This window comes from Homo sapiens, chromosome 19 (assembly GCF_000001405.40).
Source record: "Homo sapiens chromosome 19, GRCh38.p14 Primary Assembly".
Classification (NCBI taxonomy): domain Eukaryota; kingdom Metazoa; phylum Chordata; class Mammalia; order Primates; family Hominidae; genus Homo; species Homo sapiens.
The window spans coordinates 33385911-33602485 of record NC_000019.10 but is presented as its reverse complement, the minus strand read 5'-3'; the positions used below and the strand labels follow the sequence as shown (position 1 = coordinate 33602485).

At 51.8% G+C, this 216575-nt stretch overlaps 1 protein-coding gene, 3 long non-coding RNA genes and 1 pseudogene across 8 annotated transcripts, besides 20 other annotated features; 2 read left to right on the top strand and 3 right to left on the bottom strand.

Moving 5' to 3' along the window:
• RPL21P131 (ribosomal protein L21 pseudogene 131) lies at nucleotides 12758-13319 on the top strand (annotated as a pseudogene).
• Nucleotides 18920-19421: an enhancer, noted in NCBI's record as "H3K4me1 hESC enhancer chr19:34073971-34074472 (GRCh37/hg19 assembly coordinates)". NCBI's record gives its function as "activates a minimal SCP1, AML or CMV promoter by ChIP-STARR-seq in primed H9 embryonic stem cells {active_cell/tissue: H9 hESC(primed)}" and the evidence as "EXISTENCE:reporter gene assay evidence [ECO:0000049][PMID:30033119]".
• Nucleotides 34509-35340: an enhancer, noted in NCBI's record as "OCT4-NANOG-H3K27ac hESC enhancer chr19:34058052-34058883 (GRCh37/hg19 assembly coordinates)". NCBI's record gives its function as "activates a minimal SCP1, AML or CMV promoter by ChIP-STARR-seq in naive H9 embryonic stem cells {active_cell/tissue: H9 hESC(naive)}" and the evidence as "EXISTENCE:reporter gene assay evidence [ECO:0000049][PMID:30033119]".
• Nucleotides 35341-36173: an enhancer, noted in NCBI's record as "OCT4-NANOG-H3K27ac-H3K4me1 hESC enhancer chr19:34057219-34058051 (GRCh37/hg19 assembly coordinates)". NCBI's record gives its function as "activates a minimal SCP1, AML or CMV promoter by ChIP-STARR-seq in primed H9 embryonic stem cells {active_cell/tissue: H9 hESC(primed)}" and the evidence as "EXISTENCE:reporter gene assay evidence [ECO:0000049][PMID:30033119]".
• LOC100996681 (uncharacterized) lies at nucleotides 45011-49398 on the bottom strand. Of its 2 annotated transcripts, none has more exons than XR_158931.5 (3): nucleotides 48936-49398; nucleotides 46315-47418; nucleotides 45011-45800 (listed from the first exon to the last, which is right to left on the bottom strand). It is a non-coding gene; the product is annotated as an uncharacterized LOC100996681 (long non-coding RNA). The 2 variants fall into 2 exon arrangements; XR_935920.3 differs by having other exon boundaries at nucleotides 47302-47418; nucleotides 48936-49376.
• Nucleotides 67963-68479: an enhancer, noted in NCBI's record as "H3K27ac-H3K4me1 hESC enhancer chr19:34024913-34025429 (GRCh37/hg19 assembly coordinates)". NCBI's record gives its function as "activates a minimal SCP1, AML or CMV promoter by ChIP-STARR-seq in primed H9 embryonic stem cells {active_cell/tissue: H9 hESC(primed)}" and the evidence as "EXISTENCE:reporter gene assay evidence [ECO:0000049][PMID:30033119]".
• Nucleotides 68480-68997: an enhancer, noted in NCBI's record as "H3K27ac-H3K4me1 hESC enhancer chr19:34024395-34024912 (GRCh37/hg19 assembly coordinates)". NCBI's record gives its function as "activates a minimal SCP1, AML or CMV promoter by ChIP-STARR-seq in primed H9 embryonic stem cells {active_cell/tissue: H9 hESC(primed)}" and the evidence as "EXISTENCE:reporter gene assay evidence [ECO:0000049][PMID:30033119]".
• On the bottom strand, nucleotides 76709-80552 carry LOC105372370 (uncharacterized). 2 transcript variants are annotated; one of them, XR_935918.3, is made up of 3 exons: nucleotides 80472-80552; nucleotides 78990-79065; nucleotides 76709-77087 (listed from the first exon to the last, which is right to left on the bottom strand). It is a non-coding gene; the product is annotated as an uncharacterized LOC105372370 (long non-coding RNA). The 2 variants fall into 2 exon arrangements; XR_935919.2 differs by having other exon boundaries at nucleotides 80468-80539.
• Nucleotides 79468-80430: an enhancer, noted in NCBI's record as "H3K27ac-H3K4me1 hESC enhancer chr19:34012962-34013924 (GRCh37/hg19 assembly coordinates)". NCBI's record gives its function as "activates a minimal SCP1, AML or CMV promoter by ChIP-STARR-seq in primed H9 embryonic stem cells {active_cell/tissue: H9 hESC(primed)}" and the evidence as "EXISTENCE:reporter gene assay evidence [ECO:0000049][PMID:30033119]".
• Nucleotides 80431-81394: an enhancer, noted in NCBI's record as "H3K27ac-H3K4me1 hESC enhancer chr19:34011998-34012961 (GRCh37/hg19 assembly coordinates)". NCBI's record gives its function as "activates a minimal SCP1, AML or CMV promoter by ChIP-STARR-seq in primed H9 embryonic stem cells {active_cell/tissue: H9 hESC(primed)}" and the evidence as "EXISTENCE:reporter gene assay evidence [ECO:0000049][PMID:30033119]".
• Nucleotides 80486-80685: a silencer, noted in NCBI's record as "silent region_10498". NCBI's record gives its function as "represses an Ori minimal core promoter by ATAC-STARR-seq in GM12878 lymphoblastoid cells {active_cell/tissue: GM12878}" and the evidence as "EXISTENCE:reporter gene assay evidence [ECO:0000049][PMID:35858748]".
• PEPD (peptidase D) lies at nucleotides 80695-215536 on the top strand. Of its 3 annotated transcripts, NM_000285.4 has the most exons (15): nucleotides 80695-80742; nucleotides 89710-89893; nucleotides 91331-91458; nucleotides 101485-101548; nucleotides 109149-109196; nucleotides 112429-112490; nucleotides 124396-124440; nucleotides 138424-138499; nucleotides 139445-139491; nucleotides 188843-188911; nucleotides 190737-190814; nucleotides 200617-200765; nucleotides 211007-211191; nucleotides 214405-214596; nucleotides 215005-215536. In NM_000285.4, exons 1-15 carry the CDS (start codon nucleotides 80726-80728, stop codon nucleotides 215140-215142), a joined length of 1482 nt encoding a protein of 493 aa, NP_000276.2. In that variant the 5' UTR covers nucleotides 80695-80725; the 3' UTR covers nucleotides 215143-215536. The 3 variants fall into 3 exon arrangements, with proteins under 3 accessions (NP_000276.2, NP_001159529.1, NP_001159528.1); NM_001166057.2 differs by lacking the exons at nucleotides 91331-91458; nucleotides 101485-101548; NM_001166056.2 differs by lacking the exons at nucleotides 138424-138499; nucleotides 139445-139491.
• Nucleotides 91410-92208: an enhancer, noted in NCBI's record as "OCT4-H3K4me1 hESC enhancer chr19:34001184-34001982 (GRCh37/hg19 assembly coordinates)". NCBI's record gives its function as "activates a minimal SCP1, AML or CMV promoter by ChIP-STARR-seq in naive H9 embryonic stem cells {active_cell/tissue: H9 hESC(naive)}" and the evidence as "EXISTENCE:reporter gene assay evidence [ECO:0000049][PMID:30033119]".
• Nucleotides 98654-99370: an enhancer, noted in NCBI's record as "NANOG-H3K4me1 hESC enhancer chr19:33994022-33994738 (GRCh37/hg19 assembly coordinates)". NCBI's record gives its function as "activates a minimal SCP1, AML or CMV promoter by ChIP-STARR-seq in naive H9 embryonic stem cells {active_cell/tissue: H9 hESC(naive)}" and the evidence as "EXISTENCE:reporter gene assay evidence [ECO:0000049][PMID:30033119]".
• Nucleotides 113814-114673: an enhancer, noted in NCBI's record as "H3K4me1 hESC enhancer chr19:33978719-33979578 (GRCh37/hg19 assembly coordinates)". NCBI's record gives its function as "activates a minimal SCP1, AML or CMV promoter by ChIP-STARR-seq in naive H9 embryonic stem cells {active_cell/tissue: H9 hESC(naive)}" and the evidence as "EXISTENCE:reporter gene assay evidence [ECO:0000049][PMID:30033119]".
• Nucleotides 114674-115533: an enhancer, noted in NCBI's record as "H3K4me1 hESC enhancer chr19:33977859-33978718 (GRCh37/hg19 assembly coordinates)". NCBI's record gives its function as "activates a minimal SCP1, AML or CMV promoter by ChIP-STARR-seq in naive H9 embryonic stem cells {active_cell/tissue: H9 hESC(naive)}" and the evidence as "EXISTENCE:reporter gene assay evidence [ECO:0000049][PMID:30033119]".
• Nucleotides 115534-116394: an enhancer, noted in NCBI's record as "H3K4me1 hESC enhancer chr19:33976998-33977858 (GRCh37/hg19 assembly coordinates)". NCBI's record gives its function as "activates a minimal SCP1, AML or CMV promoter by ChIP-STARR-seq in primed H9 embryonic stem cells {active_cell/tissue: H9 hESC(primed)}" and the evidence as "EXISTENCE:reporter gene assay evidence [ECO:0000049][PMID:30033119]".
• Nucleotides 183210-184095: an enhancer, noted in NCBI's record as "H3K4me1 hESC enhancer chr19:33909297-33910182 (GRCh37/hg19 assembly coordinates)". NCBI's record gives its function as "activates a minimal SCP1, AML or CMV promoter by ChIP-STARR-seq in naive H9 embryonic stem cells {active_cell/tissue: H9 hESC(naive)}" and the evidence as "EXISTENCE:reporter gene assay evidence [ECO:0000049][PMID:30033119]".
• Nucleotides 186002-186151: an enhancer, noted in NCBI's record as "active region_14446". NCBI's record gives its function as "activates an Ori minimal core promoter by ATAC-STARR-seq in GM12878 lymphoblastoid cells {active_cell/tissue: GM12878}" and the evidence as "EXISTENCE:reporter gene assay evidence [ECO:0000049][PMID:35858748]".
• On the bottom strand, nucleotides 193521-200617 carry LOC124904692 (uncharacterized). The gene is made up of 2 exons (XR_007067229.1): nucleotides 199063-200617; nucleotides 193521-198197 (listed from the first exon to the last, which is right to left on the bottom strand). It is a non-coding gene; the product is annotated as an uncharacterized LOC124904692 (long non-coding RNA).
• Nucleotides 195229-195786: an enhancer, noted in NCBI's record as "H3K27ac-H3K4me1 hESC enhancer chr19:33897606-33898163 (GRCh37/hg19 assembly coordinates)". NCBI's record gives its function as "activates a minimal SCP1, AML or CMV promoter by ChIP-STARR-seq in primed H9 embryonic stem cells {active_cell/tissue: H9 hESC(primed)}" and the evidence as "EXISTENCE:reporter gene assay evidence [ECO:0000049][PMID:30033119]".
• Nucleotides 205564-206393: an enhancer, noted in NCBI's record as "H3K27ac-H3K4me1 hESC enhancer chr19:33886999-33887828 (GRCh37/hg19 assembly coordinates)". NCBI's record gives its function as "activates a minimal SCP1, AML or CMV promoter by ChIP-STARR-seq in primed H9 embryonic stem cells {active_cell/tissue: H9 hESC(primed)}" and the evidence as "EXISTENCE:reporter gene assay evidence [ECO:0000049][PMID:30033119]".
• Nucleotides 206394-207223: an enhancer, noted in NCBI's record as "H3K27ac-H3K4me1 hESC enhancer chr19:33886169-33886998 (GRCh37/hg19 assembly coordinates)". NCBI's record gives its function as "activates a minimal SCP1, AML or CMV promoter by ChIP-STARR-seq in naive H9 embryonic stem cells {active_cell/tissue: H9 hESC(naive)}" and the evidence as "EXISTENCE:reporter gene assay evidence [ECO:0000049][PMID:30033119]".
• Nucleotides 209211-209975: an enhancer, noted in NCBI's record as "H3K4me1 hESC enhancer chr19:33883417-33884181 (GRCh37/hg19 assembly coordinates)". NCBI's record gives its function as "activates a minimal SCP1, AML or CMV promoter by ChIP-STARR-seq in naive H9 embryonic stem cells {active_cell/tissue: H9 hESC(naive)}" and the evidence as "EXISTENCE:reporter gene assay evidence [ECO:0000049][PMID:30033119]".
• Nucleotides 212147-213049: an enhancer, noted in NCBI's record as "H3K4me1 hESC enhancer chr19:33880343-33881245 (GRCh37/hg19 assembly coordinates)". NCBI's record gives its function as "activates a minimal SCP1, AML or CMV promoter by ChIP-STARR-seq in primed H9 embryonic stem cells {active_cell/tissue: H9 hESC(primed)}" and the evidence as "EXISTENCE:reporter gene assay evidence [ECO:0000049][PMID:30033119]".

Below are 216575 nucleotides of genomic sequence, written 5' to 3'. Positions count from 1 at the left end.
TGGCTCACGCCTATAATCCCAACACTTTTGGGAGGCCGAGGTGGGAGGATTGCTTGAGGTCAGGAGTTCGAAACCAGCCTGATCAACACAGCAAGACCCCGTCTCTAAAAAAAAAATTTAAAAATTAGCTAAATATGGTGGTGCATACCTGTAGTCCCAGCTACTCCAGAGGCTGAGGCAGGAGGACACCTTGAGCCTGGGAGGTCGAGGTTGCAGTGAGCTGTGATGGTGCTACTGCACTCCAGCCTGGGTGACAGAGTAAGACCCTGTCTCAAAAATAAATAAAGCCAAAACCAGACTTAGATTGGTTCTTCATGCAGACCATGAAACACAAGCCAAGCAGAGATGGGGCAGGGGTGTGGTCCATGAGCCAAGGTCTGTCATGGAAAGGGAAAGCTGCAACTTCAGAGTTCTCCCTTGAAGCAGGCCTCATAACCCCATAATCAGAGTAAGCAGTTGCCAGGATGAGTAGTCTCCTACCTCGTTCAGGGTCTGGGGTCTGTCTTGGATGCTTAGGAAAACTCTGCTCCTTCTATTGCCAGAGATAGCTCTGGGTTTTTTCCCTTTTCAGGTGAAGTGATGAGTTTTGCCAGCTGAGGCTGAGGCACTGTCAGGTGTGGGAAGAGCAGCCTTGTCATTCAGCAGCCTGTAACTGCCCAATGGGTTCTTCTTGCCTGCTGGTTAGATAGAGCCAATCTACTGAGACAGCATTATTACAATAGAGAAAGACTTTAATAAATGCATAGCCAGATAAACAGGACACTGGAGCTTTATTACTCAAATTAGTCTCCCTGAACATTCAGAGACTAGGGTTTTAAAAGGATAATTTGGTGGGCAGGGGGCTAGGGAGTGGAGAACGCTGATTGGTTGTGTTGGCGATGAAATCATAGGGGGATTGAAGTGGGTTCTTGTTGCTGTCTTCTCTTACTAGATAGGATCATAGAACTAGCTGAGCCAGTTTATCAGTCTGGGTGGCACCAGCTGGTCCATTGGAATGCAGTGTCTGAAAACTGTCTCAAACACCAATCTTAGGTTTGATGAATGTGATGTTATCCATAGGAGCAACTGGGGAAGTTAGGAATCCTGTGGCCTCTGGCTGCATGACTCCTAAACCATAATTTCTAATCTTGTGGCTAATTCCTTAGTTTTACCTAGGTGGTGTGGTCCCCAGGCAAGAAGGGAGTTCATTTCAGGAAGGGGCTGTTACTATCTTTGTTTCGAAGTTAAACTATAAGGTAAATTCCTTCCATAAGTTAGCTTGGTCTATGCCCACAAATGAACAAGGGCAGCTTAGAGGTTAAAAGCAAGATAGAGTCAGTGGGTCTTCTCATTGTCATAATTTTTGCAAAGGCTATTTCAAACCATCACCTGCATCCCCATGAGACACCCTGGTGCCAGCTGCCAAGTCAAAGCCCCCAGCCAGGAATCCCAGGCTGGGCTTGGGCAGAAAATTGGGGTCTATCCACTGTCTACCATCATTCTCGGACCTTGATGTCCCAGAAGCCAGGGACACGGCATTGCTTTCATCCTTATGAAAATAAAGACAACCAGGGGCAGCTAGGGCCAGTTGGAAGCCCAGCAGAGCCAGGGTATGGCTTGAGAGTGGGGTCTAGGTAGGCCCCCCACCACAAGAGCTTGGGTTCCTTGGTGGGACCTGGGGTCAGAGGGACAAAGGTCTTTCTGCTGGGCCTTGTCCTCCCCCTGGGTGTATCCCTCTAGGACTTTGAGGTGTCTCCATTTCTCAGGTCAAACCTCTTTTTTGTTTTTGTTCTTTGTGAGACAGAGTCTCACTCTGTCACCCAGGCTGGAGTGCAGTGGGATGACTTTGACTCACTGTAACCTCCACCTCCCAGCAAACCTCTATTTTTAAACATGCACCCAGCTGTACACAGTGGCTCAAGCCTGTAATCCCAGCACTTTGGGAGGCTGAGGCAGGCGGATCACTTGAGGTCAGGAGTTCGAGATCAGCCTGGCCAACATGGTGAAATCCCATCTCTACCAAAAATACAAAAATTAGCCAGGCATCATGTTGCACACCTGTAATCCCAGCTACTCACAAGGCTGAGGCAGGAGAATCACTTGAACCCAGGAAACGGAGGTTGCAGTGAGCTGAGATCACACCACTGCACCCTACTTGGGTGACAGAGCAAGACTCCATCTCAAAAAAAATGCACCCCACTGCCCAAACTCATCACAGAAGCCCTGCCAGCTCCCATCAGCCCATTCCCCTCTCTGCCCCATGAAGGCTGCCCCTTCTCTCCCTACCTGCTTGCTCCTGCCCCTCCTTGTTGCCTCTGCTGGGAAGAGTAGCTGCTCCCTCCTGCAGGGCCTGGGCTGGCTTCTCCTCTCACAGTTTCCAGATGGAGTTTCATCCTCTGGCTCCTCTTGCTCTTCTGCTGCTGAGGTCCAGCCATCTCCATCGACCTGTTGATGACCACTGTGCTCCCAGACCCATATGTGGCTGAGCCAAGGAAGGTCAGATAACAGAGACAGTTGGGGGAAACTTGACCACAGAAGGACGAAGTTGAGTTACCACCACTGATTTGTGAGATGAGTTACACTGAAAGCTGGGGCCACAGCCCTTTGAGGCCTGAACACTTGGATGTTTCTTTGTTTTTATTAAGAGACACGGTCTCTGTCACCCAGGCTGGAGTGCAGTGATGCGATCATAGCTCACTGCAGCTTGGACCTCCTGAGCTCAAGCAATCCTTTCACCTCAGCCTCCCAAATAGCTGGGATTACAGGCATGAGCTACCATGCGCAGCTGAAAAATTTGAGTTTTTATGCATTGCTATTTATTTTACATCCAACAACCAATAACAAAAATGAAACCCAAAAAACCAAGGCATAACTTGGAAGTATGAAGTGAGAATATAGACATTTTTTTCCAGGGTGAGACAGGAAGGATCACAGAGGTCGCCCTTGGGGCCAGCCATCAGGGAGGGCCTGACATCAGATGGAAAATTGCTCCGTCCTTGCTTCACTTCTTTAGGAAGAAGCATGAACTTGCTCTCCCCATGTGCAGGGCCAGAGGGGTTTAAGATAACACTAATCTCCATAGAATCTCCTGGCGTCTTCCATCATAGCCGCACTCAGCTCCCATCCTTAGCACCTCTCCTTTAATGATTCGTAAGGACTTAATGGGTCACACTTGTCTGGGTCCCACCTCCCTGTGGTCACCTCTACCTGAGCAGTCCTTCTAAAATATGACCTGACTCTGCCAGTCTGATGCTCAGAAAGCACTAATAACTGTTCACCACTTACCTAATCAAAGGCGCAACCCTCACTCTGTACTGAAACCATCCTCTCCTTTCTTTGGAGCATTCCCTAGACACGTGACCACCTTCCCTCCGGGAAATACCCATTCAGGCTGCTCTGCAGGCACACTCCCTGCCGCCCACTGCCATTCCTCAAACCCTGTCTTAGAGCCACCATTGCCTGTTTATTCAATATTGCTCCGAGAGTCTTAGCCTGTGCAATTAGTCAAGAAAAAAAATAGATACAATGATGGAAAAAGAGAAAAGATGGCAATTATCTGATTTCAAAAAATTAAATGAATGAAAAACCATTAGAATATCACCAAAAAAAAAAAGGACTGAGATCTGTAGTTTTCCCATATAGAAAATAGTAGCTGGTTAAATGTAACAAGGACTGGTCACTGTGGCTCACACCTTTAATCCCAGCACTTTGAGAGGCCAAGGTGGAAGAATGGCTTGAGGCCAGGAGTTCAAGAACAGCCTGGGCAATAAGCAAGACCCTGTCTCTATATAATAAAAAATATTTTTAAAAATAACAAATAAATAAAAATAAATATAATGGGGTAAAAAGATTCAGCATAACAACAAAAATATAAAATATCCCAGAAAAGAATATCCAGGAAAAGAAATTTGCAACACCTTTATAAAATTTAAAAATCTATAAAACTCTATCATGGGAGATAAAATAAGAGCTTAATAAATGAAGAGATGTGTTATGGCATAAGAATACTTGGTAGTAACAATATTTCAATTCCTCCTAAATTAATCTGTAAATGTAACTCCAATAAAGTTCTCAGCAGGATTTAGGGAGAACTTGATAAAATTCAATGGGAAGAATTCCAAAGGACCAAGATGAACTAAAAAATGATTTGAAAAAGAACAATAAAAGTAGACTTGGGATGCTGATTAAAAGTTGAAATAGATAAGTAAGACAACAGAACAGAAAGTAGATCCTTTCATATGTAGAAATTTGGAATTAAATAATAGGTATTTACTTGGCACCTGCTATGGACTATACCCTGTTCTAAACACTTTACACGTATTAATTCATTTAATCCTGACATCAACCCTATGTAGGTTACCATTACTATCCCAAGTTTATAGATGAGGAAATTAAAGCACAAAAAAGGTAAATAATTTGCCCAAGTCAGGGGTGATACCTTGCGCCTGTAATCCAAGCTACTCAGGAGGCTGAGGCAGGAGGATCACTTGAGCCTGGGAGGTCAAGTTTGCAGTAAGCTATGATTGTGCCACTGCACTGCAGCCTGGGTGACAAAGCAAGATTCCATCTCTAAAAAAATCCTTTTAAAAACCTGCTCAAGACTGGGCACGGTGGTTCATGCCTGTAATCCCAGTACTTTGGGAGGCCGAGGCGGGTGGATCACCTGAGGTCAGGAGTTCGAGACCAGCCTGGCCAACATAGCAAAACCCCATCTCTACTAAAAATACAAATATTAGGTGTGGTGGTGCATGCCTGTAATCCTAGCTACTTGGAGGCTGAGGCAGGAGAATCACTTGAACCTGGGAGGCAGAGGTTGCAGTGAGCTGAGATCGTGTCACTGCCCTCTAGCCTGGGTGACAAAGTGAGACTGTCTCAAAAAATAAACAATAAAAAATTAAAACCTGCTCAAGGGCACACACTGTTATTTAACAAAAGAGGAAGATAAAGTCAGTATAAGAAGAATAGTGTATAAAATACATAGGAATAAGTGGAAGAAATGAAGTGAAATTTCCTACCTCAAACCACATACAAAATTGAATCTCAGATGTGGAAATGATTTCAACTTAAGAAGAATCAAGAGAGTACTGGATACTCAGAGTGGTGATATTCATGATAGCCAAAAGGTAGAAGCAACTCAGATATCCAACAGATGAATAGCCAAGCAAACTGTCTTATATCCATATGGTGGAATATTATTCAGCCATAAAAAGGAATGAAGCACCGATACCTTCTTCAACATGGATAAATCTTGGAAGCATGATGGCAAGTGAAAGAAGCCAGACCCAAAAGGCCACATGTTGTATGATTTCCATAGAGAAACAAAACAGACTGGTGGTTGCCAGGGGCTGAGGCAGCAAGGAGGGGAGAATGGGGAGTGACTGCCTAATGGGTATGGATTTTCCCTCTGGGGTGATAAAATTGTCCTGGAACTAGATAGAGATGATGTGGATCATCTCTTTAAATTATACCCTTTAAAGTGGTTAATGGTTAATTTTACATTATGTAAATTTTACCTTAAAAAAAGGTAGTAGGGCAGGGCTCGGTGGCTCACGCCTGTAATCCCTGCACTTTGGGAGGCCAAGGCGGGTGGATCGCCTGAGGTCAGGAGTTCAAAAACAGCCTGGCCAACATGGTGAAAACCTGTCTCTACTAAAAATACAAAAAATTAGCCAGGTGTGGTGGCACATGCCTGTAATCCCAGCTACTTGGGAGGCTAAGGCAGGAGAATCACCTGAACCCGGGAGGAGGAGGTTGCAGTGAGCCATTGCACTCCAGCCTGGGCGACAAGAGCAAACCTCTGTCAAAAAAAAAAAAAAAAAAAAGGTACTAGAAGACTTCATAGAAGAGTGAATTTAACATCTTGGTGTGTTAGATTGTTACAAGAGTGGCATCCAATGAGTCACGCCTCCCCATGCCCACTCCCCTTTGCAATGTGGCTTTGTTGTTCTTTCCATCAAGAAGTGAAGTCAACAAAGATATCATCCCTTGGATCTAGGCTGGCCTCATGACCTGCTTTGACCAATATAGTGCAGGAGAAGCAATATCATGTTAGCTCCGGAGCCTCTACCTTAAGAGATGTTGCAACTTCCACCTGGCGCTCTTGGAGCCCTGAGACCACCACGACACAAAGAGGCCAATCTAGCCTCTTAGAGGATGAGAAGCCATGTGGTGCAGAACCGAGGTGCCTATAGGGGAGAGAAAAACATGCCTCTACTTCCTGAGGATTCAGTAATTGTGTCTGTGAAATAAACTGACAGTGGTCAAATTAATAGGAAAAAAAGGTATATCAATTTATTACATGCATGGGAGCATTGCAGGAAGGAAAAATGAATATTCTCCAACCCAGTGAGATCTAGAAACATATATACCCTCACCATAGGAAAGAGGGGATGTAGGCAGCTTAGGGGAGAGTAAGTGATTTTTGGGGAATGATGGATGACCCTTCAGAAGAACAAGTGATAGCCTGGGACAAAGTGTTGACATATTGTTGACCTCCAGCTTCCTCTCCTGTGATCTGAGTTAAACAGCCTTGACTGATGAGATTCCTGGGGAGGAAATTCATGACAACTGAGTTCCTTTAGAAGGCTCTGTCTTCAGGCAGATAAGGGAAGCTCAGAGGAATCTCCTTCCTGCATTTGCTCTTCCCCAAGTGCCCTCAGTTTGAAGTTCAAAATGGCTTATTTTGGGGTGGAATTTCCGGAACTCCTTCATGCCCCAACCCAAAGCCAGAACCAGCTGTCAGCTTTAGTTGTGTAAGTGATCCCAGGTGAGACCAGCAGGAAAACCACCCAGCTGAGCTCCACCTAAATGCCATCCAGATAATTGAAACAAGTAGTATACTGCTATTGTTTTAAGCCACTATGTTTTGAGAGCAGATTGTTGTGCAGCAATAGATAACTGATGCATTTGGGCTGAGGAAGACTCTTTTCTTATTGCAGTACTAAAGAATAAAATGACAGAAATAGGACAAATCTGACTACATTAAAAATTTAAAACTTCTGTTAGGCAAAATACAAACAAAACACTACTAATCAGTGGTACTCATCCTGGGGGCATGTCAAAACCGCCTGGAGAGTTTTTTTTGTTTTTGTTTTTTTGTTTGTTTGTTTTTGAGACGAGTCTCTCTCTGTTGCCAGACTGGAGTGCAGTGGCGCGATCTCGGCTCACTGCAACCTCCACCTCCCGGGTTCAAGTGATTCTCCTGCCTCAGCCTCCCAAGTAGCTGGGACTAGAGGGGCGTGCCCCCACGCCCAGCTAATTCTTGTATTTTTAGTAGAGACGAGGTTTCACTACGTTGGTCAGGATGGTCTCGATCTCTTGACCTCATGATCCACCTGCCTTGGCCTCCCAAAGTGCTAGGATTACAAGCGTGAGCCACCGCGTCCAGCCTGCCTGAAGAGTTTTTTAACATGCACATACCAGCTTCATCCCAAGGAAACTTTGCAGACTCTCCAGTGTTTCAACTCAATACATGTGGCATTAGGACAGAGTTAGAACAAGGATTCTGTGGCCAGTCAATAAGTTTGGATCCCATTTACTGATTGTGTGCCTTTGGGCAGTTATTTAACCTCTCAGTGCCCAGGTCAGAGCTATTGCTGTGAGGATTAAAGAATTTGATAAATTAATGTATGTGAGACAATTAGAGGAGTGTCTGGAATATACTAAATATTTAGTAAATTTAGCCAGCTTGTGTATGTTGAAAATTTTCCAGGTGATTCCTATATATCATCCATAAAACCAGAAAACAAAATTTTACCAAGACAGTGTATGTAGAGAGTCATTTGCAATACTCACATTTTTGTATTTGCTCATATTATGCTTATATATATTTGCTCATATTACGATGAGAAGAAGATCATTGTCCTTGTAATTGCCCAATGGGTTATTCTTGCCTGTGGCAGACAAAGCCAATTCACTGAGACAGCGGTATTGCAGTACAGAAAGAGTTTAATAATTGCAGGGCCAGCCAAGTGGAAGGATGGGAGTTTATTACTCAAATAAGCCTCCCTGGAAATTCAGAAGCTAGGGTTTTTCAAGGATAGTTTGGTGGCAAGGAGCCAGAGGAATGGGGAATGCTGATTGGTAGGGTCAGGGATGAAATCATATGGGGTTGAATGATTGTTGACTTCAGTTGACTCAGTTTCTTGGTATGGTTACCAGTCTGGGTGGTGGAAGCTGGTCTATCAGAATGCAGGGTCTGGGAAATACCTCAAACACCAACCTTAGGTTTTACAATAGATGCAATCTCTAGGGGCAATTGGGAAGGTTAGGAATCTTGTGGCCCCTGGCTACATGTCTCTTAGCCATATGTTAACCTTGTGGCTAATCTGTTAGTTTTACAAAGGCAATCTTGGTCCCAAAGCAAGGAGATGCTGGTTTTAGGAAGGGGCTGTAATCGTCTTTGTTTCAAAGTTAAACTGTAAACTAACTGCCTTCTATAGTTAGCTTGGCATGTGTCCAGGAATGAATAGGTACAACTTCGAGGCTAGAAGCAAGATGGAGTAAGCTATGCCAGATTTTTCTCACTGTCATAATTTTTGCAAAGGTGGTTTCATTCTTAACATATAAAGAGCTCTTAATAATCAATAAAAGAAGATGAAAAGACAAAGGCAATCAATTCCAAAAGAGGGGATATGCAATAAACATTAAAAGACATTCAACTTCAGTGACCAACAGAAACGTATATTAAAACAATGTTTTGGTCTATCATATTTGCAAAGAGTTAAAAAGGAGGATTGCCAATGCCTATGAGCATGTGGAAAAACAAGAACTTTCAAACACTGTTAGCTAAATTCTGAATTATTACCATCTTCCTGATACCAATGTGGCAATATATGTACACAGTTGCAATGTGAGCCGCTTCTTGGAATTTATCATAAGGAAATCATCAAATAGATTAAAAACAATGTATGAATAAAGATGTTCATTACAGCACTCTCTATAAAAAGTCCGAAGTTATAACAACTAAGATCCCAGTTAATGGAGATCCATAAAGTAAAAGGTATTGATAAGGAACAGAGCAGGTTTCAGAGCAAAGTGAATATGGTACGACCCATTTTTGCAGATGTGTATGCAGGGGGCTGTCACTAACCATTGTCCCAGCTGGTGAGGAAGGAGTTGGTGGTGGGGTATAATATTAGGAAGTCCAGGCCAGGTACAGTGGCTCAGGCCTGTAATCCCAACACTTTGGGAGGTGGGGAGATCACTTGAGACCAAGAGTTTGAGACTAGCCTGAGCAACATAGTGAGATCTTGTGTCTACAAAATATTTGTTTCTAATTAGCTGAGTGTGGTGCTGCATGCCTGTAGCACCAGCTACTCAAGAGCCTGAGATGGGAAGAAGGCTTGAGCCCAGGAGGTCAAGGCTGCAGTGAGCTATGATCACACCATGCACTTAACCTTGGACACAGAGTGAGACTCTGCCTGTATAATAAAATAGATATTTTTATTACATATAATAATAAACTTCATAGGTATACATGACAAACATATATTATAAACTTCATATATAATATATACACATAATAATAAACTTCATATATAAGTTTATATATGATATAAAGTATATGTTTATCATTTATTACATATATGTTGCTATATATTATTATACATAATTAAAATATATACTTATATATAATATATAAATATTTATTATATATAATAAATATATTTATATGTATATTTCCTTATGTGTGTATTAGGAAGCCCAACAGGCAACAGGGCTGCAGATCCTGTTAGCCTCATCAGTGCTGACAATTTCATCTCCATCTGTCTGATTACTGTATTTTATTTTTCAATCAGTTCAAAACGTGGTGGGGAGGGAACAGTATTATTTATTGCACACCTCAAATGCCAACAAACTGCTCATCTTCTCTTGTTCTTTCACAATATGCCTGATTGGATGAGCCATTCAGTCTATCATTTAAGAACCAAAAACCTGATTACCCTTTTCTCTCCAGGGCAGGAAGGGCTTAATTTTGCAAAGCTTCCCAGGAGGAGAGAGGAGATATTTGTATTCTGTCTCTCTAAAGCAACAAAAAAGAGAAGAAAGATCAAATAGTTTCCAGTCTCTAATAAAGCAAGGTGAGCATTTATATTTGGCCGCCACATATATGTAAAATTTATTACAAAAACAGGGGGACACAGCCGGGTGCGGTGGCTTACGCCTGTAATCCCAGCACTTTGGGAGGCCAAGGCAGGTGGATCACCTGAGGTCGGGAGTTCAAGACCAGCCTGACCAACATGGAGAAACTCTGTCTCTACTAAAAATACAAAATTAGCTGGGGTGGTGGCGCATGAGCATGCCTGTAATCCCAGCTACTCGGGAGGCTGAGGCAGGAGACTTGCTTGAACCCGGGAGGCGGAGGTTTCAGTGAGCTGAGATTGCGCCATTGCACTCCAGCCTGGGCAAAAAGAGTGAAACTCTGTCTCAAAAAAAAAAAAAATGGGGAAAAAAGACTGTTAGGACGTGTACCCAAGGATGACGTGGAGGAGGGAACGGGAGGGTTGAACAACAAGTTCAAGTCCAGCCTACGCAACATAGCGATACCCCATCTCTAAAAACTAAAACAAAAAACCACCCCAAAACCAAGGTATTAATAGTAATTGTCTGAGCAGGTGGTATCAAGGGTATTTCCTGTTTTCTTGAATCTGATTTTTCTGTCATCTACAGACATTTCTCTTGAAATAGAAAATACATCTTGGTCAGGCGCAGTGGCTCATGCTTGTCATCCCAGCACTTTGGGAGGCTGAGGCGGGCGGATCACGAGGTCAGGAGATCGAGGCCATCCTGGCAAACACGGTGAAACCCAGTCTCTACTAAAAACACAAAAAAGTTAGCCAGGCGTGGTGGCAGGCGCCTGTAGTCTCAGCTACTCGGGAGGCTGAGGCAGGAGAATGGCATGAATCCAGGAGGCGGAGCTTGCAGTGAGCCGAGATCGCACCACTGCACTCCAGCCTAGGCAACACAGCGACACTCCGTCTCAAAAAAAAAGAAAATACATCTTATACAACCATACCTCAGAAATATTGCAGGTTCACTTCCAGACCAACTTAATAAAGCACATATTGCAATGAAGCAAGTCACATGAATTTTTTTGCTTCCCAGCACATATAAAAGCTATATTTACATGATACTGCAGTCTATTGTGTGCAATAGCATTATGTCTAAAAAAATACATATACTTTAACTTAAAAATACTTTACTGCTTAAAAATGCTAATGATCATCTGAGCCTTCAGCTAGCTGTAATCTTTTTGCTGGTAGAGGGTCTTGGCTCAATGTTGATGATAGCTGCTGACTGATCAGGGTCAAGGTTGCTGAAGACTGGGGTGGCTGTGGCACTTTCTTAAAATAAGACAAAATGAAATATGATGCATCGATTGACTCTTTCTTTCATGAAAGATTCCTCTGCAGCCTGCAATACTGTGTGATAGCATTTTACCCACAGTAGAACTTCTTTCAAAATTATAGTCAATCCTCTCAAACCCTGCCACTGCTTTTATCAACTATGTTTATGCAATATTCTAAATCCTTTATGTCGTTTCAACAATGTTTACAGCATCTTCGCCAGGAGTAGATTTAAGTGACCACTTTTTCTTCTGTCATGCATAAGAAGCAACTCCTCATCTGTAAAAGTTTGATCACAAGGTTGAAGCAATTCAGTCACATCTTCAGGCTTCATTTCTCATTCTAGTTCTCTTACTATTTCCACCCCACCAACAGTTATTGTCTCTACTGAGGTCTTGAACCCCTCAAATTCATCCATGAGGATTGGAATCAACTTTTTCCAAACTTCCGTTGATGTTGCTATTTTGACCTCCGTCTCATAAATCACAAATATTCTTACTGGCATCTAGACTGGTGAATTCTTTCCAAAAGGTTTACAGTTCACTTTGCCCAGATCTATTAGAGGAACCACTCCCTGTGACAGCTGTATCTTTACAACACATGGCTCTTAAATAATGAGACTTAAAAACCAAAATTACTCCTTGATCCATGGGCTGCAGAATGGATGTTGTGTTAGTAGATGAAGGAGCAAAGGACGTGCCATCTCAAAATATTGATTATTGATTGGTATAATGATTATTATACCAATCATATCTTGGTATATTGATTATTTTGGGAACATCAAAGAAATTATGATTGCAGAAAGGGCTAGCTGACCTCTTTCTGCATTCAGCAAGCCATAAAGATTCCTCTTGGAGACTGGTACCCTCACCTATACCAGGGCAAGAAAACAGCTCTGATCAACAGAGACTGGGATTTGGTGGCTACAATGGACCTGAATAAATAGATTTAACAAAGTAACTGTTATCTTCCACTAGTTTCCCTCTCCATATCTTCTAGTGACCCCTAGAAAATTTACTGCCCCTGCCAAATTTTCTTTGTCCTGTTATTTCTTCTCAAATTCATTGTTCTTTATCTAAAAAGTATGAAAAGATCTTGCTTTGGCCACTTCTTCAGACTTCACTCTCTTGTGAAGATCCCCATGTACATGTAAAACTCATAACATTCATATGCTTTTCTCTTGTTCATTTACCTGGGTGTGCATTGGTTTCTAGATCCAGCCGAACAGCCCACATAAGTGCTCAAGGGAGTGTTGAAGGTGATCTCTGACTCCCCTACACAGGCATGAAAACAATATTAATCCATTGTACATCTGCATCAGAGTTCTTGGGTGACCAGGTTCATTGTCAATGAGCAGTAATATTTTGAAAGGAATCTTCTTTTCTGAGCAGTAGGTCTCAACAGTGGGTTTAAAATATTCAGTAAACCACCCTTTCAGCCGGAACTGCCATCTTCCAGTAATTTGCCAAAATGACGAAGACAAAGGGAAAGAGGAGAGGCACCCGATATACGTTCTCTAGGCCTTTTAGAAAACATGGAGTTGTTCCTTTGGCCACGTATATGCGAATCTATAAGAAAGGTGTTATTGTAGACATCAAGGGAATGGGCACTGTTCAAAAAGGAATGCCTCACAAGTGTCACCATGGTAAAACTGGAAGAGTCTACAATGTTACCCAGCATGCTGTTGGCATTGTTGTAAACAAACAAGTTAAGAGCAAGATTCTTGCCAAGAGAATTAATGTGCGTATTGAGCACATTAAGCACTCTGAGAGCTGGGATAGCTTCCTGAAATACATGAAGGAAAATGATCAGAAAAAGAAAGAAGCCAAAGAGAAAGGTACCTGGGTTCAACTGAAGTGCCAGCCTGCTCCACCCAGAGAAGCACACTTTGTGAGAACCAATGAGAAGGAGCCTGAGCTGCTGGAACCTATTCCGTATGAACTCATGGCATAATACTTGTTAAAAAAAAAAAAAAAAAAGACCTCCAGACTATAAAAAAATATATATATGTGTATATATATATATTCAGTAAACCATGCTATAAACACATGTCATCCAGGCTTTGTTGTTCCATTTACAGAGCATAGGCAGGGTAGATTTAGCTTAGTTCTTACGGGCCCTAGGATTTTCAGAACGGTAAATGAGTATTAGCTTCAACTTAAGGTCACTAGCTGCCTTAGCCCCTAACAAGAGAGTTAGTCTGTCCTTTGAAGCTTTGAAGTCAGGCATTGACTTCTCCTCTCAAGCTCTGAAAGTCCTAGATGGCATCTTCTTCCAATAGGTGGCTATTTTGTCTACACTGAAAATCTGTTGTTGAGTGTAGCCACCTTCATCAATGATCTTAGATAGATCTTCTGGATAGCTTGACGCAGCTTCTCCATCAGCATGTGCTGCTTCACCTTGCACTTTTATATTATGGAGACAGCTTCTTTCCTTAAGCCCCATGAACCAACCTCTGCTAGCTTCCAACTTTTCTTCTGCAGCTTCTTCACCTCTCTCAGCCTTCACAGGATTAAAGAGAGTTATGGCCTTGCTCTGGATTAGGCTTTGGCTTAAAAGAATGTTGTGACTGGTTTGATCTTCTATCCAGACCACTCGAACGTTCTCCATACCACCAATAGGCTGTTTAGATTTCTTATCATTCAGACATTCACTGGAGTAGCACTTTTAATGACCTTCAAGCGCCTTTCCTTTGCATTCACAGCTTGGCCAGCTGTTTGGCACAAGAGGCCTAGATTTTGGCCCATCTTGGCTTCTGACATGCCTTCTTCACTAAGGTTAATCATTTCTAGCTTTTAATTTGAAGTGAGAGATATTCAACTCTTTTTTCTACTTGAACACTTAGGGGCCATTGTAGGGTTGTTAACTGGCCTAACTTCAATATTGTTGTGTCTCAGGACATAGGGAGGCCTGAGGAGAGGAAGAGAGAGGGGAGAATGGTCAGTTGGTGGAACAGTCAGAATACACACAACATTTATCAATTAAGTTTACTGTCTTATAGGGTCATGTATGTACACATAGTAATATGTACATAGTTACCATGTACATACTATGTACATGTACATAGTAACATCAAAAATCACTGATCACAGATCACCATAACAGATACAATAATAATGAAAAAGTTAGAAATATTGCAAGAATTACCAAAATGTGACACAGAGACAAAAAGTCAGCACATGTGACTGGAAAAAATGACACCAATATACTTGCTCAACACAGGGTTGCCACAAATCTTCAATTTGTAAAAAATGCAATGTATGTGAAGCATAATAAAGTGAAATGCAATAAAATGAGGTGTGCCTGTATATCTTTAGGTTTTTGTTTACCTTTTGGAGATGTCTTCTCTGTTCAAACAAGTCTCTAATCCCAGCCCCTTATTTTGACAATTGTGCTGGTGTCCATTCCGTACAATATCATCCTACCTGCTCCCCAACCCTAACCCTACCTCCATCCTGGCCTATGAAGTTTGAACCAAGAGTAGTCATTATCCCAAACTTGGCCAACAGAGATTCCCCTGACCAGAATTTTGGAATAGAGCTGGGAAAGTCAGCCCTTCCTGTGGCTAAACCAGTGATTTAAATAGTCAAGAAAGGGGCCAGCCATGTTCTCAGTCATGTGGTAATGGGAGTCCAGGCTGAGTCACAGATTTTCCTGAAACCTGGCTGGATTCCTGTCCACAGATTCTGCATACTTTAAAATACAACAACAACATGTTTGTGTCTAAGCCTATTCTAGTCGAATGAAATAATCAGAAGAATATTAACAAAGATCAACTTTGGTACCAGAAGTGGGGTTATGAGTAAACTGTTCCTCCCTCAAAGACTTACTGAGACAGGATGGGAGTAAGGAAATAAGTCAATAGTGAAGGTGTCCCATTGAACACTGAGAAATATCTCCCCTGGTTATGTGAACCCCAAATATCTGAGTCAGGTCTCAGTTAATTTGGAAAGTTTATTTTGCCAAGGTTGAGGACGTGCATCTGTGACACAGCCTCAGGAGGTCCTGACAACACGTGCCCAAGGTGGTCAGAGCACAGTTTGGTTTTATACATTTTAGGGAGACATGAGACCCCAGTTGACATATGTAAGATGAACACTGGTTTGGTCCAGAAAGGTGGGACAACTCGAAGCAAAGGCAGAACAACTCAAAGTGGGGAGGGGGCTTCCAGATCATAGGTAGATAAGAGACAAATGGTTGCATTCTTTCGAGTTTCTGATTAGCCTCTCTGAAGAAGGCAATCAGATATGCATCATCTCAGTGCACAGAGGGGTGCTCACATTAATAACAGCATTAATCCGTTGACTCTGCCATCATGGCCTTATCAATTCTCCTTTTGGGCCCCACCTCTGAACACTTGCACTGGGGATCAAGTTTCCAACATCTTGCTTTTTGGGAGACACATTTAGATCATTGAATAGAAAGGGAGGCAGGTTTGCCATGAGAAGTTCCCAGCTTGACTTTTTCCTTTAGCTTAGTGATTTTGGGGTTCCAAGATTTATTTTCCTTTCACATTTATATATTAGAAATGTAATTGATGGGCTTATTGGCTCTTGGCTGTAAGAGTAGGGACCAATAGAGAGTAAGGCTATAGGAAATCCCTATAGTTAGACAGCTCAGGATTTTATAAGAGATGTAGTACCAGAAAAAAGAAAATCTGGCCAACAGGGGGCTTGTGATTCTCAGTCCCTCAAGAAAGCCACAGTTTTGTGTTCAGGCTCTAAGTGGGAGTAAATCATCACGGCCGTCAGCCCTTTCAGGGGATCCCCCACGGTGCTCCTTTCTGGGTGTCCCCACAGGACACTGGATAGGGAATTCCCCCCATTACAAGCAAACCCTGGGGTGACTGCTGGTCATGGAAACAAGCCACCAAAGAATTATGGAAGGTAAGAATTCACTGGAACCATCACTGCCTTATTCTCTCCAGGAAGGAAGAAATGGTATCTGCTTTGGACTGGCAACCAAGTAGGGTGAAGTTCTATTCTAGAAGGCTCTTAACATGTTCTCTCTTCTAAATGAAATTGGCTACCATCCATGGGGTGTGTTGGGGAAGATTTCATTATCATTCAGCCTATGGGTGGCACAACGAGGAAGGCAGGCAGATAGAGTGGAGTGGCCTGCTTTCTCTAAAAAAGAAGTATGCTCTAAGAAGACGAACCTTATCCCTGCCTGGCGAGAGTGGGCAGGGTCAGGTGGGTTTCAGGCACTTTCTGCTGGGAGAGAAGTCCTCTGATGTAGGGTGGGAACAGCTGGACAGGCAGGAGGGGGTATCCTATTAGCATCCTTCATTCCACGCATCTCCACACTGGCTGCCCTCCTGGCTTAGGGCTCCAGGGTGATCACTGCATCCTTCAAAACATGTGTCCCTTTATGTTCAAGTTAGCTTCAGTTACATTTTGTTACTTGCAACCCACAGAGTCTTAAATTTTTAAAATTCGCTTAAATTTTACTAAAAAGCTAATGACCGAATATGACAAAAAATTCAAATGGATCACAGAATACTCAGTGAGAAGTAGTTCTCCTTTCCACTTCAGAGCCCTGGCCCTCTATCGGGAGGCAACCACTATCAACAGTTTCTACAAAACCTTATAGAAACTGTCCATGCCTATAGATGGCCTTATATGTATGTTTTATTTTGTTTTGTTTTGAGACAGGGTCTCACTCTGTCACCCAGGCTGGAGTGAGTGCAGTGGCATGATCATGGCTCACTGCAGCCTCGAGTTCCCAGGCTTAATCAACCCTCCTGTCTCAGTCTCCCTAGTAGCTGGGACTACAGACATGTACAACTTTAATTTTTTTTTTTTTTTTTTTTTGAGACAGAGTCTCACTATGTCGCCCAGGCTGGAGTGCAGTGGCGTGATCTCGGCTCACTGCAAGCTTCACCTGCCAGGTTCACGCCATTCTCCTGCCTCAGCCTCCCGAGTAGCTGGGACTACATGTGCCTGCCACCACGCCTGGCTAAGTTTTTTTGTATTTTTAGTAGAGACAGGGTTTCACCATGTTCTCCAGGATAGTCTCAATCTCCTGATCTTGAGATCCGCCCACCTCGGCCTCCCAAAGTGCTGGGATTACAGGCGTGAGCCACCGTGCCCGGTCAACCTTAATTTTTTTAATTTTTAATTTTTTAGAGATGGGAGTCTCACTAGGTTGCCCAGGCTGGTCTTGAACTCCTGGGTTCAAGCAATATTCCCCCTTGGTAAAGTGCTGGGGTTACAGGCATGAGTCACCGCGCTCAGCCTCCTTTTATGTATTTAATAAATAAATAAATAAGAGCTTATTATACACACTATCCTGCACTTTGTTTTTCCTTTTACTTAATAATATCTTGGAGATCATTTCATGTTCTAATTCATTTTTAATTTAAAAACTACATAAATAAATAAATGGTGCTGTGATCATTAGTTAACTGTTTTATGAAAAATATTAAATTGGTTTCCTTCTCAACACCATGCACCAAAATAAATTCCAATAGTGGATTAAAGCTTTAATCATAACAAATGAAGCTCTCAAAAATAATGGAAGGAAATGCGGATGAGTGATTCTCACATGGCGGATCCTTGGGTGGGAGAAAGTCCTTCCCGGCCTGAAATAAACATGCAAACTACAAGATGCAAGCCCCCCAGGCTTGAATGTGTGTATATATGTTGGCGCTGTCTGGACTCCATTTTTTTCTCTTGTTGAGAGAAGTGTCTTGGGTGGGGTTCCCTAGAGAAGCCTGAGATCGACATTCATGGGCAAATGAGTTATAAAGCAGGGGTTCTTAAGCCCCAGGCCATGGACTAGTACTGGTTCATGGCCTCAGCAGGAGGTGAGTGGCAGGTGAGTGAACATTATTGCCTGAGCTCTGCCTCCTGTCAAATCAGCGGTGGCATTAGATTCTCATAGGAGTGTGAACTCTTTTGTGAACTGTGCATGTGAGGGATCTAGGCTGCATGCTTCTTATAAGAATCTAACTAATGCCTGAGGATCTAAGGTGAAACAGACTTATCCCCAATCCATCCCTGATCTCCCCTCCCCCACCATCCACGGAAAAATTGTCTTCCATGAAACTAGTCCCTGATGCTAGAAAGGTAGGGGGGATCAGGCCAGGGAAGAGTAAGAAGTCAATCAAGATTGGGATCTCAGGCAAAGTCCGGCTGTCCTCACCTTGAGGCAATGGAGCTGGGCTTTCCTACTCCTGCACCTGTCAGTCATTGACTAAGCACTGCCCAGGCTCTCATCAGCTTCCAGGAACTTAAGACTCTCTGCACCTGTGGGCAGGGCAGCTCCCTAACCCTGGGTGATCTTCTGAGGAGTGGCAGGTACAGATGGTGGAATCCAGGGCAGAGGTGCCCAGTATGGAACAGGGCATCGAAGAGGAGCCACAGTGTCTATTACAAAGGGAGTCTGCTGCCCAAGGGCTGAGCTAGGGAAGGCCTATGGGGCCAGACCCATGAGACGGCCAGACCTGTGAAAGTCAGGACTCTGAGTTTGCAGTGAAAATTCCAAGAGGATGCAAGCCCGTGCCCCCTGTGCTCACAGCCACCTGGCCCCAGAGCCCAAAGGCATCTTAGGCTGAGTTCTCTGGAAGCAGCTGAGGTGGAGAGTTTGGGGCAGGAGGTTTACACTGATGGCTCTCAGGAGAGACCCCCTATAGGGAAGCGGGGAGGGCGAGGGTGGGCAGAGAGGGAAGGCGACCCCCCAGTGCAGTTACAGCTAGGCCTCAGCCAGGCCTGGGGGAGCCCTGGAGCTGGACACGCCTTCAGAGTTGCCCCAAACTGAGGTGAGGGGCAGGGCTTTGTACTCCCACATCAGCCAGTCGCTGGATACAGGATCACCCCACAGGAGGCATAAACTTAGGAAAGGTGCTTCCCGGGTGCCAAGGGAATTCCCAGGGAAGAAGGCAGGGATATTCCCAGCTCCCATGGGGATAATGGCCATGATGGTTAATTTTAGGCATCAACTTGTCTGGATTAAGGGACACCTAGACGGCTGGGAGAGCATTATTTCTGGTTGTGTCTGAGAGGGTGTTTCCAGAGGAGACTGGTATGTGAGTCAATGGACTGAGTTGGGAAGATCCGCCCTCAATGTGGGTGGGTACCACCAATTGGCTGGGGGCCTGGATAGCACGAAAAGGCAGAGGAAAGGTGAATTCACTCTCTTTCCTGGAGCAGACACATCCCTACTGTCCTGCCCTGAGACATCAGAACTCCAGGTTCTCCAGGCTTTGAACTGTAGGACTTGCACCAGTGGCCCCCAGCCCAGGTTCTCAGACCTTCAGCCTCGGACTGAGAGTTATACCACCAGCTTTCCTGGTTCTGAGGCTTTCAGACTTGGAGTGAGTCACACTCCCAACATACCCGGGTCTCCAGCTGGCAGGTGGCTGAGGATGGGAAACCTCAGCCTCCATAACCACGAGACAATTCCCCTAAAAAATCTCATGTAGATAATAGATACATACGTACATACATACAGATCTTTTGTAGAGATGGGGGTCTCACTGTGTTGCCCAGGCTGGTCTTGAACCTGGGCTCAAACGATTCTCCCACTTTGGCCTTCCAAAGTGCTGGGATTATAAGTGTGAGCCACTGTGCCTGACTTCTGTTATCTCTCTCTCTCTCTCATGTGTGTTTATCTATCTATCTATCTATCTATCTATCTATCTATCTATCTATCTATCATCTATCTATCATCATCTATCTATCTGTTGGCTCTGTCTCCTTGGAGAACCCCGACCAGCATAGTGGCATCAGCCCCTGGAGAGGAGATCTGGGTGGAGCAACACAGTGTCCACTATTGGGGAATTGAGAAGTCCCTTCTTGGGGCTCCTGGCTGCAGTGACTCTCCAAATAGAGGGGCTGATGGGAGGCCCAGGGAGCCACAGGTCCAAGGCCATCAGGATGGGTCCACCTCCAAAGAGGACATAACCTCTTCTGGAGCCCTGGGGTGAGGGGATTGGTGGGCTTTGGGGGATCTGGCAGAACTGCCTATGGGAGAGACAGCAGAGAAGACTGTCTTAGTCCATTTTGTGTTGCTGTAACAGAATACCACAGACTGGGTAATTTATAATGAACAGGAATTTATTGGTTCGTGGTTCTGAAGGCTGGGAAGTTCAAGATCAACAAGGTCAGCATCTCATAAGAGCCTTCTTGCTGCTTCACAATATGGCTAAAGGGCAAAGAGAGGGTGAGAGGGGGAGACAGTGAGAGTAAGAGAGGGCCAGATTCCCCCTGTGTGACAAACCCACTTCTTCGATAACAGTGTTAGTCCTTTGACTCTGCCATCATGGCCTTATCACCTCTCTTTGGGCCTCACCTCTCAACACTTAGATTGAGGATCAAGTTTCCAACATTTTGCTTTTTGGGAGACACATTCAGGTCATTGCAGATATGTTCAGAAACCTGGCAAGGGGAGCATTAAAGGTTGAAGGTGAGGCCCTGGCTGGGGGGCACTCCAGCCTGGGGCCTGTCTCCCCACAGTTCTGCTGTAGGAGGAGATGTGGTTTGACAAGGTAGTCAGCAGGCCTGAATGAGGCGGACTTTGGTGGATCATCTGTACCTCTGTGGATTGAGCAGGCTATGGGTGGCGGGGAGTATGCCACGAGTCTTTTTCTAGCTCCTGGATAAGGGGAAACAGAGCGAGGAGCCCAGGATGACTAGACCTGGCTGGGCTTGGAGATAAGGAGGTGCCTCAAGGGCAGGGAGTTTGTGTCTAGAGGGCTGCACGGCACAGACCCCAGCCCAGTCACCTCAACTGCCATTGCTTTGAAATCAATTATCCAGGAAGGAGGAGTGGCAGAGGTGCATGGGCAGCTGGGGAGCGCTGGGTCTGTGAAAGACAGTATCATCCACACCCATTTAAGTTTTGTTTGTTTGTTTGTTTGTTTGTTTGTTTAAGACAGGGTCTGGCTATGTTGCCCAGGCTGGTCTTGAACTCCTAGCCTGAAGCCATCCAACCACCTCCGCTTCTCAAAGCACTGGGATTATCGTAGGGAGTGGTGGCTCCCAGCCCACCTCACTTTGCAGATGAGAAAACTGAGGTTATGGCCAAGGAGTTTCCCAGGAGCCCAGGGAGACCATGGTGGAAAATAGCACCTCTGAATGCCCTGCAGGCCATCTTGGGACAGGGTGTGGCACTCAGGGAGAGCTGTGACTCCTGCACAGCTCAGGGTATGCATAGAGCCAGCTAAGGGTGGAGTGGACAATGGGGGTAGCCCCACGCAGTGGCCACTTCCCCACCCTGCCCAGTCCTCTCAAGAGGATGTGGCTTTGGGTCTGGTTGCCAGGATACGGCACGGCCATGCCGAAGCATCCCTGGAAAGCCTGTTTCCCTGAAACACCCCCAACCAGAGCCGGGGCGGAAGGGCCAAGCCTCTTTATGAGCTGAGCAGACGGTTCTTAACACATTGTCCTCAGCAAGCTGGACAGACAGAGACATGTGGGCAGCTCAGCTGCACAGGAGATCTGGGGAGAGTCCAGTCCCCTGTGCTGCGGGAGAGGGTGTGTTTGTCCCCCAGCCCCTTGTTGGAGATGTCCTCACTGTTCTCCCGGAACTGCCCTCCAGGGCACTGTGCTCTCACCCTGACCACACACCCCTCTCCCCAGCACCCCTGCCAGCCCCTGGCGAGCCAGGTGCCAGGAGCCAACAGTATGAATTACGCCCCAGACCAGGAAAGACAACTAACAACTCACAGCGAAGCTCTGTTTACACTGGTATTGATCCAGGGCTGCGGTGACTCGGAGGCCATGGAGAGCCAGACTGCCTTGCAGAAGGTGAGAGTTTCCTGACTGGCAGACACTAACAGTTTCAATGGCTGCAGAGCATGTCCTCAGGACAGTGTGTGTGCCCCCAGCAGCCCTGCTCCTCGGGAGGACCTGCTTAAGCAGTCATAGCTGCTGCATTTGGAGTTCAAGCTCAGGTCCCAAGCACAAGGGGGTGGAGAGGGGCATGGACTTGGGAGTCAAGGGAGGGGGTTTTCTGGGAAGAGGATGAGAATAGCCCATTGCATGCAGCTCAGGAGAGCAATCAGTAAACCAGCTCAGGCATGTCCAGAGCCCGGTCCCGCCTCCGGTGGGAGAACAGGAAAGACTGGACACCAGCCACATGCCCCTGGTTTCTTTTGTATTTTAAAATTTTATTATTATTACTTTTTTTTTTTTGAGACAGAGTCTCGCTCTGTTGTCCAGGCTGGAGTACAGTGGCACAATCTCAGCTCACTGCAGCCTCCATCTCCTGGGTTCAAGTGATTCTCCTGCCTCAGCCTCCCGAATAGCTGGATTATAGGCGCCCACCACCATGCCCTGCTAATTTTTGTATTTTTAATAGAGACAGGGCTTCACCATGTTGGCCAGGCTGGTCTTGAGCTCCTGGCCTCAAGTGATCCACCTGCCTCGGCCTCCCAAAGTTCTGGGATTACAGGTATGAGCCACCATACCCTACCTATTATTACTTTTTTAGAGATAGTGTCTTGCTCTGTCACCAAGGCTGGGGTGCAGTAGTGCCGTTGTAGCTCACTGCAGCCTCGACCTTCTGTGCTTAAGCGATCCTCCCTCCTTAGCCTGTCAAGTAGCTGGGCTACAGATGCACACCATTACACATAGCTGATTTTAATTTAATTTTATTTTATTTTATTTTATTGTAGAGATGGGGGTTTCACTATGTTGCCCAGGATGGTCTTAAATTCCTGACCTCAAGCAATCCTCCCGCCTCAGCCTCCCCAAGAGCTGGGATTACAGGCATGAGCCACTGCACCTGGCTGGGCTGGGTTCCTGATGACGTCTGCAAGTTGACTTGCTGCAGGAGGACTATCTGAATTTCGGATGTAGTGACACTTGGCGTTCCACCCTCAATCACTCCTGGCTCCCCTTTTCAGGGCCTGTAGCAGCCGGGTTTTCTAGAAGGGGTCTTGGTGAGGTGGAGCATGGTGGGGAAGTCTTACTGGAAGTGAAGAATATTTCCAGTGACTGCCAGGGCCTCATTCAGCAACTGGGGCAGGTGGAGAAGGTTGCACATGCCTGGGGGTGTCAGGCAGGTTTTGAAGAAGGCAGAGCCTTGAGAGGGGACCTCCTGAGGATGGGATCCCGAGGAGCTGCAGCCCATGCCCACCAGGCCCAGAGAAGGAGTCTTAGGTGTCTGGGATGCTCTGGCTTTTGTCCCCTTCCATTATCCTGGATATTGTCCTGTGGGGCACTAAAGGAAGGGCCATTATGTCCACACTGGGCCTGGGGTGCTGAGGCCATGGGGCCGGGCCAGCAGTTACAGGGAGTAGCCCCCTGGGGCATGCTCGACCCAGAATGCGCCCTTCATTGCCATTGCTGGAGGTCTGGACCTTTCCCTTGCACTTTCCACAACCTCCTCTTTGCAGCCCCACTCCCAGGGCAGAGTCAAAAGGATTACTTAAATACAAGCCATTTATGCAGCTTCAATATACATCTTCAACATGCAGCCCATAGGCAAGGGGGTGGCCAGGTGCACTGAGCCCCTTTCCCTGCAAGCTGCCCCATCGTGGGGAGCCCAGCCAGCTCTCCCCAGAGGAGAAGCGAGACCTGCAGCTTCATCCTCACACCAGCCAGCTTGAGGGTCAGAGGGTCGCCATCAGGTAGCCTCCCCCTGGAATATCTGTGCAGACAGGTGTCACCCCACAAAGAGGGAGTAGGCTCAGGATACCCCCCTCCCTCAGGCGGTGGTAAATGCTGCAGGGAAGATGGGGAAGAATGCAGAACCTGCTGTCTGAGGGTTTAGAATAAAGTTGCAGGGCAGGCAAGCTTCTTCAAACTGGGGTCCTTGGCCTGCCTGGGAAAGGGACCCTCCTCGGGGGCTGTAAAGGGACCCAAAGTCCTCTCTCAGTTATTCTGGATGAGTGAGGCACAACTCCTGACACCTGAGAACAGTTGCTCACAGGCTTGCTACTAAGAGACTAACACGTGCGTTCTTTGGGCTCACAGGGATCAATGCCTTATTCACTCGTCTTACCATTCTGCTGAGACACATGGCGGCCTGGCCACATTGCATGTGCACACACACACACACACACACACACACATGCAGAGCATGGGAAACGCCAGTCCCCAAGAAGGAGCTCTGTGGTCATCACATCCTCAGACTGCTGTGTGGCGGTCACGGTGCACAGTCACTGTGATTCCTGTGCTTGTCAATATGGGGTGGGGGGTAATACTATGTAATGGAGGGGGAAATTGCTACTTAAATCCACCACTCTTTTCTGGAAAGATGAAGCCTGGTGAAGGAAAGATGAGGGTCTCTGCTGTTCTTCTAAGAGAGTGTGCCATTTGCTCTGCTCCTGCTGCTGTCCCTCCTGCCGTGTGTGTGTGTGTGTGTGTGTGTGTGTGTGTGTGGTGGTGGGGGCGGGGGCAGGTGTCAGGCCTGGAGCCAACTGTGAGAGTAAATGCAGGTCACTCCTAGGGTCTCTCTGGGACAGGGACAGGAATCAGAGGCCTCAGACAGAGGTGGGAGTCTAAGCCTGATGTGAAGAAAAAGGGGTGCCTAATAAGGAACCCCTCTGCAGAGGCCCCCAACCTCTTGGGCCTCAGCTGTCTCTTTTTAGCTGATTTGGAGAGGCCAGGGCAGGTGAAGTGTGATGAGTAAATCACAGAGGCCCCATACTTTGCAGAGGACAAGAATCCCACAGAGGCATCAGCCGGGCTGGCAGCACTGTGAGAATATAATTCATCCCTCCACTCTCAGGCTCAGGTTTGCAGAAACCTCGGGAGAGCTCTGAGACTTTCGGTTGCATGTGAAATATTACGTAGATTAGAAGGGGCAGCCGGGTTATATTTGTTAGGTTTTAACATTGTTTGGCTTAATTTTTAAATGTGGTTATCAAAGCAATGCATGCACATTGTTTGAGAAGTCAAATATTACCAAAAGACTTAGAATAAGGGCAATAGTTTTACTTCCCTATACCCCAATCTTTCTCCTGGTGACACTTTTACCTCTTATAGCTGCTTCCTTGGTATCTGCCTCTGTGTTTCCAAATCCCACGTTTACACGGCCCTATCTTCATTCTTTGGTTTTGTCGTTTTCTATGTTGCTGTTCCACAGTGTGAACAAGTTTCTAGCTTGTTTTTACTTTTGTCTACCAACCCCAGCACACTCTTGGTTAAAACTGTGGTCAGTGTTCATGTTATTATGATCATGCAAATATTGTTTATTGTTAAGTCAAGAAGTATATCATCTCGTCTCATTTTTTGTCCAACCTTGTTTCTAGAGTCAATAATTGCTTCACTTTTTTATAGCCTGGTTTTCATTTTTTGTGTGTGTGTTTCAGAGACAAGGTCTCGCTCTGCTGCTGAGGCTGAAATGCAGTGACGATCAGGTCACTGCAGCCTAGACCTCCCAGGGTCAAGCAATCCTCCCACCTCAGCCTCCCAAGTAGCTGGGGCTATAGGCGGGCACCACCACACCCAGGCAATTTTAAAATTTTTTGTAGAGATGGAATCTCACTATATTGCCCAGGTTGGTCTTGAACTCCTGGGCTCAAGTGATCCTCCTGCCTTGGCCTCCCAAAGCACTGGGATTAAAGGCATGAGCCACTGCGCCCAGCCTATTTGTCTGGTTTTCCATATACCTATCATTAGTTTTTTCCATATGTTTCAAAATGTCAGCCAAAAGTCTATTAACTATATTTTGACATACTCTAATATCACAATTCCCAAAATGTACCAAGTCAGTTCCAGGATATCATAGTTCATTCACTGCATAGCACAGATGTACCATAGGATCTTTTGAATTTTCCAAATGATAGTCAATATTTGTTAGGTATCACAAACTATTAGTTAACTGTTCTAATGTTAGAGTGAACTACAGCTCTTTTTTTTTTTCTCCTTTTTCATACAAGGTCTCCCTCTGTCACCCAGGCTGGAGTGCAGTGGTACCATCATGGCTCACTGCAGCCTTGACTTCCCTAGGCTCAAGAGATCCCATCTTAGCCTCTCGAGCAGCTGGGGCTAAAGGCACACAACCATGCCCGGCTTTGTGTTTTTTTGTTTGTTTGTTTGTTTTGTTTTTTGTATTTTGTAGAGATGGGGTTTCACCATATTGCCCAGGCTGGTCTCAAACTCCTGGGCTCAAGCGATCCATCTGCCTTTGCCTCCCAAAGTGCTGGAATTATAGGTGTGAGCCACTGCGCCTGGCCCCTGAACTACATTTCTTACAATAATGCTATATCTTTGCAAAGTTGGGTTTCAGCAGTTACTATGATAACAAGTGAGTATTGGGCAAATGTCATAGTGAAGCAGAAAATGAAGCTACAGGTGCACAATTTGATGCAAAGGTTTGAGAAACTGCAGTGTCCAAAAGGCAGACACATCCCATCAGGAAGTAATTGTGGTTATGTAAGAATAAAATAAAAATAAAAATATTATTTTTCTTTCCATTTATGCATAATATTTTTTTAATGGCTACTAAGCTGTTAGGGCATAAATATTTATTAAATTGTTTGGATCTAACTATTTAATAAACAGAACTGTTAGATATTTCTTTTAGCCTGAAGACAGCAATACAAAAATTACTAAACCATCAGGCCAGGTGTGGTGGCTCATGCCTGTAATCCCAGCGCTTTGGGAAGCTGAGGTGGGAAGATCACTTGAGGCCAGGAGTTTGAGGCCAGCCTGGGCAACATAACGAGATCCCGTCACTACAAAAAATAAAAACAAGTAGCCAGGCACAATGGCTCATGCCTGTAATCCCAGCACTTTGGGAGGCCAAGGTGGGAGGATTGCTTGAGGCCAGGAGTTCAAGACCAGCCTGGGCAACATTTTGTAGTGAGACCCCATCTCTACAAAAAATTACTAAGACATCAAGGAAGTCATGGACCAAGAAAAATTGGGGGCTTCTGCTCTAACCCATTAGCTCTGTTTCACTCCTGAGGATTTCCCTCCTGGAACCTTCTACCTCTTGCTGCAATCTGCTGTGAAGCTTCCACCTTATGAGCAGGCTTCGCTTTTCTCCTGTGTGGGATCTTCTTTTTCCTGGTCTCATGACACCATTTTTTGTTCTTTCTCATTTTCCTGGAGCTTGTTCTTCAGATCCCTGTTCTTCAGCTCCCTAAGAAATGGATTTGGAAAGTAAATATTTTTAGTACTTGAAGGTCTGAAAATGCCTTTATTCTGCGCTGATTCTTGATTGATAGTTTAGCTGGGTATAGAATTTTAGCTTGAAAATATTTTTCCCTCAGAATTTTAAAAGCATTGCTCCATTGTGTTCTAGTTTTTAGTGTTGTTGTTGAGGAGTCAGATGCCATTCTAATTCCCAGTTCTGTGTATGACATCTGTTGCAGGCTGGGCTCCCTTGGAAGCAGACTTAGCATGCAGGATGTTTACTAAAGATTCTCCTGTGGTTAACATTTATAAAAGAGAGAGAAAGGAGGCAGGTTTAGGCAGAAGGAGAAGTTGTACTGCACTTCAGGCTTGAGATAGCCTTCCTTGACCCCAGGGGAGCTCTGGAGCAGGAATAACTTTTCAGAGGGTCCTGAACTGAACAAAGATATCCTCACTTTTATGCTCCAACATCTAACAGCCATCGGATATGGATCACCTAGGCATGACCTGGGGCGAGGTGCCTCTCTGTAACACGTAGAGACCCCTGAAGGGCTGAGATCTGGAAGCCACCTGCTGACATCTGGGACAACACATGTTTTCCTGAAGGGGTATCAGAGGGGCACATCACAGGCTCTATACTTTTTTTCTCATTGAAAACATTTAGTTCTTCCTATCTCTGTCACTTAAAAATTGACCTTGATGAACCCTGAAGTAAACTTACTTCATTTCTTGTGCTGGACAATTGGTGGGCTTTTTAACTGAAGAGAATTATGTCCCTCAACCATGGGAAACTGCCTTATAGTATTTTTACAATTTCCTCCCATTTGTTTTTTCTGTTGTCTTTTGTGGACTGCTGTTGACCAGGCAGACTGAGCCTTCTACATTTCTTCTCTTTCGGGACTCCTGGGAGGCTGAGCAAGCAACAGGCTGGTCTTTTTACTGGACAGACTACATATGCAATGTGTGGGGTTCTTCTCTCAGTGACAGCCCAGTTATTCCAGAAAGAACCTGCTGATATTCTAGCCAGGAACATGGAGTGTGTTTGCATGGTGTGTGGAATGTGCTGTGGTGTGTGTGGGGGTTGGTGGTGGTGGGTGGGTGGTATGTGACTGGGGAAATGCCATATCTGGTGAGTGAAGGAGGCCTAGCAATCCACACTGTTCCCCAGACATCTCTTATGCCTGATGCCCTAAAATTCAACTCCTTGGTTCAATTTCCTAATAAAATGAAACTCCAGCCTCTCATCTCCTGGATATTGAGCAAGGAGAGAGACTCTGGCATTTCAGAAGCTCAATTTACAGCTTTTTCACCAATTCCTCTGGTTTTGAAATTTTTTGGTAAAATATATGTAACATAAAATTTGCCAATTTTAACCCTTTTTAGGTGTACAATTCAGTGGCAGTATGTACATTCACAATGTTTTGTAACCATTACCACTATCTACTTCCAGAAATTTTTCATCATCCAAAACAGAAACTCTGTACCTATTAAGAAATAACACCCCATACCTTCCTGCCCCAGCCCCTGGGAACCTCTATTCTACTTTCTGTCTGTATTTATTTGGCCATTCTAGATACTTCATACAAGTGGAATTATACAATGTTTTCCCTTTTATGTCTGGCTTCTTTTCCTTAGCATAGTGTTTTCAAGGTTTTTCCATGTTGTAGCATGGGTCAGAATTTCAGTACATCTTGGGGCTGAATAACACTCCATTGCAGGTATATATATATCTCACATTTTTTAAAATGTATTCATCCATTAATGGACACTTGGGTTGTTTACACCTTTTTGGCTATTTTGAAAAATGCAGCTATTGAGGCAGGAGAATAGAGTCTGGAGGCAGAGAACCTTAGGCTGATCCATGCTGACTTCCTAGAACTGAATCAAGAGGAAAACCCTACCTTTAAGTAACAAAAGGATCAGTGGCTACTCCCTTTGCAACTCCCAACCCCTTTTCTGCATTGCAGATGAAAGACGAAAGTACCTCTGATTGGTCCCCTCTTGCAACCAATCAGACTGGTCACAGACCAAGTCTTCATCTGTAACTTTGTAACTTCACTTCGGCTTCTGGTTGGCCACCTTCTGCAACCAATTAGACTGGTTGCAAACCACTACTTTATTTACATAGGGTGTAAACCAAGTAACCAATAAAAAAAATCTCTAGAGGGTATTTAAACCCCAGAAAATTCTGCAAGGGGGCTCTTGAACTGCTTGCTCAAGCCTGCTCCCACTCTATGGAGTGTACTTTTATTTCAATAAATCTCTGCTTTCATTGCTTCATTCTTTCCTTGCTTTGTTTCTGCATTTTGTCCAATTCTTTGTTCAAAATGCCAAGAACCTGAACACCCTTCACCAGTGACACTCTGCTTATGGGTGTACAAGTATCTATTTTCATCCCTGTTTTTCAATATCTTGGATATATACCTAGGAACAGAATTGCTGGATCACATAATAATTCTATGTTCAACTTTTTGAAGAGCCACCAAACTGTTTTCCACTGGGGCATCACCATTTTACATTCCCACTAGCCATGCACAAGTTTTTCAATTTCTCTACATCCTCATCAACACTTGTTATTTTCTGGTGTGCTTTTAAACTTTTTTTTCTTTTTTGTAAATTATAGCTATTCTAATTGGTGTTAGGTGATATCTCATTGTGGTCTTGATTTGCGTTTCTCCAATGACTAATGATATTGAGCATATTGGACTCTTGGACGCTGAACCATATAACTAATGATATTAGCCAATCATCTTGTATTGGCTATTTGTATATCTTTTTTGGAGAGACTTCTATTCAAATTCTTTGCCCATTTTTAAAATTGAGTTGTTTGGGGATTTTCGTTGTTGTATTGTCCATTTGCAGGAGTTTTTATATATTCTAGATAAAGAAGGATTTACTTCTGCCATTTAGCTATTTGTTTTCTGTATGTCTTACATGATTTTTGTTGTATAATTCCCCCATTGCTGCCTTTTTAAAAATTTAGTTGATTTGTTTTGTAGTGTATCATTTTGATTCCATTTTTCTTTCCTTTTCTATATGTGTTTAGGTTATTCTCTTAGTGGTTACCTTGGAGATTACAAATAACATCTTAAACTTATAACAATTAAATTTGGATAATAGTTTCAATAGAATATAAATACTCTGTTCCTATACATCTTCATCCCTCCTCTTTACATTATTATTGTCACAGATTACATTTTATACCTTATGTGCCCATTAACATAGACTTACAATTATTGTTGTATACATTAGTTTCTTAAATCAGGTAGGAAAAAGGGAGAAGTTACAAACCAAACCAAAAGTATAAACCAAAACCAATCCAAACCAAAGGAAGTTACAAACCAAGGAAAAATAATATTGGCTTTTATATTTATCTATGTAGTTACCTTTACCAGTGTTAGTGTTATTTCATCTTACAGCTTCAAGTTACTGTCTTGTGTGTGTGTGTGTGTGTGTGTGTGTGTGTGTGTGTGTATCCAGCCTGTTAGCATTTCTAGGGCAGGTCTATTTGTAATGATCTCCCTCAGCTTTTGTTTTTCTTGAAATGTCTTAATTTCTCCCTCATTCTTAAAAAATAGTTTTGCCAGATGTTGAATTTTTGATTGAGTTTTTTTTCCAGGACTTTCATATGTGACCCCACTGCCTTTTAGCCTTCAGGGTTTCTAAAGAGAAATCAGCTATTAAGTTTTTGATGATACCTTGTACGTGATGAATTGCTTCTCCCTTGTTGCTTTCAAAATTCTCTCTTTGCTTTGGTTTCGGCAATTTGAGTATAATATGTCTCAGTATGGATCTCTTGAGTTTATCCTGTTTGGAGTTTGTTGAGCTTCTTGAGTATCTATATCATATCTTTCATCAGATTTGGGAAGCCTTTAGCCACAATTTCTTTAAATATGTTTTTCTGCCCCTTTCTCTTCCTTCTTCTGTAATTCCTATAATGCATAGTTATAGTTGATGACATCCCATAAATCCTTCAGGCTCTATTTATTTTCCTTCATTCATTTTTATTTATGTTCCTCAGACTGGATACTTTCAATTGTCTTATCTTCATGTTTGCCGATCCTTTCTTCTGCCTACTCAAATCTGCTGTAGAATGCTTCCAGTAAGTTTTTCATTTTAAGTTATTGTATTTTTCAGTTCCAAGACCAGTTTGGTTCCTTTCTTATAATTTCTCATTATTGATATTCTCATTTTTTAGACATTATTTTCTCAATTTCCTTTGGTTTTTTAATCCATGGTTTCTTTTAGCTCATTAAATGTGTCTAAGATAATTGATTTAATGTCTTTGACTAGTAATTCCTATGTCTGGTCTTCTTCGGGGATGGTTTCTGTCAAATGTTCTTTTCCTGTGAACAGGTCATACTTTCCTATTTCCTTGTATGTTTTGTACTTTTTTTGTTGAGTACTGGGCATTCTGATTATTATTGTGGTAATCCTGGAACTCTAACTCTCACACTCCTCAAGGATTGTGGATTTTTGCTTGTTAAGGATGGAGCCATCCATCTGTGATTTTTTTCCAGATTATTTTTACAAATTGTGATTGCTTATTGCATGTGGTCCTTGAAGTTCCTGTTCCGTTGTCTCTGTCAGTCAATGACCTGACAAAGATTTCCTTAAATGTTTGGCTCCCAAAATTGTTGAGGTGAGGGGAGGGAACAGGGAAGTCATGTCTCTTTAAATCCCCTCACAGCAGAAAAGCTGCTCTAGCTCTTGTGATCTGAAACAATGGCTGGACTCTGTGCCAGTCCCCCAGAGGTCAAAAGGATCAGCAATCAAAACACACAACTCTAATTTTTGGAGGATAAGGTTCTTATTCCCCACCCTGGCACCAGCAAGTCACACCAGGAATGCAGGCCACTGTCCCCACAGCTGTTTGCCACGGGGCTGGCAGGTGGGGGATGGTAGCCAGTACGCAAACATGGAAATGTATTAAAATTCACCAGCTTCTCCATTAAGTTTTCTCTTGGATGCCGAACGTGTTCAACTAGACTGCAGAGTTCCAAAATAGTTGCTTTAGACAGCCCTTGCCAGATCAAAACTTGTTAGGGTGGAGGGAAAGATTCCTGCAGCTTCTAACTGCACTCTTCTGTGACGTCATCCAACTCCCTTGTTTTTAATCCTCCTAAACTCTCATTCCCAGTCCCAGCTTCCGGAATCCATCCCCACCACTTGCCTGAGGTTCTGTGTTAATGGGCATGTTACAGGAAAGGGGTTTGGATTCAGACTCCAAGAGAGGGGGGATTCTTGGATCTTGTGCAAGAAAGAACTCAGGATGAGTCTGTAAAGTGAAAGCAAGTTTATTAAGAAAGTAAAGGAATAAAAGAATGGCTACTCCATAGATAGAGCAGCCCCAAGGGCTGCTGGTTGCCCATTTTTATGGTTATTTCCTGATGATATGCTGAACGAGGGGTGGATTATTCATGCCTCCCCTTTCTGGACCATAGAGGGTAACTTCCAGACGTTGCCATGGCATTTGTAAACTGTCATGCTGCTTGTGGGATTGTAGCAGTGGGGACAACCAGAGGTCACTCTCGTCTCCATCTTGGTTTTGGTGGGTTTCTTCACTGCAACCTGTTTTGTCAGCAAGGTCTTTATAACCTGTATCTTGTGCTGACCTCCTATTTCATCCTGTGACTTAGAATGCCTTAACAATCTGGGAATGCAGCCCAGTAGGTCTCAGCCTCATTTTATCCAGCCTCTATTCAAGATGGAGTTGCTGTGGTTCAAACATCTCTGACAGGCTCATGCTCACCAGTCTCCTCTAAAGCACCTCAGGTGCTTTCTCTGCTCTGCCTAGTAAGATTGCCTTCCTCCAAGTTCTGCCTTCTGAAATTCATTGAAATCTCTCGTTGCTACTCTCTCCTCATTTGCCTTTGTCCTTATTGTTTTATACCTTTTTAAATTGCTTCACTTTCATGGTGGCAGTGTACCCACCTGAGAGATTCTTCATGCCCACTGCACAAATAAAGACCACAGCATTGCAGTAAAGAAAGAGTTTAACTGACAAGAGGCCAGCCACGCCACACAGGAGACAGAGTTGTTACTCAAATCAATCTCCTCAGAAATTGGGGGACAAGGGTTTTTAAGGGTAACTTGGTGGGTAGAAGGTTGGAAAGTGGTAAGTGCTGATTGGTTGGGTTGAAGATGAAATCATCGGGAGGTGAGGCTGTCCTCTTGCACTGAGTCAGCTCCTGGGTGGGGGGCCCCAAGACCAGATGAGCCAGTTTATCGATTTGGGTGGCATCAGCTGGTGCACTGGAGCAGAAGATCTGCAAAAGCACCAATCTCAGATTTTGCAACAGTGACTCCTACACCATAATTTCTAATCTTATGTGGCTAATTTTTTAGTCCTGCAAAGGCAGTCTAGTCCCCAAGCAAGAAGGGGGTTTGTTTTGGGAAAAGGCTGTTATCATCTTTGTTTCAAAATTAAACTGTAAACCAAGTTCCTCCCAAAGTTAGTTCGGCCTATGCCCAGGAATGAACAAGGACAACTTGGAGGTTAGGAGCAAGACGGAGTTGGTTCAGTCAGATCTCTTTTACTGTAATAATTTTCTCAGTCATAATTTTGGCAAAGGTGGTTTCAGCAGGGTTGGGACAGGGAGGACAAAATGCCTGGGGTCAGGCACAGGTGTTTAGAGGGAACTCAAGGTTTTGTTACTGTCCAACACCTGATTTCAGTGCAAGGCAGCAGCTGCCATTGACTGTCATCTGTTCCTCTGGGTATTGGCTACCATGGTCAGTAGAAATGGTGGGGCAGGAAGTTGGCAAGCTTTTTGCCAACTAGTATGGCCAAGTCATGGCAGGAGGGTCAGCTCTGGGCTGTGTTTAGGGGAAGACGAGCCAGAGTGTGATGTCTGGGGCTCCTGGTCACATGACAGGAGGGGATGCTGAATCCAAGCAGACCGGAACCTAGTCCTGCTGAATTCCAGGGCAGTCTGCTACTGCAGCTTTGCTCTGAGTCCCGTGCTACATGCCTTAAACTAAACGCGTAAATAATAGGTGGCTTTGATGCTGAGTGGGTTCCTCAGCCATCTGGATCCAGAGAGGAGTGAGTGAGCCTCTGTGAGCTGGGCTCAGGCTGCCATGCCCATACCAGTGTCTAATTGCAAGCGGGTGTCAGTAACTCTCCCAGGCCTTGGGAAGGCATCTCTTTTTCCTGGTCTTTGGTGTTTAATATTAAGTTTCAGCCAAGCTCATGATCACAGCTGTTGTCAAAGTATCTGCAGGAAAATCCGTTTTTATTGAAGCTGAAAAGGTCAGTTTTCTTGGACGTCTCCATGGTGAAAATAATAAATGCAGCTCATTCATACCCTTATGATATTTAGGCTCTTCAGCTGGAATGACCCTTGGGAAAAGATGCCTGAGATTTTAATTACGTTTCTCATCCTTCCCACCACAGTTGCTGCAGGAGTGATGGGCTGGCAAGCCATTCCCCTCCCTGGGTCGTTAGGTAGAGGTCAGGGAGTTGGCAACCTTGCCAGGGGGCATCTAGCTTAGCCTGGGTGAGCCCCAGTGGACCTGCTGGCTGAGAAAAGCAGTTCACCCACTGGGTCTACAGTGTGGCCCAAAAGTTATGTGGCTTCTGCTCTTCAGGGCTTGACCCATCTTTGGCCTGAATTTGCAGAAGGAGGGGTCTCTCCCCTCTGCCTATCCAAACCCCATCTGCACATAGGGATTCCCTTGGGGGAAGGTGTGAGCAGCCAAGGCTCATATTGTGAGCCTTGCCAGCTTCTGGTCTCTGAAGATTAGCCCAGTATCCAAGGCAGCTCAGCAGCTCTGCAGTGAGACGACTAGTGTCAGAGGCGTGTGAACAAGAGCAACTCCATCTTGAATAGGAGCTGGGTAAAATGAGGCTGAGAACTACTGGGCTGCATTGCCAAACAGTTAAGGCATTTTAAGTCACAGGATGAGATAGGAGGTCAGCACAAAATACAGGTCATAAAGACCTTGCTGATAAAACAGTTTCCAGTAAAGAAGTGGGCCAAAACCCACCAAAATCAAGATGGAGGCGAGAGTGACCTCTGGTCGTCCTCACTGCTACACTCCCACCAGCGCCATGACAGTTTACAAATGCCATGGCAACATCAGGAAGTTACCCTTTATGGTCTAAAAAGGGGAGGCATGAATCCACCTTTGTTTAGCGTAACATCAGGAAATAACCATGACAATGGGCAACCAGCTGCCCTCGGGGCTGCTCTGTCTATGGAGTAGCCATTCCTTATTCCTTTACTTTCTTAATAAACTTGCTTTCACTTTACTCTACAGACTTGTCCTGAATTATTTCTTGAGCGAGATCCAAGAACCCTCTCCTGGGGTCTGGATTGGGATCCCTTTCCTGTAACGCTAGGAGTACAAGTGCATCTCACCTGGGATTCCCCCATGATGGACTGAGGCGCAGGGAGGGGTGATCAAGAAGGCAGAGAAATAGATGCTGAGAGGCCAGGCGCAGTGGCTCACGCCTGTAATCCCAGCACTTTGGGAGGCCAAGCGGGCAGATCACCTGAGGTCAGGAGTTCAGACCAGCCTGGCCAACATGGCAAAACCCCATCTCTACTAAAAATACAAAAATTAGCCAGGTGTGGTGGCAGGCACCCGTAATCCCAGATACTCGGGAGGCTGAGGCAGGAGCATCACTTGAACCTGGGAGGCAGAGGTTGCACAGTGAGCCGAGACTGCACCACTGCTCTCCAGCCTGGGCGATAGAGCAAGACTCTGTCAGAAAAGAAGGGAGAGAGAGAGAAAGAGAGAGAGAGAAAGGGGGGAGAGGAAGGAAGGAAGAAAGGAAGGAAGGGAGGGAGGGAGGGAGGAAGGAAGGAAGGAAGGGAGGGAGGGAGGGAGGGAGGAAGGAAGGAAGGAAGGAAGGAAGGAAGGAAGGAAGGAAAAAAGAAAAGGAAAGGAAAGAAAAGAGATGCTGAGAAGGCAGGGTGAGGCCCTACTCCAAGGAGGGCAGGCGGTAAGGAGTGCAGGGAGAGAACCAAGGCAGCCTGCTGTTTATGTCTTTGTAGGTATTCATTCCTCATGAATCCAAGCGATTAGTGTGTCACCACTATCTTTTGATGTTTACTAGTTTTGCCTGGTCTCTAGCAAACCCTTTCAACCTGCAGATTTAGATCTGTCTTCAGTTCAGCCAGGTTTTCCTCTTTTATTTTTGAATATTTTTTCTTCCTTGTTAGTCATGTTCTTTCTTCATTAACACCCATCCTCCTGATTGGATTTCCAATCTCTTTTCTTCAAAGCCGCTGCTCTGCCGATTATTGCTTCTAACTTCTCTGGTCCTTTTTTTGTTCGTTTGTTTTGTTTTGTTTTGTTTTGTTTTTGGTGCACTCTGAAAAAGCCTCTCAAACCTATGCTCCATGTCACCGAGTCCACTGTCTGCAGGGTTCTCACAGATTCTCCCTGTCGCTGACCCTTCTGCGATTTTGCTGTGATGTTTGTGTCCTTGGATGCTTTACCTGACTACCAGCTCCATTTCCACCACAGCTTGTCCTCATCCTCTCTTCCCCATTTGGTTTGCAGATTCAATGTTTTCATTTTGGAAAGAAAACCTTACATCTGTTTCCTGGAGTAAATATTTTTAGAATTCTGTTTTTTCTCTTTCCTTGATATCATGACAATACGGTTTTCTGCTCCATCTGTCTTTTCTTCAGGGGGCTGGATAGCTGAGCTCACTCTCATGCCCAGGCTTTTGCCTGTCAAGTTGAGGGCATCCCCATCCCACTGTGTGAGTGAGCTGCATCTCTCTTGTTCAGGAAGGGGGCCCCAAGGGCAGATGGAGCTCACTACAGTGGTGAAGGGGCCATTGGAGAAGAGGCCAGGCCACAGAATTCTGCCTGCTGGAAACACTGGGTCTTCACGGTCAACAAAGCATCCTCATGACTGCTGGTTCCCGGACACAAAAGGTGCTCATGAGCAGCCTACTCATGTCTAGCCCACCTCTGCAAGTTTGAGGGGGTTCAAGAAGGAGTTCCTCCATCCCAGGAAATGCTCACGTCAGCATCCCAGGGCTTCTAGGTGCAGCCAAGACTGTGCCCATGTATCTGAAGCTGGGGTGTCTGCAGGCCCTTAAGACAAGGCAGGCACTGGCCCCATCTCCCCAACGGCTGCCGCCCCTGCATGCTCACCCTGGAGAGGAGGACATGACTTTCCACTAGCGTGTCCTTGACTTTCTTTCCCACACCATGCTGCCTCCCCTGGAGAGAGGGCTGTATGTCTGCTTTAAGCCAAAAATTCACTCTGGTCTCAGCAGCCTAGCACCTGACAGAAACTCCTTGAAGTTTGCAAAATGTAGCTGACGCTTTCACTGAGTTTCAGTAGGACTTCTCCGATTTTTGTTTTCTTTTTTTTATCCCATTCTTCTCACTTCAGACAATGGCCATCTTCATTTATACATCTCACACCTGGTAAGTTACAGGCTATGTCAGTTACCACTGGCCCCGCAAATGCATTTTACATACACATCTATGACTAAGGAACGTAGTGAGTAATTTTTCCTAGTGAAATTTTCATAAGGGACAAAAGTATTTCGTATGCATGTAAGGGTGATGGCATGTCTCTAGGGAATTTGGAGAGAAAGCTCAGCTGCTTCTTCTAAACATGGAGAAGATCACAGGGCCAACCTCAAGTTCTGTGGCTTAAATTAATTAAGACAACCAAGACTTGTGAGGGCCTTGGGGTGCCTGACCCATGGAGGAGATCAATAAGTGAGGTTTAGGCATTATTTACTCTACCAAAAGTTATTATTCTTTTTTTTTTTCCTTTCTTTCTTTTTGAGACAGTCTTGCTCTTGTCACCCAGGCTAGAGTGCAATGGTACAATCTCGGCTCACCGCAACCTCCGCCTCCAGGGTTCAAGCGATTCTCTTGCCTCAGCCTCCTGAGTAGCTGGGATTATAGACACCCACCACCATACCCGGCGAATTTTTGTATGTTTAGTAGAGATGGGGTTTTGCCATGTTGGCCAGGCTGTTCTCGAACTCCTGACCTCGTGATCTGCCCGCCTTGGCCTCCCAAAGTGCTGGGATTACAGGCGTGAACCACCGTGCTTGGCCCAAAAGTTATTACTCTTATTCCTGCTACAACTCAACCTCCTTGGTTAAATTGCTATGCTATGGTTAAATCATATTGCGTATTCACAGCAATATATATGGCAAGCTCTAAAATACAAGAGACTTAAGGTTGGGCTTATCCTCTTACCTCCAGTTCAAGGCCCTAAGAACTTTGACTAAAGAATATTGGTGGATCAGCCTACCAGTTCTGGGGTGCCAAAAAAACAGCATTGTAGTACTTGTGTTTATCCTATCAAATTAATCTTGCCCCAGACTTTTTCAGGAATAATAAGTGCAATGTTATTGTTCCTAAATATAATATAAAAATATTTACATATTATAAATATATAAATATACAATATATAAATACATAATATATAAATTGTATAAATATGTAAATATATAATATACATATTATAAATATGTAAATATATAATATACATATTATACATACGTAATATATAATATAAATATTATATGTAATGTAACTAACATAAATATTACAAATATGTGAATATATAATATATAAATATTATAAATGTATAAATATTTAGGAATAATAAATACAATAAACTTTATCTTAGGAATAATAAATACAGAGTTTCCTAAAAACTCTTTAGAAATAATAAATACAATAAATAATAATAAATATAATGCAATAATAAATACTAAATACAATAATAAACAATAAATACAATATATAAATAATAAGTACAAACTTTCAGGAATAATAAATATAATAGATACAATAATAAATACAATAGATAATAAACACAATAGATAAATAATAAAATGCAATACAATAAAACGCAAGGAATAATAAATACAACACAATAAACAACAGTAAATACAATTATTTTTTAGGAATAATAAATAAATACAAATATTCGTATATACACACACAGAAAGAAAAGTGACTTTAGAGAGATGCATTTATACTTAATTTTGTAACCCTTTATATCACATGCAGTAGGAGTTAGGATTTGCCTTCAGCCCCCAAGGCAGGCCCTTCTTCCCAGCGCAGCCTCTCAATCCTGAAACGCAGCCTCACAGCCCAGAGCTCCAGCCGCCTCCTCACTGGTGCCTTTCTATCGTTGCTGTTTTCTCAGAACACAGTTGGCAAATGAGGCGCTGTGGCCTGGGCTGTGATGAAAGGAAACCTTGAGCATTTTCCAGCATCGCGGCTGCCCAGTGCCTGCCCCAGGGATGGTCCCCATCTCTGGACTCTGGAGTTCCCTGCTGAGTGGCAGGAGAGGAGAGCTGCATGGGGCAGGCGGCACCTTGGGCTTAGGTGGCCTTGGTGCAAGCAACAGCTCTGGCTTTGCCTGCTGAGTGGCCACAGGCAGCTGCACAACCTCTCTGAGTTTCAGTTTCCTGGCCTGTGAAATGGACTCACAACGCCCTCCTGGGTAGGGGGCATCTATGGGGAGAAGAGCTCTGCAGGTGGACAAGCCAGCTCTGAGTCCGACCACTGAGCCCCCGCCACTCTCCCTCTGGCCCAGCTATTGCTGCGGTCCAAAATGAGGGCCCCAGAAACAGCCTCCAAAACAAAAGTTTTTCTCTGACCTTCTCCTGCCCTCCTGTCTCTCAGTCCCATTCTTGCCTGAGGCTAACCATAAAAACTAGAATCCCTCTTCCCCAAGGCTGGTCATAGAATCTGAAGCTCTTCCCCCAAAGCCAGCCATAAAACCTAAAAATATAACTCTAACTTTCCCTCTGCCTTTCTGTGTAAAAACTGGCCATAAAGAAATTCTCTAATGATCAGTGATCATGAGCTTTTTTTCATATGTTTGTTAGCCGATCATTACAGAGATGCAAATCAAAACCGCCAGTCAGAATGGTGATTATTAAAAAGTCAGGAAACAATAGATTCTGGTGAGACTGTGGAGAAACAGGAATGCTTTTACATTGTCGGTGGGAGTGTAAATTAGTTCAACCATAGTGGAAGACAGTGTGACAATTTCTCAAGGATCTAGAACCAGAAATACCATTTGATCCAGCAATTCCATTAATGGGTATATATCCAAAGGATTATAAATCATTCTATTATAAAGACATATGCACAACATATGTTTTTTGCAGCACTATTTACAATAGCAAAGACGTGGAACCAACCCAAATGCCCATCAATGATAGGCTGGATAAAGAAAATGTGGCACATATACACCATGGAATACGATGCAGCCATAAAAAAGAATGAGTTTATGTCCTTTGCAGGGACATGGATGAAGCTGGAAACCATCATCCTCAGCAAACTAACACAGGAACAGAAAACCAAACACCGCATGTTCTCACTCGTAAGTGGGAGCTGCACAACGAGAACACATAGACACAGGGAGGGGAACAACACACACCAGGTCCTGTCTAGGGGTTGGGGGGCAAGGGGAGGGAGAGAGCATTAGGACAAATACCTAATGCAAGCAGGGCTTAAAACCTAGATGACAGGTTGATAAGTGCAGCAAACCACCATGGCACATGTATACCTGTGTAACAAACCTGCACAATCTCTGACCTACCTTGTTTGACTGTAAGTCACGAGACCCCCCCCCCCACCCCCGCCATTCCAGAAGGGGCCTTGCCGCCTACCCAGAAGAAAGGAACGCTGCTTAGAGAGGCCAAGAAGAATCTAGATAGACAGGCCTGGCTGGGTTTTGCCATTCAGTCTATCAGCCCTTATTGTCCAATCTGTTTCGACATGGCTGTCCATATGTCGTTGAACCTAAGCAGAAAAATGGACAACATTTCCTGCATCTCTGGGTCTTTGTTCTGAAGGTTCTTTTGTACACCTTAATAAATCATCAGAACTGGACTTCCTCCCTCCCGAACACCCCTTGGTCCCTTCGGCCGGGCTTCTGTGCCTCCACCAACCGCAGCTCTGCTATTTTTACCACAATGGGCATATTCCATTCACTTAATCACCAAATCCTCCTGGCCTCCCCAAAGGAGGCCCCAGGCCCCTCCAGCTCCTTCAGCCTGGAAGAGGGAAGAGGAAGCAGAGCTCAACGGATTCTTTCAGCTGCTTAAGGAAGGTTCCTGAAACCCAGTAATGACCCTGTCATCATTGAAACCCCAAGTAAGCCATTAAGAAGGGAACAGGGCTGGACTTGGCAGCTCACACTTGTAATCTCTGCACTTTGGGAGGCTGAGACAGTTGGATTGCTTGAGCCCAGAAGCCGAAGACTAGCTTGGGCAACATGGCAAAACCCCATCTCTTAAAAAAATATAAAAATTAGCTGGGCATGGTGGCACGTGCACCTGTAGTCCCAGGTACCAGGGAGGCTAAGGTGGGAGGATTTCTTCAGCCTGGGAGGTCAAGACTGCAGTGAGCCATGATCGTGCCACAGCACCCCAGCTTGGGCAACATAGCGAGACCCTGTTTCAAAAAAAAAAAAGAAAAGAAAAAATAAAACAGGCCTCCAGTGCCAACAATGAACTCCCGTCCCACAGAGTGCCCTGGAGTATACGCGATGCCCACTGGCCACTGTCTCGAGCCATTAGGATGGCTTGTTTCCTAATGGCTCTGACGCTGGCAGGTCAGAGGGCTACTGTGGGGAAGGACAGGAGTGGGATGTCTGCCTTGTCCTCCCTGCCCCATCCCCACCTCTTCTATGAGACTTTGGTTAACTTTGGTCAAGAGATAGTTGTTCCTGGGTCAGGAAACACAGTCACATGTGCACATATACAGACACCAACATACCTATCTGCACACAAATACACACACAGATGTGTTTATTCACACTGACACAGATATACACACCTGCACACTCACATATATGTACACACACACTCATGTGCACTCCCAGATACCACGGGCATCTGGGCACCCTTCCCATCTTCGGGGCCCCTGAGGCTGCCCCGGGCCTGGCTGGCACTACCTCACTTCTGGCTCCGGGTGAGCAGAGGACCAGCCTGGCTGTCCTTAGACATCCTCTTACCCCCACACCCCCTGAGCCTGGCCTGGGCTGCTCCATAAGGCAGCTGCTGTTATTTAGGCTTCCGTTTTCTTCCCCTCACCAAGGAGACCTCAGGGACCCGAGCCACCCAAGGGCAGGGGCTGTGTGCGTGGCTTGTACGGGATTCACTTTAGAATCTCCAGTGGTGGTGTCAGGCTGTGTGGGTTCCAGAGTGTCAGACTAATTTTAAAAATCTCAGTGTCTGGGCTGGGTGCAGTGGCTCACTCCTGTATGTAATTCCAGCACTTTGGGAGGCCGAGGTGGGAGGATTGCTTGAGGCCAGGAGTTTGAGACCAGCCTGGGCAACATAATGAGACCCCTTTCTCTATGAAAAGTTTAAAAATTAGCCAGATATGGTAGTTCACGTCTGTAGTCTCAGCTACTCAGGAGGCTGAGGTGGGAGGATCGCTTGAGCCCAGGAGTTAGAGACTGCAGTGAGCCATGATTGCACCATTGAACTCCAGCCTGGGTGACAATAGTGAGACTGTATCTCAAAAACAAAACAATAAAACAAAAAAAACCCAGGTATCTGGTCTAGGCACAGATCCCCTAATAAGCATGCACCCTCACACACACACAAACATCCATAAACACAAACACACACAAATCCTTAAACACATACATCAGTGCACATTCACACAAGCACACACCCTTGTGCTTGACATACATACATGGACATGTACACACGCTCACACAGATATGAGCACATCACACATATCTGCACATACACAAACATAAACAGACACATGTACACTCAGCACAGACACAAGCATGCACAGGCACACACACACTGAAGTACACAAACATATACAGAGATATACACACATGTAAATCCATGCACAGAAGCCAGCATGCACGCACAGGCATGAACACACATGAAAGCGCACACTAAGTACACACACACAAACATATACAGAGACATACATACATGTAAACCCATGCACAGAAGCCAGCATGCATGCACAGAAGCCAGCATGCACGCACAGACATGCCGAAGTGGGGAAGGACACCGAGAGGGAGCCTTGCAGCTGGTTTGGAATCCTGCCCTGTCTCCTTTTGCACGCTTGTTCCGGGATGAGGTATTTTGCTGAATGAACAGGAGACACCCAGGCTTGGCTGACCTCCAAGAGAAGGGAAGCAGGAGTCACTGATTTCTCCTTCTAACTGTCTCATGTGCCTACTGGCTGGCCCAATCCCTATCCCAAACGCCCTCCCTGCCCCCACCATCTATAAGCATTCCGTGCGGCCTCCAGAGCCCCTGAACCCCAGCTCCAAGCAGCAGAGATGCCCCAGGAAGAAGGTCAGGCTCCTCCGCCTGACACTCCACCACATCCCAATTGCACCCCAACATAGACGCCACCCCGTGCTCCAGACACTCAAAGTCCCCCTCCCTCCCACAGACCTCAAGCTGGAGGGTGCCTTTGATGGTCACTCTGCTGCCCTGCCAAGCATGTGCCCACTCCAAACTCCTCTACATCCTTCAAGGCTGGCTTGCATGGCCCCTTCTCTGACCTCTCCACCCCCAGACACAGCCAGGCCCTCTTCTCTGCTGTCCCTGTCCCTGGGCATTTATACCTCCATTACTGTCCTTGTCACACTGATGTTTAGTGAGGCTCAGTTGTCTCTGCGTATAGGTCTTGCCTGTTCAGTTGCTTTTGGAGGCCACAGACTACATCCTCCTCATCCGAACGTGCCAGGAGCCTGGCTTGTAGTAAGCTTTCAACAAACACATGTCGGCAAAATGAATGAACGAATGAATGTGTTGACGGTGCTAAGTTGAAGCAGGTTCTGTTCTGTTTAGAGATGGGGACCAGGGCCAGCTGGAGAAGCTTCTCTCAGCTATACTGTTCTTGAGCTCAGCTGCGTCCCCAGAGGGAAGGATCTGCAGGGAAGGCTTAGCAAAGGAAATGCCACCTCCAGTCCCATTCAGCAGGAAATGCCCACCTTCCCTGGGAAGCTCCGTTTTCTTAGTACAAGGGGAAATCAAATCAGATGTTCTGTATTCCTATCGGTATGGATTTAGATGATGGAATCGAAAGTTTGCATTATCACCTATCCAGCTGTGCTCAGATGAGATTTCCAGTCACACAAAGCATGGATACACCACACAGAACGAAATCCCACAGCGACCATGGGAGGAGAAAGCCCTGCGGTTGCGGCTCCGACAGGAGGATGTCATGTCTCCAAGTTCATTCTCCATAAGCTGAACCTGTGCCCAGTGGGCACCCGCAGATGGCAAACCTCTGCCAGTGCTGAACGTCTGCCATGTGTTCTTACCCCATGAGCCTTGGCGAGAGCGAGCTCCCTTTTCTCCCTCCCCACCCATAAGGTCAACTCGCCCCCATCTTAGCTGAGGCTTCTCCTTGTTTAGGCACTTCCGATATTTGGTTCTAAGTTTCTCATTTACCATTAAAGCAATTATCAGCTAAAAATGCTCTGCACCCTACAACAATGCAACCAGAGGATAGAAGCCTATTTGAAGTTATAAATAACTCCCTTTCTCCTGCCACTTGTTTGCAGTGCTGTATAAATCTTGAGGTGTGTGAATTTCATCATTATGAATGTTCTTTAAAATGTAATAAAACTTTTTTCATTAAAAAAGTCAGCCAATGAAGATCAGCCCCGCACGCACCCTCAGACGGAGGCCCGCAATATTTGCATTGCAGAACAACTGTAATTTTATTCATGGGTTGGCATAGCCTCAGCCCATCGGTAATTAAACACGGAACAGCTGTCACTCTGCCCCATCCTAGGGAGACAGGACGGAATAATGAGCCCCTATCGATGGGCTTGGTGGTAGGGGGCCTGCATAGATGGAGGGGCGGTGGCTGGCACAGGGAGGGGGCTGGCGTGGGTAGGGGCTGGCATGAGTGTGGGATCTCTGGGCCTGGGCCCAGAGCTGTACCTGGCTCACTGATTCCAGACTTCCCTTCTGGCTTCTATGGGAAGAGGGAACAATGCATATGTTTCCCAAAGGCCATGTGGGACCTAGCAGAGGTGGGCTGGGGGTTGTGGGGGAGACTGGGGAGTACCTTCAGCTTCCACCTTGAACCCTTCTGTGCTGTTTGAAACATGTTAACAAGAAAGCAGGGATTACTTCTGTAACTCACAGAGCTAATTTTAAAAAGGGTTGGGTGCTGAGCAGTGGCAGCAGAGGGAAGGAGGGGACCCTGGACCTGCCAGAGCTCCTGCTGGACTCATGAGGACCTGGAGAGAGAGGTCCCAAAACTCTGATATCCCAGCCAGAAGGGGCATTGAAGACCTTCAGACCTGATGCCCCGTTTTTCAGATGAGAACTCTGGAGGGCTGGGGAGGTGCAGTGGTTTGGAGGAGTCATTGGCTAGAGCCTGGCGCAGTCCACATGTCTGGGTTCCGGACCCCTACAGCCCACAGTGTGACCTGGAGCAGACACATCTCCAGGCTCCTGGGCCTCAGTTTCCTCCTGCAAACAAGGAGTGGAGATTCAGCGTGTGTGGGGGTCGGGTGGGTGCCTTTAGGGCTGGCAGCACAGAGGTGCTGGGAGCAGTCTTCCCAGAGCCCCTTTTGGGCTGGACCTATTCGTTTCCTGGGGGGCCCAGAAGGGGAGCCTGGGGGTGACCCAGTCTGCTGTCTGTCTGTCCCTCCCACAGCCCCCATCTGGACTCCCCTTGTACCTCCCTGGCCCCCAGTCTGCATAACAGCTTCTCTGACCACCTCTCAGCAACCTTCCCTCCATCCCTGCTTCTTTTAGGGTTTCCAGGTTATCTGTACCACACCACCAGCACCAGCAGGGGACAGGGGCTTTCTCCCAGAGCCCCTGAGGATCCCAGATCAGGGGTCCAAGGACAAGACCTCAGGGCTCTGTGTCCCTGCAGGCCCAGCTCCCCGCCCACTGCTCAAGGCTGCCTACCCTCAAGGTGTGCCATGGAACATGTGACATCCATGCCAGCCCTCTTAAGGGACACTTCCATCCTTACCTAGGCATCCCACTGGGTCTGGAGGCCAAGGGTGGGGGTGGCCTCCTCCACGAAGGTTTCTTGGCTTATCTGGGACCACAGAGCACTTGATATGGTTAGGATTTGTGTCCCCACCCAAGTCTCATCTTGAATTATAATCCTTATATCCCCATGTGTCACAGGAGAGACCAGGTGGAGGTAATTGAATCATGAGGGCAGCTTCCCCATGCTGTTCTCGTGATAGTGAGTGAGTTCTCACGAGACCTGATGGTTTTATAAGGCGCTCTTCCTCTTGGGCTCTGCACTTCTTCCTGCTGCCTTGTGAAGGAGGTGTCTTGCTTCCCCTTTGCCTTCTGCCATGATTGTAAGTTTCCTGAGGCCTCCCTAACCATGCTGAACTGTGAGTCATTAAACCTCTTTCCTTTATAAATTACCCAGTCTCAGGCAGTTTTTAATAGCAGCATGAAAACGGACTAATGAAGCTCTCTTGTTTTTCTTGAGTCAGGGAAGAGCTGAGCAGATCTGGCCAGCCAGGTGATGGGCAAGACACAAAAGGGCCTCCCTCCGTGGGGCTGTGCTGGAGGAAGTGGCTCAGTGACACTGGGGTGGGGAGGGGAGGTCTTCTGGGAATGGATTGGCATGTACGGACTGTAGTGTCTAAGATCTAATAGACCCATGTCCTGTACCTACTGTGACAATGGGGAGCGGGGCATGCAGTGCTTTGGGTGGGGCACTGCCCATCCTAGTTGTGCAGAGCATGGTGGGAAAGGTCGAGAGGGCCTGTCTGTGTGGTGGCCCTATGGAAGGATGGGATGAGGGGTTCCTGGAGGGAGGGGTGATGGCTGGGAATCCCTAAGGCCATCACTGGGGGAAGGGGGTCTGCCAGGTCATTTCAGGGAGAGGAAGGGGTGTGCCCACTATCAGGCTGTTCCCTCTAGGACTCAAAGAAGGGGGCATGTAACCCAGACCCAGAGGCAGGGGGCACCTCTATCACACCCATTGTCATACACATGTTGAGAGCAGGGCTTGGCTGTGTCAGGTGCCCGGGATCTGACTTTCTCCCTGTGACCGTGAGGGTTTTATGTCCTGCTGGTCCTGATGTCCTCTGCACCGTCATGTCTGGGCCTGTGAAGGTGGCAAGATTTTCAAAGTCATCTGTGGAACATAAGCTCTAATGACAGAAAAGAATGTTTGAAATCAGGGGACCTCTGCTGAGGCTCCTGGGGCCGGGCAGAGAATGTCCTACAAGATGGGTGGCACCAATGTTTATAAGGACCTTCAGGACTGGTGAGAGCGCAGCCACACAGGAGCAGGCAATCTCCCGGCTAACAACACTCAGTACATGGGATGCGTGGATCCTGAGAAACACCATGGGGCATCGACGGACGCACCTCTGCTCTGCTATAGGCAGAAGAGGCAAGTATTTTGGTTCATGTGAGAGCATGCATGAGAGTGTGGACATGTGTAGGAGTGTGTGTGTGTGTGTGTGTAAGTGTACACAATGTGAGTATGCATGTGTATGACCATGCCGATGTGAGCAATTATGCATATGTGAGAGTGTGCGTGGGTGTGAACATGCCCCTGTGAGAGTGTGCATGTGTGCAATTGTGCACATGTGAGAGTGTGTGTGGATGTGAGCACGCACATGTGTGTATGTGTGACAAGCCCATGTGAGAGTGTGCGTGGGTATGAGCACGCACATATGTGTGTATGTGTGGCATGCCCATGTGAAAGTGTGCGTGTGTGTGTGCGTGTGCATATGTGTACATGTGAGTGTGTGCAACTGGGCGAGTTTGCACGTCTCCACTAAACTGTGCAGTCAGGAGGGCCTGGGGACCCAACAGCCAGCTGAATGTTTCAGCCCCAGCGCTCTTTTCAGCCCTTTCCCTATTAGTGGACTCATGGGACAAGCCTCCAGGAGTGGAAGGTGTCATTCCCACAAGGTAGACCTGGGGGCTATCCCTGAGGCCCGTGCTGCTATCTAAGACTAAGATGGTTTGAAGCCAGTGAAGAGAAGGCTTTCTTGGGTGCAGAACCACAAGGCCCTCACCACCCGCTAGCAGCTTTAACAGCTGTGGCTTCCGGGTGAAGGCTGCCGTAGGAGAGAAAACCTGCTCAGAGCGGGTGGGAGTTTGGATCCGCTTTTGGTCTTCAGTGCCCGGTGTTGGTGTGGTGCTGGTGGATGTGCAGGCCAGACACAGCTCAGCTCCAAAGGTAGGGCCCCAGGGGGATTTGCCTGGGAACACTGAGGCATCCAACAGCTCAGCAAAGAGCTGGGGCGATCGCTAAGAGGAAGGAGCCAAGTTGGGCACCAGAGCACCCCGCGATCGAGGCTCTCCCGCCCATAGTCAGATCCTACTGTGCTGGAGCTATGGCCGCTGCTCTTCCCCCTCCCTAGCCCCTCCTCACTTCCCTAGCTCCTTCCTTCCAGCCTGAGCTATTTGGGGAGGAACAATGCAGAACTGGTTTGGGCACAGTACGGGACCCTGGCTGAGCAGGAGGGGCCCTGATGGAAGAAGGCAAGGAGGCATTGCTGAGCCAGCAGGAACCGTGCTTCTGCCACCTATAAGCATGTGGGGGCAGGGCCTCCTTCTGGGCTGGGACATTGCCTGGTAACCTCTCCCTGTCTCCTCTGCCCACACCTTATACCAGCGACAGCATCCAGTGCTCCACAATGCTCCTGACGACGGCCATGGCTGCTGTTTATTGAGTGGTTAACTCTGTCCAAGTCCTGTGCTTGGTGCTATACACCAAGATATCTCTACTATACACAGATAATGACGAGGCATAACAGACCACGGGAGTGATTACTCTCTCCCTTTAGAGGTGGGGAAACAAGCCTGCGGGACTCATAGAAATAGAACTCTTGGTCACAGTCCTACAGCTACAGCAGGTTTAAGCCAAAATGGGATGTATTGGCTCATATATCCAAAAACTCTGGGAGCAGCCCCAGCTCCAGGTTCAGAATCTCAAATGATGCCACAAGGACCCTGTCCCATCCACATCTCTCTTCTAGGGTCTTCTCTACACTAGCCCCATTCTCCAGTGCCCACATGGGGCAAGATGGCAGCCTGCGGCTCGGGATCCCCAACCGTTCGGGAGTCCATCTGGGGCATGTGCAATGTCATTGGCTCTGATTGGGTCATGTGCTTAGCCCTGAACCAATCACCATGGCTGGAGAATGTGATGCTCTGATTGGTCAACCCCAGAGTTTTTGGGACAGTCAGCTGTTCAGAAGCAGGAGGACAAAGGCAGGAGGTCCCCAGAGAAGAACAGAAGAAGGTCAGTGACTGCATGCTGGATGGCAGGGCACAGACACCCACCACAAAGGCCAGAGCTGAGCCAGACTCCAGAGCCCCCCTCCATCTCTTCCCAACCTCCCTACGGCGCTTTGGGGTCGCTGGGCTGGCATGGCTGTCCCAAAATTTTTAAGACATGCCCACTGAAAAGTCCCTGACCGAGCCTCAGGCCTTGGGGACTGCATCTGTCAACATCACCTCTGCCCGAGATTTGGGGGAGGTGGAGGGTGCTGAAGGCAGGGATGGGGCCACTCCCACACAGGCTCTTCAAGTTGGGGCCCTGGGGAACCCAATCAAATTGTCACTGCAGTTATATAACATAAATATATGGGCTGTAATTATTTTTAAAAATATACCAATAAAATTGTCTCTGATTATTTTAGTCACAATACAAATCGCTTCAATTAGAGCAGAAATAGGGCGCGGGTTTATGGCTTCCCATGAATCTGAGAGTAACCTCGGCTCGGAGGTGGAAAAGCCGGCAGCTCCCTCTCGGCCCTCCGATGAATCCTGCGGCAAAATGGCCCCGAATCTAGTATGGAAGCAGCAGGCTGGAAGGAGGGAGAGGGGAAGCTGTCTGGGTCATGCGTGCAAGGCCTTGATGCCAACAGCTGGTTCCAGGCCTGTTGGGACAGGAGAGATCTCCAGGTTCACGGGAAGGCGTGATGTGGGATTGGGAACCCTGAACCCCTCATTGGTCCACACCCTCCCTATGTAGCCCCTGTCTCTCCCTCTGTAGTGGCATGAGTGGCCTGAGACTCTAGGGCCTAGAAGAGCCCCACTCAGGATGGAGCCTCTCTCCACCTCTCCTGGGCCTTCGGCTGTGGCCTGGTCCACCCAGTGCTCCCAGCCAGCAGCATCCAGGTTCCCCTTTATAAGATGGCAATTTCCACCTGCCGAGAAAGGGAGCCCAGTTGAGCCCTGAAATCCAGTCAACGCCCCAGTTACCAATGGGGAAACTGAGACACCAAGCAGAAGCATAGTTCAGGTCACACAACAAAGGAGCTGCAGACCAGAGAAGACTCCAGGCTCTGCCTCCCAGCCCTAGGAAGCCCCGGGAGAGGGTGGGGACAGAGGTCACTCTGTGGCCAACAGCCAGGCCCTCACCATCCTCCTGTCTTGCCCTACCCTTCTGCCCCAAGCTCTTCACAATGCTGAGACCCTCAAGAGCCCTACTGAGCCCCCTCTGCCCGGTCAGGGCCAAGGAGACCTCGGCAGACAGCCATCTCGCAAGTCTAGTTTGTGAGTTGGGCTCAGCCAATTAGATCGTGCTGTGGTCTGGATGTTCAGTCACTCCCCTCCAAATTCATATGTTGAAACCTAATCACCAATGTAATGGTGTTAGAAATGAGGCCTGTGGGAGGTGAATGGGATGAGTGCCCATATAAAAGAGGCTCCAAAGAGCTCCCTGGCCCCTTCCACCATATAAGGCACCACCTTCTACCAGAAAACGGGCTCTCACCAGACACCGAATCTGCCTGGGCCTTGATCTTGGACTTCCCAGCCTCCAGAACTGTGAAAAATAAATTTCTGTTGTTTATAAGCCACCTAGCTTAAGGCATTTTGTTATAGCAGCCCACACAGACTAAGACAGGTCCCCTTCCCCAGGGCCCACAGCCATGCTCTGTTCTCTGATGCTTTCCAGCCTGGAGTGTCATGACCTGCAGGAGACGCTCATCCCTCCCACCGTGGTGGTTTTGGAACACACTGCTGGCAACATCATTTGTCCAGGGACCCCCACTAGGGGAAAACAGCACTAAGGCCCAAGCCTCTCAGAGCCAGTACTACATAGGAGGTGCCCCCACACTTCCCAAGCTCACGGTGACCATGTGGCTTTGCTAAGAGAGCTGGCTGCAATATTCCTCTAGGCAGCTGGAGAGGAAGTCCCCTCCCTGTCCCTTCAGGCATGCACACAGGGGTATGGCAATGCGCCTCAGCCCTACCACACCTCCTCTACTGCCCGGGCTGGAGGGCAGTGGCATGATCTCGGCTCACTGAAACCTCTGCCTCCCAGGTTCAAGCAATTCTCCTGCCTTAGTCTCCTGAATAGCTGGAACTGCAGGCACACACCAACACACCCAGCTAATTTTTATAGTTTTAGTAGAGACAGGGTTTCGCCAGGCTAGCCAGCCTGGCCTCAAGTGATCCACCTGCCTCAGCCTCCTGTAGTGCTGGGATTACAGACGTGAGCCACCGCGCCCAGCCTGCACCTCCTCTTTTTGAGGAACATAAGCATTTTTCTGGCAAACACCAGTGAAAATGTTTTTGGAATTATTTTCCCATTGGAATTGCAATAAAAACACGGGTAAAGTTGGAGAGAACTTGAATCTTCACGCTAGCGGGTTTTCCCATCCGGGGAAGAACCATTTCTCTCTAACGAGGCACGTCTTTTTGCCCTTTTTATGGTTTTCTCTTTTTCTTTGTATGGGTCTGGCCTATTTCATGTTAAGCTGGTGTCATTTATCACTTTATTGATGCTGTGAATGAGGCCTTTTCCACTTTATTTTCCAGTCAGCTCGTCCCTGGCATGCAGGAAGCTATGGGTCTTTATCAGGCCACTTTTCCAGGCTTTCTTAGCAGTTCTGTTTTGCAATGAATTCTCTTGGACTTTCTGGGTAAATATAAACATTCTCTGCCAAGAATGATAATATTGTCTCTTGCTTTCTAATCTTTGGACTGTTTTTCGTTGTCTTTATTTCCAGTTGTACTGTCTTGGCCAAGTACCCTTGTTTAAGACATGTGGGGAGAGGGGTCACCTCCAGCTGCTCATGAGGCCCCCAAGAGCCCTCTGCACACCTGCAAGTCTCCTGCTGCAGCGTTCCCAAAAGCTCTTGTCTTTAGAACATTCTCAATCCAGGGCTGGGCATGGTGGCTTACGCCTGTAATCCCAGCACTTTAGGAGGCCAAGGCGGGCAGATCACCTGAGGCCAGGAGTATGAGACCAGCCTGGCCAACATGGCAAAACCCCATCTCTACTGAAAATACAAAAATTAGCTGGGAGTGGTGTTGGGCGCCTGTAGTCCCAGCTACTCGGGAGGCTGAGGCAGGAGAATCGCTTGGAGCCGGGTGGCGGAGGTTGCAGTGAGCTGAGATTGTACCATTGCACTCCAGCATGGGTGACAAAGCGAGACTCCGTCTCAAAAAAAAAAAAAAAAAGATCCTACCGAGGGCTGGTGGAAACACAGTCCCCGCCCCCCACAGTGGTGCTGTCTCCCCTTCCATCCAGCAAGCGTTTACTGAGCACCCACCACCGGACACACCCAGGACGACACCTGGGGATCCAAGGAAGACTGGGTGAGCATGGAGGAGAAGACTCATTGGTGCAGCAAGATGAACTTGTGCATGTGAGTGAGCAACTGGGGGATGGGGGTGGGGCACCGAGCTGAAAGGTGAACATGGCCCTTCCCGCTTGGCTCTACAGAGAGGGAAACAATGTAAGGGACAGATAGGAATCCCTGGTGGATGAGACAGGAGGAGCGTGCCGGTGAACCGCAGCCTGGAGGTGTGGAGGAACATGCCGCCCAAGTTCCTAAATCCAGCCAGCGCAGGATTTGAGGCTGGGGAGGAGAGGACACGAGGCTGGTGGCAGATGTGGGCTTGGCAGGGAGGCCTGAGACAAAGCGCTTAAATGTATCTGGAGGATGAGGGACTAAGGCATATGTACAAAAGGTCACTGCTATTCCTGGGATGGTGGGGGAGAGGGGCTGGAGCTGAGAACATCCTGGAGGATCAGAGAGAAATGGGCCTTTCCCAGATGAGAAGACTCGCTATTGTAAAGATTCAAGTTCTCTCCAAATTTATCTGTGGGTTTTTTTTTTTTTTTTTTTTTTTTTGAGATGGAGTCTCACTCTGTTGCCCAGGCTGGAGGGCAGTGGCGCTGTTTCAACTTCTGCCTCCCGGGTTCAAACGATTCTCCTGCCTCAGCCTCCCAAGTAACTGGGATTACAGGCACCTGCCACCACACCTGGCTAATTTTTGTATTTTTAGTAGAGATGGGGTTTTCATCACAACAAAATTAATGGCATTTTTTTTCCTCCTGACCCCAGGGAAGGGAGAAAATGGGCAACTCGCCAACTCCCACTCCCTACCTGCCCCCATCCCTGCTGTGGCTTCAGCTATACCCAGGCCTCCAGAGCAGAGGAGGGTAGAATAGATACCAAGGGCAATTTTCTACTCAGATAAACCATCATCATGAAATTGCATCACATACTGGTGACATTGAAAATAAAATTGTTTAATTTCTAATTTGGGGTAAACAAAAAGTTAAGGTGGCTTGCGTTGCAACGGTAGCAACATCCGGCAGGGTGCAGTGGCTCATGCCTGTAATCCCAGCACTTTGGGAGGCCGAGGCGGGTGGATCACAAGGTCAGGAATTCAAGACCAGCCTGGCCAAGATGGTGAAACCCCGTCTCTTCTAAAAATACAAAAATTAGCTGGGCGCAGTGGCAGGCGCCTGTAATCCCAGCTATTCGGGAGGCTGGGGTAGCTCGAACCTGGGAGACGGAGGTTGCAGTGAGCCAAGATCTCGCCACTGCACTCTAGCCTGGGTGATAGAGCAAGATTCCGTCTAAAAAAAAAAACAAAAACAGTAGCGACATCCACATTTTAGCAGCTGCTGGGAGGATGTCTCCTGGCTCTCAAAGCCCTTTCTGCCTTCTCTGGAAATGTACCCAAGACTCGGCCAGGCCCTGGCCGCAGCACCTGTGATTCAGAACTGGCCAAGTGGATTTTCTCTTCCAGGAACCAGAGGTGGTGAAGTTGAGTGCCTTATTCATGGCCAGTCCCAGGGAGAGGAAAACCCCAAAACTCCAGCCTCCAGGCCAGTCTGATTTTGTTCAGCAGTCTCTCTGGTCCAGAGAGCCAACTTCTCGGTGTTTGTTGGTCTGGAGCTGCCCACCATCCATTCCTTCTTGTTGGTGCCCTGATTGACCTGTGGGAATCACTACTCCCATGTTCTCAGTCTATGAGCTGCAGGTGGAGCTGCCCCGTCCACCTGGGCAGCAGCCTGTGACCCAGGGCCTCTGCCCATGAGAACACTGCTCTCCCGTGGCCACCAGGATTGGCCCTGAGGTGGGCATGTGCCTCTGGTCACATAGTCAGGCCTCATGAAGACTAATCCCAGGGCTTTTTTTTTTTTTTTTGAAATGGAGTCTCACTCTGTCACCCAGGCTGGAGTGCAATGGTGTGATCTCAGCTCACTGCAGCCTCCACCTCCTGAGTTCAAGCGATTCTTCTGCCTCAGCTTCCCGAGTAGCTGGGGCTACAGCGCCCGCCACCACGCCTGGCTAATTTTTGTTTTTTGTTTTTTTTTTAGTAAAAACGGGTTTTACCATGTTGGCCAGGCTGATCCCAAACTCCTGACCTCAGATGATCCACCCACCTCGGCCTCCCAAAGTGCTGGGATTAAAGGCTAAGCCACTGCACCTGGCCCTAGCCCAGGGCTTTTGTCTGAGCAACTTGGAGTAATCGTCTGCCATGTCCAAGTGGACCTGCACTTGGACAGGTGTAAGCAACCACTCTGCCACCATGAAGAGCCTAGGAAAGTCGTCCACAGAGTCAGCCAGAGCCCAGAGATTGTGCCTGAATCCAGCCCCACCTGAGGCCAGCCTGCCCTGGACAGGGGTCTACTCAGCCCGGGTGAATCGGGTGTTCTGCTCCTTGGCACTCCAAGAAACCTCCCCACAAACAGCATCTTTCCAGTAAACCCACCTCCACTCTTCTGGCTTAAGTGAATCCAAAGCAGTTTCTGTTGCCCAGCAGAAGAGCTGGCTCCAGAAGCCAAAAGGATAAGAACAGGGAGACCCAGCTCTAGGAGAGCCACAGATCTGGGGTTGTGACCAGTTCAGGGATGGATAAACCCAGCATTGGCCTTTTGCAGTGGGGACAGGAAGTGGAATCGCTTAAGCTGGATCCAGGGATGGGCCTGGGCATAGAAGGTTTGGGGGCCAGGTGGCTTGAGCTGGGCCTTGGTGGCATTTGGATGGGGGAAGAAGTACAGGTGTGGGAAGCCAAGCAGGCAGGACTAATTGGGTCCAGAGGCCTGGGCTGAGCAGAAGTGGACACGGTCTGGCGAGCAGGCTGGGGAGGTTGGTTTTGACACCAAGAAAATAGGACATCCCTGCAGTATGATTTACGCCGGATGGTGGATCATTGATTTAGGGTTTCTGACAGGTGTGCTATTCTGAAACTTGACAGAGAGAAACATTAAGTCCAGGAGTTCCCATTTTGCATCAAGCAATCGTATTTCTCTCCGCCTGGTCAATTCTACAGCCAAAGCACTTTTGTCCCCTGGAGGGAGTTAGGATGGATTTGAATTAACCAGGAAGTTCCTTGACTGCTATTTTAGAACTCCTCTCTGCTACCTGGCCTGACATAATAATTACCTGCCTGTGATTTATCTCAGGCAGATTATGAGTGATGATAGGGTTTGGGGTGATAATTGAGTGTATCCAGCACCCTACCTCCTCCCTTGTGATTCAAGCTGAAGCAGCCGTCATTGTCCCTCTGGGACACTTGTATGCACTGCTGCTGCACCAAGAGAGGGTTATGGAACGAGATGGGCATTTGGCAGCAACTTTCCACTGCAGCCAGCCCTATGGGAATCTCTCCAGTTGGGCCACTTGTAAGTCATCCTTTCGACTGTCTGGGGTCACCCAGGGCCATCTGTCTGTCACCACAGAGGTGATCCTCAGCATTCCACACCGCTGTGGTGACAGACAGATGGTCCTGGGTGACCCCAGACAGACAGGGGACCTGGAAGGTGCGGGAAACACTGTGGACTTTTGATGAATCCCTGCCAGAATTGAAGCTGCCACATTGAAGTGGCTTCTCTACCCAAGAGTTTCCTGAGATTTGGAAAGACTGAAGCATGACATGGGCTGTCCCTACTCATGTTTCCCAGGGACAGGAGCTTTGGCCGGGGCTCAGCAGGGACCTGGGCACTCTGTCAGGCCACCTTGTCACTGTCCCTGGAGGATGGAAGGGAAACATGTCCCAGAGTCCTGCCCAGCAGTAGCAAAGGGCATCTTAGCAGCCAAGAGTCACTCTGGGGCTGACAGGAGCATGGCATTGGGATCAGATGCTCCCATGCCAGCCTGGCTCTGCCATGTGCCAGCCATGTGCCTTTGGGAGGGTCATTGACATTTCTGGACTCTGGCATCTGCATCTGTGAAATGGATCATGAGGCTGCCATGAAGGTGCTCAGGCCTCCCTTCTAGAATTGCTGTTGAGGTGCAAGGAGCGTTCCAGCTGAATGAAGCCAGGCTCCTCCCAGGCATTCGTCAACCAGCGACTGTGCATGGCAGGGGGCCCAGGACCTGGCCATTTGTGCCTAACCTGGACTCCTCTTGTGGGCACTTTCTACTGCGGAGCTCCCCAATAGGTTGGCTGAAACTTTGTGAGCTTTCATTAGTGTCTGGGGCTCTCCCTGCCCAATCACTTCCTCCCCTGTTATCTTCCATAGACTTTACCCCTAGTAAACCTGTTGCATCTCCAACCCCATCTCAGTACCTGCTTCCTGGGGGCCCCTACTGACACAGATGACCATATGCCTTCCTCTGGGAGCTGTAGCAAGGAAGAAACAAGATACCATAAATGAAGATGCCGGGGCGGGATGGACAACTCCAGGGGGCGCTGCCTGGAGCTGCACCTTGCACTTGTCCAGATGCCTTTCGGGGGTCCCACGCTGTGCGAGCTGAGTTGGAATCTGAGCCACAGCACTTCCTTTCTTCTGTATCAGAGACTATGATGTCCCAGTGCCAGGAATTCCATGAGCAAGGGTACACACATGTGTCCCCAGCAGCAACCGGTCTCGGCTCCAGGTCCTCCAAGCCTTGGTCATGCGGGGTCTTGCTTTGTAGAGAGACTAGTGCATGCTCAGACACACCTGCCAGCTGCGTGGGCATCCAGAAGCCAGGAACTCCCAAGGAGAGATATCCTCAATGCTGTCACAGTTTCCTTCTACACACAGGAGGCTTGCCCCCTGCACATGCATCTGCTGAGGGAGCCCAGTGCCCCCAAGCCTTGAACCCTGGGGTCTGGCTGCGCTGGAGGTGGGTGGTTGGATGGGGGAGCTTGGCTTGTTGGTGCTGATGGTCTGTTGGTGCACCAGGGCCATAGGATACAGAGTGGGGCATGAGTGGGTGTATTTCTGAACCAAGTAGTTGGAGACCTAGACTCTGCCCAGATTCTACCACCAGCTTCCTGTGTGAACTTAGGAAAGACATCATTAGTTCAGCTTGGCCTTGGCACATTTACCCATAAAATGGGTATAATGCCGTCTCAGTTCCAGGGTTCTCGGAGCTGGATGTGGGCTGGGGGGTAGCAGCTCCCAGGCTGGGGCTGGACTGCAGGATGGCTGAACATAGTAGCCACATGCCTCAAGTTTCTACCAGCCTGCAAGGGAGTGAAAGGAAAGAACAAAGAATTGGCCAGGTGTGGTGGCTGACGCCTGTAATCCCAGCACTTTGGGAGGCTGAGGCAGGTGAATCACGAGGTCAGGAGTTTGAGATCAGCCTGGCCAACATAGTGAAACGCTGTCTCTCCTAAAAATACAAAAAATTAGCTGGGCATAGTGGCAGGCGCCTGTAATCCCAGCTACTCGGGAGGATGAGGCAGGAGAATAGCTTGAACCTGGGAGGTGGAGGTTGCAGCGAGCTGAGATCTCGCCACTGCATTCCAGCCCAGGTGACAGAGTGAGACTCCGTCTCAAAATAAATAAATAAATTAATTAATTAATTAATAGAAGGCTGGGCGCGGTGGCTCAGCCTGTAATCCTAGCACTTTGGGAGGCCGAGGCGGGTGGATCACGAGGTCAGGAAATCGAGACCATCCTAACATGGTGAAACCCCGTCTCTACTAAAAATACAAAAAATTAGCCGGGCATGGTGGGACGCACCTGTAGTCCCAGCTACTTGGGAGGCTGAAGCAGAAGAATAGATTGAACCCGGGAGGCAGAGGTTGCAGTGAGCCGAGATCACGCCACTGCACTCCAGCCTGGGCAACAGAGCAAGACTCTGTCTCACAAAAAAAAGAAAGAAAGAAAGAAAGAAAGAAAGAAAGAAAGAAAGAAGGAAGGAAGGAAGGAAGGAAGGAAGGAAGGAAGGAAGGAAGGAAGGAAGGAAAGAAAGAAAGAAAGAAAGAAAGAAAGAAAGAAAGAAAGAAAGAAAGAAAGAAGGAAGGAAGGAAGAAAAGAAAAGAAAAAAAGAAAGAACAAAGAATAATCAATAATTTTCTGGCTGTAGGAACGGGAGAGTTGGTGGCTGCACCGTTTATCAATATGGCGGCAAAATCAGGAATCCAGGTTGGGATGTTGCAGAAACTGCAGTGCTCTAGCTTCCTGCCCAGCCTGCCTTTCTCTACCTCCTCTTCTGATAATAGAGCCCATCCTTGCTGTGTCCTTGAGTGGGATGCAGCTGACTCCGCCCCCTGGCTTCAAGAGTGGGACTTGACCCAGACCTGGCCAATGAAATTACGTCATTCCCCCCAGACACCCTGATTGGTTCAGCGATGGGCACACAGACCCAAGCCAGCTGATGGGCATCTTCCCTGGAACTTTGGGGAACTGAGTGCTTGCCCTCTTTTCTCCAGGCTTGCAAACCGGTGTGTGGAAGGAACTTTGGGAAATGTGAGTGGCTGTTTTGGCTGCTACAGGCAGTCAGCCTGCCCAAGAATGAAGCCAGTAACACAAGAAAACGGAACCAAAAGAGGGAGGGTAGGGTCCTGAAGATACAATTTGGACCCCTGGATCCAGCCGTAACTGAAGCAAGCAAGACATTCCTTTGGACTTCTCAGCTGTATGAGTCAATCAACGCCTTTTTTTTCCACTCAAAAAGCAATATTTGAGCACAGAGTAAATGCCTAGTACTTTATTGGGCGCTGTGAAAATAGCAGGGGTGAAAACAGACATCTTTGAGCTCTTCGGGAGCTTACAGATTGATCAAGAGAGCATTTCTCCCGGCTATGAAGCTAACGGGAGTTTGTCAATTGGATCTTTGCAAGAAATGTGAAGGACACAATAGGCGGTGTTTGAGAGAACAGTTTTGTGGGAAATAAAGAGACAATCTACACGTGCACATTTAATCTACTGATCCCCAGCCGAAACCAAGGACAGAGTGTTAAGACATGGTTTGGTAAAAACAGCTCTGTGTGAAAGCAGAGAAATACACTTTTTGGTGATCTGGGTAGAAACAAGGGAAACAGGGCTTGGATAATTCATTATTGTTGTTATTATTATTATTATTATTGAGACAGAGTCTCGCTCTGTCGCCAGGCTGGAGTGCATTGGCACGATTTCTGCTCACTGCAACCTCTGCCTCCCGGGTTCAAGCAATTCTCCTGCCTCAGCCTCCCGAGTAGCTGGGATTACAGGCGCCTACCACCACGCCTGGCTGATTTTTGTATTTTTAGTAGAGACGGGGTTTCACCATGTTGGCCAGGCTGGTTTCAAGTTCCTGACCTCGTGATCTGCCCGCTTTGGTCTCCCAAAGTGCTGGGATTACAGGTGTAAGCCACTGCACCCAGCAGAAAACCTTTAAATTGTTGGTTTGTCCCTGGAATAGCCTCCTCCGAATGACAACTACCCTAGCTGCACTCTTGACAGAAGCCACTTAGTAGATGATTTTTTCAATGTTTACCTTTTTAATGATAAAGATCATATAAGCACATTAGCAAACATTTGAAAAACAGAAAAAGAGCTCTGAAAATCTTACAACCCTAATGCAACCATGGTTAAAAATATTTTTTGAGAATAGAATGACAGGGTCCCTGATGTGGTTGATAAGCCTGTGTGATGTGTTTATTGTTCTACTCTGGGCACTGAGAGCCCTGGCCTGGCCTCAGGGGTGAAGATGATGTGTTAGGGAGCAACTCTGAAGCCTAATTGACCAAGTTGGAATCCTGCCCTATTCAAGAACTATGTGACCTCGGGCAAGTTGCTCGGCCTCTCCGAGCTTCTGTGTCTTCATCTATAGACTGGGCATATAATGGGACCTATTTTGTTGGCACATTATGAGACTGAAAGGAGATGGAGCTGAGTAAATATTGGTCCTCTCCTCACCTTCCTGCCTAAGCACAGCTGCAGACTCCTGACCCCGGCTGGTCCTCATGTCCTGATCCTCCAGTGATAGAATATGCATGGCCCAACCCTGAGCCACCAGTGGTATATCAGCAGGGAACATCACCTCTGCAGTGGGGATATGACCATCTGGGGAATTCAGGGGCTTCCCAGATCCCACCACATGCCCAGTTCAGCACATCCCAAGGCACACCCAGCCACTGCTCAATCACTCCTTTCTTCAGTGTCATTCTGTGCTCTGATACGTAAAGGGTGCCAGGCTCTGAGATGCAGACACACAGCTCTTGCTGTCAGCTCCCACTCAGAGTCCCAGAGCCAGGGCTGTGAGGAGCTGGGGAATCATCTCTGCCCAGAGAGGGCACGTGCTTGCCAGAGATCACATGAGTCAAGGAGTGAAGCCAGGCCTTGAACCCAGGTCTCTTTACACCGAGTGTTTGTCTTTGGGGAGGAGGCCAGGAGGGTGTGTCTGCCAGAAGCTGGGTTGCAGGGGGGTCTCAGGTTCTCCATCCCAGGCCCCTCCACACTCCTGAGACCATCCCTGGCCAGCTCTCCCCACCTCATGGATCTGCCTTCCCACGCTAGTGATGCCAGCATCTGTGCCAGAAAGAAGGGAGGGTACCCACCGCTGAGCCCTGGTGTAGTGGATTGGATGGTGGTCCATAAAAGATACGTCCACCTGGAACCTCACAATGTGATCTTATCTGGAATAAGAACCTTTCCAGGTGTAATTAAGTAAAGGATCTCAAGATGACGATCATCCTGGATTAGGGCAGGTGCTAAATCCAATGATGAGTGTCCTTTTAAGGGACAGACACAAGGAAGACACAGAGGAGAACGTCATGCAAAGACAGAGGCAGGGAATGGAGTGATGCTGCCAGGGAATGCCAAAGATTGCCAGCAGCTGGAGAGACAGGAAATGCATTCTCCCTGGGAGACTCCAGGAGGAACCCACCTTGCTGTTACCTTGATTTGGACTTCTGGCCTCCCAAACTGTGAAAGAACACACTTCTGTTGTTTAAGCCACCCAGCGCATGATCATTCATCACAGTGGCCCCAGGAAATCAGGACACCTGGAAAGCTCACTTAGGAGCAGGGGGCTTGGCTCAGCGGGTACCACTCCCTCCTGCGTGGGCTTGTCCAAGTGCAACAGCCACAGGACTTCAGATCTTCCTCTGGGAGGTGGGAATGAGGTTGTTCACATTCCACCTGTCTGTCATACAAGCGTTCAGCCACTGCTAAAGGATGTTGGAGGGACACAAAGCCAGATGCTAGTTAAAGCTGGTAAAGACACCGGGCATGGTGGCTCATGTCTGTCATCCCAGTGTTTTGGGAGGCTGAGGCCAGGAGTTCGAGACCAGCCTGGGCAACAAAGCGAGACCTCACCTACAAAAGATTAAAACAATTAGCCAGATACGGTGACACATACCTGTAGTCCCAGGTACTTGGGAGGCTGAGTTGGGAGGATTGCCTGAGCCCGGGAGGTTGAGGCTGCAGTGAGCTGATATCGTGCCACTGCACTTCAGCCTCCAGAGTGAGACCCTGACTCAAAAAAAAAAAAAAAAAAAAAAAGAGGTGGTAAAGATGGATGCTATTCAGTCAGTAACTACTGCAGTAGGAGAGACTTTACTGTAGAACTCAGCTCAACTCTAACCCAGGTAGCGGTGACTGGGCATTTTAAAGGGAAAAGGGGGTGGAGGTGGAACCAGTGGGGGTTTGTGCAGAGTCAGGGAGGTGAAATAAGAAGTGGGTAGGGGCTGGGTGTGGTGGCTCACGCCTGTAATTCCAGCACTTTGGGAGGCTGAGGCAGGCCAATCACTTGAGTTCAGGAGTTCGAGACCAGCCTGACCAATATGGCGAAACCCTGTCTCTACTAAAAATACAAAAATTAGCCGGGCGTGGCTGTTTGTGCCCATAATCCCAGCTACTTAGGAGGCTGAGGCACAAGAATCACTCGAACCTGGTAGATGGAGGTTGCAGTGAGCCAACATCACGCTATTGCACTCCAGCCTGAGTGACTGAGCAAGCCTCCATCTCAAAAAAGAAAAAAAGAAAAAGAAAAAGAAAATTGGGGAGGGGAGGTTGATCACTGGGGTTAAGCCATCTGAGTTTGCTAACTGGTGCTTATTGAAATTAGGGCCCTATCTTCAGATGCTGGCAGGAACAGACAGTAAATATTTTTGGCAGGCTTGAGTTCTCTAAGCAGGGTCTGGGTCTTCCCAAGAATGCAGTCTTCAGCTGATAGACCCCAGGCTAGAGTTTGCTCCAAGTCTCTTGGTGTGCATTGGTGGGTGCAGGGGTGCTGGTGGATGGAAATGGGCTAAGAGTCTGCAGTTCTTTTTTTGTTTTTGTTTTTGAGAGAGTCTCACTCTGTCGCCCAGGCTGGTGTGCAGTGGCAGGCATGATCTCAGCCCACTGCAACCTCTGCTTCCTGGGTTCAAGCAATTCTCCCACCTCAGCCTCCTGAGTAGCCGGAACTACAGGTGCACAGCTCCACGCCCGGGGAATTTTTGTATTTTTAGTAGAGACGGGGTTTTGCCATGTTGGCCAGCCTGGTCTCAATCTCCTGACCTCAAGTGATCTGCCCGCCTCTGCCTCCCAAAGTGCTGGGATTACAGGCGTGGGCCACCGTGCCCCGCCGAATCAGCAATTCTTACAGGCCAAGGTTGAGCCCTCATCAAGAAGAAGGCTTGGAGGAGCCTGAGTGTGGCCGAGGAGAGAGTCTTTGTCCAGGAGTGTGTACTCCATGCCAGGCAGGTGGAAGCTGGGGTGAGCCCTGCTCTCCTGGGAGCTATCTCCCCACAGGAACACAGACAAGTCAAAGGGCTTCCCAGGAGAGTGTGGGTTGATGGGGATGACGCAGGTGCGGGTGAGTGCATACAGCAAGGGCAGTGGGCAGGCAGGAGGCAGGGGTGGCCAGGGAAGGAGAGAAAGGGGCCAAGTTGATATCTGAAGGAGGTGGAGCCAGGATGTGGCAGGGAGGACCAGCGCCTGAGGCAGGGGCACAGCGTCTTGGATGTGCAGAAGCCTAGGAGCCCAGTACCTGGTAAGGAGAACACAGGAAGATGGGGCTGGAGCTGACCACAGGAGACGGTCAAGTTGTACCAATGTTTGAGGCCCCACACCCAGGAGTTAGGCTCAGGTGGGGCTGGGGATGGGATCCAGGCATAGCTAAAATGCAGCCGGGCTTGAGGCCTCACTCCGATGGCCTAAGAGTAATGTAGCATCCTTGTAAGCAGCCAGGAGGGAGAAGATCACACTGCTTTTATTATTTAAAAAAAAAAACAAAAACTTTTTTTGAGATGGAGTCTCACTCTGTTGCCCAGGCTGTAGTGCAGTGGTGCAATCTCGGCTCACTGCAACCTCCATCTCCTGGATTCAAACAATTCTCCTGCCTCAGCGTCCCGAGTAGCTGGGACCACAGGCATGTGCCACCACGGCCGGCTAATTTTTGTATTTTCAATAGAGACAGGGTTTCGCCAAGTTGGCTGGGCTGGTCTCAAACTCCTGACCTCAGGTAATCCACCCACCTTGGCCTCCCAAAGAGCTAGGATTACAGGTGTGAGCCACCAAGCCCAGCCAGATCATTTTCATTTAAAGAACTGCTGAGCAGAAGCCGGGAGGGTCTTGTTGAAGGTTCTAGTGATAACCGGGGTGGGAGAAGAGGGGGCCTGGCCAGGGCAGGGAGACTAGGGCTGGGCGAGGGGAGGGATTCCAGAAATATTTAGAAGGATGGGCAGCATTTGGTGATGGCTTGGATGTATCTTTGAAAGTGGGCAACACCCAGTCTCTGATGTGGACAGCTGGCCTCGTGGATTCTGAGATGGGGAATACCAAGGCAGTGAGCAGGGCGGTGGGTAAGCTGTGCCTGTTTAAGGCTTTGTCTTGCCTGGTGATATGGTTTGGCTATGTCCCCACCCAAATTTCTTCTTGAATTGTAACTCCCACAATTCCCATTGTATTGTGGGAGGAACCCTGTGGGAGGTGGTTGAATTATGGGGACGGGTCTTCCTGCGCTGTTCTCTTGATGGCAAATGAGTCCCATGAGATCTGATGGTTTTGAAAAGGGGAGTTTCCCTGCATAAGCTCTCTTCTCTTCCCTGCCACCATGTGAGACGTGCCTTTCCTCTTCCACCATGATTATTAGACCTCTCCAGCCATGTGGAACTGTGAGTCCAATAAACCTCTTTCTTTGGTAAGTTGCCCAGTCTCGGTTATGTCTTTATCAGCGGCATGAGAACGGATGAATACACCTGGAAATAACTGAGAGGGGCCATGGGCAATACAGAAATGGAGCCAGGGAAGACTCTGAGCTGGAACTAGGGCTGCTGGAGTTGCCTGCACCTCATGGGCAGTTGGAAAAGACAGGGTCTTCCCAAGGGTTGGGCTGAGTCTCAGCAGCTGGAGAAGGACTGACCAGAGGGGCAGTCAGGAGAAGGAGGGCACCTGGGAGGCAAGCAAGAGACAGTTTCAAAAATAGGGAGTGAGGCCAGGCACGGGGGCTTATGCCTCTAATCCCAGCAATTTAGGAGGCCGAGGTGGAAGGATCACTTGAGGCCAAGGCCAATGTTGGCAGGAGGAGGAGACAGGCCCTTTCAACCCTCAGCTTCAGTGTCATCTCTACCCTCTCTAGAGTCCCTTGGTCATCCTGGTCTGTTTTCTTCTTGGCTCCTTTTACCATCTGAAATGACGTGTGAACAGGGTGCAGTGGCACATGACTATAATCCCAGCACTTGGGGAGGCCAAGGTGGGAGGGTTGTTTGAGGCCAGAAGTTTAAGACCAGCCCAGGTAACATAGCAAGGCCTCCATCTCTACAAAACAAACAAAATTGATCGCGCCACTGCACTTCAGCTCTAGCCTGGATGACAGAGTGAGATTCTGTGCCCCACCCCCCACAAAAAAAATAGAATAAGAAGTGATCCCCAGAGCCCTAAAATCCTGACCGTCCCAGCGGGACAAGGCTGAAAGGTGTTCAGTGGATTCTGAGGGACAAAGAGGTGGGCTGGGCTGGGCTGCTGCTCCTCCTGTCCCCGTCTCCCAGCCCCCAAGTGGAGGTTTTCTCCTTCCTTGGAGTCTAGTGCAATCCAGGTGTGAGAGTAAAAGGAAGCTTTTGGGGAGCAGTAGGGGGAACTCCCTGGCAGGATATAAATGTCCAACTGCCTTTAAAAATGGAAACCTCCAACCTGGCCAGCATGGTGAAACACCGTCTCTACTAAAAATACAAAAATTAGCCGGGGATGGTGGCGCATGCCTGTAATCCCAGTTACTCAGGAGGCTGAAGTAGGAGAATCGCTTCAGCCTGGGAGACAGAGGTTGTAGTGAGCCAAGATCACATCACTGCACTCCAGCCTGGGCGACAGAGCAAGACTCCATCTCAAAAAAAAAAAGAAAGAAAAAGAAAGAAAGGAAAGGAAAGAAAGAAAGAAAAAAAAAGAAAGAAAGAAAGAGAAAGAAAGGGAGAGACAGAGAGAAATAAAGAAAGGAAAAAAAAAGGAAACCTAACAGGTTACATTTTCTTCTTTCCTGCCTTGAAAAGAGTGAATACAAACGTTTCTCTCCCCTGTCCTCCTTGAGGGCAGCTAGATTAATTGTGACAGCTTTTCTTAAGAATAATACACACTGAAAAGTGCATAGCTGTAAGCACACAGCTTCTTACATTTTCACAAACCAAATATGCCCCTGTAACCACCCAGACGAGTTAAACCTGCCATCCCTGACCCCAGAAGTCCCTCCTGTGTCCCTTTCCGTTCACTGCTTGCCGGGAGCCATGACTCTGACTTCCCATAGTTTAGATTAGTTTTTCCTGTGTTCCTCTTTTTTTTTTTTTTTTTTTTGAAATGGAGCCTCACTCTGTGGCCCAGGCTGCAGTGCAGTGGTGAAATCTCCATTCACCGAAACCTCTGCCTCCTGGGTTCAAGTGTTTCTCCTGCCTCAGCCTCCCAAGTAGCTGGGATTACAGGTGCGTGCCACCACGCCTGGCTAATTTTTTGTATTTTTAGTAAAGACAGCGTTTCACCATGTTGGCCAGGCTGGTCTCGAACTCCTGACCTCTTGATCCGCCCGTCTTGGCCTCCCAAAATGCTGAGATTACAGGCATGAGCCACCGCGCCTGGCTTCTGTGTTCTTCTTAACTTTAAATAAATGGGGTCATACAACACAGATTCTTTTGTGTCTAGCTGATCTCACTCAGTGTCGTGCTTCTGACATCCATCCTCTTTGTGATGTGAATTTCACTGGATGAAAACACCACTTTATTCATCCAGTTTACTGTGGATGGGCATTTGGGGAGTTTCCAGTTTGGGGGTATGTTGAATAGTGCAGCTATGAGCCACCTCTCGCCTGTGTCTGCCAGCAGACGTCGGCTCACATTTCTGCTGAGCGTATACCCAGGAGCGGAGTTTCTGGGTCAAAGAAGAGGACTGTTTTAAGGTTGCAAATGAATGGCTTCCTTTCCAGGTTTCATGAGTCATCTGGGCTGACTGTGAAGACTGAGGCAAGATCTGGACTGTGCGATGAAGGGACAAAGAGGAAAAGGGAGCAGGACCCGTGGGCAGCCTTTGGGAGGCAGGCGCAAGGCAGAGGGATGGGGACCAAGGGGGAGCTGTCACGCACAGGGTGGGAAGAGAGGAGGCCATGCCCAGGGGCTCCCCCTGCCTTCCCTCCCCTGCCCCCAGCACCTACTGTCCCTGTTGGGGAGGACTCTGTCTTGAAGCTTTCTTGGTCCTGGCTTCCAGCAGAATCAACCAGGGAGCTGTCAAAAATCCCAGTATTCCCCATGAAAACTCTGAGGGAGTTTCCACAAATTCCCATGCCTAGAAATTCTGTTTTACTTGGTCTGGGGTGAAGTTCAGGCACTAACAGCTTTTATTTTATTGTTTTATTTAAAAGTTTTTTAGAGATGGAGCTCTCACCATATTGCCCAGGCTGGTCTCAAACTCCTGTCCTCAAGTCATCCTCCTCCCATGGCCTCCCAAAGTACTGGGATTGCAGGTGCAAACCACTGTGCCTCACCTGCTAGAAGCTTTTAAAGATTCTCCAAGAGGTCAAGTGCAGTGGCTCAAGTCTATAATCCCAGCACTTTGGGAGGCTGAGGCAGGAGGATAGCTTGAGCCTGGTAGTTTGAGACCCGCCTGGGCAGCATAGTGAGACCCCCATCTCTACAAAAAATAAAATAATTGGTTGGACATGGTGGCATATGCCTGTAGTCCTAGCTACTTGGGAGGCTGAGGCAGGAGGATGGCTTCAGCCCAGGAGTTCAAGGCTGCAGTGAGCCATGATTGCGCCATTGCACTCCAGCCTGGACAACAGAGCAAGACCCTATCTCAATAAATAAATAAATAAATAAATAAATAAATAAATAAATAAATAAACTCCAGCAGGTTCTACTGGAAGCCAGGGCAGAGGACCACTGGGTCCTCATATGGTAGTAGTCCCTCTGGATCTCAGTTGGTCTCCAAGAGCCTAACCAAGAGTGTAGACCACCTACCCACCCACTGGCAAATGTCATGCCAGGATGAGCTCTCAACCGCAACCAATAAAAATGAACGCAGACAAATGTATGCAGAAAAGGACCCCATCGGAAGGATATTGGGCAGCTCTTAGAACCTGTGAGGTCCTGGGCTGGGGAAGGAACCCCACCTGGGCCGAGCTTTTCTGTGGGCAACTGGCTCTGCCCTTGCAGCCACCACAGCTGCCCCAGCCTCCGGCTCTGATTCTTGCTCTGCTGCAGCCACGACGAATCTTTTCTGGCTGAGCTAAGCCTGGGCAGGGGCATGGGCCTGGCCGTGCTTGGGCCTGCACCCTAGCTGCCCTCCAAGAGAAAGGGTGTCGGGGTTCTGGGCAGCCACCACGACAGTGCCCACAGCTTCTCCACCTGCCACTCTGGCAGAGTGGGGACTCTGGCAGAGGGGGAGGAGGTCGTAAACACCGTGTGCCTGTTCTGGAAGGGGCCATGCTGGGCAGGATGGAGAACCCCAAGTGCCTGATGCTCACTAACTCCCCACCATAAACCCTTCTCGCCTTCTCTCTGGGATCCCAGATATGCAGGCAGCACTGGAGCCCCAGAAACACAGGACTCGAGTGAGTTCTCAGCAGGATGGAGGCTGATGCAGGGATGTCCTTGGTCCCTTCCCTGAACTGTCCTCCTCACAGTCCACTGAATGTCAGAACCCAGGGCTTGGATTCTGGGACCAGGTCTTGGGATTTGGGATGTAGTAGGGGTCAAGGTCAGGGACAGGGTCAGGATTTGAGACAGCTCTTCTCACCCAACATGACCCAATGGGATGACCTCCCCTGGGCCATCCAGAAGGAGGGTGGGATTTGTCAGGCCCCCAGCGAGTCCCCAGCAAGTCCTCTGGTGCCCAGCCTCAGGGTCTCTGGGAGCAGGGGACGGGGCCAGCGGACCTGTGGGGTCCGTCCTGGAGCAGCTTCTCCACCACCCTCCCCTAGATGGCTGGGCCCTTCCCCTCCCTCCCCTCCCCCTCACTTCGGGGCTCAGGTGCTGGAAGGAAATCTCTGAATCCATGGAAACCACACAGGAGGCTGGAAACCAGGAAGGAGGAGGGGGCTGGGCGCTGCCTTGCAAGTCCTGGGAGGGGGAGGGGGATATTCCCTTCCTTGATGAGTAAAAGCCTCAAATACCATTTTCTTTCTCACCAGCAGCCACCTCACCAAAGGATGGGTTCCCAATTCTCTCCAGAGCTGAGCAGATGAGGTGGGAGGAGCTAGCAGACCCTGGGGTGGGAAGCAAGGGGCAGGGCAGGGGGAGAGGCAGGGGGATGAGAGTCAGAGGTAGTGGTTGGTGTGGTGGAGGTGGGGCTCCGGGGTCAAGCTGGGGTTGAGCATAGGGGCTCTGGGGCCAGGAGGTGGAGGTTGGAAGATGGGGTCAGTAGCAGGAAGAGATGGAGTTTGGATGGTGGGGTTGGAGTGAGGCAGGCAGGGGTGGTGGGGCCAGGGTGGGGAATTGGGGCGCGGCACGCGGGGTCTGAACTCCCATCAGCCATGGCAGCCCCTGGTCCTCACAGACCCCAAGTGTCCCCTTGGTCCCACCCCTGGAGAGCTCTGTCTGTGATTCTTATAAATCACAACCAGGCCTTTTCCTGCAAAACACAAAGCAACCAACCTCCCCTCCCCAGACAGTTTACCGTGTCACTCTGCAACCAGAAGCTGGGACAGGACAGCAGTGGTGATGGGCTGGGTGGGGGTGAGGTAGGGGTGTCTGGGAACAGGTTCCACAGACTCCAGGACCCATGGTGGTTACCAGAAAGCGGTCTGGATCCAGACCCCAAGAAAGGGTTCTTGGATCTCCCACAAGAAAGAATTCAGGGTGAGTCCACAGAGCACTGTGAAAGCAAGTTTATTAAGAAAGTAGAGGAATAAAAAAATTTTTTTTTAATCTAAATGCACCTTCCTTTAATAAAAAATAGTTTCGATTTAAAAAAAAGAAAGAAAGAAAGTAGAGGAATAAAAGAATGGCTATTCCTGGGCCAGGCACAGTGGCTCACGCCTGTAATCCCAGCACTTTGGGAGGCTGAGGCGGGCGGATCACGAGGTCAGGAGATCAAGACCATCATGGCTAACACGGTGAAACTCCGTCTCTACTAAAAATACAAAAAAAGTAGCCGGGCATGGTGGTGGGCACCTGTAGTCCCAGCTGCTCAGGAGGCTGAGGCAGGAAAATGGTGTGAACCGGGAGGCACAGACTGCAGTGAGCCAAGATTTTGCCACTGCAACTCCAGCCTGGGGGACAGAGCAGGACTCCGTCTAAAAAAAAAAAAAAAAAAAAGAATGGCTGCTGGTTGCCCATTTTTATGGTTATTTCTTGTTTGTTTCAAATAGGTTATCCAATTTGTTGCTATATGTTATTTATAATATTCCTTTATAATCATTTTTATTTCTGTAAAGTCAGTAGTAATTAACCCCTTTTTCTATTTCTTTTCTTTTCTTTTTTTTTTTTTTTTTTTTTGAGATGGAGTCTCGCTCTGTCACCCAGGCTGGAGTGCAGTGGCGCAACCTTGGCTCACTACAACCTCGGCCTCCTGGGTTCAAGCAATTCTCCTTCCTCAGCCTCCCAAGTAGCTTGGATTACAGGCATGTGCCATCAGGCCCGGCTAATTTTTGTATTTTTAGTAGAGATGGGGTTTCACCATGTTGGCAAGGCTGGTCTCGAACTCCTGACCTCAGGTGATCCCCCTGCCTTGGCCTCCCGAAGTGCTGGAATTACAGGCGTGAGCTACCGTGCCCGGCCCCTTCCTTCTTTTCCTTTTCTTTTCTTTCTTACACATATTGCCAAAGCACCTTCCAAAGTAGCTGTTTCCATTTCTCTCCACACAACGCTACAACATTTGATCTCAGCAAGCTTGTACTTGGTGCCAGGCTTGGGTGGGAGTAGGGAGCCCCTGTAGATCCCATGAGTCCCCTGGCCAGGCCAGTGAGCTTTCCTGCCCGAGCTGTGGGGAGGGCAGAAGGAGTCGGTATCAGAGGGCTTGATGGGCCCTCACTGGGGGAAGAGAGGGAATAAACCAGGCTGGGAAATGGATGCCCAGTGGCCAAGCTTCATCTCAGGAGAGGCAGCCAGTAGGGCCAGCCTGACCTCCAGGCACAAGAGAGGCTGCTTCCTTACGTGGCTGCCCAGACAACGAACTCCAAACCTGGCTACAAACCACAGGCAGCTGGAGTGTTGGTTAAAAATCCAGGTGCCTGGGCTGGGCAAGGTGGCTCACACCAGTAATCCCAGTGCTTTGAGAGGCCAAGGCAGGAGGATGGCTTGAGCCTAGGAATTCGAGATCAGCCTGCACCCTGGGCAATATAGCAAGACCCCATTTCTACAAAAAATAAAAATTAAAAATTTGGCTGGGCATGGTGGCACGTGCCAGTGTTCTCAGCTACTTGGGAGGCTGAGGTGGGAGGAGTGCTTGAGCCCAGGAGTTGGAGGCTGCAGAGAGCTAGGATCATGCCACTGCACTCTAGCCTGTGTGACAGAGCGAGACCCCATCTCTAAACAATAACAGCAAAATCCAGGAGCCTGAGCTGCACTCAAGCCCAGCAAATCAGCATCTCTGGGGGCGGGCTGCATTCCCACCCACCTATCCCCCTAACCCGCAAAGGAGCCTGGCACTTATCGTTCTGCTTTGTGGACTGTCCCCAGAGGATTTGGAGACCCTCAGAAAGTGCCGTTAGTCTTCACATAACAAGCATCCACTGATGACAGAAGGGACAAAGTCTGTCCTTGGTGCCACATCCAAAGCTAAAAACAGTTTTCTGTGCAGCCAATTCTCCAGCCTGGAGTTCAGGGAACATTCGTAACAATTTCATGAGCTTTTCTCAGCCCAGTTTTGGCCTCCTCTTCCTTTCAAGCAGAGATGGCACCTGCTGGAGATTTTAGGTCTCTTCTGCTCCCAGATCCCTGTGAAGAAAGGCCTGGCTGCTGCCCCAACAGGGCTGGTACTGAGACTCTGAGCAATGAGGGCAGCTGCCTGGCCACACCTGGAAAGGAAAGCTCAGGAAGACCTCGTGCTGGGCAATAGTGGGTCCTGCAGGTGGGCTCGTCTGGGAACTGAGATGGCATCACTTTGGAGGACCTGCAGGTGCAGAGCCCCTGCCCCGGCCTCACCACTGCAGGATGATTTCGGTTCATTTCCCCACAAGCCCTAAAATGCATAGTATGATATCAATCTCTGAGATCTGGAAATAAAATTGTGATTTTTCCCAAAAGCTGTTTGAACTGAATATCCAGAAAGAATGGGGAAAGGAGTGAGACTCCTGTCATTTCATCACGGCATCAGGGAACTTGGCATCTCATTCAGAGACCGTGCGACTCTCTGAACGAGGCACAACAGTCGTACCTATTAATCTTTTCTTTTTCTTTTTCTTTTTCTTTTTCTTTTGAGATGGAGTTTTGCTCTTGTTGCCCAGGCTGGAGTGCAATGGCGCAGTCTCGGCTTACTGCAACCTCCGCCTCCTGGGTTCAAGCAATTCTCCAGCCTCAGCCTCCCATGTAGCTGGGATTACGGGTCCCTGCAGCCTTCTCTGCTCAGAAGCCATGCTGTGCCCCAGGCGGGGGTGGGGAGGTGAAGGTCACACTCTCTCTCCAGGGCCACACAGCAGTGCTGCTTGGACCCTGCATTTTGCAGAGCTCCTTGTGCACACAGGCCCTGCAGGGTCTCCCCCAGCCTTCTCTCTGGGGCAGTAGTCCCAGGATCTCCTCCTTCCACCCTGTGTTGGTTATAATCATGGTCTAAAACGCTGCTGGATGCAATGGGTAAGACGATCCCTGAGAGAGCTCAGGATGCGGGGGCTGGCTTGGCTGGTCTCTGCTGGACTCACTCATGGGCCAGCAGTTGGCCTCAGGCTGGATAATCAAGGCTGCCCACGCCTGTGTGTCTGCTGGTTAGCTGTTGACCAGGTATCTCACCCTCCGGCGAGGGCATCTTCCCATGGTGATGGTAGCAGGGCTTCCAAGAATGGCAAGAAGGTGAGCCTGGTGGAGGAGCACCTTCCAAGCTTTCCTTCTCATTTTCTAAAGTAAGTCACGTGGCCGCCACATTCAAGGGCTGGTGAAATAGATTCTACCTCTAGATGGGAGGGGTTGAACATCACAAAAGCGGGTTGTGGACGCAGCACGTAGAAGAATTTGAGGTCAATTCTGCAATCTATTACATGTCTCTAATTCCTCTTACAAACCTCCTTGCAGGCTATCTCTTCCTTACATGCAAATCCATGCGCACAAGCAGAGCCCTGTGGCTGAAGCCCCGGACTGGACCAGAGGCCCTGGGTGTAGCGAGGAAGCATCTCCCCTACCCTGGAAGACTTCCTGCTCACCCTTGTTCCTCTCTTTCCCTTTAGCACTGCTGTGTTTGGCTGGACTGCCAGCCTGCTTGCTTGAGGTGGTGTGGCAACCCCAGGTCCCAGCCAGTCCTCTCAAAGGGGCTAAGCACTGGCCCCCTGGGCTTGGGGTTATGGACTCACTCCTTCGGTCAAGGTCGCTCTGTAGCTGAGCAGGGCTACAGTGACCTCACAGGTCATCTCCCCCACCTTCACACCTGGGAGATAAGGATGCTTGTCTCTCCTCACTGCCCCTACCCCTCACATGACCACTGAAATAAGGATAGCACCCCCATGAGCCAGGGGCTGAGCTGAGTGTCTCCTGTGACATTCATCTAATCCTCTCAACAATCCTCCCAGCTGGGACCCATCGTCCCCATTTTACCAATGAGGATGCTGAGGCTCAGAGAGGTTGGGTTATTTTCCCTATGCCACACAGCAAGTAAATAGCAGTGCCAGGAATCGGACCTAGCTTCCTACATCCAATTCCTAACCACTGTGTCCAGGTTCTCTAATAATAAGTACTGCTAGGAATGATGGCTCATGCCTGTAATCCCAGCACTTTGGAGGCTGAGGTAGAAAGATTGCTTGAGCCCAGGAGTTTGAGACCAGCCTGGGCAACACCGTGAGACCCCATGTCTACAGAAAACATGTTTTACATTAGCTGGGGGTGGTGATGCACACCTGTAGTCCCAGCTACTTGGGAGGCTGAGGTGGGAGGATTGCTTGAGCCCAGGAGGTCGAGGCTGCAGTGAGCAATGATTGTGCCACTGCACTACAGCCTGGGGGACAGTGCAAGACCCTGTCTCAAAAACAAAAAAAGAGCAGTAAGTATCAATAAGGAAAGTAACTACCACCACATTTGCATCATGTTAAACTGCCCCCAAGGGCCTTAGTGTTCAAGGGGTCATCTGACCCCTTGGAACTGCCCTGTCAGGGAGGTAAAGCCCATCCCATCTTCATCTCCAAACGGGGAAAGCGAGGACCAGAGACGTCAAGCTGCCAGGAGTCAAGCCCAGGCTTCTGGCTTTGAAGTCCATGCACTTCTTTCTCCATCACACAGTTTCTATTCGAGCATTTTGTGCTCAGGGATATTTATTTGGCAATGACATGGAGGCAGAGCTAGGTAAGAGCTCCAGAGCCAAGACACTGGAAATAAGCTGGGATGGCGGCACACGCCTGTGGTCCCAGCTACTCAGGAGGCTGAGGCTGAAGGATCGCTTGAGCCCAGCAGTTTAAGGTTGAGCTATAATGGTGGCATTGCACTACAGCCTGGGCGACAGAAGGAGACCCTGTCCCCCCATCACTCAAAAAAAGAAAGACAATTGTGTATCCTGTCCCCCGGCATGTAAATCAAAAATTTAAATTATACCAAACCATCAAACAAGAAATTCACACTTATGCTAAAACGAAAATAGCTGCATTCTAGACATTCTGATTGAAATATTCAGGCTTTTATCCAAGCTAAACTTTTCAAGGTTTTACTTGTGGGGGTAGGTTTTGTGTATCTACCCCCACCTCATCTCACCCCATATACACACATCCCCACCCCCAGCAGAAGCCAAAAGGGACATGATAGCCAAGGTGTGGGCATGAGACTTGGGCACTGCAACTGGCTGTACTGCCCATCAAGCGCTTTGAGCATGCAGGGGGTGAAGCCAGGACACTGTATCAGTCCCAGTTACGCCCAAGGGCAGAGTGATGGCAAGGGTCTGAGCAGCTGTGCCAGCTGCCATGTCCTGGGGGTAGCCTGGTGGTGCACTCAGCTGCCAGCCTCCCTGCCTCTGCCTGTTTTCTGAGTCTGTCTCTCCTGCAACTGTGCAACTGGACAGCATTTGAATGTATCCCTCTTCTACTTGAGGTGAGACTCAGGAGCTGCTTGCTACAGAAAAATCTTGACGAGTCGGGGCTCAGAATGAGAAGGGACTGCAGCCAAGTAGTTATGCAGGTGAGCAGCAAAAGAGCCACGGGAAGGAAGAGGCTGGAGGAGAGACAAGACATTGAGGAGGAAGTGCAGACAGGGGTGGGGTCAGGAGCAATCCCAGTGGATGGAGCGGGAGGAGACACAGGTGATCTCATCTTGATGGTGGCATGGACAGAAGGACCGGCAGGTGCTTTCATGAAATGCTTCTTAAAATGACACCATCCTGGCCAGGTGCAGTGGCTCACGCCTGTAATCCCAGTACTTTGGGAGGCCGAGGCAGGTGGATCACCTGAGGTCAGGAGTTTGAGACCAGCCTGGCCAACATGGCAAAACCCCGTCTCTACTAAAAATACAAAAAATTAGCCAGGTGTGGGGGCGGGCACTTGTAATCCCAGCCACTCCGGAGGCTGAGGCAGGAGAATTGCTTAAACCCAGGAGGCAGAAGTTGTGGTGAGCCGAGATTGTACCATCGCACTCCAGCCTGGGTAATAAGAGCAAAACTCCATCTCAAAAAAAAAAAAAATAAAAAGAAAAGAAAAGAAAAGAAATGACACCATCCTAAAATGACAAGCATCCTTCTTAAAATGACACCCTGAGCAGAGTCCCTAAAAGGAACAGTTGAGGCCAGGCTCAGTGGCTCATGCCTTGCAATCCTGAGCTTTGGGAGACTGAGGCAGGAGGATGCCTTGAGGCCAGAAGTTTGAGACAAGCCTGGGTAACATAGTAAGACCCCATCTCTACAAAACATACAAAATTAAAAATAATTAACTAGGCGTTGGGGGGGCACACCTGTAGTCCTAGCTACTCAGGAGGCTGAGGCGGGAGGATTGCTTGAGCCCAGGAGTTTGAGGCTGCAGTGAGCTATGATCACACTACTGCACTCCAGCCTGGGTGACAAAGCAAGGCCCCATCTCTATTTAAAAAAAAAAAGGAACAATTGTGAATGCCAGCAGACACCCACTGTCTAGTCAGTGACATTCAGTCACTTGGAGCTGGGCACAAGGACAGTCCATCCCCCTGGAGGGTTACTCTTCAGGTCACAAGGTATAGGACCAAATCCTCCTACTCTGGGACTTTGCACTCATATCTTTTGAAATTAGAAATTTCATCCTTTTTTTTAATCAAGATCTTGATATGGGATAATAAAATTACCAATGAATAGCCCTGCACAACGTGGGAAATGTAATAAAAGGTGAAGGCAATAAAAGGTGAAGCTTCTAGCCACTCCGCGGTGATACCCACTCGTAAGAAATAAAAGTAATTATCACCTGCCCAACCTGGTCGGCTCACTCTGCATGTGCTGAAGAAAACCATTTCAGAACTTTATTTCTTATATTGAATGTCGATAATTGGATGTATTTATAAGTCTCTCTGGAAGAAAACAGCTTGTGATTTCAAGATGGGAAAACAGTCTTCGAAACAGTGAGAAACAATATATTCCCCATTTCCACACACACAAAAAGAGCTTGTTTCCTTCGATGTTTTCAGGTGCTGTTGGAATGATTTGCTTTTCCGAAGCCACCGTTCCATTTCTCATCTTGAATTGCCTCGTAGACCCCAGCAAAGCATTCAGCAGGGACCACTTCATCTGAGGCGGTGATGGGGGCTTCCTTGGGAAGGCCCCTCAGCTCTGCCTGCCTCTTTTCTACAGGAAGATAGATGCCCAGGTGGGCTGGGCTGGGGGAGAAAGGAGAGGAGGAGTAGAACGTGATGTGGGGGCTCCTGTGAGGAGGGGGGTTGATGGATGGTGGTGACAGCTGGGGTGTAGGCCTGGAGGAAGGAGCAGGCCACACAGGCCTTTGGAGTGGGAGAGCTGTGGCTACCTCTGCAGGCCCTGCAAAGGCCCAAGGCTGGGATCTGCCAGAACCAGGATAGAGAGACGGTCTCCTGGGCATTCCACACCCATCACGCTCCTTGCTTTCCCACTTGGGAAGACACTGGGTTGCCATATGCCACCCTGCCCCTATCTCACACCCACAGTCCCCTCTATTCTTCCTCTTCTGTTTATTTGGTGCTGGCTTTCTGCATCCAGTCTTCTATTCTCAGCAAAAGCAAACAATCGCAAAACACCCAAATGCCATCTTGTGTAGGGCTTTGACCATCTGAGGCTGGCGGCCCCGTGCAGTGGCTTTATTGGCTCTTATTGGCTCTTTTCAGTTCTCTCTGCTAATCCTCCTGAGCTCCTGCTGGAGAGAGGGGTTTGGATCGGCAGCTTGCAGCTCAGAATCCCCCAGGATCTCCCCATTAGCCAAAAGCAGAACCCTCGAAGCCCCGTTCTGAGGCCCTCCCAGATGGTGGACTCCCCAGGGACAGTGTGGAGGGCTCCTCTACCTCTGTCCCCAGACCAAAGATCCTCTAGGCAAGGGCAGGGTCTGGATCCCTGGCCCTCACAGCATGGCCAGTCCTGGAGTGGCACTGTGGGCAACAACTGGGTGGTGCAGGGCAGAACCAGCATCCAGGCTACCTCCAGTGCAGTCCCACAGAGCCTCTGGTAGACCAGTGCCCTCAATCCACAGCAGAAGATGGACAGGGCTCTTCCCGGGGACCTCCCCTTCATGGCCCAAGGGTGGCTCATGAGTCAGAGCCTAGCAGGCCGCCACATCTGGGCCTGCCGTCTCCAGGCAGCCAGCTGTCAGCAGCGTCCACGGAGTTGCAAGAGTGGGGGCTAGATTGTGGGGAATGGGTGGAGGAGGGAAACCTGGCTGGACACAGTGTCCCGGGACACAAGAGGTGTCTTCCCAGGGTGAAGCTTCTTTTGCAAGGCCTGACGGGAGTTGGGGGGGCCCTTCTGGAGAATAATGCTATGCTGGCTACCGGGCTACCAGGCTGACCGAGTGCAGACATCTACCAGCCACCTGCAGGGCTTGACGAGAGGAGACTGTTTCGGCCACAAGGGCCTGTGACCTCGGAGGCAATGCCGCATGAGAGTGCTGCCTGGCGCGCTGCCTTGGCTGATTTACACACTCCCACTTCGACTCTCTAAAATCAATCTTCCCCCAATTGCCTCCTGGCTCCAGCAACGTCCTGGGTCTGCCCTGCATAAGTAACTAAATGGTCTTCTCCCATATTCTGGGCGGCTTCTGGAGCCCCTGCCACAGCCTCTGATGGGGAGGGGTGAGGGGTGAGGGGCAGCCCTGCCGGAGCCCCTGATGGGGAGGGGAGAGGGCAGGGGACCTGGGTGGGCAGGGGTCATGGGCAGTGCCTCCATATTACTGTCCACAAACAAGGGAGCTCCACTCAGTTGGTGGGTGCCTTCCTTCCATTATTTTGTGTTTGGGATATTGACTTCTTTTTCATATTAGTAAGCACTCAGAGCTGGCAGCTGGCTTAATTTTGACATATTTTATGTCAAAAGAAATGGTGGGAGGCAGGTGCAATGAATGAGCTGGGGGGTATGTTTTCCTTCCTTGAAGGCGCATGGAAAGCTCATTCTGCTCACCCTTTGTTATTATGTATTTTTTAAAGCGCCACTTACTAGGGAGTTGAGTTTCTTAAGCTGAAGGCGGACCTACTGCTTAACTAGGGGTGTTAGAAGTTCTCAGGGGCCCCTAGGCCAGGCAGTGGGGTGTGAATCCTTACCTCTGTTCTTCTTCCTGGAAACTGGCAAGAGGGTGGAGAGAGCTCCTCTTGGACCTTGCCTGGAGGTCAGGGACCCCTGCAAATTGTCCATGTGTTGTGGGAAGGGGTAGAAGGGATGAGGCCCCCCCTCTTCCATTAGCTCTCGTTTTCCTTATCTGGGACCGGGAGGTGGGAGGGGCTGTCTGGAGGGGCCACATTCCTCCTGGCAGCTTTGGTCTCTGGCTGTGCCTGCAGGTTTGAGTGTAAAACCCTCTAGCAGCCCTGTGAGGTGGCCCCATTAGCTCTCTCCTGACAGATGAGGACAGCAGGGATGGTACTGGGCTTCCAGGTAACTGTGCCACGTGCCCTTCACTACCCTGCTTATGGCTGGCTCCCTTGCTCCTATTTAAGGGGCCTATTCTCCTCCCTGCTTCATGGGGACAAACAGAAGCTGCTTCTCCAGTCATAGCCCCTGGCTCCCACCAGCCTGGCCATGGTGACCCACATCCTTGTTTCGATAAAGAAACAAGAAGCATCCCCCAACCCACAACCTTTGATCAGAAGCCACTTCCAGCTGTGGGACAGCTGCAGGGTGGGGTCAGGAGCCCCACACGCCTATCCTGGGCCACCCATCCACCTGTCCACACACATCTGTACACCACACACATCTGTACACCCTTGGCGCCAGGGACGCCCTCCCCCAACAGTGTGGGGCCCCCTTCCTTCACAGGGGCAGTGAGGTCACTCCTCAGGGTATGGCTTCATGAGCTCAGCCTCTGTGTGAGCACTCTCTGGCCTCAGTTTCCTCATCTGTATAATAGACTTAAAGATAGTCTCGACCTCATAGGGCTGTGGTGAGGTTTCTATGAGCTCACATGTGCAACGCATTTGGGCCGTGCTTGTAATGCCCTGACTCTGTTGGCAGTAGGGAGGGCAGCGTCTGCTGCAGGGTCCCTACACCTTCTCTGCAGGACTCTGCACCCAGTACCAGTGCCCAGTGGGGCAGAGGAGTAAGCCTTCTGGCAGACTCTCCCTCCTAAACCCTTCTCGGCTGTGCCCACTTCTCGCCTGCCCTCCTCCCTGGCTTCCCTTCCTCCAGCTTCTCCATTCTGCAGCCCAGGAAACCTAGAAAAGATCCTACCAGACTTAACTCATAGGCCCCACAGTGGAGGCCCCGCAGGGTCTGGCCCTTGCTTCCCTTAGGCTGCCCCTCTCTCGCGCACATTCTCCTGGACGCTGCACATTTAGAGTCCTCCAGTTGCCCCACGGCCTTTGCTCAAGCCCTTTCCCTTCTTAAACAAAAATCGCCACCTCTGCCCCGACCCTAGCCTGGGTCAGTCTCCCTCCTCTCCTCCCACGTGGTTTCTTTATTCCTATGTGTTCTTCTCCCGGGTGGGCTGGTACGCCAGATCGGGGACTGAACCAGAATCAAGATGTCCTCTGCTTCAGGACCTCCCTCCCACCACGAAAAGGCTGCAGATGCTGCCCGCTAACCCGACCTACTGTCTGCAGCCGGCAGCCCGCTCATTTATCCTGGCCGAGCTCTTGGGCCCCCAATCTCCGGGAGCCCCGCCCCATCGGGGCTCCGCCCTTCCCCAGGTACCGCCCCTTCCCGTCCCGTGGAATTTGGCTCTGGAGGAGGTGGGTCAAGGACTCCATGCCCCGCCCCCTGCCCCGCCCTTACCCCGCCCCATGCATTGGCACCCGGAGGGGCTCAGCTGACGCCGCACTTCACGTGACGCCGGTGCCGGGCGAACATGGCGGCGGCCACCGGGTGAGTGCTGCGCCTCCCTCGCTCTTTCCCGCTGGCGTGGAGAGGGGCATGGGTGTCCCGGCCGGACCGCGGGTGAGAGCGTCAGCCGGGGTCGCTGAATGCCGCGGGTAGGCGCCTCTTCCCGTTGGCCCGGAGTCCCAGCGCCGGTCGGCGAGCTGCACGCTCCGAGTCAGGGTCAGCGCGGGGGCCGCAGCTCCTCTCCACCCTCCTGGCTGGCTCCGGCCCCACCTGCCCGCGTCTGGCGGCCCCACCGTGTGCGGCTGCGGTGGGGGCTGGGGTCGACACGCATGTTCGCTGCCAAGACCCCCGGGTAGGAGGGCGGCGTTGCGAGGACCCCAGGGACCCGGGCGCTTCCCGGAGGAGGCGGTATTCGAGACGGACTTGGAATTCCCTTTTCCCAGCAGGGCACTTCCCCATTTCTTTCAGGGGCCAAATGTCACCCCCTCAGGGAATCCTTCTCTAACCATCTATCCCACTTTTTGTGCCCTCATCATCACCTGATAAACTATATAGAGCATTGTTTGTACTTGTTCTTTATCTTCTCTGCATTTAGAGTGCAAGGGCAGGTATGTTACCTGCTTCTCAGTAGCCCGGTGCCTTGCACACAGTAGGTGCTCCATACTGGGCTAAATGAAAGAAAGCTGAGTGGTCGTAGTGGGAGGAAGGGTGGACAGATGGGTTCACCAGAGCGTTGGGCGGAATCTCCCAGATAGGGAGCATCTGAGCCCAGGGTAAGGGACAAAGGTTGAGAGTTCAGAGTGTTCTGGGGACAGGGGTGCATGCCTGGGGCTGGTTGGAAGGTGTGGTGTTCCAGGTGGCGGCTTCAGACTTTGCCCTGATGGGCTGGAAGGGTTTTGTTACAAGCTGCTTGATCTGTTTTTTAAAGATTAGGCTCCCCTGAGCTATGTGTGAGTTCAATGGGAGAAGGTGTGGGTCTGGTGGTACAGTGGGGTAGAGGGGGCATGGTGTAGGAGGGAGCAGTATTCCAGATGCCAGGTTGGAAACTGAGGTCAGAATGGGGGATCTAGTGGACTGAATGCATCTCTCTTTTTAAGATACAGGGAAAATGGCAACAGAAAGTGGGTTCTAAGTTGGCCCCCAAGGTTGAGGGAGCTTAGAGCATACAAATCAAATATTTTGTGGGCACCTGCTATATTCCAGGAATAGCAGTGGGTCTTCCCTTAAGGTACTCACAGGCCACTGGAACAGATGGACACATGGGACTCTGTCATCCATCTGCTTGCCGTGTGGTCTTGCCATTTGCAAAGGAGGGGCATGGACTCTGAGCTCAGATAAAGTGTGGGAAGGCTTCACTTCCTGGGTGACTTTTGTGCTAGTCCTTCAGCAATGAGACTCCCTTCAGGTAGAGAACAGTGCAGACAAAGTCTCAGATGGGTGTCAAGGAACTCAGGGTCAGATCCTTGAATCCAGCCTGTGACCCTTTTAAAGGGTAGACTGAGCAGGCTGGTGCCCAGCTGTGGGTGTGCTGTCTCTCTGGTTAGGCTGGCTCGGTGCTCACAGGGAGTGCCAGGGGTTGCATTTGGGTTCAGGATTCCAAGCTGGCCTGAGACCTGCTGCTCTCCTGAAGGAACCAAGCTGATGTCTGGACGGGAGCAAGTCTGGAACTGACTGGATCCTGGAATGAGAGCTTTTCTTTTTCTCTTTCTTTTTTTTTTTTTGAGACGTAGTTTTGCTCTTGTTGCCCAGTCTGGAGTGCAATGGCATGATGGCTCACTGCAACCTCCACCTCCCAGGTTCAAGCGAGTCTTCTGCCTCAGCCTCCTGAGTAGCTGGAATTACAGGCGTGTGCCACCACACTCAGCTAATTTTTTGTATTTTTAGTGGAGATGGGGTTTCACCATGTTGGCCAGACTGGTCTCGAACTCCTGACCTCAGGTGATCCACCCGCCTCCGCCTCCCAAAGTGCTAGGATTACAGGTGTGAGCCACCACGCCTGGCCCCAGAATGAGAGCTTTTCTAGCAGAACCGATTCTCTGGGCCACCACACAGGGTGGGTGAGGGAGGCAAAACAGAGTGGCAGGTCTTAGAGAGGTCTGCTATTGAGAGGGTGTGGGAGCTTCCAGAGCCTGGCAGTCTCCTTGGGAAGAGCCATCCCAGTCTGGTATGGGGCTTTCCCATGTACTTTGAGCCTGAGGTTGACCCCAGTGGCTTCCTTTAGAGCAGAATGATTAAGTGTGTTTCCCGCAAAGCTCAGCTCCTAGCCACACTCACAGAACAGATCATAGAGTCAGGCATAACGAGGCATGATGCCAGCAAGTCACGGCCATTGCCGTGGGCTCACTGGGAGTTGGGTTTGGTTGTCTGTAGAATCCTACCAGAGCCTGGGACAGAGGGGGTCCATGAGAGTTCCAGGTGACTGGGGTGTGCCCCATATGATTTGGGGAGTAGGGGAAGCCCTAAACTAGCATCTCAGATTTAATTTGAAACTCAAGAATCTACTCTGAATGCATCTCTCTTTTTAAGATGTGGGGTGTTTCAGGGTTGATCCTACTTTCTCTTGCTAGCCTGGGTGTAGGCTTCAGGTTGAGACAGAGTGCGCTGAGGTCACCTCCCATCCCCTCATGGAGAGGGGTCCCTATCCCATGGCACTTGGTGGCACTGCTGCTGTCTCCTTAAGCAATGCTTTGAGCTTTCCACAGACAGGATTGATAATTTGAAATCTGTCAGCTCCAGCCAGACCTGTCTGCATCTGCTCTCCCACATGGCTTTTTCCATTCCCTTCTTCCCTTGCACACTCACCCAACTAGCCCTGGAATGTTCTTGTCCTCTATATGATTCTTCACGTATTTGCAGGCCCAGCTCAGATGGTTCCCTTTCCCAGAAGCCTTTCCCAGCCCTCGGGTAAAGGTTTAGTGCTCAGAACTCCAGAACACTCAGTTTTCTCCCCAGCAGTACACTTTTACACGTCTGCCCATTGTGGGTTAGGAGTTGCTTCCCTTCATGCCTCTCCTAGCATCCTTAGAACCCCTGGGGTTCTTTTGTATCCGCAGGGCCAGTCTGTGGCTGCCCTGTGATTGGTGCTTGGTGAAATGAATGAAAAGGGGATTTACTCTAAATTAGTCCAGCATCCCATCCTGCTTTCCTGGGAGACTCCCAGTGATTGAGGGAAGGAGTCATGGTGGGGAATGGGGACAGAATTCCGAGGGGTAGGATGAAGAAATAGCCTTAATTCTTTAACTGAGTGGCTCCCAGGAGCTGTTGCAGAGCCAAAAAGAGGCAAAGGTGAACTGCCCTGGACGTGTACCCCTGTTGAGCCGTAGGTTACACTGGAGTCAGCATTCTTCTGGAGAGTCTTCTGCAGAATTCACATTCTGGGTCAAGAGCCCAACCCCACAATGTGAACCTTGTGCTCCAGGAGCAGAAGACTCAGGCCGACTGGGGGCTAGGGACGGGTGGGCCTATGGGAGGCAGGCTGGCCACTGAGTATCCCTGTGCCTTCCCTGGCTCTTCCCCAGGTCCTGACTCCACACAGCTGTCTCTTGGTTTCTGTGTATGCTTGGCACCCCTATCCGCCCCAGGAGACAGAGGTGCAAGGTGGAGGTTGCTGGCCAGTTGCCTCGAGGTCCTGTTCCGCCGTGGCAACCCTCTCCAGCCTGGCGCTTACGGTCTGGTGCCCAGTGGGCTGCCTGAGCATCTGTCTGGTGCCTGGCCCCACGCTGGAGGCTGAGGGGAGGAGGTGGCTGGTCCTTGGCTGGCCTCTCCTACTGGGAACTTAGCGGTGTGACCCTGTCTAGAAGTGGCTCCACATTTCATTTTTTTTTTTTTTTTGAGAGGGAGTCTCACACTGGAGTGCAATGGCGCGATCTCGGCTCACTGCAACCTCCGCCTCCCGGGTTCAAGTGGTTCTCCTGCCTCAGCCTCCCGAGTAGCTGGGATTACAGGTGCCCACTACCATGCCTGGCTAATTTTTTTGTATTTTTAATAGGGATGGGGTTTCATTATGTTGGCCAGGCTGGTCTCAAACTCCTGACCTCGTGACCCACCCACTTCAGCCTCCCCAAGTGCTGGTATTACAGGCGTGAGCCACCGCACCTGGCCAGTGGCTCCACATTCTAGTGCAGAGATCTTTCCTTGTCTGTGCGGTAGACCCCACGGGCATCAGTGAAACCTACGTACCATTCTCGGCATCAGGTTTTTTTTTGTTTTTTGTTTTTTGTTTTTTTTGAAACGGAGTCTTGCTCTTTCACCCAGGCTGGAGTGCGGTGGCTTGATCTTGGCTCACTGCAACCTCCGCCTCCCAGATTCAAGTGATTTTCCTGCCTCAGCCTCCCGAGTGGCTGGGATTATAGGTGTGTGCCACTATGCCCAGCTAATTTTTGTATTTTTAGTAGACACAGGGGCTCACCATGTTGGCCAGGTGGTATCGAACTCCTGACCTCAGGTGATCTGCCCATGTCGGCCTCCTAAAATGTTGGGATTATAGGCATGAGCCACCACACCTGGCTGGCATAATGTTTTTAAATGTATGAAATAAGTACATAATATTACAAAAGTAAAACCCAATTATATGGAAATACAGGTATCAAAATGTTACATAAATTTGAGACAGGGTCTCGCCCTGTCCCCCAGGCTGGAGTGTAGTGTTGCGATCTCAGCTCACTGTAGTCTCCGCCTCCAGTGCTCAAGCGTTCCTCCTGCCTTAGCCTCCCGGGTAGCTGGGACCACATGCACAAGCCACCATTCCTGACTAATTTTTGTGTTTTCGGTAGAGATGGGGGTTTTGCCATGTTGCCCATTCTGGTCTCGAATTCCTGCCTCCCGCAGTGCTGGGATGATAGGCATGAGCCACTGCGCCTGGCCCAACTACTTTAACTTTGAAGTTGTGGGGAGCAAAAGTGATATTTTGAGATACTGGAAGAGCAATAACATGGTATTAAAATACCTTTGATTTTTGTTGGTGACAGATTAACATGCATTGCTGACACTGAGTAGTTTGTTGCTTATGTTAATAACTGAAGAAAATGTAAATTCGAATTGGAGGTTAGAGAAAATAAAGGTACAGCTTTTTCCCATCTAGTAGATGGAGCCCCTGAATTTGAGGATGAATCCTTGGGGGTCCCTAGGCCTTAGGTAAGAGCCCTGCACGTGGCTGTTGAGGAGAGGGTGTCCCAGTACTGATACGGGGGTGTGGGTTGTGTGGAGACAGAGACGGCTTGTGGGGGCAGTGGCATCATACCCTCCTTGAGGACTGGCCTCAGTCTTGGTCACTCCGTTCTTGGTCCTGGGCTGCTTACTGGGTCTTGGTTGTTTCCAGGGCAGCGGGGGTCCTGGCCTCTGGGGCTCAGAGACTTGTTCTGTGGGTCTCTGAGGCCCTGGAGCTCTTGTGCCTTGTCTGTCTGCAGCAAAGCATGGCTTATTTACCCTGGGACCTGGGGATGATAATGGCTTTTGCCTTTTAAATTCTGGGTGCCAGTTAACAAAAGCTGCAGCAGAAACCTGTTAGAGATGTTTTGTTGGTGCTACATTTGCCGAATTTGCAGGAAGAATTCGTCTGTGTTGACTCTGAGCCTGACAGTCTCTCTGGGGGCTTGGTTTATGCCATGGGAAATCAAAGGGCATGTCTCTATAAAACTTTATTACTTGGTGTCCTGTAATTAATGACTGTAGCATATTGCCTTGCCTCGTGGCTCAGGCTAGCCCTTCTTATGCTCAGAGCCCTGCACAGGGTGGGTTCTGTTCTGGCGGAGCCCCATGGAGAAATAAGCATGGTTGTAGATTTTCTTTGCAGTGGCAGCTGAGTGTTCAAGGAGAAGGTGGCTTATCAAGTTTTCTGCTCAGCCCTTGGGATCCCAGTCTGGGTGCCCTGAGAAATTTGTCTCTCAGAAGGTTCTGAACAAGGGGAAGGCCAGCCCTTCTGTGAGCATTACAGGTGGGGGCATGGTGTCAGGCCATGGGGAGCCAGCACCTGTTATGATTAAGGAGTGTGGCCAGGCAGGGAGAGGGGAGTGTGGGAGAGGTGGGCTGGGCTGGGCTATGCAGGCTGGTGGCTGAGGATGGGCATTTTCGGCCGGTCATGCTATTCGACGACTGTGGCTGAGGCTGTCCATAGCAGGGTCTCGGTGTCATTGCCCCTAAGCTGTTGGGGATTCTGCAGAGACGAGTTTTGCCTCTGTGCCCATCCCACCATGGGCTTTCCTGAGTGAAGGGAAAGGGCGTGGGAGGCCATGGGGGATATCCGAGCACAAGGTGCTGGTGACTGCACTTTTAGCTCCTGACAGCATGGCCATCTGGGATGTGGTCATGTTTACGAACTCTCACCGACTTCCCTCTGCCCTTTCATCCCAATGGCTGAGCGTGGCAGAAAAGCAGCCCCAGCCCAGAGGAAGCTCTGGCCGCTGGTGTCCACCCAGCCACCTGCTCACCCTCCTGGGAGGGTAGGAAGGGCACGTGGGGGAGCGGGCGGGGCTCTAGTCATGTCAGCATGTGCGGCTGCTTCTGACCCTCCACCCTTCCTGGGCAGGCTGGGACTCCAGGGCTGCTTCCTGCCCTGCTGCGGCTGATGTGGCATCTTCTCATCCCACAGCTGTGTGTGTGGCCCCGTGTGTCATTCAGCAGATATGTGTTGAGCGTTTGCTGTGTGTCAGGCAAGGCACCAGGCGAGGGCACGGCAGTGACCGAGGCAACCTGGAGCTCCATCTCCCAGTGTTTCCACCCGAGGCGGCGGGCCGGAGAACACCAGGAAGCACCAGGCAGCACCCGCTGCGTTTAGGTTGGAAGGTGCTGTGTGCTAAGTGTTGTGTTAGCCAGGGACCTGGCCCCACGTTAGGAGTTTACTCCAGGGGGCCACTAAGGAGAGTTGAGAGAGGGGACGATACACAGAGCTGTGCGAACGTTAAGGGAAGGCAGGCACATGAGGCTAGGGGCAGGAGGAGAGGGAGGAAGACAGTGGAAAGAAGAGTGGGGAACCTGGTCAGAAACCCAGCAGGGGCTGTGCTGTGGGGCAGGGCGCTGTCATCAGAGCAGCGGCCCTGGATGGAGGGGTGCCCCCAGCCATTTAGTTCCAGGGTCCCCAGGGAGGGAGCCAGGGGAGTGGATCCACTGTCTTCCTCCCTCTCCTCCTGACCCCAGCCTCATGTGCCTGTCGTTGGCTCAGTGCGCCTGGAGACAGGAGGCAGCGTGCATGCTGAGGAGGTCGGGTAGGTTGGCCTCTGGGCACAGTGCAGGGGGGTGTATCTGGAGGGCAAGTGGGGAAACCTCAGGCCAGGGACTAGTAGGGGATTGGGCAAGGAGAAGAGCTGCAGGTTCAAAGAGGGAGGCCGGGGAAGACCATCCGGAAAAGGTCGTATTGGAGCCAAGATGTGCAGGAGGTGTGACCTGCTCATGTGACCCTGGCAGGAGGGTCAGGGCCTCTGAGGGTCCCATGTGAGGTGAGTGTGAGGTGCCCCAGACCACTTCACCGTGCTGTGCTGTGAGGGCAGGTTTCATCCACAGCTTCACTGCAGTCCCCAGGCAGAGCTCTCTGCTCGCACCAGCTCTGGGATGTCCCTGCCTCCTTGACCTCCGTGCCCACCCACTGCCCCCTGGCTGGAGAGCCGCAGGGGCTCCCTCCTGCACACCCTGCCCCTGCTTACTCCTCCTCCACCTCATCCCCATTATCTCTCCACACCCGGCCTCCAGCCTGCTTGCTGGGACCACCATCCGTTTTTTCATTCATTCCATAGATACCGACACCTGCTCTGTCCCTGCCCTCAGGGAGCTTACATGTTACCTGGAGGGCCAGCAAACAAATAAATGAAGAGTGATGGGGGCTCTAGAGAGACACGAAGAGAGCTGGGGGATGGGGTGGGTAGGAAAGGGGCATTTCTGCAGAGGCTGGGGTGGGTAGGAAAGGGGCATTTCTGCAGAGGCTGGGTAAAAGGGCATGGGATGCCCTTGGGAAGAGCATTCCCCACAGGGCGCCGCAGCGGCAAAGGCTGGAGTGTTCTGGGGGTTTAGGGAAGAGCGAGGATGCCCGTGCCACAGTAGAGGAAGCCAAGGGTGAACTGGGGGTCTGGATCCCTTGTGGCTGGGGAGTGAAGTCTGCACTCAGAGAAGCCAGCTGGCACGGGGTTGGGCAGGGAGTGTGTGCTGGGATTGGCATTTTGAAAGGGCCCTTCTGGCAGAAGGTGCAGACCAGGCCACGGGGAAGTTGCGGCCAAGAGCACCGTTGAGAGTTGCCTGCAGTTGTCCAGACGGGACATGGGGAGGTGGCCCTGGGGATGGGGATGTGCAATGAGGGTAGACCTTGCTGGTGGCCAGGAGGTGGGATGAGATAGGAGGCCAGGATGGCCTTTGGGACTGTCCAGGTGCAGGTGCTTTGTGTCGGGGGAGGCTGGGGAGGAGCGACTTTGGTTCAGGTGCATCTTCTGCCTGCTGAGGGTGGCTGATGGGTCTGTGAGTCTGGAGCTGGACATCATCAGTCTGCAGATGCAGATGGTCCTTTGAGCTGAAGGACTGGGTAAGCTCAGCTGAGCTGAGGGAGGGAGCCAGTTAGGGAAGAGGCCCCAGGGTTGGGCCAAGCTGGCCTCTAGCAGGGAGGTTGAGCCGGGAGCCAGGGGCCTGCCTGGTAGGGAGCCTGGACCGGCTGCTGTTGGAGAAGGTTTCCGCAGAGAGAGTGGCCCCCAGGGTCATGGGCACCAAGTGGCCAGTGAGGACTGGGGACCTGCTGCAGATTCGGGAGCGTGGGGTCACTGTGGCCTGCTGTGCAGTTGGTTGGGGGGCAGAGGAGCAGGGGGGTGGAGTCAGGACAGCATGGGTGGTGGAGGGGAGACAAGCCCCTGTGGTCCTCAGGGGGATCAGTGAGGGGCTGTTTCTGGGTCATAAGTAGGTGGAGCTTGGGCAGCTTGCCCCGTGCTGATGGGGGTCCCACGGCAGGCTCGGGCCTCCGGTCACCCCGACCTCAGGTGTGGGCATGCTTGGAGATGCTAACAGAGGCCTGTGTGGCGGTGTGTGCTCTTGCCTCTGCAGACCCTCGTTTTGGCTGGGGAATGAAACCCTGAAGGTGCCGCTGGCGCTCTTTGCCTTGAACCGGCAGCGCCTGTGTGAGCGGCTGCGGAAGAACCCTGCTGTGCAGGCCGGCTCCATCGTGGTCCTGCAGGGCGGGGAGGAGACTCAGCGCTACTGCACCGACACCGGGGTCCTCTTCCGCCAGGTGAGCCTCCCCGCTTGGCCACAAGTGAGCAGGTGTGTGATGGTGCTGCTGTCCTGAGCAGGAGTTGGAGGCCCCAGCTTGGCCAGTGCTGCCCCTTGTGGCCCTCCCTGAGCCTCTGTTTCCTCGCCTGGGAAGTGGTCCAGGGGCTCCTTGAAGATGTAGAACTTGAAGATGTGGGGCAGCGGGTGGCCCAGCTGCAGGAAACCAGCCTGGCCATGGTGGCCATGGCTGAGAGTCACTGGCAGCACTCAGTCCCCAGGCACAGGAACATGAGGACACCCACCCAGGAAGACTGTGAGGCTCTGAGCTGGGCCCACTTTCACACATCTTAGCATTATACCCATTTTGCAGATGAGAAAACTGAGGCTCAGAGGGGAAATGACTTGCCAAGAGGTGGAGCTGGGATTAGAACTTTGTCTTCCAACTCTAAATCTAGTGCTGTTTTCTCCCCGCTGCCATGCCCAGAGCTGGAGCCTGACCACAGCAGGAACTTCAGAACCTCTCTGGGGCAGGCAGAGCCTAGGGAATGTGTCCATGCAGCATCCTGGCAAGAGGAGAGATGGGAATGCGAAGGGGAGCTGAGTGTGGAGAGGATATGGGAAGGCGTGGCTTCCCTAGCTGGACCCTGTCGCCCCAGCAGGCCACAGATGGGCTGAGACCCATTGCTGAGCGACCGCAGACTGTGTTTTTTCTTTACTAAAAGCACCTCCTGCCTGAAGGGTCCCGTCTCTCCACTCCATTGTTCGCGCAGCTGCAAGCCTGCAATCCCATGGCTGTGAGAAACATGGAGGTCTAAATAAGTTTTCTCTGGCTAGTCTTGATGCTTCTCCAGGTTTAAATACTCTGCGGCTTAAAAACCGATTTCCTAAATTCAGCTGTTGGCTCCCTTTCTGATGGTATGCAAGGCTAATTTTGGAAGAGATCCTCCTCCACCATACCTTTATGACGTCCTTTTAGCGCAGCATTCATCCCTAAACACTGAAGTCATCAGCCGTCCCGGGGGTGGGAGAGGGAAGTAAGAAGTCTTAAATGGAGGAATCCATTTCTGTGCAGATATCCGGCCTGGGCGTCAGAATCCGGGGGGCGTCTTGCCTGCCTGCACGTGGCAGAGAGGCAGGGTTGAGCTGGACGTGTGGTGCTGCTGGACGCCCTGTTGTGGGCCCGGGGGTGGGGATACAGGTGGACTCAGGCACATGCCTGACACAGCATCAGGGAGGGCTCCCAGCAGGGTAGAGGAGCTGCCAGGCTGCCCCCTGCCAAACTACGGGAGGATGAGCTGGGGAGTCGAGTGCTGAGGGGAAGGGATGTCTGGGGCTGGGGTCAGTTACAGGAGGCTGTCGGTCTGAGCTGGCTCTCTAGGGTGCTGTGATGCAGCCACCGGTCCCTCCTTGCACCTCATGTTCCACTGGCTAACAATAGTTCTTGTTCCCGCCACAGGAGTCCTTCTTTCACTGGGCGTTCGGTGTCACTGAGCCAGGCTGCTATGGTGTCATCGATGTTGACACTGGGAAGTCGACCCTGTTTGTGCCCAGGCTTCCTGCCAGCCATGCCACCTGGATGGGAAAGTAAGGAGCAGCCTGGCCAGGGCACCATGGCTACCAACCATGGGCTGGGGGTGGGTAGGGGAGGTGGGATGAGAGAGCTGGGTTGGGCCTGGGGACGGGGAGGAGGGAAGAGCTGCAGGAGGAAGGGCATGCGGTCAGGGCTGTCACAGCCTGCCTCTCGCCAGAGCCCTGCACCCTTGGCTGGGAAGGGATGTTAGAGCTGGAGTATGACTGTGTGGTAGGAGTTATTGAGAAATTGTTTTAGGTAGATAGAGAGGAAAAGGGGTCCTTGGGAAGTTTTCTGGTAAAGCCCCAGCTCCTAGAGCCAGGCCGGCAACCTTTGATATGCAAATGCAGGCCATTAGAAACTGGGTCCACCCAACATGGCAATTCCCAAGGCCTTCTTACCCTTGCCTCACATGTTCCTGGCAACATGGCCGCCCCACATGTGTAGAACATCCCCAAATATCCCCACATGTGTAGAACATCCATGGCTCCCTGCATTTGCATATTAAAAGACTAGGGTGGGAGAGCCAGCTTTTTAGTGGGCTATGTGAATAACATGCGTGGTCAAACCAATCCCCTGAGCCCTATGTAAATCAGACATCGCCCCTTCCAGCCTCTGCATATATACTTGGCTGGTGTCCACTGCACTTGGGGACCTCCTCTTTTGGCTTTGGAGCCCCCCTCCCTCTGTCTCCATATGGAGGAGCTTCTTCCTTCTGTCTTCTCCCTTCCTTCTTGCCTATTAAACTCTCCGCTCCTTAAAACCACTCCACGTGTGTCCATGTCGTTTTCTCTAATTCAACTCGAGACCAAGAACCCTGGTGTTCCTCCACTCATCAGAGCCCTGTCAACTGGGGGCCTTGTTTGTTTAGAAGTGCAGTTTGTTAATCCTGAAATTCTAGCTTCTCCGTCTGTGAAAATGCCTGAGGGTTTGGCCCTGCGAGGCCGTCACTCCTGCATGGCATCGACAGGTGTGGCATGGCCCTGTGCGTGCCTGAGGGTGGTGGGTTGGGTTTGGATCGGGGAACCGCCTCTCTGAGGCCCATCGCTGATATGCTGGGTGTGTTATTTGCTGCCTTCCTCTGGACGCAGCGCAGGTCCTGCCCTCCCGGCTCACCTGTGAGATAGAGCAGAGGCTCGGGCTGCTGGGCACCCTCCTCCACCCTCCATGGTGCCTGCTGTTCCAGGTACTCCCCACCGCCGAGGAGCTGTTCTGCCTGCTCAGTGGTGCCAGGGCGGACACTGTACTTAACCAGGGAGGTTTGAGGTGATCAGAGGATCCCGCTAAATGCTGGCTGCCTCACTGCGTGTCATCTCCGCCTGGAGAGTGATTATTCTGGGCTAATGTATAAATTGCAGCCTTTGCTGCCTGGTGCCCCAGAATGCTCATTACCAGGTGGGCTGCAGAGGCTGTGGCTGGTTTGAGTGACAAGGCCCCTGGCTGCCACAGGGACTGGGCTCTCTGCTGAGGACTGGGGCCACAGTGGAGCTTCCCCTGCTTCCAGTGCTACCCTCCCTTCAGTGCAGACTCCGTTTCTGCCTTCGTTGGCCATGGTGTGTGCTGCTCCTGCTGTCTCAGGGAGAGGGGTTCAGGCTTACAAGTTGGTAATCATTCTGCTCTTAGGCCACTTGGCAGGATCCCAGCCTGGCAAGACTGGGATCTTTGCTGGGCAGGACTCAGCCTGGAGCACAATTGGCAGCAGAAGAAAAGGGGACTGTTTCTCCTGGGGGTGGTCTCCTGGCTCGGCCCCTGGGAAGAAGGGCACGGAGTGGACACACCCGGGCCAACTGCCTTTGGGGCTTCTGCCGGGCTGCCCCTCGGAGGCCCTGGCCTGACAATGCCTTCCCATCCTGTCGTGATCTTTATTGTCGACCTTTATCCCATTCCCGGTGGAATCCTTATGACTGCCCTGTTACAAAAGAGGAGATGGCTCAGCGTGCTGGTGTGACCTGTGCAGGTCCTGCAGCCAGGTCTTGCTGGAGCTGCAATTGGAGGCTGAGCTTGCCTGCTGGCTAAGTGTGGCTTCTGAGAGGCCGTGGGGCTTGCAAGTGGGTCTGGTCATGTTTGGGGCTCCAGTTCCTTCTCTGTGATGCTGCTCTGGAGGCCCCCCAGGACTGGAGTTACAGTGCTGGCCACTGTATCTCTGACACTGACATGAGGCAGGGATGGTTCCAGGAGGCAGATTGTCTTGTCCAAAAATGGCCACAGCAGTGTTTCTGGACACTCGCTGTCTGCAGGTGACATCTATTTCCCTTCTGCCTGTCCCAGGTCTGGGCCTCATGACGGATGTGGCAGTGTTGCTGTGTGACGTCTGAGGCTAGACTGTAAACTGCACTGTGGCTTCCACCTGGTTCTCTCCCATGGGGTACTTGCCCTGGGAACCCAGCCGCCACATCATGAGGAAGCGCAGACTCCCCATAGGGGGACCCCAGCCGCCAGCAGCACCAGCCGCCAGCGTGCATGAGGCCCAGCCTTCCATCTGCTGAGGTCCTAGATGTGGAGCAGAGCTTTGCTGTCCTCTCGGGGCTCGGTCCAAATTCCCGACCTTCAGAGTCCATGAACATGATTGGTGGTTTTGCACTCCACTAAGTGTTGGAGTCGTTTATTCCCCAGCCGTTGTAACTGGGACAGCAGTGACGAAGAGTTTAGGTCTGCTTTCTGCAGGAGGATTCTCCCAGCATCCCCTCTCTACCCAGAGCAGAGTTGTGGCCTCAGCCTTTCTTGCAAGGGGCACGACTCAGGACGAGCGAGGGCCCCTGTGCCAGGGTACCCTTGGCTCCGGGTGACACCTGCAGTTTTGACCTGGCTGCCCTCTCGCCTCCTCATGGCCCTCACTGCTGGCTCAGAGCCTGTTGACATGTCCCACTGCTCAGAGAAGTAGCTCAGCAGTCAGGTCGGATGCCTCCTCTGTGAGATGTGGGGATGGACAGAGAAGGAGAAACAGCTTCAGGGAGGGTCTGATCAGGGGCTAAACAGGGCCCCACCTGGGGTTTCCAGGGGTTTCCAACAGGGGTCTCCCCTGTTGGAAAAGGCTGTGTACATGCTGGGCAGGTCAGATCAGGCAGCCTTGGTCCCGAGGGGGCATCTGGCCCCATAGCTGAGAGGTAGAGCCTTGTGTCCTGCTGTCCTGGCTCCCTACCACAGCCACCCCGAGCAGGCCTCTCCGTTCCACTGTCCTGGAGTGACCCTGTCTGAGTCTCCACATCCTGAGCCCTCAGGAGAGAAGGCTCAGTTGTAACAGAGCAGTGGTGGCGGGGTTGACTATGTGGGACTGGAGCTGGGGAGTGGCCAGATCTGATTGCGTATGGCTGCTTCCAGCCGCTCCTGGAATCAATAGGGCACCAGGAGCGAGGCTGACGGGAGTACCTGGCCTTTGCAAGCAAAACCCACCAGACTTCACATTTGACCTTCAGCTCCTCAGCTTCCTTTTGAGTCCCTATCTGATGGTTTTTGAAAATCCATCTGGCAGATACTGCAATCCAAAGTCGCCCAGGGAAACGACACCCCCGTCTGCAGGATCTGCCGCTTCCTGTGGAAACGGTCTTGCTGTTGTCAGGGTTGCAGACGCCAGGGGCCGTGGGCAGCCTGAAGCCGGCCCACTCCTCACCCCAGGCCTGTTCTGGGATGGGGAGGGTGGTAGCTCTGAATGCATTTTTATTCAGAGTCTCTGCTAACAATAGTGTGTGGTGTCTTTTTGATGTGAGAGCATTTCCCATCATTTTTCATCGGAGTTGGGCTTAGTGGAGGGTGGCTTTGGCTGTGGGCCTCTGTGAGTCAGCGCCCCAGGCAGCTTCGGAGCCCAGAGTTGGGGAGCCAGTTTGACCAGGTCGGGGGACCCTCCTGGAACCTTTGTAACGCATTCCGTCCCCGGCTCTGGGTATGCAGGGAGGGGCGCTCAGCCTTCCCAGGGCCATACCCACATCTTGTGTGAGAGATGGATGCGGGTATGGTGGGAGGGTTTGCACATGCATGGTGTATGTGTGGGGGGCTGTGTGTGCATATGGAGTGCACACCTGTGTGTGGTGTGGTGCATGTGGAGGGGTGGGTACGTATGGATGTGATGTGGAGAGGACATATGTTGGGGGTGTGTGATGCATGTAGAGTATGTTGTGTGGGGGGGGCATGTGCTGTGTTTGTGGTGTGTAGGGTGTTTGTGATGGGGGTGTGTGGTGTGTAGGGTGTTTATGAGGAGGGGTGAATGTGGGTGTGCGTGTGCTGTGTTTTGTGTGTGTGGTGTGTAGGGTGTTTGTGATGGGGTGTGTGTGTGGTGTGTAGGTTTTTTGTGATGGGTGTGTGTGTGGTGTGTGGTATGTAGGTTGTGATGGGAGTGTGTGTGTGCTGTGTTGTGTGTGGGTGTGTGAGGTGTGTAGGGTGCATGTGAGGGAGTGTGTGTGGGCATGTGTGTGCTGTGTTGTGAGTGGGCATGTGTGGTGTGTAGGGTGTTTGTGATGGGAGTGTGTGTGGTGTGTAGGTTGTGATGGAAGTGTGTGTGTGCTGTGTGTGTGGTGTGTAGGGTGCATGTGAGGGTGTGTATGGGTGTGTGTGGGTGTGTGTTGTGTAGGGTGTTTGTGATGGGGTGTGGTGGGTGTGAGTGTGTTGTGTGTGGGTGTGTGTAGTGTGTAGGGTGTGATGAGGGTGTGTGTGTGAGTGGTGTGTAAGGTGTTTGTGATGGGGTGTGGTGGGTGTGAGTGTCCTGTGTTGTGTGTGGGTGTGTGTGTAGTGTGTAGGGTGTGATGAGAGTGGGTGTGTGAGTAGTGTGTAGGGTTTTTGTGATGGGGTGTAGTGGGTGTGAGTGTGCTGTCTTGTGTGTGGGTGTGTGTGTAGTGTGTAGGGTGTTTGTGATGAGAGTGTGTGGGTGTGTGAGTGTTGTGTAGGGTGTGGTGGGTGTGAATGTGCTGTGTTGTGTGTGGATGTGTGTGTAGGGTGTAATGAGGGTGTGTGTGGGTGTCTGAGGGGTGTGTAAGGTGTTTGCGATGGGGGTGTGGTGGGTGGGAGTGTGCTGTGTTGTGTGTGTAGTGTGTAGGGTATGATGAGGGTGTGTGAGTGATGTGTAAGGTGTTTGTGATGGGGTGTGGGTGTGAGTGTGGTGTATTGGGTGTGTGTGTAGTGTGTAGGGTGTTTGTGATGAGGGTATGTGTGGGTGTGTAAGTAGTGTGTAGGGTGTTTGTGATGGGGTGTGGTGGGTGTGAGTATGCTGTGTTGTGTGTGGGTGTGTGTAGTGTGTAGGGTGTTTGTGATGAGGGTGTATGTGGGTGTGTGGGTGTGTGAGTAAATAATGTGTAGGGTGTTTGTGATGGGGTGTGGTGGGTGTGAGTGTGCCGTGTTGTGTGCAGGTGTGTGTGTTGTGTAGGGTGTTTGTGATGAGGGTGTGTTGTGTGTTGTGTGTTGTGTGTTTTTCCCAGCTCTGCCCCACTAAGTGTCCCCAGGATCGAGGCTTCCCCAGCCTCTCTGGTGCCTCCCTCCCACGCTCCTTGTGATTGGCAGGGTGTCGGGGGCCCTCTTTGCCGTGCAGGCCTCTGAGAAGGGGCTGAGGAGCTCCTTCGGCTGCTGCCCGGGTGGTTTGAGGCACTGACCCTGGGCAGGCCTGGTCACTGGACCTGGTCTCCAGCCTCCCGGGCAGCGCTGTTCCCTCTGTGGCCCCTGTGAGGAAGCTTGCTCCGGGAGTGGTCTTTGGGCATAGGCACCTGCGTCACTGTGGCGAGGTCTGCTTTTGTCTCTGACCAGCTAACATCCTCAGATGGCTGCCGGCTTCCACCGCAGAGCAAATGCCGCTGCCTTCTGTGGAGAGCAGAGTGAGAGTCGGCGAGGCAGCATTGTTTGTAGCTGAAGGCAGGCCGGGCCGCGGGAAATGGATGGTGATGGCTGTAATTTGGCCCTGTTACTTATTCATTAATCGCATGCAGGTGGTCAGCCAGCCAGCAAGACCTGCTTTTTGAAATTTCATTTTCTAGAGGGCTCCTCGTGTCTGCACTGTGTGGCATTAATTTAATGTCTCCTTCCCACCCGTGGCCCCCACAGTTGCTGGCAGTCACTGCAGAGTGTGCAGTCATGGGCTTTGACTCCGGGGACTGGGAAAGGCCTCTCTCATCCATGCCAGGGCCCAACTGGGGTCCCTGGATGCTGACCCCTGTGGAGGACGAGAGCCCCTTTGGGTAGGAGGACTTCTCCTCTCTCCTCCCAAAGCTATCCTTGGCATTTGAGGGGAGTGTGTGTGGGGTGACAGCAGCTTCTCTGCTGACCCATCCTCCCCAGTCCAGTAATTTCTTTTTCTTTTTTTTTTTTGAGACAGAGTTTTGATCTCATCACCCAGGCTGGAGTACAATGGCACGATCTCGGCTCACTGCAACCTCCACCTCCCTAGCTCAAGCGATTCTCTTGCCTCAGCCTCCTGAGTAGCTGGGATTACAGCCACCACACCCAGCTAATTTTTTTGTATTTTTAGTAGAGATAGGGTTTTACCATGTTGGCCAGGCTGGTCTTGAACTCCTGACCTCAGGTGATCTGCCCACCTTGGCCTTCCAAAGTGCTGGGATTACAGGCGTGAGCCACGGTGCCCGGCCTCCAGTCTGGTTGTTTCCATCCAGACTTCCCATGCGATGGGGCCTGACATGAAGTACCGTTGCTGGACCCCAGACTCCCCACAGGGCAGGGTGCAGGCCCTCCCTCTGAGTGGCTGCCTCCTGCCCTGGCCAGCCTGGCCTCAGGGAGTCCAGAGCCCCTCAGGGGCCTCTCCAGCCAGCTTTGCAGGGCTTGTGTGGCCACACCTCTTCTTTTCTCATCAACCCCACCAAATCATGGCTGCCAAGCCTTCGGTGGCTGGTTTGACGTGGGAGTCTGGCACGCATATCCCTTAGGATGACGTTTAAATGGTTTTTACTATAATTAGCCCCCAAACATGAAAAATAAGTACTATCTAAACTTAATTATCTCTGCCCTTTAAAAGAGAATGCAATGCACAGTTGCCAGAAAAGCTGCTTGCAGCTTTTCAGGTTGTATCTGTCGAATGGCTCTTCTGTTGAGAACCAGACCTCTGGCTTGGGAGGCGCTTTTTGGCAGGAGGGGCGGGAATGCATTTCCTGGTGGCTTCCCTCCGCACAGTTGGGGTGAGTTGGGAGGTTTCAGGCCCATAACGGGAGTGGAAGTGACAAGGTCAGGTGCCACACTGATGGCTGAGATGCCCCTCTGTAGGGCGCTGGCCTCAAAATCAGATCCTTTGTACTTCCCCACTCTGCCGTGAGGTTGCCTTCCACTCCTGTCACAGCTGGAGGCAATGAAGGGAGGGGGCTAGAGGCAGAGCTGGGAACAACTGAGGGACGCAGGGTGTTTGTTATGGAGCCAGAAAGTCCGAGTTGATGTGTTGATCCCAGCCACGCATTTCGCTGATGGCCCTGCCTTTTGTATTTCTGACACCTGCTTTTGTGCCGGGCTGTGGGGTCAACTCGGTGCTGAGAGTGTGGTTGCTCAGTAGCAAAGGGTCTGTAGGCTTCCCTTGAGCCAGCTGCACAATAAGCCCTGCGTCTGGGGCCTCCGAAGTCCAGGCGAGGCGCTCGTCATCAATTCGTGCCCCATAACTGCTCGAGGCCGTGCTAATGGAGGTGTCAGACCTTGGCCATTTAACTTTTGAGTCCTGTCTCAAATGCACAAGTGAATGTGACTGAATCATGCAAATTTAATTAACAGCAGGAGCTTGATACCCCGTGATCATTTCAGAGAAGCCAAAAGGGAGAGAAAGCAAAGGGCATTGTGGGCTGCACTGAGCAGTCCATTGATTACGGTGAGACCAGCGTCTCCCGGGCCCTCAGTGCTCCTTGTTGTTGCTCCCTGCAGCCGTCCCTGGGCCCTGTGGCCAGTACTTCCTGGTTTGGGTGGGGAGGGAAGTGGTGGAGGACTCAGAGAGAGGAGCAGATTCTGTTTCCTGCAGGTGATGCTGGTCCTTAGTGTCACAAAGGCTGAGAATGGCACATAGGACACCAGTTCAGGAGCTCACTCGTGAAGTTCATCACCTCCAAGTCCCAAGGTTCTCTCCCTCCACCGTGTTCCGTGGGGTTCTCCAGGCACATTATCCTTGGCACCCACAACACCCCCCCCCGCCCCCCAGTTATCCGTAGAGGGTCTTGACTGCAAGTTGTCCAGGTTGTTGCCATTTTGAACAAAGAATTGGACAAAACACACAAAGGAAAGAATGAAGCAACGAAAGAATGAAAGCAGAGATTTATTGAAAATGAAAGTGCACTCCACAGTGTGGGAGCCGGCTGAGCAGAGTCTCAAGGCCTAGTGACAGAATCTTCTCAGGTCCAGATACCCCCAGGAGGTTTCCCATTGGCCACTTGGTGCTCGCCTGGTGTAAATGAAGTGGTGGCCTGCCATCAGTCTGATTGGTTGTGGAAAGCAACCTTTGTAACTTCACTTCTGCAACCAATCAGAGGCTAAAGTGAAGTTACAAAGTTGCGTTTCTTTGCAAACCAAGACTCTACTTGCAATCAGAGGTACTTTCAATTTCCCATCTGCCTCAAAAAAAAGGGGGGGTTTGCAAAGGGAGCAGCCTCTGGTCCTTTGTTACTTAGGTGTGGAAAGTTAGGGTTTTCCTTTCAATTTAGTTCTAGGAAGTCAGCATGAAAAAGCCCTAACGCCTCCCGACCCTATTCTCCTGCCTCACCACCACCCCTTGACAGCCCAGGAAACACCATCCAGAAACCATCTGCTGTTTTTTTGTCTGAGGCCTATTTGGGACCCAGCACCTGGTGACTGTAACACTGTGAGGTCACAGACAGCTGGAGGGCTGGAGCACGGCTGGGGATAGAGCCCGTGTGATGAGGTGGGGCCCAGGTGTGGGATGACATAGGACCGAGTATGTGTGCGTCATTGGACTTGGCTCTCAGTGTCTCCCCTGTGCAGTTTGTGTTCCTTTCCCCTTGCGTAAGCTCTGTCACTAACAGAGACATTGACTTATCTCCTGACCAAGAGCCTGGGGGTGGTGGCTTGCTGGACCCAGGCTGGAGGTCTGCCTAGCACAGCTGTGACCAAAGGGCCCATCAGGAGGTGGACGAGGGCTGCCCAACCTCATCCATTCTGTGTCTTCTCACTGGCAGATTTTTCAGGGGTAATGAATAAGCTTGAGTTTTTCTCATCACATTGAGTAATACTGATACTGACTTTCTAAAAATGCTAATTTTTGGCTGGGCACAGTGCCTAATGCCTATAATCCCAGCACTTCGGGAGGCTGAGGCAGGAAGATTGCTTGAGACCAGGAGTTTGAGGCTGCAGTGAGCTATGATTGTGCCACAGCACTCCAGCCTGGGTGACAGAACGAGATGCTGTCTCTAGAACATAAAATAAAATAGTAATAATAATAATTATTATTATTTGAGATGGAGTCTCGCTCTGTCACTCAGGCTGGAGTGCAGTGGCACCATCTTGACTCCCTGCAACCTCCGCCTCCTGGGTTCAAGTGACTCTCCTGCCTCAGCCTCCCGAGTAGGTGGGAGTACAGGCACCCGCCACCGCGCCCTAATTTTTTGTATTTTTAGTAGAGATGGGGTTTCACCGTGTTAGCCAGGATGGTCTGGATCTCCTGACCTTGTGATCTGTCTGCCTTGGCCTCCCAAAGTGCTGGGATTCTGCGGCTGACCTTAAAATAAACTTTCCTTTAAAGATGCTCCATGAAGACCTGGCAGGCAGATTGTTTTATGCCACAGAGGGACGGGTGCACTGGCTGGCTGCCCTGGTGGACTGTCTCTGGCAGTGGAGGGGATGATAGGGGTTTTGTCTGCAGGGGCTGGCTGCAGGTGGCTAGGGTCACGGAGGAGCGGGGCTTGCTGAGGAAAGCAGCTGTGGTTCAGCCGTCACTCCATGGCCTAATGGCCTTTGCCCTCCAAGTGTGTGTTGGGCCGACCTGTTCGGTGCCGGGTGCTGGGTGCTGGGTGCTGACCGTGATAGGGATGGGACTGGGGCTCCATGGCCTGGGCTTGGCAGGCAGGAAGGTGGCCATGCTGAGCCATTACCAAGCCCTGACCCTGATATTCCTTGTGCTTTTCTTTGAGGATCCATTCCAAGGAGCACTTCAAGGAGAAGTATGCCGTGGACGACGTCCAGTACGTAGATGAGGTGGGTAGCCGGCTCCTCCTCTGAGCAGCCCAGGGCTTCCAGCATGCCTTCCACTCCTGGAGTTCCTCTCCTTCCACTGCCACAACCTTGCTGGATGTCAGGGACACTACCACCTGGCCACCAGTCCCTGCGCCGCAGGTGCTCCCATTTGGAAGGAGTAGGCAGCAACCCATGCCTCAGGCTTCTCTACGGAGCCATTGCTTTGCCTGGGAAGGCCCCTGACTCTGTGGGTAGAAGTGTCTGGTGACCTGGGTTGTGGCCGCTGAGATTACATGAGGTGTCTCTGAGAGGCGGGCCTGCCTGCAGCGGTGGCACACGGTCTAAGTCACCACAAGGCTGGGCCGGGGTCTTCGTGTGTCTCGAGCCCTGGTTGACTGCAGATGCCACTGTCAGAAAAGCCCGAGGCTGTGAAAGGCTTGTAGAGTAGCATTGGAGGTCCCCTGACTTCAATCCACTTCTCAGTGGGGTTGTCCAGCAGGTGTCGTGTGGCCTGGGTAGGCATGTGGCTGTCCTCTTGGGGTTTTGAATCTGTGCCAACCAAGTTCAGGCAGGTCAAAGGGGCTGCCCTGACTCCTCGACTCCAGCTCTCCTTCCTGCCAGTGGGGCAGGGCTGGGACAGAGGCGAGAGCACAGCTGGGAGCCCCTGTGGTCTACTTGACCAAAGGCCCTGACACTAAACCACTGCCTGGCACACAGGAGGCCTCTGTGCTCTGGCCCTGGGCGCTGTCACAACCCCACGTCCTGTGCAGGTCAGTGCCGTGTAGAATGTGAAGCACCCAGAAGTCAATGCCTGCCACTGGGAGTCCAACCTGGACCTGGCAGCATCAGCTTTGGACAGGGCCATCCTGTAGCCACATTTCCCCAGACAGAGATTATGTGTCGGCCATGCTAAGAGCCGGGGCTGCAGTGTGGAAGTGGCCAGGGGAGCCAGTTCTGGCGGCCAAGCAGCTTCCCCCTTCCCCTGGGCAGGACACAGCCTGGTTGAAGATGACGGCACTGGGTGAGAAGCAGGTTCCCAGGGATCATGGCCAGACACAGTGCTGTGAGAGACCAGTTGTCTCTGCCCAGCATGTGGGGGCCCAGCCCGGCCCATCCAGCTCGGGGGTGGCCAGCCCTCTTTGACTGCAGGTGGGCCAGTACCATGTGCCCAGCCCTGCCCCCGGTACTGCTGTCCTGGAATATGTTTTCCATTTCTCTGTCTTTCTCCTATCCATCTTTTGAGGCCTTGCACCAGCCTTGTAGCAGCCACTGTATCTGCTGTAGACTCTGGCCCACACTGGTGCCCCTTCCCTGAGCCCTCAGGACCAAGTTGTGGACACCATGGACGCTGACTGTGTTCTGATGTGCACCCTGCCCTTGACTGTCTTGTATTTGTCTTGAACGTCCAGTTCTTTTTCCCCAGACGTTCCTCTTGCACTCTTTCCCTGCCCAGTCCCAGGGACATGTAGGGCATCAGAGGTGGCCGAGACCCAGGGCTGACCTCAACAGCCCAGGGCACAGTCCAGTGCAGGAGGTGACCACATGAGTGAACAGTCACCGCAGGGTGGTGGTGCCTGGGCAGAGATCCCTGGAAGAGCCTCTGTGAAGGGCACTGCCCACCTCTACAGGGCCACGGGGGCCTGTCTCTACAGCATCTTCTGCCTGGTTGGACTGTGGAGAGAGGAGGCTTTTGATGGATCTTTATGTTATGTTATTTCAATCCCAAGCTTTTGGGGGTGACTCTTAACATCTGAAGATTCTGTCAATACACATGTGACCTATCATATTGATCCCGTTGAGTACAGGATCTAAAATAGACGGAACGTTTATTTGCATGCTCCCAATGAGACCATCTGCCACTTGCCTTGTATGTCTCAGAAGTGGAGCAGGAGGCACCTACTCCTTCATTCTCGTTTTCCTTCCGACCCTCTCCTTGGCAGATGTGTTCCCTGCCCCAGAAACTGTTTCTTAACACTGTTGTCCTTTGAAACCTTGACCCTTCAGGTCTCTTCGATGTGAAACCTGGAGGGGCAGCCTGGGGTGGGCCCTGTCTCAAGGACCCTGGCGGGATGGGCACCTGCCTCCAGGACCCTGTCTCAGGGATCCTGGTGGAACGGGCACCTGACTCCAGGATCCTGTCTCAAGGACTCTGGCGGCATGGGCACCTGCCTCCAGGACCCTGTCTCGAGGACCCTGGTGGGATGGGCACCTGCCTCCAGGACCCTGTCTCAAGGACTGTGGCGGGATGGGCACCTGTCTCCAGGACCCTGTCTCAAGGATCCTGGTGGAATGGGCACCTGCCTCCAGGACTCTGTCTCAAGGACCCTGGCAGGATGGGCACCTGCCTCCAGGACCCTGTCTCAAGGACCGTGGTGGGACCGGCACCTGCCTCTGCCCTGGACTCAGCTGCTGAGTCCGAGCCACCTCTGGACCACAGCCTCCCCAGCCACTGTCTGACATTTTTGTCTTTATAACTGGGGGAAAATTCAGCTCCGTGTCTACTGTGATTTCTGGGGGTGAGGAAGGAGAACTGGTCTCTAAGCAAAGTAAGAGACAGGCCACCTTGAGTGTTAGGGCAGGGAAGTTGTTAATGGTTGCACAGAATGACAGCACAGAGACCGGCTCATTCTTCGTCTTCGTATACAAAGCAGATTGTCGAGGCTTCAGTAGAGTTCAAAGGCTAGAATCTCTTTAGGGTTCGGGAGCACCCCACCGCACCCCGTCAACGCCACTGCCATTGCAGATTGGTGTTGATGTTACTGTTACTGCTGCTGTTTTTACTGGGAACAAGGCTCACGTTGACAGCAGAGCAAGCGCTTCATGCTGGGGCGGCCCACGTGGGCTCCAGTAACACTAGAGCTCTCTTGGAGCCCCTTGGCCCTCCCGCTGCGGGAGGGACACAGCGGGGCAGGGACTGTGCTGGGCCGTAGCCCCCACCCCGTTCATAGATATGAGGCTGAGGCTCAGAGAGAAAGGCCTCGTCCACAGTCCCACAGCTGGAGGGGAGTGGTACTGGGATGTGACGCCAGGGGCCTCCCCTCCAGGCCTCCCTTTCCCCTCAGAAAGGAGGGCTGCTGTAGGACACTCCTGTGGAGGCGACATGGACTCCCTGTGCCTTTGATTTTCTGTGGCTCTGAAGGGAGCCTGCCAAAAAGTGTGACTTGCTGGACTGAACCCCCTGAGCTGGGAGGTATCCCAGGTTGCTTGAGGTACCCAGGGCCTGTTGCATCATGGGAGGTTACAGGAAGCCCTTTATGCAGGGAAGGGGTCCCCAGGCTGGTTCTGCAGTGCTCAGCCCCATCTCACTTGGGGTGGCCTTAGCTGTCAGTGACAAATCACAGCCAACGCTTGTCTCCTCTGAAAAAAGGCAGGAAGGCCTCCAGTGCCATGGCTGGTCACGTGATAGCATGTATGCCATGCAGGTGTCTGATGGGGCACAGCTGGCTCCGAGGTTCCCTCCTCCCCACAGAGGATCCTGAGTTTATTGAGAAGGCAGTTCCCCTGAGAAGGAGGCATTCAGCAGAACCTTGAGTGGGGCCCCGAGGCTCTGCCGTGAAGGCCCTGTGCAAAGGCTGGCGGGATCACCGGCTGAGAGCTGGCAGGTGAAGCGTGCGTTCCATGCACTTGCTTCCCTTTATGGCGCCAGGCATATGTGAGAAGGTCCGAGGGTCACCAAGTCTGCTACAGGCAGGACAGATGTAAGAGGACAACCGCAGCAGCACAGGGACAGGCATCGGAAGCGATGGGGTCAGCAGGGGCCACTGTGCTGTGGGACCACGAGCCCATGGCTCCAGGAACCTGATTGTTCAGGAGTAGCCACACATCCAGACTGTTGGTGATGTTTCCTGATGTTTACATTTGAGAAACAAATTTGAAATTGTAAAAGCAGTGCAGGCCACCAGCGTGCAATACTGTTGGAGGAGAATGCCACGAAAGAAGGTTTATTTTCAAAAGCTTCAGTGATTGCAGGGCAGAGCCAGCTCTCTGGAGCCTTGCAGGCTTTCCCAGCGCTGGCAAAGGCATATCCAGCTTTTTTGTCCAGCTTATCACCCTGCGAAAAGCGGCCCTCGGGCCTGGTCTGGGCCCTGGTTAGGAAAGTGCAGGAGGTGTCCGTGGGAAGCCTCTGATTGTCCCCAGGGGAGGATGTACACCCACAGGGCTCTGATGAATTCTGCCCGTGACCATCCAGCTCCATCTGCCAGAGAGGCCGGGGGCTGCCGGAGAAATCGATGCTGGCTCTGGCATGAAGCAAGGCAGGGTCATTTAACAGCGCAGGGTGTGAGAGGTCCCCAGTGGCCACCACTCCGTGGAAACGAGGCCCTGAGTTGACAGAGCCGTGCTGTCTTGTGTGCTGGGGATACATCGGGAGCCAGCAACGCACAGCGCGTCGTGTTCCCTTAATATTTGAGGCACGGAGTCAGGGTGTGCTGATGAGAGCGTAGCACTAATGGGTCTCCATGGGGAAGGGCGGGTGGAGCTGCCAGGTCGGGAGAGGTTTTTGCAGCCGCAGAAGTAACCAGGGCCCACTCAAGCAGTTGTGATCAATAAAAGATGTTGCCCTGCCAGGACTAGGAGATGCACAGCCTGCTCTCAGAGTCAGGCCTGGATTGTCTGAGCACCGGGCTGCAAGGAGACGGCTGCTCTCCCCTCCTCCATTATTCCTAACCAGCATGTCCTGAGAGTCGTCGCCCGGAGAAAAACCATCAGCCCACACATTTGTTATCCTGCTCCTCCCTCCCAAGACGATAGCAGATACAATCCCCAAGTGCCTCCTGGCTTTCTGATTCAGCTGCTGTAATTGACGGGCTCCTTCTGTGCAGCTGAATGCAGAACATTCACATCAACGTAACAACACACCTAGGGCCGGCATGTGTACCCCTGTTCCTTTTAATAAGTCTCCCCTTCCTTCAGGAGGGGCTGAGGGTGTGTAGGGACACAGCTGAACCTTTTGGGTGTTTTTTTTTGTTTTTTGTTTTTGATACTGAGTTGCATTCTTGCCCCCCAGGCTGGGGTGCAGTGGCGCAGTCACGACTCACTGAAACCTCTGCCTCCCAGGTTCAAGCGGTTCTCCTACCTCAGCCTCCCGAGTAGCTGGGATTACAGTCACCAAGCCCGGCTAATTTTTTTGTATTTTTAATAGAGACGGGGTTTCATCATGTTGGCCAGGCTGGTCTTGAACTCCTGACCTCAAGTGATCCACCCGCCTCAGCCTTCCCAAAGTGCTGGGATTACAGGCATGAGCCACCACACCCAGCTGAGCCTTTTGTTTTTTTGCAACACTGAGGCCAAAGGACACAGCCATTCTCCAAGCAGTCACTCAGTAACATGAGGGAGGATCCCGGGAGATTGTTGATACATGTCTGGAGGATCATTGGGCCAGGAGCATGGTAAACCTTGACAAAGTCTGTGGCTTTTGACCCAACAGTTTTAAAGGCATTTAATTTTTTTTTTTTTTTTTGAGACAGAGTCTCGCTCTGTCACCCAACAGGCTGGAGTGCAATGGCATGATCTCGGCTCACTGCAGCTGCCGCCTCCTGGGTTCAAGCGATTCTTCTGCCTCAGCCTCCTGAGTAGCTGGGACTACAGGCACGTGCCACCACACCCGGCTAATTTTTAGTAGAGATGGGGGTTTCACCATTTGGCCAGGCTGGTCTCGAACTCCTGACCTCGCGATCCACCTGCCTCAGCTTCCAAAAGTGCTGCGATTACAAGCATGATCCACTGTGGCTGGCTGGCATTTAATTTTAAGGAAATACTTGTATGCGAGGATGTTCATCACAGCGTTATTTATAATTGCTAATTATTAGATGTAATTTTTTTTTTGAGACGGAGTCTTGCTCTGTTGCCCAGGCTGGAGTGCAGTGGCGCAGTCTTGGCTCACTGCAAGCTCCGCCTCCTGGGTTCATGCCATTCTCCTGCCTCAGCCTCCTGAGTAGCTGGGACTACAGGCACCCGCCACCACATCCAGCTAATTTTTTTTGTATTTTTAATAGAGATGGGGTTTCACTGTTTTAGCCAGGATGGTCTCGATCTCCTGACCTCGTGATCTGCCTGCCCTGTCCTCCCAAAGTGTATTAGATGTAATTTAAGTGTCCGTAGAGGAATGAGTAGTGTCCATTAAGAGAGTATTCTACAGCCATAGGTTCAAATCTGGGCTGCGCTGTTATTTTTTAACCAGACTCAGGCAAGTTCTCTAATCTGTAAGCCATTCTCATTTGCGAAACCTGCATGTTTGCCGCACTGTCTCCCCGTGTGGTTAAATGAGATGCTGTGTGTAAGATGACTGGCACAGGCCGTCTTCAGCGACCTACTGGACGTTTACTGTCCCCAGCGGTAGTGACTGCTAAAAATTGCATGTTTGAAGAACATATAATGACAGGAAATAAGTGAAGCATGTAATTTCATATGATCCAAATGTCATTACAGATCTCTGTTTTTATGAGCAAAGCTAAAATGTCTCTGGAGATAGGATTGTACGTGCATTTTATCTTTTTATAGTTTTCAATACGTTCCAGGTTTTCTTGGGAGGCATCTCAGTATTAAAAAAGGTATATGTATACATATGTCAAAACTTATCAAAATGTCTATGTTAAATACAGGCAGCATAGAGTATGTCAGTGATCACTCAATCAAGCTGTTAAAACAACAACAAGTTCTCCTCACTCTCCCCCTGCGTTTCGGGTGTAAAGAGTTAGGATAGGGGTGTGGGGAGAGGCGAGGGCTGTGGAGATGAGACTGTTCTCTGCCCAGGGGGTGCTCAGAAACAAGAGGGTCTGCAGTAGCCAAGATGCAGGCCAGACTGAGGAGGAGGGGCTGGCAGAGGAAGAAATTGCTCCCAGCAGGCTGGTTGGCACATGGCACTTTGCTGGGGGAATGGTGACTGTCAGTGGGGCAGTAGAGGAGGGAGTGAACGAACCTGCCCAGGGGGCTGGGGCTTTCATCCTGAGTGCACATTGATGAGGCACTAAGATGGGAAGAAGGCACTCAGGGAGAGATAAGAGCTGGAGCAGAGGCGTGGAGAGAGGAGCTGGCCCGGCATGCAGATGCAAGGGCTTGGGCCGGGAAGTAACTGGCTTGCAGTGGCAGGAGGTCCAAGTGGGTCATGGTGGAGGGACAGAGAGTGGGCTGTGGGGTGGGGGCCAGAGGGTGGGATTGGGGAAGGCCAACTCCCTTGGGTCTAGGGGTTGAATGGGGAGCAGGGAGGGAGTCTTCTGCCCTAGGAACCAGAGGCTGGTAGGCCTGGAGCCTAAAGGGTTCCCGGGGGACGGGTCTTTGAGCAGGGACTTTGCAGATGGGCAGAGGGGCTGGCCTTGGAGGGTGGGTAGGGCTGGCTGCTTGGAGCCAGGGATCTGTGTGGTGCCTGGAAGCAGGGCGGTGCGGTGGGAAGCGAGCCAGGTGTAGGTTTATCCTCTCTGCCCCTCGATGGCTGTGTGGCTTTCAGAAGTCCTTCAACCAGGGGAAGCTGGGTTTCTTCACCTGCAGGGTGAGGGCAGCGCCCACGTCGCCTGTTCTAATGATCTGCTTGATAAATGTGCACTGTCATTATGAAGGAATGGTGGCATGTCATCTTCATTAGGCTTAGTGGTGCCTCTAAAGTGGGTTTTTCTTTCCGACCTTCTAGATTGCCAGCGTCCTGACGTCACAGAAGCCCTCTGTCCTCCTCACTTTGGTAAGTGGCTGGTGTCCAGGGGTGGGGCAGTGCTTGGCTCTGGGGAGGGTTTTTATGGGGGCCACCTCTCCTGCAGAGGTCGGGCCCATAGGGGAGGATTAAAAAACGGAGAGGGGTTGGGTCCAGGGGCTCACGCCTGTTATCCAAGTGCCTTGAGAGGCAAGGTGGGAGGATCGCTTGGAGCCAGGAGTTCCAGGCCAGCCTGGGCAACATGGCAAGACCCTGTCTTTACAACAAATTAAAAAGTTAGCCAGGCCTGGTGGCATGTGCTTGTGGTCCCAGCTACTTGGGAGGCTGAGGTGGGAGGCGTGCTTGAGCCCAGGAGTTTGAGGCTGCAGTGAGGTATGATCGCGCCACTGTGCTCCAGTCTGGGCCACAGACAGGACCCTGTCTCAAAAAAAGAAAAAAATAAACCAAGAGGAATGGTCATCAGTGATAAGTAGCGATACCTGCTCAGTCTGAATAGCTGTTTATGGGACCCCATCCTTGAGTCTCCCTGGGACCTGCTGTGTCCTGTCGTGAGGATGTGGGCCTGGCGCCACACCCACTCCTAAGGTTAAACCTGGCTAGAAGATGTATTTGTGTCAGGCTGAGCTCCTGGAATTTGTGGATGTAGAAAGTCAGTTTAATGGGTACCAAAATATAGCTAGGTAGAACAAATCAGATCTGGTATTTGATAGCACAACAGGGTGACTACAGTCAACAATAATTTATTGTACATTTAAAAATAACCAGAAGAGTGCAATTGGATTGTAACAGAAAGGATAAATGCTTGAGGTGATGGATAGCTCATGTATCCTGATGTGATTATTCCACATTGCATACCTGTATCAGAATATTTCAGGTACCCCATAAATGTATACACCTAATATCTACCCATGAAAACTAAAAATAAAAAATTTAAAAAGGAAAAAAGAAAGTTTATTCCCACCCTCTGTCTCCCCTGTTAAAGGGGTCTGAAAACCACACCACCGGGCGTCTGCCCTCAAGGTAGCAGGGGTGTGGGGCGCAGTGACTGACCGAGGGCCTGGGCTAGGGTGGGGGGTGCGAGGTGGGCTCTGGGTACGCCGGCAGGGTTTTGGGGGCACTTGAGCTGTGGTGTGCCCCCAAAGAATTCTCTGGAATTTCTCAGAGAAGTGTGCTTTCTTACACTTCTTTGAGCTTGGGAGTTTCATATAAGAGGCATGTCCACAAGCCTTCCCCCCAAAGTGACCCTTCCCTCTTGTCTTTTTTTTTTTTTTTTTTTGAAATGGAATATAAAAAGTAAAGTAGAGGTTTCTCTTCAAAGACTTTCCTCCCCGTCTAATTAGAAATAAACAGTAACTTCTCTTAGAAGCAAAATTTATTCAAAGACCTGTGCTAACATTCTTAAATATCTGCTAGCTGTAATAAAGAAATCAATATACTTTATGTTTTTAGCTCCCACAATTTAACCTAAATATTTGCCCTGATGTGCTTATACTGGTCCAAGCAAACATAAGGTCATAGCCTGTTCCTCTTCCTTATTTAAAAGTGTTTTTACCTTTCTCAGCATTCCACAAGTTACTTCCTCCTTCCTTTCTCCCCCTCTACCTTTGCCTCTTTTAAAAAGTTCTAAGTTGCTAGCCAATCGGGACAAATACAGAATGTGGGGTCCCGTTCCAGGCAGTGGAAACCGGACACAGCAGTAGGGTGGACACGCCAGGTTATAAACGACCCTGTCTCCTTTGTTTGGTGAACTCTCGTGGCAAAACTGCTGGAGAGTGTACCCTTTCTGCAGGAAGTGAAAATGGCCTTACTAAATAAATTAAATTTATGTTCAAGTGCTATTTCTTTATGGCACTGAAGAACAAACATTTCAAACATGGAGTTTTGCTCTTGTTGCCCGGCTAGAGTGCAGTGGAGCGATCTTGGCTCACCGCAGCCTCCACCTCCCGGGTTCAAGCAATTCTCCTGCCTCAGCCTCCTGAGTAGCTGGGATTACAGGCATGCACCACCACACCCAGCTAATATTGTGTTTTTTGTTAGAGACGGGGTTTCGCCATGTTGATCAGTCTCAAACTCCCAACCTCAGGTGATCTGCCCACCTCGGCCTCCCAAAGTGCTGGGATTACAGGCGTGAGCCACCGTGCCCAGCCTTTCTCTTTTCTTAATTGATTTTTACCAAAATAGTTATTTCCTTTAGCACTTGGCCCCTTTTTTTTGCTTTACTGTCTTGATGGCTATAAGGGAAACTTATGTGAGATGATTATGGTCATAGATGATCCAATGTGTTCAATTTAGATATACAATTAGACATCAAGCTGAAGTTCTGGGTAAAGAAATGGTGATTTAAAATGCCTTGCCCAGGCTGGGCATAGTGGCTCATGCCTGTAATCCCAGCACTTTGGAAGGCCGAGGTACGCGGATCACTTGAGGTCAAGAGTTCGAGACAAGCCTGGCCAACGTGGCAAAACCATGTCTCTACTAAAAATATAAAATTAGCTGGGCATGGTGGTGCGCACCTGTAATCCCAGCTACTCGAGAGGCTGAAGCAGGAGAATCACTTGAACTTGGGAGGTGGAGGCTGAGGTGAGCCGAGATGGTGCCACCACACTCCAGCCTGGGTGACAGAGCAAGACACTGTCTCAAAAAAAAATAAGTAAAATAAATGAAATAAAATGCCTTGCCTTTCTGGAGAGGGCCCATTTTTCTCCAAGTCCCTTGTTTTGTCTCCATTCCTGTCCAAGTCCCATTTGGAGTCTCCTTGGAGTTAAGAGAGGGATGTCTCCCTGCTTCACAGCAGTCCTGCCACAGTCAGGTCCTGCACACCTCCCCAGAAGGGCTGGGTTCGACAGGACTCTTTCGGATGTTATACAGTTAGTGGGGAGTGTGTGCAGGAGAGGGAAGATGGACCAGGCTGGGGAGAGCAGATTTATATTGGGAGTGGTCCCGGGTCCTCGCCTGTGCCTGGGCAGCCTGGCTGGTTTCAGCAGAGTGCTCTGACCTCCATGGAGAAGGCCTTGCTGTGCAGCTGGGATGCTGCAGAGTTTGGGGGGCCCCCACTTCCTCCACTTGGCAAGTGGTAGCAAAGAGGTCTGTCCTTGTGTTGGGGCCGGGCCTGGAGCTACCTGGCTGGGTGGCTCATCTGTTGGGGGAAGGCAGGAGGGGATCCTGTTCTTACCTGTCCTGAGCCTAGCTGGAGGCCTCAGGGGTGCAGGCTGTGGGGGCGCCATGCGGCCCCGTGTGTCATGTCTGTGTTCTCTCTCCCCAGCGTGGCGTCAACACGGACAGCGGCAGTGTCTGCAGGGAGGCCTCCTTTGACGGCATCAGCAAGTGAGTCCTGGGCCCCCAGGGACTCTTTCCCCACCATCCCCCACTCCCACCTTCACTAGCAGGTCTTTCCCGGTCTACAAATAAGACATGAACTATGCAAACTTCTTTTTAAGGAGTTTGGGCATTTTGAGGAAATGTTTAGAAGCATAATTTGCCAAAAATCACCTTGATTTTTCTTGAAGGAAAGGTGCCCCGTGTCTGTTTGCTCCATAAGGAAAGTGCTCAGGCAGCCCTGGCCAGGGCAGGGGCAGGGGCAAGGGCAGGGGCAGGCACAGGTGGGTTGTTTTCCCTCTAAACATCTGCTGTGAGCCCCTGTGGTCTGTGCATCAAGCCACCACCCCCTTTCTTTTATTTTTTTATTTTTTTTGAGATGGAGTCTTGCTCTGTCACCCAGGCTGGAGTGCAATGGCCCGATCTTGGCTCACTGCAACCTCCATCTCCCGGATTCAAGTGATTCTCCTGCCTCAGCCTCCTGAGTAGCTGGGATTACAGGCACCCGCCACTACACCCGGCTAATTTTTGTATTTTCAGTAGAGATGGGGTTTTGCCATGTTGGCCAGGCTTGTCTCGAACTCGTGACCTCAGGTCATCCACCCACCTCAGCTTCCCACACTGCTGGGATTACAGATGTGAGACACCGTGCCTGTCCCAAGCCCCCTCTCTTAGTCCCAGCCATTAACCCCTTCCAACCCGGCTCTCAGCAGCTCCCCTGTGTCCCCTGCTGTCCTAATCCCAGGCAGGATCCCTTTAACCTCTTCTCACTCTTAACCAAGCGCCAGGCTGAGCCTCCAAACCCTGCTTGGGAAGCGGTTCCCCTTTTCTCTCCAGGCAGGAGGACAGACCTTGGGCACAGGGAAAGACGCCCCTCCCCTGCTTGTCACCCCTCACCCACAGCCCCCGGGAGAGCCTGGAGAGGGCGGGAGAGCCCTGCCCACTGGATGTGCTTGGGTCCCTGGACTGGCTGGTGACTGGCCCTGGGGGTCTGTGGCCTGCATTGCTGGCTGATGCCATAGCAGACAAGGCCCCTGCGCTCGAGGCTGCTGCACGTGGACAGTGGGCAGCTCCCAGCCCCAACTTTGGGACCTGGATCCCCAGCCCCTCCCCTATCATGCATCCCCTACAGCCCCCATGTCTTCTGTTGTCCTCTGGTGGACCAAGGCAGTGATGGAGGAACCGCCTTATAATTATGTATGAGCCCAAGCTGCTGGAATCTCTGTGTGTGATGTAGGGGTGATGAGGGATTATGAGCTCATGAATATGTATCACCTCCCACCTCCCCCTATGCTAAGAGCAGTGGGGCGGGTGGAGGGGCGGGTAGTAGGTTTGCTTTTTCACTGCACAGATCTTCGTGTCCTCCTGGGAGTTTCCCCAAAGCGGCCCCGCCTCCCACGCCTGGCAGCAATTAGCCCAGCTTGTTGAAATGCTGGCCATGGAGCTGCTCTCTCTCCCCAGGCCCCCAGGCCCTCAGAGGGGCTACGGGCACAGCCAGCTGCTGCCTGTCCCAGTCCCGGGACTCCCTGAATCCCCCCAGCACTACCTGGTGCTGGGTCTCCAGTGTCCTGCACACCTTTCCTCGACCATGCCATGGAACCTCTCTATGGCCTCTGTTTGGGTCTCTGCAGCAGGGGGACCCTCAGCTCCTCCACGTGTAACCTGGTGCTGCCTGGGCTTGTGGTGGGCACTGGAGGAGATCATGCTCACCTGGAGCCTGGCACAGAGCTGGTGCTCAGTGACAGTTGCCCGCATGCAAACCCCAGCAAATCCCATTGCTCCTCTGTGCCTCAGTCTCCCCATCTGCGTGGTGGGCCAGGTGGGCTCCAGGATCACCAATTCCCAGTTTCCCAGATGTCAGTGAGTCGAGGGCCTTCTCAGCGGTGAGAGCTTTGCTTGCTCCTCCTCTAGAGAGAATGCTGAGCCCCCCTGGACCACGTCTGGCAGCTGTGTGGTGGGTGTGGTTCCCAGCCAGGAGCTCAAGATGTGGCCTCTGAAGCAGAGCTCTGCCAGCTGCTCCTTGAGGTTCCCCGAGGAAGGCAGGTGGGGCCCTGGGCTTCCCCAGGGCCCTCATCACTGTCAGTGAGTGTCAGGAAGCAAAGGTCTCGTTCTACCCCCCAGGAGGATTCCTAGGTGTGACCTCTCATCCCAGTCTCTGTCACCTGTTGCCCCCCAGTCCCTGTGGCCTCTGCCAAGAGCCCAGAGGAGCCTGTGCTCTGCAAACTCCCCACCCCACCCTGTCACCACTGGGACACTTTTTGGAGAGCCAGGGACTGCCTTACTTTTGCACCATCTCCCCAGGCACCGGGCTGGTACCTCTCCAATCTCTGATCCAGGCCAGGCTGGGGCTGACTGGGGGGTGCTCACCCGGCCCCTCAGCTGGGGGCTGGGCTGAGACACTGCCCCCCACCCCGGGTGCTGGTGCGTCAGTTTCCGCACCTACGCCTTGGGCTGCTGGCCGAGTCTCTGACTTGGCTGTTGCAATGCGCAGCGGGTGAGAACCCTCGTGGCCATCTCTGGCCTGCTTGTTCTCCTCCCTCCCTTCCTTGTCCCCTGCAGGGGGCCATCCACCCATGTCTCTCCCCTCGGGGCCTTCCACCTCACTGCCACCAGGGCTGTTTCACTGAGGCAGGAGCTCTGGCTGGTGCCCCCTACCCTGCATGCCGTGGGCCTTGACATGGGGCCCCAGCCTTTGCCTCCAGCTGCTCCCAGCCGCTTCCCTGTGGACAGTCTTGTCTGCATTCCTGGGGTCCAGGTGCAGCTCATCCCCCTGCCTTCCACTCACCCAGGCTGCCAGCACTTTTGTGCCGGGCTGGGCAGAGACCACGTCCCCAAGAGCCGCTGCCGCTCAGCAACCGCATTCCCCTGCCTGCCGGGTGCACCTCCAGCTGCTAGCTGGGATATTAATAGCCTGTTTCCCAAGCAAGATGAATCTTGCTGTCGTCCTCCTCTCCAATACGCAGCTGCTTCCGCCCCAGTTGCCTCTCACTGCTCTGATGAAGCTGCTTGTTCCCGGCATTGTCCTTTTTGACCCTTTTAAATGTCTCTGCAGCACCTTGCACCTTGGGCTTCGATTGACCTCCTCCTCTAACAGAAGTTCAGGTTTGGCCTCTTGGTTTGACCTGATGGGCCCCCCCAGCTCCCCTTATCCCCTGGCCTGCAGGGAAGAGGAGCTTGTGGTAGACAGTGGTCCCCACCTGTCCACCCAGCCTATACCCTTGGGACCCTGGTCCAGCTGGATGGTTGGGCCAGGACCCCTCCAGGTGTGGCTACTCGGGGTGCCTGGCCTGGGGTCTGTCCCATTTGGGCTCAGCCTTGGTCTCAGACCTCCCTCCACCTCCCCAGATCAGGGCCAGGCCGCCTGCTGCCTGCAGTAAGAGTGTGTGGGGTCTCGAGGTGTGGGGACAGCAGAGGACAAGGAGCAGAGGGGACAGGGCAGAGGTGGGCTGAGGGTGGTGGGCATGCACACGGCCAGAGAGACCCTGTGGACTGAGGCCCCTGGGCTCACCCAGTGATGTGGCTCGGTGTGATGACAGTAGCGTGAAGGGTGTAGGCCGGGATGGTCTGTAGGGGCTTGTGAGTTTGGGGTCCGGCCCAGGCAGCAGTTCCGTGTGTGGCTTGATTGGAGCAGTCCCAAGGAAGATTTGGGAAGAGCAGGCTTTGCTGCGGGCTCTGGCAGGAGGGGTGGGTGTGGGCATGGGGTCGGGTGCTCATTGCCAGGTCCTGGCGGGGGCATGATGGGGGGTTGGTTTGGGGGCTAGTGGGGGCTGAGATGGGGAGGGGAACCCTGCAGCAAGAGACTTGAGACTTCTTCCTGCGGATGGCAAGATAGGCTCCCTGGAACACTTGGCTCCTGAAGGCTGGGAGCAAAGTCAGACATGGTAGATCTCTGAAAACATCTAAGGAGGTAGACGTTAGGGCAGGTTTTCCTGAGAGCAGGAGACTGACCATGAAGGAGAGATGGTCTGTTGGGGGATTGTTGGCAGGGGCTGGGTGGCCTGAGCTGAGGGATGCCTGTCCATCAAGTTTCCATGCCTTAACGAGGGTGCCTTCTTGGCACAAGGCAGTCGCCTCCCAGACAGACAGAAGCTGTACCCAGGAGCCCTGGGCCGGGGCAGCGAGTGACAGGGGCTCCGTTTCCTGCCATTGTATATGGTCAGTATTTTACATTTCTTACATCAGTGTAAGAAATACACTTATTCAGGCTAAGTGTATTTCTTATCTTTCGGCATTTACTTAGATCACCCTGCATATTTGAAGACAATTGGTAACGAATTGATTCCATTTAAGCAAGCAGTTAAAGATGAAATTCTGAATTTGGGGGTTGTTAATGCAGGAATATTAATATCCGAAGATGTGAATTTTAAAACCCAGGAAGTAGAGGGACATTATTAAAACTTGACGATTACAGCAAAATACCAATCTGTGGTTTGAGGACCGTGGTTTTCTGGTTACTGTTAACTTGGATATCAAGTTAATATTTAGGATTGGCTTCTTTTTTTTTTTTTTTTTTAGACAGAGTCTTGCTCTGTTGCCCAGGCTGGAGTGCAGTGGCACGATCTCAGCTCATTGCAACCTCCACCTCCCAGATTGCAATGATTCTTCCGCCTCAGCCTCCCAGGTAGCTGGGATTACAGGTGCGCACCACCACACGTGGCTAATTTTTGTATTTTTAGTAGAGACAGCGTTCACCATGTTGGCCAGGCTGGTCTCGAGCTCCTGACCTTAGGTGATTCACCTGCCTCGGCCTCCCAAAGTGCTGGGATTACAGGTGTGAGTCAGCGCGCCCAGCCAGGATTGGCTTTCTAATTGTGACCCATGGAGTTCTCGGTGAGGGGAGGGACCCTCAAGAGGTGAGAACCTGACCCAACCCTTTGGCAGGGAGCAGAGTGGAGGGGCTGCCTCATCTTTGGGTGAGATATGCCCGGAAAGAAGCCAGTGGCCTGGGACAGGGGCTTTGGCCCTCTCATCTCCCAGCCCACATTTAGAGCTCATCAGGAAATTACACTCTGCTTCCAGGGCACGCCTACCCTCACAGGCCCAGTGGGATTTCGTTGATACTTTTACACGATTAATACATGCTCATTGTAGAAAATGCTAACCAGCATGGAGGCAAAAATGAGAACTATATGAATTTTATTACCCAGGGTTCAACCTGTTAACCTTGTCTTTTGGATTCTTCCGTGTGTGTCTGATTGTGTTTCTCTGAGTATATTTTTGTGTCTGAGTGTGTGTGTGTGTGTCTATCTGTGTATACACATTGATCTGTGTCTGTGTTTACCTGTATGTGTGTATATCAGGGTGTGGATCTTTTTGTGTGTCTTAAGTATTTGCCTGTCTGAGTATGTGTGTGTATATGTGTGTCTACATTCCCCTAAGCTTGTGCCTTAGTGTGTGTTTGTGTGTATGTGTTCCTGTTCATGCCTGCCTACATCTGTGTGTGTGCATATACAGTGGGGTCTATCTATGTGTGTCCGAGCATGCCCCTGTTGTGCACATGGCTGTATGTGTCCGTGTGTGCCTCTTTTCCAAGCGTATGCCTGTCTCTGTGTGTCTGCGTGTGTGCATCTGTGTCTATGTGCTGAGTCACTCTGTGCTGGGTCACTTTGCTGCTTGTGTGCATGTGCACGTGTGTATGCGTACGTACGTTGAGTAAGATGAAATGGTGGTGGTGTGTTTGGCTGCTGAGTAGATTGGCCACTGCTTTTCCTAGGGTCAAAGTGGCATTTGGTGCAGTGGGAGCCAGAGTCTATTTTGTAGTTTTGATTTATGTCACCTGCTGCCCTGTTCTTCACTTTGAACCACACTGGCTGCCCGTAGTCTCTTTGATATTTCATAAGTAAGGCTTTGATTCCACAACATTTAGGTTGACTTTGAATCATATAGTTCTGTTTGTATAGTTAAGGATCCTGAAAGCTTCAGACATCTGGAATCCTCTCAGTCTGCTGTTACCCCCTTCTCTCTTCTCTCCCCTGTCCCTGCCCCTGTTCAGTTGGCTCAGCTAGAAGGGCTGCTGGCCTCACAACCATGGCATTACATAGGTGTTTTCAACACCATTAACGAAGCCATGGAGGGTCCCTGGCTGGCAGGAGGACAGGAGGTCACGACCCTGCGTGTGCTTGTGTGTGCTATCCTTCCCTAAGATGGGGCAGGTCTTTTTTTCTTTTTTAAAGAGACAGGCTTTTTTAAAGAGACTGGGCAAGAGTCACTCTTGCCCAGGCTGCTGGAGTACAGTGGTGCAATCATGAATCACTATAGCCTCAACCTCCTGGGCTCAAGCGATCTTCCCACCTTAGCCTTCTGAATAGTTGGGACTATAGGTGTGCGCCAACACACCCAGATAATTTTTAAATTTTTTGTAGAGACAAAGTCTCGCCACATTGCCCAGGCTGGTCTTGAACTCCTGGGCTCAAGTGATCTTTCTGCCTTGGCCTCCCAAACTGTTGGGATTACAGGTGTGAGCCACCACACCTGGCTAAGGAGCAGGTCTTGGAATCCAGAGAGTTGAAGTCTTGCCGAGGCTTCTCTGCTGAGGCCTATAGCTTGTGCTAGGCTACCTTGTTCTCCAGCTTGAGCTCTGTGTCACACAGGGTTCTCTTGTGTCAGAGATGTGCTCTGACCTGATCCTTTTGTCTCCTGGGGTCACCTTTTCAATGATGTTCATCTTATCGAAGAGCAGCTTTTGGCTTTGTAGATTTTTCTTATATGGTTCCTTTTTATTTCATTGCTTTCTTCAAGGGTCATTCTTAGGATGGAAGTTTAGATCGCTGATTTTCAGTGTTCTTTTCTGCTGTGTATGTTTAGAGCTATGAGTTTTCCTGTAAGCACTGCTTTAGCTGCATTTCTCACAGGTTATGATATTTCATATTGTTATTTTCTAATTTCATTGTATTTTTATCTTTGAGCCATGGATATTTTTTGATTTCTCATTTAATTCTACTGTGATTAATGAATGTTCTCTGCATCTCAGCCCTTTAAAATATGTTGAAACTTCCAGCACGTGACCATTATGATAAATGTTCACATACACTTAAAGAAAGCATGTATTCTGCAGTTATGGGCCATAGTGTTCTGTATATGTCAATTACGTCAAGTTGGTTAATTTCTTGTTTATATCTTCTATATCTTTCCTGATTTCCCTGCTTGCTTATTCTGTCACTACTACTTTGTTTTATGGCTGAAAAATATTTTTTTCTATGGATACGTACCACATTTCGTTTGTCCATTCATCAGTTGGTGGACACCTGGGTTGCTTCCAACTTTTGGCTGTTCTGAGTAATGCTGCTATGAGCATAGATGTCAGACTTCTTGTGTGAACATATGCTTTCAGTTCCCTTGGGTATATACCTAGAAGTGGAATTGCAGGGTCGTCTGGATGCCTTTCATGTCTTTTCTTGCCTGTTTGCCTTGGCTAGAACCTCCAGTACAGAGTTGAATAGAATTGGAGACAGCAGACATGCTTGCATTGTTCCTCATCTTAGGGGAAAGCTTTTAGTCTTTTACCATTCAGTATGCTATGATGTTAGTTGAGGGAGTTTTTTGTAGATGCTCTTTATCAAGTTGAAGAAGTTCCCTTCCCTCCCTAGTTCATTGAGTATTTATTATGAAAAGGTGTTTGATTTTATCAGTTTATTTTTCTCCATCTATTTATACAAGCATATGGTTTTATTATGTGTTCTATTAATATGATTGATGTGTTACATTGATTTCTTTTTGTATGTTGAAGGAATCTTGTATTCCTGGGAAAAAATCCCACTTGGTCATGATGTATATATATCCTTTTTATATGTTGCTGGATTCTGTTTGCTAGTGTTTTGTTGAAAAATTTTTGTCTCTATTCGCAAGGAATTTGGGTGTGTAATTTTGTTTTCTTAAGGTGTCTTTGTCTAGCTTAGCATCAAGGTAATACTGACCTTGTAGAGTGGTTGAAAAGTATTGCCTCCTTTTCTGTTTTTGTTGTTGTTGTTGTTGTTTATTTGTTTGTTTTGAGATGGAGTCTCTCTATCTCCCAGGCTGGAGTGCAGTGGTGTGATCTCAGCTCACTGCACCTCCGCCTCCTGGGTCCATGTGATTCTCCTGCCTCAGCCTCCTAAGTAGCTGGGATTACACGTGTGCACCATCACGCTGGGCTAATTTTTTTTATTTTTAGTAGAGATGGGGTTTTGCCATGTTGGTCTTGAACTCCTGACCTCAAGCCATTCTCCCACCTCTGCCTCCCAGAGTGCTGGGATTACAGGCATGAGCCACTGCACCTGGCCCTTTTCTGGTAAGAGTTTATGAAGATTGGTGTTAATTCTTTAAACATTTGATAGAATTTCTATTCATTTCATAGAAGACATTTGGTCCTGGGCTTTTCTTTATGAGAAGTTTTTTATTACAAATTTGATCTCTTGTTAAGGTCTGTTTAGATTTTCTATTTCTTTCTTTTTTTTGTTTTTGAGATGGAGTTTCACTCTTGTCACCCAGGCTGGAGTGCAATGGCACGATCTCGGCTCACTGCATGCTCAGCCTCCTGGGTTCAAGCAATTCTCCTGCCTCAGCCTCCTGAGTAGCTGGGACTACAGGCACAAGCCACCACGCCCGGCTAATTTTTGTATTTTCGTAGAGATGGGGTTTTGCAATGTTGGCCAGGCTGGTCTCGAACTCCTGACCTCAGGTGATCTGCCCGCCTTAGCCTCCCAAAGTGCTGGGACTGCAGGCATGAGCCACTGCGCCCAGCCTAGATTTTCTATTTCTTATATCAATTTAATAGTTTGTGTCTTTAGGGATTTGTTTCAAATAGGTTATCCAATTTGTTACTGTATGTTATTTATAATATTCCCTTATAAACTTTTTTATTTCTGTAAAGTCAGTAGTAATTTCCCCCTTTTTCATTCCTTTGTAAGGTTTGATACGTGATCCATTGGTTATTTAGGAGTCTACTGTTTAATTTCTACATATTTGTCAATTTTTCTATTTTCCTTATGTTACTGATTTCTTATTTCATTCCATTGTGGTCAGAGGGCATGCTTAGTGTGATTTCAGTCTTTTGAAATGTATTGGAACTTGTTTTGTGACCTAACATAAAGTGTATCCTGGAGAATGATCCATGTGCACTTGAGAAAATGGCTGTTCTGCTGCTATTGGCTGAGTATTTTAGAGCTACGTGTTAGGTTTTTGATATACACACACACACACACACACACACACACGCTATATATATATATTTTTTGAAACGGAGTCTTGCTGTGTCGCCAGGCTGGAGTGCAGTGGTGCGATCTTGGCTCACTGCAATCTCCGCCTCCTCGGTTCAAGCGATTCTCTTGCCTCAGCCTCCTGAGTAGCTGGGATTACAGGCGCTCACCACCATGCTCTGCTAATTTTTGTGTTTTCAGTAGAGACGGGTTTTCACCATATTGGCCAGGATGGTCTGGATCTCCTGACCTCGTGATCCACCCGCCTTGGCCTCCCAAAGTGCTGCGATTACAGGCGTGAGCCACCGCGTTTTTGTTCAGGTCTTCTGTTTCCTTTTTAATCTTCTGTCTAATTGTTTTATTCATTACCGAAAGTAGATTATTGACGTCTCCAACTATTGTCAGTTTCTCTCTCCAATTTTGTTAGTTTTTGATACATACATCTTAGGGCTCTGTTATGTGCATATATTTGTAATTGTTTTATCTTCTTTGTGGATTGACCTAATTATCGTTATAAAATGCCCTTCTTTGTCTTTAGTAAAACTTTGTATCTTAGGGCTTATTTTGTCTGATGTTAGTATAGCCATTCTAGTTCCACTTTCGTTTCTGTTTGTGTAGCATATCGTTTCTCATCATTTTACTTTCAACCTATTTGTGTCTTTGAATCTAAAGTGTGTCTCTTTAGAGCATATAATTGGATCATATTTTAAAAAATCATTCTGTCTGGCTTTTATTAAAAAGTCAAAAAGTAACAGATGCTGGCAAGGTTGCAGAGAAAAAGGAACACTTACACACTGGTGGTGGGAGTGTAAATTAGTTAAACCATTGTGGAAGACAGCGTGGCAATTCCGCAAAGACCTAAAAACAGAAATACCATTCAACCCAGCAATCCCGTTACTGAGTATACACCCAAAGGAATATAAATTGTTCTAACAACACATGCATGTGTATGTTCGCTGCAGCACTATTCACAATAGCAAACACATGGAATCAACCTAAATGCCCATCAGTGGTAGACTGGATAAAGAAAATGTGGTATGGTATGCACCATGGAATACTATGCAACCATAAAAAAGAATGAGATCATGTCCTTTGCAAGAACATGGATGGAGCTGGAGGCTGTTATCCTCAGCAAACTAATGCAGGAACAGAAAACCAAATGCCACATGTTCTCACTTACAAGTGGGAGCTAAATGATGAGAACACATGGACACATAGAGGGCGACAACACACACTGGGGCCTATTGGAAGGTGGAGGGTGGGAGGAGGAAGAGGATCAGGAAAAATAGCAAAATAACTAATGGGCACTAGACTTAATACCTAGGTGGCAGAATAATCTGTACAACAAAGCCCCATTACACAAGTTTACCTATGTAAGAAACCTGCACATGTACCCCTGAACTTAAAATTAAAAAAAAAAAAAGAATTCATTCGCCAATCCTTGCCTTGTAATTGGAGAATTTAATCCATTTACATCTAAAGTAATTATTGATAAGGAAAAACTCTACCATTTTAAAATTAGTTTTCTATATGTCTTATAACATTTTTGTTCCTCACTTTCTCCATTACATTTTTTTGTGTTTGATTTTTTTTTTATTGTCACATTTTGGTTTCTCATTTCCTTTTCTGTATGTTTTAGCTGTTTTCTTAATGATTATGGGGATTACAATTGACTACTTAAACTTGAAAATCTAGTTTGCATTAATGTCAGCTTAATTTAAATAGCATGCAAAAGCTTGCCCCTATATGTCTCCTTTTCCTCATTCTCTTTTGTGCTGTTATGGCATGTGGATTGCGTCTTTATTCATTTTGTACTTATCAATACAGATTTACAATTATCGCTTTATTCAGTTGTCTTTTAAGTCAGGAGAGAAAAGGAGTTACAAACAAAAAATACATTTATACTGTCTTTATATTTATCTGTATGGTTACCATTGCCAGTGCTCTCTTTCTCTTCACGTGGATTCAGGTTACTCTGCAGTACCTTTTCATTTTATTTGAAACAATTCCCTTTGGTTTTTCTTTCAGGGTAGGTCTGCTAGTAATAAATTCTCTTGGGTTTTGCTTATCTGGGATGTTGTAGTTCTCCCTCATTTATTAATAATGGCTTTGCTGGATATGGAATTCTTGGTGGACTTTTTTTTTTAATCTTTCAGCACTTTAAATGTCATCCCACTGCCTTCTCTCCACCATAGGTTTTGATGAGAAATCAGCTAATAATCTAATTGAGGATCCCTTGTAAGTGATGAATTATTAATACTTTTCTCTTGCTGCTTTCAAGATACTTTTTTGACAGTTTGATTATCATGTGTCTAGGTGTGGATATCTTTGAATTTATCCTACTTGGAGTTCATGGAGCTTTATGGATATGTAGATTAATGTTTTTCATCAAATTGGTGAGGTTTTTGCTTTCTCTGCATTCTTTCCTTCTGGTACTCCTATTGTGTGTATTTTGATATACTTGACACAAGAGACTATGCTGTCTGCCTAGTGGGGATCAGGGCTGGTGTTTTGTAGCCATAAAGCTTGCTCTCCAACTGACTGCATTTGGAGGACATGGCCCAGGCTGCCAGGTCTGCTGAAGGAAGGGATCAACAGGCCTTTTGTGGGTCAGGAAGTCATGAAATTAAAGTGTGGGACCCTCTTTAATGCATCACGTGTGCATGTCTTGAATGAGGTAGTTCTTGCTGGGACATGACAGACCGTTGGATTAATGGGCTTGATTTCTTTTCGCCCTACAGGTTCGAAGTCAACAATACCATTCTTCACCCAGAGATCGTTGAGTGGTGAGTACGGCCTGTGGTCACCTTGCCTGTTTGTTGTGCTCGGCTCATGGGGATGGAATGCCCTGTTGTTCCTGCCCACACCGTCTCAGAGAGCCCCTCAGAAAGCAGATTCCCAGAACCTTCTCCCATAGCCTTTTCTGTTTTGCTTGTTCTTTGTTGTTGGTTGACTGGCCGTACTTTTTTTGAAAGGACGTGAGTCACTTAAACATCAGTTAAACTTATTTCCCTTATTTGCAATCTTACAAAAACTCCTACCATAAGTAAACCAAACTTAGATAGCTCCAGCACGAGGTAGATGGTGAAAAGGGCAGAAATAAACATAACACATAATCCCATTGCCAGAAAGGTAAACATGTCACGCATGTGTCTTGACAAAGGTGGCATTCTGTTCTACGCATTCTTCTGTCACCTTCTTCCTTCCCATGGTGATACTGTTAGCCCTTACCTGCTGCACAACTGGCTTCTACTAGCTGCCTACAAAGTGAGCTGTCTTATGCTGGGCGCCACCTCTGTGGGCCCTGGAGGTGGCCCTCGCATCCCAGTGTGCCACCAGTTTTCTTCCTAAGCCATCGCATTGCTCTTTGACAGCAGCAAGGCATTTTTTCTTTGATGGATGGCTGCACGTACTGAGAATGTAGAAGAGAGGCAAGGCCAGGCCTTTGCCACATCATCACTTGCCAAGGAGATGTGTAGCCTTCTCACATATGACCCTAAGTCTGTATGATCACATTTTCTTTCCTGTCTAGCTGGGAGCTCTGACTCGCCTCGTCTTAGAGCTTGGGACCAAGGAGGTATCCTGAAAGATGAATGGGCATCGGCTGTGGAAAAAGAAGGAGTAGGAGAGAGTGACCCTGGCAAAAGGACCACTCGTTCACAGAAACAAGAGAAAGGGTGGTGGCTCTGTGTGGCCAGTGCGGAGCCAGGGAGCAGAGCCCGAGAACAGTTGGAGAGACAGGCAGTGGCTGGGTGGGCCTTGGTGTCCGTTTTGACTTTTTCTTGAGAGGAATGGGAAACACAGGAAACCCTTGAAGGGTTTAAGCAGGAGAATGGTAGAATTGGGTTTGCATTTAAAAAATCATTTCGAGCCGGGTGAGGTGGCTCAGGCCTATAATCCCAGCACTTTGGGAGGCCGAGGTGGGTGGATCATGAGGTCAGGAGATCGAGACCATCCTGGCTAACACAGTGAAACCCCGTCTCTACTAAAAATACCAAAAATTAGCAGGGCATGGTGGCGGGCACCTGTAGTCCCAGCTCTTAGGGAGACTGAGGCAGGAGAATGGTGTGAACCTGGGAAGCGGAGGTTGCAGTGAGCTGAGATCACGCCACTGTACTCCAGCCTGGGCGACAGAGCAAGACTCTGTCTCAAAAAAAATAAAATAAAAAATAAGAAATCATTTTGGCCTCAGACTAGAGACCCAGCTGTAGGGCAAGTGTGGGAACAGGTGGCAAGTTAGGAGGCTGTTGCAGGGGTCCAGCTGGCAGTGGAGGGCTGTGGCAGGACAGATCTGAGTGGTGAAGCCGCAGTCAAGAGGGAAAGCTCCTGGGAGGGACCGGTTATGATGCGTGAGTGAAGGGCAGAGTTGAAGGTGACTCCAGGTTTTTGTCCCGCATAGCTAGGTGGTGTGTCACTGAGATGGGGACAACTGGGAGGGCCAGATACCGGGGCAGATCTGGGACTTGGGGTGTGTTGAGTCTGAGGTAGGTGCCAGTGGGAGAGAGGGCTGAGCTGGGGGTGGAGAACTGAGGGCCGATGACAGGCGCTAATACTGACCCTCGGGGTTAGAGGCCAGTGGGTCCGACGCCCCTCACAGCCACACTCTGTGAAGACAGGGCTGGTGTTCTTCAAGTTCACAGCCACCTCTTGTTTTTATAAAGTAACAAAGCCAAGCTGGTGGCTCACGCCTGTAATCCCAGCACTTTGGGAGACAAACACGAGAGAATCACTTGAGGCCGGGAGTTTGAGACCAGCCTGAGCAACATAGAGAGATCCCATCTCTACAAAAACAAAATTTTAAAAAATTAGCCTAACACGGCATTGGACTCCTATAGTCCTAGCTTCTTGGGAGGCTGAGGCAGGAGGATCGCTTGAGCCCAGGAGGTCGAGGCTGCAGTGAGCCATGATTATGCTACCATACTCCAGCCTGAGTGACAGAGCGAGACCTTGTCTCAAAAAAATAAAGTAACAAATGCCTGACTTGTCCGTAAAAGGCAAATGATTCATAGGATCTGAAGAGAAACCAGAGAGCCTGTCCTATCTGTAGCCCCCATTTGGCAGAAGAATAAATCCTGGGTACTTAGAATGGGCCATGTCCACTTATACTGCCTCACATGGGACATTCCCTTGTGGTCACTTACAGCTTGGGTGCCTTGGAGACCATGGCTGGGTCCTGTACTCCTGCCATCTCCTAAGGGATAAGTCATTAATTCGTCACTTTCAAAGAAGCATGCTTTAATTCAAGTGACATTTTCGAGGCTTTGAGGTCGAGCCCGCGTTCCTAAGCATACCTCCCAACTTTATTAAAGCAAGCAGCAGAAAGTTGATGGCAGTAGAACCATTTTAGAAATGTCACATTGTCCCTGCTGCTCAGGGGTATGTTTTAATAGCCTGGGTCCCAGTCACTCTCGGTGGGTCCACTGTAGTCATGATCATCACACTCCCTGGGGCACTGAAGGAAGGATGCTGTGTGGGGCAGCGGGCGGGTCCTTTATTAACAGGAATGGGTGGGCTTTCCATGATGTTAGATTACGACTCAGGGACTCATCTTTTGCCCTTAGGTCTTGAATGCCTTCACCACCCTCTCTCTGTGGGAGGGTTATGGGGATAACAGGAAACCATCAACTCGGGCACATGTGAATTCTAGCCCTATCTCCTCCCTGCTCAGGAAGTCACTTGACTTTTCTGAGCCTCAGCTTCTTGATCTGTAAAACGGAGATGTGGTGAAACCTAACTCATGGTACGGATGTGAAGATTCACCCAGCCTCAGTTTCCTCACCTGCAAAGTAGGCTCAAAGATTGAATGAGAGTATAAGTGAAGGACTGGCATGTCTTTTTTTTTTTTTTTTTAAGAGACAGGATCTCACTTTGTCTCTCAGGCTGGAGTACAGTGGCATGATCGTAGCTTGCTGCAGCCTTGACCTCCTGGGCTCAGGCGATCCTCCCACCTCAGCCTTCCAAGTAGCTGTGACTCCAGGTACACGCCACCACATCCAGCTAATTTTTCTGTTTTTTGTAGAGATGGGGTCTCCTGTGTTGCCCAGGCTGGCCTCGAACTCCTGGCCTTAAGAGATCCTCCTACCTCAGCCTCCCAAAGTGTTGGGATTATAGGCGTGAGCCACCGCACCCAGCCTGGCACTTTTTTTTTGAGATGAAGTCTTGCTCTGTCACCCAGGCTGGAGTACAATGGCATGATCTTGGCTCACTGCAACCTCCGCCTCCCGGGTTCACGTGATTCTTGTGCCTCAGCCCCCGCCTCCCCACTACAGGTGCGCACCACCATGCCCGGCTACTTTTTGCATTTTTAGTAGAGATGGGGTTTCATCATGTTAGCCAGGCTGCAGCCTGGCACATCTTGATAACACTGACTGTCACCTGTTGAGACTCCATGTGTACAAGGTGTTGTGCTAAGCACTTAACACATGTCACTGTATTTAAAGATATTTGTGGTGTATTAGGTAAGTGTTCTAGTTATTTCCATGCTACAGATGAAGAAACTGAGGTACAGGGAAGTTAGTGACTTGCCCAAGAAAATGCCAGTTGAGCCCAGACTGTTGATCCCAGGCTCTTGCACTGCTCCTTGCAGCTCTGAGGGGGCACCCGTGGAGTGGGGCTGCCTGAGTGTCAGTCATCCTCCCAGCTCACTGCTGGTCCCACTGAACGTACGGTCCAGCACCCTTGGAATGGTCTTGTGCTGGGGCCAGGGTATAGTAGGGTGGAGAACCAGGGGGCAGATGCTTGGCTTCCTTGGCACCCACATGCACCCCAGCTTCTGCTAGCAGCTTGGCTGGGGACACAGGGTTCCTCAGGAGCCTGTCTTGATTGGAAGGCAGCAAGCAGCCTCTCCTAGCACAGGCAAACTCGCTTTCTCATTTTTGTTCGGCTGTCATTCATTTCCTTCCTGTGACTGTTTTATTGTTTTCCATTCTCTCAAGGAGCGCCTTTTTGATTGCCTGTAAATTCCTCTATAATCATACTCTTCCCCACAAACATGAGATCATAACTGGATAATTTCTTTTCTTGTGCTGGGTAGTGCAGTTTGAATGTGAAGGTCAAAAGTTGAAACTTCAAAAGAGCAGGCATCTTACTTCCATAATTTAGGCTGTGGTTCTGCTTTACTGTTTTGCAGATGATTAAATTGATCTGAAGGCAAGGTGGGAAATAAAAGGAGATGCTTTCATACCACCTGATAGCTCAGTGCCTTGGGTTTCGGTTAAGTACCTCTGGAAGCGTCAGGGGAGAGCAGGCGTGTCAGCAATTGCCGTGTGCCTTCTTGGGTTTTAAGCGAGACTGTGTTAAATTGAGTCATCTGCCGGTTTTAGAGCTGTTAATTACACAGAACGAAAAGTGTCCTGCATGCATTAATCAGGCGGTGGGTAACATGTCTATTTCTGCTCCCCGGCCTCTCTGTGTGCACAGGAGATGGGAAGCTGTGGTTGGTTCACAGGTAGACGTGTCCCAGGATTCTACATCCTGGGTAACATGTCCCAAATTAGAAAAGATACGTAGATGATGACCTAAATTCTCGGTGTGTCTGTGAAAAGGATTCCAGTAGCATTGCTCATCTTTGTGTCCTCATGAATAGGCATTTAACCCTACGCCAGCAAGAAAGCCACATGGGAAGTGGGACTCCTAGGGGAGAGTGAGAACTTGAGTCACTGCGCGCCAGGAGGCAGGAGATGGATGTGGGAGCATCAGACAGAAGGAAAGGCGTGGCCAGGCCCTGGTCCAGCGTGGAGGTGGACCTCTGCCCCACGTCTGCCCGTCCCTGGCTAGGTTTCAGGCACACTCAGCTCGCAGCTGAGCTAAACCATCATTTTCTTCATGGCTTTGGTTTCTTGGAGAGGACTTATTGATTGATTCCCCAGAGGATATGTAATTCCAACCAGCTCTTTTCTTTCTGTCCTTCCCCTTGTGGGATTTTATCCTTTGCATCACTGGGTCATGGAGTGTGGGAGGGATAGTTGTTGCGGGTTCAGTGGTGTTGAATTCCCGCCCACCTGGCTCCAATAGAATCATTCCCTGCACATCCATCTCCAGGAGAGATGGAATTCCTGGCCCTTTAAATGAGTTTTGTTCAACACGGTGCCACTTTGATGCTTAGAGGCTGATTTTGGAAATCCTTCATCCTTGTCTCACTACTATTTTAATCAGTGGAGTGTTTAGATCTCAGTTAATTGATATCTTAATTCAGGGTTTAATGCTCAGAGGCAGTGCTGTGACTTGTGAATGTTTAAGGAAAAAAATAAGGTTGCACAAGTACATCTTTGCCTCATCTACTTTTTGTGATTTTTGGTCTGTAGCAGGAGAGTAGGCCTACATGGGGTAGGAGACTTTGCCTCCCAGCCTCCCTGTCTGTTTGAGCAGCCTCCAGGCATGTTGATGCCCACAGCGTGGCCATGAGCTGGGGACTCTCTGTGAGGCTGTGCAGTGCCCACATTTCCTGGCACGTTTTTTCCTGGCCAAAGAGCCTGAGCTGACTTCTGCCCCAAGTTCTCTTTTTAGAGACAGGGTCTTATGCTCTTGCCCAGGCTGGAATGCAGTGTTGTAATCATGGCTCACTACAACCTCGGACTCCCAGGCTCAGGTCATCCTCCCGCCTCAGCCTCCCGAGTAGCTGAGACTACAGGTGCACACTCCCATGCCTAGCTGATTTTTTTTTTTTTTTTTGAGATGGAGTTTTGTTCTTGTTGCCCAGGCTGGAGTGCAATGGCTCAATCTTGGCTCACTGCAACTTCCGCCTCCCAGGTTCAAGCGACTCTTCTGCCTCAGCCTCCCGAGTAGCTGGGATTACAGGCATGTGCCACCATGCCCGGCTACTTTTGTATTTTTAGTAGAGACGGGGTTCCTGCATGTTGGTCAGGCTGGTCTTGAACTTCCGACCTCAGGTGATCCACCTGCCTCGGCCTCCCAAAGTGCCGGGATTACAGGCATGAGCCACTGTGCCTGGCCATCTGGCTGATTTTTAAATGTTTTGTAGACACAGGTTATCACTGTGATGCCCAGGCTGGCCTCGAATTCCTGTGCTCAGCCTTGGCCTTAGATCCTCTAGCCTTGGCCTCCCAAGGTGCCGGGATTACAAGTGAGAGCCACCATGCCTGGCCTGCTCAAACTTCTTAGGTGGCATCTTTGTCATCCTGTCCTGAGCCATGATTCTCTGTTGCTTCCTGGAGGAGGTGGCCTTTGTCCTCTCATGGGGCTGTCAGCCTTGTAGATCATACTTCTAACAACCACCCCACACATCCCCTGGGGCAGACAAGGCTGGGACTGAGTGTGACCATGCATCTCTCACTCCAGGGGCCGGTGGACCCACGGAGGCTGGGGCACCCTTTTGTCCTCATCTGTTCATGCTCAAGAACACTGGAAATGGGCTCATCATATTCAGGGTGGTGCATTCCTCCTGAAGACAGGGAGAAACTGCGCGGAATGCTGGAAAATCCTGTTCTTTTCTACAGTTATCTTAAAAACAGTTTCTGGTGTTTGTGCTGTGAGATAACCAGGCCAGGCTGGGGTGCATCCCTCTATGCCTGGCGCCTGGGTGAGACTTCAGGCCCAGAGTGCCCTACGGATAATTGGTTAAGCCAGCACACAGCAGACGTCTATTTAAGCATAGATTCAATTGGGCCAGGCCAAAGCCCAGCCAGGCTGGTTTCATCAGAGAACTGCCTTTGTAGAATAATTTGCCCTGGTTCAGTTTGATTTTTTTTTTCCACTTCCCCCAAAGTAAGATTAGAAAAGCAAGTAGGTCCCTGGGCCTCGATGGCAGAGATGATTATCACCTCTGCTGGGAGGAGGATGTGGTCCTTTCTCCTTTGGCAGATTACGACCTCTTCCTGCTCATCACCATAGGAGGATGCCCCAGCTGCAGTGGGAGGCAGAGTGGAGAGCCTGGGAGTGTGGGCTCCTGTGGTCCACCCTGGGCTGCTCTTCCTACCTGTGGGACTGGGACGAGGCAGTGGCAGAGGGATTTTGGGCTGCTGGAGCCTGAGGAGGCTTTGCCCCTGCTGTGCCCGGTTTGGCAACATCCCATGCTGCCATGGGGTGGGGAAGGTTGGGTGGAGAGGCCTCCTTTTCTCTTTGAAATGAGGCCATCAGCTCTCCTTGTTGGAAATGAGCTGTTGTCTGGCTTCGGTGGAAGGACAGGTAGCTTTGATGACACATAGTTACTGTGTGTCTGTGCCGGTGCTGGGACCCTGTCTTCCAGGACTATATATGGCCTTTCAGAAGAGACTTAAATTAAAAGAATTCTAAGTGTTAGAGGTTTCTGAGGATTCGTCTAGACTACCCAGGGAACACAGAGAAGGGATTTAGCCCAGGGTGGGAGGGTAGAAGGGGGTCGTCTCCGACCCCTAGAAAAGTGTGTTTCGGGTGGGTGCTAGAGGTGGGCAGGAACAAGTTCCAGGCAGAGGAGGGAGGAGGCTGGGAGAGCACATGGGGTGAGTGGTGGAGATGGCCTGCACCTACGTGAGTTGTGCTCTACTAGAGGTTTACCTTCATCCTGAGGCCACTGGAAACCTAAAGGCCACTGGAAACGAGGGGAAGCCTGATAAGGTTTGCATTTCCTAAAGATCCCCAGCTGCTATCAGGGCAGGTGGGCTGGAGGCCTAGAGGCTGGAGGGCTTGTCCAGGCCAGAGAGGCTGGGGCTGGATAGAGAGAAATGGGGGGGCCTGAGGGAGGTCGTGGAGGGGGAGTGGCAGCCCTTGGCCGTGAATTGGATGTGGGAAGCAGCGGATGGATGTGATGGGAGAGGGCGTCTAGGATGACGCCCGGGTCTCTGCTGAAGCAGCAGGAAGATGGCAGAGCCTCATTGAGATGGGGGCACGGTGGGGGTTCTCGCACACTGAGCTCCAGGGCACCCAGGACCCACAGGTGGGTGCAGAGGGAAAGCAGGGAGAGGCAGAGGGAACCACGCCTTCTGCGAGAAGGGGAGGGGAGGGCTGGCAGCATGATGGGGGTGAAGAGAGAAGCAAAGAGGGGAGAGGAGAGGGGAGGAGATGGGGAGGAAGTTCAAAATAGAACGCAAAAGCTGCTTTCCCTCCTCCCCCAAGGCAAGGACGGTTAGGGCCTGGCAGGCAGCGTAGGGGAGGCTTGACTGGAAGAGGAGAAGGAGGCAAGTGAGGGGAGGATTCTTCACTTGTAGAGGAAGCTGTTTCGGTGGCCATGGAGCTTCTAGCAGGAGCTGGTGGAGGTTGGAGCTGGGATCCCCAGGTGGGCGTGTGAGCTTGGGAAGAGGATGCACCTTCCCTTAAAAGGGAGGGAGGAGAGGACAGATGGGGAGTCCTGGGAGTTTGGAGGAGGAGAGGTGAGAGTGGACCCATCTGCTGGCTGCTGCGCGCTCCAAGAAGTAGGAGTGGAATTCATTCATCTGTGGCGGCTCCCGTGGGGGGCAGAAGTTGGGGGTAGATATCTTCGGAAGGTGCGGGAAGTTGAGAATAGCCCTCCTGCGGGTTCCCCTGCAGCTCACGGCAGAGCTGGGGCCTCGCTGAGGTGACTGGGGCTTGCTTGGCCATTGCCAGTGCATGACTTCCCCTGGCAGTGCTCAGTGCTCCTGGAGCAGGCACAGGCCGAGCCTGTGGGGATGGGTGGGCACAGGGCTGAGGAGTCTACAGCACTGGCAACAGTAGTGGCCATAGAGAAGGGCCAGGGATCTAAGCCGAATGAAGGCAGAGGGCGGCTCCAGGAGAAAGTAAGGGGTTGGAGGGCGGGAGATCCTGGCCCTCACCCATGCTGTCACCCAGTGATCATCACTGCATTTGAGAGAAGAGAGACCTGCTCCCTGACAGCGGGTTCCCCGGGCTGGCGTCATAGAGGGTGGCAGTGGGAATGACACCTGAGGGACCACAAGTGGGTTCGGACCTCGGGAGCCTGAGCTGCTGGCCCCTGTCCTGCCCATGGCTCTGAACTGTCACCCTCTGGGGACAGGAGCAAGTGCCTGGTCCCAGATAATGGGACTGCACCCGCCATACGGCGGCATCAGAGACACCTTCATGATGATTAACAGCATGCTGTCAGGCTTTAGGGCTGCCTCCGCCGAGAGAAAGGGCGTTCATTCGAGAAAGTCTCCCTGGGCTTGTGGGTTTGTTTTTTCCACATTCCCCAGAAGGTTCTGTGGTCTCGGGAAGGTGTCGCTGCGCTGCAGGGTGCCCGCCTCGTTTCCCAGTGACAAATGGCTGGCTGTCCCAGCTGTGCAGCGTCACGGAGACCGTGTGAGTCAGCGGCTGGCTGGCATGGGCTGCTCCCTTGAAGTTCCCAAGGGCTTGCTGCCTCTGATGGGAGTGGGGGAGCCACCAGGCCCCTCGCATTCCCGCCATCCTCGCCTGCCTCGGGGCCTCTGTCTGGGCTGCCTCGATGGAGGCCAGCTCAGGTGGGCTCTTGGCCAGGCCGAGGAGGAGGAAGAGGAGATGCAGGAGAGGTGCCCTTTGACAGAGGAGCGAGTGCTGGTCTGCGTCCTCAGACACCCCAGCTTTGCTCCCAACAGAGGGGTGGGTGCTGGTCTGCATCCTCAGACACTCCAGCTTTGCTGATCTTGAGAGTGTTTGCATTGATACCTTTGTGAGAGTCACGGGTGGGCCTTTGGGAGCTTTGGTGCAGGTAAGTCATCTTTAGTAAAGGAAAAGGAGCTGGCCAGGGGGTGCACCGGGAACTCTCTGCCTTGTGCAGAGGGACTCAGCTGGGTTGCCCACCTCCATTCTCCAGGTCTCTCAGTATTACAGACCTCCCTCACCGGGTGGCCAGCCCCAAACCGAAAGGGCTCGTGCCTCTCCATCATTCCCTCACATAGCACCCCGGCTCCTGCTCTTAGCAGCCCTCCTTCCACTCCATCATTGTGTGTTTACTCGCGCTGTATCCGTCTCTCCATGGTCTCTGCGCTCCATTAGGGGAGGACGTGGCCCTTTCACTCCACTCCATCACCGGTGCCTGGTACATCCAGCTAACACTTACTTATTAGTGATGTGAAATGAATGAATGGACATTTACCATTATGGACAGCACCTCATTAAGGTTTTTAAAGTGCTATCAAAGCAATATGTACCCTTGGTTTAAAAAGCCACTAGTACAAAATCAGTACGGGAAAGCTAGGTTATCATGAAACCAGCGACTCCTGCCAGCTCATCTCTCTCCACACCACCCCTCCCCAAAGCGAATTCTTTGGGCCATTTCTGTCACCTCCACCCATCTTTTCATCATATGTTTATTGCTGGTTCTTCCATGGGTTCCATTTGCCTTCTTGTCCTACATTTGAGCCTCCTTTAGTTCTTGCTCCGTGAACTTTCCACCCCATCTTGCCTTTGCCCTGGGTGAGCTGAGGCTGCACAGATGGGGCCCTGCTCTCTCTACACATCTTTTCTCCAACCCGTCTTTACCTCCCGACTTCTGTTGCTGTTTCCTTGTTAGGGTTTGTAATATTTCCATTGCATTTATGTGAGCAGTAAATCTTACCTGTTTGGGGGAGACATTAACTCTAAAAGGTTAAAAAAAAAAGCCATAAAACTGTGTTTCTATGATGACTGTGACCGTGGTCTATGCAGAACTAAGGAATGTATCAGGGCGGGAGTGCCTTCTCTTTGGGTCGGATGTCACAAGCCCAGGGCCTCCCTCAAGAGGAGGCTCCTAGCATCAAGAGCACATAAACTGTTTTTCTTTTTCTTTCTTTCTTTCTTTTTTTTTTTTTTTGAGACGGAGTCTTGCTCTGTCACCCAGGCTGGAGTGCAGTGGCGTGATCTCGGCTCACTGCAAGCTCCGCCTCCTGGGTTCACACCATTCTCCTGCCTCAGCCTCCCGAGTAGCTGGGACTACAGGCGCCCGCCACCATGCCCAGCTAATTTTTTGTATTTTTAGTAGAGATGGGGTTTCACCGTGTTAGCCAGGATAGTCTTGATCTCCTGACCTCGTGATCTGCCCGCCTCGGCCTCCCAAAGTGCTGGGATTACAGGCTTGAGCCACCGCGCCCGGCCTAGACTGTTTTTCTTATATAACCACCAGCTATACAAAATCACTCCATATTTTAGTTTATTCTCTGTTTAAAGAATGGTTTTTTTATTAGAAAAAAATTTTTATTTCTTTTTTTTTTTTCATTAGTACAAAAGCAACATATATACATGCATTGCTGAAAGTTAGAAAGTTCACATAAACAGGAATTCCTCCAGTTGTCCATAAGACATCCTGGACGTGGCCAATATAGTTCTATCTCTTACCTGGGTATTGTGATGGTTTTCCCCCCAGATACTGAAAGGCTGGACCAGTTGTACCACAGCATCCCAATTCTGGATTTGTATGGTTGTTCGCTTGTGTTGGTGGTTAGCTTGTTCTTCTATCCCCATATTTCCTGCAAACTGGAAGTTAGATCTAAAGCCATAGAAGTTTAAAACATTTGCCAGAATACATCCCAGGTGATGTGTATTTCTTATTGCACTGCATTCAGACACAAATTATACTTAGTTGACCCACAATCAGTGATGCTAAGACTGATCACTGGGTTACATTTTCCCCCTTGACCTGGAGAGTAATCTACCTGGTGTTACTTTGGTACCATGTGAATAAATGCAGCCTTCATACATATATCTGTTTTGTTTTGTTGTTCCTAGAGTTTTAATTTGCCTTTCGTCTTTCTTATTGAGAGAAGAAACATATCTTCTTCACCATATCACTAAGAGCTTTAAGCTTCCTATTGATTTTATCTGCAGAAAGGAATCCATGCCATTCTTTTTGTGGATGTTTTTCTCAGAGCCACATACTTGGAGTTCTAATTTCTACTGATTGCTTTCTAGGCTTGCTGTCCAGTGTCTAATTATACTTTTGGATTGACTCCAGTTTTTAAAAATATCCCATTATATCACCTCCTTCTCTTTATTGGCTTGTGCTTTCTCCCTCTCCCCACCCTTCTACCCTTCTCTCTCTGCTGGAGTACATCCTTAAGTACTTCCCCAATTTCTGAGTTTTTGAATGTCTAAAAAGGACTAGTTTCCTTCTGTATTTGGTTAGTAGTTTGTCTGGGTGTAGGGTTCTATAATTTTTGCATGGAGTGCAACAAAAAGGGGGTGAGTGTAACAGAGTGGGTCATGCGCTCTTTGACATTGTCTCAGTTAAGTCTCAGTGTCGCTATCTGTAAAATGGGAAGGTAGTACCTGTTCTAGGTTGGGTTCCATGGGAAGCTGAGTCTGTGAGCCAAGTAGGCAGGAAGCGTATTGAGGAGTGCTCTCAGGATCAGCGTGTGTGTCAGAGTAAGGGAGCAGGCTTGGGCTGCGATGCTGTCACAAGGGCATCTCAGCTGCTCCCATGGGGAGTTTTGGTGCTGGAGTGGCCCCCAGAGATGTCCCCAGCTGAAGCGAGGGAGCTGAGTCTTGGCTCCCTCCATCGAATCAAGGAGACCAGTAGAGGGGTGTGGCCTCAGGGGATGAGTTGGGCAGTGCACCCAGCATCCACTGCAACTTACAGGACCCACCATGCGGCGGGTCCCCAGTAAATGGCAATTTAAAGTGAAGGGAAGCTGCGTTTGCCTGCTGAGATTTCTCTAGCTTTGTGGGCCTGTCATGAATACTGGGGAGTAATGTTTTGATGAGAATCAAGATGTCCTACCTAAGGACATCAGAGCATTCCACCTGGCTTTGGGGTGGGAAGTATGGATGACGTGGTGTCTGCAGGCTTTGCATTTCGCTTGGTTTCTGGAACAAGTGTACACAGCACTTACTGTGTGCCAGGCACTGTCCTTAGTGCTTTAAAAATGCCAACTCCGTTCTCACTGCAAACCTATGATGAAAACAGTGTTCATATCTCCGTTTTTCAGATGGGGAAACCGAGGCACAGAGTAGGGATCTTGGCCACACCGCTGGGAAGGGGTGGAGCTGAACTGGAGCCCAGGGCCTTTCTCCCAGGCCGGTGCTCTGAATGCCTCAGCATGGCTGCCCTTTCTGTGCCCGCGGACCCAGGGTTTTTTTAAATGGGTGGAGGTAGAAAACGAATACTTATTTGGCTCCTCTCTGTGGGTCTTACTCGCGGGTGAGATTGATTGCAACCACCAGAAACCTAACCACATTTGGGCAAATTAACACAAGTTTGTTGGGAGGACCTGGAAGCCTCAGGAGTCCAGTTGCAGGAGGCACAGCCCAGCCAGGAAGGGACAGCAGGGTCCCTCGATTGTGACTCCCCTGCCCACGTAGACCACCCTCTCATCTGTGGCTGCCTCCCTCTTCTCTGCTCCTGGTCTCCTGCTGTGTCTGCTGTCCAGCTGTTTCCACATTTGTACCAGCACACACGAAACTGGAATGGCTTCTGTCCCTTCACCTGACCCTGTCACCCACCCGTGGGCAGGTGGGTGGGGGTGGGGAGGAAACGAGGCCTCTTCAGCCAACAGGACAGAGCCCTGGGAGGCAGCAGGCTTAGGATTATGGCCCAGTAGCCATGCCATGTAGATTTCATCCCCCTTCCATGCATGGGGAAACTGAGGTTGAGGGAGGCAGCCTGTGACAAGCTGCAGCAACCAGGCTTCTTCTCCCACCGCAGCGGCTTCCAGATCTTATCCCTGGAAACAGTCTGCCCGCTGGCTGGTGTTAGGGAAGGTGGGCAGCAGCTCTGCTCCCTGCTAGAGGTTTTCTTCTAGACTGTTCCATGGAGCTTGTCACTCCTGGGCCTTGGTGGCCCCACTCTGGCCTTGCACAACACGCCTTCTGGGCTGTGCAGGGTGTGGTAGGCCCTGAGCTCTCCCTGGAGGGGTCCAGCCAGTGCCTCCTGAAAGTCACTGATTTGCTGCTTTGTTCTTCTGTCTCTGAAGCCGAGTGTTTAAGACGGATATGGAGCTGGAGGTTCTGCGCTATACCAATAAAATCTCCAGCGAGGCCCACCGTGAGGTAAGTCAGGCACCGGCTCTGGTTGAGTGGGGAAAGCAGTGTTGCTGTGTGGCGAGAGAACTGCGTGAGGATGAAGGGTTTCCAGGTGGGCTCTAATCCCTGAGGGCCAAGTGAGAGGTAGGAAGTTTTACACAGTGATTGTTCTCTTTTCTGTTCCCTGGTGGGCACAGGGCAGGGACAGAAGGGGCTCTGCCCCAATTCCTCAGCTTAGGGCACCTGCCCATCATGCAGTCGTGGACACTAATCCTCAGGAAATTATCCAACAAAAAGTCCCAATTCTGGGAGGGTAGAGTGCTCCTTCTTCATATCCCAGCAGTTCTCAGCTCATTTTAAAGAATCTTTTGTCCTTAACTGTGGTTCAAACACACTGATTACCATCATCCATTTTCTGAAAATTTCTCTTCCAAACCTTCCCGCTTTACTGGAGGAATGAGACCAAATAAGGAAACACATGTCTTGAAAGATGAGGATGGCCCACCGTCTGCTCAGGAACATTGCAGTTTTGTGTTAGGAAACAGACAAGGGTAATTGATGGGCAGCGTACTCTGTTGTACGAGATAATGCTCTCCGTGTTTTATGAAAGTTAAACAAAGGAGGCCTTTTAGTGATCGTCATAGCTTTCGTGGCATTAAGTATTCACCAAGCACCTCGTGGTTAAATCCTCACTGTCCTCGGGCTGCTGGTGGCCTCTGAGCTGTAACTTGAGGCATGGCATTTATCGGCTTCCAAATGGAAGTGCTTCATAGCAGTTTAAATAAACTGTATGGATTTTGGAGCTTTTAAAAAGTTCTAATTTGTCACATGTCTGTACCACTGCATGCACATATCATTCTTTTTTTCCTTTTTAAAGAAGAGGTGCTTTTGAAGAAGTGCTGTATGTTATTTATCACGCTGTGTTACTGATCTGCTTAATACAAATGTCTTTGCTTAATATCCGTCCTCCAGGTAATGAAGGCTGTAAAAGTGGGAATGAAAGAATATGAGTTGGAAAGGTAAGCCACCATGTTTCTCCGGGTAAAATTAAAAGGTAAAAAACAGTAATTTATGTTCCCTGAGTGAGTAACAGATGAGACGCCGCAGTGGCACACACACCGTGAGCGGAGATTATGAACAGGGCTTCAGGATCACAAGCAAAGATTATTTTTCTTCTGACTGCGCCCGCCTCCCTGGCTCTTGGCAGAGTGTTTGATGTAATGGTTTTCGATGACTTTTCAGGGTGGTTTAGTGCCCCACCATTCTACTCTCGGACTTTGTTTCTGCCATTTGCAGGAAACTTTACCAAATTGCTGCTCTTATGACTCTGAAAGCCGCCAGTAAAACAGCTTGCCGTTTTTATGTGTAAACACTGCCATTATGTCTGCTGTGCTCGGGCGACTGGGTTGAGGGATGGTTAAATGGCCCATAAAGAGCTCTGGAGAGCTCCATTGGCCTTCTGCTCCTATTAGGGCTGCAGCGAGCCAGTGGCACCCGGGGAGCTTCCGGCGGCTGCCCAGCCGTGGCGGGTGTGGCCTGGCCAGCTCAGCCCCGCTCCAGGACCCAGAAGTCAGTGTGCTGCCACCCATGGTACAAGGAAACCTTTGGGTCAGACCCAAACTGCCTCAGTGGCTCCCTTCCCACCCGTGTCCTGGGGCAGGAGGCCCCCATTCCGAGACCTCCCACCAGTGTTGGTACCACCTGGAAGCTCTGGGGAGGTGACACTGAAGAGGCTGCCATCCCCATGTCCTCACTCTGGGCTTTCCTTTCCTGCCTGTCCTTGTGAGAGCTTGGTTTCTGGTATCCCTTACCCCCCTTGCAGGGCCCAAGTCCACCCCAGATGTCCTCAGGGCCTGCTCTGTTCAGAGCCCCGGCCCTGGGGGTGCTGGCTCCATATCACCCTCCCAGGCTGGCCTGCCTGCCATCAGTGGGGTGCAGGGCCGAGGTCGGATGGGGCCCGTAGTGGGCTGCTTGGATGCTTCAGTTCGCTGTGGCTGTGCTTAGGGGACGAGTGTCTTTTTAAGGTCTTGCCCTGGAAGGAGTTCTGAGCAGTCAGTGCCTGTGCTTCTCTCCTTACCCCGCCCAGGAGGAGGTTAAAATGGCCTGACCCAGGTGCTTGGCATCCTGGGAGGGGCCGTGTAACACACGTTAATCAGAAGCCCAGCTCCGTCAGCCGGGGAGGCTGAGAAGGGCTCGCAGAGCTATCCCAGCACTTGCGTCTGCGTGGTCTCCTTCTGCAGTGCGGTGTCTGTGGCCCAGCATTCCCAGGACCCCCTGCCCGCTCCGAGGATCTGGGATGGGAAGTGTGTTGTGGGGCTCCTCCAGCGAGGTGGGCTGGACAGTGGGTCCCTCAGATTGGCACTGCCCCGGAAACCTGTCCCAGCTTGAGTTGAATCACAGTGACCCATAGCTGATGCTTCAAATAAAAATAACTGAGAAATTGGGGCAGGAATAGCTGAGCCCAGTGTGGAACCCTGCCGTCCTCTGCATGCTGGCTGCTTGAGCCCCGTGCTGCAGGCAGTCCTGCTCCCAAGGTGGCTACTGGGAGGGGCCCTGAGCCTCCCTCCCCACAGCGTCCCAGAGCCCGACCCTGCCCAACCTGGGGACAGGGCTGCATGGGCTATGGGTCAGGGGCCAGGGGACCTGGAATACCCGCCGTTCCTTAGCCCTCATGCCTTCCAGGTAATGGAGGTCTTTTTTTTTTTTTAAACAGGAAATTTCAGTATCCAAAATAATAGAAAAGTATAATGAACCCCAAAGTCCCCACCAGGTTTTTGTGTTTAGTTTTGTTTGCTAGAGCATTTTAAAGCCAAATCCTAGACATCGTGTCATAGCACCTGTAAATACCTCAGTAGGTATTCCAGTTGGTGAGAACTTTTTTCTACTTTTACATAACCACCATGCCAATATCACATTCATTATCACAAACGAACCGTAACTCCTTCATGTCATGAATATCTAGTCCATATTGATCCTAAACTCTTTTTAGCATTGGTTTGTTCAAGTCAGGATCCACACAGAGTCCACATGTTGTACTTGGCTGCTGTTGGAAGCAGGGTGTCGTGAACCTGAGCTCTGGGGAGATGTCACCCCTGTCTACAAACTGCTCCACCTTCCCTCCACCCCCATCCCAAGACCCTGGGTTGGCCTTGCTGCCGCCTCCTGCGTGGACCAGAGTGGCTCTTGGAGAGATGAGCTCGAAGCCAGAGGCCACAGCCGAGTGCACCGGGAAGCTCTCAGCCAGGAGCAGCCTCCCACAGGGTGCTGAGTGGCATCGGGTCAGCGTGTGTACCTGCTGCCCATGCTGTGCACCTGCCATGTGCACCCACCTGCTGCAGGCCACAGGACATAGGGAGGGGAAACCGTGCCCACCAGGGAAGCTATCTGATCTGTGGGCCCCTGAGAGCTTAGAGCAGGGGGGTGGGTACGGGGACTGAGACAGGAAGAACAAGAGATGGAGGCTGTTCCTGAGGGGACCGAGTTGGGAGAGAGGGGTCACCCCCTCTGAAGATGGTGGGAAGATGGGTGTCTGGGGAAAGTGTCACATCATGGAGTATCCCTGGCCAGATTTGAGGAGGCGCCCCGATTGCCAGTGTCCAGGTTGAAGCCCCTGGGGACATCTGCAGCCAGGGAGGTGGGCTGACACTTCTTCCGCCTCGAGCTCCCTCTCCAGGGCAGGATCACTATGTGATGCAGTTTTGTGGTCCTTGTCCTGGAGAGCCTGGAGGCGCCTTCTTGGGGACCATGTCTCATTTATCTGCGCGGTGTCTGACCCACTGTAGGTGTCGGGAAATGTATGTGGGTGGAAAAGAGAAGAAAAGGTTTTAAGTGATTTTTCTGCCATCTTCTGTGTCACTGGGAACTTGAGAATTCTTTTCTTAACTAGTCGGGGAATAAAAATCTCTTCTAAAGCCCGTGTTTTTGGTTACCCGGGGGTGTGCCTCTTTGAACACAGGCTCAACTGCTACCAGGGAAGGCTGGGGGGCAGCTGCACTGCTGTGTGAATCGCTGACTCACTGGGTTCAAAGGAAACCAGCCGCTCTTCTATATGTGTTGACAGCACCCTGTGAGCAAGGTGGGCATCCTTAAGACCTGCTGGACTTTCTGCTGGGGGCCTGGCTGGCTTCAGCCTTGCACAGGGACACTGGGCATGAAGGCAGGGAGCTCTGCAGTTCAGGACTCGGGGCAGGAGTCAGGGCTGGTTTTCTCGAAGGTGGACACACCACCCACCCCAGGACTCAAGCGATGGTGGCCTGGACCTCCAGTTCTAAGCCTCATCTGTTTTTGTTTTATTATCTATGATTTGTTATAAAATCTTGAAGGCATGTTAAAAAAAAAAAGTGAGCGAGCGGATGGCATTTATGAAGACTCCTCCCTCATGCGGCGCCTGGGAGTTGAGGGTTCAGAGGAATGAAAATCATTTTCCGCAATTGAGGTGTAGTAAATTGTGTTAAACCAATAAGACGTCCGTGTTGGGTAAATTGGGCTCTAACAGCAGGCCCAATCAGGCCATCCGTTTTTCCGCCTCCTATTATTTCATGTTAGTGGCGTACCCAGCTTGTAGCCAGCTGGCGTGGGGCTGGCGGCCGGATCCATTACCTGCAAACGCTAATTTAGAGCATGCTCCATTGGCTGTGTAAGCGAGTCCCAGCTCACATTTGCCACAAGGAGATTAATAACGCGATGTGTATGACAGCCTGAGACCTTGATTGAAATTATGCTCTTTCTCTCTGAGCTGTGAATGGGGCATTTGGGGCCCTTTTGTTTCTGGGGGGTCATGAGAATCATGGGAAAGGGAGAGGATCTGTGTAGTGTGACGGGTACCGTGTGGTGGCGTCCCCTTCCAGGCCAAGACCCACTGGAGACCCTTCTCCACAGGCCTGGGCTTTTCTGGGCGCTCCTGCCACAGGCGACAGCCCTCAATCGCAGCTCCTGTCCCCGTCAGTCCCTTGTGAGTGAGGGGCTTGCCCAGCTGTGCTCCTTCTCATTCAAGGCCTTGGTGCTTTTCTTACTCTTTGGCCACATGGAGCAAGTTGTGATTCTGTGTGCCCAGCGCCCCTCGAGTACAGATGGGCTGGGGAGAGGGGACACGACCTGAGGGTCTCCCCCAACCAGACACATGCCCCAGATGCCACACACATGACACACACGCCACACCATACACACCACATACCACACATCCTGCGCACTCCACATACACCACACACATGCCCTATACCACACACACCTCACACACCCCCACACATACCATACACACTACGTACACCTCACACAACACACATGCTGCATAGCACATACACATGCCACATACCACACACCACACACCACAGACCTCCACCATACACACCACACATGCCACATACCACACACAACACACACGCCACACACATCACACATACACACCGCCCACACCATACTCACCACACACACACCACACTCGTTCCACATACCACACACACACCCCACACCACACACACACCACACATACACATCATGCGCCATGTACGCCACACATACACACCTCCACACACAACCCCCACATACCACATACCATACACACACCACACATATACCACATACTGCATACATATGACACGCCATACACACCACACACACCATACATCACTTGCCACACACACCTACATACCACACGTCTCATGCCACATGCACCTACACACCACACACACCACACATCGCATGCCACATGCACCTACACACCACACTCACCACACATCTGATGCCACATTCACCTACACACCACACATCGCATGCCACATACAGCCACACACCACATACACCAATACCCTGCACACACCACAGCCATACACATTCACACCACACACATGCACCACAGCCATATGCACACACCACACCATACATACCACATATGCTACACACCACACACAACATGTACCCACCATCCCCATACACACACTACACACCATACACACGCCACCCACCACATGCCTCACATACACGGTATGTACCACACCCATTGACATACCACATACATACCCGCCCCCCAACCCATACAGAGCCACCCGAGCCGAGGGTGCTGGGGGCGGGGTTGGAGCTCTCCGTGAATCCAGCCTGGGAGCAGGTTGCAAAATCCTTGCTGCATTCTTGTTAAACAGGACAGATTTTTTTCTCTTTTTGTTTGCTTGTTTGTTTGTTTTCTTGTTTTAAGACTAGAAACTGGTTGGGTGTTGGGTGTGGTGGCTCATGCCTGTAATTCCAGCACTTTGGGAGGCCGAGACAGGCAGATCACAAAGTCAGGAGATCGAGACCATCCTGGCTAACGCGGTGAAACCGCGTCTCTACTAAAAATACAAAAAATTAGCTGGGCTAGGTGTCGGGCGCCTGTAGTCCCAGCTACTTGGGAGGCTGAGGCAGGAGAATCACTTGAACCTGGGAGGTGGAGGTTGCAGTGAGCCTCTGCATTCCAGCCTGGGCAACAGAGCGAGACTCCATCTCAAAATAAGTAAATAAAAAAGACTAGAAACTTTGACTCCAGTAAGGACAGCCAGGAGGTGGGAGAGTCTGTGGGCAGCCCCCCTCATCCCTGCCAGCCCACAGTGCTCAGGACTGCAGGGGGCGTGGGGCCGCAGAGAGGACGCCCCTCTGGGGCGATCTCTGCTTGCTGCAATCTCTGCCTCCCGGGCTCAAGTGATCCTCCCGCCTCAGCCCCCCAAATAACTGGCACCACAGGTGCTCACTACCTTGCCCAGCTAATTTTTTATTTTTCGTAGAGATAGAGTTTTGCCTTGTTGCCCAGGCTGGTCTAGAACTCCAGAGCTCTAGCATTCCTGCTGCCTTGGTCTCCCACAGTGCTGGGATTCTAGGCATAAGCCACTATGCCCGGCCTGGCACCCTCTGCTTTTCATCCGAGTCCCTCCTGTGCAGCGACTCCTGAAGAACTGTATCTCGGATGCCTGTGCCCACATGGTCCTCCTCCCGTGTGGGGCTACACGAGGCTGTGTTGCCGGGCACTCTGGGTGGATGGTGAGACACCTTGTGTGTCTCTGACCAGGGCTGGGGCCCCTCACAGGGCATGCAGAGGACGCAGGTTTCACTGGAGAGGGAAGTCACTAGGAGGTCCCCGTCTTCCTCCGGGAGGTCCTGGAGATGCAGTCTCCATCATCCAGGCACAGTCTGACCTAATCTGCTCTCAGCCTGGACAAATGTGGGCATCAGTGAGACTGCCATCCATTTAGCCACCCCCACAAAGGGTGCTGCAGTTTTGAGGACTGTTTGGAACAAGTCTGGGTCCAGGCGGCCTCTGAGACCGGAGCCCCCAGGTAAGAATGGATGTGATGGGCCCTGGGGACCAGCTGTGTGTCCGTGGGCAGGACCCTGCACCCGCTGAGCAGACACATCCTTTCTCTGAAGGCTGTGTTGATGGGTGAGGGCACTGGCACAGCCCATTCAGAGAAGAGGGCCCCTTCAGACACAGGTCTGGGCTGGAGAAACACCCTCTTTGCCTCAGGTGGCTTGGAGTAGGTTTGCTGCTAGCACTTGCTTGGCTGTTGGAGACGGGCCCCAGCCTATCATGAGAGCAGTCAGGAAACACCATCTGCGTGTCCAAGCCCTAGGAGGGCAGTCCTTGAGTCCTGCACCCTGGCTGGCCATGCCTAGGGGGATTTAAGCTGAGCCCTTCCCAAGAGCCAGGGCTGTCTTGGGTGGAGAATTCCTTAGTCCAGAGCCTACCCTGTGCTGGCAGGGCAGGTCCTGTGTGCCCGTCCATCCTGCTGTGTCTACACCACTTGGCATGAGGGAGGGAGTTGGGGACAGGCGAGTGTGGAGAGTCTCTCCACCAGAGATTCGACAGAGCCAGGGATCCGAGAATGAAACTGGGGCTCTCAGCGGGGTCAGGCTGTGGGACCCTGTGGCTTAAAGCAGGGATGGCTCATTTTGCCTCTAGGAGTAACTGAGGAATGGGCATGTGGAGAAAACCAACTTGGTGTCCAGCCAGAAAGCTGGACAGAGAACCAGAGAGAAGAGCTTTCTGCAAATGTGTAACCTGGTCGATGAAGGACTAGAGATTTTGGGGCAAAACTAACATAAATAGGCATTGTCTTTTCAAATGCTGGGCGCATTGCTCCTGGAGAATCATATTAGAAATCATAAGGAACTGTGCTCCCTGTGGACATCTTTATGGATTTTCCTCTAGTGTTTCACCATTAAACCTGATATTGCCAGGCATGGTAATTACACACTCATGCCTGTAGTCCCAGCACTTTGGGAGTCCAAGGCAGGAGGATTGCTTGAGGCCAGGAGTTCAAGACCAGCCTGGGCAACATAGGAGACCTCTGCCTCTACAAAAAAAAAAAAAAAATGTTTTTAATTAGCTGAGTGTGGTGACGCACCCCTATAGTCCCAGCTACTTGGAAGGCTGAGGCAGGAGGATTGCTTGAGCCCAGGAAGCCAAGGCGGCAGTTAGCTATGATCACACCACTGCACTCCCATCTGGGCGACAGAGTGAGACTCCATCTCTTAAAAAAAAAAAGAGAAAAAAAAGCCAAAAACCTGATGCTGACTGTTGATTTCAGATAAATATTTATCACGAGTTTAAGGAAGTAGCATTGTCTTCCTGGCTTACTAGATTTTATCAGGAAAGGATGTCGAATTTTATCAGCTGCCTTTTCAGCATCTCCCTTGGCCTTTTCCACGTGTGTGTTTAATCAGTAAACTTTTTATTTTAGGATAGTTTTGGATTACGGAAAAGTCACAGGAACATTAGAGAGTTCCATGTACCTGGCACCCATTTTCCCTATTATGTATTAGTAAAGTTATTAACATTACTTTAGAACATTTGTTACCATGGATGCACGTTATTGATACTTAATTATTATCTTAAGTCCATGCTTTATTCCAGCGGCCTTAGCTTTTACCTAATGCCCTCCTCCTGTTCCAGGATCCCATCTGGGAGACCATATCACGTTCCATTGTCACATCTCCTTAGCCTCCTCTGGGCTGTGACAGTTTCTTAGAATTGCCTTGGTTTTGATGACCTTGACACTTTCGAGGAGTATGGCTAGGTACTTTGAAGAATGCCTTTCAATTTTAGTTTTTCTTTCAGCGAGACAGGAGTTATGAGTTACTGGGAAGGAGAGCACAGAAGTGCCATTGTCATCACATCACATCAGCATGACTTATCACTGATGATGTTGACCTTGATCACCTGGCTAAGGTAGTGCTTGTCAGGTTTCTCCACTGTAAAGTCACTCCCCTACCCACTCTTCTGTACTCTTGGAAAGCAGTCACTGTGTGCCACCCACACTTAAGGCATGGGAATTATGCTATTTGTGATCCTTCTGTACACATTTGTCTCTTCTCCCTCATTTATTTATTTGTTCAACCTTTTTTTTTTAAACTTGAAATTGTACTTTCTTTCTTTTTTTTTTCTTTTTTGGAGACAGAGTCTCGCTCCATCACCGAGGCTGGAGTGCAGTGGTACAATCTCGGCTCACTGCGACCTCCACGTCCTGGGCTCAAATGATTCTCCTGCTTCAGCCGCTCGAGTAGCTGGGGTTACAGGTGCCCACCACCATGCCCAGCTAATTTTTGTATTTTTAGTAGAGACAGGGTTTTGCCATGTTGGCCAGGCTGGTCTCAAACTCTTGCCCTCAAGTGATCCTCCCACCTCAGCCTCCCAAAGTGCTGGGATTACAGGTGTGAGCCACTGCGCCTGGCCTCTTTTTTAAAAAACTTGTATAGACCCATGGATATTTATTTTATACTTTATAATCCAGTATTCTGTGATGCTCAAATCCTTCCAGCTTTGGGCATCGAGGGCTCTTTCGTTTGACTCCTGTGTCTTTCTGATGCACCCCGTCATTTTAGTTTTGGAGCATTCCCTTCCTTTCTGGCATTGCGGGTTGCACCGGGCTCATCTTGTCTGTTCCCTGCTCCAACCTCAGAGTTAGCCATTTCACTAAGGAGCCCGGTTCCTTTTATTGGAGGATGGTATTAGAAACCAAGATTGGGTGCTGGGTGCACCTTAGATGAATTTTATGACCAGACGTCCTGGTGCAGAGCCAGTGAGGCATCCCAGTACACACTACTTTATTGTGGTTTATCAGGACTTTAAGAAGCCGACTTAGGAGGCAGTATAGTAGAGTGGGTAGAGCATGGTCCCCAGAGACTAGTGTTCTTGGTTTGGGTCCCAGCTCTGCTGATTACCAGCTTGGGCACATTGATAACACTACCTCAGTGTCCTCATCTGGAAAAAAATAATAGCACTTCATAGGAGGATTAGGAGGATCCAATGAATTGATATACAGGTATACCTCAGAGATATTGCGGCTTCAGCTCCAGACTACTGCAATAAAGCAAATATTGGAAATTTTCGTGTTTCCTAGTGCATATAAAAGTTATGTTTGCAGTATACTGTAGTCTCTTAAGAGTGCAATAACATTATGTCTCAAAAAATCAATGTACATGCCATAATTTAAAAAGACTTTATTGCTAAAAAATGCTGACACACACAAAGTGAACACATGCTGTTGGAAAAATGGCACCAGTAGGCTTGCTAAACGCAGGGTTGCCACAAACCTTCAATTTCTAAAAAAAGAAAGCAAGGCACGGTAAGATGAGGCATGCCTGTATGCATAACACATGGAGCAGATGGACATCCACTAAGCATCCTTATGGTGCTTGTTGTTGCTTTTTTATTTATTTATTTATTTATTTATTTTTTTATGACAGTGTTTTGCTCTACTGCCCAGGCTGGAAGGCAGTGGTGCAATCACAGTTCACTGCAACCTCAACCTCCCAGTCTTAAGTGACCTTCCCCCCTCAGCCTCTGGAGTAGCTGGGACTAGAAGCACGTGCCACCATGCCTGGCTAATTTTTTATTTTTCTGTGGACTTGGGATCTCATTATATTGCCTCTCCAACTCCTGGACTCAAGCGATCCTCCTGCCACGGCCTCCCGAAGTGCCGGGATTATAGGCGTGAGCCACCATGCCTGGCCATTGTTGTTATTTTTTCACTAGCATTTTATACAGGCTCAAAATAGGAAATTGAGCTATATATTTTTTTCCTTTAACTCTCTTAGCCATATTTTGAGACCAAGGTTTTTGAGATCATGTTTTGGGAAGCACCCCCATGTTTTTCTGTTTTCTGAAACAACTTGGAAAGCATAGGGCTTGGCTGTTTCTTGAAGGCATGAAGTCCTTTGAATCTCTCAGACCCTGTTGTTTCTCTGGGGAAGATTTCTTTGGTAACTTTTCAGATTTTCCTATGGGATTGTTTTAGTCCAAATTCATCACTTTTAGAGTCAGTAAGTATGTTTTCCTATAAAGTCTTAGTTTTCATCAAAGATTTTACATTGTAACCAAGTAACCAATTTTATTCTCATATATTTTTAAAATCTTATGTTTTTAAAATATCTCCTTTATATCTGTAGCTGTTTTTTCTTTCTCATTCCTAATGTAACTTGTGTTTTTTCTCTATGGATTATAATTGCTAGAGTTTTATCTTCTTTATTGGCCTTTTCATAAAATCAGCTCTTAAATTTATTTTTCAGTTCTACTGTTGGTCAAACTCATTGATTTCCAGTTTTATTATTAATTCCTTTCTCCTCTCTTCCTGAACCTTGTTTTGACGCATCTGTCTTTTAACTTGTTTAGTTGAATCTTAGTTTATTTTTTATTTTTTCCTCTTTAGTAATAAATAGATTTTGGCTAGTTTATTTTTGAATACTGCCTTAGCTATATCCTGGTATGTCTAGAGTGATTTGTTTTTGAACCTAAGAACTAACCTAGTGTATTTCTTTTCATTTCCCAGTAGATGTGGTTGAATTTTTCTTGGTGACCTTTTGGTTTTTAGCTGCTAGTTCTGTCACCATTGGAGCTAGAGAATGCAGCTGGTGTGAATCTTTTTGGTTTTTAATTTTGAAGTTTTTCTTCGTGGCTTATTTAAAAATATTTTGGTCAGTATTTTATGGAATACTGGAAAGTGTTTAGTTTTTATCTTTAGAATATATACTTTGGTGTACATGAATCAGGTTTATTATCTAATTCCAGTCCTCTGCCCCCTCCCCTATTTTTGTATATTTGCTCTAAGATTTAGAGAGATGGTTTTATAATTCTTTGTGATTCATGATAGATTTTGTCTTACTCATTTCCATGATAAATTGTTTGAGGCATAAAAGTTGATGATTGTTATGTCTTTATTATATATTTTGCTTTTTATAGCTTTCAAGAAACCCCTTTTAACCTATTTAATCTATGTCTTGAATCTGACTTTGCCTGACACTGGTGTTGCTATGTTTGTTGTTGTTGTTACATTTTCCTGGCATATCTTTGCTTATCCCTGTATTTTTAACTTTTTAAAATAGGTTGTTTATAAGGTGCAGCATACTCATTGTTCAAATGGAGAGCCTCCCCGTGTTAGGAGAGCTGTTTGAATTCACAGTGATAATCAGCATCTGTTCTCTTTTCTACAGCCTTATTTTGTGTTTTCTGGTTTCTGTTTTTTCCTTTGTGGCTTTAAAAAAGTTTTTCTATCTTTGGAAGGTTGGTGAAATTTCCTTTGCTCACTTTTATATGTATGCCATGTTAAATGTAGAATCACCTTTAAATCAAGAAAAAAAGACCTGTATTTCTGTTTTCTACTTATGTTCAAAAGTTAAACAATTTTAATTTTCTAATTTTAACAATTTAACAATTTTAAGTTTCTAATTTTCCTTAAAAAACTAGAAAATTTTCCTTAAAAAATTAGAAACTTAGCATAGTTTTGATGCAAGGCAGGCAAGCCCTAAAGTGGGGCTTATCCCACGAGGGTTCTTGGCTTCACCCAGGAAAGAATTCAAGGGTGAGCCAGTAGTAGGGTAGGAAGAAACAGCTTTATTAAAGCAGCGGTGTTACAGTTCAGGCATTGTGACAGCTCCGTGACTACCCCTGCAGAGCAGGGCTACCTACAGGCAGTGTGCTGAGAGCCGCAGCTCAGGGCGGTTTTGCAGTCATATTTATACCCACTTTTAATTACATGCAGAGTAAGGGGCAGTTTATGCAGACATTTTTAGGGAGGGGTTAGTAACTTTTGGTTCATCAAGTCATTGCTATGGAAAGGGGTGGTAACTCCCTGGTGTTGCCATGACAATGGTAAACTGACATGGCGCACTGGTGGGCGTGTCTGATGGAAAGCTGCTTTTACCTGGGACCTGTTTTGGCTAGTTCTCCATTTGGTCTGGTGTCCGAGCCCCGCCTCCAGAGTCAAGTCCCGCCTCCTGCCTCAGTTTTACTTTATAATCTCCCTTTCCCCTACCTTCTAGTTTTTTATTATATAACTTCTTTTTCCTTTATTTTCAACATTTGCATTGTCTTACCATCATTTTACCAACGGTTATTTAGTGAGCACTGTCTCACTCAATCCAATGTGGACCTCAATTTTGTACCATGTTTTCCCTTTGCTCGTGTGAGTGCTTTAAGTTTTGATTCAGTACTTTCAGTGCCTTGCTTGTTGGAGGGTTCTTTTGTTGTCTCCTGCGTGAATGGTGGCTTCAGTGGGTATTGACTCTTTGTTCCATAAAACCATTCCCTCCTTTGTTGCCAGAGATCTTTAGCAAATCATATTCCTCCTTCTTTCCAGGGAACTTTTCATTTTCTTGCCCTGGATGCTTATAGGACTATTGATTCTTGGAAGTAACAGTATTTCCTGAGGATCTGTCTCACTGCCTTTCTGGGCAGGGGCTGCACTTCAGGGCTTAGAATCCTGCCAGCTGTCTGGGAGGACCAGGAGAAGGCAGGCTCCTTGGGAAGGGGCACAAGCCGGGGCTTGCTTAGCCTCCAAGTTCTTCAGCCAGTAGGCAGCACGGGGGGTCTGGAGGGACGAGCAACTCAGGCCATAAAGTTCACATCGGGTGTGTTCTGACCTAGACTGATAAAAAGTCAAGAAGAAGCAGTCACACCTAACACAGAGACCAGGTGGTGCATGTGACAGATCTGCGGAGACAGAGGCAGCTTGGCCACCAGCAAGGCTGGTCTGCACACAGTGGACAGGCCAGTGGCAGTGGCCACTCCTGCACCCAAGCGGGGGCATCACATGCTCTGCTTCCTGTCTGTTACCTCCCTGGTCACTCCCAGAGGCAAGCATTCATCCCCTTGGGTCCTGCTACCTGAGACCTGTGATATAATTATTGATCATGTCACCCCGGACAGATTTCATTCCCTGGTTTCTCTGTGGCTTCCTTATCAGTTTCAGAAGGTAACGTGGCACCCGCTGGGATCGGAGCCATGCACATTGGGACACCGCCTGGGGTGGTCCCTGTGAGCACCTGCGATAGTCTATGACCGACTTCTTTCATCTGAGCAGTGAAAGCTTTCTGCATCTCAGGGTCATCTTTGAAATTCCTCCTCCTCACGTACTAGGTCTCCTGGATGTGATCCGGGGCTGTTAGCTTCCTCTCATGATGTCCACTTGCGCACCAGTGAGAAACTCAAGCCTGTCTCCCATTCTCCTGCTGTGACCCTGCACACTCGTTCTGCTGCTGTTTTCTTGTGTGCATTTTGTGGCTTGGTCCCTTCCTGTTTTGGCGCAGGCTTCTCCGGTGAGCTCTCCTCATGGATCCTGAGAAAACATGGGCTGGTGGATCTTTTTAGGTTTCCTCTCATTTTTCACCCAGGAGACCTCTCTGGCTCTTTCTGCACAGCTGGCCAAGAGCTGTCTGATTGACCCCACCATGCGGGGCTCTGCTGAAATTGCTCAGGCCCAGAAGAAAGGGGGAGGAACGGTTTAGGTTGCTTGTAGGTTCACTGTGCAAGATGGGCGACCCCAGAGGAGCTGAGGAGGGGGCTATGAGTTGCACCAGGTGGTCCAGACAGTACCGAGTCACCTCGGTGGACATGGAAGATGTCTTCTCTACAGTGGGCCAGCTACCTGGAGTTGGCTTTGGCCACACCCCCATTTGCTGCCTGCCTTCCCCCGAGGCCCCTGTGAGAGTGGACTGCAGCCTCTGGGGGCCTCTGTCCCGTCAGGGTCTTGGTTGGGGAGTGTGGGGAAACCCTGGGTCCCCACCTCTCATTCTCCAGGAAGAATTTTCTAGCAAGAGAAAGGCCAGAGTTTATATACTGGTGGCCTCTGGGCCACATCCAGTACACACGCAGTTTCCGTTTGGCCCAGGCAATAGGTATTTTAACACTTTATTTTGGTTCATTGAAGTCAACCAAATTTGAAAAATCAGATTTTTTTGGCTTTTCCTGAAAATCAGAGTAGCTGGTAACCGTGGGCTGGAATTTCCACAGAGCAGCAGCGTGGTGCTTGCTACATAGCTTTCGTTCAGGGTGCACGCCACAGGCCCCACCGCTCCCCGTCACCTCCCCGAGCACTGAAGCCGACTCTTTTCATGGCTTTCATGCTGTTGGTTCTTTCATAAATGAGAAAGCCTTCTCATACCAGCATCTCTATCAAAAGAGAAAAAAAAGATAGTCGAAAGGGTCATGTATTTCAAGAAAAATAGGAGAGCTCTGGGGAAAAAAAAAGACTTTTTTTTCTGTTTTGCATGCCACTACCTGGCCAGCTTCACTCCTGTGGGTGCCTCCAGGCCTCTGGAGCTGGTCCCCCACTCTAAAGGAGCCTTTCCTGTTCTTCCATGCCGGAAGGAGCCCGTGGTAGATGGGAGGGTGTTTAGCTGGGCAGGTGGACCAGACGCCCACCTCGGAGGTGGCTGTGTCCTGTCTGGTTCTGCCCGTGAGAAGGCGTGGCTCCAAGTCCTGGGCGCATCTAGTGAGGAGCAGCCCCGCAGGAGCAGTTATTGAGGTTTGGCTCCCAGAACAGGCAGGCAGTAGTGATTATGCTGTGAGGTTTGGTGCCGGTTTTTAGAAAATCCTCATCCAGACCTATCACCTGCTGGTGCGAAAGACGCTCCCTGCGGGAGTAATTATTCCGGGCCGTGAGTTTTTCTCCTCCTAGCTCTGAGTTCTGTGGATGACATGAATGGTTTCATCCAGGAAGGGCTGTCTCCATACCTGCCGGCAGGCATGTCTGCTCTTGAAGCCTGGAGGTAATTTATGATAAAACCAAAGTTGAGGCTCCTCCCCATCCCTGTTAGATACTCCGACAGCAGGCTCTGTGTTCCGGGGCTGTGAAGCTGAGTTTGCGTCCTCAGGAACCTCCCGCACAAGGCCATCCTCTGCCTTTGTGGTTCAGGCTGAGGGTTTGGACTCTGTCTGTGGCATGGAGGATGGGCAGTGTGGGTCTTCGTGCTTCCTCTGGCAGCTGTCCAGGAGGGAGCCATGGGCCTGGCCACAGCTGCCTTCTTCAGCTGCCCCAGAGTAGGGTGAGGAAGCATCTTGGGGGTGGCTGAGCAGGAGGGAAACTGGCCTGGCCCCACCCACTCAGCCACCGTCCTCTCGCAGCTCCCTCTGGCTGTGGATTTCTGTTGGCTTCCGTGTTACAGGTTTTGAACAGGCCTAGATGCCCAGGAGCCAGGCTGCTGGTGGGCACAGGCTCCATCCCATGTCAGTGACAGGCCTCAGACTTGGCCTGGGCTAGCACGCCCCTGCCCTGCCTGCACAAATGCTATTGTCACTGCCATGCATCCCGGGCTCCTGCACCTGCAGGAACTTGGCAGGGGGACAGCGGGAAATGGATCTGGGGTCATTGTCACTGCTGCCCACAGAACCAGCCAGCTTCCTTCATGTGAATTCCACCCTCTTGTTAGAAAAGCCCGTTTTGTGGAGGCAGAGCCCCAGGGTCCATGAGTCTGTGTCCCTCCTCACCCACAGTCATCCGGCACTGGTGCAGCAGTGTTCCCCTGGGGCCACCCTCCATGAGTGTGCCACAAGCCTTGTGGATGCACCTGTGACAGCACTTGGGGTCCCCTCATTGGTGAGTGGTGATTGCTGACCTCCATGTCTGCACCTGGGGATAGAACTCTTCCCATGTCACAACCTTCAGAAGCAGCACGGTGGCACAGGTGGCCCTCCTGGGCATCCCAGCTAGGGCGAAGTGCACCATAGCTACTTCTCCAGCCCAAGGTGACCGCAGTTCATTGCTGGAGGGCCCTGGCGGTCTAGTCCCCCACACAGCCAATGTCTGGGTGGCTGGTTGAGTCGGAGCCTGGCTGGGCTTTGCTGGTGCTGTTTTACTTTCTTACTGTCCATCCCAGCAAGATAAGAGGGGCTAGATGCCCTTCGTGGGGCCTGCTGATGGCTGTGGAGACTGGCGCATAGACTGGACAGTGGGAGGCACATCGGAAAGCCGTGGTCCTGGGACCCTATCAGCAGAGGTGGCAGAAAGGCCTCACCACCCTCGGTGCGGGGTCCTGATGCCCGCTGGGCCCTCCCCTCTGGGTGGTGAGCAGCCGTGGCTGAGAGCATGCTGCTTTTGCAAAAGGGGTCCCAGCTTCAAGGCTGGGGACCGAAGTTCCTCCTGGATGCACTGTGCAAACAGGGGACCCCTCACTTCTGCTAGGCCAGCATGTGACTGTGGGGCTCTCGGCCACCCTGTGCTGAGAGGTCGCAGAGGCTTGGGGATGGCATGGGCACCTGGTGCTGGTTGAAGCTGGGCAAGTGTCATGATCCCACGGGTGAAAAGACTCCAGAGAGTGTCCACGTGCCCGGGTGGGTCTAGGTCTTAGCAGCCAGGATGACCCGTCCGGTGAGGATGCAGCCAGTGCGTCTCTCCCCAGTGTTGGCTGATTCATAATAGGCTTTAAGCAGTCCATATATTTTCAGCATGAGCTGGAGTCTTTGAATCATTTATCTTGGCAGCTCTTCTTAAAGCTGGAGAAAGGTAGAAATTCATCTAGGTGCTGAGAAAGGAGCCCAGAAGAAAAAAGTGTCTGGCGGCTGCCGTGATGGGTGGCGTGCCTGGAGATAGTGCTGGTGGCTCCGAGATCAAACAGATGAGAAATGGCTTCCCAGGAAGAACTCGGGGAATTCTAAGTAGGTAATGAGTAGTGACTGTCTTTTGATTTACGGCAAGACTTGGCAATCAATCTGTAATGCTTTGAAGAGGAAAGAAATGAATCCCGAACAGGCTGCGGGGTCCAGGTGGTTTGGACAGGCGGCCCTTCCTTGGTGGTGGGGGCAGGGGCAGGCAGGCTAGAGGTCGTGGATTTCTCTCTTCTGCCACGGGGAATAATTCAGGCCGCTCCTGGTGGGCAGCAGGCTGTGGCCAGAGCTGGCTTGGGGGAAGGGACTCATCACACCTGTCTGATGTCCTCTGAGGTCCTGGCTTTGAGCCTGGTGGGACTCGAGTTCAGAGCTCAGGTCATGGGCAGTGCAGGCCCTGGTGGTTCACACACTCACTGGTGGATCTGGGGTCCTTTCTTCCACCCTCTGGCCTGAAGGTGCCTGTGTGAGTGTGCTAGGGCTGCCCCACAAAAGACCACAGCCTTGGTGGCCTAAGCAACAGAAATGTGTTTTCTCACCCTTCTGGTGGCTGGAAGTCCAAGATCAAGGCATCGGCAGGGCTGCTACTCTCTGAGGCCTCTCTCCTGGGCTTGCCGCCTTCTTGCCATGTCCTCATGCGGCCTTTCCTCTGTGTGCACGCATCCCTGGGGTCTCTCTCATATGCTCAGATGTCCTCATATCAGGACAACAGTCAGAGTGGATTAGGCCTGCCCTAATGTCCTCAGTTTAGCCTAATCACCTGTTTAAAGCACCGTCTCCAAATAGTCACATTCTGAGGCACTGTAAATTGGGGCTTTGATGTATAAATTTGGGGGAACACTGTTGAGCTGATTAAAATAGTGCATTTGGTCTCTGGAGAAACGAGGCCTGGTGCCTTATCTGTAGGTTCATACATGCTGATTCAGCAGCGAGGCAGCAGGCAGCCCAGTGGACATTTCCTGAGCCCTGACCATGTGTCAGCCTCTGGTCTGGGCCCTCTGCATGTGTGTAGTTAAATGAGGGACAAGATCCATTTAATCCTCGAAGCAACCCTCTGTGTATGGGACCATTGAGGAGGCTGAGTAATCCATCCAGCATCACACTGTGGGCTAAAGGGGGAGGCAGGATTTGAACCTTGGCGTTGGTCCTGGAGCCTGCGTTGCACTTCACTGTGGTGACCTCCAGCTTTCTGAAGGGCTGGGCTGGCCTCAGCCTGGACACACAGCCAACATCCCAAAGTAGGAGACAGACAAGTGGGAGGATTACACACTGTGATAAAATGTTGTCCAGGAAAATGGGGTGACCCTTGAGCTGAGGCCGAGAGGGGTGAGGATCTCCGGCACTTGCCACGTGGAGAGAGACATGGTGGATGGGGTGTGGCGGGTAAGAGAGGAGTGGGCCACACAGCCAGGTCTCCATGAGACACTAAGTGGTTTCTGGGAGCTGGGGAGTGCCTGGCCCAGCTGGGGCTTGGCTTTGGGGGGTGAGTGGACGGAGGTGGCTGTGGGGAGGACAGTGAGGAGGCTACCATGGGGGCAGACTGGTAGGCTTGGCCATGGGAGGGAGGGGGCTGGAGGGTGAGTTTGGAGGTGAAGCTGAGAGCGCTCACCTGTGGATTGGATGCAGGGGGTGGAAGGGGAGGAGGAGGGGCCCTGAGTCCCCACCACCCAGTGGCATTGAGCCAGTGTCTAGACTAAGTCAGGCCCCACATGGCATGCATCCGCTGCCTGGCCCCTTACCGGGACACAGCCGGGGCTGTATCAGTCGCTGCCTTTTCCATCCCAGCCTCACAGTCGCTGTTTCCTGCTTAAACCTCTGAGGCTCTGCCCACAGCCTATGCTTTTATGAAGTCCATGATTTTGAATGGAGAGAGATCCCCAGGGTGCTGGCGCTGCGCTTTCTGTCCCAGCCTGGCTGGGTTCCATGTCCCAGCCTTGAGAGCATGCATGCATGTATGTGGTGTATGCGCTTATTGCACGCACCCCTCTCCCTGCCTGCCAGAGGACATACAGCGTGTGTGTGTGCATGTGCGTGTGATATGTACATGCATTACACTCTTCTCGCCCTACCCGCCTGAGGACACACTTTGTATGTGTGCGCGCACCCATGTACGAACGTAAGTGCGTGTGATATATACACCCATTACACACTCTTCTCACCCTCCCTGCCTGAGGACACACTGTGTGTGTGTGTGCGCGCGCACGCGCGTGCACTTGTATGCATGCAAGTGCATGTGGTACGTACACCCATTACACACTCTTCTCACCCTGCCTGAGGATACTGTGTGTGTGTGTGCACGCGCATGTTCGCAAGTGTGTGATATGTACACCCATTACACACTCTTCTCACCCTCCCTGCCTGAGGACACACTGTGTGCTTGTGTGCATGCGCATGTGCGTATGGTACACCCATTACGCGCACCCCCTCACCCTGCACCTGCCTGTCAGATCACTCCTCTTTCAGCCCATTCATTTGTTCAGCAAACTTTTTTTTTTTTTGGAATAAGAGTTTAAAAGGCTTTTCTTTATTTGGGTTTTCAAAAAATTTCCTATCTTTGACTTGTTTTTATGTCGTTTTCTTTTTAAATTTAAATCCTTAAAGAAATTTGCCATTTATCATGGCACATGGTATTGTGTACATGGCAATTATGTTCATACCTATAAACAGCAATTATGTAGGAAATAGAATCATAAATAAGCATATAATCTTATGAATAAATTTAAATGAATAATAATTTTTGGTTTTCTATTTAAATATCTTTTTATTAACTTGTTCAGTCATGTATCAAGAGTGGCAAATTACAATCTCACATTCTCCCCAAAGTGGAAAAGAATCCAAATGTCCACCAACTCCTACACGGATAAATAAAGTGTGGTGTGCAGTCTAGCCATACGAGGGAATAGTATTCAGTAATTTTTAAAATGAAGCACAGGGACATATGACAGAATCGATAGATCTTGAAAACATGGTGTTCAGTGACAGAAGTCAGAGAGCCACACGCTGTGTGATTCCATTTGTGCAAAATGTCAAGAACAGGCAAGTCCACAGAGATGGGGCAATGAGCTTCCAGGACCGTGGGGGAGAAAGCAGGGAGGAGTGACTGCAGATGGGTACCGAGTTTCTTTGGTGGGTAATAAAAATGTTAGGAAATTGGTTTTGTCAGCAAACATTTATGATGCACCTACTGTGTGCCAGATGCTGTTCTGGGCCCTGGGGAGGCAGCGGTGGAGGAAAGGCCCAGCCCCCGTGGAGCACAGTTCTGTGGGGAGAGCCAGTGGACAGCCCCGGTGGACGTTCCCCGAGGCCTGACCACATACCAGCCTCTGGTGTGGGCCCTGCACGTGTCTATAATTAAGTGACAGGTAAGATCGGTTTAATTCTCAGAGCAACCCTCTGAGTAAGGGGACCATTATTTTATTTATTTATTTTTAAATTTTTATTTATTTAATTAATTTATTTATTTATTGAGATGGAGTCTCGCTCTGTTGCCCAGGCTGGAGTGCAGTGGCACAATCTCGGCTCACTGCAACCTCTGCATCCCAGGTTCAAGCTATTCTCCTGCCTCAGCCTCCCGAGTAGCTGGGACTACAGGTGTGTGCCACCACGCCCGGCTAATTTTTTTTTTTTATTTTATTTTTAGTAGAGATGGGTTTTCACTGTGTTAGCCAGGATGGTCTTGATCTCCTGACCTCATGATCTACCCGCCTCAGCCTCCCAAAGTGCTGAGATTATAGGCGTGAGCCACCGCGCCCAGGCTTTTTTTTTTTTGAGACAGAGTCTCACTCTGTCACCCAGCCTGAAGTGCAATGGAGCAATCTCAGCTCACTGCAACCTCCGCCTCCCGGGTTCAAGCAATTCTTCTGCCTCAGCCTCCCAAGTAGCTGGGATTACAGGTGCCCCCCACCCTCCACCATGCCCGGCTAATTTTTCATATTTTTAGTAGAGATGGGGTTTCACCATGTTGGTCAGGCTGGTCTCGAACTCCTGACCTCAGGTAATCCACCCACCTCGGCCTCCTAAAGTGCTGGGATTACAGGCATGAGCCACTGTGCCAGGCCCAGGGACTATTATTAAGCCCCTTTTACAGGTGAGGAACAAAGAGGCTCAGTAACCTGTCCAAGATCACACCACAAGCTAGTGGGGGAGGCCAACTTTGAACCCTGATCTTTGGCCCCAGGGCCTGTGCTCCACTTTTCCATGGTGATCTCTGCCCCACAGAAGGAGACCTGCTTCTTCCAACCCGGTAGTTACTGTCTCAGTGCAGGGCACTGGAAAGGCACAGTTGTCTTGCAGAGAAGTTCTAGTTTTAAAATACCCATAAAAAGGACAAATACCTATTGCATTATGAATTATGATGACAAATGACATGTTACCAGAGTCAGGCCAGCTCTAGTGAGGAAGAAGTTTCTGCCTGATGAAGTGGAAAGAGACTGCCTGGGAAGGGGCTCAGATCCCCCAGCCACCTCTGGGTCAAGGTCGGCCTCAGCCAGGAAGCCAGGGGCCATTGCTGCAGCCCCAACACTGTTTTCTCTGTGGCAGAGTCAGGCATACAGCAGGCGCTCATAAATGCTCCTGAGTGAAGGGAAGGAACAGGGCTGCCTCCTACCCTGGTGGTGGGGAAGGAGGACTGGGTGGGCTCCTCACTCAGCCCTCCAGGGATTCAGCCTGGCTGGGCGCAAAGACGTGCAGGTCTGAGCAAGGTGGCGGCCTCCCCGGGACTGTGCACTCTTGCAGGCGGCCGTATTTCCTGGGGATGTGGTCACCAACCCCAGTGAGCCTGATAGCCCAGTGGTTATCGAGGAATCAGGTCTGCACTACTGGGCTGGCTGATAAGGGGCACGTGTTGGTGTTGTAATGAGGTGCATGTGGCAACCGTTCCCAGGTGGTCCCAGGGCCAAAGGCCAGCCTCACCCGAAAGATGTTAAATGCCAGGGCGTGTTTCTGAAGGTGCCATCTCAGGAGGCCTTGGAGAGCCAGGGCTGAGCTCCCTGGGCTTGGTGGAGATAGTAGAACCAGGCTCATCATCCCTTCAGGATCAGACATCGTTTCCAGATGCCATAGGTGGGGCCAGAACCATCTAAACATTACCTGTAGGGTTGTCCATTTCAGACAACTCCAATTTGACCATTCAGAGGGTTTGCCTGGAGTACAGCTTGGGTCTCCCGATCCTCTCCCTGCTCCCGGCCAAGCAGGCTGATGGGTGCCCATCATGCACCACCCATCCTGGGAAGTCAGGCTGCCCATGGACCTGCCCTGTCACCTGGCTGGTGAGTGTTCGTCATTTCCAGCCTGCCAGTGCCCCTCACCGGATTACACACGTGCTGAGTAACAACAGGTGCCAGGCACTCTTCTAGGAGCTGGGGAGACACAACAGAAGGAATCCCATCTGTGAAGCTCTAGAGGGGAAATCAGTCAAATAAAGAAGTAAAATACATAGTGCATTCAATAGTGACCAGGACTGTGGAAAAATAAAAGCGGGGACGGCAGTAGAGGGAGTCCTGGGAGTGATTGACAGTGTTGAGTAGGATGATGTTGAAAGCCTTGCACAGAGCGGACAGTCAAGTGAGACCCAAAGTGGGCGAGGGACTGAGCTCTGGGGTGTCAGGGAACAGAAACAGCCAGGAGACTCGGGCAGAGGAGAGGACTGAAGGTGGGAGGTGGGGCCAGAGAGGTGAGGGGCCGAGCAGAGGAGGGCCACGGTCCAGCTGTTTGGCTACTGTCCAAAGCAGAGATGGAGGGGCCAGGTCAGGAGCAGCGAGCCCAGGAGGAGGCTCCTGTAGCCCTGGGGTTGGAGTGGATGGGGAAGGAGCAGGCAGGCCCTGGGTAGGTTGTGAAGGCAGAGCCAGCAGGACTCAGCAGCCCATCAGGGCTGGGTGTTGTGGGAAGAGTCCAGGATGACTCCAGGGGTCTGAATTTGAGCAGCCAGAAGGATGGAGCTGCTATTGAGTGAGGTGGGGAAGACAGGGAGAAGAGTCCAGACCCCTTGTGCCTGGGGAAGTTGAGGCAGCAGAGGGATGAACAGAAGAGCATCTGGGGAGAGGTTCAGAGGTTCATTTCCAGCCAGGATCACTCGTCTTGCGCAGGTCCCAGTGGTTGTCATTTAGAAGGTTTAGAAACGCTTGAGGAAAAGCCAGTGTCAAATCATTTAAGAACCTCTCTGGCAGACACTTGGCTCACACCTGTAATCCCAGTACTTTGGTAGTCCACGGCAGGGAGATCACTTGAGGCCGGGGGTTCGAGCCCAGCCTGGGCAACACAGGAAGACCCCATCTCTACAAAAACAAGAACCTTTCTTGGAACCCCACCTTGGAAAGTTTGGCATTTGCTCCAGGGAGTTTATAAATGGCATTTATCAGCCTTAAGGGTGGCAGCACCCTGTAGGTTGTGATCTCATTTAATCACAGGACAGGCTGACAGTCGGGGGTGCCAGCCACCCCACACGAGCTGGGGACAGCCTCTTCAGGACGGTGCTGGGCTGTGTGACCCACAGACACTAGAGGAAACCCCTGTGGTGGGCATCCCTCAGCCGGATCCTTCCCACCTGGGGTGTCTCCTTTGCTGAGAGCTCCCAAGGAGCTAAAGCAAATGACCTGGGCCCCAGAGGCATTGCCGGGCAGCCCTGCTAGTGAGAGCAGCTGGGGAGGCTCAATGAACCTCACAGCCAGCCCACACCAGAGGCCAGCCCGCCCTGGCCTAGGCCCACGCACTCCCAGGCCCATGTGCACAAAGGGGAGGAGTCTTTACTCGGACCCGCCTATGCCTGAGGTCTGGCCCCTCTGGGACAGGATCTGCAGGCTCTGGTGCTGCTCCTCAGGGTCCTGCCAGAAGTCAGGGCCACCAACAGCCAGGACCCCTCGGCTCAGGTGCCCAGCCCAGAGGGAGGCAGGGGGCAGGAAGGCCAGGAGGCACAGGACTAAGGTGCTAGTGGGGCACCCTCAGGGCTGTGATGCATGTGAGATGTGCCCAGGTTATGGGAGCCCTGTCCACGTCGCACTTTTCCCTCCTCAGGGGAAGCACGTGGGGTAAACAGTCCATGACGTCTCAAGCAGCCCCTCCAACCTCGACTCCATGTCCTGTCCTTGGGCAGCCACTTCTGCACTGCCAGGGAGGAGAACTGTGCCACTGGCCTGGCCTTGAGCATAGGCCCCTGTTTGACTAGAAGGCACGCCACCTGTCTCTTATGTCCCAGCACTTTGGGAGGCCAAGGCAGGTGGATCACTTGAGCTTAGGAGTTCGAGACCAACCTGGCCAACATGGCAAAACCCCATCTCTACTAAAAATACAAAAATTAACTGGGCATGGTGGTGCGTGCCTGTAATCCCAGCTACTCAGGAGGCTGAGGCAGGAGAATCTCTTGAATGAACCCGGGAGGCAGAGGTTGCAGTGAGCTGAGATCGTGCCACTGCACTCCAGCCTGGGCGACAGAATGAGACTCCGTCTCAAAAGGGCAGGAAGCACTCCTTTGTCCCAGGGTTGCCATTGGTTGGTACTGAGGTGTCACAGTTCAGCTCCGAGGAGGAGAAAGCTTGGGGAGAATATTTTCCTCCTGGACAGCTGCCCCTGCCAGGGTTGGGCTGTCGGCTTCCAGCAGAACCCTGCCCGCCCCCCATCACCTCAGGGCCACTCCAGTCCTGGGTAGTGGAAACACTCACCGTTGGCAAGACTGGGGGCATAGAGTGCCCTGACGTAGGTCTTGGCATCAGACCTCATAAGGCAAAGGGCAGGGGAGAGAGACCCTTGGACCTGCCTCTTCTCTTGATGTCCCGCAGTTGGCATTTTCTGGCAACCACAAGAGTCACCCTGGTCTGGCTCAGAGAAGAGATAGCCAGCTGTGTTGGTCTGGGGCCCCCTGCAGGGCAGGATTGTAAGATGGGCATTGTTTTCCCTGCAGAGTGGGCACAGCCTGTACCCTGGGAGAACTGTGGGGAGTCGTTCTGGGCCCAGCAAGCAGGTGGCTCTCTTCTCTCTGTGCCCAGCTGAGGGTCCATGCTAGAAACCCAGCACCCTGGGTCTGCCCTCTGAGATCCCAGCTGGGTTCCTGGACATCCCTGCAGCCTGTGTCTGGGCAGGGAGCCAGCTGGTGTGATTGGAGGGCTACTTCCAGGAGCCCAGGAGAATTGCCCGTGGCTCTCATGCACCGGCTCCTGTTTCACGGTTAGACATTTCACCACATTGTCCTTCCTGCATTGTTTTTTCTGTCCCTTTCTCTGGCTCTGCTGTGACTTCATTGTTGCTGAGGGGAGAGCCAGGGTGTCAGACTCCATGTGTTATTCAGAGTTTGGACCCTGCCTCTTCCAACAATGAGATTATGTGCCAGAAACTGGCGAGGGTTGAGAAAAATGGCCTGAACTGCACGGTCGGGGCGTGCCTTTGGAAATCACTGCCTGAGGCATTTCTGACACCACCGCCCCCCCAAGTCTCCTCCTAATGACACCACCTACTTACCTGTGGTGGGCAGTTTGGTTGGATTTATTCCAACGGGCTCTCTGCACTTAGCAGTTGAGAAAGATATTTGTCATCTTGCTATAAAACATCAAACGCATCATGATCTAAACGATTGTGACAGCAGAGAGTTCAACCACAGTCTAAAATTTTAGCATTATTTATGATGCTTAGAGGCTTGGTGCCTACAGTATCTTCTTAATCTAGTCTGATTCTGGAGTGCTGTCTCCCAGGCCTGCCCCCGTGTCTCCTCTGGCTGTTAATAACAGCTCCTCCAGGCGCCCTGTCTGCCGACACAAAATCCATCTGAACCCCTGCATCTCGTGTGGCTGTTGAAAATTGGCATTTCTTTATTGATGCAACTGGTTCCTGCCAAATACTTGGGGACAAATAAAAGTAGTTGAACTTCGAGACAAGCAGAGAACCATTTGTTCGTGGAATTGCCAGCCAATTGATGGAGGTAGTTAAACTATCGTTTAGAAGACTCTTGAAAGGAAAAAGTTGACTGTTTTGAGACACTAACATTCAGAGTAGTGTGCAGAGCCAGGCAACACAGCTTTTCCGAGGGCCGGAGCCCGGTGGTTGGGGGTGGTGTGTCTCTTCTTTAGGCTCCTGGGCCGTGTTCTCAGAGACCCCCACTTGTTTTGCTTCTCCCGTGGCCCCTGGAGCACTGGCTGCTCTGCCTGGTTGCTGCTCCTCTTCCGTGCCAGCTTCTCTGGATTTCCCACTTTTTCTTTCCTCCTCCTCCAGGAAGTCTTCCATCAAACCCTGTGGCTTCTGCCTCATCGGACTTTAACGCTCTTGTAGTTAAGCAAGATCTCCCTCCTCCCTGTGGACTAGGGGCCTGCCTTGCTAGTGCTGTGAGCGAGGCATCACATGGCTGGTGCTCGGACCCAATGAACCGGCCCCAGGGGCCTCTCTTCGCACCCAGAGAGCTAGGCATGCTGACTCTCTCCAACCAATTCCCTTCCTGGCCCTCCCGGAAGGCAGGGGTGGGCAGGCCAGTGACCCCAGAGCGCTGGCTCAGTTCTGGCTCAGTGCCCATGAGGTGATTGCTTTAGACCAGCAGCAAGTGTGGGAAGATGGAGGAGGTAATAACATTGATTTTCCCATAAAGGTGGAATTTGTGGTGAGAGGACCTTCCTGGCAGGACCTAAACATCTTCTTCTCCCAGCCCCTCTGCCCCTGCAGGGGAGTGGGGTGGGTCTCTCGAGTGCGGCCTGCCAGGCAGGAACTTGGCTCATAGCCCATGCAGCCATGCAGCCTTGCAGCCCAGGCAGGACTGGAGCCCTCAGACCAGGCCCATCATGATGAGGCAGAAGCACCCCTGTACTCGGCCATTGGGAGATGCTGAGGACGGCTCCCGCCTGCCTCTTAGGCAGGGCATGGGGCCTGCTGGGAAGGCTGCCTGGTGAGTACCCTCATTCCTTCTCTTCCTCCCATGCTTCTTTCTCTTCTCACTCCTCCTCTTCTTCCTGCTCGCCTCTCCTTCTCTCCCTCCTCTCCCTCTCCCTCTCCCTCTTCTCTTTCCTCTTCCTTCTCCTCTTCCTCCTCTTTCTCCCTCTCCTTCCTCTTCCTCCATCTTCCTTCTCCTCCCTTCTCCCTTCTTTTCTCCCCGCTCTCCTCCTCCCACTCCTCTGCTTCTTTCTCCTCTGCTCTTCTAGGCCAAAAGCAGTGCCCTGAAACCAAGATGGGGGCAGAGATGTCAGAGGGAGCCCTGGGCTGCGCTAACCTCAGACCCATATTCTCCTCCAGCAGCTGCCCACACCCTTCCCTGCTCACCGCTTCTTGGAGGCCAGTATGCCTCTCCCATGCCCCCACCTTCCACCAGTGTTTACAGCCCTGGGAAGGCCGAGGACCTGCTGAGAGCCTGGAGGGCACCCCCTGGCCTCAGACTCACCTGAGCATCCCAGTGACCAATCCAGGGACGCCATGGGAGCGTGGGTTGGGCTGCACGGCCTCTGCCCATGGCCCTGGGAGGTTCTGACACCCAGTCCTGTCGTGATTGAGAACTAACGGCCATACGAGCATCAGCAGATTCTCACACAGTGCCCAGAGGACAACAGCCAAAGCGTGGCTGTCACTCCCACTTTACAAGCGCAGCACCTGAGGCCAGAGAGGCGTGCTGCAGGGCCCAGGGACCCCAGCACCAGGGCAGGCCCTGCTGGGACCGAACGAGGGGGGTTGGTTCTGGAGGGGCTGTTGTCCCCAGCCAGACCTGCCCCAGTTGTCCTTCGTCTGGGCTCGGCGCCCCTCACCTCCTGGCACCTGTCCCTGCCGAGGGGCCCGGGCAGCCGGAAGTGACAGGGAGGCAGCTGATGAGTCACTCTCTGGGGCCTCAGCCGGGCCTCCAGCTTCTGTTTTCCATCATGTTAATTACATTTATTATTCATCAACTGCTAAAACTGGCTCTGGGTCCTCCATTTTCCAAGCCCTCAGGTTGCGTCCCAGCTGAGGCTCCCTGTGGCTTTGAGTCGGGATCAGACGCCGGCCCAGCCGAGGGGCCTTTGGGTTTGGAAATGAAAACAAAGGATCCCATCCTGGTGGCTTTCGGGCAGCCGCGGGTGGCCAGGCCTTTGCTCTCCTCTGCCTGGAGATGCCGGATGGATGAGGGAGCTACCGTCTCAGCCACCTCATTTGGCCTCCCCAGCGCCCAAGGTTCTCTGCCTCTTCCATCCCTCGTCTTCCTCTGGCATCGCATTCCGGCTCACACTTTGATCTTTCCCGAGTCCCTGGGCATGGAGGCTGCTGTCTACCCAGCTGCCTTCCCTCCAGGCCGTCCTCAGGGGTTTGTACCTGCCCCCTCCACCCCACCACCCCCCAACCTTAACACCTGAGTGCCCTGTCTCAGTCCTTCACTCCCAGAACAGGGAGGGTCAGGGACCGAGGAGGGCTGGACCGTATGTGTGATGTGCCAGGCTTCTGCTGCTCCACCTGGCTGGGTTCTGGCCCCGTTCCCAAGGCCCAGTGACCACCCAAAGGGCGTGACCTTTCCCAGCTGATTTGGACACCCTGGGTGGCAGCTTTCTCCCCACCCAGTAAATGGGGTTGGGTTTTACTGCCCTTTCCTCATTCACGATAAACTTTCCATTTCTGTGAAGTTCACCCCCGAGACCAAGGGAGGCCAGATGCGCCCTCGTCCTGCGGGGAATCCTGACATTAGGAGAACCCCATTCCCGCCTGCCCTGCCAGGGATGGTGCAGTGGAGGAATGCCCAGTAGCCCCTGGGCCTACTGAGGTGCCCCGATGCCTCCAGCCTAGGCCCACAAAGTGATGAGCTTCAAAGTTTCTTCTCTGCCAGGGGGGATAAAAAAGCAGAAAACAGAGATGCTAGAACCATCGCCGTTACACAGCTGGCAGCGTCCACACAAAACCAAGCATTCCATGCCTGGCGCCCCACACTCCCCCTTTGCCTGCCCCATGTGCACCGGAGACACATGAGGTGGGGGAGGAGTCTAGAGCTGGGGAGATGCCAAGCCTGTGTATGGCGGGTGGGTAAACTGTGGGTGTCCATACAGGGAGAACTGTCGGGCAGTGAAAACGAGCAGATTGTTGCCACAGTCAGGGACACGAACAGCGCTGAAAGTGATGTCTAGCAAAAGAAGCCAGGCTCAGAAAGGCACGTACCATCCCACTGACATAAAGTTCCCAGCAAGCAAAACTGGTGACAGAGGAGGAGAGGGGAAGAGAAGGGGTGGTGAGCGAACCCTCTAGGAGACAAGAAATGTCCTGGGGTCTTCACCCACGGGGCACGTTTGTGAGATGTCATCAATCTGGGTATTTAAGATGGGTGTGGTTTACTGGCATATATTTTGATAAATAGGCTTGCACACACACACCAAAATGGCCAAGCATTGCTCCTGCGGCCAGACTCCGGGCAGAAACGCTGTGCATCTCTTGACCTGAGTGGTCCTCCTAACTTGCAGATTTACAGACATCTCCAGAGCTACAGACCGACACGGTAAAATGACCATTTGTGCACTTGCAGAATTATTCGGTTGGCCGATGACAGAAAGAAAATGAAAAGTTAAATGCAATTTAAGGAAGTATCGCCTGGGCTCTCTGTTCAGGCCAGGACCTGAATATCGAGTCTATTAGAAGCAATTATAAAAGGGACAGCGCTTCTTAATGTTTCTCATTTGACAAGAAGGTTTTTAAATATGGGGCATTAGTTAATAAAAAGACCCCAGGAGCCCATTGTAATATATTACCTAATTCCTAACAGTTCATAGCCACTGAAATAGGTAAAAAAGGGGATGTAAAATTAATATATGGTTATTATTAAAATTGCCTTATAAATTAGTTAAGTCCCCTGGAGGTACAGAGTGGGCATCATTATTCCAAGAGTGTCTCAAGGGCTTTGGTGTACCTTGTGTGTTTGTGGAGTGGGCGTGCCCCCTTGGCAGGGAGAAGAGAGCTCTGGCTCTGCAGTTTAAGGAGAAAACAGCAGCTCACACTGAAAGAGAGGAGAGCCAGCCATCAGACTGCAGACATTTTATAAAGAAACCTCTTCCTTAGTGAAGTTGCTGGGGAGGCTGGCACTTTGAGGCATCACCCAGCATGTTCTGTGCCCGAGACCAGTAAGGCCCTGATTGACATGGATTGCAGTTGATTAGGGACAACATGCAAATGGGTGTGTAGCTCCTGGGGCCCTGGGGACCACTGGCTTGTTCAGGAATGGAGGGATAGAAACAATTCCCTTAAAGTGTTTTCACTCAAGGGAACCCAGCTGCAGGCAGCATGGCAGTGAGGGAGCCTGTCGCTCCAGGCCAGCCACACCCGCTAGCTGCTATAGCCGAGGAGGCCGAGGTGCCTCTGGAAGGCGTGTGCATGTGACCCAGGCCATGTCACTGCCACCATCTCCATCCAGGCTGTGGGTACTGGGAGCCCGGAAGCGCCAAAGCTTCCAACTTTGCCATGCGCTTGTGCCTTTAATTGGGGGATTTCAAAGCTGTGAGTGGAAATCCATTCAGATCTGAGCTGTTTGCTGAATCCGAGATTTCTGTCCAGGGGGATTTGGCGAACGTAATGTTTTATGCATTCTAGGTGATTTGCCCATACCTGCTGGATCTGTTCATGGCAGCAGGCTCGTTTCCAAGGAACAGCACAGTCCTCCTGGACAAAGAGGCTTCCTCCTGCTCCCAGGGGAGAGAGCTATCATGTTTTTTTCCAGTGAGAGCACCAGAGGGAAATTTGCTTTTTCAATCGGCTCTTCAGAGCTGCGGGTTCTGCCCCATCCTGTCTGCAGTGGAAACCTGAGCTGTCGGTGTTCCCCTGGGGTGGGGTGGGCTCCTTTTGCTTGGGTGGGTGGTCCCCAGGGTGGGGTGCCCCGTGTGGGGAGTGTTTAGCCAGAGGAGACAAGCAAGGCTGTTTTCCAACCAGTCTCTGACTTCTCTAGCTCCCTGTGCAAAAGGGATACCTCCGTGTGCAGACAGAGGTTTTGCCAAAGAATCTGATTCCAGAGAAGAAGGCTAAGTGGGCTCCTGAAGCAGGACTTGGCAGGCCTTCTAGGGGCTTGGATTCTCCAGGCTGCATACCAGAGAGCCTTGCCGACAGAGCTTGCTTCCAAACCTGCCGGTGCAGTGGAGCAGCTCAGGAGCTCTGGGTGGAGGAAGGGATAGGGCTGCACTTTCTTCCCAGAGTGGCCCTTACCTGGGAAGACTTCTTAGCTTCAGCCTATGACTCTTAGACTCGTAATGGTCACTCTGGGTTTAATCTTCCCTTTTTTTTTTTTTTTTTTGAGGTGGTGTCTTGCTCTGTTACCCAGGCTGGAGTGCAGTGTCGCCATCTCAGCTCACTGCAGCCTCCGCCTCCCAGGTTCAAGCGATTCTCCTGCCTCAGCCTCCCGAGAAGCTGGAATTACAGGCATTTGCCACCACACCTGCCTAATTTTTGTATTTTTAGTAGAGACAGGGTTTTGCCATACTGGCCAGGCTGGTCTTGAACTCCTGACCTCAGGTGATCCACCTGCCTCAGCCTCCTAAAGTGCTGGGATTACAGGCTTGAGCCACCACGACCTGCCTAATCTTCCCATTTTGATCATGAGGCCAGGAAGCAGGAAAGAGTGGTCCCTCCACTAGCATTTGCTACCCATCTTCAGGCAGAGGTGCTGCCAGATGGGTGTTAATTGGGAGGGGAGTGTCTCCGAGGATGTCCTTCCCAGGAAGAATTTTTCCCCCTGTGGCAAAAAGGAGAGGTAGAAAGTGGGAGATAATGAAGGAAACATCGAGAGTGGAATTTCAGATGCTTTGTCTTGGGCGGAATGAAGAGAGGAAATCTTTGCTTTGTTTTCTGTCTCCTCTTGGGGAAATTTCCCACATGAGTTTTGGGATGATGAAGATGGGCCCCCAGCCCTGGCCTCCGGCGGGGACCTGGACATTCAGATTTTGGGTGATTTCAACCCATGGTAGAGTTTCCTGATAGAGTCAGGGAGGAATTGGGCTTGAATTGCTTTTCTTTCTTTTCGTCCCTCTCTTCCTTCCTTCGGGAAGGAATTGGGCTTGAATTGCCCTCCTTCCCTCCCTCCCTCTCTCCCTCCCTCCCTCCCTCCCTTCCTTCCTTCCTTCCTTCTTTCCTTCCTTCCTCTCTCCCTTTCTCTGTTCCTCTCTCCCTTCCTCCCTTCCTTCATAGGATCTTGCTCTGTTGCCCAGGCTGGGGTGCAGTGGTGCGATCATAGCTCACTGCCTCGACCTCCTGGGCTCAAGCAGTCCTCCTGCCTCAGCCTCCCAAAGTGCTGAGCCACAGCACCTGGCTGGATTGCTTATTTTTTACTTTGTCCACAACAATGGTATCAAAACAGAGATACACTGTGGTTCCTTCAGCCAGGCTGAAGGTTTTTCAAGGAGCTCTGTGTGCGTGGCAGACGGCGTGCACTTGCGACCTCTGGTGGCAGCTTCCCAGTGTCGTCCTCGGTGGCAGCTGTGCTTGGGGAGTGTGCGCTGTGTCCACTGGGCAGAACACATCAGGACAAGAAGCCCCCTGGGGCCAGTGGGGCGAGGCTGGGGCGAGGGGAGCAGGTCTTTGACAGGTAGCTTTTATTTCTTCCCAAAAGTGTTTTCAAAATGAAAATAGCTTTACTCTGATAAAAAGATACATATGCCAGTAGGAAATCCAGTCAGTACAGAACATTATAAACAAGATAGGAAAAAAACCCTTTGATGCAGAGGCACACAAAACCTTATTGCTGTAGCAAACAGGCTTCCGGTCTCTCTGGGGCACAGACAGACGGGCTTTGATCTGCTGGGCTCACACTGGGCAGAGTTTTTGCAGCAGAAGTCTCTTCCTGGCAGTGAACTGGGGCACACTGGGGCTGCATCATAATCCACTTACCCAGACTGCCCCCGGAAGCCAGGTGGTTCCCAGTGTGAACGACACTTCGACCGTCAACCCTACCTCGCCGTCTCTCGGGTGTCAAACTGACCGTGTCCTTGGGGTAAACTCCTGCAAATGGAATTGCTGGAAAAATGTTGATGCCCAAAGCCCAGTGCCATCTAGAAAAGTTGTTCTCCCTTCACGGCTGGGGCTGGGTTAGTGTCTGGTGAGCAGATACCATGTCCTTCCCGGGGATGTTCTCATTTAATCCCGTGAGGGGGAGCGGAGAGGAGTGTGGCATCCTCTCTGCATTATAGAGACCCCACAGTAGACAGATGGGTCTTAGAGGAGCCAGGTGGCCTCTCTCCAGAAGCCATGTTCTCAGCCAGCGTGCAGGACACCCCTCCTCCCAAACCATGAGTGCCGGTGTGCCCACCCAGGCCTCAAGATTAATTGTGTTATTTCCATTATTCACCTTTATCATTCTGATTAGGGAAAAGTAATACCCCGTCTTTATTTTTGCTGATTTGATTACTGACGAGCTTAAACTTCTCTTGTAAGTATTTCTTGGGCATTTATCTTTGTGGGTTTTCAGTCCTTTGCCCATTTGCAATCGGGACATTTGTGGGTGACTTATTGCTCTGTAATTGGGCTCTTTGTACTATTGTTCTGTGTGTTGGAAATATTTTTCCCAATTTGATGTACAGAAATTGTAAATATCAGTTGTCATGTTGGTCCTTTCCTGTATAGTTTATGCCTTTGCGAAATTGCTTTTTCTACTACCTCAATATAATCCAGTTATCAGCATGTTTTTTCTATCTTTATAGTCTGATGACTTTCTTTTAAATAACAGTTTTTGCATAATTATGAAATATTTCAAACACTGCTGTGTATAGTTTAATAGATATCTGTGTATCCACATGGTTTCGTCTTTTATATTTAATACGTTAATTGAGCTAAACTGCATTTAAGAATAATATATAAACAAGGATTCTGGCTTTTCTGCCCCCGCGTAATTACTAAGTGACCTGTTGTCTTTGGAGTAATGTCTTTGCCCCCCATTGTAAAATTCCATTTTTGCTGTATTCTAAATTCCCAGGTGTATTAGTCAGTATAGGGTAGCCTTTGGGGTGGTAACAACAGAAACCCAGATCTCGGTGGCTTAGCACGGTAAAGGCTCATTTCTTGCTCATGCTGCCATCTGTGGCTGGCCCAGTGGCTCTCCTCCAGCAGGGATGCAGGGCTGCTTCCACTGCCCAACTCTGCCCCCTCTGAGAAGGAAGAGAGAGAACATGAAGAATTCACACCCACTCTTAAAAGCCATGGCCTGGAAGCAGCACATGTCATTTCATATTCCTCTTGGGATGAGAGTCAGTCCTATGGTCCCAGCCTAGCTGCAGGGAGGCTAAGATATGTGCCCAGAAAGAGGAAGCAGAGTGAACACAGGGCTAGATCTCCACTCGGGGCTGCCTGGGCAGACAGGGTTTCGGCTGCCTGTGGATGTGTGCGTATATGCATATGTGCATGTATGTGTGAATGTTCTTTGGATTGTTGGGCATGTTCAGGCCTGCTGTTCCTGCCATCCGTTACCCTTTCTTCACATGTTTACTGAGGACCTACTGTGTGCTCATCACTGTGGCCAGCCTTGGGTATGGGTGACATGGGCCTGCCTCTAGGAGTGCCCTTCAAGACTGGGAGGGAACGGGAGGGTGCCAGGCTGAAAGTTCTGCAGTGTAGAAGTGTGGGGAGGGACTTGCCTACAGAGGGCTTTTGGTGGTGAGAGGTGGGAGAAGCCCCTTGGGGAACCCAGGGAGATTTCTGGAGAGGGGCGTCAGCCTGGCCCACGGTGGTTTTGGATGGTAACTGGCGGTGAGCAGGAGGTGGAGCGTGGACATCCTCCCAGCTCCTGAAGGGCAGCAGCTGCCAGGAGTCCACTGAGACCCCTCTAGCCATGACCTCCTGGTGGGAAGGTGGGCCAGGAGGGGACCTGTTAAAGACTGGCAGGTGGTTGAGGGTCAGTGTGGAAGGTGTCCGATAGAAGGTGCTAGAAGTGGGTGGGCTTGGGATAGGTGTTGCTGTGGGTCCTGGAAGAGGGAGCTCGGGGTATGCTGGACAGGTGTGTGATGCCTGGGCTCCCTGCGGGGACCCAGCAAAGCACATCAGGAAACCCGGCATCCACGGGCGTGACTCCCTCTTCTGCATCCTCCAAGCCCTCCTTGGCACTGTGCGAATTTTCTAAATTTCAGTGGGTGGCGCTGGCGAGATGCTTCAGAGTGTGTGCAGGCTGGCGAGTAAAGTCAAGGAACTTCCTGGCTCCTGGCTATGCAGGAGGGGGGCCCAGACCCTCATCACATAACGACCACTTCTGTCTTCAAGCGTGTCTCTTACAAGGTGGGGGCCAGGAGAGTGCTGCCCAGAGCCAGTGCTTTGCCATGATCAGATTGCCGCCTGCCAGGACGGGGGTATGGGTTGCCTACAGGCACCGTCACTGCTGCACGGATCTCCGGGAGCAGGCTTCACACACACAATTCCTGCTAGCAATCTACTGGCTTTGGGGAGTAGTGTTGGTGTCATAAAGAAAGGATATTTAACTTTGCATCGATAGGCAAAGAATAATTAAGATATAATTAAAAGCACAAATTCTTCTAATTATTGGCTTCGTATAATGTATATTTAAAAACAAGATCTGTTAAGGCTTCCTTTTGAATATATCCAGAAGCCAAAAGAGGGTAGCATTTTAATTAAAAATGGATTATTTAAAAACCAGTTTAATCATCCTGTCATCCAAAGACTTAGACTTTATTAATTAGCTATTGATAAATAGGTTTAAGCTACCCCAAAGTTGAATTTGCAAGAGTTATTCCTGGCATCCTCCGATTGGAGGATTTTTTGGAACTTGCCCTGTGTCTCTGGGATGTCAGCAGCAAAGGTTTAGGACATGTGAGTTGGTTCTTAAATCGCCCCTCCCATCCTCTGTGGAGCCAAAGTGGACATCCTGCTGCAGGTGGGGACCGATGGGGGGCTCCTGGGGCTGTCCCACTTCCCCCATCTCCTACCTCTGTGCTCTGTGGCACGAGAGGGTGCTGAGGACCTGGATGGTGGCATCCGCACTGAGAGGTCCCCGATGGGGCACAGGTGCAGAACATGCTAGAGATGCCATGAGCCACGACAGCCTCCGCCTCCCCAGCTCCATGCTTGGAGTGCATCCCTGGCCAAGGCACTCCTCTTCTCAAGGCTGCTCTCTGTAGGGGCGGCGTGACTGCCACCCCCATTCATCATCTTAAGTAGATAAAGACTTTCAAAGTGATAAATAGCGTTCCTGTTGTTCCTTCAGCCAAGTGTGACTAAAATAACGTTTGGAGTCGTGAGTGAGGATGGAAAGGCTCATTAGAAGAGGGGTTGTCGGCAGTTCACGCCTAACAGCCGGTTCGCTGCCATAAAACACAGCCGCACGCGGTGGAGGGGCCCTGCCCACCTAGGGCCTGTCCAGGCTGGCCCTGACAGATGGTGTCTGGGCCTCCCTCCATGGCACATTTCGCTGCGTCCTGGGCCTTGTGGTTCCTGGATGCTTGGAAGAACCTTCTCAGAGAGGAGACGTCTTTCACAGGCATCTGTGGTCCTCGCTTCCTGCAGGTGCTGGGGATCTGGGGCTGCAGTGACCCAGCTCCTCCTGTTTCCTCAGTGACCCAGCTCCTCCTGGTTCCCTCCAGCCTAATGGGGTAGCCAAGGCCACCTGCTGCGCAGTGACCACTGGCTTGGCGCTGCCTCCCGGGTGACCAGGTCCCTGTATCCAGTGTCCTGTGCTCACAGTACCGAGAGTGGCTGTGAGTCCATGTGGACAGACTGCTTCTCCTCTCTTCTCCAGAGCCCTCAGCAGAGGACGATAGGGAGGGAACTGGGTACTAGACCCTCAGGATGAACTGAGTGAGTTGCAGGGGCTGCCCAGAGCTGGGCCCAGGTGCGACAGTGCTTTAGAAAGACATTGATAGGAAACAGCACTTTCCAGAGAAAGTTAGATCTGAAACGACACATTTGTGAAGTATTTTCAGATTGTAAGGCTGAAAAAGCAATTTGATGTTTAGAAATAAAGTAGTGCTGGACTCTTTCAAGACAAAACAGAAAAATGCCCTAGAGGGAATCCAAAGCAAAGCACTTGCTTTTTCTAGAAGGGGTGACTTGGGGATTCTGTCCTCACTCTACAAGGTGGGATCTGGGTGACTCCCACTGTTGCCCAGGCTGGAGTGCAGTGACATGAGACCTGAGATCCTCTGCCAAACATGTGTTCCCTAAATATTGAACCTGGGCCTGGCACAGTGGCTCACACCTGTAATCCCAGCATTTTGGGAGGCCGAGGTGGGAGGATCACTTGAGGCCAGGAGTTCGAGAGCAGCCTGGGCAACATAGCAAGATGCTGTCTCTACAAATATAAAATAAAATAAAATAAATTAGCCAGGTGTGGTTGTGCACACCAGTAGTCCTAGCTACTCAGGAGGCTGAGGCAGGAGGATTGCTTGAGCCCAGGAGTTTGAGGCTGCCATCTGGGGACTTGGGGAGCTTCTGAACCAAAGGCCTTGCCCAAGAACGAAAAACCAGGCTTTTCCTCAAAGAAGCCTTAAGGCGGGATCTCCCAGAGTTAGTCATTCCATGAGACACCCTGGCAGTTTTGGTCAAGTTCTTGTCTCACCTCTACTATTATCTGCTTAATCGTTTTCTTTCAATTGACTCATTTTTTTTCCTTTAAATATATGTTTTAAGATGCTTTTTATCCTCGTCATGAATGAAACCCAATCTAATTTGCCATTAACAGACATTAGCGCTTCAAGATAAATACCTAGTGCATGAAGGAAATATGCTAGTGGGGTACTACATAATGTCATCCCGTGGACTCGTATTGTGCTTTGGGAAATGTGAACTTAAAAGCAGCCCCTTCCCTCCCCTTGCCCCTGCTCGCCCCTCCAGAAAGCTCCCTGCATACCTGGCTTGCTTCCCCCACACCTTCCTGGGGAGGATGGAGACAGGGTGCCAGCGTTCCTTAGAGGGACAATGTGGCCTCTGGGTTGTGTTGAACTAGGATCATCTGCCACTCTGGCAAGCCTTTTTGTTTGTTTGTTTGTTTGTTTGTTTTGAGACTGAATCTCACTCTGTCGCCCAGGCTGGAGTGCAGTGGCGCATTACAGATGTGTGCCACCACGACTGGCTAATTTTTATATTTTGAGTAGAGACAGGGTTTCACTATGTTGGTCATGCTGGCCTTGAACTCCTGACCTCAAGTGATCCACCCGCCTCGGCCTCCCAAAGTGCTGGGATTACAGGTGTGAGCCACTGCACCTGGCCTCTGGCAATTCTTTTTGTTTCCTGGTCATGTGGTTTGAGCCTCTCTGGATGTATCTGAGGGTAACCTGGTTTTTATTGTTGTTGTTGTTTGTTTTTTTGTTTTTTTAAAGAGCTGGGGTCTGATATGGTTTGGCTGTGTGGATATTGAATCATGGGGGTGCTTTCCCCCATACTGTTCTCATGGTAGTAAATAAGTCTTATGAGATCTGATGGTTTTATAAGGGGAAACCCCTTCCACTGGTTCGCATTTTCTCTCTTCCCTGCCACCATGTAAGATGTGACTTGCTCCTTCTTGTCTTCCACCATGATTGTGAGGCCTCCCAAGCCACATGGAACTGTGAGTCCATTAAACCTCTTTTCCTTTATAATTACTCAGTCTCGGGTATGTCTTCATCAGCAGCTTGAAAATGGACGAATACCGGGTCTCACTAGATTGTCCAGGCTGGGCTTAAACTCCTGGACTCCAGCGATCCTCCCGCCTCATCCTCCTGAGTACACCATCACACATGCACCACCACACTGGCCTTCTGGTCCTTTTTAAAAGGGGGAGTTTTTGTTCTAGGGCCAAGAAAGGTGTCATCTCTACAGTCAGCATGGATTAGTGAGATTGGGTCAGACGCGAACAGGTGTGGATCCCAGAATAAGTCAGAGAACAGTTGGCCAATGGTGCTTGTGTTTACACAGCTCTTCCCAGGCCTTCCAAAGCCGGAGCTCCCTCGCTGGCTCAAGGTGCCAAACACAGGTCTAGAGTCACAGATTGCGAATTTCCCTCAAGGCGGGTACTGCGAGCTTTGAATTTCTTTCGGTTCTGTGTTGTCAGCCTCCCAGGCACCAGTCAAGTTCTGCCTCTGGTGTCCTGTCCTTCTTCCTGGGAATCAGTAGAGAAGGTACTTACTGGAGGGGGTCACTACAGGGCCAGCTGCTTGGGGAGGGGGTGGACTTGCCCTGAAAGCCCCAGTGAGGGCAGTGGGAAGTCCCAGCACAGGAGCAGGTGACAGGCGCAGCCCCCAACCACCCTTATTATGTAAAGGATTTATCTTTCAACAAGATGGTGCTCCAAGCCAGCGCACAAGGGGCAGTTAGTGAAAGCAAAGAAAATAATCAAATGGCATTCTGCCTCATGACCTACATCACAATAAATTCTAGGTTCATTGATTAAGTAAATGTGCAAACAGGAAGCCCACAAAAGATGATAGAGTTTATATAATCATAGGGGTAGGGAACGACTTCTTAAAGGAAGAAGCCATAAAGAAAAAAATGTAACAGATCTAGCCAATAAAAATGTAAATTATCTGTCCAGAAATGCCATAAAGAAAATTAAGGAGCAAAGGGGAAACTTGTTACATAAATGATAGTCAGATCCACTGCCTGTGTTCTTCCTGTATAAATCCCTTAAGGATCAATAAGAAAATGATGAACATTCGCAGTTTTTAAAAAAGGAACAAGCCATTCAGAAAGGAAGAAATGTGAGGAAGTAGACATATAAGCATATTAAAATTTGTCAGTTCATCAGTGAAACAGTGAAATACTTTTGTGTTTTACCCACCAGGTTCCCATTCCTGTGGGCAGACGAGCCTTGCAGTGTGCTGCTCAGGACCCCAAAATCCTTATGAGTGTTCAGGGGTCCTTTTTGCAGAACATGCCCTGAGAATTGGAAATGTGCATTTGGTCAATAATCTCCCTTCTAGGAATTTAGCCCGAGGACAGTGAAGAGGCACAAGGCCATGCGTGGCCATCATACAGAGAGGCAGAAGAAGCCTCCATCTCTAACAGCAGGAAGTTGGTTAAGTAAATTAGAGGCTGTGGTGCTGCTCATACAGCCATTCACTTATTCAGTCACTCAACAGAGGTATACCAAAGACTTCTGATGTGCCAAGCACTGTTCTGGTCTCTTGAGGGATACTACAGTGAACAAAAAGATAAAGCTCAAGCCTAATGGGAGGCTAGAGATGGTTGGATAGATGGATGGATGGATGGATGGATGGATGGATGATAAGTAGGTAAGTATGTAGGCTGATATAGATGATCATCACCTTGATAGATGATGGATGGATAGATAGGATGATGGCTGGATGGATAGACGATAGGTAGGTAGGTAGACATAGAAACAGATAATTGACAGAGTATTGGATGAGTAGATAGAGTGATAAATGGATAGATGATACGTAGGTAGATACAGAAATAGATGATTGATAGAGGAATAGATGGATGGGTGGATAGATATAGAGAGATGGATGGATGGATAGATGGATAGATAGATAGATAGATATAGAAGGATGGATGGATGGATAGATAGAGGGAGGGAGGGATGGATCAATGATAAGTAGGTAGGTTGACAGAAATAGATGATTGATAGAGGGATGGATGGATAGATGGGTAGATGGATGGTAGATGGAATGGATGGATGGGTGGATGGATGGGTAGATGGATGATAGGTACGTAGGAGGTAGGTAGATAGATGATAGAGGGATGGATGGATGGATGGGTAGTTGGATTGCACTTAGGTAGATAGGTAGATATAGAGTGATGGATGGATGGATGGGTAGATGGATGATAGGTAAGTAAATAGATGATAGATGGATAGGTGGATGGGTAGATGGATGATAGGTAGATGATAGAGTGATAGATGGATGGGTAGATAGATTATAGGTAGGTAGATGATAGGTAGGTAGATCTAGAGTGATGGATAGATGGATGGATGGGTAGATGGATGATAAGTAGGTAGATATAGGCAGATGATTGATTGATTGATTGATGGGATAGCTAGATAAACATGTCAGATGGTGGTGAGGGTTACAGGGGAGGGAGCTACCTTTATCCAGGGACTCAGGATGCCTCCCTGTGAAGGGGAGGAGAGACCTGAAGGGGGAGAGAGAGCATGCTGTGGCTTTCTGGGGTGGACATTCCAGGCAGAGAGAAAAAGCTGTTCCAGTGGCCTGGTGGGAACTTGCCTGGCAGTTCCAGGAGCAGCGCGGAGTTCGACTAAGAAGACAAGACAAGACAGGGGAGTAAGGGGGAGGTGGGCTGCCGATGGGAAGCCGGGGTTGGTGTGAGCAGAGGAGTCCTGTGATTCTACTTAAGTTGTGGAAGGATCCGTTTGTGGAGCACACTCTGTAGGGGACAAGGGCTGAAGCAGGGGGGCCAGCCAGACCACCATCACCATTCACCATCCCCAGCCACCATCGCCATCTCCCAGGGGAGAGAGAACCTTGGCCTGCACCAGGGAGGGAGTTGTGGTGGTGCGGAGAAGTGGTCAGATTCTGGACATAGTGACAGCATTAAATATAAAAATAGGCCAGGCACAGTGGCTCACACCTGTAATACCGGACCTTTGGGAGGCCGAGGTGGGAGGATCGCTTGAGCCCAGGAGTTCCAAACCAGCCTGGGCAACGTAGCGAGACTCCCATCTCCACAAAACATATAAAAAAAATTAGCTGGGCATGGTGGTGCATGTCTGTAGTCCCAGCTACTCAGGAAACTGAAGGGGGAGAATCACTTGAGCCCAGGACTTTGAGCCTGCAGTGAGCTGTGATTGCACCACTTCACTCCAGCCTGAGCAACAGAGTGAAACCCTTTCTCTAAAAATAAAAATGAAAAACAAAAATAAAAAGTACATACATGTATCTGTTGATAAGGAAAATGTTCTTTGCTTTAACAAGAACCTTCAGTGGGTCAGCCCAGCCCCTGCGCTGGACCGGGCTAGGCTGTTTGTCCTTGCAGACTTGTTTCAGCCCAGTTTGGGCCCCATTCACAGGTATGGAGAGGAGGAAGTTTCAGGACAGTGACCACAAAGATGTGACTACTCAGAAAACCTGTTGGGCTTTGTCTACTAAAGCTGACCCCCCAAAAACCCTGTGACACAGCATTTCCACTCCTGGCTGTTTGCTCAACCAGAGATGCATGCATGGGCCCCAAAAGACTGTACAAGAACTCATGGCTGTACTACCCATAATAGCTGTGATCTGGAAACAACCCGAACGCTCACCCACAGAAGAATGGAGAAACACACGGGGGCCCACCCCCGCAGTAGAACACCGGCCAGCAGTGAGAACCAACCAGGGACTGCTGCCCACCTAGACGGGTCCACAAACATTGTGGCAGCGGAAGCAGCCAACGCAAGAGACCATATTGTTTGATTCCATTTACATGAAGTTAAAAAATAGGCAAACTAATCTATGGTGATAGGAGTCAGGCTGCCCCTGGGGAAGAGAGACTGACCAGGAGGGGGGCCAGGCACACAGGCGTGCCCAAGTTGTGCTGGGCCATTGTGCTGTGTCTGTAGGATTTGAGTTCTTTTCTGTATGTATGTCCCACTTCTGTAAAAAGGTGAGTTTTTTTTTTAATTACAGCTAATCATTTTTATTTATTTATTTATTTATTTATTTTGAGACAGAGTCTGGCTTTGTCGCCCAGGCTGGAGTGCACTGGTGCGATCTCGGCTCACTACAACCTCCGCCTCCCAGGTTCAAGCAATTCTCCTGTCTCAGCCTCCCAAGTAGCTGGGATTACAGGCACCTGCCACCATGCCTGGCTAATTTTTGTGTTTTTAGTAGAGACGGGTTTTACCATGTTGGCCAGGCTGGTCTCGAACTCCTGACCTCAGGTGATTCACGCACCTTGGCCTCCCAAAGTGTTGGGATTACAGGCGTCAGCCACCACGCCCGGCCACAGCTAATTATTTTTAAAATAATTATTAAATATTAATCTGTGTTTATACCTTTAAAAAAAATGCCTGGAAGAATGTTCAACAAAATATTGGATAGAGAAGACCTCTGGGTGTTAACACGATCAGTGACTTTTTTTCTTTGTGCAGAGAATTTCTAAGACTTCTCCATGTACATATAAAACATAAGTATATTACAGTCTGATGAGCCAGGCTTGGGGACGGAGAAGGAGATAGAATGTTTTATCCGTAACTGATCCGAGGAACTCCGAAACTCAACCTAATCAAGCACGTTGAAAATAAAGGGGAAGATTTGTTAATTGAATGTCATGTTATGTCCTCAGTTATGCTTAATACAAGATAGGCAATTTAGAATTCCCAATTATCCAATTAAAATGCTAATTATCTTGTGCCTTGATAAGGCAGCTCTCAGAGAGAGAGTGAGCTGCTCCTGTCTGTTGTGTCTCTTCCTCCTGCTGTGACCGCTGCTGTCTTGGCCGCTGCCCTTGCCTGTGATTGGCGGATCCCCCCTTCTGGGCGGGGCCTCAGCATCCCAGGCCTCTCTCAGACCCCAGCTCCTGCTTTCCACCGGCTGGCCTGGGGCTCCTTCGCCCAGGACTTGGTGGGCCAGTTGTCCTTGCAGACCCTTTTCTGCTCAGTTCTGGCCTTGTGCATGGGTGCAAGGTCAGGGCTCCGGAAGGCGTTAGCCATGGCATCACCCACTGCCAGTGTTTATGGAGTTGAAGCTTTTCCCTGCATCTTCTTCAGCCTTCACAGCAAGCCCCGAGGTCAGCACTGTTCCAGCCCCCACCTACTGACAGACCTGAGGTTTCAGAGGCATCCGGGTCAAAACCATAAGCTTTGCAGTCGGAGACCCTGCGTGGACTCCGAGCCCGAACACGGATTCAGTGGGTTTCCTGACCCCAGCCCGTCATTGTTCTGACTGCAGCATCCTCTGTGCAGTGGGAAGATCCCTCAGCCCCCAAAGGGTTGTTATCATGCTAAATGCTGCAGTTGACTGTTCAGTTTTTCTTACTGGAGCAGCTACACAACCTGCCTCAAGCCTCAGACTGAGTGGGCAGCAGGGCCTGGATTGAATCAGTCTGCCCACCCATCCCCACAGTGCAGTGCCTTGTGGGGCTCCCTGGCAGGAGCTGAGTAGTCAGGGAGAGTGATCTGGGCAGCAGTGGGGCTCCAGGAGTGTGACTTCATCTGCTTGCCCACATGGAGATGGTCCATGCAAGCCCAAGAAGCCTGGCCCCATATACCCTGTGACCATGCTGGCTGGCCTTCTGGAAGCCCTGGTGGGAAGGTGTTGCCCCAGGTCAAACAGTCTCTGTCTGTGGGCCAGGACTGGTGTAGGAGCGGCAGGAAGAGGGAGTGAGGAGCTCCGGGCAGCAGAGCAAGCTGCTGAAGCCGAGCACCGCATCTGCTGCAGACGGCCTGTGTCTGACGCTGCCATGTTGGTGCCGGCTACACGGTGATGCTGACCAGCTCTCCGCTAGCACCAGTTTTATTAATCATGCATTTCTGGCTTTAGTCCGAGGCTTCAGGTCAGTCCCTTCTTGGTGACACATCACGTGAATGCCTCTTGCTCATTTCAGGCACTCGGAGCCTCAGAGGGTGCTCATTCCTAGCTTTGTCTGTGTTTGTCGTCATGCTGGGGCCTGGGGAAGGGGAGGCACGCAGCAGTCCCCCAGTTCACTGCCAAGTCCCAGTACCTGCTCTTTGGAAGACCTACGGGGAACAGTGCTAAAAGAGCCAGGACCTGCCTGGGAGTTGGGGTCCTGGATAGGTCGCTGGTGCCACCCAGGCGGCGATTCCAAGGGTAGGGCTTGGGCGCCTTCGCCTGTGCCTTCTGATGACCCACTGGTCACCCCAGAAGAAGGGCGTGGAGCAGCTCCCCTCCTTCCATGGGAATTCAAGAAGAATGTAGTACGTGCTTCTGGTTCCATGCAAAAGGAGCTATGCCAGGGCTCCACTGGTAGAAACATCCGGTTTTGGCTCCAAGTCCTCCATAGTAGCTGCTCCCACTTTGGGGACCATAAGGCACGCTCTGCTCGGCCTGAGGTGTCTCAGGGCATCCCCTGCAGGACTGTATGGCCCTTACTCTGAAAAGGATTTTCCCTTAGTAAGTGGTGTATCACGTTAATGACACAATTATGGTCATGTGTACCCAGAAAATATCGCAGCAATTACTTAAAATAAATGTGAATTATAAGCAACTTAGTGCTGAGACGACTATACACAGCACAACTGCTTGGCCCCAAACATCATGAGGTACTTCTCACTCTCTGTGGCTCTCTCCCTCTTATGTGCCCCAGTCCTGGGCGCACCCCGGGAAGGCGGGGACCCTGGGTCAGCTCCGTGAGGGCGAGGGGCAGCTGTGAAGGGATGGTGGGCACAGGCCCCCTCTGTCCAGCCAGAAGCCTGTCTGTGCGCACGTGTCCCGGTAGCTGGTGCAGAGGACACACCTCCGCGTTTTTGCTGGTGAACATCCTGGAGATGCTGGGAGTGTGTGGGCCCAGGAAGGACTTCTGTAGAGAACTTGGCTGCCTGGAGGGTGCGGGAGTGGGTGTCCGGGCCGTGGACCTATGCAGATTCTGTTTGGTTTTAAAGGAATAGTCAAGAGGCTGTTTCTCAAAGCCTGGCACAGGATGCCCACGACCTCCTCTCCTGCTGCCTGAGGAGGGATCCCCATTCTCCAGCCTCCCTCCAGGCCTCTGAACAGTGACCACGATGGCTAGGTCACTGTACACAGAGCTCCTTGGGTACCAGGCACCATTGTGTATACTCCATGTATGTTAAATCATTCGACTGGCATAGCAGCCCTGGGAGGGAGGCACCGCTATCATCCCCATTTTACAGATGAGGAAACTGAGGCACGGAGAGGCCATTCAGCTGGCCAGCAGCAGAGCCAAGATTTGCCCTTGAGGTTGGTGTTGAGTCCCAGAAGGCTGGGTATGTGGGGCCCAGAGCAGGGAGCCCAGCACAGGGACCGGGGTGCGGAACACACCCTCCCCACCTCAGGTTTGTAACCCCATGTCCCAACTACCTGCTTTCCTAAGCCCTCTGCCCAGCTGAGGGGGCTCCACCAGCTCTGCGCATTTTCACTCCCAAGCTTCTGTTTCCGGCCCAGCCTCCCCTCTCCACCTCTTGAGTACCTGAGATCCATTGAGGCCCAGCCGGGGAAAGGGAATGATGTGGCCAGGGCCACCCCTTACACTGCCTCACTAACCTCTTCGGCGCTACCCCACCCATGCTCGAGGCACATAGCTTGGCCGACACTTGCTGCCAGGCAGCCCTTCTACCGCTGTCTGGGCAGCTGCAGCATTTTTATAGGACTGTGACTCGTCTTCATGTTAGGTGATAAACTTCTGAGGGCAGGAGCTGGGCCGTGTGCCCGGGAGCGCTCCACGGGCTGGATTTGTGGGTCCCAGTGGGAGGCCCAGCGACGCCGTCTCTGGGGACCCCATTCCTGCAGATCTGGGTCTGGGAACTTGCTGCTCCTGCCCCATTTGTCATCTCCTGGCACTGACAGATGTGCCTGCCCCACTGACACTGCAGTAACTCCATCCACCTCGTTATTCACCACTCATGCAGTTCCCCCAGGTTGCTTAAGGGCTCTCTCACTTATGCCTGGATACAAGCCTCTTCTACCCGAGTCTTGCCTGGGAGAAATTTATAGGTGAGGGTGTTAGAGGAATGGCCACATAAGGAAAAACAACGGGGCCCACACAGCAGCCGGGATGTCGTTGGCTGGGACTTAGGCAGACCACGGCCTCCTCTCAGCCAATCAGGAAGCCCCTCCCTGCTGCTGGGGAGGAGGTGCGCGCTGGGCTTGAGCCTGGCTGGGGTGTGTGTACCACCCCATCCGCCTTCCAGGTGAGCAGGAGGGAGCAGGGGCTGTTAGACCCAGCTGGTCCGGGGCTGCACGATGTGAGTCATAAATTTATGGAAGGAGCCTATGGAGATGGTCGCAGTGGGGCGGTGACACTCCTGCCTGTCTTGCTGGCTGCTGCCCTCTGCTGGAGAGCCTGTTCCAGGTGTTAATTATTTTGGGTGGGTAGTAGCTAGCCTGCTCCAGGGATGACTTGGCTGGACCCCTCCTGCCTCGCACTTGGAGGAGTTGTGATGCTGCCACTGCCATGGCATGTCGGTCATCCACGGGACAGGCTGTTAGCCTGTCCTCATAGCCCACACTTGCTCCTGGTCATCCCAGCACCACTCGCCAAGCTCTGGCCCAGCTGTGCGGGGGCACACGTTGCGTCCGCATCAAGCATGGGCCCCAGTTTGGAATGTCCACCCCTCAGTGCTCACCGCTTGAAGATCAGAACTGTGCCGCGCCGGGCTCACACGCTTCCACAGGCCCCCTGTGCCGCCACAGCTGCCCAGAACTTGGGTGCCCTTGTGCGTCCACACCCCAAGCCTAAAGTCTGCAGAAAACGTGGGCTCGTTTTGCCCACCTGTTATTGCCACCAAAGCACCAGTGTGTCCTCAAGTTGCGTCAGAAAAGGTCATTTAAAACAAAATTCAGGACTGAAGTCCACTGTGAAGCATTTCAGCTTTTTTTAGGCGGGCGTGAATATCCAGCACGTGGTGCTCCTCCTCTTTTCAACTCCTTCCTATGGAACAGTGTGTGGAGTTGTCAACGTGGCCGGCAAAGGTGACCAGTGTCGGGCTGCACTTTGCAGGTGAAAACTGGGTCAGCCTTTCTTTAGTTTGATGCTTCTGTGAGCTGTGCCTTCTTGAAGGCACTATTTTTTTCTTAAAAAGCAGCAAAGGCATTCAAAGACAGTTGTCTCCACTGAGTGGGTTATGCAGGGGGAAGCTTGCTGCAGGCGAGAGAGCCAAGTTTCCTCACTGCCTCCCCTTTCTGATGTTTTTTTCTTGTATTGATTGATTGATTGATTTTTTGAGAGCTGGGGTCTTGCTGTGTTGCCCAGGCTGGTCTTGAACTCCCGGCCTCAAGCAGTCCTCCAACCTTGGCCTCCCAAAGTGCTGGGATGACAAGTGTGAGCCACTGCGCCCGGCCTGCCGCTCCTTTCTTGTAGAATATGTGAGTTCCTCTGCACATGCGGATGGCATCTCTGTCCCTCTGCCTGTCTTTTCTGAAGCCGGCCAGTCCCAGCGCAGCCCGTGGTTGTCTGCAGGTCACTTGTCCCACAGAGGTCCGCTGTCGCCATCACGTCGAGAATGACCATGTGACCTCTGAGGTTCGCTTCTGTTGGTGCAGGACCACATCTCACAAAGCCAAGGGAGCACCCCTGTTCCACGGCGTGGGTCAGGCCTCTTCTCGGGCTTTCTGGGAGGGCGCCACAGAGGTGTGAAGTGGCTTCTGAGGCTGCCTGTCTGGCCTGGCGCACAGGGCTTGCCATGTGGGGCACTGCCCTTGCCTGCCTTGGTAGGAACGTGCCTGGACTGTGGCGAAACTCAGCGCTGAGACTCCCAGGAGCGAGGTGGAAGCGGCCTCCTGAGCGCTTGCACCACGAATACGGGGGCGGCTGAGGAGAGGAGCATGTGGCTTTCTTGCTTCCCTGGCAGCTCCTGAAATCCTTTCTTTTCAGGAAATATTTCACTCGCAGATACCCAATTATCCTGTGAGGTTTGGAAGGCAAGTCTGAAAGCCCATTGAATCTACCACAGCCGTTCCTGCATAACAACTGCTTAATATCCAATCATGACAATTATACATAATTTGTGTTGACAGTGCCTAGAAGATGAAACTCCCTCGTATGGACGTTCTCTAAGGCAGGCCTGGAACGTGCAGGGCAGGACCGCCATGTGGCGTGCCCTTGGGCGGCCGCAACGACTGCCCTGGTCGGGGGTGGGCGGGTGGGGGCCACCTGGGCCTGTCTCACGTGGTGGCAGGTGGACCAGCTGTGGTCCGGCAGGAAAGCTGTTGCCGAGGCCTCAGGGAGGGGGTGAGGGCAGCTCCCCACGACCACACCCCTCACCAGCTGGGTTCAGTAGAGGAAGACCAAGGCAGAATGGCTCAGTCCCTTGGAGCTCAAAGATCCATGCAGTGACTGTGCTACCATCCGCCATCCTAGAGGCCTCCCCGGTGCAGGTTCTGGGCTTAGCCTGGGGCCAGGGCTTGTCTTTCTCTCCAGACTTGGCTGTGGCCCTACCCGCTCAGGGTGGGAGCTTGTAGAGTGGGCCCAGCCAGCAGGCAGCTCGTTCCAAGGAGGGAGAAGCAGGATGTGTGCCCCAGGCCTTGCCTCTCCCACATCCCTGGAGACCACCCTGCCCTGCCCCACCTGCAGGAGGCCTGTCCCTTGCCCCTTCTGCCCATAGCTCCTGTGCCCTCTCCCCGGGTGAGCGCAGGCCGTAGATCCAGCCCCTCCTGGCAGGGTGGGTGGTGGCCTCTGGGCACGGAGTCACAGGGAATCACTTCCTCCAGCTCTGCAGAAATGTGTGGCCTCTGCCCCAGCCCGGCTTCCCACAGGGCGCAGGCTCCAGGAGTCCCATCTGTCCTGATGTGCCTGGGAAGCCACTCGCCATGGCAGTCAGTGGAGGCTGGCGAGCTCCTCTGGCAGGTGGCTGCGCCCTGCTGGGCCCCCAGCTTCTCTGTCACTCCACACTGGCCTCTGAGATTCTGCAGCCTATGACTGACCCCCAGGCTGTAAGCCTCACAGACTCACACTGAGAGTTTGGACCATTGTGGGGCCACGGCAGGGGAGACCATGGGCCGAGGGCCTTCCCTTGGGGTTCATGGGGCTCGTGGAGTGGGGTGTGCCTGCTCTAGTGCCCCAACCCTGACGCGTCTCTCCCCCTGCAGCCTCTTCGAGCACTACTGCTACTCCCGGGGCGGCATGCGCCACAGCTCCTACACCTGCATCTGCGGCAGGTAAGCGGGGCACCCTGGCTCCCCTGGGGGTGACCAGTGGGAGGAGGTAGGGCAGTTAGTGAGTGGGGGGCTCCACCATCCCCCAGCTCAGCCACACTTGCTCACTCACACGCCCACACCAGCGCCCGGCCCAAGCTTGGAAGTCGCTCCTCCCTCCCAAGACTCCCGGAGCTGAGGTGGCCTCTGCCTGCAGGACCTGGCACTGGGTGAAGGAGGGAGCATGGCCTGCCCACTGCAGAGGGGCTGCTTGGCGTCCCCTCCCTCCTGTCCCCAGCTGGTCAGCACAGCAGCTAAGCACAGGAAGGCCACTCCTCCACACGGGCACACACACAGCATGTGGGGACCGGGCTGTGAGCTCAGGCTGGGCAGCTTCTGTGTGCAGCAGGGGTGGAGTGTGGAAGGGTCAGTGCAGAAAGTGGTGGTGGTGTGTCTATGTGGGTGTGGCTGCGTGGGGACCAGTGCTGCTGTATGTGGGTGTGCATGTCACTGTTGGTGTGCCTGCTCGTGGCACATGGTGCCGAGGGGCAGGGCTCTGTGTGGGTGTGTGCGCTTGGGTGTGTGCCATCAACACCTGGCTGGGTGTGCTTGGAGGCACACACATGGTAGAAATGACAGTGATATGGGATCATTGCCATGCTGTGTGGGCCATGCACAGCGGCATGTGTCCCTTGGGGTGTGTCTGCCCCCACATGCGTCCTGGCTGTGGGCGTGGCCCCCTCGTCTCCTGCGCTCTCCCAGCCAGTCTCCCTGCTCTCTGCCCCTCGGGTCTGGCCCCTGCCCGGCCAGGATGGAGCCAGGCAGCTCTGCCAATGCGCACGTCCCCGGCACATGAATAATACATGTGAAATCTCAGTCCTTGGAAATGTTCTTCTCTGGTGGATGGAGAGAAAACCATTATTTCTACTTTTATGATTCCCAAGACTCCTGAGCAGGGCCATAAATATTACACCCAGGTGGGGGTTTCCTTCCCCCCTTTGGACAGACTTAAAAGTCCTTTTTTTCTTAAAGGCATCGCTCATTAGGGAAGCCTTCTCAGGCAGAGGAGCGAGGATCCTCTTGGTTTCCTCTCTCTCCAGCCTGGTCAGGACGCCAGGGCAGCTCCAGGACAGCCGGGGCCCTTTCCATAGAGGCCCTCTCCCCTTTGGCCACCAGGAAAGGAGGGGTTCCGTAGGGCCCTTCTCCAGGCCCAGGAACTGCTGTTCCCCTTTTTTGCTCTTTTTTTAATTTAAAGACAGGGTCTCCCTCTTTTGCCCAGGCTGGAGTGCGGTGGCATGATCATAGCTCATTGCAGTCTCCACTTCCCAGGCTCAGGTGATCCTCCTAGCTCAGCCTCCTGAGTAACTGGGATTACAGCTGTGAGCCACCTAACCCAGCTAATTTTTTTTGCATTTTCTGTAGAGGTAGGGTTTCGCCATGTTGCCCAGGCTGGTCTCGAACTTGTGGGCTCAAGTGATCTGCCTTTCTTGGCCTCCCAAAGTGCTGGCATGACAGGCGTGAGCCACCACACCCGGCCCATTGCTAAGTTTTACATGTGTTCCACATGATGCCCACATCCCAGCCCAGAGGGCAGCCGCCTAACGACGCCTTCAGCCAGGAGGCTCTGCCTGCAGACTGAGGCTGGTTGCCAGCCATGTGACTGCGGGGTGACAGGGCCACCATGTCCCCCGGCCTTACCTCTGGCTGTGGACCTGGTCCAGCCACGCCTGGGCCTGTGCTGGAGGTGGGGACAGTGCTGCTCATGGGCAGGGGATCGAGCATCCACCCCCTCCTTCAGAGCCTGCTGCAGAAGAATGGGCTTTGATCACCCTCCCCCGGCTCTTTGCAGTGGTGAGAACTCAGCCGTGCTACACTACGGACACGCCGGAGCTCCCAACGACCGAACGATCCAGAATGGGGATATGTGGTAAGTAGGGCCAGCGGCCCTGGCTCTGTGTGTGAACAGCCAGGCCAAGGTTGGACTCAACTTCAAGATGGCCCAGAAGCCTCTGGGTCCCTGTCCTGAGAGGGCTGACCACAGCAAGTCCCTGGGCTTCTTGGCCCAGACTTCTCTGCCAAGGCTATCGGCCTGCGTGGTGCCTTCTCCAGGGCCAAAAGCCTGCACCCCCCAGGGAGCACTGAGAGAGAGGGTGCAGGAGAGGGGCCCCCGATGGTTTCCTGTGGGCCATGGGATTGTGGGCTCTCTGAGGGGGCCTGAACCATCCCCAGCCTCTGTCCAGGCTGTCCTCTCCGTTCAGGGGGCACCACGCTCGCATCTTTCTGTCTTGGTGCCAGGAGGGCAGGCCTCTTGGTCTGGAGCTGGGAAGACCGCAGGGAGCCTCCCACGCTCTGAAACCTGCCATCCTCCTGCTGCAGGAGCCCGTGGCCTCTGCGGCCCTGCGTTCAGCAAGTCAGCAGTGCTGACCCGTGGCTGCGTGCAGGGCTTTCCTGAGCACGATGTGCCGTGCTCACAGTTCTTCATAGAAGCCACGACAAGGAGATGTGGGCAGGCCCTGCGGCCTCCGCCCCTCGGGTAGTCTTTTCTCTCATTGGAGGACTTGCAGTCCTACCCACAGCCCCTCGGTGTGCAGGGCAGAGCAGCTGGGCCGCTGCCCCGGGGCAGGGAGGAGGTGTGTGAGTACTTGCAGCCTGGCCTCTGCTCAGTCCCTCCGCGTTCTTTGCCTGTGCCCTGCACGTCAGATGTCAGCCAGGGCCAGCCCAGGCAGTGCAGAGCTCCTGAGAGCTACCCCAGTGCTGGAGCCCTGGGGCTCAGCCACAGCCACGCAGGCCCTGTCTTGGCCTCCAGACATTTCACTGTGGTCACTGACTAGCAGAGGATGTGCCTTGTCCCTCCCAGTTCTTTGGTGCCCTTTCTTCTATGGCAGATGCACCCGAACAAGCCTCCTGCAGAGCCCTCTGCCCCCCAGCAGCATGGCATGTCCTCTGAGGCCTGCGTGGCGCCCAGCTGGGCTGCCTCCGCCTTCCCATCGAGGAGCCACCCCAATGTGCCAGCTCCTCCAGCGGGAGTTCCCATGATGGCTGCTCACCGGCCTGGACCCCGCCTCACCCTACAGCAGGTAGTCGTGGGAGCCCACCCCCCAGAGTCCCCAGCCATGCCCACTGAAGGACAGGAACACACATGCCCAGACCTATGGACAGACAACCAGCTGCCCAGAGAGCTGCCGAGCGTTGAGCTGTCAGGGCCGAGTATTTGCAGGAACACACTCAGTCTCGGGGTCCTCCCTGCCCTTGGGCACATGGCCTACTGAGACTGCCCGGGCTCCCCGCTCACCCAGGTCCATAGCTGATGAGCTGTTCCAGCTCAGGCCATGCTGGCAGGAGCTCAGCTCAGACCTTGGGTGGGGCCAGCATATGCCGCCACAGTAGGGCTGTGTTAGGAACACGGCAGGTTGAGGGTGCAAGCGGAGGCAGGCCAGTGGAACCGCCACCCACTGCGCGCTGGGCCTTAGTGGACTCCCTGGCCTACCCGACAGCACTGGCTCCACGGATCCTGGTTCACTCTGGCACCACAGTGAGCCCCACAAATGGTGGGCGAGTCCCCAGTCCCCCCTGCGTAGCCACCGTGCTCGGGGCTGGGAGGGTCAGAGCGGAGCTCAGCTTTCCTCCTACATGCCTGGGGCCACAAGGTGACTGGGCCCTTCTTCTGGGTCTCTGTGGATTTTCTCACCCACTCCTCGCCCTGATCCTGCGATGTAGGCACCTCACCCCATGTGTGGGCCAAGGAACTCAGACACAAGGAGGGCACCAGGCCCAGGTGTGAGGCCAGAGGCACTTGGGGAAAGAATTGGCAAACTCAGACTTGGCTCAGCAGGGGACTAGAGCAGGAGAGGGGGTGGCAGCCCTGCCCCCACACCGTGGACCCACCAGTGGCTCCAGACACCACCTGGTGTCCTGAAACTTTTTAAGAGACGGTCTTGCTCTGTCTCCCAGGCTAGAGTGCAGTGGCACAATCATAGCTCACTGCAGCCTCAAACTCCTAGGCTTAAGAGATCCTCCCACCTCAGCCTCCCGAGTAGCTGAGACTACAGGTACAAGCCACCATGCCCAGCTAATTTTTTTATTTTTAATATTAAAAAGACAGGGTCTCACCATGTTGCCCAGGCTGGTCTGGAATTCCTGGACTTAAGTGATCCTCTTGCCTCGGCCTCCCAAAAGTGCTGGGATTACAGATGTGAGCCACGGTGCCCAGCCCTGAAACCTTTTCTAAAGCTCTTTAACCCTGTAGCGCATTCTGGCTGGGCCTGGAGGACAGGACATGGGAACCCAGTCTCACGGCAGAGGCCACATCAGTGGGTCCCCACAGTCCAGGGGGCACTTCTGGGTGGCTGGAGAGCCCTGTGCCAGAGCCACGTGGCCATGAGCTTTTCTCCTCTGTGGGCTCAGCACACCCCAGAAGAAGTGACTGCTCCTTTATGACCCTCTTTATCTGCCCCGGAGAGGGTCCTGGCATAATCCCAGATGCTGTGGCCTCGGCCCTCCGGGACAGCACATGGCACCTGCATCTCCCAGCTGCAGCTGTAGAGGCAGGAGTGATCCGAGGATGTTAATGCCAAGTCCAAATTGGTGATTTGATTTTTCTAGTGCTAACTTTGAAATGTAGCCAGTAGAGTAATTATGAGTTTATTGTAGTCAATTTATTATGCAGCATTTAGAACAACATGTTTTGTTGATTACTGCTACTGCCAGATTGCTGGTGGCATTTATAGTCCATTGTTGTATTGAAATTGATCTGCCGAGCGCCTACTGCGTTCGGTAAATAATAAATCAGTCTGTTATCCCAACATGAAAGCCACGATGCTTCATCCTAAGGTATGAAACTAAAGCATGAGCCCAGCGTAGAATTCCCCCGAAGCCGAGCGCCTCCCAGAGCAGTGCGCCTGCTGCAATGGCCTGCTCTGGGTTTTAGTCCTTTGACTGGGGGAAGACACCCCAGAGATATTTTAGCTTCTAGGAATGGGATTTTGTGGGGAATCAGAGCTGGTCCAGGGCAGCCAGATTATACAGCTGTACTGCAGAAGGGTGGGGGGTACTAAGAGGAGGCCAGCCTTTTCCATCCCTCTCTCCACAGTCCCAGATATGAGCACTCCCCCAACACGCACACACATGGATACACACACAGGGAACTGACCGAGGCTGTGCTGCGTTGCAATGATCACAGTGTAAGCCCCTGCCTCCCTCTCTCGCAGTGGCCACCTGGCACAGCGTGGGCCCTCTTCGGGCAAGAGCAGCAGGCCCGGTGTCCTCACCGAGCTGGGCAGGCCAGGCCCTGATGCCCACTTCCAGCAGCTGGTTCTGCAGCACAGGCTGGAGGTGGGAGCCACAGGCAGAGCTCAGGCCAGGCCTGGTTTATTCTCAGACAGCTCCCGTCCCCTGGTTGTCCTGTTCCGTGTCTTCGACCCAAAAGTGTCCTCCATGATGCGTACATCAAGCGGGGTTTGGGGCTGGCTAGGCCCCCCTCCTACTGCTCCGTCCTTACCCTTCCAGCAGCTTCCCTGGAGCTAGGCTGAGTCCACTGTTGGCCACAGTCATGGTCCAAGAGGGCCTATGAACCAGACACCCTGGTTCCTGCTTCAGGTCAGGCTTGTCAGCCAAGGACTGAGACAGACTTCCTGAGGGCCGTCCCTCACCCCCAGCCAGCCACCCCCGGGCCCCTTCCCGCTTCTCTGGGTGTGATGCCACCACACCCACTCGCATGCACGCAGGGGTGAGGGACGGGACTTTGTGGTGGCTGCATACACCCTCAGCCTGGTTCAGAGCCAAGCGGCCCCATGTGGGGCCTGTAGCCGTCAAGCCTCCGGGGGTTTTGCTGTTGTTCTCAGAGTCTTTTCCCGCTGTGATCCTGGGGTTCGCCATGAACCCCATCTCCAAGTCACTGTACCAGAGGGGCCATTCGCTGCTTTTTTTGTTTTCCTTTTTAAACCCCTCAGGCAGACCTTCAAGAACAGGGTTACAAAAGCGCAGCACACTTGCTAATTAACACTTTCAACATGTTCACACAGATTGAGGTGCCTGAGATCACTGGAGGCCATTCCTAAGTGGGAGGCCCCAGAAGACCCCTCCCCACTCACTCCAGCCCCGAACAGGTTTGTGTGAGCACAGAGGTGGCCAGGACTCATCCCCCTGCTTCTCCTGGTCGTCTTCTGAGCCCCCATGTGCTGCCCCCTCCTTCCACAAACAGCCTGGGCTGTGGGCACCAGAGCCACTGCAGGCCAGCAAGCTTCGCAGCTAGGGCAGGGGGCGCATGGTCCACGATTCTGGGAAGCAGTGCGCCCAGAGAGGGACCATCCCTTGCAGCACTCCGGGCCTGAGGCCGCCCCAGGTCCTGGAGAGGCTCACCCCACAGGGCAGAGGTGGAGGGCTCTGGTTGGGAAAGCAGCTGGGACACTCCTCCTGCCTCCCTCACTTCCCGATCAGGTGGTGGGGGTTGGAGGGGGGCCTTAATCTACTGTGGCCCCTCGCAGAGTTTCTAGAGCACGTGTCCCAGGATGCCCCAGGCCTTGGTTGTCCCAGTCGGGATGCAGCTGGTGGGCAGCAAGCCTGTCCTTCCAGAACTGGCCAGAAGAGGGCAGTGTTGTCTCAGGACGATGGGCCAGGCCTCACCCCTGCTGGGCCTGGTCTTTTGTGTTGCTCCTGGGCATGGGGGGTGGGTGGCCAGCCTGGCTAGGAGGAGAGACCTGTCCCAGCCCTCACACTCAGCAGCCACCAGTGCCCTCTTCCCCTCCTTCCCTGGCTAGATAATGGCGAGACCTCGACCCTGCAGGCCATGGGGTGCCCGCTCACCCAGGACCTCAGCAGCCACCTTGGCCTCACATGGGCCCTGCAGCCTGGGATGCGGCCAGCCTACTCCTGCTGTCTACTCAGCCTGAGTCTGTCTGCCACCATCGCGCTGCGGACCCCATGGGTGACAAGCTCCTGGGGACCCCCTTGCCCCACTCCACCTGGGGCCCAATGCTTTGGTGAGCTCCAGGGTAGAGCGTTGCCCCCAGGCCTGCTCTCTGCTGCCTGTCCCAGCCCAGCTCTCCCCCACCACCTTGCTGTTTCCTCCGAGGGAGACTTGTTGTCACCAGCCAGCCCTGCCCTGAGCACTCTGCGGTCTTAAAGACATGCTCTTGGGGCCACAGAACGCCCTCAGGAGGGTCCAGACCCACAGGCATGGCCGTCCCATCCCATCCCAGTTAGGAGCGTGCTCTCCATTCTCACCCGTCCTCATACACATGGACAGGCCTGGTTATGAGCAGACACCTGCCCACGCGTTTTCGGTTTGTCTCTTGTTTGTGCTTCGTGGCTGCACCCTCCTCAGCTGATGTCATGACCCACAGTTTGAACAGCACTTGTCCAGACATCCTGGGTGCTCCCAGACATCATGAGACACTGGTCACCAAAAAAAGCAAAATACAGCATGTGCTGCGCGTGTGACTCTCCCTCCCGCCTGCCAAGGCCACTGCCCTGACGCCCGGGCCTCACCCCACTGTGCTTTCCTGGCAGCTGTCCTTGTGTCTCACCCACCTCTGGACGAGGCACCCCACAGTGCTCTTCTGGGACCCGGGGCCCCTCACTGGTGCCGTGCCTCTGTCCATGTCATGCATAAAATGGCAATGCCAGTTCCCTCCAGACACCCAGGAGGCCCACAGGACGCAGCTGCTCCCGTCACCCACCGCGTGCACCAGGGATTGCTGGCTCTGGGGACCAGAAGCTGCTGCTGTCATGGGCTGGCGGCATGGGCAGCTTTCCTGTCTGCCGAGGCCCTGGAGGAGTGGCCGTCACACGAAAAGGGGGCAGAGATGCCCAGGAACGCACTGGAGAGAGGTCCCCTTGGTGGGTTAGGCCATGGCACGGGGAGCCTCAGGGACTCCGAGTGGTGGCCTTTGTCCCTGCTGGCCACGCTTGGAGCTTGGCACTCCACGGAAGGCCTGGCTGGGAGCAGGCAGCCGGCCCATGCACCCTGGAGACCACAGCTCGCCACCGTGTCTGCAGGGGCCGCCCACTGGGGCAGATGAAGGGAAGAGTGACCCATACGCCTCCCTTTCGGTCTCACACTGAGGAGAAGCAAGTGCTTCCTGCTGCTCAGCAATCCCCCAGCCTGGCCTGGGACACTGACCAGGGCAGCTGCACATCGGAGTCTGCAGTGCTTCTGCAGCCCCGAATATGAGCGCGTGTAAACTGTTGGATTGAACAGCTAAGAGCCGTGCCACTACTCAGGAGATTCAAATGAAACTGCAAACCAAGTCCAAAGTGGCTCTCATATAAACATTGCAGCATTTCCCCCAGAAAACTGTTCCCAAGCCTTCCGTCACTGGCCGACCCATCTTGGAGGCCTTCTGCCTCTGGGCTGGCGGGTCCCTGCCATGGGGCCCAGGGAGGGTCTGGGTGGGCCAGTGGTGGCAGGTAGCCCAGGCCCAAAGCTACCCAGAAGGAGCCAGAAACAGAGCCCTCAGAACACATGTGGGGAGTGAGACGCCAGCACGTTGTTTGGAGATGCATCCTGTCTCCCAGATGTCTTGTATTATCATCGACTCACTCGGCCAAAGATGGTAGGGTCCCCAGACAGCCAGGAAGGAGGGATCCTGCGTGCCTGTTCTCGATTGAGCCAACGTATGACCGAATTCTCCATTGTCGGTTTGCATTCAGAGGATGGATGAAGTGGACGCAGAGGAGCGGGAGGGAGATGATTTATCAAAGCCATGGCTTTCGTCCCTGGATTCCAGAAAAGCTTGCATCTGAATAACTTATGTGTGTAGAAACTCTAGGGGGATTTTTTTAAGGCAGAAAAAGATAGGGAACTGAGAGGAGCACGAAAATAGACTTCAGCTCCATACCCGAGCCTCGCTGGGCAGGATGGAGCTGGCTGGCTGGGTGTATACTTCCCCCTCCAGAAAGCAGATCATTTTCAAACAAGAAATGCAGTTACAGTCTTCTACAAGCTGGAAGATAAAGTCAGGCTGGCGGATGATATCCAGGCACCCACCATCCCATGGTCTTTCTGCTTTGCTGGCGGGAGTTTGGGGAACTGGGATCTGAGTCTGGTCTGCACTGGAGAACAGTCTTGTTTTTACATTCCTAGATGATTTCATTGTTCGGGGTATTCTTGTGGGCTTCCTGGTTGTTGTTGTTGTTGTTGTTTTTTAAACGATAGTTCAGTTTCTGCTTTTTCTTTTGTGTCAGCACAGTCCGGTAGGACTTTCTGCCCCGGCTGCTGTTGCAGGTCACCTTCTGATTTGGCGCCTCCTAGGAATCCGTGTCCCCCATACTCCTGGCCCTGTCCTCTCTGCCCAGGCTATTCTTGCATGTTCTAAAACCAACAAACCACAAACCATTTTTCTTGGTTGACTCTGGGGAACCTAAATGAAAATGCTTAGCTGTCCCCAGGCAAAACTGGGCTGTGTTCCATATGGCTCCACTCCCCAGAGCTACAGCAGTGGGAGGGTCCCATTTTACAGATGGAAAAACTGAGGCCGTGAAGGTTGAGCACTGCCGCCAGGACCTAAGAACCCATTGCTGGGCTTCGAGTTGTTTACCCTCCTGACTCAGGGCTTTCCTGGACCCGTGATCTGAGCCTCAGTTTCCCTTCAGTTTAGAGCTTCCATGTGCCCCGCCTTCCCGGCCAGCCGTGGGGAAGCCTAGGCCCTGTGCAGGAGTAGACTTCCAGGCAGTTGTTGGCCTAAGCAGCCCACTGCATCCAGAGATCCTGTGACTCTGACCCACCCCAAAGCTCCCTGTCATGCAGGCGGGGCTCCTCCCCCCAGCCTGAGAGTCACCTGAGGTGTTATCTGGACCTTTCTGCCCTGTTGACACTGCTTATGGTGTTTTGCAATCAGAAAAGACAGGAGATTAAAAAGTGCCCGGCTGGGGACTTTGGATTTCAGCAAAGCGTCCTGGCCGTGCATTCAAGTTTTTCCTTTAGAAATCTGCCTCCATGGGGCGGCTGACGCTGCCTGTCCAGCCACGTGGCCCTGCTCCTTGCTCCACATGAGGCCAGGGTCCTCCACCCCCTGGCTCCCTCCCATGGGACAGGACCCCCCACAGGCAGGCGCACAGGCAGCTTCTGGAATGTTTGTGGAGTGGTTGTGTTTACCGTGAGAGCTGGGATTTGGGTGAGAGGCCCTCGTGACGGAAGCCGCGGCTGTGCCCCTGGCCTCAGACTTGTCAGGACTCACCCAGCTACAGATGGACCCCATGGGAAGCCCAGGGTGGAGCCAAAGAGGGGCAGCTGCACTTCCTCAGCCCTCCTGGCTCTGGTTCTGGACCCTGCAGACGTGGTGGGCTCTGGTCCTAGGGCTAGACCAGCCTCCGCCAGCCAGGGTCATCACCATCAGTGTCGTGACTTGGCCATGACCTGTGAAGGGGCTGGTGGACCCGAGGGTTCCGCTCTGTGTCTGCTGCCTGCAGCCTCCCGAGGTGCCTAGGTGGGATGGATGGAAAGGGGCACCACCTGCGCCCCTCCGCCCCCTCAGCCAGGCCCAGCCTTGTCCACCTGGGCTGCTTCCGGGGAGTCCTGAGAGCCAGGTTTGGATCCAGCAGCCCTTCCCGTATCCTGTCCCTTCCACACCACAGGATGAGCGGGAGGCTGCTTCTCTGCCGTTGCCCAGAGAGGGCCCTGAGGTCCTTTGCACAGCAAGGACAGGCCCTACTCCTTCCGGGCCCTGCTGTGCCAAGGGTCCCTCTTACAGGGCATCCAGAGGGCAGCCCCAGCCACCATCCTCCTGCCTCAGCAGGCCTCCTGTCATCTGTCCCACACTGTCTGTCCCACGCCATCTGTCCCATGCCATCCTGCCTCTCTGCTGGCCCCCAGGCCCCTCCCGTCCTGGACAGCTGGCACCTCTGCCCCATTCTCCACGCCCCTGCCTGTGTCCTGCTGGTCTCTGCCTGCCACCGGAGGGTGCCAGGGTGCAGGTGGACAGGGTGAGGGGGCCCACCTGGCTTCGGGGACATGTGGCCAGCAGGCCCTGGGAAAGCCTTGCTGGACATGAGGCTGTCTGGCACTTCCTCCCTGCCCTCCCCTTGGGCCCTGGCAGAATATGTCCGTCCCATCCCCATGGGCAGAGGGGTAGTGTCGGGCACACCCCTCCAGCTAGGGGGCCCCAGAGCTGCAGCAGAGCCAGAGGCCCTAGCCGCCGACTGAGTGTCTGCCCAGATGCTCTGGGTCCTGGAAGAAGCAGGTGGTGTGATTCAGGCCCGGAGTTCTAGGCCGTGCATCCCATCCGGGGTCCCTGCCCAGCCCCCTCCTCCTCTGCTTCCCACAAGCACGGCCTCAGCCTGTGCTCTGTGCTGGGTGCAGGGAGACCTGGGAGAGCCTGTTGGGGTGCCGGGTGGAGGCCAGGCAGCGGGCGGGGTCCTGGGGCATCTCTGCCTCTCCTTAGTTCTCCAAACAATTCTCCATGGCTCTGAGCTCTTGGAGGCCAGGCCACAGGGGTGGGTGTCATCTGCATAGGACAGCCCCACTCCCCTCAGCCTTCCCTGCCTGGGCTGAGCCCTGAGTCCCTTTTTCCCTGGAAGACACAGGTCTTCCAGGATGGCTTCGGGTTTCCTTGCTGCCCACGCACCCGTGGGAGACACCAGGTGGCAGTTCCCCACACCGGTCTCATTGTGAGGGGGAGTTGCATCCAGGACCCGGGCCAGCTGCCCTCGAGTCCAGGGCAGGTGGGGAGCGGTAAGGGTAAGGGGGCGGTGGCACCCCAGTACCCACTTGCCCTGCCTTCCTCTCTCCGCAGCCTGTTCGACATGGGCGGTGAGTATTACTGCTTCGCTTCCGACATCACCTGCTCCTTTCCCGCCAACGGCAAGTTCACTGCAGACCAGAAGGCCGTCTATGAGGCAGTGCTGCGGAGCTCCCGTGCCGTCATGGGTGCCATGAAGCCAGGTGAGCAGCGGGTCGGTGGGGGGAGGCGCATCTGACGTGGCGTTGGGGGCGCTGCTATGTGGCAGGTGCCTGCAGGGAACGGGTCTGCATTGTGTGACTTGAATCTGCCACACTCCAGATGCTTAGTCCCTGAGATTCCAGTGGCGTCAGGTCTCCAGGGTCACTCCTAGGAAACAAGGCTGACCACCAGGCAGGGACAGACAGAACCAGGAATTGCGGGGCTCAGGCCAAGGCTCCCCGGTCTGCTGGCCTCCACCTGCGCATCTCCACTGGCCACTAGCACGCCAGCCTGTCTCCTGCTTTGTCCTTAAGCGGTGTCTACTCCAGGGAGGGCTCAACCCACTCTGGACACTGGCATGGGGTCAGAGCAGGTTCACGTGCCGCTCAGCGCTCTGTGACCTTGGATGGAAAGCCCTCCTCTGGGTGGCCGTTTCCACATCTGTAAATGGGGAAGCAGCCGACTCATGGAGACTGAGTTAAGCTGTGTAAAGCACCTGCAAGGCCGCCTGGCCTGTGGTAGTGCCCTGCAGGGGTCACAGTCACCACCATGATGGCCATGTTGAGGCCAGGATGGGCCTGGTGTTTCTCTCTCCCAGCGGCCAGCGTAGGCCAACCTGTCCTGCCCTCAGCCCTCCCAACCCCAGGCAGCCTGCACAGGCCCCACTGGTACCTCTTGACCTCCCACCGCGCGCCGTTGATGTCTGTCAGGGCAGGCAGAGGAGGTCCCCTGGAGGGGAGCCAGCATCCTCCCAACAAGGCCAGCTTTCAGGAGTTCCCCCTGGGCACCTCCCGCTGTCCCCATCCCGCTCAGCCAGCCTCCTGCCGAGTGACCCCTGGGTCCTCCATAGCCCTGGCAGGGGTGGAGTCTAGCACCCACAGGATCGAACCCCAGCTCTCTGCCCTGCAACAATAGAAACCATTTCCCAGCAGTGATGGGAGGTCCTGGCTTGTCACCTTTGCCCAGAGGAGAGAATTGAGGGATGTGGTCTTCTCATGTTCTTGCTTCAAGCCTTCCAGGGCTTCAACACAGCACCCCTGCCGTAATCCTTGGATTCACCAGAGCCTGGGCAGGTTCCTATGGGATCACCATGTGCTGGCCAACCCCTAGGCCTGGCCCTCTACAGGCACATGGCTCCCACGACTCTGACTGAGATCTGTTCGGCAGCTGCCAGGGTCCAGCCTGCAGCGCAGAGGGGCTTTCCCTGCCCACACCGGCCCAGGCACAGCTGGCCCCCCAAGGCACGCAGGTTCTGCATCTTTGGTTATAAGCAACAGAACAGTCTCCAGCCAATTCGGTCATTTGGGGCTGCCACAAATTCACAGAGGTGGAAAATCAGGTCTGGGCTGGGGCCAGGGCTGCAGTGGCACAGGACAATGGCCCTGTACTCACAGCTGGATCGTCTGGCCAGGGCCCGCCCTCAGCACACAGGCCCCAGCCACCTTCTGCAGCCTGGAGTCCCTCCATCTGGGTCGAGGTCAGAGATCACCTCGTGTTGGCCATGCCCAGGTCATAGTCCAGCCCCCCCAGCTTGCCCCCACCCTCGCCCACTGCCTCTCACCCACAGCTATACAGACCTCCAGAGAGACAGGCAGGCCCAAGGCAGCCCCCTGTGTAGGGGAGCTCAGGCGTCCTCCAGGAGCCAGGTGGGCTTACCGCGGGCAGAGGGGATAGCCCAGTAGCGCAAGGCTTCAGAGTCCAGGATGCAGGCCCCAGACCCAGAGTGCCCCGAGCCCAGCCCCAGCTCTGCCGCCTGCTGGCCAGGTACCTTACTTAAGCCCCAAACAGGCGAAGGATAGACCCCTGCTCTCCCAAGGCAGAGTCCACTTCAGAGCGGGCCTGGCCAGCTCTGGACCGTGGCATCTAGTTAGACATGGAGTGCCCTCTGTTAAGGACCCACAGAGAGCTGGCAGCTGCCAAGTGCGCCCTCAGTGTTCAAGGAAAAAAGAAGAAAGAAAGATCTGGAGCCTCCAGAATGCGGCCTCAGAACTTGATGGCTCGGCGGTCGACTGAGCAGTCCCTGCGGCCCCACAGCCCGTTGCTGGGATGAGTTGCAGCCTCGATCGCCGGCCCAAGTGTGCTTCAGAGGGGCCCTCAGCCACCGTCGCTTTCAGAGGAGGCAGACTGTGGGCAGGCCTTTGCAGATGGTGCCCAGTCCAGCCTCCAGAGCCCCCACCAGAGGCTGAGGAGCCGCGGAGGGACGCTGGGGGCAGTGCCAGGCCCCAGCCCCACACCTTCACGCATCCAACAGGAACAGAGCTTGACAAACGCATGAGTGCAAGCAGGGGGACCCCAGATGTGCCCCAAAAGGAAGACAGGACAGAAAATCCAAAAGTCAATAAGCTTGTGATGGGGTGACAGCGCTGATCGGACTCACCTGGTTTAGCAGCTGCCGAGGAAAACAGCATTTTCTGCGGAATTGCTTTGCTTAAAAAGCAGCAGGCCGGGCTCTGTGGCTCACACTTATAATCCCAGCACTTGGGAGGCGGGCGGATCACTTGAGGTCAGGAGTTGAAGACCAGCATGGGCAACATGGAGAAACCCTGTCTCTACTAAAATTACACAAATTAGCTGGGCGTGATGGTTCATGCCTGTAATCCCAGCTACTCGGGAGGCCAAGGCACGAGAATCGAATCGCTTGAACCTAGGAGGCGGAGGTTGCAGTGAGCCAAGATCACACCACTGCACTCCAGCCTGGGTGATGGAGTGAGACCCTGTCTCAAAAAACAAACAAAAAGGAGCTGCCACCCCTGAGTATGAATATACAGGTGTCTCCAGGCAGATGGGTGGGTGAGGACAGAAGAGCGCCAGAGGGTATGGCCAGCGGGCCCTTGTGGGTAAAAGGAAGAGGGAGTGAGAGCGTGAATTCCCGTGCGCCTGTGAAAACCATAAAGGAGGTGCAGGAAGGGACGGGACAGTTTGCTTGCTGCGTCCCTTCTTATTCTTTCTGACTCTTCAGCCATGGGAAGCATCCCCCGTTAGCTGTCAAATCCAATCCAGCCTCCACGAAGCAGTCGCCCAGGGGCGCCACTCCTTCTCCTTCCTTCATTCTGGGGATGAGAATTTCTTGCTCAGTTTTAAATACCACTAGTCACTCGAATGAATGATCAGTGTTTCAGATCCAGCAGGAGGATTTGGCAGGTGAGCGTGGCCTGTGGTGTATTCACCTAGTATCTGTGAGCCCAGCTCCTGTACCCTCCACGGAGAGCCCTCCGCCGGGCACAGCCTCTCAGGTGGGCCAGAGTCTCTCAGACACCCTTCACGTACAGGGCTGGCCTCCCACTCTGTAGCTGTGCCAAGGTGGGCTGTGTCATTGCGAACTGTGTCACCATCACATCAAGTGGTAGTGTCAGACATCCACGGGCAGTCGTGAAATCCAGATGTCCAGAAAGTCAGAGCCCCAGGCTGCAAGGGGCTGAGCCTCCCAGCGGCGAAGCAGAGCTTTGCAGCCTGTGAGGGGCGGGGGCCCACCAAGCCCAGCAACCCTGTACACCCAAGCATCAGGCTGAGGAGCTCAGCTTGGTCAGCAGGCAGTGCCGGGCCCATCAGGGTGCCAGAGGTAGCACCAGGCCACGGGGAGCAGGGCGGCGGATTGACGCAGCATAGGGGCCAAGGCCTGGGGGGTGTTCGGTGGGAAAGCCATTGTCTTACCCCTCAGTCTCCTGTGCTGAAACCAGGGATGGCCCAGCCCTGGCTGGCCTCACCTGCAGGAAAGCCTGCTGCGGCCTGGGCAGGACCTGGGTGGCATCTCCACAGCTGGCATCCTGGCCAGCTCCCTGGCCCAACTCAGCAGCCCCAATTCTGTCCAGAAAGTGGCCAGACCTCGGGGCAAGTCCCCAGGCCCCATGTGGCACTGAGAAAGGCCTGAGCTGGGTCTCCCATCCCGTGGTGCTGCCTGGTTCATGCTGACTCTTGGGGCAGGCACAGGCCTCAGGCCTGGCAGGGGTGTCTGGGGCCACAAGGCCAAATCCAGCTAGGCTCATCTCAGACCATGGGAGGCAGGTCCTCCCCCAGCCCCGCTCCCACCCACCACTGGGCTTTGCTGCCCAGACCCAGCCTGGGGTCTGGAGGATCCCTGTGTAAGGGAATGGAGCAGCCCCCCAGCAGCCCCCCCACACCTACCACCCACACTGAGCTGTGTGGCATTGGTGTCCCCCAAGGGCAGAGTCGGACTCCATCTGGATCACACACAGTGAAGGCCCGTGGGGCAGGCCCTGGGCCCACAGAGCTGCCCTCCGGATGGGGCAGGTCGCCTCCCGTAGCATCGAGGAGGCCGTGGCCAGGTCAGCCCCCTGCCTTGTCCCAGCGGAAATGCCCTGGGTTCGTGGGTTCAATTCCTGGGCCAAGACAAACACCCCACCGAGACTGCCCGACTGCATCCTGTGACCTTCCAGGGAGAGTAAATAAAGCAGGAAACCCCATAGCTAAGCCCAAAGGAGAGGCAGGAAAGAATGGTCAGGACCCTGGGGGGTTGAGGAATGCAGGCCTTGGCCCCTGATCCTAGGGCTGGTGGGGGAGCATTCCTCACTGTCATTCACAGTCGGCGAGGAAGGAGGCTGCGCTCGCTCAGACGGAGACCCTACCCTGGCGGCTGGGAGTCCACAGGCGGGTGGCAGGGCAGGCCCAGCAGCTGCAGGACCTCGGGGAGTGCCATGCACGGGAGGTTGGGTGGGATCCAAGCTCAGCGCGGCTCCTGTGTTGGGGCAGGCTGCCCACCCCATGCAGACCCCTGCATGCATGGTGAGGGGAATGGGGGGAGGCGCTGCTGGGACGGATGGGCGAGCCCGGCAGGGTGGCCCTGAGTCAGGGTCTGCATTGGCACAGCCACAGCAGGAAGGCTGTTCCTAGAAGCAGCACAGCTGTCCCTGTCCCGCGGGCTCAGTCCCTGCAGCCACCCTGGAGCTCCAGAGGACCCCAGCACTGAGGGCCCCATGCCCTCCGCCTGCAAGCCCCAGAGCCTCCTGTAGCCTCGCCTCCCAGCCCCGACCCAGCTCCCTCTCTCCTCACCCCCCCACCCTCCCTGGCCTCCCCGCCTTTCTCTACTCTTTCCTGTGCTCACCCAGGAGCCTCCTGTGCCCCTGTCACTGGGGGCCCAGCTCCTATCAACCTGGAACAGCAATGGTGGCCCACGATTCATGAGCTCTTTTGTGTTTCGTTCCCCCGCTCCTGGCTCTGTCCCTGCCCTCAGGGTCCTGGCCACTTGTGAGTGACGGGGGTGCTGCCAATGTGAGGTCAGAGGAGGGGAAAGAAGTGGCAGGAAGTGTCCCCACCTCCAAAACAGTCCTGACGGGGCGAGAGAGGGGCACTGAGGCGCGGGATGACCAGGTGGCTGGGAGAGGGGCCCAGCAGCACCTGCCCCGGCCCACCTGGCATGTGTCTCCTGTGGCCCCGTGGTCAGGGGGCACCTCTGCCAGCTTTGCTCCCCTCCCAGCCAGCGCCAGGGGCAGGGGCCCAGCAGCTAGACTTCCTGTCAGTCCTCATCCTCCGAGACGGCGTGGAGTGCAGGGCTCAGGCAGATAGGCATGGCGGCCATGTGCCACCCCAGTCATAGATACCCTCTGCGGCAGGTGCCAGGACGGGGAGGACTGTCTTCAGTGTGGGCACCATGTCCACCCCTCCTGCCGGCCGCAATGGTGAGCCAGTTCCTTGGCCTCTTCTTACTCCTCGGGGCACTCTGCCAGGGTGTGGGGGAGGAGACTCGAGGAGCAGCCTGGGCCAACACAGCACCCTGCTCTCACGCAGGGTGAGTGGGTCCCCAGAATTTCTGGCAGCAGATGGGGTTCTTCTACTCACGTCCCGTGCAGGGTGGGGTGAGCTGGAGGTCCTCAGCCCCGTGCCAGCTCAGCCAGCCCTCAGGGCCTGCCCTGGGACCCCGGCCGGAGCCTGCTGTCCTACACCCCTAGAGCCTGGCTCACACCCATCCATCCCGAGGGCCATGTTCCACAGATGAAGTGCGCTCTTTGTCTGGAGGCAGCTCTGAGGATGCTGCCTTTGTAGCTCGGTCAGGCCCGGGAGCCCCCTGGGGCTGTCACACTCCGGGTAGGAGGCCTCGGGGCTGTGATGGATGCTTTGAGGCTCCAAGGAGCTGGCCTGGGCCCTAGGCCCAGCAGGAGCGGGTGCTGCCTGAGGAGACCAAGTGGACCCAGAAGACCACTCAGGGGCTACGCTGGCCACACCTGGGGCCTGGGTGGCAGGAGCAGCGGGGCTTGTTCCTCTGAGCCCTGCCATTTCATGAGGCGCATGATGGGACACTAACCTAGAGGCCACCCTGCCCGTTCTAGGGTCTGAGTACACAGAGGAGTGGGGGATGGGGCACAACACTGGCTGCAGGAGAGCCATGAGAGAAGCTGGGGCTCCTCTCCTTCCAGGCGTTTACCAAGCATCCGCAGCATGCCAGGCACAGAGCAGAGTACGGGCACCACCCTTGCAAGGCCCAGAGGTCATAACCAGGCCCAGCTGTGCTGTGTGTTCCGTGAATTCTCAAAGTACAGGAAGGGGTAATCAGAGAGGGCTTCCTGGAGGAGGAGCCTCACCACAGAGGCCCACAGGAGGAATGGGAGCACATCTGGGAAAACGGGCTTGGAGGAGGTGGCCCCAGCTAAGGAAACAGCAGGTAGGGAGGGCCAGTTCTTGGGACCCGTGGCCTTGGTCCAGCCACCCCACCCAGGAGTGGGTGAGGGAGAGGCTGGAGACCAGGCCAAGCTGAGAACCTGGGCTTCGTCCGGGGCCGGGAATGGCCCTGTTTGCCCCGTTCGTTCTAAAGAGATGGCCCAGGCATCCAAGGGGTGTGCAGCGGAGGAGGGAGCCAGGCAGACTCCAGGAGGGGTGGGGCAGGTGCAGGGGTGCTTCGGGAAAGCCAGAATGAGGTTTGGTGCTTGCTGGGGGTTGGGGCACGCAGGGCAGCTGGTGCCCAATTTCTGCTGTGTGATTCTCAGTGTGGCATCTGGGTATAGGCTGGCTAGGGGCCGGGGGTGCCTTCCAGCCTGGACTAGAGAGCTTGACGGTGTCTCCAGGCTGCCAGGGTGGGAGGAGCCTGAGAGTGGGCCCAGGCCAGCAAGGGAACCCTCAAGTTGGTGCCCACCCTGCCAGCCTAGTGCAAGGACAGTGACCCTCACACACTCCAGGGGCCCCCGCCCAGGCGGTGGGTGTCGTAACCACCATCCGGGCCAGAGGCTGGGGCCAAGTTGCTGGAGGTTGAATCACTGTCACAACCCTAACCACACACAGGCAGAAACTCCCTGCTCCCGGCCAAGAGAGCTGTGTGCAAGGCCTTCCCCGAGGGTGCACAGGCAAGGAAGACCAGCGGCGCCAAGGGGACCCCCGGGCCGGCACATCTGGGCGGCGCCGGGCCTGCCCCCGGGAAGGGCCACCGCAGAGCATGATTTATACCTGATTCCCGCCCTCTGCGGAGGCTGGGCCAAGAACGTAGCCCACTGCTGAAGTTAGCCTGGTTGGAAAGCTGGCTGCACTTCCCGGGGCTCCCCTTTGGTGACCAGAGAAGGGCGCGTCCGAGAGGAAGCAGTTGAGCTGGGCTTGGGGCACGAGCCACTCACAGGAGGCCTCCCAGCCCCATGTGCCAACTTTGCAGGCTGTTGGGAGACCTGAGGGGCACTCACTTTATGCCAGGCCCAGCGGTGCCCTCGGGAGACCCCCACCCTCGGAGTGAGACATGAGAAGCAAACGAGCAGATCCGTCCAGGGGACGGCTGCAGGCTGGATGGACCGTGCAAGGAGAAATCACCAGGCCTGGGACAGCAAGGCAGGAAGGTCTCCTCTGAGAGGGGACAGCTTTTATGCAGAGACCCCTTGGATGAGGCATCACAGGTCAAGGCCTGGCACAGGCCATAGCAAAGGGCCTGAGGTAAAACGGCCTGTGTGCCTTGGGGTGGTCTGGCCTCTGGAGGATGCAGCAGCAGAGAGGAAGGGCGAGGTGGGCCAGGATTGTCCGGGCTGGGTTCTCAGAGAAGAGCAGCAGCAGAGGCTGGGCAGGCTTGGCGCACACCCCCAGGAACAAGTGAATGTCAAGTGTGGAACCAGGGCTGGCTGGTCATGCGCGATGGAGGAATGGTGGCCAATGCCACTGTCCGGGGTGCTGCCTCCAGCCCCCAGGTGACACAGAGGCTCTGAGAGCAACCCCCCGGGGCCTGCCTTGTGGCTGTTTGTTTGTTTGACCAGCGGCAGCTGAGGCTCACGGAGGTGGGGCTGTTTGACCAGCGGCAGCTGAGGCTCACGGAGGCGGGGGAGCGGCCAAGTGGGCTGCAGTTATCCAGGTGTCCTTTTCCGGGATGTTGTGCCCCTCAGAAAAGCCAGGGGTGCGGGCTGGGCCAGCCAGGGGTGTGTGTGCCCAGGGCTGCCCCAGATACAGGGCAGCTGCAGCCAGAGTTGCCCCAGGTCTGCCCGGGCTCTCCCCCACGCCAGACCCCGGGCTCTCCCCCACGCCAGACCCCAGACCCCGGGCCCTCCCCCACGCCAGACCCCAGACCCCAGACCCCGGGACGGCCTCCCCGACGCCAGACCCCAGACCCCGGGACGGCCTCCCCCACGCCAGACCCCAGACCCCGGGACGGCCGCCCCCACCTCAGCCCCTAGGAGGCTGGGCTGATGGGGAGCTGGGCTCTGAGGAGGATCCCTGCTCTGTGTGGGGGGTGGGGGCAGGTCTGGGCATCTCCACCCCTGCCACCCTTAGGCTGCTGCCGTGGCTGGGGCGCTGTGCTGTGAATGGCGGGCAACAGCCATACTGCCTGCCCAAAGCCGTGCACCCCCAGCCCGCCTGAGACCCCAGCACCACAGTGGCCAACTCTGGCACTTAAAGGGGTCCCAACATGAAGGACTTGTGCCCAGTGTGTCGGGGGTGATGGCCTGTGTCCCAGTGTGGACTCTCATCCCTGTTCGCCAGCCGAGCCCATCATCTGCCCTCCGCCAGCCACAGAGGTTCAGAACCCTGCTTCTCACAGCCCAGCCCTCGCCAGCTCAGGGTCTCCCCGGCCCCTCCCACAGCAGTGATCGGGACCATGCAGAGCAGGCTCTGGCTCTGCGCCAAGGCAAGCCTGGCAGGGAGGCCCTCGGGAGCCAAGGTCACTCCGCCTGGTGGGGCTGGACCTCTCCAGGAGGTGCCGCAGGGACTTGCTGGGCGCCCTCTCCAGCCAGTGAGCTGCACATTGATAGGGGCCCCCCGCCACGTGCCTGGCCAGAGTGTCCTGGGGCCCCGGCCTCTGCCAGCACGTGGCCTGCCCAAACCCAGCCCCCATGGGGCCAGGGCAGGAGGCCTCACCGGCCTCGAGTCCTTATCTGGTGCTCAAGCCAAGTCCAGCAGTGGAAGCTACCATGAGGAGAGGCTGATGCTGGGATTCCACAGAGTCCGGGGATGGGACGGGCGCACCCGTGGGCTGCTGAGGCTCTACGTGGAGAGCTCTCTAAGGGCCTCCTTCCTAGCGGCCATGCTCCAGAGCCCCACAGAGCCTGTGTGGCCCCCAAAGCTCTGTGCTTAGGAAGTTCTCTCTTTGGTGGCCTTTGCCCCACAAACATGCGGCAGAGATGAGTTGGATTTGAAGCCGGGAGTTGGACATCTGGCTCCCCTGGAGATGGTGCCCCTGCTGTTGGCAGGCGGGGCCCCGAACCCCTGCCAGCCAGCTCGTGGGGCCGTGCCAGCCGCACCTTCTCCCCAGAAACCTTTGCTCCCTGCAGCAGCTCCAGGGGTGTTTCATCCCCATTCTGGGATGTGCAGGGACCCCTCTTTTCAGCCTCGGGCTTCCCCACTGCACCACAGCAGCAAAACCCCATCGGAGCTCTGAGCCAGGGTTTGGGTCTGAGCCTCAGGGCCAGAGCCCACAGAGTCTCCTGGTGTCTGCTACTGGGGAGACGTGCATGTTTCTCCTGGTGCCCAGGGATTTGGCTAGGTTTCCCTGGGCCCAGAAGCATAGGCTGTTCAGGGTGGACACACCATGGGCTACAGAGTAGACCCAGGCTGGGCCCTTGGCTACAGGTGACAGGAACCTGCCCCTAGAGGCAGAATGGAGGGACAAGAAGGGTCCCGAGGGCCAGAGCTTTTGCTGGGAAAGCCCAGCACGGGGGGCCACCCTAGTCCTTGTCCCCCTGGGCCCCCGATGTAGTACCCTTGCCCCCTCACCCCCCACCTCAGGCCCTCCCACCACAGCCAGTGTGAGGGCTTCACATCTCCCAGCCCCTGGCCCTGCGGTGTTGGCTGCTGGGCTCTGTGGCTCACGGCAGCTCCCTCTGGCCCACAGGTGTCTGGTGGCCTGACATGCACCGCCTGGCTGACCGCATCCACCTGGAGGAGCTGGCCCACATGGGCATCCTGAGCGGCAGCGTGGACGCCATGGTCCAGGCTCACCTGGGGGCCGTGTTTATGCCTCACGGGCTTGGCCACTTCCTGGGCATTGACGTGCACGACGTGGGAGGCTACCCAGAGGTCAGTGTGGACATGGCAGGCGGAGTGGCCTGCCCATCAGCTGCCGCTGAGCCTGACCCCCAGGGCAGGGTGGGACTCTAGGAGGCAGCAGGCGTGTATTGGGATGGCAGGGATGGGCCCCATGGCTCCCTGTGGTATACGGAGGCCATGAGGAGGGGGGAATCGGGACCCTGGCCAAGACAGGGGTGCATCTGTGAGCATTCCACAGAACTGGACATAGAGGCGGTGCTGTCTGCCTGCTGGGCCCAGGTGTCACCTGTCCAGAAGGTGGCACACAGTCAGGATACGGTGCATGGGGCCCCACAGGACAGTGGTGCTAAGGACAGGTCTTCGTGATGGAGCTACGTGGCACCCCTCACGTCCTGCCGCCTCTGGCTTCATTCAGACCTGGGGCGTGGGGAGTTGATGAGGCCCCACCCACTGGCGACTCACCCTGGCCCCTCACAAACCCGGAGCAGCCCTGCTCTGCCGCTGGTTCGCCCTCTCCTCCCAGGCCCCTGGGCCGCACACCTGGGACCCTGCAGCCTCCTCATCCCCAGGCATTCTGGGGCCCGTTGGCAGATAAGGGAGGCTGGGGGCCATCTCCAGACAAGGTTCCCCGGCCCTCAGAGGACCACCCAGAGGGTAAGTGAGGCTTGGGGAGGCCCAACCGGGCAGGTGGCTACGGCCTCTCGGCTGGGCGGCTGGGGCGCTCCCATCCCTGCCCTTGGCGGGCTGCCCAATGCAGGGGGCTGATTGTGCAATCGTGCACGCCCTGGGGCCCCCCAGCCAGTTAGCCAAGACAAGGCTCAGCCTCTTGGCTGCAGGGTGTTTTGAAAGCACTAAGAATGATTTTTTGGCAGGGTGGGGGCAGTGGGGGGAATTGCTTAAGAGAAGCATTATTATTCAATTATTTTTTTCCTCAAGTGTAAACAGTTAAATTTGGAGAAACAAAATCAGTTTTAATTTCCTAATGTCTATTCATCCCATTGTGTGCAGGGAGCCAAGAGCTGGGCCTTCCAGACATTGTTAGCTGAGGTTCGTTATTCATTAGTCGCCAAAGCGCTTTTTTTCCACCAGCAAAAATTGGCAGCAAACTGTTTTCATCTTTTCCAGTAAGCACCTCTTTGTGCTCAGAGTCTATTCTTCTGACAGATAAACATTGTGGAAAAAATATGGCTTTTCCTATAAAAGTCATTTGTTTTATTTCAGGCCTGCAGACACATCTGGGGCTCCTCTGCTTGGAGCCCAATAAAAGTTGAGGCCTTGTCAAGCCCTGTGCCCAGGCAGAGGCGAGCATGGGCGCGGTGAGGGCAGGACCCCTCCCCACCCCTGAAGGCTGCGCTTCCTGGGCCACAGGGGCTCGTGCCCTCCCCACATGGCTCTGCGCTCCACCCGGCCCAGCCCTTCCCATTCTCTTATGGCGCCTGCGCCCTGTTCTCAGCAGGTCCCCCGGGCAGGCCCCTAGAGCCAACACCCTGAAGGGGCAGCTGCGCCACTGGGCTGAGGCAGGCCTTGCCCTGTGCCCGCTGGGGATCCCTTCTAATCTCCCCCACCCCACTTCAGTGGTGGACCTCAAGATTTCAGAGGGGAGGAAAGTTCGTTTCTCTGGGGAAACAAACCTGCCCCTCAACCGTGTACCATGGAGCAGCCGGGGTGGGCCCATGGGGATGGAGGGGTGACTGGAAGGAAGGAAACCTGACGTTGGCAGGCCCTTGCTTCCCCCAGGCCCCTGGCTTCGATTGCTGTGGGTGGAGACAGGGACGGACACTTCAGGAATAGCATGAAGGAGAGGGATGGGCGGCGGTGGGGTGGGGGAGCCCAGCACAGGCTTCGGATGACAGGGACGGGAAGGTCCTGGAGCAGAGACCCTGGGACCCCCAGCAGCTTCTGGGCAGGAGACAGGCCCCAGCTCGGTCCACATGCACCTCTCACCTGCGCAGAGGGACTGTCACTCCATACGGTTCCTCAGCCACGGGGCATCCCTGCCCTCCGGCCTCAGCTCCCGGTCAGCGGCCCAGAGGCAAGTGTTGTGGGGCCGGGGCCACACCAGCCAGGCTGTGGTGTCTCCTCATCGCCTCCCGCCTGGCCTGCTCTCTCCAGGTCAGCGTGGCTGTCCCTGCCCTCCGTGGAATCAGTCACAGCCTCTCTGGCCGTGCCCAGCGTGGAGGCCGAGCCAGCCTGTTTCTGGTTACCTTACGTGAACTGCTAATTGGAGTCTGATGTTCTTGGCCCCCAAACAGTCAGAAATGACAGCTCCCGCTCCAGCAGCTGGGCTTCCTGGGGAGGGAGTGCAGCCGGGCAGGGCAGGCTCATCCCCTGACCAGAAAGCATACTCGTGCCCACTGGCTCAGAGGCCCTGGCCGCCGGCCGGATGGTGCCCCGGGGACCTGAGGCGAGCAGGAGCTCTCCTGTAATTCCCAGAGCACCCGCTGCCCTCAGCCAAGCTGAGGCCCCCTCAGCTGTGCCTGTGAGTGGACAAGGCCAGGCTGGGTGTGCACTGGGGCAGTGTGGGGCGCAGACAGGGGCCCCTGCAGGGAGCGGCTCTACCACTGTCCCTCAGGCGTTCTCCAAGGCTGGGGGCTATTTCCCAGGGCCCTGCCGTAAGGCCCCGAGCTCTCCTCTGGGAGCCACACCTGCCAAGCCACGCGCACACGGCACATTTGCACTGGCGCACTAAGGCTGGCAGACCCACCCTGATGACGGCACCTGTCCTCCCTGGACAGTCACACGGAAAATCTGGGCCTCGGCCTAGGGGAGCTGGGACCACGACTTCTGGGGCCAGTTTCTACTTGGGCTGCCTGGAAGGAAAGCTGTGGCCCCAAGGGGCTTCACAGCCGCCTTAAGAGCTTTTTTGGCTTCAGTGGTTTGGCATCTGCCACTCCTCTGGCCAGCAGCGGGGCCTGGCTAAGGGCAGCCCAACCCTCAGCCAGCCCCACAGGCCTGTCTGGGCAGCTTGCCCCGGGTGTGTGCACATGGGTGGCCACAGGGCTTCTCAAGCAAGCCCTAGGGTAGTGTGGCCAGGGACACTCAAGATCCAGGGGTATGTGCAGGGTGGAAGGTCTTATCAGGGTGCCCATGGCCCAGCACAGCAGGGGCGAGTCTAGGCTGAGGACCCCAATGGTCAAGAGAGCCCACGAGACTGGCACCGGCCCTCACATGCCCATCTCTCCTGATGAGGCCACGGTGAGCCCTGGAGCTGCTCATCAGGCCCCTCACCTCTGTTCCCCACAGGGCGTGGAGCGCATCGACGAGCCCGGCCTGCGGAGCCTGCGCACTGCACGGCACCTGCAGCCAGGCATGGTGCTCACCGTGGAGCCGGGCATCTACTTCATCGACCACCTCCTGGATGAGGCCCTGGCGGACCCGGCCCGCGCCTCCTTCCTTAACCGCGAGGTCCTGCAGCGCTTTCGCGGTTTTGGCGGGGTGAGTGCCCACGGGCCCCATTCTTGCTCCCAGAACATCTGCCACCTCCACTGCAGCTGCAGACTCCTTAGTCCCAAGACAGGGGCCCTAGTGACATCTTCCCTTGAGGTGGGCTTAGCCTGCCCCTTCGTGTGGTCTGTCACAGGATGGAGCCTCACCCCTCAGTAGGAACAGACAGAGATCCTGCAAAACCCCTGCCCGCTCCAGGGGCTCCCATCCACCTGGCAAAGACAGGGTGAGCAGGTGACATGGGCAGATGGCTCCATGAAGGAGCCCGGAGGCCACCCGTCTCCCAGGGAGTGTCAGCTGCTCCCATCCCATGGTGGGGTGGGCCTGGAATGGGCCCGGCCCTCTAGCCTGGCACATGAGGCTGCTCTATGATAATGTGTGTCTGTCGGCTTGACCCAGGTCCGCATCGAGGAGGACGTCGTGGTGACTGACAGCGGCATAGAGCTGCTGACCTGCGTGCCCCGCACTGTGGAAGAGATTGAAGCATGCATGGCAGGCTGTGACAAGGCCTTTACCCCCTTCTCTGGCCCCAAGTAGAGCCAGCCAGAAATCCCAGCGCACCTGGGGGCCTGGCCTTGCAACCTCTTTTCGTGATGGGCAGCCTGCTGGTCAGCACTCCAGTAGCGAGAGACGGCACCCAGAATCAGATCCCAGCTTCGGCATTTGATCAGACCAAACAGTGCTGTTTCCCGGGGAGGAAACACTTTTTTAATTACCCTTTTGCAGGCTCCCACCTTTAATCTGTTTTATACCTTGCTTATTAAATGAGCGACTTAAAATGATTGAAAATAATGCTGTTCTTTAGTAGCAACTAAAATGTGTCTTGCTGTCATTTATATTCCTTTTCCCAGGAAAGAAGCATTTCTGATACTTTCTGTCAAAAATCAATATGCAGAATGGCATTTGCAATAAAAGGTTTCCTAAAATGGTCCTTTGTGCGTGGCTTCCCCTTTATTCCTTTGCAGATGAGCATTTGGGACCCCGTGCACCCTGAAAAGATGGCTCACCTGGTGTCAGTATCAAGTCAGTTCCAGGAAGATGGTGCTGGCAGCACAGGCCCTCTAACGGCTGCTTCTGCCTCAGACTGGCCTGGCGGGACAAGGGCAGAGTCCTCCCCGAGGAGCCTGCTTTGAGCCCCTGGGACTCGGGGCTCTGGTGTCACCCTGTCACTTGCTGCAAGGTTTCCCAAGCCTAACAGGCATCAGAACCACTGGGGCATTTGGTAAGAGATTCCTGGGACCCCCACAGACCATCTGACCCAACGTCTAGGGGCAATGGCCCAGGAATTGTGTATTTCACAAGCGCCCGCCAGATGCTCCTGACAGACAAGTGTGAGAAGTACTCCTAGGCAAGGTGGTTTTAGCTTGTCAGTACCAGCGCAGCCCGAGGTTTGAGGTGGGGCAAGCAACGCTGCAGGAAGATCCTAGGCACTCAGGTCAGACTGGCCAAGTCACCCCGCGCCATGCCTTTGCGCAAGTTAAAGGGCGGACTGATTTAACACAAGTCTTTCTGATACGGTCACTGCCTCCAAACTAGATTTCTGAAGGTGGTAGAATCATGTAGCGCTTGAGCTGCAGATATTTAAAACCTGAGACTTGCAGGGATCTCTTGTCCTTGATTTCTTTTTCATGTGGGACACACTAGCCAAAGCCAGCATCTGTCGGAGACACTGCCAACGAAGGCAGCGCCACAGCCAATTTGCAGAGACCGCTTGTCCTCCCTAAGTGTAGTCCTTGAACAAATTCTACCAGGCAGGAAGCCAGCCAGGGCCCAGCCATGCCTGGTGAAGTATCTGTCCTTGCCTCTGCTTGTCCAGTTCTCCCAGGGTCCCGCAGAACAGCCCACCCCTGGAGCTGGTTTCTAGAATTCTGTACACCATTCCAGGTTTGCCTTCTCACAGAGCTCCCATCCAAGAGTTCCCAAGCCAAGGTGAAAGATGACAAGTGAGAAGGATGCCACAGATGAAACCA

What these genes read in the sequence shown, in the direction of transcription:
- PEPD (NM_000285.4), top strand. An exon ending in CATGCCACCTGGATGGGAAA is followed by an intron (nt 91,459 to 101,484) that starts GTAAGGAGCAGC and finishes CTTTTCTTTGAG; the next exon opens with GATCCATTCCAAGGAGCACT. An exon ending in ACGTCCAGTACGTAGATGAG is followed by an intron (nt 101,549 to 109,148) that starts GTGGGTAGCCGG and finishes CCGACCTTCTAG; the next exon opens with ATTGCCAGCGTCCTGACGTC.